Below are 245,076 nucleotides of genomic sequence, written 5' to 3'. Positions count from 1 at the left end.
CTGCATTTGACCAATCAGAAACAAGTATTCTAACAAGAATTGTTGGAAAATTCATAATTTTAAAATGAAATTCTTTTGTCATATGGCAGGGCCATGAGTCCATTGTACAATAGTGTAGTGATGTATGAAGCACAAAGGTCACAAATGTCAAACTAAGCAGCTTCCCAGTGTCCAATGAGGCAAATGTGTGCCAAAAATTAATCGATGCATGTTAAAGATCAGCAGACTTGAAGCCTGACGTGAAATCTGCTAGGGTAAATTCTTCGCCACCTAATATCCACCAGATGACAACATGTCGCCAGCGGAATTTCATCATTGGAAGGTAAATGTGACCAGGCCAACAAAACCCAACAACACAAGAAAATGTAACTATTTTATAAGTTATGATTTGATTTGTTTGACTGTACAAAAATGTTTGGTGATCGTACGAAAACGCACTAGTTTTAAGGGGGGAAAAAACACCCATATCCCCACCACTAGTTTTTACATCTTAATCGATTTTGAAATCGGATAACATGGGTGTTTTTGAAACAAAAAAGCTTGTTAAAATGGACTACTTGAAAAAATATAATGCATTGTATTTTTAGGACTTGCATTTTTATGGGCAAAAAATGCAACATGGTTGTATATTTAAGCTGTTAATATTTCAATTCAAAAATATCTGAAACGCTCCCAATACTAATTTTCCGCAGTATTCACGTAAAACAGTCATTTGTGTTTTAAGTGAACGTAAACAGTTGAAAAAAAAACGGATGTGTAAAGCCGGGTGGACACTGTGATTTATAATAGTCCTTTGTTGCTTGTCAGACTGTACAAACATGATCATCGCTGTAAGCCATGTCACACTGTAAGATCTCAGCTGTCATTAATGTCAGACTGTACGACAGTCAAGACGTGTTAAAAACGGACGCCAGAAAACTTGTCCGGAGTTTTACATCAATCAATAACACGTTCGGTGACAGTGAGCTGCATTACATGCGGGATTGAAATGGTGGCTACAAAGAAATGTCTAACGTTCATTTTGGTCATGGCTTGTCTTGAAAAACGAAGACAATTTAACGGTCGTCGTAGAAGTCACACTGAAGGACTGTGAGTCAAATCTTCTGACAATGCCAGAATTTCATCTGAGGTCAAATTTAATCGCAGCGGTCATTAATCGGCTGTCGGTGAACGTCAAACTAACGATCAAAGACTTCAGATTTTAGCCTATCAGAGGAGTCTTTTAGGATTTGCAAAATTTGTCTCAGACGTACAAATCGTGGCCAAAATCGCACACATTTTGGACACAGTGTGTACCCGGCTTAACAATATAATGGATCCGTGCGTCAGGTCTTAAAGTGACAGCAGCCTAATAAACCTGCTGCCAAATTATGAGATAATATTAAAAATATCTATATGGCAGTATTTCTCCATGGTATTGATGTAAATATTGTGGCCAGTTAAAATGCTGAATGGCTATCTTTGGAAAACCACTAGCCAAAGTGGCTGGTGAGCAAAAAAGTTAATGTCAAGCCCTGGTTGTATCATACCGATTTAAAATCCTAAATATCAAACACCGCAATCAATAGAAACAATACCCAATCAGAAAGCGAGGTGACGGAAGACAGAAGCATTACACGACTTCATTAAAAGAGTTTTAAGAGAAGTAGCAGTGCTTTGCCTTCTGAGAATATAGTTCCCAGTATGTATACGGTATGGCTGTGTCTCATGTGACCTTGTTATTTGTACACGCCGTGACTATACAAATCACACCATGTAAATAGGAAAATGTTGGCGTTATTTTTTCACTTATTGGGGAGCAGTATGCTAGCTGGAGCCATTTACCTCCAGTCTTTGTGCTAAGCTAGGCTAGCAGTGGGTGCGTCAGACAGTTACGACACATACGGAGATAAAAAGGTATGGACTTATCTAACTCTGGGGGATACGCTGAATAAGCTAAAGTCCCAAAAAGTTGGCGTGTTTAAGCAGATTGTAAAAATTCGGCACAGATGCCACTAATTTACCAAATGGTAAAATAGTAATGAACTACCATGAGAATGTGTAGCGTGCCTTTACGTTTGCAACACAATGTAGTTTTGGTCAAAAAGCAATGCTTTGGTAAAGGTGAGTCATTATGATCTAAGATTCTAAATCTAATCTACACCTGGGAATAAACAGAAGGCATCTAGGATTAAACATGTTGATCATGATCATGAGGTTTGACACAAACATGTGGAGTTCATGCTACTTTAGTTCTGCCATCATTAAATCAAATAGGCACACACCAAATAAGACATTCTAGGATTCATTTTTCAATTTCACCCACTCAATTTGTTATGCTGATAACATTTTTTGTCATTTAAAAATGACATTATAAATACTAATTATTATGGTTTCAGACTTTTGAACTCCATTGTACATCTACTACACTTCCTTTCAGTGCCCAAGTCACATGAAGAAACTAGAAAACTGGCTTATTTGGCAAAATATCCCTGTAATTGGTTCAAAAATGGAGCTGATGTATTCTCTCCATGTCTTCCCACTTGACAAAGTTTTTGAAAAGCTTCTTTCTGAATGCTGAAGTCTATGGTTGCAAAAATAGCACATCTCTACACGTTCATTACAGAGCTAATGGCAAATATGATGAAATGGGACACAAAACAAAAGAATACAAAAAAAATGCATCTGCTACTATTAAAAAGAAGAGCAGGAAGGGAAGAAAGGACAGTGCAAACATCTTCAACATCAGTTCTCAGCCTAATGTTAATAATTTATGTTGTGTGTGCTTCTTTATGATTAATATTTATTTATTTACCGCTCTTCAATTTGCCAGCCAGTCAAGCTTTCAAAGACTTCATGGACAAGAGAAGCCGTCACAAACTTCAGAGTTTACTTTCAAAAGCCTTTCAGCAGAGAATGTGCTTTCTCTCTTAGAGACGGCTCATTATTGTTATCTGTTGCAGCAAAGAAATGAAATATTGATGCGAAATAACCCTGGCATGGATTCCTTTCTATTGACCCTATGGAAATCTAAATGAATTGCTGCTGACCCTGGAAGCCTGTGGGCCGTCGGTTTGCTTTTAGGTGTGAATTCAGCATTGAAAGCTTGTTCGGCTGTAAGGAGAAAAGCATTTGTGTGTGACTCTTCACTTTATATCAGCGATTACATGGAAGGACGGCGCATTACGGAGGACAGAATGAAAGACGGCTATTGTTCAGAGGAAGAGACGAATCACTGGGAAGTAAAGTGGGTTTAACATGGTTAAAATAGCAAGATAATGTGTCTTTTAAAGGATAAATGGGATTGTTTTGCAGAGTGAATGTTTGAAATTTTCACTCTTGTTAATCCAACACTCTTGTTACGTACGTTACAATGATTTCTGGGGAACCATTTGAACTATATGTGCAAGAAATTTACCATCACTACATGGCTATTATTTACCATCATCATCATCATACAGCATTTAAACGTTTGTTGTTTTATAGTTGTTATATAAAGTTTCTAACCTTCTGTTGTTTCATATGTGTTATATAAAGCTTCTAACCTTTTGTTGTTTTATAGTTGGAAGTTGAACAACCTGCTCTACGAGTTGAGAATGGGGTGAATTAAAGGAAGAATTGAAAGTACGCTTACATATTCAGTTCTCCAACTTAACACGTAGGCTAAGTAAAGTGTCCGTTGAATTTCAATAATTCAGCGGACTGAAGTCAACTATTCGTTTTATAGCGTGATTACCACACGTCAAGATGTTTTATTTCAGGACATTTGTCAGGTTTTTGTCGGTAAAACCAAATTAGCACTTAGAACTAATTTCTTACGCATCTCATTCCAAGCCTCCATTGCTAATTCCATATAATGTTTGAGGTAGTGACGTAGGCTTGAGCCAATGATATGCAGGTATGTGAGAGAGAGAGAGAGAGAGAGAGAGAGAGAGAGAATTGTTAATTTCTCTCTCTCTCTCTCTCTCTCTCTCTCTCTCTCTCTCTCTCTCTCTCTATATATATATATATATATATATATATAAACTAACAATTATTTTGGCGAAGTGATATGGAATGGTAATGTGGTCAAAAGACCTAGAACTACTTCATAGCTGCGCGTTTACTAGAAAATAATTGGACACCTTCCAATTCATCAACCAATCAGAATCAAGCATGCAACAGCCCTGTGAAATAGCTCTACGTGTTGGCCTATGGGATAATGTCAGCCGCTGAGGGATTAGGGATCTAGTGTCGTTTTTAAGGAATTTATTTTACCATAATGATAGAATAAATCTGCAATATTGATTTCAATTGAAATTATTTAATCTTACCTTCTCTTAAAGCTTCCCCTAACAAAAGTCCAATCCAATGTAAAAAAAACTAAACAAAAATTCACCAAAGCGACAAGATTATGTGCAACAAATATTATGAGACATTAAAATAGCATTGGGTTCAGTTATGAGCGGACTGGTATACAAACAGCATTGCCATGGAATAATAAAATATCAGAAAGCGGAGTATCAGAATCAAGTATTCAAGAGAGTGGTGTAATAATAAATATCATTAAGTATTCACTTACTTGGTAAAAGTGGATTTTATCCCCTCTGTATATTCTTCTTTTAATTATGGTACTAAACTTTAAAACAGGATTTTTCAGACAATGAAATGTGAATTAAGTCATCTTTGTTTCTTCTGCTGTGTAAAATATTCTTCAGTAAGAAATGCAGCCATTGCGTTTCATCTCAAACAATTGTTTATTATTAATTATTATGGTACAAATTAATGTGACAGACTTGAAGCTGTTAAGAAATACACAAAGTGCAGCTTAACTGACCGAACAGATATTGCTCTATATAATACATACAGTTTTCAGTCTATAAAATTTAAAGCATCCTTAGCAGGTTAAACAGCTTTGGTTTCGAGGTCTTGAGAGTAATAACAACGTTAACGTTTCAAACTCGACTGTGTGTGTGTGTGTGTGTGTGTGTATGTGTGTGTGTGTTCTTCAATAAATCTCAAAAGATTTTCCATCATCTTTCGAAAACAATTGAGTTGAACCACAAAGTTTTCTTTGTTCCCCATTTATACAGGGCAATTCCAGGCAATCAAACTCAAAAATGTATCTTACATAGTGAAAGGGGATAAACAAACATAAACAATGCAGAAACTAAATAATAAAAAAAAGAAGAAAGTCATGAAACTATGTCTGCTCTATACACGTGACCCCGGAAAGCACATCGTAAAGAAAAGCAGGTGCGAATCAATCTATGACGGTCATAAAAACTACTTACAAACATATACACAAGTCCATTATGGTTTGTTGTGAACCTTTGCAGAAAGGTATCATGTTATGACATTGCTCACTACTTAGCAGGACAGTGCTGAGGTAATTTATGATATACTCCATTGAATCAATTTTCTTCAATCAGTTACATATTTCAAGATTGTCAACGACATTTAGCCATTTCTCTGTACAATGTGCATATAACTATTGAGCTTTGGTCCAGCATTGAAAAGATGAGCAAAGGCAGAACGCAGATTTTTGTCTCTTGGTTTTAATTTTTGGTCACAGCTTTATTTCATAAGCGTGTATACCTTAAGACGTCCTGTCTCTGCAACCATACAAAGATGCCATGCTTCTGAATTCATGAAAATGAACGGAGCTGGGAGAATGTCATATTATACAATACGAGTTGAGTTAATGGAATAGGTTGCGAACAGCTGCCAGAAGCCGGACAATTTTTCTGTAACTATAATTATGGCAAATGTCCATTGTGATGTACTACATTTGAATAAATACCTCAAAAGATTTTCTTTGTTCTTGCCATTTTCTGTTCATTGCTGATTGACAGATACAGACAAAATTGTATAGGATGAAATATCAACAGTATCGTAAGTAGTTTTTAGCAACTTTTGACAACTGTGTTTGAGTTAAATATATAAATGTCATACAGCTAACCAATTTTAATTGTATTTTTTAATGTTGCAGAAAATATTTAAATTTGTCTGTAAACGGACACCTTTTTATTGTTTTTGTCTTAAAGTATGAAGTGATGCAATATAAGAATTATACACACACACAAAAAAATAAATCATCAAATTACTGTAAATACAACCGGTAGGCTGTTTGTATGATGGTGTATTTGGGACAATTAATTATTTGTTAAATATATTAAAGTTTATATTCAGTAAAATGTTTGGCTTACATCAAAAATGAGCATTTTTCAGTCCTTTCTTCCATCTGAGCAAGTCTTTCTGACTGACACAATGGAGTTTTTGCACAAAGCCAAAAAAAAAAAAAACCTTAAGCACAAAACCAATTTAAAAGACATGAGGACAAAAGATAACTTGCATAACCCAAGTGAAATAAAGTAATTCATCTCATATATATATATATATATATATAAATATTTTTTTAGTTAAGTGTGACAAAAAATAAAACCATCCGATCACATGAATAAAATGGTTTGAGAACGGTTCAGGCCAAGGTATGACACAATGTCCTTGTTCTTTGGCTAGGAGGCTTTGGCAACACCGTAAAATAGCTTGAATCACAGCTGCAACGAACGTGGATGTCTATGGTATGTTCACTGAGAATCTCTTTGCAAAATATTCCTCCCAAGTGCAGTCTTTTATGACGGATGCCTTAATGTTTATGAACAGAGTGAGATGACACGGTTGACAATGGCCTTATATGGACAGCAGAAACGTGACAATAAACTTCTCAAAGATATTTTTTTGGAACTTGTGATTTCAATTAGGTGACAGATTACCAGAAATATTTACATACAAACCCAAGAGATAAAATAAGACAAAGATTCAATGTCACACCCACCAACCCCATCACACAAAATCATTTTCTTTCTTTCTTTTTTTTTCTTCTTTTTTTTGCCATTTTCCCCCCGTAAAAATGTAAAAATGTAAAACACATTTACAATTATAAAACCTCAGGAATCAGATGCAACAAACTTTGGTAAGTAGTTTCTTCACCATCCTTGATTTAAATATGATCCTTGTTCTTAATTCCTCACACACTGCTAATGAATCAGTACTTTAACTCTCTTTTTTCTTGACTTTTTTGGTTTTTGCTTTTTGTGATGATAACACTGACAATATTTCTTTTTGTCTCTGTCGACAGTCCATCCAGTCGACGATGCATCGGATACTAATTGTCCAGGTTTAAGTCCACAACATCAGAAGTTTCGCCATCGGTGCGTGTTCGCCTCATCGAGCTAAGGATGTTCTTCCATATTGTCGACCAGAGGGTCCATTGGTGCGATCGGCCCGAGCTCGGGCGGTTTCAGCCTCTTAATAGTGTTTTTCAACGCTTGCCTCTTATTGCAGAACCAGACGCGCACCACCTCACGGTCATAGTTCAGTTTCTCCGCGATTTCGGTCATCTCCTGACCGGAGGGGTGAGTGTTCTTCTCGAAGTGGCTGTTGAGGATTTCCAGAGCCTGCGGCGTGAAAGAGGTCCGCCGCTTGCGCTTTTTGGAGGGCTCGCTGCCGATAAACTCGGTCAGGTTCTGCATACCGGAGCGATGGCGGGCTTCCGCCTCGGCCATCCAGCGCTCCAGCACGGGCTTAATCTTCTGGGCGCTTTTTGGGGTGATGTCCAACTTCTCGAACCTGGCAGGATATAAAAGGCCAGGGTTCAGTTTGCCTGTCAGACTGCTAGCTATAGTGTTCTCTTGGGCTTCCTGTGGTAGGAAAAAGTGGCTTCTCAGGATGGTGTGTCTGGGGGAGAATTGAGAGAGAACAAGCTTACTCAAGTGCCCAGACCGGGTGAGGGGTTTCCTGTCTGACCCAGTTGCCCAGAAGGGGTCTCTTGGTCCAAGCCGCCAATGGGACAGAGAGTTTCATGCATTGCTTCAGCTGTTGCGTGCTGGGAAACAAATGAATCTAAGCCCAACGAGCTAGTTTTTGCACTCCAGTACATCAAATGTTCCTTCATATGATGCTTTTTGTTGACTCTCTGTACCCATGATGCATTGAACCAAGAGGACTCTTCCACGGGCCGGCCCAAATACAAACAAGCACCTGACTGATATCATAAAGAATGAATTCATTTATTTGCCTTCTCTAGCTCCTCTGTACAATCAAAGCCACAGTTGGCATCACATATGATTAGGAATTCTCTTTTCTGTGAGAGATTTTAATACATATTGTCAAATGGATAACACAGGCATGCAATAAAACAGTAAAAGCATTATTAATTCACAAATGGTTTAAATTATTCACTCAAATGCACACACATTTGAATACACTTCCAAAACTTCTCCGTCTTCCTCAACAAGCCTGATGCTCATTTAATGTTTAATGCTAATACATTTTCACCTTCACTTTTGAATATGTCTGCAAGTTTAGGGTCTCCGGGGAGGCAAATCAGTCTAATATTTAGGTCTTACTTGGCAATTGAGGTAGAAACTTTGCTTTCTGAACAAAAACAATAATGAAATTTTTTTCACGGTTACTAGTTTTACACTTGTTTAAACTAAGCACTAAAAACAGCTTCATTTCACACAGCAGCCACTTGAGCTGCAAGAAAGAAAAGAAAATGCCTGGTAAAAGTTTAGTACGCTATGTAGCTCTTTATTTGGGGTTACACTGAACTATGGGAATCGTTTTGAATAGATATAGTTTAGATTGTATATATTATAATGATCATTATAAAACAAATGTGGTGCGTCTCTACAGGATGTTCAATGTAACAACCCCTTGAGAAGCACTGATACTGATCTACAGAGTATATAGTTACAGAAGAACCATAAAAGAGCTTTTGTCTCCAAAGACTCCACTGAACGTGGAGATTTCCAGGTGTGTCTTTAATGGGGAGATGTTTCAGTGAGTTCCCTGACCTGCGCTCCTATCCGACACATGGACATCTGTCAGGCAGACAGAGAAAAGCCCAGCCGAGGGAGGCGAGAGAGGTGAACTACTGCTCTCTGAAACAACACACAGTCTCTCTTGGTCCTGAACTCCTGGACAGGCTCCTGTGAGGAGGCCTTTGATGGAATCTTAACTGGCATTTGGAAAGACGCCTGAAGCGGGGGCAAAGGCCCTCGCTCTCCCAGGTCCTCAAACGAAAAGACGTATTTTTTTTTTCAGAACGGAGATGAGTGACAGCACCCTGTTAAAGCCAACTGAGCAGGAAAAAGTCCAGGCATATTGAGATGCCGACTTATTCATAGTCATGTATTATTTAATTTCTTAATTTTAGATCCTGTTCACTGCAGTAACACCAAAAATAAGTTAAATATGTCAGCTTCTGGTTGGAGAGAGACAGAGGGGATATAATAATGCTAATGCAGGATCAACAAAAATCACTACTTTATAAAGCCATATAAAACGGAGTAGGTTTTAGTAGTGACTAGATTATTTTATTTTTTAAGAAAAAAAAGAGATCTGACTTAAGCAATATATTTCGTATATCAAAATACAGTAAAAAAATTATCTTATGAAATATTATTATAATTTAAAATACTGTTTTCTATTTTAATATATTTTAAAATGTATTTATTCCTGTCATGGCAATGAATGATTAGTCTTAAGTGTCACATGATCCTTCAGAAATCATTCAAATATGTTGATTTGCTGCACAATAAACCTTTATTATTATTGTCAATGTTAAAAGCAGTTGTTCTGCTTAACATTTTTGTGGAAACTGTGCAACATTTTTTTCAGGATTCTTTGATGAATAGAAAGTTCAAAAGAACATCATTTATTTGAAAAATTTATATTTTGTAACTTTATAAATTTCTTTACTTATATATTTTCTGTATTCATTTAATGCATCCTTGCTGAATACAATTATTCATTCCTTTAAAAATGGGCATTGACACCATTATATGAGAACTGAACTGAGCTGGGGTGCGTTTCCCGTACAACTATATAGCTCACTGCTTAACTACCATAGTACGATGCATCGTTGGAGAAATCAACTAGCTAGTCACGAGTGTTTCCCGAAACCGAATGTCGTAAAGTATCGTTCAACCACGTTGGTTTATGACGTCTCGCACGTGGTGGACTAATAACTTTTTTTAATTAATCTGTTTGAGATCGAATTAACGCTAGATTTCGTCATATAAGTTACATACATGGCATCTGAAGACCATTTCAAATTTTTATCAGTTACTTTGCTTTATTACCAGACTCAATATTTGGCTCGTTCTTACATAGTTGAGCACGTTCGCACATGCGCAGTCTTCAAAAACGGTGCTTTAAATCTCTTGACAAACTAAAAGACGTAAATTACATTTGTATGTATTCTAAATAAATAACACGGGTTGTACTGAATGTCAGCTTGCTTATTTTGCTAAAGATAAGGATTTATTCAGTCTACATCTCATGTAAACTAGAAACTATGCTTCTAACCACAGCTCCAGAGCTGTCGTTGCAACCACACAAGTTTGCGATGCTGTTTGCGAACGTTCGTAGGAACGATGGTTTCGGGAAACACCAAATCGTTGAACTATGCTGATAACGGCGGAACTTGCGATCATAGTTGGCTAACGATGCTTTCGGGAAACGCACCCCTGGACGATGACATGGCTAAACTAAAATTAGTTCATTAATTTAACTAAATTAATAACTTTTTTACAACAAAAATGAACCATCACTGAACTTATTTAAGCTGGACTATGACACTATTTTCTTCTAGATCTGCTGTACAGCAGAAACACTGTAAAGCTGCTTTGAAACAATCTGTATTGTAAAAAGCGCTATATAAATAAAGGTGACTTGACTTATATTTTTGAACAGAAATATGTATATAGTTAATAAATTGAATTGACTGTAATAACAGTTACTTTTCAAGGATGTATTGGCTGAACATTTAATGAATGTATGTGTTACAATTCTCTCCACTCTCCCCATTCAAAAGATGTCCGAAAATGTTTTTTTTGAGGCGAATACAGAGGACAGCCTTGAGACAGAAATGAATCAAAAGGCAGTGGGAAAGTATGTGCGATTAAATATACATACAGTCATGTTAAGCAGCTCTTCTGCCCAATTTGTCGTGCAAATTATAGATGGCAGCTTTGCAGTCTGAGACATGAATCATTGATGTGAATCCAGTGTTTCGGTGTGGATTAATGTTGTAAATCCACACAGCTTAAAAGTGGAAAAGCGATTCCCATCTCGCAATTATGTGATGATATGACATCTTATGAACGTCTGTGTGCAACGGTGCATGCAAAAGAGAAAAGGCCGTGAACCGTGCTGTATGAAATATAATTTGTATGGTGTATTTAACTGATTTAAATAAATGAGGGAGCAAATTATTTTAATAATATGATTTCGATTTTATTGCATTCTTAATAATATGTTATTCTCAATAAACTGAGTATGTCAAACGTGTATTTTATGATTTCATTCCATTGATGTCAAAAGCTTCACATCAGTCATAAGGCATCTGGATTCTCCGGGCTTTAATAATGACCCCTGTTCTCTGATCAGTTTGACGATGCACCTTTTTGATTGTTCAGACGAACCAATAATGCTTTTATCCGCTGTGAACTATGAGATCGGACAAGATAGAGACATCTGTCAGGCCGAGTTTGACTGAGCAAAAGACTACAAGAGCCCCAAGAGCTCACACACTCGCAAGCGAAAGCACGTTCACCTCTTTCCCCTCTTGTCTCTGCTGATGTTAACTAAACTAAAGCATGTGAAGTCTGCCTTTAAAGCCAAAAACACTCTGCACACTGTCATGTCCAATGTCATGCAAACGAACAAATAATGAAAACAAAAAATCCCCCTTCCTTTCTGACAAGATGAAAGGACGCATATAGAGGAAAACATCACATCACCTGTTTATTTTGGAAACTAATGGCTTTTAATGTATGCTATAAATATCTAAATAATGCATGCGGTTAAATATTTCATGCAGGATTTTTAAGACTTTCTGCACTAGTTTGAAGCTTCATAAGGAATTCCCGCACTCTCCCCCCACCGAGCAATTTCTGATTTTATCGGTCGCTCGTTGCTGATATGATGAAATTTTAACAAGCGTGCGACAGCGGCATGTCAGATAAACACAAGTGTCTCATCAGACAAACTAGAAGCCTTTTACAATCCTATAAGCATTAAAATGCACATGGAGACATTGTGCGGTAAGATCAGAGTTCGTTCAAATCAGGAATTTTATTTCAAGTGGTAATTAATGCGTCTTTATTATTAGGATTATATCGGTTATATTGCTTATTTTGAACTTTCAATTACTTTTCTAGAGTGTTACAGGTACAATTCCCATGTTTTCCCATGTTTTTGTAGTGAGAAGTATTATAAATGTTAGATAATTGATAACAATGTATTACACAATTAAAATAATACATGGTAACACTTTATTTCGGCCATAAGTAACTTTGCAATTACATGTCAACTACCAGTAATTAGAGTATTAGTAGACCGTCTGCTTAATATCTGCTAACACTTTAATTTGATGGTAATTTGACCTTTACAACTACATGTCAAATTATTCTACTAACCCGAACCCTAAAACCTAACCCTAACCTACTATAGTCTACTAATACTCTAATGAGAGTTACTTGACATGTAGTTGCAAAGTTACTTATAGTTCGTAGAATGTCTAAAGTGGACTGTCGAAATAAAGAAACCAAATACATTGTTTTACATTATATTAAAATTCTAGTAGAAAAATAACAACTAACTATAATTACCAAAAAATGTAATATCCTCAGTCGCAAGTAATCTCCCCCTCGCATTCGCCACGGTGCCACTGAGTGTAAAAGTGCGAAAGGCGAAGCTTGAATTTCCAGGTATGTCCCTCTTTGGCTAATGTATTTTCAAGATGGAGGCGCAACATGGCTGCCGCCAATCGAGCCACTCACTCGTATGTATTATAAATGGCAGATTCTACGCTTACGAGAGTGGAAGTAATTACACACGAAAGAGCACATATAATTTTGAAAGAACAAAGTGTTTTTTGCTAAAATCAACTTTTCAACTATCAACTAAATTACACAGTGTAGCTTTAATTTATGTGAAATCAGTTTATCCGTACCTGCAACTCAACATTTGGACCCAAACAAGTTAGCTTGAGTTTGAGTCAACAGAAAAGATTTGGGTCTATCATTGATCATGCAGTAGTTGCACTATAGGTTTTGTGCTTTATCCTTTCTTTTCTTATTCTTATTTATGTCTAATAGCACAGGCCTCAATAGTTCTTTGTGATGAGATATTGTGCATCCTTTATAAATGTAATCTAACGTCACATTTGTCCGTATGTATGTATACAGTAACTACTGAACTCCTCAAAATGCACACACAGACACAAAATAGCGCTCTAATGATGATGTTAAATATTTCATTGACTCATGCTACATAATGTCCTAGTTTAGTTTGCACTGTGGAACGCCACGTTTTATTAAAAGTCCTGTCAAGTTCCTTTCAGCTAAATGTCATGTGAATACATGGCATTGGACCTTAGAAATTATTAAGTGGTTTAAGTGCTTCTTGTAATACCAAAGCTGATGTATTTTACATTAGTAACTGAATCTTTTCATATAGACCGTGCAAAGATGAGTGGAGACGGGCACAGACTGGAATAAAATGGATGTATCTGACATATATTGCTCATCAGTTATGAATGTTTAACATCTCTCTTTAACATCGCAATTATTTGTGATGAAATATAAATTGGGTACTACTTGTATATAAATGCGGGTTTATTTTTTGTATTAAAAGCTACTTTATAATAATATAATATAATACTAGTTTTTTTTAAAATGTGCAAGTACACTTTGATCTGTTTGGTGACCTCCGTACCTGCAGATGGCAGACTGGCTGTAAGCTGGTCCTTCAGTTGCACTGAGAGCCTGTCCCACCTGAGTTTGAGTCAGACCCAGAGACAGCCGGCGGATTTTAAACGCTTTGGCGAATTCTCGAATCTCCTCCAGGTTTACACCGTCCACCTCACTGGGTGCAGTCTGAGGGTCTACAAAACAGAAGAGAAAAAAAAATAAAGCTGCAACTCTCCATTCACACGGATTCATGCGCTGAATGCAGAACTTAATTAATATAAGTGTTATAATATGACTTTGACAAAAATGACTTCAAAATACCTTCCATTCCTGTGTATTTTCCAACCATTGACTGATTTTTAAGGTTTCTAATTTACAGCTTTGTGTAACAGTAAGGCTGAATGCCAGTGAGAATAAAATCAACACTACATTGAATAATGCTTGTAATTAGGCACTTCCCAAATGAACGCTTATGTGAATAGCATTCTAAAATGCGTTTCTAAGCAAATGCATATTAATTTTTATGCCAACTTCTTTCTTTGCTTGGACATTTAGCTATGAAAGACAGAGGTATGCAGAGGTTCGATTTCAATTTGATTCATTTAGCAGCTTTGCACTTCAGGGTTTATAGATTCAGGATTGTATATTTGTGCATTTTAGCTTAATAAAATGTGATCGGGCATTATACATCACTGCCAGGTGGTCTTACATCCTGCTTACATAAGAAAAATTTGGCTGACTAAATAATTCATGGACGTCATTATGAATGAATTATTAAAAGAATCCATCAGCCATATTTAAAGTCAAAATCTATTGAACCAGCACCCTGTCACACCCCATATGCAAATTAGTTGTTGAAACCTGAACTTGCTCCCATGCAATATTGAAAATTCCTGTTACATGAAGCATTTTTGTCTTTTTGACCACATAATAATGATTTATGACAAACTGTAATGGCAGTATGGCACATTACCTTTTGCCATGTTATTATTCATTGCTGATCCGTTCAAATGAATTCCTTTTTAATAATACTCAAAGACTGAAGAATTTGACCCCAAAAGGACAGCCTTGACTCAATCATGTAATGTCTAAACAAAGCCCAGCAGTGTGATTAGATATTGCTATCATAACATCCACCTCATTGAATAAAATACAAAAAAAAAAAAAGATTTGCCAAATGCAAAATGTGACCCTGGACCACAAAACCAGTCACATGGGTCAATGTTTTGAAATTGAGATTTATACATCATATGAAAGCTGAATAAACAAGCTTTACATTGACGTGACTGGCTGAGATATACAACTACGTATTTGAAAAAATCAAAACATTGAGAAAATCTCCTTTAAAGTTGTCCATTTATGTTCGCGATTGAGCTGCATTCACTCACAAAAATAAATGTTATATATTTACAGTAGAAACTGTACACAATCTTCAAGGAAAATGATCTTTACTTAATATCTTTACTTAATATTTACTTAATAATAGCAGAAAAGAAAAATCGATAATTTTGACCCTTACAATGTTTTGTTGGCTATTGCAACAAATATACCCGTGCTACTTGTGACTGGTTTTGTGATCCAGGGTCACAGATGTGTACGGTCCTTGAAAATTCGGCATGTATTCCATCTGAGCTGAATGTGGTGGCTGTGGGGTCAGTCAGACTTTTTCCCTCCTCCATTCAAAACATGTTCTGGGGAATTAACGTTACCCAAGGACATCGCGACAAACACAATCTGGCATGGAGAGCTGCACCACGGCGGTAAACTGATGAAATGAATAGAGAATGCTAAAGGTATTGTCTATGTTTTGAACGAAACAAAAAATGAAAACACAACCAAAGTCCATTGGTTATATCCACAGCAAGTTGATCAATGGAAACTTCCTGTTTATTGAATTTAAAACTCAACTGCAGATGGTTTTAGGCCAATTGGCTTTGACAAATGAGAATTTATCTAAGTAAAACAGTTTTTAAAAGGACCGCCGTGGCTCTGACAGGCTTGGAGGGAGTGATTTATATGTGGTGCTTCTGGAGGCCAAAGCCGTTCTAAACACAACCTTCCATGCATTAGGTCTACAGTTTGGTCAGCTAGATGACCGAATCAACTAAAATCTGATAAAAAAGTGAATGAAAAGGCAACAAATTTTCATTAACACTTATAAAAACATTAAAAAACTCAGTGTAGAGTGTTTATGTGTAGTAAAAGTGGATCAGCAAACATGCAGAGATACAGTGCACACTCACTGCTGACTAGCTGGCCGACGCTGAGGGCCGAGGATGAGGATGAGGATGTTGAGGAGGAGGAAGAGGCCTGGCGGAGAGGGCTCTGGCTGTGGGGCATGCGGAGCAGATTCGGCTGAGACACGGGAGGAGCCTGTGAAGTCTGGCCGGCCTGTGGCAGCTGTGGAAAAACACATGTTGAGTTGCACACACACTCGCTAGGAGAACACAATATTCACTACTGTTCAAAAGTCAGTGTGGTCAGTAAGATTAATCATTTTCTTCACCAAAGATATGTTAAATTGATAAAAAGGTATACAATGTTTTATTTCAAATAAATGCTGTTCTTTTGAACTTTATATTCATCAAAGAATAATGGTACTGAAAATGTAATTACGTCATCACAGGAGTAAATTACATTCGAAAATATTTTCAAATAGAAATTACATTTCGATAATAATTCACAATCTTACTGTTTTTACCTTATGTTTGATCACATAAATGCAGCCTTACAGAAGAGACTTCTTTCAAAAACATTTAGAAAAATCTTGGTACCATAGTACAGAAGATGTTCAAAAAACATGGCATTAAAAGGAATAGTTAATTCAAGTTAAACTCAATTGACAGCATTTGTGGCAAATTCATTTTGACATCCTTTGTTATGAAAAAAAGAAGCAAAACTGAGTGAGGCACTTATGATGAAAGTGAATGGGATATAAAAGCGATATTGATTTCACTTTATTTTGATGGTCCCTTTAACACATTCTGTTGACTATAAGTAACACTGCACCTACAGCTACTGACTCTCATTAGAGTGTTAGTAGAGTATTAGTAGACTGGTAGGGTTAGAATAAGTTGGCATGTAGTTGTAAAGTTACTTCTAGTCAGTAGAATGTCTGTTGGGGGAGATCACAATAAAGAGTTAGCAGATATTAAGCAGACAGTCTACTAATACTCTAATGAGAGTTAGTTGACATGTAGTTTCTAAGTTACTTCAAAAGTTGTTCAAAAGTTGTTCAAAAGAGACTGTCAAAACACCAAAGTTACCCATTTTTTATTAATCTGTTTAAATTCTCTGCATTTTTTAATGCCGTTACTTTCAGTGCGTCCGAAATCGCATACTGAGTAGGCACTACATAAAATTTTGAACTTACTTTGCGACAAAATGTATGTTTTATATATTATGTCTATGGGTAATATGAATGGAATTCGGACATTCTACATCCGCCATGTTGTTACTGTCACGTGACCCATCACCGTCACTTGCGCCGCTTCACTTCCATTCATAAATCATCTCCCGTGGCCTCATGGGATAGTAAAGGGCCCATCGAATGAGCTGAGAATCTTGGCGGAAGTAGTAGGTCATCCGGGTACTCCTCAACCTACTGTTTTTCTAATATGTATTATATGTTTTTTTAAATGTTTATTAAAATGATCTTGATACTGACATTTTCAAACTAAAATCACATTATTGTTTAAGTCTTGTGGCTATTCTATTGAAACAATGATTACTTTAACATTTACGGATTGGCCCCATTTAGTTTGTCTTTTGTAAATAGCTAATATAATAGTAAATGTATGTATAATTTATAAAAATAAAAATATTTTATTTGTTTTAATCAACGTTACGTCTCAAGTGCTGTTGATTGAAACCGGAATCTTTATTTTTAAGATGGTTCCCCGTCCAAAAAAAGGTAATAACATGCTTTTTTTTTTTTTTTGGTTTTTCTCAGGTTTATTCAGAACAGCATCACAATTTTTAACATAAAATCTGAACATGAAACTACAGAGAATAAAATAAAGAGGCTATTTGGGGTTTTAAGAGATTGTTGTTTACTAGGTAAAACTGTTGAGTCTGTTTATTAGAACGAGCAAATCTAGACGCGTCTGCTTGTTTATTAGAGATGAGAGATGCGGACCGGTGGAGATGCTAGAGGTTGCATTCACTCCCCATGCAATTTCTCATTCAACACGGCTGTCAGATACTTTCAAGTACACAAAGGAAACGACAGCGTCTGGCTATTCAGCACCGAAACCTTAACACGAAAAGGAAAACACACACATTTACTGAGCCCAGAAATCAAAATTATGTGGCTACAATATGAGTCATTATTATGGGCAATGTGGCATGACTGCGGCACCATACATTTTCATGTTTTATGCACCATCGAGCGCCTCTTGTAGATGGTGCATCTCCACTCTTCAAGAAACAAGCGTCTCATCTGTCTAAAAGTGGGTTGGCTTCTCTCTGCTGTTCTCTTGCACTATTAATTCTCCTCTGTGTGTTTGTGCGTGAGTGTGTTTTTCTTTGGATGCTGAAAGATGTCAGTAGTGTTGCACACACTGTCAGAACTGTTGACAGGTCTGTGAGAATTACCGAGCTTCGGTGGATCTCTCTGCCGCCACCGTGTTTGACAGCCATAAATTATCGCTGCATGAAAATGTTCGGGAGTCAATTTAAAACGCAGACAAATCCATAAACATTATTACAAATGCATTACTGCGTTTACGTCCGTGAGCAAAGTTTCCAGTAAATATGACACAGAGTTGCTCCAACAGAAATGAGGTTGACCTATAGATGCTTTTATAGCCGACCGCTGTAGATTATAGGGTGGGACCGGGGATAATATGCATGTCTCTATAGTCTCTTTTGTTCTGCACTGTTGTTAGGCTCTTTAACTGTGTATTCTTACTACCTTCTTGATTATTATTTGATATCGGAGTTTGATCATTGTTATTTGAGGATGAATTATATTAAAGTTTGATTTTTGTTATGTATTATTATAGGTGCAAGCCTTTGAAATACAGTGTTATTATGCGAGTGGAGAGCTGCATTGGGTTCTGTTGGCATACAGTATCTCTGTGTTTGTCTTACACATGTTTTTGGCTATATTATGCTGTATATTATAGGTTATTATGTACTTATTAGGAAATATCATGCATATTTCCTGGCATTTTCATATGGAATATTAAGCTTCGCATAATTTCACATCACAGTAGTTTTTGAAATCATTGTTTTAAACAGTCATTACATACCTGCTGTCCAGGTTTAATGGGTGACAGTGTGATTCCCTGGGTGTTGATCACTGGCAGGATCTGGTTGCCGATCACAGTGGCTATAATCTGACCCTGTGCATTGGTCAGCAGCTGTGGTGTGATTGGCTGGACCTGCAGGGAGGGAGTGCCGCCCCCTGATTGGCTGGAAGGTCCTACAGAGTTTGGCATCAGAGGGATTGTACCAATGATCTATAAAAATCACAAGAAAAGAGAAATAAAATCCAGGTTAAACCATTCACGCAGTAATCAACCATATATAATCTATTCTGCTATCCTTGAATAATCAAACACAGAAAATAATCAAGAATATTTTAATGTGCAGTAATAATACTTGTATACACACACACACTACCACTGAAAAGTTTAGAGTAAGATTAATGTTTTTGAAAGAGTGTATTTTGCTCAACAAGGCTGTATTTATTTAATTGTCTTTCTGTTTTAATATATTTTAAAATGTAATTGATTCCTGTGATGAGAATTTTCAGAAGTTATATAACCAAAGATTTTAGATATACAAAGACGGTCCACTCACATTACTATGAATGAGAGAAAGAGCATTGTGCAATATGGCGAACAAAACAGCCAATAGCCAATTGGTAAAGTCATTGGGCCCTATTTTAACGATCTGAAACGCAAGTGTCAAAGTGCAAAGCGCAAGTAACTTTGTGGGCGGATCCCGGCGCTGTTGCTATTTTCCCGGCGGATAAACGACTCTTGCGCCCGACGCAAATGTAAAAGGGGTTGGTCTGAAGTAGCTTCATTATTCATAGGTGTGGTTTGGGCGTAACGTGAAATAAACCAATCAGAGCGCCATCTCACATTCCCTTTAAGAGCAGGCGCGCTTGTTCCATGGCGGATCGCTATTATAACGGCGGATTTGCCGGCGCACGCCAGGAGCGGTTCACAGCCGAGGAAACCGACGTTCTCGTCAGGGCTGTAAAACACAGAGAAGTGACATTGGGGATGATGGGAGAAACCCACCCAAATTAGGTTCGGTTAAACAGGCGTATAATTTGGGTAAATGTGTAGCCTAATCTAGATTTTTTTTTTTTTTTATCTAGATAGATCTTTTTCACATCTTCACGGACACAACAATGATTTCCCTCGTGTGTTAATATTTTTCCTTGTAATAATGTATGATTTGCAAAAATGAAAACTGCTGCATCTGTTTATATTAGAGAATCAAAGTGGATGCGCGTTAACATTATGGCCAAGCACGCGCCCTTAAAATACCATATCACTAACGCGCAACGCGCCACTGTCTTTAGACTGTTTTTTTCCTGGTCAGTGGCGGAATTGCTTTCTAAAACTGGAAAATAGCACCATGGAAGTTTTGCGCCGGAACACGCCTTCTCTTTGCGCTGAACCGCCCCCGCGAGCGCAAGTTCATTCCCTAATTTACCGACGTGCGTCTGTGGAGGGAAAAGTCCGCTGTGCGCGGGTGCAAAATAGGAATGATACATGCGTCGGTGTTCAAAGTCAATTGCGCTGGGTGCAAGATAGGGCCCATTGTGTCACTACAGCTGCTGTTAGAAACTCCGGTGCACGCGTATGATAGGCTAGTCCAGCCAGAACATTTCAAGGTTTTTTTTTTGTCATGATTTGAGCGTTTAGAAACAGCATTTATGAGGCAGTTGTTGTTAGATTTTATTGGTGCTTTCAAATACTTGTAGCTTGGTGAACAGCTTTGGAGAATTTGATGTTTCCCCATTCAAAGAGATAGAAGCTGTACTTATATGACTGAAATAGCTCTGACAGGCGTTACAAAGATGGCCGCCGAGTGAAATGACTGGCCTCAAAGGGACTTTGGTCATTACTCCGGTCTTCATTGTCACATGATCCTTCAGAAATCACTCTAATTTGCTGATTTGGGGCTCAAGAAACATTTTTCTTCTTATTATGTTGAAAACATTTGTGCTGGTTACGGTCACTTTTGAACAATTTAATGCAGTCTTGCAAAAATCGGTAACACTTTACAATAAGGTCCGTTAGTTAACATTAGTTAACTACATTAGTTAACACAAACTAATAATGAACTGCACGTATAAAGCATTTATTAATCTTTGTTAATGTTGATTTCAACATTTACTAATTCTTTATTAAAACCTTGTTAACATTACTGAATACACTGTGAACTAACATGAACTAACACAACAGCTGTATTTTTATTAACTAACGTTAACAAAGATGAATAAATATGGTAAACAATGGATTGCATATGGTTCGTTCATGTTAGTTAATACATTAACTAATGTTAACTAATGAACTTATAGTAAAGTGTTACCAAAAAATCTTACTGATTGATTGATCTTACTCAAGCATATTAATTAATGTTTGCGCAAAAATAGTCATATATATATGTTACAGAGTATTAAGAAGATGGACATGACAAAAATGTGAAGTCACACTCATAATCTTTGTACCTGACAAAACAACAAAGACATAAAATTAGAGCACTTCATACACTCCGAGGACCTCATCAGTGTCAGAGTATCAAAGCCCTCAGATTCTACCGGATCGAGGGCTACTTAGTACTGGGCGGAGAAAATAGACTGTATAACCTTTTTATTTTTGAGAGAGGCTTGAAAGACATACACACACTCATACATTACCACTTGCACTGAACCACGAACAGGGCTGAACGTACATAGTCTACACACAGACACAAGTATGTGCACATGAAAGCCCCCCACACAAAATGTGCTCTCTGCTCCTCTCTAAAGGTCAGGCTCTGAGTACCTTTATGTGTGCTGGTGCACACCACTGACTGTATTATCTATCATAAGACCAGAGGAAAACTGTGTGTGTGTGTGTGTGTGTGTAAAATGCAGAGAAGGGCCGAGTTAATAACGTAGCCTCTTAACCACTCGTCCCCCAATAATAACCACACATACACACACACCCCTTTATAATTCTAGTCCTGTATAAGGGACGCCCTCCTCCCACAATCCTTTTCACTGGTCTTCTGCACCCCCTTTCTCCAGTTGTCACAGATCAAAGGCCGTAACCCTTTGTAGCTGCAGTGTTTTACCTCTCAAGGCCACGGCTTCAATGAGCCATGTAGAACAACAGCGCTGGAGAAAAGGACTCAACGCCTCCTCCCGACACACAACAAGGGTTTATGTCAGTGGAACTGCAAGACTTAAAGCCTCTTTCATCCAGAGCACGACAACTATACTCGTGCAGTGCATTAATGCAGGAGATCGAAATGCTTGAGTCAAGTAACAGTGTAATAAAAAAACATTTGCAAGTTTTTTTTTTTACTCGTAATACACTATATATTACTCACCATGAGATCAAAACACTTTATACTACCGTTCAAATGTTTTAGGGTCTGTGCGATTTTGTTTTTGAAAGAAGTTATGTTCACCAAGGCTGCATTTATTTTTTTATCAAAAATACAGTAAAAGCAGTAATATTGTAAAATAGTTTTTTTACAGTTTAAAATAACTGTTCTATCATTACTCCAGTCTCACATGAGTGATCCTTCAGAAATCATTCTAATATGCTGATTTGGTGAAGAAACGTTTCTTTTTATTTTCAATATGTTGAAAACGGTTGTGCTACTTTTTTTTGGAAACTGTGATCCACTTCTTTTTAGGATACTTTTGTTGAATATAAATTATCAAATGAAAATGGATATTCAGTCAGGAAATAAAATGTCCTGGACAACGCTGGACTTTTTTTTTAAGCCATTTTTAACGGATTTAATTAGCATAAAGTCAGTTCTATCTGCCGTTTTCCTTCCTTGGGGAAGTTCCACTTAAAAAAACAAAACATTTCAAATCAGGTTGCGCTACAAATAATCCTTATACGTCAGGGTTTTTTTTAATGTGACATGACAAAGCAAGAATATCTATGGCAAGAGCTTTTTTAGTCGCTGAATTCTTTTTCCATCTGATTATTACATTTTTTCCTTTGTATTCCGCTGTAACAGTATGAAAAAAAGACAACATATACAGCGTATTTGTGGTCTGTTCTTCTGATTTAATTTATGATATACTTTTACACTTTTAAATGTCCTTTTAATGTTTAATGGTTGAACGGTGAGCAGAATAATGCTATCTCTTTGTACACAGTTTTTGAAAATGCTTCCTATTGCATTCATAAAGAGAAGCTTTCGCTGATCGTTTACAGTTAAATGGAAGTTACTCCCATCATTTTCAAAGTGTCATGGGCATAGGAAAAAGGTGGATAGCACTTCTCTCCTCCTGAAACACAACTGGCACCCATTGGTAAAAAAAAACATTAAGCGGCCTTGGTGGTGTCACCAGGGGTCCTCCATGGAAGAATTTGCAATTATGAATTTTGCATAAGAAGATCAGTAACATTTGCACTGTCGTTCAAAAGATTGGGGATTAATTAGATTTTTTATTAAAGAAAATAATACTTTTATTCAGCAAGGATGTGACAGTAAATAGATTTAAATGTTACAAAAGGTTTTTATTTCAATTAAATGCTGTTCTTTTGAAACGTCACATTATGATAGGAAAAATGTGCTGTATATACTCTTTTACTATTTACACTTGGCATAAGAGGCAGGAGGTTATTTCTTGACTTCAAACTATTTTTTGTCACAATCTGAAACAAAAGTTTAATATTAAGTTAATTTAAAGTCAATGCAGCCACTACCACATTAAAATATAAGTAAAATTAAAATATAATGTACAAATCCTCTCTATATGACTCTGTCCACCAATGTTTGTTTGAATGGCTTTGCGATGTGAACAACACAATGTTTGTGAATAAGTTAACATGCTATATACTGGTACACACATGGGCTGCAGACACATTGAGCTGTGGTGCTCATGCGAGAGTTGCAAGTTTGAGTCTAGCACATACTGTAAAGAAATAAAAGCAAAAAACAACAACAAGAGGAACGGAATGTGTTAAAAAGTGCTTTTCTGCTAGTCTGTGTGCGCGCACATGTCTGATATACCCCCTAGACTGAAAAAGCACCATTGATCTATCGCGTATATTTTAACCTCGCCTGCTAGCGGACCCCCAGCTGCGCTAACAAGCTCTGCATCTGTATAATCTCTGACCGTTCCTCTCCTCCGCCTGTTCCCTCCTCTCTTTGACATAATGACGATGGAGCGGTGGAAAAAAGGAGGGCTGACTATGTGTAATTCACCCTCACCACGGCTCATTTGGTTGCGTTGCTTCGCATTAAGCGACAGATAATTTATCTCTCTCTCTCTCCCTCCCTCCGTCGCTCTTTATCGCTCCCTCTCAATCCTCCGAGGCCCTCTCTCCTGCCACTTAGCATATTTTATTGTGCGGTGTGGCGCTCGTGTCCCCCGACATGGCATTTGCATGCCGTCTTGTCTCAGGGCTTGTTCCGCTCAATTATTCACTCTCATTGGACTAAGTGGCTGCTCTAACACGAGCAATAATACAGCACACGAGCTGACAGCTACATACTGTCCCGGGCTGCTCTGAATAGCCACGTTCACTGCGCTCTCAGCTTGCTGTGGCATACAGGATCTTGTTTTTTACAACTGCAACTGCATTAGCTTCAAGAAGAAAAAAAAAATCTGGCATTTCTACACATTATTATGACGTTTTAGAGATTCGATTTCTTTCACTGATTCAATTATGCAATCAATTATGCTGTACTTTGGTTCCCAGCAGGCACTGTGGCAAAACTAAATTATGCAGATTACCGTTATTGTTTGCTACATGTAAGTGTGTCTAATATTTTAATTTGATGGCTTCTCAGTCTGTTCAGATCATTTTAATAGGGATATGTCAAGGCTTGTTATCTAAACGTTCTAATTAACACCGAACAATCCAAAGCCAATCGACTCTATATGGAGCCTAAGAGAGGATTCAAATTGATTTCAGATTCAGAAATTAAAATTAATGAAGTAGTTCACCCAAAAATGAAAATTCTGTCATCCGCCATGTTGTTCCCAAACCAGTATGACTTTTTTTCTTCTATGGAAGATATTTTGAGAGGAAAAAAAGAAGGAATATTGTGAAGAAAAAATGGAATCCAATGATGTTTTCGACCATATTGACTGTCATTAGATTAGACATTATTTAAAATTTCTTCTTTTATGTTCCTCAGAATAAATAAAGACATACAGGCATGAGGGTGAATAAATGATGACTAGGGGTGTAACAATATATCGTGTCACAAATTCTCACAATATATCGCAATACAAAAATGCATCAATATGTATCGTGGATAGTGACAATATGTATTGTGTATAATTCACCCAAAATGAACATTTCTGTGAGAAAAAAAATCACTTTTACAGAGTTTTAGTGTCACTAAACTACTATACTATATAATGTTGAATATAATGTATAATAATGCAAAGGGGGAATATTTGTGGGTCCTGATAATGCCAAATGTCTTATGTTACCAGTAAAAAGGGGCCTACATTATTTTAAATATATATAGTGACAGAGTGCAAGCATATTGGTCTAAAATAATTCAGTATTTTCAGCTTCAGAATCATCAATGTTTTTATTTTGGTGTCACCATTGTCCAAGCCTATTGTGACATGAGGGTATCGTTACACCCCTAATGATGACTGAATTTTCATTTTTGAGAGAACTACCCCTATACGTTTATTAGGTTGATGTGGGTTGAAATTGTTTATGTATGTACTGTGTGATGTTTGTCTTAAAACAGCTAAGCTGGACAAAATATGCTGGAGGACAAATGAAATGTAAAATTGTTTCCATCAATGTTTGACATGTTAGAGTTGACATGTGCCTCATGAATCCTTATAAGTAGCAAATAAAAATCCATCTGATTTGGTAAAACCGTGTGAAACATAAGTGGACTTTGCCGGTGACTCGATCACGTTGGGTGTTTGATGTAAACAATCTCCTGAAACATTGTCAACCAATCCGGCATGAGCCGGTGCTACACTCTTAAATCTGATCATGTATTTGTCCGCATGAGAAACACCTGCCTGAAATGGCAGGAGATAAAAGAATTACTATGAAGTAAATTCTAAAGGGTCCATAAATTGTGTCATACATCTGTTATTTTCTTGTTCTTATATACGACTTGCTTTTGTTCCTCTGCACTTTATACATGCTTTACACTGTGGTGAGCGTTCATCTCCCTTCCTACTATTTTCTCTCTCTCTGTTTCTCCTCTTTGAGCAGAACTCATTAGGATTATACTGGCAGTGATTCCCAGGGAATGTCATCTCTTCCTGCAGCCAGGCCAATCTTCAGCGTTAGCCATGGCCGCCAGGCAATATCCCTGCCCATTTTCTGCCCTACTGCCCGCTGTTTGGAGGGGAATAGGATGGGGACACATATTGAGAGAGAATTCCAAACTTCTAACACCCGTCTCTGAGCAAAAAACACAGATCAGAAACGGTCAAACACTACAGTCTTGGTCAAAGTTATCAACTGCTTAGCAATATGGTTAAATAACAAGATTTTTTTTTTCTATTAGATTAAATTATATCTAAAGATCAATGGAAAATGTAATGCTAAAACAGTAACACTATATCATATGTCCATGTTATTCATATTGCATATTAATATAATTAATCCAATTATACGACGATTATAATGTTAAAAGTAAGATATACACAACAACTATAAACTGTTCATTAGTATTTAATACATGTTAAAGTTTAAATTTATAGTACTATAATAATAAAAAACATGTATTTATTTGTTTATTTATATATTTAAGTTCATACACTACACGGTTGAATACATAGAGCATAAGTACATAGTGTATAAGTGCAAAGCGTACAAGTGCGTCATTTGGGAAGTGAAAATAGCAGCATTTTCTTAGAGATAGCGAGGGGGTAAAACGCTGCAATAAGTGTAGTGGTTAGATGCCATTTATACTTACCGGTAATATAAATATTGGCAGATACTATTTGCACCTCAGTGTTGTTGTACATTAAACCGTTTGCAATAATACCAGAGTGTAAATGATTATATTTATTAAATGGATGCTGCCTTACTGGGACAATAAAGCCCTCCCTACACCTACCCCTAAACGTTAAACACTTTATTTCCACTTTTTAATATATACATATTTTTAAATTTTTATTGAAAATAAATGCCTCTCCGATCTGATATGTGATGGGAAAGGGAATAGGTTGAATCCGCCTTTTGCGGGTTGATTTGCGTCAAAACTTTCTGCCAAGCGCCTTACCCCAACACTATCGCTACTGTTGACAATCCAGTCTTCTGTAATTTCGTCTGTCCCAACCAGACGTCAGGGGGCGGAGTTAGTGTAAATCGCCAACAAAGCTATTTGCCAAAAAGTATTAATTTACTTATTTATTTGTTTATTTTTTCACTATTTTCTAGTGGAGTCTTTACCCACAGAAAATTAGAATGATTTAAACCAAGGATGATGAAACCAAGTTGAAAATTTAAAGGAGGGAGCCAAACAGTGTTAAAAGAGCTGGGAATTTTGTCCCTGCTATCAGTCAGGCCCAGAAGAGACTGCTAAAGTCATTGTGGTGAAAAACTTTGATCTTCCTACTCATTTGATCCTAAGCAACAAAAAAAAAAATGTTTCTTTTCCTTCTAAAAGACGAATGACTAGACTTGACAGTGGATGGCAGAGGACCGTTTTAGCAAATACTGCTGTAATGTCTGCTGTGATGTCCGTCGCATATGCAGATTGATATCTAAAAGGTTTTTTTCTTCTTCTTCTTCTTCTTCTTCTTCTCACTAACATTTTGATGTTTAAAATGAACAGAACGCCAACGATAAAAAGAACTAGCTAAGTTAGCTGATTACTTTACAAGTCCATAGATAACGGCATCAGTTCGTTCTACCATACAAGTGGATGCAATTAGACCCGTTTGTTCATGTGACGTTTGGCATAAACCTATTATTTGTCAAATTATAAATAATACGGTTAAACATACCAGACTAAGTCATATTCAAGTAATAAACATGCTTATTTGAATATGTGTTAATTCTAAGATATAGTAACATTTACGATGTATTTCCCTCTTCAAATTGTTACCATTAAAGGAATAGTTCACTTCAAAATGAAAATTCTTTCATCATTTACTCACCCGAAAGTTGTTTCAAACCTGTATGAATTTCTTTCTTCTGCTGATCACAAAGGAAGATATTTTGAAGAATGTCAGTAATCAAACAGATGATGTCGCATAAGCGCATTTTTCCTACTATGGAAGTCAATGGGGTTCATCGACTGTCTGGTTACCGAAATTCTTTAAAACACCTTCCTTTGTGTTCAGCGGAAGAAAGAAATTCACAGAGGTTTGAAACAACTTGAGGGTGAGTAAATGATGACAGAATTTTCATTTTGAAGTGAACTATTCCTTTAACGCTCAATCCTCCACAAACACAATGCGCATCCTTTTCTAAGACCCAAACGAGACGATATTCAGCTGTGTGGCAGCTGGGAGAAACCTCTTCTGCTTATATGCTCAAAGCAACACGGCCAGAATTGTGTTATTTCAGTAATCTATTATCAGGCCAACATTAACGCCTAAGAGCTAAATCAACACCCTATCCGAACAAAGAGTGCTTCAGTCCTAAACAACACAGCCTCATCCCTTTACTCCAACCTTTTCCTTTTTCTTCTTCTTTTTTTTTTTGGTCTGTGGCAGCATCTGCTGCTCCCCTGGCCACGTCTGCGGCCTGTATTAGTATCATTTTAATGTTAAAAGCAAAAGAAGGGCAGGGGACGAGGCTCAGAAGGGTTGTGGGTGTTTTAGCAGGCTCAAACTGAATAATGTGCCTCAGTAATAAGGTCGAGAGCAGAGCCTGTAGCCCTGGGCTTTGACCGTCTCAGTGACCTGATTATGTCAGCCAGTGTCAGCCGCCACGACACTACAAACACAGCGCATCCCATCAACGGCATCGCCATGCCAATACGTCCAGCCAAGCCCTGCAGGCACTTTCAGTATAGACAAGGCCATACCAGTTTGTTAGGTAATATCTACCGTACACATGCACACACTTGGTGTGTTCTCACATGAGTGACAATTTATCATACACTGAAGTACACAATATCATTTTTTAAATATAAAGAACTGTGCATTAATCTTCAGAATATTTATCAAAAGTTATATCTGAACACAATAGTTCTTAACCCTTTTTTTTTTTTTTTTTTACATTAGACATCAGGTGGTGACCCAACAAAGTGCCAAAATGGAAATAAATATAATTGGTAACACTTTACAATAAGGTTTCATTAGTTAACATTGGTTAACTTGTTTCCGCCACAGAAAAAAAAAAACGTTTTAAAAGACAATTGAACTTTTATCTCACAATTGTGAATTTCCATCTCGCATTTCAGATTTTTTTCTCAGAATAGCGTAATATAAAGTCGCAATTGCGTGTTATAAAGTCAGAATTGTGAGACATAAACTCACATTTGCGTGTTATAAAGAGAAACTCGCAATTTTGAGATAAGTCGCAATTATCTTTTAAAACGTAGGCTGTTGATTTTAAAACGTTTTATTAATTCTGACTTTTTTTCTTGCAAATCCGACTTTATATAACGTAATTCTGACTTTATAACACGCAATTGCGAGTTTATATCTCGCAATTCGTACTTATTTTCTCAGAATTGTGAGATATAAAATTGCAATTTCGAGTTATAAAGTCTAATTCTAAGGGAACTATTTTTTTTTCAGTATTGCGAGTTTATATCTCACAATTCAGACTTTATAACACGCAATTGCGACTTTATATCACGCAATTCTAACTTGCTGATTTAAAGTCCGAATTTTGAGATAAAAAGTTGTATATATATATACCTTTGTATTTCTATATTAGTCATTCTGTGGCGGAAACAAGCTTCCATATTAACTACTTTAGTTAACATGAACAATACTTCTAAAGCATTTATTAATCTTAATGTTAAAATTAACATTTACTAATTAATTAAAATCAAAAGTTGTATTTTTTAACATTAGTTCATGTACTGTAATCTAACAAGAACAATCATTGAACAGATGGATTTGTATTAACTAACATAAACAAAGATTGATAAATACTGTAACAAATGTACTGCTCATTTTTAGTTCATGTTAGTAAATACAACTAATATTAACAAATGAGACCTTATTGTAAAATCTTCTCATTTATAAAAATTTTTTTTAAGAATACATACGTATATATAAATATGTAATTTTTTTAAATAATAATAATACATTAATAAATAAAAATATATAAAATAACATACATTGCATTATATGGTTGGTAAGATTTTTTTTGTTATTGAAAGAAGTCTCTAATGGTGCGTTCACACCGGACACGAATAGCGCGTCAGGCGCGAGTGATTTCAATGTTAAGTCAATGCAAAGACACGTTACGCGTGTAAAAAAATCCTGCTGCGCGAATGAGGCGTAGAGTGCGGCGCAGTAGATGCGAATATGCCTCATTAGCGCGTCAAGTTCGCGCGAATTGAGCGTCTGGCACATTACGCGCAAATGATTTTATAGTGCTTTTTGTGCATTCACGCGTTTGACGCGAATTCGCGTCTGCCGCCCGAGTTGAAAAATCTGAACTTCTGCGTCAATTCGCGCCGCGTTAACCAATCAGGAGCCTGCTTGCTTCATGTGGCATAAAGTCACATAGGATTATGTTCGCTCCGATGCTGGACAGCAGGTCATCAAACTGGGCGCGGGACAGGCAGAAGTACCGCTGAAAGCGGCCATCATCCTGGAGCAAATGGTGAAAAACTCGCCAAACTGGGTTCGCCTCCGAAGGGTCTGGTGGACCCAAATACGGCGACGATGATCCCTACGCCACCGTTCTGCTCTCCAGAGCAAATACAGAGCGGTGACTCTCTTGATAAATGATCTATCAACATCACACATCTTGTAAGCATCTCTTCTTATTTTCAATGTTGAAAACAGTTGTGCTGATTCATATTTTTGTGGAAACCGTGATATATTTAATAACAGAAATCTTTTGTAACATTATAAGTATTTTTACTTTCACCTTTGATCAATGTGATGCATCCTTGCTGAATAAAAGTAATTTCTTACTAAAAGTAAAACTCGTACTGAACGCAATCTTTTGAGTGGTAGTGTATGTATATTAAATACATTTGTGTTCCACGTGCATCTGTCTAATGTTTCTACTAGGTTATAGATGAGTTTGATTTGACAAATCGCTTTTAACGTCAACAACAAAAGATATGGAGACCATTTTCTCCTCCATGTTAAAAGTTGATAAGCCGATTTGTTGTGCTGCCGTCACTGTGCATATGGTTCCTTTTACATATAAAACGTCATTAGATTTAGTTTTATTACATTTACAGCCAAAACTGTTAAAAGCACCCATAAAGCCTTCAATAAGAGTGGGTCGGCTACATAAAGAGCCCCCCAGCATGCAATTTCTCAAACAATGCTTTCCATCGTACAGAAGAGAAAGTGTCAATGCGAGGAGGGGAATGAGACAAGGGTTAAGGTAAATAATGCTGTTTGTAGCGTGAAAGGGCACATTGGCTATACAATCTTTCCTTTAATATGGGAGCGGTGCGCACCTGCGATAAGATGATTCATTAGATAGGGCCCTGGTCTGACAAGCCTCATCGTTCAAGCCTCTGGATACTGATGGAACAATTCTGCAGCCGGCTCCGTAAATATGACAAGGTCAGCATTTTATCCCCTGCACTCCCACACTGCTGTCCAATCTAAACACACCGCCCCTCTCTGGCTCGCTCTAACACGGCTAAAGACCGGGCACGGAGGTCAGTACTGAAGAGTGGATTTAGGTATCTGAGTAATATTACACTAATAAAGAAAATCATGTCCATAGCACTTCAGAACACTTCTCCATGTCTACTTGTACTTTGTCTTGTAGTTCTATGATTAACGTGGAGAACACTTCAGCTTACATGTGCATTTCACGTGGGCATAATCTTTTAAATGTGCGGTTTGTTTATGCATGTACCTGTCCTTGTGCATTGGTGACCAGTTGTCCAGTGACCCCCTGAAGACTGGAGAGAGCATTCCCAAACACCTGTGACCCGGCAATTGAACCCATCGCTGCTGCTGCGGCAACCGCTGCCTGACTGGCCAGAGGGTTGAGCTAAGGAAGTGAACACAGAATGAAAAATGAATGATTTGACAAATTGATTACAGTAAGAATTGATTCAATTTAGAGGTCTTTTTCACAAATATTCTTAAATATGGTGACAGCTTTAAATTAGATACATTTATATCAAATAGAACCAATAATACTTGAGTCAAACAAGAACTGAAAAAGAGCACATTCATGTTTTGTGTTTACTGGATTAAAAATAAAGATGTTCCATGGATGAACGAAATGAGGGTGAGTAAATTAAAATGAATTAATTTTTGGGTGAACTATTCCTTTATATATGTATGTTAGTGTATGTATGTTTATGTTTTTTTTTTTTTTGTAAAGATTAACAAAACTGTTCAACTTTCTTCCAAAAAGCAGCATGAATAGTAAAATGCAACTTGTATTTCTCAGATTTGTCAATAAAAACGTTCAATAAAAGTGTAATTGCTAACATTTTCCACTCTTTATGGTAAATTATATTTTTCTATTCATTTGTAAGTCTCTTTGAAAAAAAAAAAAAAAAAGATTTAATGAACTTTTATTTTGCATTGGTCAACATCATTGCCAACATTTGGCAACAATACAATACTGACGCTTTGGTGCATTTCGCAGATCATAACTGAAATTCTCTAAACTACTTCCACGTCATCTAGTCACTTGTGCACACCCTACAGTAAAAGCAATTTCTCATTCTTTTGCACAAATTTCAAATGCTTTGGTACATTTATGCAACTGATTATGTACAATTGTCTGCTTTTTCCTACATTATCAATTGCTTATGTCATATTGACCTAAATATATTACACTGGTTCCCTGTTGAATAGTCTTACCCCTCAAAACATCTATAGGCATTAGTTCCTTGCTTAAGTCATTAAATGCAAAATGGTTGGGAAATGTAAAGGGCTAGATTATCTCTACACCAGTCCTCCAGTTCTCTAAGAGAGCTCAGAGGTGCATCTAGCTTCATTTGGCAAGCATATATAGACCGAGTGTTACAAATTCTGACAATGGAAGAACAACAAGGAAACAAACAAGGTCAACAGCTGGGAAGAAGAGGAGTAAGGATGTGTGATGGAAGGGTACTGAGGCAAAACAGAGGAAGAGGAAGAAGAGGACAAAATTGAAGACATGTTTCTGATTAAATAAGTGCCACTTGTGGATATAATAGCCTTATTGGCGTGGTGGGTCGAAAGATACAGCCGAATGTTGGGAGAACAACTGTGTCCTCAATCACGTTGTAGAACAGGTATGTAAGCAGAACATGTTCACTATACTGTAACACTGTATACTTACTGTAAATGCTATATTACAGTAGTCCACTTGCATTTTACATTATACAGTAAATATACTTGACATAATGAAACACACACACACCTATACATATATATACAGTTGTAATTGAAATTATTCAACCCGCCCTTGCAAATGTAGGTTTATTGGCAAAAGTACAGACTTTCAACTGTTTGCAATGAACAAATCCTTAAAAAAAAAGAAAAAAGAAAAAAAAAGTAATTGAAATAGCTCAACACAAGAAATGTTTTAAGTGGTTTCCCCAAATTCAACTGAATATGCTACTTTTAATGACTTCTGCAGTCTCAAAATTATGAAACACCTTCATGGCAAGCATGTTTAGTACTTATTAGAACACCCTTTTGCTGTTATGATCTGCTGCAAATGAGATGTACAACCAGACACCAGCTTCTGGCAGCGTTTCTGAGGAATTCCTCATGAGAAATGGCCTCCAGATCAGTAATATTCTTGGGTTTGTGTGCTGCAACCGCCTTCTTCAAATCCAGAGATGGGGTTCAAGTCAGGTGAGTGTGATGGCCACTGTAGAATCTTCCAGGACTTCCAGGACTTCAAACCACGCATATACGTCATTATCTCAAAACTACAAACTTTTACATACATGCTGCTGACATATTGTTGTAGCAGAGTTTGTTCTGAATACAGTGTAATAAGACTTTAGCCATGAAAATTTCACAAGTAACAGAAATAAGCGCAAATGTCAGAGCATGTCAAAACACCTCCAGGACCCAGAAAACCCCTCAGACCCCAGAGGGTTAACTTTGAACTTGCATTTAATATTTCATGTGTTCTAGCTCAAGCAAACCTGGTGCAACTAATGAAGCCCTTGATTAGTTATATCAGGTGTGCTTGAGACAACACCTGTTTTGCAGATGTGTGCTGTTGTGGGGGATTCTATTCAGGGGGTTGAATAATTTTGAGACTGCAGAAGTCATGTGTTAAGCTATTTCAATTACTCAGTTTGATTTGTTCATTGCAAACGGTTGAAAGTCTGCTTATTTTGCCAATATACATGATTTGCAATGGGGGTTGAATAATTTTGATTACAACTGTAGATAGATAGATAGATAGATAGATAGATAGATAGATAGATAGATAGATAGATAGATAGATAGATAGATAGATAGATAGATAGATAGATAGATAGATAGATAGATAGATAGATAGATAGATAGATAGATAGATAGATAGATAAGGTAGGCAGGCAAACTTGTACTCTTTTTTTAAACTCTCATCTCAAGTTAATAACACACGCAAACACACATACAAACACACAGCTGAATAAATCAAGCTAACCTCCTAATAAGCCGGGTGAATGCAGTGCTTATTTGGTTGCAGGGCTGCAGAATACAGGCTTATTAGGTTCTTTAAGTAGATCAAGAGCTCACGCAGGACTGCACACAGAGTCCCCAATTACTCATCACTATGAGGCAGTAATGGAAACAGCGCTCCGAGCAGACGTAGGAGAGCAGGCGCGGTGACAGCAGACAGAAAGAGTAAAAAAACAGCATAACCTAATGGCAGTCAACAGTGATATAGACAGCAGGTTATTTCTGAAATCAAATTGCTATTCTTTTTTGACAAGTTCTGAGTTTGCTTTTGCTACGAATCACAAAGCGTATAATCCCAAAAGATGCTGTCAGAACAAGAGTTCACAGGTGTGTGGTGATGATATTTTTGATGCCACTGTGCCTTAAAGGGATAGTTCACCCTGTAATTAAAATGATATCATCATTTATTCCCCTTCACGGCGATTCAAACATGTAAGACTTTCTTTCTTCCGTGGAACATCAACATAAAATTGGGAATAATACAGTGGGTGAAGCATTAAGGCTTCAAAAAGGACACACACTACCATTCAAAAGTTTCTTATGCTCACCAATGCTGCATGTAACTGATTAAAATAACTTTCTATTTTATTATATTTTACAATGTAAATTATACCTGTAATGGCCAAGCTGAATTTTCAGCATCAATACTCCAGTCTTCAGGGTCACATAATCATTCAGAAATCACTCTAATATGATGATGGTGCTCAAGAAAACATTCTTATTATTGTCAATGTTAAAAACAATTGTGCTGCCTAATATTTTTGTGGAAACCGTGATGGTTTCTTTTTTTTGCAGGATTTTTTTTGTCATTTATTTTAAATGGAAATCTTATCTATTTCATTACAATGTTTTTACTGTCACCTTTGATCAATTTAATGCATCTTACTGACCCCAAACTTTTGAATAGTACTGTAAAAGAAACATTACAAGCTCTTCTTGGCATGTTCATAAGAGTTCACGAATGAAGTAGCGTTTCACGAATGATTGGTCCCTTTTGAGTCATATCTTTTGAATGAATCAATTTGTTGATGAATGGGACTGATCAGGTTTTTTTATCCTTTTGAATCCTTGCGAATCGTCCTTTAAATCGAACATTCTATTCTATTTCCATTTTATTTCTTGGAAAAATAAAAGATTCGGAATGACACAGGGGTGAGTAAATGATGACATAATTTTGATTTTGGGGTGAACTAAAGAAGTAGCAGGAGGAACTAAAGAAGTATCCGTCTCTAACAAATTTCAGCCTATATTCGTGTTTCCTGTCTCCTCTGTCCGCACCCCCCATTTCTCAGCAGGGGCCATTCAGCTTTGTTAAAGTGAGAGCATTCAGCTGCCATTCATCTTTCATCTTATCACACCATCATATATTACCAGGCTCTCTGAAATCAAATGATGAGAAAATACCACGGAGCGATCAATACTTTTTCATTGACAGTAAAGGTTAAGCACATTAAGAATGACACCGCATTTGTCTTATGAAATCATATTTCATGTTGGTGGCCTAAAATTGGCTGAGATTGATACTATGTCCCCTGGACTGAAAGTCACCCTTTTTTATCACTAATCACAGAAATCGCCTCTTTGTGGCCGGCGTTTCTTTGTCCTTCTGCAAAAGTCAAGTGCCAGTTGATAATATCAGCGACCCAAAATGTTAAGGGCAACGATTTTAGCTCCTCAATGCCTCACCATGTGGCTATTGTGAGCGGTAAAAGCTCTCGAAGACTTCAGGACATTTCAGCCTTTCATCTTTAGCATTTGTCGAGAGATTTGCAAATGATTCCTTGTATGCAGAGGCAACGTGGAGACGTTACTTAAAAACAAATATGCTCAGCCTTTTTATCGTTGCGCATTAGTATCATTTCAAACTGCTTGTGATTTTCTTGCAGAGTAACCCAGTGACACAGTGAGTGCTTATGCTGTTAAACAGAAAACGAGAATAGCTTTGTGATTGCAGGAAAGGTGCCTGTGTAGAGAGCATCTTATCTTGGGCTAACATCTTCAGATAATAAAAACATGTATTTCTGAAAGGGGCGAGATGCAGAGAGAAAGTGCACACGTTATAGAGAGAGAGAGAGAGAGAGAGAGAGAGAGAGAGAGGGGAGAGAGAGATGGACAAGGATGGCAATATCAAGCAGGGATTGAAATCATAGATAATCCTCTCACCCTATCTGAGGGCAAACACTCTCTCTTTCTTTCCCCTTCCCTCTCACTTTGACGGAGAAGACGAAACACGTTCTCCTGGAATGATAAGAAGTCCAATGAATTACATGAGCTGATACATATAGGATCATCTTTAGTGAACCACTGACATCTGTACCTGCTTTAGTTCATTTCCTAGCTTAACTTGAAAGGAAAGTCAAACATTGTTTCAGAGGAAGTATCTTAAAGATGAAGTGTACACCCTGTCCCAAATTCGGTCTCATGCTCACAAGCACCACATTGAGGTCTATTTTTTTTATTCTTATAAATAAAAAATCGGTAGATGCTATTGGATATTTCTAATTGTGCATGTTCGTTTTTTTATTTTTACATTTTGATTACCTTTGCCATCATCTAACACTCACTTATAAACAATAATATAACAGTTAAATGCAATTTTTAGCAAATCTCAAAATGAATATGCATTTTCATACTGTACTTTATAATGCTGTGAACTTATCACTTTTAGCTCTTAAAATGCATGATTTTAGTTTTTTTTTTTTTTAAGTATATTTATTTAGACAAAATAGCATACATTTTAATGTTGATCTATCAGTTATCGGGGTTACACTTTATTTTACAGTATGTGTACTTACAGTGTACTTCATTTACCCAAGAAAGTACAGGTAATATACGGTATACATGAGTTAAGGTTAGGTTTAGGGGTTACTACCTTATAACCCAGTTATTGTAACTGCTATAACAAGTACATATTAGCTAACAAGTTACCGTTATCGGTCATAGTATATACTGGTATGAGACAGAATTTTAATACCGGAGCATCATTATAATTTTCATTTTGAGGATATGTAGACATTAAAAAAATTATGCAATCAATGATCTTAAGGTTATTTATTTAAAAAACTAAGCAGGTCAAGTAAATACAATGAACTGCATTACATACTATGTGCCAAAGAGCCTAGCTAGACTGTCATTTTTAAATATTTTGGCATACATGGAGAAGGCTTTATTGTCCAGTTATTGTTTACCGTTTCGATCAATAGTATTTAAGCCCATTCTAAAACACTCAGCAGAACAGCGGGGCAGATAAAGACTCTGTTACTGGTGGGGCAGCAGGAAGGAGACATGGAGAATGTGCGGATTGCAGGGGATTGCAGTGTTTGTCATCTAAACAGGTGATTTTCCGGCAGGCTGCCTCCACTTGGAGCCATGTGGGGGGGCAGGAAACTGCGTTACCGCTCCACTATTTGTGTTGATTGTATCTTTTGTGTGTGGGTCTAAACAGCTGGCATCCTTTTTATAGAAAAACAGCAGGTAAACCTCTGAGTAAATGTGACAAAACGCCTGCTCTTTCACACTATCACTTTTTTCTCCTCTTGGAGAGGTGCAGGTGAAAGTTGAAGGGGTGTGAGAAGACTTGATCTAATGAGCAGTGTTGAGGAAGCTAGTTTGAAACTGAAGCTTCCTAAGTTACAAAACTATCATAATTTAACTTATTCATCAATCTACCCTTTTGAAAATGTACCGTAGCTGCACTACTAAGCTACTAACATTAAGTAGCTAACTACATTAAAGCTAAAGTATTTAAGGTACAAAAAATTTATCACAGCTTCCACAAAAATATGAAACAGCACAACTGTTTATCATTGTTTTGAAGATTGATGATAATTATAACAAATGTTTACTGAGCACCAAATCAGCATATCAGAATCATAGTTGCCAAGTCCGCTTGTTATAAGCGATGGTTTGTTTTTTGAGGAAAAATTAAGAGGCTGAAAAGTTTACCTGTCTTGTGAGTTTGGAGGAGAATTAAACACAATTTTAAGTCATATTTAAATAAATATCCCAATACAAAAAAATTATAATGCTGTACAGTAATATGAAAAGCAAGCAGAAGCTTGTTACTGGAGAAGCTACAATGTATTGAAACAAGAAAGAAAGAAAGAAAGAAAGAAAGAAAGAAAGAAAGAAAGAAAGAAAGAAAGAAAGAAAGAAAGAAAGAAAGAAAGAAAGAAAGAAAGAAAGAAAGAAAGAAAGAAAGAAAGAAAGAAAGAAAGAAAGAAAGAAAGAAAGACCCCTCTCACAGGTTTTGCGCCTCATGGCAAAGTGGGTGAGTAAATTTTAAACTCTATTAAGTTCTGCGAGGCCTGCAATGGCCGTTTGACCAGCGGGGTCATATGGAGCAACAACCCATGTAATCTCCTGAACAAGGGGAAAAAACAGCTTGCTGTTACCATGGCAAGAGACTTCTGGACATCAAAGTGAAGCAAGAGTTCATTTTCCGCCCGTTCCGTTCAGACTGCAAATTTAGACTTAATCGCTTTCTCTGCTAATACAATAGGAAGAGGCAGGCCTCAAGGGACAGACTCCTGCTAACACTACAAGTACAAACAGAGCTAAAACACCATCTCTAAAGGCTTAAAAAAGCTTTAAAAAGTATGTTGGCAGGATGTTTTCACAGAATGTAACTTTAACAAATGTATTTTTCTTCACCGACTGCCAAATGTTTTTTTAAACCTCACTACATTTTATTAGATTTACTGCTTAAAAGAAGAAGAAAAAATGCTTTCAAAATTCCAAGTAAAAAAAAAAAAAAAAGAGGTTTATTCTCAATTCAAGATATATTATATAAAATTCATATTATCTTACACAATTTTGCTTTTTAAGTGTATTTTTAAAATATGTTTTTAGGGCTGGGAATCGATAAAAAAAAAAAAAAAACTAATTAATTGCACAATTTGCTGTAATTAATAGCAATTAATTGCATTTCCCCCAAGCTTGTAATCATCAATATTTAAACAAAGAATCACCTAATTAAATGAAACAACAGAAAAAAAGGAACAGAAAATAGCCCTATATTAAAATAATATTAAACATCAGTATATCAATATTATTCTTCATTCAGTTCCTTGCAACATAATCAGATTGAAGAGATTTTTTTTTTTTTTTTTTTTTACTAATTATCAAAATAAAGTAGTCCTACAAATCTATTATTACCAGAGCATGTGATCAGAGCCGGTAATTTTACCATTGTTGCTCAGCATGACTATACCAGCTCAGTGGGCTATTGCAAACAGAAGTCTACTACTGAGAAATTTCACGTTATTTGGGGACTTTGCTTTTCCAGTGCGTGATCGGTACATGATGCGTTTGGGCCGTGAACAGAACGCGCAACGCAAACACGGAGCGGAACATTGAGCAGAGAGCGCAGAAGCGCGCCGACACACACGGAGCGGAAAAGACCCGCTCGTGAAACCTGATCACCGAGCACGGAGGGGCGGGGCGGCATATATTCGGCTTATATTTTCGGCCTTTTTTCTCTTTCGGCCAAAAAAACGAAAATGTCATTTTCGGCCGATAATTTTCGGCGGCTGAAAATTTGGTGGATCCTCTATGGTATTTGAATTCAGCTTTGCTATTTGTACACAGCATCTTTGTTTTGTCAAACGCGCCATCAGGCAACTTTTTAAATGCAAACATTCCTCCTAAAACTCCATCCTTGTCCTTCTCCATCATGAAAGGGTGACTTGGTTCGGCACACTCATAATAGCAGCCGCAACAGGAAGTCATTAAAACCAGTGCAAAAAAAGGGCTGAGTCAATTGCGTTATTTTTTTTTTAAACGCGTTAAACATCTCAAATTCATCGCAAAGATCAACGCATTAATTCCCCCAGCCCTAATGTTTTTACTTGAAAACAAAAATATTGATTAAGACTTTTTTGCAATGTGCAGATTTACTTTGTCATTTAAATGGAACGAGAGACAATGGCTCCAGTGTCTGGACAGATCTGACAAGGACTGTTATTAAACATCTGAAAAGCCGAAAGAAAATTGTTTTTGCATCATAGCAATTCCTAAGACGATCACACCTCTGTTTCACCCTTTTTTTCTTCTCTCCCTGGCTCTCTCTGTTTTCCCATTATAGAGAGTGGACATAATCAGAAGTGACACATCTGAGCATGCTCACAGTCTCCCAAGCGTCACATCCAGACCTTATGCTACCTCCTTCCAAAAAAAACCCTCTCTCTTTCTCCCACGTTCCCCAGCCTGGAGCCTCCCCTCTGCCCGGGTACATCAAAACACCATTAGACTGTCCCAAACACCTCAGTTCCCCTGTTGGACCCCTGGAGCACATCACATGCCGTCTCCTCTGGACTCTCCTCACACTACCAACGCTACTTACAGAGCCCCATTTCACCTGACCATTGACAAATAAATAAATAGCTGAGAGAAAAACAGAAATATACCGACTCGAGGGAAGAATAGGTGAGAGAGTAAAAAGAAAAACAGGAATGAAGAGACATGCAATGCTGAAAAGTTGAAGAAGCTAAGCTGGCAGTCTTGGGTCAGCCCTCCCATGATGCACTGCGCTGGCGACATGCAGGTCCTCATTTTCTGTGCTGTTTAAAATGCTGCACTTCATCGGATAAAAAGCACAAATGTTGGGAAAAGAGGGGGCAAAAGGGGTCACGTTTAACGGGCCGGAATGCAAATGACAGAGGAACAAGGAAGGAAATTAATGACAAATGTACCTATAAAGGTGTGATGGACTGCCCAGTGCTGACCGTCAATCATGTGACTCATTAACTCAAGCATAATTAACTGCTTTTGGTGTCATTATATAAAATCCTGCTTCCATAACTGTGGCCCTCAAAATCCATAGAGTAATTTTAAGCCATTAGTCACTCTTGCTCTATTTTCGCTGCAAAGAGGCAGGCCTGGGTAACGTCCAGTACAGTTTAAACAAATGTACATTTTATTTATACATTTACTTAAAAATTCCATCTTTGATCATTTTTCCTATTCCATGTGATTTATTAAAGAATATGTTTGCTACAATCCTAAAGTTCCAAGCAGAACTGCTGACTGCAGTGTTACACATATAGCACTGTTATTTCCATAAAGAAGAAGAAGAAGATCCGAACAGTGCAGTAGGACCATCAGTTTTGCGAAAAGTTCATATTACATTTCCGTTGGCCACCAGAGACAAGGTCTCTATCAGATTTCCTATGATGAAAAAATGATAAAAAAAATAATAAAACCATCAAATGCAAAATGATCAATGGTTGTTTGTCTTAAAATGACTGAGAGCAAAATATTGCACGTCTTAATCTAAGTGGAAAATATGGAACAGCATGTCTTTTTCCGAGGTAACTTCAACTATTTTAATTCATCATGTCAAATTCTTCTCTCCGGCATTTGAACAGAATGCCATCTCTTTTCACTTGCTGTTGTTTGACATACAGATCCGCATTTGAATGACTTTAATATTGGCTTAATCAATGGCTGGTGATCTTTTGATGGCCTCTATTCAATAAAGGCCAGCGTCAGCTGTGTGCGAGTTTCATAACTAGAATAATGGTAAATGATTACTCCTCCACATGGCGTCTCAGAGTGAGCCGAGCTAATGAAGAGAAATGGTTGGGTTTGGAGCTGGGGCTGCCAGCTGCCATTTGAGAACTCGGAGCACCGAGATTAATGGCGACTGAGCAGGGTTCTGTGGCTATGATGTGGTCAGAGGTCCGATCGATAATACACACACACACACACACAAACCTGACCCACTCATTCATTTATACGCACACACACATGCAAATAGACTCAACCAAACCTTAACACAAACACTCATCCCTAAGTGGAATGATGAATTGACAACATTTGGACACAACATTGATCAGAAACTTCCGAGTGTTTCTCTGGGCAGTTTAAAAAGGTGAGAAGAAACTTAAGTGCTGAATGGTATTAAAAAAGTGTTTTCTGCAGCCACACCATTATCCTGTGTTAACATGCTATGATATTTGTAAATGGAGTGGATGATAAGAAGAGTTGTAGAAGAAAAAAAACATTTCAGAATGGGGCCCAGGACAGAACCTTGAGGATTGCCCCAGACATTTATTAAGAGAGAGGGAAAAAGAGGTACTGAGGCTATTTTCAGACTGCCAGCAAAAAGTTGCATATCCAGATTTTATACAGATGTGTTTTTGAAAGTCTGGACAGCAAAAAACAAAACAAAAACAAAACAATACTACATTTTTCCACCGATACTAATAGCCGATTATTCACAATAATATCTGCCAATACTAATGAAAAAATGTCACTTCACATTTAAGTAGTAATACCCTGCAAGTGACAACTCATCAAATTGTCATTGTACAAAGACTTACTTGCTCATTTTAGATCCAAATGTCTACAGGTGGAGGTCTTATAAACTGTAATTCCTTGACGCCAGTGCTGCCTTTTTTTCTGAAAATAATCCCTCATTTTGAGTAAATAAAAAGTTGCTTTGCTTTCAGCACTCAGATTTTCCTCACTGGCTGCATCACATGCTTTATAATTATTCATACCAAATGCAGTACTACTTTTGATGGGCAATAGTCTTATTTTCTGCTTCAGTCACCAGTGCACATTTGTATTTTCATATGGGAGTTTCGTTATGTAAGGCAATTTTCTGCCTTCTTAAGGAGGGCTGTCTATTGGGCTGCATTAATGAGTGAGTGACAGAGTGTGTGTGTGAGAGAGAGAGAGAGAGAGAGAGAGAGAGAGAGAGAGAGAGAGAGAGAGAGAGAGAGAGAGAGAGAGAGAGAGAGAGAGAGAGAGAGAGAGAGAGAGAGAGAGAGAGAGAGAGAGAGAGAGAGAGAGACCATAGAGGGCATGGATGAAGCAAGTGAGGAAAAGAAAAATGAGAACAATTCCTTTGCCATATAAAATGTGAACTTCCAGTTACACAGTTGAATAATTAACAAAACACTACTAGTAAATAAAATAATCATACATTAATTCTATAACCCTAATTACACACTCTAATTACAAACATGTTTTTAGTCCGTAATATGCAGAGTGAAATGGGATATAAAAAATAATAATAATAAAAAAATAGCCTAATAATAATTGAAAAGGACTCAACTTTATCCAGTCGAATTTATTGGATTTTGAAAAGTGCTGACAAGCTGTGATTTGTGGAGAGTCGCAACCAGTGTTGGGTGTTCTTACAATATTGCATTACAACCTAAAAAAAAAGTAAAATATTGTATAAAAAAGTAACTAAGGGCATTAGTTACCCTTGTATGTTTTTTTAACAAACAACCTGCGTGACATTATTAACTGACATGGTTGAATGACAAATTTGTGACAATATCGTTTCAGGAAACAGTTGTGATGAATAAATGATATATATATTTTAAATATGTTAAAAAAAGAACAGTTCTTTTAAATTGTAATAATATTACAATATTAATAATTGTATAATTGTTAATAATCAAATCATTGTAATCATTGTATTTTTGATCAAATAAATGCAGCTTTGTTCAAAAACATATAAAAAATCTTCCAACCACAAACTTTTGACCGGTAGTCTAAATTTCATCATTTTCTGAAAATTAGGCTGTTCCCTTTCAATAAAAACGAGATAATTAGTGTTTGGGGGAAAATTCAAGGGCAGGGTTCAGGATCACCGAGACGGGCATAAAACTGCATAAGGGGGCACTGCGAGAAACAAAAACAGCATGTGTGAGCGTATACGTGTCTGTCCATGATCATATGAGTGTTGGAAGGGCGCCTGACCTTGGCAGGGATGGGGTTTCAGAAGCGAGCTATAATGATGGCTGATTGCTGGGGAATGGTGGAGAATGGACAAAGATAGAGGGAGGTAGATGAGAGGAAAGGAGAAGAGAGGAGCAGAGAAATAGAAAGGATGTTGGAGAAGAGGCCGGCGTAATTGCAGCACTCGTGGGTCTGAGCCTCCAGTGGCACACATCAGTACATCAGGAGGGGTGTGTCTTACAGCGGCGGGCGAGTGGGAGAGAAAGTGGGGGTAAAGGATGGACAAGTAAGGGCGCAGTACAGGCTAGAGAGGTTGAGGGAAAGTATGAATGAGCGAGAGAGTGAGATAGAAAAGGGGATAGGTGAGAGGGAAATGGGAGAGCGATGAAAGTTAGGAACGGTAGAGCAAGACAGAAAGAGCAAGAGGAGACAAGGGGAGTCTGCCATACTCTGAGGCAATAAATTGGCGTTGGCTGAATACCGGGCAGTAGCCTGTAATTATTGCCGTAAGACTTTGGGTCGGGGGGTCCTGGCAGACCTGTAAAGCCACTCTGTCTGAGAGAAGAGAGAAAGAGAGACAGCTAAGACCAAGGTGGTCTATAATACCTGGAGAAAATAGTCCGTTAAAGCTGTCTCAGTGGCAGTTCTTTAGGTGGTGCAGAACCCCCTAGATGTACACAATCTGCATTTTGGCATCTTTGCTCATGGGCACAGGCTCAAATACATTTTTCACTTGAGCTGTAGTCTAAATGTTATTTGACTAATCACTTCTGGAGCCAAAAGAAATGACATCATTGCAAAACACACACACACACACACACACACACACACACACACACACACACACACACACACACACACACACACACACACACACACACACACACACACACACACACACACACACACACAAAGTCAATATAAAGGCATAGCTCACACCAAAAATGAAAATTCTGTCATTATTTACACACCCGCATGCCGTTTCAAACCTGTGAGACTTTCCTCTGTGGAACACAGATGAATATATTTTGAAGAATGTTGGTAAGCTACAGTAATAGTTTGGGTGACTGAATTGCATTGTACTGTATGGGGAAAATAAAAACCCTGAGGCATTTCTCAGAATACATTCTGTGATGTTCCACAGAAGAAAAAAAGTCATACCGGTTTGGAACAAGTAAATGGTGACAATTTACTTTTTTGGTTGAACTCTCCCTTTAATAGTCCTTCAAAAATTAAAAAAAAGTATTTATTTTATATATAAAAAAAATGTATTGCGTCAGAATATGGCCAGCAATGAACAAATGCTTCTGGCATCAGAGTCTTTCTGTCTCTCTGTCTGGAAGCATGGAGGCAGACACAGTGGCAAGGTCAACGACTGAACAGACAGCGCACAGTAGTGTGACATGCTGGGAGAGACGGAACAGAAGAGAGAAAGAGAGAGAGACACCAGAGAACATTCCTATTCCAAATCAATTCTGATCTTTTGAACGTTCTATTCATCAAAGAATCATAAAAACATCAAATAAAAAACAATTATCAGAGTTAACACAAAAATATTAAGCAAACAAACTGTTTTCAACGCTGATAAAAAGAAGAAATGTTTCTTGAGGATATCTGGTTTCATTTATGAAGGATCATGTGAAACTGAAGACTGGGTGGTTAATATGTGTTTAAGCCATTTGGTTTATGAGGACACAGGAAATTGCCTCGTAAACCATGTTTATGTTGTAATAGCCATGTCATTATACACATTTGTGTCTTCATAAACCATATATACAAGAGCACACACACAAATCATCACAACACGAGTGTGTCTGTATATGTGCCTACATCAGTGTGTGTGTGTGTGTGTGTGTGTGTGTGTGTGTGTGTGTGTGTGTGTGTGTGTGTGTGTGTGTGTGTGTGTGTGTGTGTGTGTGTGTGGTCTGCTCTGCTTCCCTCTCTCTCCTTCTCCCCGTGCCACAGATCAGTGTGTGCGTGTGGCTCAGGGCTGATGTAAGCCAGTGGAGTGGCAAATTACAGCAGACCTACAGCTGTAGGCTGACATTATGATTAATTTGATCAGTAATTTCTCCTGTTTTTCATTTTAATCGCTGTGACCATTCTGCTGTGGCAGGTCTCTCAGATCTAATTAAGATCAATTCCGGTGTAACCAGCTTGCCCACCGAGCCGCCCCCTCCTCCTCAAATCCCCGAGTCCCCTCAGCGTGGAGAAACCCCGTCGCTCCAATCAATCAGCACCTGCAAATCCAGCCACCCTGCTAATCAGCCAATTAACACACTTAGGCAAATTTCATAATCTCCACCGCCTGGTTGTCGTCACAAAAGCCAGTCTCTACCTCCCCAACTTTTTTTTTTCTAATGCTGGCTCTCCAAAGGAGAGTTTACTGGGAGGTAAAAGAATCCCAGGATCTTTTTTTTAGGAAAACTATCCATTTAAGCACATTTTTCAGTCTTTGAAATTGTGTAAATAGTGTACTTTCTGAAAGTGCATGACAAAACATTGCTACATTGTTGTGTTTTTATGTTATTTAATGATTTTTTTTTGTTTATGCTATAAACATTTTTTTTTTTTTTTTAAGACTTTAAATGGGCCATCATCCAATATGAAAATGCAAATTGAAAATGTAAAGGAATAGTTCACTTTAAAAATTAAAACTCTGTCATCATTTACTCACCCTCAAGTAAATGAAGACAGAATTTTTATTTTTAAGTGATCTGTTCCTTTAACTTCTGCTATTTATTTTTAATTAATAGATTTAAAAATATATATATTATTTGTATTTACAGTACATTAATAAGTTCCAAATCCAAATATTGCATCTCAATGATCTGGCTTTAATGAACTTTGCAAACTTTTTTAATGTTGGTGATTTGCAGTTTAGCTAACTCCATTTTCAAATTTAAGGTCGTCATTAATAATGCTCGTTTTGCCGTTTCTTTATTTTAGTTAAACCAAATCACATGTACAAATCTGCACTAAACGCAGTGTATAGACATCACAACCTACCGAAAAAGTATTACTGGAAAATCATACATTTGAACTGTCTAAAGGAACTCAGGGTCAGAGACTTACAAAAAAACCCTGTCTGAAATTTTGACCAAATAAAGAAAAAGACAAGACAAGAAAAATGAGAGAAAGAAAGAGGGAGAGAGAGAGAGAGTGCAGACAGTGAGCACTTATTCGTACACTGGACATACTGACTGTTGTATTATCAGAGTGGGATGCTAACACGCTGTCATGTTGTCAGTTCAGCAACAGAAGTCCTCTATCTGGGTCTTTAGGTGTCTTCAGATAATAGGAGACCTGTCTGCCCTCCCTTACCAAAATGATTACAACCAAAGAGAGGAATGGGAGGCAAGAGAAAGCAAGAGGGTGGGGTTGTACCTGTGTGACCAGAAGGGATAATTATGACAAACCCTGGAAATACACATTCCCAAAATTCTCAAGGTGTTCGCAGTGTCTAACTGTGGCTGTCCCTAAAGGCTAGTATCAGCACTCAGGTGAAGAATGCTGTAACTTTCTCAAGCAGACGCACACATAAGCCCAATTACGGACTCCAGCCCCTCAGGAGAGGCAGCCTGCAAACCCTGCCACACACACAATCACATTGGTTAAGTGGTAATGTGGACCCCCATGAAGCGGGAACTTCAAACCCCTTCTGACTCCTGACACACATGCACACTTATCGCTCTATTTTTCTCACTCTCACACAGTGGAGGGCTGGGTAATGACGCTGTCGTCTCTGCTGCCACTCTTTCTTTGGATTAACAAGAGGGTCGCACATGACTCTTAGCAGTAAAATCTAATCATGGACCCCTAGGATAAAGAAACCAGATAAAGAGTACAGATCAAAAACCTGTAGAGAAGCTTTCTTAACACACCCCAGGCGAAGGGTGTTCCTCAAGGCTTTGTTCTGGGTCCTCACGCACTTTCCTCTCAGTTAAAACCCTGGTAAGTACTGGATTAATTGGGTTGGACAATATTTTATATTTCATAAATAATACCTGACATAAAAGTGGCTACAACTATGAATCTTGTAATTTTATAAATATTTAAAAAGGGTTACTTCAGTATTATCAAGGACACTTTTTCTGACTTCGAAAATTATTGTGTAGCTGTTCATCAATATTTATTTATTTAAGAAGACGTAAAAATCAGGAGTGTTATTTTAGTATCATTGAGATACTATTAGTTTTTTTCATATTTTAAATTAGTTTTATTTTAGTTAAAGTTTTAGTAATATTGTTGTTTTTATCATTTTTATTAGTTTTAGTTTTTTTAATGTCTACATCTGTTATTTCAGTTTATATGTTTTAGTTAAAGCTACACTGTGTAATTTTTTAAGTTGATTCTTAGCAAAAAACACTTTGTTCTTTCAAAATGATATGTGCTCATTAATGTATAATTACTTCTACCAACTAATCAAGTATTCTCGTAAGCGTAGAATCTGCCATTTATAATACATACGAGTGAGTCGCTCAAATGGCGGCAGCCATGTTGCGCCTCCATCTTGAAAATATATTAGCCAAAGAGGGACATACCTGGAAATTCAAGCTTCGTCTTTCGCGTTTTTACACTCAGTGGCACCGTGGCGAATGCGAGGGGGAGATTACTCGCGACTGCGGGCAGATTTGAAATAATACGGCCACCGTAGGAGTTAAAACGCCCTTGGAATGGGAGGGGCTAGAAAGTAATATTCAGATGGTAGTCATATACAATTTCACCGCTAGATGGGAGTAATTCCTACACAGTGTAGCTTTAAGTACATTAAGTTGACTAAATTAAGTTGACTAAAAACTAAATGGAAGTAAGAAAAATAGCTGACATTTTTGATCATTTATGTTATTTCAGTTAACATTTATTGTATTTTAAGTAACGGAAAAGTTTTTTATGGTTTTAGTTTCAGTTAACTTTAGTAACCCTGAACCAGGATAATTTATAGGTAACCAGTAATTATCGCAAAATAAACCCTTTCCTGACCACCATGTCGGGGTTCATTTTTGCAATATTGACTAGCTTGTACATCATCCCTTAAAACAGATAAAATTACAACACGCCTTATACCACCACAAATATGAAGTAAAACCTGGGCACAGATGCTCAGATAAATAATTCCATTTAAGACAATTCCCAAACATCTAGACCTGAGGATGCTGATGCTGGCAACATCATTTATCCAAGCCAAGTTTTTGGAGACCCCATTGTCACTCCCCCCATTTAATCTATTCCACCTCTGAAACATCTGAATCACATATCAGAAGGGCTTGATGATAACTTGACAGATCAAATTAGGTGTGCTTCAACTATAAATGAAGAAATATATGGCTGGCCTTTCCTAAGGAATCCCTTGGAAACCACTAGTTCTGGGCTCTGGAGACCATTAAGTGTGGGGCTCCATAGGGTCCAGCTGGTGATACAAGCCGGGCAGAGGGACAGAAGGTGAAATAAATGACTAAACTGATGGCAGCCATAAAAGGGGGGAAGGGGAAGTGGGGTTGTGGTACAGCACAGAGCAATAAGGGCTGTGACGCTGATGAATGCGGGGAAGGACGGAGAGGCGACCCTGGCCTCTCTCAAACCGAAATGAAACCACTGGGACATGTAGGGAGGAGGACATGTTATTAGTGACGGACTCAGACAGCCAGATGAGAAGAGGAAGAGGAGGAACTGATGGACTGAGGGAGGAAGATATGAAAAGATCACTTTGCCATTTAAAACACAAGCTGTGTGAAAAATTAAAGGGGTCAGACCATAAATGATAATATTAGTAATATTTTTATTTAGTTGTACACAAAGTTGCAGTTGTTTATGCAGATTAGTTCCAATAAATGCTACTTTTGAGGGAGTTCTGTTAATTACGTTTTCATAGTCGAAAAAGCTTTTTTGTTATTGAAAATGTCAGATCAAGGCAAATTTGATATGACATGACCCCTTTAAAAGACATGAGCTACAGTAACTGAAGCAACAAAGATTCATGTGTGCCATCTGCGGAGTTTGTTTCAATTTTATAAGCCTGCATGACAATAACAGATAACAAAATAAAATATCAACAAACTCATCTTAGCCAGTCATCACTGACATATGGTGCTTTGGACTTCCCAATGCAAGATCTTATTTGCAAAATATAAAATATGTTGAAAACTAATCTGGTTCAGTCGGGTGCATATACTATACATTTTCACAACATGTCAATAAGTGATTATCATAAAATTGTTTCAAATCTAGTTACACCAAAAGCATCATTACTCGTAATTCAATATTCCGCAGCTCTTCATTTCCAATAATAGTCTATTGCTGTCGCTAGCAAGATGGCTGGGATAAACTCTTAACAATAAACTTTCAATTTTCATTCTTTTTCAGGGATCGGCTTGGCAAACAGGCACCTCCTCCAGAAACAATATTTGTAATATCCAAGATTTCCCCAGACAGATTCAATCATTCAATTGAATTACTGCCCCATTCTCTAACATTCATCCTAGACCTCGTCTCACTCCAAAGCTCCATTCTTCCAGACATGTTGTGAATAATGTAGAAGAATGAGTTCTTTAAGTGAGGCGACATCATATTTAGGGGTCATTACATTGAGTCGATCGGTCTCTGCTGCCCCCGTGCCATGCAGCACTCTGAAACTGCTCCCCATCTCAAGTCAACGTATATTACAGCTTTAAATAACTTCACTTTTAGTGTGTAAACAAGAGTTGAACTGGGTGAGGAGCAATACAAGGAAGGCTGCTGGCTACGGCTGTCTGGAAATGTGAGGCATTTATTTTGATATCACATTGTTTTTTTTAAATTCCGGACTGTTGTCATATGAATGCAGAAAAATGCTGTTATTATTGGAAAGTGTTAAGTGATTTTGACCCATTACTTTAATAATATATAATAACATAAAAAAATATAAAAATGCTTTTTTTATTTTAAAGTGGAAGTGTTCAGTGAATTCTACTCATTCATTTAAAGTAGTCATGAACTGAGAAATTAAAATGCCCTTAAACTATTGACATATAAGAGGTCATTGTACTATAAAACATCCTGTAAGTTTCAGAGCTCAAAACTTTCTTGCCAGAACGACAGGTTGTGGATTGTGCCACTTTATTACGTAATAGTGTGGCTAAACACAGCCTCTGCAAAAGAAAATCAACGCCTGCTTCTACATCACTGCCTGTCTATGTAATACTTTAGCTAAATAACGAGAGAGGCAAGTGCAGGTCTACGTAGAAACTAAACGATAAAGATGGCTACGAAGACACTGTACAAGTGCCAAGTTGTGGAAAAACAGTCTTTGCATTGCCTTCCTTCTGACCCCAACATTAGGAAATAGTGGATGAACTTTATTTTGAATGAAGTTCCAGACCATTTCAGTAAGAACTTGGTCCTTTGTTCACTTAATTTTACCGTGGATTCGTTTACAAACAAGGCACAATTCCACGCGGAATTGTCAGAAAGATTGAAATTAAAAGACGATGCTGTGCCGACTATAGTGGATCCGCCAGTAATGTCGCACCACACAAGTGTGAGTAACAGTTTTTATTACATTGTCACTATTGCTTTGTTATTACAGATCGTTTGGTATGCACTGAGTATTTATGCGTTTTAATTCTAATGTCTGATCTGTGACCAGTGATGTCTGGTATGTAATGATTCATGTACAGTCAGATGTTCTTTGTCTGTGTCAGTAAATCAAACCAGTGACCAAACGGTCAACTTCACTCTGTTTCTCTAAGTAGAATGAAAATAATCTGTTATTTAAACTGTGATTAAATTATATATAGAAAGCGATCAAAGAACGCTCCATTTATAAAAGCTTGTCAATAAAACAGCGCAAGTTTATCAGTGAGATCTGTTCTGGACTCTCGACAAAACTGCCCTTATAATCAACGAATCTCTTATTCATAATCTCTTATCGTGTTTGCACTATTAGTTATGATGAAAGGATTCATTAAGAGGCAGAAATCGAGTTTTAATGACGAGATCGCTGCATTCATGCACTCAACCTGTCTGTGATCGGCTACAATGCTCATCCACAGCAACTTTTCGAGCCACAATCTAAATTCTAAATTCCACAATCTATGATGCTATAGATCTAAATATAACGCAATAATCAACACTTTTCACGATTAGTCAACCTTGAGAGTGAAAAAGGGGTTAAAAGTTTTTGAGAGTTTCACATGTAATTCTAGCTATTTCATATGCAAAGATGTTAGCCAATCACAGCAGTGGGCGTTTACACTGAAGTCTCACAGCAGACACTCCCCTTAAAACAGAGCATTCAAATCAGAGGGCTAAAATCATGCAGTTCATGACCCTTTAATGGTATTAAAAAATTAAAATTAAAATAAAAAAAAATTATGAATGCAAAATACAAAATAATATGAATGGAGAACAGTGTTATTGTTTTAAATGGGAAGTGTTACGCAAATTCATCCCATTAAATGAATTGTATAAAATAACATATATTGAAAAAGAAGGAATGCAGAATGCAAAATAATATGAATGCAGAAAAATGCAGTTATTATTTTAAAGGAGAAGTGTTTAGTGAATTCGACTCATTACTTTAATGGTATAAAATAAAAGACAATGAAATAATAAAATAAATAAATAAATACATTTTCTTTTCCAATCTTACCTGTAGTGGTAGAGGAGGCGTAACAGGTGATGGCAAGCTGCGAGCTGGTGATTGGTTTTGCCTGTGAGGGGGCGGAGACTGGGGAGGCTGAGCTGAGTTATGATTAGAGGTGGCACAGGTGGAGGCGGAGCCTGGAGAAGGCCCAGACACTTGTGATTGGATCGGAGGGGTGAGCTGATGATGGCTTGGTGGCTGGAGATGCGTTGGGCCGCAGAGATGTTGGTGCTGCTCCCGTTCTCGTTGTTGTTGTTCTCTTTCACGCTGTTCTCGTTCTCGCTGTTGTTGTTGTTGTTGCTGCTGCTGTTGATGATGATGATGCTGTTGCTGGTGATGCTGTAGCTGTTGGAGCTGTTGGAGATGCTGGAGCTGAGAGTTTAGGGATGAGGTAGCTGTGTGAGAGAAAGAGGAAGAAAGATGTTGATTTTTTTCATTATCTAAATATATATTTTTTAAAGCCAATTTAAGTTGAATTTAACAACAAGGGGTTTCAGCTGTACAGCAGATCTAGAAGATCTAGAAGAATATAGTGTCATGGGCCAGTTTAAGTAAGTTCAGTGATGGTTCATTTCTGTTGTAAAAAAGTTATTCATTTAGTTCATTTATCTATACAGACGTCCGGAGAAAACAGTGATGTCATCGTCCAGCTCAGTTCAGTTCTCATATAATTGTGTCAATGCAGGCAGATCAATAATATTGTTGAATATTACGTGTCCCCAACTAAGCAAGCCAAAAGTCAAAGGCAACAGTAACAGGTTTTTTTTGTGGGTTGAATAAAATATCCTTCATATAGAGAATTAATATAGATCACCCTTCAAATGCCTTACTTTAAACTCATTGACACTTTGTTCATTGAACTTTTGCCTGTATGGTGCTTAGATTCACTGTTTTGGACTGCCGTCTTGAACTTGAGAACGTGAGGACAGAATGACGCGTCTGGTGTGTGATAAGCCTGATTGTGAGATGGAGCCCTAGGAGACAATTAAGAGGCCTTTTTTTCCAACCCGTTCTCATAAATGTTGCATGTCCAAGACATTTGGGCAAAAAAGCCCCCTAGCGTCTTTATTGCTATGCTCAACAATTGCAATAATACAATGATTCAGAAGAATTTCCAATTTTTCACTGGTGAGTGAAAAGGTTTTTATTTGTTTATTTTTTTGAAAGATAGAGAAAAATGTTGACAAGAAAATGAATCAGGTTCCACACTGCTTTATTGCATTGACACTATGGGAACTTCCATGCCAATGCCGCCACGTCCTAGGAAAGAGTCTGCCTAAAAAGCTGTGTAAGCACAAAACACTGTTGAGCCCAAATCAAACTTGGATCAACCCTGAAGTATACGAGATCCTGGGGCTGAATCCGCATCTAGACTGTAAAACCTAATGAATGTGTCCAGAGAGGACCAACCTGTCGCAGCACATACATCATGCAATGACGCACCCCTAGCAAGACTTTTGGAGGATGCCATACTCCTAGTGGAGTGAGCCCTGACCCCTACAGGCCATTCTGCACGCCTCATAGGAGAAAGCATCCGTAATCCAACACGAAATACGTCGCTTGGTGACCGCATTACCTCTATTGCGACCACCAAAGCAAAGCTGAGAGGATTTACATCACTTGCCTGAGCGTTGGACACAGATCCTCAAGGCACGGACCAGACATAACAGATGCAAACTTTCCTGCACCAGCGTCTCATGACGCAGAGGTAAGAAAGCCAGCAAAACAACTTGCTGACCAGCCGCAGAAGGAACAAAAGTTCTGCTACTCTTTTATATTCACTTCAAGGCTAGCAATAAAGCTACTTTGCAAGTAAGACTGTTCTCTGAAACCGACTCTAGGGGTTCAAATGGGGCCTCTGTCAAGGCTCCAAGGAACAATACCAGGTCCCAGGAGGGAACTCAGGAGGATGTCTTCCCACCAAAGCTTCATCAAAAGGTGAGTAGTTAGCAGAGATAGTGGCCACATACACCTTTAAAGTAGCTGGAGCCAGCCCCTTTGTGAGACGTTCTTGAAGGAACTTCTGTACTGAACCGACAGTGCTTTTAACTTGGTTCACATTATATTGCTGACACCAAGATACAAAGAATTGCCTTTTCTGGGCATACAGCTTTCCTCATAGAAGGAGCTCTAGAGTTCTGAATTGTATTAGCAGCATCAGCCGAGAGACCAGAATCTATGAGCTGGTGCCCCTCAGGGGCCAGACACAAAGTTTCCAGATCTCTGGTGAAATATCATCTACTGTGCTTAAGATCCATCTGGACTGGAATCTCCAATGGGAGACCATCCAGGAGAGATACTAAGTCCACAAACCAAGAAGAAGGTGAACTCGATTTTGGTGAACGCTTGCTGGAACTCCCAGGATCAGTGCTATAAGGGGAAAGGAGTACAGGCACAGCCTCGGCCATGCCTGCACCATAGCATCCAACCCCAGAAGAGCTGGAGGTGTGAGGGCAAACCAGAGGGGACCGTGGGGTGTCTCCTCAGAGGCAAACAGATCCACTTCCGCTCTGCCATACCTCCTTCCACATGGACTCCACTAATTGTGGATGGATTTGAGCCTGGTTAATACCTGGATGGGAGACCTCCTGGCAAAACTAGATTGCTGGTGGAAGAGGTGTTAGTGAGGCCAGCAGGGGGCGCTCAACATGTGGTCTGTGTGGGTCCTAACGTCCCAGTATAGTGAAGGGGAAACTAAACTGTAACAAGCACCGTCCTTCGGATGAGACGTTAAACCGAGGTCCTGACTCTCTGTGGTCATTAAAAATCCCATGGCACTTCTCGTAAAGAGTAGGGGTGTAACCCCGGTGTCCTGGCCAAATTTCCTCCATTGGCCCTTGCCACTCATGGCCTCCTAATAAACCTCCTAAGTTGTACTGTGGCTGCCGTCGCATTATACAAGTGGATGCTGCACATTGGTGGTGGTTGAGGAGAGATCCCCTGATATGATTGTAAAGCACTTTGGGTGTACAGAAGTACATATGAAAGCGCTATATAAATGCCTCATTCATTCATTCATTTGTATGCCCTGGAATGTAAACTGCTCCCAAAAATAGAAATTAGTTTTCTGCACAGAGCAGGGTCTGCTGCGCCTGTTTGAAAAGGGGATGCGAACGCAGTCCATCCTGAAGTAGGAGAATACCGACATGATATCCGTACTGACCAACATGTGGTAGCCCCTGAGAAGTGTTCAATATGTTTCAATGCTAGAAACACTGCCCTCAACTTACGGCTGGTATATTATCCTCTCATGTGGTTACAGATGCAGCATTTTGACTGTACCACTTCTTCTGCTGCACGAGATGAGAGCACTTTTATAATTTTTTGGGTCAAGAAAGAGTCAGTTTGCGATATACAGGTGCTGGTCATAAAATTAGAAAATCATCAAAAAGTTGATTTATTTCAAGATTTCAACTTAACAAATGAAACTAATATATTATATAGACTCATTACATGCAAAGTGCGATATTTCAAGCCTTTATTTGTTTATTTGATTATGGCTTACAGCTTATGAAACCCACAAAATCAAAATCCCAGAAAATTAGAATATTACATGAAATCACACAGTAAATACACAGTAATACCATGGTCATTGAACTAGGTTTTGGTTATTTTGGCAGTGTGGGCAGGTGCAAATCCTGCTGGAAAATGAAGGAAGCATGAAGTCCTCTGAAAATGTCCTGGTAGATGGCTGCCTTGACTCTGGTTTTAATAAAGCACAGTGGACCAAAGTCCTCTTTTCTGATGAGAGCAAATTTTGCATCTCATTTGCAACTCCAGCCGATGACATGGCTCCCCAAACCAACACAGACTGTGGAAACTTCACACTGGACTTCAAGCATCTTGGGTTGTGTGCCTCTCCATTCTTCCTCCAGACTCTGGGACCTTGGTTTCCAAATGAGATGCAAACACACATCGTATTAAACATACGACTTCTGAAGACAAAGAAGCGGATGACGTGTATTTCAGGGATATATTTTTGGACATATATTTCATGTCCATAAAGCTTGACCAAGAGAATGGCTCGTTTTGACACGTGCTTCAGTCACCGGCTCACGCGGAAGTGTTCCTATAGCGTCAATGGCATGATGCAGCATCAAAGTTCATTTAGCCAGGGAACATTTCTCTTTTTAGTGAAAAGAAAATATATTTTCAGAACTATGAAAAAAGGTGAGTACTAGAGAAGGAATGCTTCTTGGGTATATTTTTCCTCTGAATAAATGGAACAGAATTTGATGTGTACTGGAAACTCTGAATGTCAAAGCTTTTATTTTTGTGATACATGAAGAGAAGCATTTCACTTTAATTCTTATGAATTCATTAGACTTTTTCTTTGTAAGAAAGCAATAGAGCCTACTCTCAGCAGAGTGACTCACCAGACACTCTGCTGGGATCGGAGAAACAACTTTACTCCGAAAAAACCTATACACTGAACTGGACTTAATTTAGTCCATGACAGAACAATATGGCCTAGGTTAGACTCTTAAAGCCTCTTCCATTCACATGTGCATACCAAAATCAACCTTATTCCTGCACAGACTGAAGCACGACTCGCATACCAGAAAGTGTCAACTCAAATTATCCATATACCTTATGAAAGAAAACATTGAAAAACAGACTGGCAACATATCAGAATGAATAAATGACCTTCTGTCTTCTCTGCAGGAACCAGAGCAATGCTCTGCAGACGGATGCCTGCCCTCTGCTCAATGTTCTGATAATGAACTCTTCACTGCAAAGTCATCAAACAGAGATGTTTCTACTACACTGCACTTAAACCCAAGATGTCACATACATTTTATGGGCACCATATTTTGAAGTTATAACAGAAATACCCCCCACCCCCCCAGATGTCCTCCTTTGGTGGTACAGAGATGATATCGCACAGCAATATCTCAATATTTGAATCAATTTAGGTGTTGAATCCACACAGTGTTTGAGACTGACAACCATATAACTAACAGGTGTGACTCTCGAATGATTCTGTTCATGCACACTGCAAAAATCATTTCACTATTTTTGTTGTTTTACTGCAAAATTGTGTATGTCACGTTTTCTGTCCAGAGAATATATTTGAACATCTTTAAAAATAAACATATATATATATATATATATATATATATATATATATATAAGTAAATTATATTTAAAAAAAACTATATATAAGCATAAAGTCTAATTAATTTAGTTAAATTTATACCTAAAACAAGAAAAACTATTTGCCAGTGTGGTAAGGAAAATAAAAATGCATTCTCTGAAAACATCTTGAGCATTTATAGTAATATTAATTTCAACATTTACTAATACGTTATTAAAATCAAAGGTTGTATTTGTTAACATTAGTTAACGTACTGTAAACTAACATGAACAAAGAATGAACAGCTGGATGTTTAATAACTAACATTAACAAAGATTCATAAATACTGTAACAAATGTACTGCTCATTGTTAGTTCATGTTAGTTAATACATTAACTAATGAACCTTGTAAAGTGTTCCCAACATCTTTTACTGACATTAATAGCTATTTTAAGATACAATTGTTTAGAATAATTAGGACATCCATCCTTCAAACTGCTTGTCCTAATTGACAAGTTACTGTTTAATAAATGTTATATATATATATATATATATATATATATATATATAAACATACAAACAAATAAATAATCTATAGACATATAGCATCTAGCTTGCTAACACCATGAATAATTAGCATTCATTTATAAATCACAGCCCTTGTAAGCCATCCCAAAAAAATAAATCACCAAATAACTGAACAATGGATCGATGTTCAGCTACAAAGCGAGACTTGTATCGGCAAGCATATGTTTGTGCACAGCGTACTTGACAAGAAGTGTTCATAATTAATTGATGCAGATGAATAATTAAAACCAGGAGATTTTTTGCAGCAGATAAGTAAGAAAATACATTGGTGCTGACGTTTCTTTGATTAGTGTGGCTACTCGTGCATCACAACCGGACAGGCAGGCGAGGTTTCGACGCACCACAAGCTTTCTCTCCCCTACTCCGAGAAAAAAAGAAAAACAAAGAAAAGTGTCTCTCAACCAGTAAACAGCCCACTTTTACATTTCTTCAATCGCCTGACACGTTGACACCGCTCTCACACCCCAGCATGAATTATATATATCATCTGCGCCCGTGAAAATTCCAAGAGTCCAATTCGCGCATGAAATGTTGGGGCAAGTTGTCTCGCAGGCCCTGACAGAGCGTACATATGTGGCGCTCCATCGCACAACTATTGAGGAAGCCGAGCGAGCTGCTACAAGTAGAAAATAAGTGAAAAAGAATAGGAGGACAGGGGAAAAAAAAGGACAAAGAAAAGAGAAAGCCTGAATCCTGTCAAAAATATTATCGAAACCAAGGGGAAGATCAAAGGTGATGGGAGGGTCTGATCCCGCAGAAGTCGTGAGACCGGAGAAAGAGACAGAACAACAAAAGAATATAAAGAAAAGGAAAACAAATAGAGAGACTGAGAGAGAGCCACAGGATGGTAGAGAAACCCCATGTGGCCCTATTATATGGGCAGCACTGCAGGTAAAACTGTGGTTGAGAGCGAGTGCTTTATAAACTCTGTCATCTCGTTACGAAACATTGCTAACCTTCCGTTCTCCTTTAAACATGCTCGGTCTCGCTGCGTACGAAAGAGGATGCAGACTTTGAGGATTCTGTGATGCCAAAGACCTTGAGCCAAAGAGTCGGGTGCAATGACAGAGCTGCAAAGGTCTGAATGCATTGAATACACAATATCTACACAAATGCAGAAAGATTGCGTTTACTTTGCTGGAGTGTTTATATGAAAAGAAGACAGGGACATGGAGAGCAGATGATGCTTCAGCATGGTAACATGTCATCATCTATACAGTAAATACCTGAACAATAGTAACATAGCACATGATTCTGAAGTGCCGGCCTCATCAGGCCTGTGAAGGCCTCATCGACACGACAGCCATCGGCACTGAGCCTCAACAAACTCGTCTCCATACCGGCATGATGACTCCGACTCCCAACCAGATGGAACTGAATGACAGATCCAATCTGACTTCTGACCTGTAATGCTGCCCGAATCATAATCATACACTGTTTGTCCATTGGCCAGAGGAGAACTGACCCCCGACTAATGGTTTCTCCCAAAGGTTTTTTCTCCTTTCTGTCACCTGATGGAGTTTTGGTTCCTTGCCACTGTCGCCTTGGCTTTTGTCTTGCTTAGTTGGGGACATTTAATATTCAACAATATTACTGATCTGCCTTACTTAAGGTGGACGATGACGCAATTTTCTTCTAGAAACAAACTTTGGTGTATTATTTTCATGTTATCACTGTGAAGTTGCTTTGATACAATCTGTATTGTAAGCGCTATATAAATAAAGGTGACTTGACTTGACACTGAATTTGTTTTCTAGATTAGATTTCATTCACACTCCCACGGCCAGAGCACTTTAAACTTTTACCTTGACTTTATTGAAAAGAAATAATGATTTATTTCTTGGGCGATGACAAAAAAAGCATGTTATAAAAAATACACATAAACACGTTACACACATTGCTCTATTCAGTTCCACTGAAAATGAACCAGAAAATTATGTACTGTATGTCGGCATCCCATTGGAGATACAGAAAGCAGTAAATATTTACTTCACGCATCTATAGAATGACGAGAATTCAAGGCTGCAGGGCAACAATAGTAATGTATGGAATCTCATAAGAACCACAGGGCATGTTAAAGATTTTAAAACATCAAAACAGTTTGTTTAGACTTAAAATAAGGTAAAGAAAATGATTTATTTATGATTTATGACCCATTATTTATTACACAACTGAAAGTATAGAAATAGAGGATAATTGAGATATATTATTGATTTTTAGGCAACCTAAAAAGTTAATCTAAATTAACTGATAACAATAAGTCTTTCTTTAAAGATCATGTGACACTGAAGACTGCAGTAATGGCTGCTGAAAACTACACTAAAAATATATTAATAGAAAAAAAGTTACTTTAAATAATAAAAATAAAAAACTTAATTACATGTTCTTTAACTAAATAAAAATGTGTTACATACAAAATATATATTTTATATTATTATTATTATTATTATTAACTGAATTATTCATATTTACGTTGTTTTATCTTTTTTCATATGTTTACGAAACCACAGAATACCCCAGCACTGCTAAAGCTAGCATTGCTCATAAGTCAATATAATAAAACGTAAATAATAAATGCACTGCCAGTGGACAAAGCATCTAGATTTGTAGCGCACTATATGCTGTCCTTTTTCCTCTTTTAAAGGTCATAATACATTCAAATCGCATGTCATATTAAAACATGAATTGGCAGGTAGATCACCTCACTATTTCATTCATTTGTATTCCATAAGCAAAAGTAAAGAGCAGACATATAAACCTTGTCAAACCCTCAGAAGTCTATATTTATGAAATAAAACCTGACAACTTTCTCAAAGCACACACAAATGAAGCCAGGGCCCATCCTGACAGGTTCTGTGACCCGCCTGACGTATGGATGCTCTGTTTTTGCCTCCCTGCACCTGAATCCACTCCAATTTACTACCTTTTTTCTTTCTTCCCTCTTCTTGAGACCGACCTGAACTCAAACAAAGCAGCGGCCGACAGAATTCTCCAGAACAGATCACAGAGACGCCTCTGTTTAACACGAACTCATTTTCCTCACCTCAACGACCCTGTGTGTGCCAAACTCCCAGTGTAAAAATCACCTGTGGTGTGTTTGATGTGTGTGTGTGCGAAGCGCGGCGCAGCTGATTGTCAGAGGTCAGCGCGGAGGTCGTCGAGAAGCGACAGGGTGATAGCACTATTTTTGTTTCAGAGAGAGTGTACAAGGCAAAGCAGAGTATCTCATTAATACACTGTCTGTCTGTCCCATACAACACACTTTTCCTCTGGGGGCGAACACAACAACTTATGTCTGGGTCTGATCTGTGTGTAAAATCAGTTGGAGATAGAGATTAACTGACAATCAAAATGCTAAATCTATTATATGCATGCATCTTATTCTAAAATAAATATTGACTGACATTTTAATCCTGTTAAAGACCTGTCAAAGTGATTGATCGCAAAAATTGGACACTACTAAAATTCCATGATGCATCCCACTTTAGAAATAATAGTGACAGCAAAATGAAGTCGCACACTCGCGCACAGGCACGCACAGGTTGCACAGTGAATTAAAGGCCAATTGCAAAAGTAACCCTGAGTTAATTAAATCGGTGGGAAATGACTGGTGGAAGAAACTAGTAAAAGGAGCAGAACAAGAGAGGTCTGATGGTGTTCTTATGTATGCTCTTACAAGTTATTCAGTCAACAGCGTTGATTGATTTTCTCTTTTTCTTGCTATTTGACTTGTTAATAACATTCACGACACAGACTGCAGCAGGTATAACCCAACCTGCTATGTTCATTCAAGTCTTTTTAACCCATTTAAGACTGTGCTTACGAAGATACTCGCCAAATAGGCATTTTGAAAAACAAATCGGTTCACAGGGAGCGCACTAGTACCGAATTTAACTCTCTTTTTTATCTTATAGTGCTTGAATGGTTTAAAAGCACTTTTAAAGACTGAATGATAGCGTGATCAAATACTGTAACTCTAGTTAAAGGATTCCAGGGGAAAAAATGCTATGTCTGGAATGCATTTCCACTATAAAACACAAATAAAAGCTTACTTACTAGCAGAAAAAAGGTCAAAGTTGGACTAAAAGAGTAAAATTATAAAATATCAGTACCACCTTCAGCAGACGGCACCTCCATTGCTTACAGTGGGACTCAGACATTATTAAATGATTCCTTTACAGTGATTTGGATTGGGATCAGACAATGCTTAAAGGCAGAGAGGTTAGACAGCAAGTGAGAGACCTTGAGTGTTTATAGCACTGAAGTGGACAGCGTGTTAGGATCAGACCACAAAGCCCCCTCGTCTGACATGCATGTCTGATCAAAGTGTATTACTGCTATGGGCTCTGCTGGGGATTTAAAGGAATTCTGGGCTGTCTTCCAGAGAGAACAAGGTGTAAAAGTGGTTTTATGATTAAAAAACAAAACGAAAAAAAAACATTTGACTGAGCCACAGAATGTTCTTTGAATTTATTTTGGGTGGAAATATTGTAATTCAAACTTTTTGTTTTAAGAAACCTATTTGCAACCCTTTTTACTCGGAAGACATATTTCCAAATAAAACTGGGTGTTCAATGATAATATTCCTACATCACCTTGTGAAAAAGAATTGTGGTTAATTGAATTGAATATGCACTTGTAACGTAATATAAATCTTTAAAGTATATTTAAAAAACTGGTTAACACTTTATTGTACTGTCCTTGTTGCATATAATGTACTTACTGTAGTAAAAACAGTAAATTATGCATAATTACACGCAGCTAACCTTAACCCAAACCCTATTCCTAACCCTAAGTAAATGTTGTTAATTAATATTATTAATTACACTGTATCAAGTACACCTATCAAAGTAACCAAAAACTGTTTTTGCAGATAATATAATATTAATGAAATAAAAGGCCACTTAAGTGTACTTAAAAATAAACGTTCATAACTATGTTTCTTAGGTGCACTTTTAAAAAGTTGTTTAATTATACTTAAAGTACATTTTAAATCATTTTCTTTTAATCTTTTGACATGCTTTAAAGAAGTACACTTATTTGTAGACTAACATACTAAAATTCATGCTTGATTATAATTTTAACTGTAGCGTGTTATTCAATATTACACAAAGCTAATATATTTTAATAGTACATTGCAACTGAATCATTATGAATGCGTACAAACACTTTTAAATGAACATTAAAGTATATTTTAGTTTACCATAAATGCTTGTCAGAACATTCTGCAGCACACTTTAACCATATTTCAAAGACAATCGAAGTAATTATGAAATTACACTTAAGGATGTACTTAAGTCCTACTTAATTGGGTTTAAAAAGTTATTAATAAACAAATGTAAAAATTTTTTTATATAAATGACATTTATAATACATTTTCATTTAAATGCAATTAACATGCAAGTATGTGTCCAAAAACATTACATTCAGTTCACACTAAAGTATATTCTTTTAAACTATATTCGTATTTCTGCTAAAGTGCACTTCTTTTTTATAATGGCCAACTCATCACCTACTTTAACTCACTAACATTACCTGTGCTCACCATCTCTGTCTGTCTCTTTGGCCTGTCTGGCTTGGCTGTCCCATGCGCCCAGTTCCCGGGGTCCTGTCCCCCCCCCTCGCCCGCTTTCCCCTTAGTGTCTAATGCAAAATTTATGCTCACGAGGTGGTTTCAGTGGGTGGAAAAATCAATACCGCCGGGCCCTGATGCGCCAGGGAGAAAGAGTGCTCTTTGACTGACAGTAAAAGCATGAGGAGGGGGCACTTTTAAAGCGAGGATAGGTGGACGACGGCACAGAATTGGCCTATCCTCATCATATTACAGCCTCATTTAAAGTCTGATTCCGATAGCGATTCCTTCCATATTCAAAACGAAGACATGTTTTCAGAAAAGACCTATTTGAGGATTACGCTCCCGTTCTACCTGCTATTAAAAAAGCATTTTGGTATATATCATTGTTGTTCTGCCCTCAGCTGTATTCCTGATGTTGATAAGCGCGAGGCTTGCGCAGGCAGCGGTGTCGAAATAAAGTGATTTAAAGACAATGTGCGTACATCATAAGGCCTTTGTTGTTCGCTGCCTGCATTTGTGCTTTGCTTTAGCCTTTGAAAACACAAGACGGAATGTGTACGCATGTATCTGAAAAACCAATTCGGGGTGTAAACCAGGGCTCTGAGAAAGTGTGTAAAGGGAAAAGAAGTTTCAATGGAACGAAACGGCTTTAAACAATAGGATTTGCCCTAAATCCTTCTCCCACTATCATTCACCTCTTTAATTATTCCTTTTGCTCGTCTCGCGGAGCATGTAAGCGCTATTGCGTTCAACCGAACGGAGGGGAGAGGAGCGCTGTGCCCGCGGGCAGCCGGTCTGTTGAAACGTAGAGCTCTAAGTGACATGACACCGCTTGTGATTCCTAATGCACTTTAATAAATTCCAATACGGCTAGAAAAGCGCAAAGTAGAAAAGTCACCCACTGATTCGAAACGCGAATTACCCCGGAATATCAAATACGAACAAATTTGTGTGCGTTGTTCTTTTATTTTGGTTGCGACGAGCGTCCCTGACATACACTGAACCCTTTTATGAGCTCGCAAACAGTTTTGCAACAACATTTTAAACAGCAGACTTCCTTGCACGATTCTTCGGGGAGAGAAAAAACAAAACAAGCATGTGGCATTTAATACGACCTCAGCTTTTTGAGACAAGCACCGTGATCCTTTCTGCCGGTTTAGTAGTTTCTCTCCTGCATGGCCTATGAGGTATTTGAGCGGTCTGAGCGATACATGATGAATGAAGTGGCGTGCTACTTATGCGCTTATCGTGCTCAGTGACTAGCAACAGGTTCAGCAGAGGCCAGCCACAGTAAATGAAACTCCTCAGCAGGACAATACATCATCAGAGCAAATGTATGCGGCCCAGACGTACACGCGCGCATCTCCCGCTCGCGCAGGACACCGACAACAGGCGCGATGGGGAGGAGGAGGAGGAGGAGGAGGAAGAAGAGGGTGGAAAATGTAGAAGAAAAAAAAGATGGAGGGAAACGGTAACAAGGCGAGAAGGAGAAGAAAGAAATATGGTCTGGGAATGTGTGGTAGCAGAGCGAATTTCCTATTAGCTGATGGACATTGTTTCTTTATCATTTTTTTTGTTTTTAACATTAACTGCCCAGGCTTGGAAAGCAAATAGAACTTGCCATGGCTAATATCACACACAGGGTTCATATAGAGAGGAGATTTATCATGATGAAATCCTGTAATGCACAAGGGCTGTGAACACATTACGTTGATGCAGCTCTGTTGGACTTTTTGTCAGTGAAGGTCATCATTTTCTCTGAGGATATGATTTTAAAAAGGACATTATCATAACATTAAATATCTCAAATGAGAATTTTCTAAATAAAAATAAAGTTAGTCACATTTCATTAAATGAGAGATCTGATTAAAACTTTCACAAAAGTTTCATAATGAAATTAAAAATATAAAATAAAATAGTAATTATGGAATCAATGCTAAGGGACCTTTTTTTAAGACAGAAAATAAGATGATAAAGCAGATGAAGATGAAAAATATGATGGTATTCTTTGCCATTTACCTTACAGCCTTACAAATAAAGTACTATATGTGCTAATATGGTGCTGTCACGATCATGTTTAGTTTCACTGGGTCTCATTCACTAAGTGTGCGCACGCACGGAAATCTGCATACGAAGGTTTTCATGGACAAATCGTGAATCAATAAATTCAGTTCAAAATTTTACTCTACATTTATGAAAAAATAGGAACTGAAACCACACGTATCCAAAAATCAATTACTCTGGGTGGCCTTATGAAGGAGTAAAAAATACATATTTCACCTTAAATATATTTCCTCATTATACACTGCTTGGATTTAAATAGGCAAATGTTTAAGAGTCTATGACTGGATCATTATTGTTGCTGTCATTTTAAGTATTATTAAATTTCATGACATTTCCATGCATGGAAATTCTAAAACACCATATCTGTAGGACAATAAAATTAAATATAACTCTGTGATAATAAAATCAAAATAATACCAAATACACACTATTATGATTTGAACTGCTGTGGAGCATACAGTATTCAAGAGAGAATAAACAAATAAAGCAGAATTAAATGAAAAAATGACAATGAACAACAGAGAAAAAAGGACATTAGAAAGCAACGGGCATTGAGTGGATGAAAAGTTCCATATTTTAAGGGCAAAATGACACATTCAGTGTCTCCTTGCCCTCACCCCCCTCCTCTCCTCTTCCAGCGGTGTCCGACACTCAGCCCTGTTTGTGAAAGATGTACGAGTTTAATGTGACGATATCTCCTCTTCTCTCACGTCTGTGGTCTACTTACCAGCCACATGATCCAACTCTGATGCGCCTGCTGTGTTTTCAGCAAGGAGCCCTGAGGGACCATTACACTCCACCCTGCCTTCCTCTGGGGCCTTTTAGGGCCCCTTAACACTTACAGAAGACCCTTGAATCTGAAGCCCTTCCCCAGAAAGCACATCTATTAATTAAAGGTAATTAGGCCCTGAGATGGCAATTAGAAACCGCAGATAGCTTTTAGCCCGTCTGCCGCTTCCAAAAAGGCTTGGTTTCAGCACCATCTGCCGCGTCAGAAATCACCACAGCATCTTGTGTTTCCGAGAGAGAGAGTTATCTGAGATACAGACCTTCACCCGACCGAAGGGTCAAATTCTAGACCCTCTCATATTTAGGCTTTTCATCTGATATGAAATGACAAATGAAACACTTATCATGTGTCACTCACTATCGGCTTGAACGGTGATCCTTATTAAAATGCGTCCGCCTGGGTTTATATGGATTGAATTGTTAATATACCTGCAGCCGCTTAAGCGAAAGAGGAAAAGAAAGTTATAGCACTTGTATTAAAACGCTGTGTGATGCGTATTGATAGGCCGATTCTTTAGATATTGATTGGACGGCACAGGCGTAATGACGAAGCTAGATTTGTGTAGGTTTTTATTGATTCCGTTGTAAGTTGGCAATGATAAGCTGCGAGGTTGCTATTGATCGTTTTGGACATTCAATACACTTGTTTTCATTTGGAGATTTCACTGTACTTTATCGACGTAATGTTTCTTCTTTTAAGCCGTAAGTGGCCAGAGAAAAATTCATTTGAACACCTACGCATTTTTGGGCTTTCTTTAAACCTTCCCGGGGTGCGGTACCAATGCCAAACTTGACTTTTCACAGAGGGTAAATTCAGCTTTAAAGATGAAATAATAGCAATGCGTGCAGCTCATATGCCCCAAACATTCTTTGTTTTCATCCATTAAGAAGACTAATTATCATATTTTTGCATAAAATACCATTCACTCGCACGAGAAGGCGTATAGGTCGCAACAAACTCTATCTCCTCATACAAACGCATTTTTGTTCTCGCTCTAGTCTAATTGTTTCTGCCAAAAACCTCGAGTTCTTACAGTAAATTGCAGGGGAGTTTCAGCCATAAGTCATATTATACACACATGCACTTCACACACACAAACACACTCACAAAAGAATGAAATATGGTTTACGAGGTCCTGTGACAGAGCACAATCGCACATTGTCAGTGGAGTGTGATAACCCCATTTTCATTCCGTTTCACTCCCATGAAATTACCATTAGCATTACGAGTCATGCAGAACCCAGATAAATGTAAAAACGCTACCCGGTTCTCCCAGACAGGAATAACAGTCCCCACAGATTACCATCTCTCTCTTTCGCCTTCTGCTTGCTCTGACTCTAATATTTCATTTACAATGTTTCGTCAGTTCATGCTCCCCTCACTGACCATGTAAATCACTAATCAATTTCCATTTCCAGAGCTTGACAACAGAAAGCCTATGAAAGGTGTCTCAGAAGTCTATGTAAAGATTTTAATAAGATAGGGGACAAGGTACTGAAAATTACAACAGGAATATAGTACCGCTGTGCTGAATGACTACGCTTTAAGCAGTTAAACGTTGGCTTCAGAACCAGTCGTAACCGGTTTATCAAACCCTAAGTATTAGACTTCAGTGCATAAATCGTTTAAGAGAGATGTGCTATTACTTTTCTAAGCCAGCGATTCTCAACTTGTTTAACTCAAAGGTCCCTCTTGTCCAACACTAATCGATACAGGTGCACGCTAAAATATTTGTAATTATGGCAAAGCTGCCTGTCTTCAAACTTATTATTTGTATTGAAACAAACTGGGACATATATCAATAACCACAATTAATGTTGTGATTCCAGAAGTTTTAAGAACTCTACTGTGTGTCATTCAATAAAAACAATAGTTAAGGGAAAACAATGTAATGAAATATATATTTTAGTTACATATTTATATATTTATTTCATTACAAGTTTTAGCAGTTCAATTCAGGTCATTTTTTATACATACAAATTTAATTGTATAGTAAATAAAATAAAATTAATGTAATTTGTCTAACAATGTACTGTGTCCTACAGTGTATACGCATACAGTCCAGTAAAATTCTGTCAATTTTTTCTGAAAGTTATTAAAATTCCAACCAAATCTCAAATTATGTATTTTATTGCTTTTCTTTGGTGGAAATGACAGCAATGTGACAAAATTACAGCTTGATTAGAAATGACGCATAAAAAAAAATACTGTTGAATTATATACTAATTGGGGAGGGTATTTTTAAAAGTTTAGAAAAAACTTTAGTTGAAGCAAAATTGACAGTGGAAATATATATGCATGTATGTATGTATGTATGTATGTATGCATGTATGCATGTATGTATGTATGGATGTATGTATGTATGTATGGATGTATGGATGGATGGATGGATGGATGGATGGATGGATGGATGGATGGATGGATGGATGGATGGATGGATGGATGGATGGATGGATGGATGGATGGATGGATGGATGGATAGATAGAAACATAGCTATTGACGATAACAGACAAAGACCTGAGCAGGGGCTTAAAGGGATAGTTTACCCAAAAATGGATACAAAATATATTTTGAATAATGTCGGTAACCAGACAATTGATGTTTACCGATTGACAATGGCTTCCATAGTATTTTTTTTCCCATACTATACCATAGGTCAATGGGGCCCATCAATTGTTTGGTTACCAACATTCTTCAAAATATCTTCTTTTATGTTCAGCAGAAGAAAGAAAATCAAACCGGTTTGGAACAACTTGAGGGTGAGTAAATGATGACAGAAGGGTGAGGATAAAAACGGAACAGAAGTGGGAAAAACCAGAGAAACTAACAAGACAAACTAGGCAAAACAGGAACAAAACACAATGAAACAAACATACATGTTACAGGAGAACATAATCAACCATCCTGACAACCATTCACACATTAGCATCACGACAGCAACTTTTGACCAGGCAAACACATATAAAGTTTAGACTTCCTCTTTGGATAAAACACTCACAATAATCTCCCCTTCCAATATTTCCAAAACCTCTGATGTTTCTCCTTCCTCTCCATCATTACTTTAATAGCTTTTTTATCCCATGTCTAGTGTGTCCTGAGCAGTTCGTAGTATGTATGTATGTATATCCCTTCCTCCAACAACCTCCTACTCTTTCATTACATATCTGAGTGAGCATGGGCTCAGAGCTGGACTCCGCCAGCACAAACATGTGGCTTTGCTTCAGATGTTCTTCCTGCGAGGAGCTGTAGTCTCCGCGGTTTGGGAGGGGGTTAGGAGGAGGCGCGGTGAGCGCGCACTAAACGATAGGTTTAATTTAATGCCAGTTTGAGAGGCTTAAGTTATTTCAGGCCTCCCTGCACCAGTTCTTCATCGGGAGAGAAAACTGCCAGTTCACTCCTTTAAAAAACATTACTGGCACTTCCCAATTATTTGTAGACTGATGCAATTACCATAAAATATGTATCGAACATGGATGAGTGGAGGGAAGCTAAATCCCAGCAGAATCACAGAGGCATACTGTATATGTGGGTCCCGGGTCTTATACAGAGGATATGTGTGTGTCTCTTTCAGTTTTACCACAGGAGGGCCGAAGCAATGTGGCCTCCTCGATCGAAACGGACAAAGCCATATCCGATTACCATTATTATTGTCTTTTCCAATCTTCCTTCACATCCCCCCTCCATTTCTCTCGCCATTCTCTCTCTGAGGAGGGGGATTTTTTCCTCTTTTCACAGTTTAAACAGAGTGACAATGCCACCAGTCATGCAGGACAGAACAGTATGTGGCAGGACAGGCAGCTGGTGAAGCCATTTCAACATGACAAACGCCACCAATATGTCAAGCATTAACAGCTCGATTTTATATGACACCCGAAGGACACTCCGTGCCCTGAACGTTTCACACGCACAATTGATGTAGCTAGGTCTTATTTTGTTTAGACTTAAGTTAAGTATAATTAATACCAACAAGGAAATCAAAATTAAATCAACAGTTTTGACGACAAAATCTGACGTTGACGTTAATGTGCCATTTCTCAACTGAACCTAAAAGATAAAAGAACAGTTTGGAAAAATTGGTGTAATGTAAATGGATTGTGTAAATGGATCAAAATATTAAAAATATATATTTTTAGGATAACTCTCTCTAAACACTCAAATGAAAAAATATTTTCTTTCTACCCATCCATACCTTGATAAATACTTAAGGACTAAATAACGAAAAATGTGTAAAAAGTTTCAGGCTGGTACATTTTTTTTCATGTTTTTAAAAGAATACTCTTCATTAAGGCTTCATTTATTTGATCATAAACAGTAATATTGTTCGACTATAAACAGTTATATTGTGAAATATTATTACCCTTTGAAATAACTGTTTTGTTAATGCTGAAAACAGTTGTGCTGGAAACCATGACGAGTAGAAAGTTAAAATGAACAGCATTTATTTAAGATTTTGTAACATTGACAGTAGATTTGTACTGCCACTTTTGATCAATTTATTGCATCCTTGCTGAATATAATAAATGAATAAAAAAATGTTTTTTTAATACTGACCCCAAACTTTTGAACGATAACTGAACTGTATACAGATACTTTATATATAGATACAGATAAAAAATAAAATATATATTTAAATTCCAATTAAAAAAAGTAACTTTAAAAGGTCAGAACAGGAAGAAATATGAAAGAATGACGCCGTTTAATGTTAATTCATTTAGCAACTTATGTACTATATGCTGCTAATGTTTTACCCTTTGCTACCTGTCCTGCTAAATGACATGATGTCTTTAAAGCCATTCTGCCAAGAAAGCACACGCAAAAGCAAAAAAACATTTCTTGCGAGTGTGCAGATACTTCATTTGAGTGTGATGTGGTAAAATGTGTTTGTACTTGTACAATGATGTTTATTGTTTGTGACGTGAGGTGCTTTCTGTTTGAACGCCTGAATATGTGTGGGCCAACCTCACTGTGTGCGTATGTGTACAATACGATTTGTGTTATTTTTGTAGCTATGCCACTGTCATATGCAGTCACACGGCATCACACTCAGTGGGAAAGAAAAGAAAACTGAACAATACCCAAAGCGAGTGGCACATGAGAATCTTTGACTCTTCCTGGATTGTCTAGGAGAACGTGGTGTAAGCCCCCTAAAACACACACACACACACACACACGCGCGCGCACACACACACACCACCTCTCACTCTCAATTATTTGGCTGCTGTCACAACAAATCAATCAAATTACCACAGCAAGTCTGTGTGCAGGTGCTGCTAGTGCATTTCTAGTCACATTAGCTTTGAAATGTATGAGGGTGGCAGCAATTTTATCACTCTTATTTAATATGACTCTTTCCTTATAAGTTGTCTTACAACTGCCTCAAACTTAAAACATTAAAGGACAATGTGGAAGGCATGCTGGGAATACAGTACTTTAAAGTTAAACCAAGAGATGCAGGCAGAGAGTGAGAGAGAGAGAGAGAGAGAGAGATAGAGAGAGAAGGGGGGGGGGAGAAATGGTCCTGTTTTTTAAATATAAAATCCATGTTTCGGGTCCAAAATAGGTTGAACTCCATGGACCGGCTATAATTTTTTGTTTACATTTTTGTTGCATGTTACGTAATGCATTTATGACAACTTATTGCACTGGGCAAAAAGCAAAAATGTGCAGCTCATAATTTCTTCTGTAGCAAAATGTGATTTTTGAAATTGATTTAGAAGTTGTCTAAATTTTACTTTTACTGGCTGGATTACAATTCTAAATAAATTAACCTGCTATGCTTATAGATGGATTTGTCCATGTAAACAAGTTAACTCCTGTTCAAAAATGTTGGGGTCAATTGTCTTTTATTCAGTAAGGAGACATTCAATTGATCAAAAAGTGACAGTAAATGCAGTCCTAATGTTACAAAAGATTTTTATTTCAAATAAATGCTGTTCTTTGGAACTTTCTACCCTAAAAATCCTGCAAAAACTGCATAATTTTTCAAAAAAAATATTAAGCAGCATAACTGTTTTCAATATTGATATTAATAGGAAATGTTTCTATTGCACCAAATCAGCATATTAAAATGATTTCTGAAGGATCATGTGACACTGAAGAATGGAGTAATGGCTTTGCCACATCACTGGAATACATTTGTAAATATATTCAAATAGACAGCAGTTACTTTAGACTGTAATAATGTCACAATATTAAAAACATAAACAAAAATCTCACGACCCCAAACTTATGAATAGTGTTCTATCGTTCAGGTATCTTTGCAATTTGTGCCTATACTGTACATACCAGTGGATTACTAAACAATTTTTAGAGTTGATTATATTCAGTGGTAATTGACAATTCACTAAAGTTTAACTTCTATGTAACACAGAACATCCCTTTAATTAGGTTAACACACTGCTATGGCACTTTACTGGAGAAAATCAAACTTTAATGACACCTAATTAATCTTTCATATTACTTAAACACAAAAGTCAAAATGTTCTTTTTGGTGGCAGAACATTAAAACACAAATACAGGTTATATTAAACCTCTTTCGCATTGAATCATCTGTCTTTTACTCTCTACCTCTTCCTCAAAAGAAATAAAAATAAAGAAATATAGTGTTTTCATGTCTACACAGTGTTCAGTTCAGAACCACGGACAGCTCACTCACAACAAGCATTTTAAGGAGCTAGTGTCTTCAAGGGTCATAAATAGACACATTTTTTATTTGATCATCTTGTCAGAGTTGTAAACCCATGTTCTCTAGAGAGGTATACTTTGCAGTAGCAGATAACTTTCCTTTAGCAAGTATTGACTCGAACGAAAGTCTCTTAAATTAACTTTCCCTTCCAGTATTTTTTTAAAAAATACGGCAAGAGTAACAGTTCTTGTTATTTTAGTTACAAACTTGTCGCTAACAAATTATGAGCTTTCTATTGTCGTTTTTTCTGTGTTCAACTTTATCACCCTTCAGGCTTCAAGTTTCTCTTTGACATGGCTACTAATATCAGTGTTTTCATGTCTACAGAGTACCATTAAGTAAGCATGTTCAGTTCAGAACCACGGACAGCTCACTCACAGCAAGCATTTTAAGGAGCTAGTGTCTTCAAGTGTCATAAATAGACAATTTTTTTGAGATTTTATAAAAAAACAAATTGTATCATCGTGTCAGAGTTATAAACCCATGTTCTCTAGTGAGGTATCATATGCAGTAGCAGATAACTTTCCTTTAGCAAGTATTGACTCAAAACGAAAGTCTCTTAAATGAACTTTCACTTGCAGTATTTTTTTTTTAAATACGGCAAGAGTAACGGTTCTTGTTATTTTAGTTACAAGCACGCCGCTAGCAAATTATGAGCTTTCTATGGTCTTGTTCCTGTGTTCAACTTTATAACCCTTCAGGCTTCAAGTTTCTCTTTGACATGGCTACTTTTAGCTAACCTAAGTGAGTTAGCAGCTTCAAGTTCCCCATCTGTGTCAGTACTCAGTCTACAGCGATGCCCCGGTCTGACAGGCGAGCGATTCCTGTGAGACTACAACTGCTCTTTCATTGAGACAGAGGAGCAGTGTTGTGATTAGAGCCAACATGGTTCCTCATTAGCCTACGAGCGTGGAGAGACTCAGGCAATTACTCCTCATCCCTGAGTGCCGTTTTATGTTTCCTGCAAAGGGAACACGCGCACTATTCCTTCCCAGAACCCCCCCCCCCCACACTCCCCCTACACGCTACGCTGCAGGTTCTGATGTGCGCCGATCAGGCAGCTTACAATATGAATATGAAAGAGCCAGAGTATACATTTGTTCTGCATTAACTCAAAGTAGGCTGACAATGTAGCACTGATCTTTCATTTGCCTTACATCTCTTTAGGGAAAATATGCCGTATTACAAGGATGTTTCCAAAAAGCTTTTTCATAGGTCATGAAAAGACAGTTATTTCATGATCTGAGGGTTACCCTTATGTTTTTTTTTTTGCGCGAGGCCTGTTTTGAGGCTTTCTGAGCTGATGAGCAACCACGTAGATGTTATTTTCGTTCCGCAGCTTATTGAAAGACGCTTTGATGTAAGGAGAAGCACATTCTGTCATTTGGTTTGTTATGAGACAGAATATGGAAGGAACGTACAACAGAGGGATTTGTAATTTTCAAAACAGCAAAATCATATCATTAAGTCTCACATCAAGTCAAATGAAATCAAACGATGTTATTTGTGACATGAAGAAATGTCACAGTGCCAAGCAAACAGACTTTCATTTTCCCATCCTACCTCATATATATATTCACATTATCATTTCCAATCTCTTTCTTTTTAAACAATTTCTAAATATAAATTATTAACTCTATTCCTAACACCATGTTTACAGTCTGATGGACAAAAGGCTGATTCTTATTCTATTCAAGTTGCGGCTGGAATCGTACACATAGTGTTCAAGAGGGAATTCACTTTCTTTACTTGACATGTCCAGACATTAATCTTCCTGACAAAATAACAAGCTACAGCGGCGTCAGGGTTTAAAATGAGCGCGGAGTAACGCAAGTGCAGGCTTTTATTTAGACGACCGTGCCGAACTTCATGAAGCTGCCCCATCGCTGTGACGACCATTCATCAGTGGAGAGACGCAGTGTGCATACGCGCCGCTGAACCTTTTGCTCCGCACGCTCACGTGGACGGTCACAGTGAGCCGGCAATCTCCTAATTTGAAAAGGTGAGCGGTATGGTGTCATAAGTGGCTCTAGCAGCTCCCTTTCCCTTAAAAATTATGTTTTTAATGTTATATGTTAAATGGTTAGTTCACCCAAAAGTGAAAATCTTAATTTAGTCCCCCTTGTGTCCTTACAAACCCAACAAACAAAAAAATAATGACTTCCATTTCATTCATGAGTCATTTCTGAAAATATCTTCTTTTATGCTACACAGACAGTCATCGGTGGAACGACATGAGGATTTTAATTTTTGAATGAAATAACCTTTAAAATCTCTTATCCCATCGTAATATGCACAACTAGAAGTTTGACAATTTAAGTACACAATTGAATATGACAACTAGAAGTGAACTATTCATAAGTTAAAGGTAGGGTAGGAAATTTGTTTCATAAACACTTTTTGTTATACTGGTGGTAACTCTCTTTGCATCCTGATAGTAATCAATAATGGAAGTCTAAATATTAAAACATGACCATGTATCTTCTGTGGAAGTCTCAGGACCAAACAATGTTCGTCCAATCACCGAATGCAATGATATGATGTCCTCTGCCTGTCAACATATGTATTTCTAAACCTCCGCGCACCCTGCTCGCTCACACATCACACATCATCAGCGCGTTCAATGAGGCTATGTAGAGTTGAAGACGATCGCCACAAAGGAACAGCCTTTTACGGTCTTTCCTGAACCAAAACAACAAGCGTATGCTGCGTTCACGGCGCGTCGTAACCGTAATTACGAGATGGCAACCTGTGACCTTCTACCCGGAGCTGTTCACGTCCTCAGACTCTGATTTATGCATTTTTATGTCAACACTATCAATGCTGAAATTAATCTGCAGCAGTCAGGTGGTACAAGTAAGAGCTCTGATGTTTACATTCATTATTATTCTAATGTTATGTGCTTTGAAACATGAGTTTCTCGTCTTTGTAAACTCTGTTCTGCGCATTTATGTCTTCTGGAGGAGTGGCTTTGGAGAGCGCTCTGAAGGGAGGGTCAGGGTTGGATATTATGCTTTCAAAGCTAACTTGCTATTGCTAGCCTCTCTGAAATTGCCCACCTTACCTTTAACAAAAAGTGGGTGGGTCCATATGTTTGCCAGACCAATGGCAGACAAGAAGAGTGTTCAGGAAGCCAATTTTTACAATGACAATCTTATTCAGAGTTCCAGTTTTTAAAAAATAATACTCTAACGAATGCAAATAATGAGTCAGTTATTTTTAATGAATCAAAAACACTAAAAGTGATCAGTTGACTTAACTTAAAAAAATATTTGTAAACCCGTTGCCTTAAAATGATTAAGTAACTAAACGTCATGCTTAATCGAAAAAAATAAGTAATGTGGAATTGTCAGGTTCACATAACTTATTTTTTTGCAATTAAGCATTAAGCTTATTTACTTAATAATTTTAAGGCAACAGGTTTACACTTTTTTTAAGTAAGTGAACTGAATACTTTTTACAGTGATTTATAAAATGAATACAAACGTTTAGTATTGTTATTTAATATATAGATAAGGCCAATTATTACCACCTCTAAAAAGTGTGAAAAGTCTGTGTACACACCTTTTGCAGAAACAGTTTGAATATATTTTGCATTACACAATTTTAATAATTGTGTAGTTTCAATGTTATTTTCTGTTTCTAGGGTGACTCTATAACATTCTGTCCAGAAACTACAGATGAAAATGGCTAATTCTGGTGCATTTCCAAAAAATGTGCATTGACTGATAAACAGCCAAATAAGTAAACCAATAAATACATCAAACTTATTTCTGCCAAATATGTATTTCCTAATTACACAATTGTTAACAGAGGAATTAGAACTGGAATCACTGAATCCTTTATGTAACACTTTCCAATGAGGCTCAATTAGTTAACATAGTAACTAACAACTTATGGTATTTATTAACCTTTTGTTAATGTTAGCTAATAAAAAACTAAACTATTCATTGTTAGTTCACCTTAGCCCAGGTCCATTAAATAATATGAACAGAAAAACGTTTAATTTTAATAGTTCTATTTTAAAGGTTAAAATTAACAGAGATTAACAAGATTAATAAATGTTTTAGATGCATTTTTCATTATTAGTTCATGTTAAATAATGTAGTTAACTAATGTTAAAAAGGAACCTGATTGTAAAGTGTTACCATTCTTTACAACTCCCATCCCTATTTAGGAATGTGTAACTGTACCGATGGTGATGTTATCAGGACTTTATTATCTTCGTTTCATTTATGCAATAATGCAAAAATAATTGGTATATTGCTCTGATAGACTCAATGCCTCCATCATAAATTACTTTTTTTAACCTCACACATTTTAATTGAATTCTCGCCCTGACATGAGCTATGAGATCTTATTTGCTCCTCATTAGTGTGACTTATTAAAACATATGAAAGTGGCCTGTCTGCTTCATCTTCCTTTAACAGAGACGAGTGTTTGATCTAGTGTTTATAAGAACATACTACACAAGTGCACTGATCTATGTGTCTTTTTTGGTGCTTGAGGTCTAGATCTCTGCAGGTTGTGATTAATCAGGCCTGGCGGGCTGAGCTCACCGCTCAACTAAGACTGTCTGGCAGAAGCGCTGTGCCAGCAGCTCTCCATCAATGGGGGGTAGGGGGGATGATGCGATAGGATTGTGGAATTGTGGGACAGTGTGACTGGCTGTAGGGAGAGCAGACACAGTCAAATCATTTAATGTCACATGGCACCCGTGACACTACGCCCTTAGAGAATCCCCCAGGTCCTGATTCTAAAACTGAGAGGCCTAGTCAGAAGTCACACTAGTTTATCACTGGGCACTTGTTTTGTTTGCATTTGTACCCCAGATAAACACAATGCCACTGTTCACAATTTGAGTGCACGTACTTAAAGGGAAAGTTCACTCAAAAAGGAAATCACCAATCCTGTATGACTTTCTTTCTTTGGCGTAACATAAAAGAAGATAATTTGAAGAATGTAGGGACCAAAAAAATTCTGGACCCTGCTGACTTTAACTGAATGTGGGAAAACACTGAGGCGTTTTGCAAAATGTTTTACAGAAGTCATAAAAAATGTTTAATCTTTTTTCGGTATATATATTTTTTTTTATTTTTTTTTTATTTTTTTTTTATAAAATTTACTAAAATACTACAACTTTATTAACACCAAGTTTAAATTATATTTTGAAACCTAGATTTTCCATATAGTTTAAGACTCGATTTGAGATTTGAAAAAAAGAAAGAATCTCAGACGAAAACGGACTCACTCGCAACATTGTTGCCGAACAAGCATAAAAAAGTAAATGTCCAGTTAAAACAGACAATTAATGGACCATTAAAATTCACTCCAACGTAGAACCTCTTTCTAGGGTCCATTTTAGAGAGTCCTTGAAATGTGAGGCAGGCCCCACAGGCACATTATCGTGAACTGCGGGAATTCTGGGAAATTTTAGATATTTATTTAGCCCATGTGAGCGTTTATTAAAAGCCTAGACGCGCTCTGATGCGTGTTGTTATTTATGCATGTTTGTGTCCATTAGAGACTTCTTCTCCATCCCTCTATTTTAGCCATCCCGTCCATCCATCTCTTCGGGACAACCTGTTTCCTGCAGTGCATTATTTTAATCTTCGGCCTCCGCCTCCTCCGAAAAAGGAAAACGTGCTATTTTACATGCACTCAAATTTATAACCTATAATTTTTTAGTCAGGCATTAGAGAAGGCACCTCATCTAAGATTTATGACTGACGGTTTCCCCCTTCCACCCCTCAATCTAATGGTATAAAAGAGACAATGTTTTAAACATTAAAATGAAAACCATTTACAACTATGATCAAAAGAGAACATTCGTGCATTAAAGTTTAAAAGCCGAGGAGAAGTATGGACGTGCGGACGGAAGGAAAGAGGAGGGGGAGAGATAGAGGTAAAGAGGAGAAGACACAAGCATAGTGAATACTCCTACTGAAAGAAGAAAGAGCCTTAAAGTGCTTTTGCGCTTCGTTGCAAAACGCTGACCTGTAATGAATGTGAACTACTTTCCCCGCCTATATCGCTCTGATCCTCCTGTCCTCGGCCTTTCCGAGCACTTTTCCCAGGTATATCTTAAACGTGTACTGTTTGGATGGGGTGATGGTACTTTGAGATGGCACAACTTTTATGAGTCCCGAAAAAACAACAAACTGTCGAAGACCGAATGCTGTATACCACAGTACGTTTTCATGATAGACTTTCTCCATTGAATTTGACTTCACAGGTTCTGATGGTACTTTTTATCCCTTGCTTTAATATGGGTATTCATTTAAAGGGATAGTTCACCCAAAAAATAAAAATTAGCCCATGATTTACTCCCCCTCAAGTCATAGTTAATATAAAAAATGTCCTGGCTCTTTCAAGATTTATAATGGCAGTGAATGACTGTTTCTGTTTATTTAACAGGCCTTTAAGGCCTTTATTAACCCCCCAGAACCGTGCGGATTACTTTTATCATGGATGGATGCACTTTTATGGACTTCAAAACAGAAACAGCCATTCAATGCCATTATAAAGCTTGGAAGAGCGTGGACATTTTTTAATATAACTCCAATTGTATTCGTCTGAGAGAAGAATGTCATATACACGTAGGATGACTTGAGGGTGAGTAAATCATGGGCTAATTTTCATTTTTGGGTGAACTATCCCTTTAAGGGCCCTATCCTGCACCCAGCGCAATTGACTTTGTACACCAACGCATGTACCATTCCTATTTTGCACCCGACACATAGCGGACTTTTCCCTCCACAGACGCACGTCAGTAAATTAGGGAATGAACTTGCCTATATACCAGAGGCGGTTCACCGAAAAGAGGAGGCGTGTCCCGGCGCAAATTTTGCAGTTTCAGAAAACAATTCCACCACAGACCAGGAAAAACCTAGTGGCACGTTATTCAGATGCTATTTTAAGGGCGCATGCTTGGCCATAATGTAGTGTGTGCACAACGCGCATACACTTTGCTTCTCTTCTCTACACATACGCTGCAGTTCCCATTTTTGCAAACCTAACATAATTACAAGGAGAAATATTACCATACGAGGGAAATCATTGTAGTGTCCATGAATGAAAAAATAGGCATGACAAATCTAACTTACACATTTACCCAAATTATTCAGGCTAATTGTAGTAATGACGGATCAAACCTGTTTGATCAATAGTGGCAAGACACATCGGTATATAAGGACATCTGACAAAGTGGGTTGTCCGTCAAGAACCAGGAAACAAAATTCTGAAGACTGTGAAATCAGCTTTACCATTATGTAATTTGCCTGCGCTGGCAAATCCGCCGTTATAATAGCAATCCGCCATGGAACAAGCGCGCCTGCCGTTAAAGGGAATGTGAGATGGCGCTCTGATTGGTTTATTGTCCGTAACGCCCAAACCACACCCATGAGTAATGAGCTACTTCAGACCAACCCATTTTAGATTTGCGTAGGGCGCAAGAGTCATTTATCCCGCCGGTAAAATAGCAACAGCGCCCGAGATCCGCCACACAGTTACTTGCGTTTCGCATTTGACACTTGCGACTCAGATCTTTAAAATAGGGCCTTAAGTGTGTAAACTTTCGGTTTATTGATTAAACAGATAAATAAATAAACAACAAAAAGCTAAATAAATTAATAATAATAATAATAATGTGTATTTATATGCATAAAACCCGAGACTCAAACTTAATGCAGCATCTGCATTTGATGACCAGAAGTTAAATAATTAAAGTAGACTTAAATAAACAGTATTATTTATAGAATTATCAATCAATAAATAAACAAACAAACTAATTGAATCAATAAGTATTCATACCTTGCAGATTCTGTAGAGGGAGTGTCATGATGCCACCAGCAGCAGCAGCGGCCACCAGGCTCTGTATGTTGGCAGCAGTGGGCAGAGAGAGGACCAGGCCCTGCTGTCCACCCAGATGCCCACCAGCGTTAAAGGGGATCAGAATGGGCTGGTTCAGACCCGGAGCTCCACCGGACATCACTCCGCTAACTGCCGACGCCAGCTGCTGAGCAACCAGTAGAGACTGAAAAAGAAGAAGTTTGACAGGAACTTTTTCAATGTATGATGTATACATACCAAAATCAAGCTCATATGGAGATTCTGTCATTTGGCCAAAATCTCAAAATGAAGTGAAGGCAATTTAAGACAGTATTGGCTATGACTTGAAGACAAATGCTAGACTAAGACATACTTCTCCGCTCCTTAAATAGATAAAACATTAGCATATATATATATATATATATATATATATATATATACACACACTGTATATACATATATAGGGCCAGATTTACTGAACAGGGCAAATTAGCATGAGAGAGCAATCCCATAAAAGCGCAGATGGGAGTGGAAATTTATGCGGGTGATTTACTGACATTGAACACATTAAAGGGTACCTGTCGCCAAAATTGAACCGTAGCCGATCTCTGAATGCAACGTAATGAACTGACTCCATATGAGGAAATGTCATGAACTTGTAATTCCAATGAAAAGCATGAACACTTTAGGGGCTTTAGGGGCTTTCCATCTTTACTCTCCTCATGTTACGCTGCATTCGGAGATCGACTACTTTTGACTGACAAAATTCCAGCCACCGGAAACACTAACTGATAAAGTGAGTCGTACAAAACCTTTCTTTTTAGTAAACTTTGTGTACACACACAATGTAGTCAATGCTCGAGTTCCCCTGGTGAGCACAGTTTTATGTTGTGTCGAGCCTTGTTAGTGTCTTAAAAATAGTGATTTTGATGCTATCATAGAAGTGCCCCTAGCACTCCCATTCAAAAGGCATTTTGAGCTAAAACAAAAATATGGTCAATCTTAAAAGTGGCGTTTCCATTCTAATTATGTTTTAACACAAAAGTTTGACTCGGGTAGATAAACAAAAAGAGCCTAGGTTAAATTTTGGCGACAGTTACCCTTTAAAGAACACAGACACAGCCAGATCATTTCCATAATGACCAACTCAATCTACCAAGAGCAGTGCAAATTACCGTCTTGGTTTTTTTGGGCATTAAATAATGGCGCAATCGCTACCAGTAAATTGAATTGCGCAAACCTTAGTAAATCGCATTGCGTGATTCATTTAAATACTCTCCTCCCATAAATTTTGCGTCAGAAAGGGAAACTCCTACAAATACATATGCAATACGGTCAGCCGCAAAAAAAAGGTGTCCACATCTTTTCAGCGCTAATTATTCACTGCCTGTCTTCAGTAAATCCTGCCCGTAGTTTTTAAAAGAGGGTTTGCGCTGGTGCAAGCTGTTAGTAAATCTGGCCCATTGTGTTTCTTGAGTAAACACTATACTTATTCAAACAAACATTTTTTTTTTTTTACTTTTGCACAAAAAATTGACAAAGATGATCCAAAATGTGTGCACCACTTAATCCAAGTTTGAGGCGGGGTTAAGTTATGAGGTTTTACTGACAGTTTGAGGAACCAATGGAGTTATGAGGTTTAGTCATAAGACGTTTTTAATACTTTTCAGTGGTTAAATATTTGCAAAACCCAAAAACAGACATAAAGGGTGACCAATGGTAATGATTTATGGACAGAAAAAATAAAAATGACGAAGTATGGAGATATGAGGTGCTACTACTCCTTCCTACATGTCAGCATTCTCTCTCTCTCTCTCTCTCTCTCTCTCTCTCTCTCTCTCTCTCTCTCTCTCTCTCTCTCTCTCTCTCTCACATTGGCTACATTATCATCGCTCCCATTAGTATTCATTGCAAGGCTTGATCTTGTACAGTCAGCCTGTATTACTGAAGACTTTTCCATTTAAGTCAGATTATTCAAGCATTGTTTCCTCAGTGGTGAGTTTGTGTAATGATTAGCAGTGTAATTTCTCAAAGTCTTTAGAGCTCCACAGATGAATAAAAGCTATACAAGTTTTGGATCAACATGAATTTTAAGTTAAATAGAAGGCCAAAAACATGATGTTTGACATGATGCAGTTTTCCTAATTTTTGAACACAAAGAAAAAAGAATGGAATGACATGGAATAGAATGACTTTAAAAGATATGTGGTGGCTTTATTATTAAAACATTAAAAACTAACATTTTAGGGATGGGAGGTTCTAGAGAAACCCTTTAAACTGAAAGCGGTTCACTGATGCATTTGACTTCTGTGTGATAAGACAAGGCTTTACTCGTTGGTTTAACATTTCATTTACAACAAACATCTCATATCCGATGGTAGGCTAATCAGCATAAAACAACACTATTAAATATTCTTTCTCCATCTAAATGGGAAAAACAAACAGACAAAAAGAATTTGTTAAAAAGACAAAAAAAGTATTTCATATGGATAATACTGAGAGATGTCATTTGTCATTTCATTCACTTTAAACATTGACATAAAAAGTGCAAAAAAATCAATTAACCAGTCAGTGGATGACAACAAAGACTCTTCTGACATAGCTGTGTGACATATGCTTAATCTTGCTGTTTTAAGTGTGTGTGATGTCGGTTATTTGAGGCACAAAATCAAAGATTGTCTGCCAGCATCTCATCTCTATCTCAAAGCGAATGCCATTGCCTGGTTTGCGTCTGTGCTCATATGCTTGAAATCTTTGCTTTCTGAATAAGTCAGTTTAAAAATCCATATGTTGACACATTCTTGAGAGCTAAGAATATACACTATACAGTGCAAAAGTTTGGACTCATTTTTTTATGCTTTTGAAAGAACTCTCTTATGCTTACCATGGCTGCATTTATTTGATCATTACAATAATACAAATTATTGTTTTCTGTTTTAATATATAATGTGGTGACACTTTAGTTTAGGGTCCAATCCTCACTATTAACTATGGTAGTTGCTTAGCATGCATATAGGATATTGGCTGATTTTGATCACTTATAAAGCACATAAAATTAATCATACCCAATTCATAAACTTAACAACTATCCAACTATTAATAAGCAGTAATTAGGAGTTTATTGAGATGAAAGTCATAGTTGATAGTGAGAATTGGACCCTAAACTAAAGTGTGGTAAAGTACAAACTTTTTAACAGCAGTGTGTATACTGATATCAGGCTTTGCCATACCATTTAAACCAAGACATCATTGTTTAAGAAAAATTGACCATAAAATATTTATCACACTGGTAGATTGTTCTTCAAACTATAAATAAAGGGTTACATTAAGAACCTCCATGACCCAAATGTTCCATGTTGTTTATTCCAGGACTGTAAATATCGAAATTTGTCTACAGCACTGAGCTTGACATTTTTGTACAAATCAACTAACTCTAAATGGTTCATTCTGAACCCCGCTCATAGTACAGAGGAAATTATTAAAGGGCACTTGACCTAAACAACAGAGCTCAACAGCCTCCATCAGTCTGAAGATGACTAAACCCAGATGGATAGCTTAGAGCTTAGGACAAACTTTATAGAACACAGAGTCCTTTTGGTATAATCCTGGTTAACCAGAGTATTAAAAGTTATTTATAAGTAAAATATAAAAGATAAAATATATAAGAAAAGTATAATATAAGGATAAGTTCCTTTATAGGTTCTTTGGATGAAGGGAATTTTTTTCTGCATAATTACCACAATCTTTTGAGACTTGGAACAAAACATTTGCAATCTGAAATTAATCCGAGATGATCACTGGAATGTTCTTATGATAAATATATAATTTCATTTTATTTACTCTTTATTTAATGGAAATGAAGATACTAAAGTATCAATCACTTCACGTAAAATGATTTGTCCTCATACAGATTGTATTATTAATACTAAGAAAAATATATTTGTCTCTTTCATAAGTTTTACAGTAGTGCCGCTACTTTTGTCAACATTGTCAGTTACAGTATTTATCATATTTCACATGCTATTAGGTCACACAGTATCTGGTCATTTCCATAGTGTTTTTTATTATTTCTTTTTTTAATTACATTTTTTGGTAATCAGTAAAAGTAATTGTGTTTATATTTTGTGCCATAAAATGTAAATAAATTGTTTGGGAATTTTATATATTTTCCCTAATTTTAAGCAGGTCATGATGTGAATATAATAAAAAAACACACATTTAATGAGAAAATGGAAAATCAAGAGATTGCACCCATTGCACAAAGTACAAAAAATTGCATTCATTCATTCATTTTATTCAAGTTATATTTATCAGAATAAAATAAGGTACTTTTTTATTTTAAAAATGAGACTTTCTGGTTATCAAACATTAGTGGAACATGTTCATAGATAATTCGATAAACTACACCTGTGGTTACTTTATAGGACACCTGTGTGAACATGATGACAACATCATGCATCCACAAAAACACCTGTATACAAGGAATCTAACTGTGATAAAATACAACTTTAGTTGTTAGAATTTTCATGGGCTTTTGCCAAGGAATACAAACTATTGTGTTGTGTCCAGCAGAACGCCTGTGTCAGGATTCATGGGAAGGCCGTATACTCCTTGACTCAGCATGAAAACCAGATCTTCTCTCTTTCTTTTTTTGTGTTAGATTCACTAATGGCTCACACCGTTTTCCCATCAGCCCTCTCTCTAAGCGACAAGGCAGCTGACAAACTGATCTGAACCCCAGCGTGTCTGTGAAATGGGATCCCCCAGGATCAAAACACACTTTAAAATGGCTGAACAACTCCTCACTCAAAATACCCTTGGGATGCTTACGTCACACTACCACATCACTGCTCATAAATGTTCATTTACATATTACACTTTTCAAACATACTGTGGCATATTTGTGATAATTACACTAATATTTGTAAAGATTATTTTTGAAACTCTTGTTTTTCATTGTACATGTGCATTTTGTATTGTATAATAGCTCAGTTTTTTTGCATTGTCTTTTTTTTTTTTGCTACTGTATAATTTTGTCTAAAACATATTATTTACATAACAAATATACAGTATACAATGCCATGGTATAATATATATATATATAATGCCATGTGCCATGGTACTTTCATACATAACATGATACTGAATGATTAAAATACAATAGCATATGGTATTTCAAAGTACTGTAAACAATAGAATAGCCATGATATACTTTTGTCAGGGGTTCACACACTTTTTTTGTCAGCAAAAAACAAAGTAAAAAATATTTACTTTATGTACCCCCTGAGATTTTAAGCTCATATTTAAATTTAACATCACATTTCAATGTTTACAGTTCTCTGCTGCTGGTTGTCAAATCCTTTTTAGTAAATGTTTCGTTTTGATTGTTTTTATTTTACATTACTCATTTTAATTGGTTTAGTTTCTTTTCTTCAATTCACAAACCCCCTGCATTTCTTTCATGAACCCGTTTGGCAAACCCTGGTTTATGTCAAAACAACACGGCATTACTATGGTAAAATGTATTCATAAAAAACATGAATACCATGGTAGCTGTTTTGGGTGTTTGTTTGTTTGTTTGTTTGTTTGTTTGTTTGTTTTTTGCTATTATTCTTCAATATAGAGTTGACATAGTCTTTTTAAGTTAAACTGGATATTCATTCAGAAAATGTAGGGCAGAACATGATCTTATCCATCAGGTTTGAACCGAATCGTGAAAAGTGGGTGTTGGAGGGCTTGGTAAGAAAAGTAGTTTTAACTAGTCACTTTGAATAATTTTGAACAATACGACAAGGCACGTGAATAAATAAAAAAAGAATAGATATACAGGTGCTGGTCATAAAATTAGAATATCATGACTTATTCAACTTAACAGGTGAAACTAATATATTATATAGACTCATTACATCTCATTTGCAACTCCAGCCGATGACATGGCTCCCCAAACCAACACAGACTGTGGAAACTTCACACTGGACTTCAAGCATCTTGGATTGTGTGCCTCTCCTCTCTTCCTCCAGACTCTGGGATCTTGGTTTCCAAATGAGATGCAAAATTTGCTCTCATCAGAAAAGAGGACTTTGGTCCACTGTGCTTTATTAAATCCAGAGTCAAGGCAGCCGTCTACCAGGACATTTTCAGAGCACTTCATGCTTCCTTCATTTTCCAGCAAGATTTGCACCTGCCCACACTGCCAAAAGAACCAAAACCTGGTTTAATGACCAAGGTATTACTGTGTATTACTAATATTTTAATTTTCTGGGATTTTGATTTTGTGGGTTTCATAAACTGTAAGCCATAATCATCAAAATTATAACAAATAAAGGCTTGAAATATCTCACTTTGCATGAAATGAGTCTATAATATATTAGTTTCACGTGTTAAGTTTAATTCTTGAAATAAATCAACTTTTTTCTAATTTTATGACCAGCACCTGTATGTTAATTAACTTATGGTAATGTTAAAGTAATCATTTTATCCCTTAAAACTCACCTTTGATCACCAAAAGTGTCATGCCTTAAAAATATCTTGAAATGTAACTCTACACCCTTGCCTCATTTAGTATACGCTGTTCTATGAATATGCAAATTAGCCCCACCTCCACTCACTCGCACCAGCTCAGAGATCCACTCGTTGACGATCACATATTGACCTGATTGGTTACAAGGTAGTTTGTGATGTCAGAAACACCAGCAATTTCAAACCGCGTTTTTGAGACTGTCTTTGGTTCACTGCAGTTTTAAAGACAAAACACTCAGCAATGCTGTTGACTAGGGCTGTAACGATACACCAAACCCACGATTCGGTTCGTATCACGATTTTTGACCCACGATTCGGTTCGTATCACGATTTTTTTTTTTGGATAAAAAAAAAAAATCTCCATGTTTTCGGTGCTGATGCAGTGGTGACGCGTTTATGTTGTAAGGGTGGCACTGCCAATAAAGCACCTAAAAGCTGTCAAAGAACCAGTAAAAGTAATGATTGTGAATATGTCAAATATAGCAAGGGGACATTTTAATTGTTTATTAATAAACTAGTGTTTTCTATGTCGGCTGCAAAGATGAAGTTGACGATGCTGACTCGCGATATTCGCAGCAGTGAACGCGCCATTTGCGCCAGAGAAATGCACATTTCGGATTACATAGTTTTCTTTCGTTTTGAATTGTTCTGTTTAAAAGTATGATTTCAAGCGTTCTGTAAATAATATATTTATTTCTCAGGTCTGTGAGGCAAGTAGGCTATGCTGTTGCTGAGTTTCGGTTCATTTATGAGACGAGCTCCAGCGCCGGCGGCTCCGTGTCGTGATATCTAGTCTGCTTTACTTATTATTTATTAAATCCAGGCAATTGGTTGATGAAACATTGATTAAAATTAAGATACAATTAATACAAAACGAAATTCACTTTAAAGAAAGGCTTTGTGCTTTCTGTTTGAGGTCTCTGTGAAAGTTTTAAAGCAGTCCGAGAACTGTCACGTCCATAACATTGTTTTTTCCTCATAAATGCGAACACAAAAAATTAAATAAAATGAATATTTTATGTTCTGTGGAGAGCATAGTAGCTTGGAGAGCTACATTAGTAGCCTAAGCTACAGGGCATAGTCTTTCAAAACATGACCTGCGTGAAAGAGAGATAAAAATAATGCGTCATCGTAGGCCTACCCAGCACTTCTAAAAAAGCACTGTCCCCAGCACATTTCAAACCAAACTGACGCCCATGGTCTTGTCGACTACACGATTGCCATCCTTTATCTCCACCGGGTAGCCGAAATGTTGCCACACTGCTGACTTAAATGAGGAGGGAGGGTCCGCAATCTCTGGGTTAGTTGCCATGTTTCCTCGCGTTCTTCAACTAGCTTAACTTTTGCAGACAGGCGTCACATGATTGGAAAGGTAGTCACGGGGTGTGTCGCGATTCTCCCTTATCACACCGCGACACAGGATCGTGGATCTGAGTGTCGCGATTTCGGTTTCATATCGCGTATCGTTACAGCCCTACTGTTGACTTATGAATCTCCACATGGTTTATCTTAAAGCATATTAAAAACTCCACATAGACATATAAACAACATTAAAAGCTTGATAATCACCACAGGGGGACTTTAAGGAATGCTCATTTTGACATTAAACCATCCAAGGCATGATAAAACATGAGAAATCGTTAAAAAAGACCAATTTAATAGAATCGGTACTGAATGTATGAGGCTCCAAGAACCTCTGAACCATAAGCAACACGCCATACCTTCTTGATCTGGCTTTTGGGATTAAATTACCCTTTTCTTTTCCCAAAACCCCCCCATCCCATTCCTCTTTCTAATAAGAACTGAGGGAGCGGCTCAGCGGAGGAAACGCTGAAAGATTACTCGTAATCAGACTGATAGCAGTGTGTGCGAATGAAGCCAGAGGCACAGGAAAGAGTTGGACCCATGTAGGGCTAACTGCCCTCTTACTGATCCAGTTCCGTAATGGCAGTGCACACAATATCCGTCTCTAGAGTGAGAATCCATCAAAACATATTGATCCAGAAACAAGGGAATTGGCCATGGCGCAGAGAGAGAGCAGTGTGGCTGAAAAGTGTTTGTTTCTGTGGGACTGTCCTGACAGGGTTCATCTATTAAGGCAGAGCTCAGGGGAACGAGAAGACAAGGGCCTGGACATCGCTGTGGCGTGTTGAGCTGGATATGGCAACACAAAATGATCATTCTCCATCTTTTAAAAGAGCTTGTTTGTTCTACTCATCCTATAACACACCACAGTTGATTTTCTGTGAGTATGAGGGTGTCTATTTGTTTTAGTGGGACATTGGTTAGGTGTTGGGTTGGATGGTATGCTCCTTGTTATCATAAAGTCATCAAAATGTTTTTTTTTCCTATTATTTCCTTAAAAGGATAGGTGACTGAAAATCACCATCATGTTATTCCAAAAACTTTTTTCTGCAGAAAAAAAAGTGAAGAGTTGTCTGTGCTTCTCCAAATTTATAGTTTATATGAATGGGAATTATGTTTTTATAAAAAAGTATAAAAAAAAATTGGTCTATATGAATTGTGCACCATCTATTTCAAGTTTTCAGAAGCCATTAGAAATATATGTGAGAAACAGACTAAAAGTTATACATTGTATTGTTCATTTTTTTCTCATGAACATCTCAAAGTGTGTAGTCAATTGGTTTGATTCTGACTCATAAAACCAGTCTGAATGAGTTAAATTGAGTTCCCAAATTCAACTCACTGACTCAATAGAGAGAAAGATTATCAGTGAATAACAATGTACATTTCTATGCATCAGTCATATGGACTTAAGAAAAAAGTATAATACGTTTAGGGTGCTTTTTTTTTTTTTAAGTTGAAAACATTTATTGTGCATTTATTGTAATTGCATGAAATATAAATACACTATTTAAAATGTCTCCTTTTGTGTTCCACAGAAAGAAAGAGAAAAGGTTACAGTATACAGACTTGAAAAAACATGAGGTTGGGTAAATGATGACAGATTAAACATTTTGAGTGAATAAGGCCAAAAAAGTGAATCTAAATATTGCTGGCTACAAATGCACACTTCAGATGATCCAACAGCTGGATTCGCTAAAGTTTGTGAGATTAAGGAATTAAATCTTTTTTAGACATTCAAAGACTTGTTTAAAAGACTTATGAATGCGCATGTGCTGAATGCCGACTGTATACGAGAGCATTATAGCTACTAATAATAGAATGGCAAAAACTGTAATCCATTATACTACGCTTACTGTCTTTGCGTAACAGCTCTGTTTAATAATTCCTTAACTAATGCAGACAAAAGTATAGGAACTCCTGTGCATTCTCGGAACTGGCTGCAAGGCGTTCTCAGAACTGTCAAAATAAAAGTTACAGCACTGTCAAAATAAAGATCCCGCTTTCAACAATTATTGGCCAAATTATCGGCCAATGCCAATATCAGCCGATATTTCAGCCTATGAGATATATATTGGTCGACCACTAATGGCAGATTTTGTCACTACTTATGCCATTTCTTGTAAAAAGTAGCTTGTAACTACACTACCTACCAGTGATGCGCGGGTTGATTCAAACCTACATTAAAGGTAGGGTAGGTAGGATTTATATAAAAACTTTTTACCAAATTTGATTAAACTTTCTATATATATCAATGCATAATTAAAATGTAAGTACTCTGATAAAAAGAGTATAAAAATCGAGTGACTCTAGACCGTTTAATCTTCATTAAACACAGCTCATTATTTCCATTCGGGACGAATCACAGGATTGGCTTGCGCGACTGTCACTCTCCGTCGCCATGACTACTGCCGCTATTACTGGCTCTGCCCACGTGCGCGCAGTCGCGCACCCGTTTTTAGGTGGGAGTGAATGGAATTAATGAGCTGTGTTTATTGAAGATTAAATACACTAGAGTCACTCGGTTTTTTTACTCTCTATTTCAGAGTACTTGCATTTTAATTATGCATTGGTATATAAAGACAGTTTAAACAAATTTGAATAAAAGTTTTTTTTAGACAATTCTGACCTACCCTACCTTTAAGTTATATTAATGTTATTTTTAGTTAATCGGACAGGTCAGCATTGAAGAGTAACTTTTAAAAAATGCTAGCCAAATTTTGCAAACTCGCGTTCAGTCTGGCTCCATTCAAATATGTAACCCACTTTTCATGATCCAATCAGTTGGTGATGGATAAAATCAAACCCTGTACAAATTTTCAGATGTAAAATGGGATGTGAATGCCATTTCATGTTAATGTTAATGAAATGGTGTCAGGGGAAAAAGTGTGTGTTCTCACCTGTGGTCCTATGGGGTACGTGGGGTGAGATTGACCCATATGACCATGTTCTGTGGGACTGCTGCTGGCATCAGAATGAACTGAACCAACTCGAACACCTGAGAGAGACAGAGAGAGAGAAAAGATATATAGACTTATTTCTCCATTCTTAAATAATAAAATCCTTCTCAATAAATTCCTCCATTTTATCCGCCCATAACCACATATACAAACACTCAGAGACAGTATCATGCTGTGACGGCAGTGAGCCCTCAGTAGGGTGCTCTGTAACTGCTGCTGTAAAGCATTTTACCAATAAAAGAGCCTGCACACCATGCGTTCTCTGCTAACACATCAGCACTGTTACATACACTTCGCAGTGAATCCTTAATTCAGCGACTCAAACCACACATCAATTTACATGCTCGAGTTCTGTGCTGATCTGTCAACGCAGGACTGACATGAAATACTGCGCACTTCAACACAGATACTACACACCTGCAGTTTTATTGTAATATAATTGAGATACTATTTACTAGGTTTTATCAATATTTTGGATTAGTTTAAAAAATCGTTATAATACAATCACAATATTACAGTTTTTACTGTATTGTTGAACAAATAAATGCAGCCTTGGTCAGCATAAAGGTCCGTTCACACCAAGACCGATAACTATAAAGATAACTATAACGGCCTATATTAGCGTTCACACCAGCAGATGATATTGTTCTGATTGTTCAAAGCGCGTGCTTGTCTGTCACGTTAAATGCTCGAGCTCGTTACAGCAAGATGGATTCTGATTGTTTGTATCATTCATCGGCTGGATAAAATCATTCTGAAAGTGATATAACTTAACTTGAACCTGGAACATTGGGACTTATGTGCAATAACACTATTTATACTATTGAATGCTTGAATCTGATTGGTTGACGAACGTTATAAGGTGTGCAGTTATTTTCAGGGAAACGCACGGCTAAAGTAGTTCCAGGCAGGTCTTGATCTCATTATAGTTCCATATCACTTCGCCAATTGATTTCAGTTATTTCAAAGTCCTTAAAGCCAACAACAGCAAAACAACCAAAACCCACGACAACAAGTCAAGTCAAGTCAAGTCTCCTTTATTTATATAAATATAGTAAATAAATATAGTAAACAATAGGATAAAAAACACAAATTATTCCATGTTTAATTCCATGTTTTTTGACCTAAAATTTTGTTTTAATATGTACGGAAAGCATATACTCTCTTTCTCTCGGTCAAGCGCACACACATATACAGTACACTCACACACTCGAACAGAAGCATGTTGTCAGAGCTGCTCTGACAATTTAATCAGTAAAACAGTTTACAACTTAAACATACAGTTTCGCTATAGTTGAGAGACGCACATACTCAGGTAATTCACACACGCTATAAAAGGCTGATTTATACTTCTGCGTCGGACCGACGCCGCTGTAGGCTACGTGCCTGATCTGGAGATTCTTTACTCGTTCAGAACATCTGTCATAGCACCCCCTAGAGTTTTGCAGTGAAAACACTGAAAGCCATAACTACTCGTCAATGGCAAGGAAGCGTTTTCTCACAAATGACGAGATAACTCGTCAGTGGCGGGGAAAGAGCTAATGCGTAAGAAATAAATGCTACACACAAGAGCGTTTTAAGGGCAAAACCTGACCAATACTTCATCTGATCAATATGTTGAGGTGTGGTAACCATAGTAGAAGCGGAATAATTGACTTTTTTAAAGAAAAAGTAATTATTAGAAATAATAACGCGGCTTCGCATTGTGACCGCATTACCACCTTGGGAGTGCATTATTTTTCCAATAATTCAATGGCCTGTGGTCAATTATTCCTTACCTATATTTATTTAGCACACCATACCTCTTATTTACATTCCCGTGCATTTGTATATAAAATGATATCTGTACATACATATATGGCCTATTGTCTATTATATATATATATATATATATATATATATATATATATATATATATATATATTGTACTTTATTATTCACTTTATTCTATTGTTACAGAGAAAATGCAGTTGAACTGTTTATAGCAAACTCATCATAATACATTAAAGTAATATGAATAAAACTGGTATATACATGTAAATAGAAATAAACATAATTATGTAGATAAAAAACAAATATATGTGTGTGTGTATGTGTGTGTGTGTGTGTGTGTGTGTGTGTGTGTCCCAAACTATATGTAGGGTGGTCAAACTTTTTTATTATCTGTCTTGTCACCGTCATTCTGTCTGTCACTATCACTAATACTAATTCCTTGTGTGTGTAATCATGCTAAAAACATACATAAAGCTCTTTCTGATTCTGATTCCAACCAGTATTTAATCTTTTTTATTATTATTTTTTATCTACATCCATTTGGTAGATCCTCTTTCAGCAATGTTAAATAGTCGGCATGAGGCTAGTATCAGAGTTCATCACATTGAATGATATCATTCAAATATGTTATCATGTATAATTAATTGATAGAGCTCATGCCATGGCAAGTCTATTTAACCAGCCAGGAAAGGATCAGGCATGGTCTTGGGTGGTATAGCTGGCTAATATGGCTAAAATAGCTATATTGCTATAGCTAGTCATCTATTTTTGTGGTACACTGCCTTTGGTTCATGGTCAAAGCTGGAGTCTAGTCAAATCCAACATATTGTTTCTTCTACTTATATATATTACACTTTTTCCCCTTCTTTCAAAAGCTGTACCATGAAACACAGTAGATTAAAACTAATACTGACAAAACTAGCTTGCTGTAACTTGTGTCATTACTACATTTTTTAAAAGGTACATAGTCTGTTCCTACACTTCCACGTGGTTCTTGTACATTTAATAACTAGGAACAGGAAGGCAGTGATGGCCAAAGAAAAACAAAGCAACTGATTTTAAATGGTTCTTCACTTACAGAGGCTTTTCTGAGAATCACCATGGTAACATATCCTCATTATTCCAGAGATCACTGGAGGGTAAAGACCTGTCTCCCAGGCCCTAATCTCACACACACACACACTGGTCAAACCTAATAAAAGAGTTTGTAATCAAGCTACCCAGCACACTTATGAAGAACATCTGCTGATGACCGCTCACCTGAGGAACGCTTAACCCCACTGTTGTTTGGTTAGCGGTCAGCCGTTCTGATGTGTGCTTTTATATACACCACAAGATTATGATTAGTTAGTTCTGGTTTCCTTCGAATTCCTGCAAAAACATAAATCTTGCCTGCGAGGAAAATTAAGCCAGAGAAGTAAAGTCAATAATAAATGTGTCATAACTCAAAAATGAAATCATGTAGTTTGGACTGTTTCTGAGACAGTAACAGTGTTCTTGTGTTGAATTGTGTTTCTTGTGTTAGGCTGTATCATTGAGTACTATCATACAATTTTCAAACATCCTTCCATCCATCCATCCATCAATCAATCAAACAAGCACAACAGACTGAGAGATATGATGCCTAAATTCATTTAAAAAAATAAAATGATTATTTCAAGAAAATAATTAAAAAGTATTATTTAATTATATATAAACTAGTATTATATATAAAATTATATACTTTTTTTAACATTCAGCAAAAAAAGAGTTAATATTGTGAAATAATGTAATTTAAAATTTCAATATATTTAACATTTTAATTTATTCCTGTGATTGCAAAGCAGAATTTTCAGCATCTTTACTCACTTCAGTGTCACATAATCCTTCAGAAAAATATATGAAAAGATTAATAAAGCAAAAAGATGACACAAACAAAGTTTTGCATTATTACCATTGTTTTTGTAATTGTGGGATGATCACATATTATCACAGCGCTCTTTTGTCCCGTATTTGATGTTCCAGATGAGCGACAGAACTAATGATGCCGCGGCGACGTGTTTGTCTCAAAGTTTGGCAAATGACAAACATCAGAGGAAAATCTCCGGTGTCAGACTCCATTATCATATGTTCACGAGCTCAATATCAAAAATGAAAAACAAAGCAGATTCCGCTTCTAATCAAAGGAGTCGCTCTGCTGCATAATTGATGAGGAGCATCGCATTGACAGAGCACATGACAATATCATATATAAATAATGCTTCCGTTACGCATTGATGCTTTTGGTGTAACTTGGCGAGTTGTGAATAATATATTGCGTCTATAAGTAAAGCAGCAAAGCGTAGCCTATTGAACCGGTGTCTTTGATTGGTTGAGTGGGGAACGCTTGATCCCTTTGCAAATAATAGTAAAGTTAACACATTTTAGTTGAACGGGCTGCGAAAGAGGGGGGGATCAATAATGAATAAATGTACAGGCCCTTCATCTCAGGGGGGTTTCGGTGTGTGTTTTTTCTCCTCCTCCATGCAACAAAATTAAAAAGCCGAAGGAGGAGTGATGGGGTGTCTGGGGATTATCAACAGCGATTCACTCCCATTACCCAATCCCATTGTTCTTATGACCTGTTTATTAAAACAGCCTGCGCCTTAAGTGGATTACTCTTTGAGCGCTGAGGATATCTTTTGTCTAAAGAATTGATACACACTCTAGCTGAGGAGAATTTTTCCTGGGAAGTATCATTTCCCTCAACCAAACTAAATGCCATGTACTAGCAGCCAAACTGCTAGTACTAGTTATTGTTTGAGTTTAAAAGCCTGAGGGTGTTTCGATAAACTCGCAGACAACGAGTCCTAAAGAATACGCATGCATGCTTCTCAAGGTTGACAGACTTACTGCACTCGGCATCCCAAAGAAACCACTTATCAAACCGCCGAGGACCATTATGGATACTCAGGCTCGCTCACTAATTTATAAAGGTATTGATAATTGAGCGTATTTTGAAACATTCCCCCGTCCTCCCACACAGCGGGCGATGGGCACCAAGTGTTTCTGAACTGGTCAGACAGTGTCTGATTTGTAATCTCCTCTGTGTAGCCGTATCTATAGGTTAAACACAATAGAGACCCAGACCGACAGCAAGAGGGAGAAAACCTCACCTAGTGAGTCTAGATGTGCCAGTTCTGATAAAGTGGCTAAGACGCCAAGAGGTCAGAGTTCAACTGGGGTTTTTTTTCTTTATGAAAACTTCCTCAACACAGGGGTGAGACAATGACCTCTGAATAGTTTTATAACGTTATGTAGACTGCATATATATATATATATTGTTTCAATAGCTGCCATATTTTATAAGCAGGGTGAATAGGAGTGCCTTAACACTTAATTATTTAACTCAAAAAATTTAACCACCTTGTGTTTATGCTTTACAAGCTCTGATAATGGCAACACCATAAAGTATTTATGCAGATGTAATGGATATAATTTAATATAACATCGCAATTATGTGAAAAATAGGCACAAATTGGCAATCTGGGGTGAGTTTCCCATACAACGATGTAACTCCTACCAGTCAAGTCAAGTCAAGTCACCTGCTCTTTATACAATACAGATTGTTTCAAAGCAGCTGATAACAGAAAAATAATGCAACAAAGTTTGTTTCTGCTGTACAACAGATATAGAGAAACTAACCAACTAGTCACGACTGTTTCACAAACAATAGTAGGGACATGGTTGCACCTCTATCGAACCACATTGGTTCAACAATATAGGACTGTTGTTAAAGGGATAGTTCACTTTAAAATTAAAATTCTGTCATCATTTACTCACCCTCAAGTTGTTTCAAACCTGTATTAAATTATTTATTCTGCTGAACACAAAGAAAGATATTTTGAAGAATGTCAGTAACCAAACAGTAGTCTGTACCCATTGACTTCCATAGTATTTTTTTTTCCTACTATGGAAGTCAATGGGTACAGTCTACTGTTTGGTTACTGACATTCTTCAAAATATCTTTCTTTGTGTTCAGCAGAATAAATAATTTAATACAGGTTTGAAACAACTTGAGGGTGAGTAAATGATGACAGAATTTTAATTTTAAAGTGAACTATCCCTTTAATGACGTCACGCGCAGGCGGAGGAGATGCTAATGCATCTTTTCGAGATCTCGGAGATGCTGATGTAACGAACATGGGGCACCTAATGACTGCTTCACTCTTTTTGTTCCATGTCATTTCGCTTTATTTGATGTTTGATTTATTCCCTCATACTTCATACTTCAGCGTTCCCTTGTGCATTTTTCACATACAAATTTAAATATAGAATGTACTGAATGTTAGGTCGCTTATTGTTGCCAAGAGCATTATCTATTAAAATCTCCATCATTTAACTGTTTCTCACCACAGCTCAAGATCTGAAGTTCCAACCATGCAAGTTTGCGATGCTGTTTGCAAACTTTCATTAGAATTATGGTTTTTGGAAACACCAAATCGTTGAATTATGTTGGTAACGACAGAACTTGCGACCATATAGTTGGATAACAATGGTTTCTGGAAAGGCGCCCCTGGTTGTTAAAGCTGGCATCACACATCAGCGTTTACGGGTCCAAACTCTCAAAAGCAAAAACCAACAGTGCTAATATACTTGTGGTATGCTGTACTACTGAAATCTATTTTTCTCAATATTGAAATCTCAGGTGGCCAGTGATTGTACTTTTATGAATCATTCAAATACTTGTGTCCAGGACACAGAGAGACCTGAAACTATAGTGTACACCATGCATTTAAAAAAACGTAGCTTAAGATGTGCTGTTAATGAAAAGTGCTCATAAACGGCTGTTGAGATTGAATGGAGTAGAAACTTGGACCCAGAAACAGTATTCGATACGTCACGACTTGACCTAAGATTGTTTCAAAAGTTCAAAAGAACAGCATTTATTTGAAAAGGACTTTGTTTGTAACATTATAAATGTCTTTACTGTCAATTTAATGCATCATTGCTGAATAAAAGCATATTAATTCATTTAATAATGAATCAAATAAATCAAACGCCTTCAGTTCCACTAATCTTTTCGGTGGTAAATATCCAGTGAGGGGCACAGTGCAATGGGTCTGCCAGGAACCAAAATGGCATTAATTGATCTCATTTATGTTACATTTCAATCCCGAGTGAACACCCCCCCGCCCCGCCAAGGACAGCGCATGCAAAAATTACAAAAGCCAATGTGTTTGTTGTCATCTCGTTTAGTGCCAAATAGCTTGCAGATAGCAACACTAAATCGACACGGCTGAATTAAACAGTCATTGTCGAGGGCTCGGTAAGGGGTTGGCATTCACCCCTGCGGACATTTATGAATCAATTTTTCCTTCCATAAAAGAGGGGCTTTAACACTTTCAAAGGAAATACATTATGTCATAACTTCAGTGATGGTGAGAGATGCTCTTTCAGGCTATTCAGAATCGACAGCCCCCCAAACCTGATCTTAAACAACCCACGCGTGTGTGTCCGCTTTGTGATCTTTCGTCTATTTATCATCTCATTCACTATCACGCGGTTAAACCAATTTGAATTACAAAGCGCACTGTAAGTGGCCCACTTGCTTTTGTGCCATCTAAAAGGCATGATGAACTGAAACAGGCCGTAAATGTGTTGCGTTATCACAAAATAGAGTGCATGATATTATCTGAATTATCTATTGATCCAGCCAATCCGACTGAAAGATGTTTAGTGATGTATCGATCTTCCCCATTGGGATCTAAAGTATGACTGAGATTGAAGCCACTGTAAATACAAATCATTAAGTCTGATGCAGTGACCTCTTTGAAACACATTAAACTGTATTGGCACAAAGCTTATGATTTGATTCATAATTTTGCTTAGGGCACATAACACACTTAAATTTTTAAGCACCGCTGATGTATTGTTGACCACAGGATCAATCAAAGTTAAAACCCATGGAAGACAATAGATTGCATTGGTGCTACAGAGTTTAAAGTTTAAAGCCCTGGCCACATGACTGACAGGTCACATTTAACACAATTGTAAATCCTGTCAATAATCAACCAATTGTGTTCAAATTGTTGGGTTATTGATTTTGTTAATGTGGCAGTTGAAACCAGGGAAATAGACACAGGCGATGTTTGGAATAGAGTACTTGCCTGCTGCATATGGCACTGAACACAGAATGGAATACTGCACATCATTTTTTTTTTTTAGTATTATGTAATGATCAAAATGTCAAACAGTAGTGATAAACTGTAGTGGCTTACTTGAGGGTAATCCATGTATAATATTTATAAATTTAGAATTTTGAATATAGTTGTATCAGCCGAAACTGGAAATATTAAATTGTGCATGCTTATATCTGCTATTTTTACATTGAAATTACTTTTACAGTAATCTTCACTTACAATAAAATTGTATAAACAACATATTTTTTTTTAATTTGATAATTAAATGTAACATTGATGAATGTAATCTTTAGCAAAAAATAAAAAATGTTTTAATTTTTCATTTTATAGTATTTATTATTTCATACTATACATTATGATATTGTGATGCCTACATTCACTTGTAGAATTTTTGTGTTTTATTTTTAATTTATTTCGATTTATTATTTATTTATTAAAATTATATAGAATTTCAATATAAGCCATATCAGCCACACTGATATAGAGAAGTCAGGGATGAATAAATCACAGAAAATGAAAAATTCAAAGCAGACATTGACAGATATAATGAGATAAATATCCTGTATAAGTCTTTTTCTTATCCTCCTAATGGTCAAGCTAGGGAATTCCTAACCTACTTCTACAAGATATAAATGTATCTGGTGTCAATAAATAGCACTAATTTGGTTCATCTAAAGCCCCATAAATCTGTATGACACAGCTTCACAGCTTCTTAATATAAATCTCCTTGTGGACAGAAGTACTTTTTTTTAAAAACGCACTAAACTCTCAATGAAACAGGAAGGTGCTCTTTCAACAAAAGCTCAATAAGAGGAAGCTTTCAATGTCCAACACAAGAAAATCAGTTCAGACCTGCATTAGTTATATAAAATATAACATAAAATAGAAAATATACAAACACGGGGATGAATCAATGTATCCGAGAACCATAGAGGGGGGAGACACCGAGGTGAAGACAAAAATAGAGAAAAGGGAGAAAAGAAGAAAACAGAATTAAAGCAAGGGGCAGAAGAAAGGGCATTTATTTTATTAAAAGAGTGATAGAAACTCAAAGAACTCATCTGTGAGAAAGGACGGACAAAAAAGGCAAAGGAAAGGCCTGAAAAAAAAAAAGGACAGGGTGTTGATTTTGCGTGATCTGAAGATTAACACACAAACGGCCACATCTGTTGAAGAAGCCTTTCCTCTCTCTCATCCTCAGGCAATGTCAACTCGATTACCGCAGGGTTGAAAGAGACAAAGATCCATCCACATGACTCCTCATCCTTTTAGGCCCATCTGCAAAGCCAGGATGTGAGGCCAACCCTGCCTGAAGAAAATCAAACCCTTTTAGAGCGAAGACAGAAAAATGCCAGGGTCGCCATGCTTTTCACTGACGCCGAGCTCTTCCTAAATTACCTTAAGCATATTTGTGGCAAATAGGATTCCGCCTTCTGACCTCCAACATTGTCCGTCTTCGGCGTAGGGTCTCTCCTTATTTCGCCGTTTTTGTGAGGCATCTCTCTGAGTGCATCCTGTTCTCTTTTTCTATACGTGTTCTGTTCGGCTCTCATGTGGCGATTTAACACGCGCTCTCTGACTTTCTGTGAATAAGAATATTAATAGCTATTTGCTCACAATAGGGGCAAGAAAATGAGGGACATATTTTTCATTATTTTTAACTCGTCAGAGTGGAATCCAGTAAAAGTCTTTGTACTTGGAAGTAAAAGCTCATTCATCTTGTATTCTCGGGTGTAGTCTGTATTCTTGCAGCATGTTTGCTTGTCTTTGTTTTGTAAAAGTCACAGCTTGCAGACTCGCAAAGCAGGAGAAACAAAACCTAAAATAACAGTAATAATAAAAATGACATTTCGTTTCTTATTCTCCTTCTAATTACAGTCCAATTCTATGTTTCCACGATGTTCCTTTTAAAAATGGGCAATTTTGCTTGCAACCTCAAAATGTCTGTTTCCCCATACTACTTATTTCAGTAAAAATATTAGTTTCAACATTTGTCGTTTCTTGCAAGCGTGTCATTACTGTCATTGTTTATAGCGTTTACATAGAAATGCAAGTGGGGGTTTATAGGAGCCTTTGGGGGTGACAACAAGAACTCTGTGGATGGTGTTAGCAAGACGCCAGATGCCCACATGTCAAGGCCAGCACATCGCCTACTGACCCTAAGGCTGTGTAGCCACACTAGTGTCCATTCCTCCCCCTAACCCAGACATCTTTCACAGGCGTCTACATATAAATACGAGTCAAATAAAATCTACCTTTTAGTACAGTATGTACACTACCATTCAAAAGCTTGGGCTCAATAAGATTTTTTTTCTTTTATTCTTTTATTTTCTTTTTTTATTCAGCAAGGATGCATTAAATTGATCAAAAGTGAAAGTAAAGACACATAATTATATATTATATACATATATTATATATACTGTGTATATATATATATATATATATATATATATATATATACTGTTCTTTTGAACTTTATGTTCATCAAAGAATCCTGAAAAAAACTTATGGTTTCCACAAAAAAAAATCAGCAGCACAACTGTTTTCAACATTGATCAAAATTTTCTTGAGCACCAAATTAGCATATTTAAATGATTTTTAAAGGATCATGTGACACAGTAATGATGCTAAAAAATTCAGCTTTGCCATCACGGAAATAAAATATATATATTTAAAAAATATTCAAATAGAAAACTTTAATTTGAAATCTAATAATGTTTCACAACATAACTGTTTTTACTGTATGTACTCACACTTTTTTTGCTCAGGAGCCATTGTGGCAAATGGTTTTTCAAAGTTACTGGCTACAATTTTGACAGATACCATGGGGAAAAACTGCCATATAGAATATGTTTTAATCATCTCATAATTTGGCAGCAGGTATGTTGGGCTGCTGTCACTTTAAGACCTGACGCACGGATCCATTATACTGTTACACGTGTTTTCTTTCTCAACTGTTTACATTTACTTAAAACAAACGTGAAAACTCGCCAAGGCCGACATTTTGGCATTATTTTGTGTGTATTTGACTGTTTAAGTGCAATAAGCAGCGAAAAATAACTCAGTTTAATACTGAGAGGCAGCTTTATGTGCGCGCACTTCGGGTGCAAGCACAAAATCTGCAGGAACGAGTAAAATTATGCGCAAAATATGTGCAATCCCACACCAAAATTCAAGCCCTGTAACACCAACAATATTCATCCGGAGCGAATTAAACGATTGAGTGAGGCGAGTTTGTGTGTCAACTCGCTGTCGGAGAGATGAGAGAGTGAGAAAGCACAGCTGGTATCGTGTATCTATTCTGCGGAAAATTAGTATTGGAAGCGTTTCAGATATTTAAGTATCGATATGTATCAAAAAATATATCTTTTTGACATTGCACGTATTTAATTATTACATGCTAAGCTGCATATATGGGTGGGAGTTCTTGTCCAGACCAGAACTATTCTGCCAATCCAAACTGTGTGCTAATTGTCAATCATCTTTGACAATAGAGGTCCTGACAGAAATATCTTAATTTGTGTTCAGTGGAAGAAAGAAAGTCGTACAGGTTTGGAACAACATGAGGGTGATGACCGAATTTGAATTTTTGGGAGAACTAAGTCACTATACTAAATCTTGCTCACCATTTACTTTCATTGTATGGAAAAGAGCAGCTTACCATCCTGCTAAACATCACATTTTGCGGTCTACAGAAAGTAAGTCATAGAGGTTTTGAAAGACATTAGGGTTAATAATTTTCATTTCTGGGTGAACTACTCCTTCCACTAAAATACACAAGAAGGAAAGGCAGTGCGGGGTTTTGAATGGAACATCTAAATAAATGTATTGATGTTCAGTAAGATCCTGAAAAAACAATATTGTAAACCTCAATAGCCTGTTAGTCTCACACTTCCTCCTCTCGAGTTCATTTCCGTATCTACCCATGAGTCTCTCATCTCATTCCTCATCTCATCCTAAGCAGTCATCTCGTTCTCTCCCAGGTCACTCGGCAGCATCAATAGACATCATCATAAACACAAGCAATCGGAGCGCGAGCGTGGCGGATCTCTCTGACTCCCCCTATGCAAGGTCATCCTCCAACCTGTCTTAGCACAAAATGAAGGTTGCAGGGAAAGTCTGGAGCTTTGAAGCTCTAGAACTCCATCATGTTAGAAGAGTGGCACCCTCAGTTTCTGTTCCACATATTTAAATATGACAGGAAGGATGCCTTGGAAAAAAAAATCACATTATAACTTCAGTGGATTGCCGGACGCAAACACTAGCATTCCTCTACCCCCTCATATATACGCAGTCACTCCTGGCTCTCATCTCCTCAATCTTTGGTTTCAAAGGGATGGTATAAGGCAGAAGGACAGGGGGTTATGCATTAGTACTGGTCAGTGCTCAAAGAGACTCTATCATAAATAATAAAGGGTTTGTGAAGGACATCCAGACTCTAGTTACCGGCTACGCACTGCGCTTCGCATTGTACCAGACAAACACAAGATTGTCATTTTTCATCCAACAATGACCACCCTCTCTACTCGTATGATTAGCTGACGGCTTCAATTATCCCACGCGATGGAAGCAACATACATTTCGGGAATGTTTGTGAGGGAACATTCGTCCATATCTCAATGGAGAAGAGGACTTGCTGTACTGTTTGTGTCATTCTTTTTACATTCAGAATAATAAAGCATAGCATATCATTCTTTTCTTTTAATCATTTCTAGACTGATAGTTTTTTTTAGTCAGAAGGGGAAAACTGTACATTACTCTGATGAAAGATGAATTAGGACTATTTCACAGTCTGAGGTTAGTAATATAAAAAAAAAATACTTTAATTCAGCAATGATGCATTCAATTAATCCAAAAGTGACAGTAATGTTACAAAAGATTTCTATTTTAAAGAATACATTAAATAATCTGGTTTCCACTATTTAGCAGCACAACTGTTTTCAAGATTGATAATAATAGGAAATGTTTCTTGAGCATTCTTCAGTATAATGATTTCTGAAGGATCATGTGACACTGAAGACTGGAGTAATAATTGTTGCCATCACAAGAATAAATTACATTAAAAATATTGTAATAGAAAAAACTTCTTTAAATAGTTTTTACTGTATTTTTATCAAATAAATGTGAGCATACTTTCTTGAAAAAAAATATATATTTTATTTATAATAAAATATATTATAAATAAATATTGTATATAATATATATATATATATATATATAATATATATTTATTACTCCATACTTTTGAACAGTAGGTTGGTTTGAAATGCTGGTTTGAGCTTGGTTCAGTACTGGTTTTAATGCCACTGAACCAGCATATCCAATATCAACCTTGTCAACTAACATGGTCTTTCATGGTCTCTCTGATCAAGGATCAATAACAAGAATAGCCCACTGGCCCAGAGCAAGAGTTTTAAGGTAAGCTGACATTGAAAGTTCATGAATTTATAAAATCACAGCCGTGTAATGTTTAGCTTGTTGCAAATGTTATTTTTGTAAAGAAAAACACTTTTTTTTTGTAATTTTGTGAAGAGGAAAAAAATGTGAAGGAAGATATTGCATTGAAAATGTACTTTTAAAAAATGCATAATTCGTAGCTGGGGTAACAAAAAAAAAGTGAGAAAAAAAATCTTAAAAAGTTAAGAAGCCTAGTACTGACACCAGATCTCACACTGGGAGCCAGCATCCAGAACACATCTCTGATGTGAAAGAGAATAAGAGAAAGGGAATAATTCCAGCTCATAATCCTTTATGTGACCATGTTTTGCGTTATAGATTGTGAAATATAAACAACACCCAAAAATTTAATTTAACTAGACAGAAACTCCACAAGATGCTGAGAGGCAGTTTGGTGATTAACTTTGAGCACGACACAAGAAACATTCACTTCAATCAGCAAATACTTGTGGAACAACCCAAAATATCTTCAATAACAGCCCTCTGTCCAATTGAGCAGAAAATCCCTTCCTCCGTCCATTACAAACTTTAGATGGAAGTGCCAATTAATCTCTCCTGTCCTCGCTGACCCTACCAGCAATGTTTCTAAAACAAAAGTGGACCCAGGACCGCTCCTGCCCAACCCCTGCACCCCCCCTCCCTTTCCTGCTTGAATAGCATCTTATCTGTAGCCGCTGGCGGTACAGACGCATTAGCGAGTGGATTACACATGCTTGGTAGGCATGCATTAGGGAGATGGGGGCAGATCCCAGCTCAAAGCAGCCAACTAAAGGCCCAAGCCTGCCCTATAATGAGATCTAACTCCTGAGGAGAGGCACTCGGGGCTAGTGCGCTCTATTTAAAGAGGGCCAGTCTCATTTAAAAGACTGTGTCTGTGTCACTTTATTACTTAACCTGAGCGAGGCACATCAAGGCCCTTTTGCATTAGCACCGAACCCCCTCCTCACTATTTTAAGCTAAGCTGATTACACAAACATAATGTGAGTGGGGTTTTTTTTGGGCTCTACTTGGCCTTAGAGGGAAGTATAAGAGGCTAATGTCTATGTGCATGCACATATATGTGTACAAACGAGGCCGAAAAAAGGACTAGGACAAGCTACTAATGTGTTTTGCTTGTGGCTATCAATTAAAAAATACACAAATTTATGGCTCCAGGTTGACTTTTGGACACTCAGCGTTACTTTTAAATGACGATTGGTTGTCAAAAAACATCACCTCAGCTTAAAGTACAATTACCCGACTCAAAATGTTGCGCGTTCCAGTTGAACGGTACGTTCTTCTCTTAAAGAACACTGCATTGAGTCATAAACCTTCTCCCCCTTCTCTTGTCTACAACAGATACATTTTCCTCTCAAACTCCCCCTCAATTACACAAATCAATACACATTTCTTTTATCTTTTCGTGCCTTTTTTCCCCTCCCATTCTCCCCGCTGAAGGTGACCCCTGGGCTGGAACGTGTCCTCCATTTCGGCGGAATCGGTATAAGTGCTGGCCATTTGGCGTGGACGTTAAGTGTATGAAATGAGTGGCCCTGTCTCTCTCTGGTCCTCTCCTCATGACAGGCTGATGATAGAAGCGTCACATCCTGGGCCCGAATAAAATGCAAACTGACAAGAGACGAGGCTTTGGTGGCTGAATATAATGCCGGATTGTGCCTCCGAGTGCCTTATTATCTTGTCTTGGGATGCTGGAGAGGAGGCGGGTCTCTTAGAAAAGAGTAGACAGCCACTGTACACACACACACACAACCCATCTCACAAGTAAGAGCGAAAAAACTGGAGTTTGGCCTCCTAACCACTGCTTTTGCAGCTAATGTACCTTACAATAAATAGGGACGGGGTTGTTGGGGATGTTTGCGTGTGATAGCTGGAGTGAAACCTGGAGAAATTTGCTTTTTAAAAAGTGGGGGAGGTCAAAAAACATTGGGAGTTGAAAGTGAGAGGGAGATGAAGGAGGAAGATGTTATTCTGGAGTCGACGGCCTAAAATTTAGTCATAATCCCATTCCGAACGACACAAAAGGGGTTTAAAGCAGACAAACACACAGTTGAGAATGAATCTGCTTCTTTTATCATAAAAAACCACCTGAGCAGGCCAGATGAATCGGTCAACGATTTTCAAACGCAAAAAGAGCTGGATCATAAAACATTTTAGAACTATATTTCACTTTTTTGTAATTGTTTTTGAGTGGACAATGTTTCAACAAAAAAGGCCGTCATTTAAAAGTACCTGTTTTATATATACAGTCAAACCTAAAATTATTCAGACACCAGATATCAGTTTTTATATATATTTTTTTACTAGTGGGTGCAGGACACCATAGTTCATTTATGTAAGTGAGGATAGCAAAATAAAGTAAACTGTGGCATATTATACCCAAAAAGTCTTCATACAGTGGACTACCAGTAAAATGTATAAAAATTTGTGACCAAAAATGATTCAGATACTTCGACCTGACCATGTTTTGCTTAAGTGTTTTTCTTTTCTTTCTAATGCAACCTTTTTACACCACAGACTGAACAAAATTAAGCATTGCAGTTCAGTTTAAATCTACATCACGGCAAAAAAAAGTCACAGCATTTGTTCAGTCATCTATTTCACTATTGTCCTCAATACAAACTCCCATCATGCTTGCTTTGAGAGCTTCGGTGAAGTTAACATCTTGATAAAACCCACAGAATGTTCCCATCATATTCTCCATCTTTTCTCTCTGCGGCCCTTTATACTCCTGAAGAATCCCCCCCCCTCCCCAACATTTTAAAGCAAATGTCAAGGCCAGTCTTTTGTCGGCCGTCACACGTATGTGTTTGTGTGGAAATTAGACTGCACATTTGTCCATACATGCACAAATGATTATTTGATGTGGCCTTTTATGCTGAATTTTTCATTGAAAAACATCTAGGCGGCATTCTTGTTATCATCACCTACTATACACTCAATCGGTGTTGAAAATCAGCCATGGAAAGGTATGAAAAGAAGCTTTTTAATTTCCTCATCCTCTTGGTCTGATCTTTTTAAACAGGTGATGCAAAAGCTCACTCAATGCCGCTGTGCTCGGGCGTATCAATTGAGTTGTTAGACGTATGTATTTCACTTCCATGACCTTTAAACATACAGAACCTCCTCAGAGGGCAGCAGTAGATGATTTAATCTAACAATGTCTAGCAAAAGGAAATAAATCACTTCAGCATAAATTGGCATATGGAGAAAAATTCAGCCTCTTGAATGTTCAATTTGAAGCTTTAAAAATTGAGATCCAACCAGCATGTAGATACAGATCATGTAGATCCACCAGCAGGTGACTTTAAATAAAGCTTAGTGTATTTTTAATTTATTTAAACCACACAACATGGTTAAATTATTATAATTAATTATTTTATGTATTTTTTGTGATATATACATTTATCTATATATATAAATCATGAAAAATACATTAAATGAATTATAATAATTTAACCATGTTGTGTGGTTTAAATAAAAAAAATACATGAAAAAAAACGTAAATTGCACATAAGGCAGGTGTTGCATTAACTTCTAAATCTAATTATAAAGTTAATTTTCAACTCTAATTAATTTTTGAAATATAATCATTTACACAGTGGCTGTCATAAGTTGTTTTCATGACAAATGTACTTAAACATACATTACATAATCAAGACATTACCAACAGGTGAAGTAAATATAATGAATAGGCTAATATAGTGCATATACAAAATGCTTCTCTCTAGAGTTCATTTCTCAAGCGAACTAACATGCCGTCAACACTAAATGCCTGAGGTAAATGTAATGCTACATGAGATATTATTCTCAAGCTGTTTTATTGATATCTTTCCTCATTTGAAACACTGGTTGAGAGAATTTTAGGGCTGGGCAACGATTATTCGCATCCAAAATAAAAGTTTGTGTTTTCATAATATATGTGTCTGTTTATAATTATTTATTATATATAAATACACACACATGCATTTATATATTTAAGAAAAATGTGTTATTTATATATCAAATATTTATATATAATATAAATTATATATATAAATGTATATACATACAAATATTTCTCAAATATATACATGCATATGTGTGTGTGTATGTATATACTAAATAATTATTCACAGTACACACACATATATTATCTAAACACAAACTTTTATTTTGGATGCGATTAATCGTTGCCCAGCCCTAAAATATATTGTTCGATCTTCTTCTGCGCTTTTTACTGGTAGCAAACAGCGTTGGATTACTGTGAGCGCCCCCTTCTGGATTGGAGTGTGGATCGCCTGTGATGCGACTGCATGCACTGAGCCCTATTTTTTTACAGTCTATGACTGAGCCGTGACATCTGTACCGTACAGTTCGGGAGAAATACATGTACCGTTTCACCCCTAATATATATATATATATATATATATATATATATATATATATATATATATATATACTGTATATATATACTTTTTATTTTATTATTTTAATAATTAAATTTGTTGGCAAAAAGTAATTTTACATATTTAATAACAAATACAAAAAAAGACAATTTATTAAGCAAATTAAACAAAAAAGTACCAAAGAATCAAAGGTCAAATAAAAATAAAAACTATATCAACAGCACTTCTTTTTCCTGTTATTTCCCATCTTTCCTTCTCAATTCTTTCTGTAACCAAACTACAATGACCTTTCAGACATTTCACTGATGGACAACTGTGCCGAAGGACAGATTCAGCCGTGCCCGTTTGCCCCGAGCAACCCCCTGGCACTGCCCACGGCCCCTGCCTGGTGTACCTCTCACGGGGAAAGAAAAGAGCAAGGGATGCTCCATTTGGTGGCCTTAAAAAGAAAGGGTCATATATTTTAAATAATGTTAAACCTAGGCTGACCACATGCTAAAAAAAAAAAAATTATTAATTCAGTAAAAAAGGTCTGAAAAAGAATGCGCCTACATCACATTTTTGTGCGTGCGTGCGTATGTTTGTGTAAGTGTGCAAAAAAAAGTGAGATTTTTACAAAAAGGAATAGATTGACAGATAGACAATGAGCTGTAAAGCTGGGCGTAAAGAGAAAAAGCAACAAGCAAACAAAAGCAGGTTTGATGCTTATTAAAGAAAATTGTAACACTGGCATTATGAAACAGTAACTGGGCTTTTCTTGCCTTGGGATATTCTAAAAAATTCATCAGACTGACAGCGGGAACCACAAGACTGATCAGGGCCTGACAGAGAGGTTCGGACGGGGATCAGACACAAATGCCCCCCCCCCCTCCCCCCTCCTGCCAACACCCCCCACCCCAACTCCCCAAATCAAATCAGCAAAAAGACCCGCCGTGGTGACACACCATCACCGTGGTGACAGCCTACACTTCGCCCGCCCGCAGTCCCGCTCTCAAATCCATTCTCTCCAAAAAATTCTGTCTACCGCGTTCTAAACTATGCGCCCCACGCAAACACACACATACACTCTTGTTATGTGCGTTTGGTGCACATAAGGGGGTAGCCGATGTTTGATGTATAATTCATCTCAAAACACCAAGCAATACTCTTTATTCTGTTCTTTTAATGTCTAATGTAACACAGCTTCAGTGATAGCTCAAACCGGACTGTAATGAGGACCGAGTACCTGAGCCAGTTCATCAAAAGCAAGGTTATTATAAAATAAAATAAACAATGTGAATTCAACTTCATAATTCATCATTACGACCTCAGAAGAAGAAAAAAATACTAATTTAAACCTGACATAATTGTTCTGCATTAAATATATTGATTGCAATAATCAACAAATGCAACATTCGATTAAAACGTTAATTATTTTTTAAACAAATAACTTATCAAAATGGAAAATTATATATTTCTGTAACAACCTACAAAGGATATGGCGAAAAATTTATAATTTGGATTTTAATGTAGATATAAAAAGTCCTCAGATTGCATTACAAGTTGTTTCTAATCAGGTAAGTGGCAGGGGGTCCAAATCTATTGTCATTAATGTAATACTGTTAGTTCTAACATAGAGAGCAATAGAAAAGCTCCCTACGGGCATCAGTCAGTCTAACTGTGAACACAGACAAGAGGGAGATGCAGTCACAGCTACTGAATATCAAACCTAAAGCACAGAATACACCCTGTCTGACTTTACATTGTATCAATTCAAATAAAATAAAAAGCTTTAGAAATATTAATGTGATAAATTAGCCAGGAATTACAGAGATGAATGCAAGTAACAGCAGAACACGTTCAAGGCTGAGGGCAAAAGTGTTCTGAGGAGGTCACTTTACTGGCTGGATGTTCAATAAAGAAGTGCTTTTTTTGCTCGTTTTTATGCATGTGCTCTTTTACATTTATTTGAAATATTTTAATGCATCTTTGAGAACATGTTGACTCACTTTCATTAATGTAATTTTACTAATAAAATGCATATTGCAAACGTTCTAGTGGAGGAGTGCATGTCCGCACTTGTGCTTCTCTGTTTTGTCATTAAAAGTGCATTAAGAATAAAATGTTTGTAATGAATTCGGAATTATGCACACAAATTAAATGTATAAGCAAAACAGAAAATGTCTTGATTTCTTTAAGGTAGAAGATTATAGAGCAGAAAAGGACAGACACACGCAAGAAAAAACAAAAAGTTATGAAATTCCTGCGTGGTGTCACTTTAGGAAATGAAATATAAAGGTGGATGTCTTAAAAGAAAAAAATGTAAAGGTGATGTTTGGAGTCTATAAGCTTAATAGCAGGAATTTGACTTGAGAAAATTGTAGGTTGATTCTGAATGGTTTAAGTGTTTCTGACTTCTATTCAAATTGAAAAATTAAAATGTGTCTGAAAGAAGCCAGCAGCAAGGTTACACGAGTCTTAAAAAGTATCATTAATGTTGCAAAATTGACAATCACAGCAAACAGTCCATCAATACACGCTCAATCCAAAGTCTTTTCACACACTATATCACTCCTGAGCAGTGGAAGGATTCTAAAGGCTTTTTTTTCTGTAGAACAAGGTCTGAGCAAATATCCTGACTGCAAGGTACATCAAATTTTAACATAATACAGAAGAGCACACTATTTTAGGATGTTAATTACATCCATGCTAAGATTTTTTTAATATATTTTGTCAGCGCTCATCAAATATGCCAAAATTCAATAAAGTATGCTCAGTACTCAGAAAAGATGAAGCATAATTAAAAAGCCTGTTTAATGTTTAAAATTATGTTTTAATGTTTTTAAATTAAACTTCATCTAGAATATTAACTATTTTAAACTTCTGAAATAGCATTGCACTGGAACAGACCGTTTAATATAAGTATAATTAATAAATGATTAGTAATAATTATATAGTAATACAATATTAGTAATAAAATAATAATATTCACGGTATCAATTTATTATTATTATTATTATTATCGTTATTATTATAACGACAACGTCACTCTTGAATGTATGCAGCGTCTTTTAAAGAGATTCAGGGTTTAAGTTGCTCCTCATCGTCATCAAGAATCCACAATTCAGTCTGCTTAGATCTGAACTCCTCATGAGGCCGTGGAGCCACAACAATCACATTTCTCTCCCTCAGGCCTCTTCACTTTCTCTCATTTTATCTTCAGCCTAAGCCGAGGAGATCTCAAATGTGAAGAAATGTCACCCTGTGTGACAGATGAGTGTGTGCGCGAGGGTGTGTGTGCGTGTACATTATACGTCTCCTGTTGCCTATTTGCCCCAGATTCTGTCACATTTTTCTGCTTTATGAACACCAACAAAAAAACTGGTCCCCACATACCGCATGGCTGCACCCCACCAGCGTCACAGGAAAAGGACACTTCCTCCACAAGCTTTCCACAGTGGAAATTTGACAGATCGGCCGGTAAAACGCATTATGAAATATCAACTACTCAAATACACAGAGAAAACTTGAAGAACAACTTCATTTGGACTTTCTAAGCATTTACACTCAACCGCAACAATAAGTTACAAATAAACTTAAATCTAAGGAATTATGAGACATAATTCGAGGTCATTTCAAAACGAATAAGAGACAATACACTTGAACCACAACTTTCACCTGCTCTGTTCCAGCACTTTCTACCACAACATCTCGCAGACACAAACAAACAAACACTCTCGTCGGTGTTAAGTTCCCCCGCACGTGACCCCGGGGTGTCAGTCACAATAACAAGGACGATGAAGGCTGGGACTCACCATACATCTTCTCTTCCGAGTCTGTGTCAGCTGACAGGAGCAAGGGCTCATCGTTGAGCTCGCTGTCCGGGCTGGCCGCTTTGTCGTCATCCCGCAGCTCGCAGACGTCCATATCGGCACGCAGGGGGAGCAGCGGTTTGCTCAGCTGCCCTGTGATCATCGGATCCTGGAGGAACGATCAGGTCGGGAGGACAATGAGGGGGGAAAAAAGGCAAAAGAAGTGATGTTAGCTTTGGTACGCACTGGTTCACTCTCACTGGGTCTCACGCACACACATGTCCGTTCATTTCCTCGCTTTCTGTCTCTCTCTCTTTGCTTTCTGAAACTCGCCACCTCTTCTAACACTCTCAATGGTAGCGCGCTTGCTCTCTCTCTTTCTTTTTTTTCTTTTTTTTTTTTGACGGTACTCTGGCTGTTGCTACTGGTTGTAGCGCTGAAGAGCTCTTGTGGATGGCAGAAATTTGAAAAGATTTTGGTTAAAAATGCTCCACTTGTCAAATGACTCATTTTCACGAGTATCAGCCAAGAGCCATCAGCATTAAAATAGAGCACTTAAGTTACATATAAATGCGGCACATTTGTTAAGCAAAAAAGTGTTATGTTTTAATTAACAAAACTTTTTGCACTTAACAGTAATAATGCAAATAAGAGTTAAAATGTTGATTTTATTAACCTATTTGTTGTATATATACATATATTTTAGAAAGAATCAGAAACACTTAATTGAGAATGTAATGGCCCACTTGAGTCAACTTTGATTTACATATTCTCTTAATATTCACACATTGCACTCGCCCAAACGGTTTGTTGATTGGAAGAGCAATTTTGTGATGTCTTATTTTAAGTATTAAAGAGTTCTTTTGAAGAACTTTTCATAAAAATACACACAATAAATACAATAAATATATCTAAATAAAAATGAAGGTCACACTTAAGTTTAGGGTCCAATTCTCACAGTTAACTAACTATTAACAGTTACAATAAACTCCTAACTGATGCTTATTAATAGTTAGTAAGGTAGTTGTTAAGTTTAGATATGGGTAAGATTAAGGGATGTGGAATATGGTCATGCAGAATAAGGCATTCATATGTGCTTTATAAGAACTAATAAACAGCCAATATGCTAGTAATATTAATGCTAATAAGAAACTAGTTAATAGTGAGAATTGGACCCTAAACTAAAGCGTTACCAAAATAAAAGACAATTTAAGTAAAGTAAAGTTTAAATCAATAGACAGAAGCGAGAAAAAGTTATATGACAACATGAAACTTACCAGAAAGGTGCTTCCAGTTGAAAGAGAAAAATATTCTAATTTTTTACGCTCCAATAATCTTACTTTGCTAAAATCCAAGAGCAGTTAGAGCATGCCAGAGTGTGATGCGAGATCAGTCAGTGCATGCTTGTCACAAAGCCCAAAAACCAGTGTGGATAACGCAAATACATCAAGTGAGCACTGCTGGTGCAAGCCTGGGATTGCCTCTGGAGACTTGCTCGAGATGTCACCTCCACTCTCTCTCTCTCTCTCTCTCTCCCTCTCTCTCTCTCTCTCTCTCTCTCTCTCTCTCTCTCTCTCTCTCTCTCTCTCTCTCTCTCTCTCTCTCTCTCTCTCTCTCTCTCTCTCTCTCTCTCTCTCTCTCTCTCTCTCTCGTGCGCTTCAGAAGTACCTCCCCCCACACCTTCTGATGGTGAGACACACAAACAAATGTGTAGATATGGGGAGGGCAAAAAAAGCTGCTTTTCTCTATTCACGCTCCCTTATTTATAGAGTCGTTTCTGCCCAAATGAGTCCGAGATGGGGGCCAGATGACCAGTTTGGATCGAGGCTTGCGGGGAACGGAGGGAATGAAGCGCCATCGCGGGACTTCTGCCCCCCTTAATTCTGCCCCACCTCAGGAGGGTCGATGAATGGCAGCCCGTGGGGCTTCTGTTAATGTGCTTATCAGATGGAGTGCATGAGAGTTTGATATGACACATGATAATCTATGAAAATGTTAATCAATAGGAATAGTTTAAGCTGTCATTCGCGGTGCGGCCCGCTTGGTCAATACTCATATGCTTGGCAACAATGTCTCTTGTCATCGCTTCACTGGAGTTTTTTTTCTCAGTGCACTTATGCACAAGCGACTCACAAACGCATCAATGTGCCCCTCTATCTCAGAACGCTGCTGAACGAGGGAGCCTCTAATGCTGCATTCATTTAAGTCACAACATCCATCCATCCCTCCCTCCTCCCATCCCGTCTTTCCCCTTTGAGCTGCCTGATAGGTCCAGTGGAGGGCAAAATTAATACCTAATTGAATTGTGAAGTCATCAAAATAATCAATACTTTTTTATTATTTATTCTTTACAGTCTGTTGACTGAACGAGAGCTGTGAGAGGCCGAGAGAGAGGGAGGGGGGGGGGGGCAGGCCTGAGAGGATGCAATACAATGTAATTTTCACCACGGGCTGCTGAAGAAGAGAGGGCACAATAAAACAGAAGGAAAATTACAAGAAAAAAAAAATAGGAATTTTTCCACAAGTTATAACCAGATTTTGCCATTTTTTTGAAGAAAGTGCTTGTTTTCACCACGATTGGTTGCCAGGGTGCTTATGCAGTTGCTAAGGTGTGTAAGATCTAGATGCTTGGTAAGGTTCTTGGTCATTGCTAGTTGCTAATTTTATCATTTTGTAGTAATTCAATATACATAACCATTCAAAAGTTAGTTTTTTAAAAGATTTTTGTATTTTTTTGTGCTTGGCAACAATTAATCATGATTAATCCAAAATAAAAGTTTGTGTTTATGCATGTATGTATATTTAAGAAATATGTTTAAATTTGATATATCAAATATTTATATGTATATATAATATAAATTACATATACATATATATATATACAGTTTATATATGCAAATATTTCTTAAATATTTAGAAAGGACACAAAACTTGTTTCTATTCATCAAAGAATACTGAAAAAAATGTATCACTGTTTTCACAAAAATATGAAGCAGCACAGCTGTTTTTAACATTGATAATAATAAAACTTTCCCTGAGCACCAAATCAACATAACAGAATAATTTCTAAAGGATCATGTGACACTGAAGACTGGAGAAACGGCTGCTCAAAATTCACATTTTTAAATATTTTTACAGCTATTTTTAAATTGTAATAGTATTTCACAATACTTCTGTTTTACTGTATTTTTTTATCAAAAGCCTTGGTGAGGATAAAAGATTTATTTTGAAAACATTGAAAAATTCTTACCAAACTTTTGAACCGTAGTGTAATTTTACATTTAGTCTTTTAAACGTTTATTTTAAATATGTATTACGGTTTTTGTCCATTATTTGCTGGTGCCAGAACGCTTCTTTGTTAGATTTTTTTAATAATAAAATAATCCATGTAAAGTCATAGCATCTACCTCAAAGTCTCGCCTTCTCTTGCTCTCTCCTTTTTTCTCGCTCTCTCTCTCTCTCTCTCTCTCTCTCTCCCTCTCTCACAGTTAATTACACTAATGAAACAGGGGCTCCCATGGCAGTTCTTCATGCCAAAGAGCATATGTGAAGGGACCTGGGGAGTGTGTGCGCGTGTCAGTGTGTGTGTACTGTATGCGTGTGTGTTTGGGATCGCCTTACTCCCTCTCGGCCACACAGGAGGAGAAACAAGGAAAAGCACTCGAGCCTCTCTCCCTCTCTTTCTCCTTTGCCTACTCTGAGGGTCATTTCTGACCCTTTTCCTCATAAGATATCCATGCTAATTGCTAATGGCCTTAGCTGCCAGGGCCTCTGCCGTCCCCCGGGGCCACAAAAAGGGTCTTAGAATGGTCCAAGACCCCTGAATAGTCTTCTGATCACGCATGCCATTTGCTTAGCAATGTTTCGACTATATCTTCCTTCACTGTTCCCTCATTCACATAATTATCAATAACCAAAAGATATAAAAATGTGCATTTCGTTACATAAAATACAATATATAATATTAAAATAAATAAATGAAATCAGAACGATTGTCTGGTAACAATCCACGTAAAGCCTTTATATAATGCATTACAAAAAGTACATTAATTATGCCTTGTAATGCCCCTTATGCATTGTATGGTATCATGAATAATTGTAACCACAGTTATAATACAATATAATAGTTATGACAAACGCATGACAAACAACAAGTTTCACATGTAACAAGGAATCAGCAAATATTATAATGAATTTTAACTTTGGTTACAATTATTTATGAAAAGATATAATACATTACAACGTGCTTTATGAAAAAACTTGATAAGTAAAGGCTTTAAAGGTGAACTATGCAGGTGTTTTACCTTAACTGAACAGCTTCGGAGTCATTGGAATGGTTATATTACTTTTTTTGGGTTGAATGGTGGTCGCCTTCGCACCCCCCTATCGCCTGTGAGCGGAAAAACCACCCTTGCAACTTTGGGCCGGCGGGCGGGCCTCAGCGACAACAAGTTTTTCGACAGTTTTGTCAAATATCTATTCCAAAGCTGTAGGGGGAGCTCTATAGAGAAACCTGCGAGCAAAAAGCGAGAATACAGCGAAGAAATTCCCAAAAATGCATAGCTCTGCTTTAAGTTAAGTGTTACCGATTGTCTCATCTGTTTTAAACAATCAATATAAAGTATACATTAAGGCCTGATTTCACAGACAGGGCTAAGATTAAGCCATGAGTAGACTTAGTTAAATTAGGACTTTTAAGTAGATTTTCTAAACGTGCCTTGGAAAAAAACATTACTTGTCTTTTACTAATACATCTTGAGACAAAACGATGGCACTGACATATCTTAAGATATGTCTTCAAGATGCTTTCAGTTAATACAGCTTAAACATATATTTTACTCTTGGACTAGACTTAAAGGACAAGTTCGGTATTTTACACTTAAAGCCCTGTTTACAGATCGTATCTGATGAAATAGAACGGTTAAGATTAAAATTTGGACACATGCTCCTGTCCCGAGAATTTTAGTTTTATTTAGCGTTTGTGGACCTATTTTGCCAAACGCGTCACACCCAGATTCTTCCGTTGAGAGCTTGAATAATAGACACCAGTTGGTGGCGATAATGCACCTTTGCCGATTGCAAGCAAACCGCTGGCATTTCATTTAATACACAGAAGAAGCAGAAGAAGAAGCGGCGGAGGAATATCGTACCTCACACAGCACATTCAATACAAGTCAATGGAGGTGGACAAAAACTACGATAAAACCTGTTGGAATGCATCTTTTTCAGCGATTTTTTTTGGGCCCGTATCAGTGAACACCCCTGACCACTCGGTGAGTTTCACGTCTTTGTAAACGAAAGTTGAATGTGTTTTAGGAAGGAATCTTCCAGTGGCCATAGACAACCATTGTGGGGGTGTGGGGGGGAAGCGAAATAAACCCAAAATTCACGGGACTGGAACATGTGTCCAAATTTTAAACTTAACCGTTCTATTTCATCAGATACGATCTGTAAATAGGGCTTTAAGTGTAAAATACCGAACTTGTCCTTTAAGCCTTGTCTATGAAACCAGGCAAAAGTATATTATATTCCTTTCATGCTGTAATATTAAGCACTAAGGCCCAATGGGATACTCAAAGGGCAATTGTGCAGATTATTAAACATACCATTAGGTATAAGTGAGCAATAATCACAATAAATATAATGATGCCCAACTAATACAATGAAATTGTTACATGAATCTTGTACAACTTGAGTTTTGTTTAGGAGGATTTTAAGTGGAATCTGTGTAAGCAGCCACAAATCCTTTGAGCTCTGTTTAAACTCAGTTTCCTTCAGAACCGGCTTTTGCTTTTGTGTTAAAGGTCTGTCTCCCCCATAGGGCTGGAAACATATCACCTCTTTCTGTAAGCTAAAGGAATCCTTCAGAGACAGTATCAGGGACCTTGAAAGACACATTTTCTCAAATATAGCCTACATTATACATACAGTACACATTTCAGCCTGGTTTTACAATCAGGGCTTAGATTAAGCCGGGATTGGGCCTTAGTTAAATTAGGACATCTAAGAAGCTTTTATAAACGTGCCTTAGAAAAACATTACTGGTGTTCATCTTGAGACAAAACAATGGCGCTGACATATTTTAAGATATGCCAGTGCAAGTTGCTTTCAGTTAGAACAACTCAAACATGCATTTTGGTCTGGGAATAGGCTTAAGCCTTGTCTGTGAAACCAGGGGTTCATTGCTTTACATTAAGAAATCGGTATTTAAAAGAACATTTAGTCTGTGCTTTTGTTTTTGCTTATTATAATTTTTAATTTAGTTTTTTTTGCGCACTGTATAGCATAGCCTATTATGTACATAGATTAATTTACATTGCACATTGTTTGGAGGAATAAAACATTTTAAATAGTCAATTCAAATAAAAAAATGCATTAAAATGGTTCATTTGTATTAATGTCTTACATGGTTTTCAAAATAATCATTAGTTGCAGCCATTACCGGTAATTAATATTAAAGTGTGTATGTCAGGTTAAATTTGTAATTATGATTAACACAAAATAGGGGAAATACACATTTGACAAATTGATGTATTGTTTTGTATTGTTTTGTATGTTTTTCGATACCTAAAGGCAGAATATAAGATGAAAAAGTTTGTTATTTTCACTGCTCACTTAAAACTGCTCCTCCCCCCAAACGAATCGCTTGACGTCATACGAGTTAGTTATTTAAGTTAGGTAGTTGGTATACGCAGGCGTATTGTCACGATGGTGAATTACTGCGTTTGTGCTGGGTGCAGAAACACCGTTAAAACCGCTCACAGAGTCCACTTTTTCCCAAAAAGCAGGTCTGTGTTTCCGTGCCTGGGTCAACTATGTTCGGACCAAATGCGCTGACTTCAGTGCTGCTTCGGTATCCAAGACTTCGGTCATTTGCAGCACCCATTTCACTGAGAAGGACTACGCGGTTGGAGAGCTCATGAGTTATAAAATGGGATTTAAAACCCAAGTGAGACTGGTAGCTGATGCGGTGCCTACGGTGTATGCTACTGTAGTAGAAGCAGTCGTTCGCGCCCGCGTCTCTCTCTCTCTCTCACACACACACACCAACCAACATATTCCAGCATTGCAATCTTGACATCGCAGCCTGTTCATTATAGCCACGGAGCTTCAGAGCTGAGGCGGAGCTACAGATTAGGTGTCCCTAAATAACCCGCGTATAACAGTACAGTAGTTCTCTTCACACCAGATATTTATGTTTCTTCCATAGGAATTATTTACATTTATGTTTGGCTCTTCATCTGTCTTCATAGGTTTGAGGGGGATTTTGGATCTTCTCAGACTCAAAACTCTCCATAGGCTACTTGAATAGAACTTTTTTGGCACGTCTCCCTCTTCTGACGTCACAGCTCAGCTGTGTTTTAAAAATATGATCTTGACAGAAATGGCTATAAAGCTTATTGTAGGGTTACAGTAATAATTTTAATGATAATTACAATTTCACTCAGACATCTAAACCTTATTTAATATATCTAAAAAAAAAAATTAACCTGACATACACACACTTTAAATTATTAATTTATAATAAGCTACTTTTCTGACGTTCATAATAAAAAACTGGGACTCTTAAGATTAATAATCTTTATCATTAGTACATTATTCCATTGCTTTCATACTAGTTAAAGAATGAACTTTTTATTGATTTTTTCATTCAGGGACAATACAGATGATAATAATAATACATGCATTTTTTTTTTTTACCGATTGATTAAAACATTTTTTTAAACTGCTCATTTTTTTCCATAGTAGGAAGGTTGATGTTGAAAAAGAAAAGAAAAACAAAACAAAAATATCATCAAACAAATACAAAACTACCAAACTAGAATCTCTGCAAATCCTCACAATCTTTTTTTCGACAGCAACCACATTTTCAACTTAATGCTGTTTTTCTAGTAATGCAGATATGCCTGTAATGACAAAGTCCTTGTATTCCTCCATCTATATCTTACATAATATTTAAAATCAATTAATTTACATAAGTGCACTCAATCTTGTTACATTCATACAATTGTAATATTTATGTAGAATGACCCCTAATTGATTTTTACTTCCAGGAAAATTGATGCATGGCTGAATTTATGGTGCGTTAGTCAAAGCAACAGCCGGTGTCTTTGTGATGCTGCTCAGATGAATCTACTTAATTGACTAGGATCAGAGAACAGTGAGAAAATGTGTCACAGCCTATCAAAGATGAGTGCTGGAGAAAGCTCTGATGCTTCAGACACTATCAGGCCCCCCTCAGATATATATAAAGAGTCATTGATTGTTCAGAAGGGTGAGTTTGTGTGCATGTGGGTTTTTTTCACTTGTTTTTTTTTTTTTCTTTTGCTACATCGATCTCAGAGCTGACCTTATGGTGCATCAAAGCCTACAGGAGCTAATCTGCCCTCTGTATTATGACCTGAGCACAGAAATATAGCGTTCAAGGGGGTGAAAGAGACAGAGAATACAAAGAAGCTAGCGGGAGGAAGTGGAATTCACACGTGTTAGTGAGAGAGATTAAAAAGAGAAAGTCCAAATACTCACATAAGAAGCATCTACTCAAAGGTCTTCATCAGCATGCTTCCTTGGTCGGTCACTGATGGTAACATTGTCTGGATTCTCATTGGCTGACGGGCAGTGCAGGTCTCAGGGCCTGTCTGTTGTCTGACACTGACAAATAGTTTTTAATACCTTGAATTTCCAGCATCTTCTGCCCAGCATGTATAGTGGACAACAGATATCAGAGTGTATGAATACTCACAGTTGCATGGACATTATCACTTAGTGGTAAGGTTTGCTGTCTTGAGAACTATACATGACTGCAAGACACTATTCGGGCTGGGCATTAACAGATTTCATGTATCGATTCGATATCTATTTGTTTTGAATATACAGTATATCCTTTAAATATGAACCCTGTTAGGTAGCCTACTGCATTACTGCAATATTAAAGGTGAACAAAATGAATAAGTCCAAATTCAATTTCTAATACTATTTGTTTTGCGAAATAATCAACACTTAAAGTGAAGTATGATTTCACTTTTCTAACTTTAGTTAGTGTGAAATGTTACTGTTTGAGCATTAACAACATCTGCAAAGTTACAACGCTCAAAGTTCAAAGCAAAGGAAGATATTTGCTTTTAAAGAAAAGGACTACCGTATTTTCCGGACTATAAGTCGCTCCGTTGTACAAGTCGCATCAGTCAAAAAATGCGCCATGAAGAGGAAAAAACATATATAAGTCGCACTGGACTATAAGTCGCATTTATTTAGAAATGTATTTCACAAAATCCAAGACCAAGAGCAGGCATTTAATCTGGAAAGGCAAGTTATTCAGCTACACAATAGCACACAGAACAACAGGATGAATAGGTGTCCGGCATGTTAACGTAACACATTAACAGTTATTCAGCTACACAATAGCATAAAGAACATAAACCTGGGAGGCTGAATAGGCTAAATTAACATTAGCCAGCGAGTCCAACAAGTTACCGGTAAACAAGTTCACCAAGAATGGATCTCATTCCACAACACTGAATCCATTGAATTCTTCCTCGGTGTCTCTTCTGAACAACTCCGCAAACTAGAGCGCCCTCTTGCGGCTGTAGACGGTAATGTTTTCTCTTGGTTCATCTCAGTCAGTATGAATAAATTATGATATATTAGTTGCCCCAGACTATAAGTCGCAGGACCAGCCAAACTCTGAAAAAAAATGGAAAATACGGTACAACAAACGCCTGGTAGGGACAACGCGACATTCCTCTGGGGTTAGTGACATCAGCAACCATAAAATGTACATAAACCCCGCCCCCGGGAACACACAGTCCATGTTGAGAAGAGGGCAAGTTGTTGTATAATAGTAGATTTGTGAGTCAGGTCAAACTTTAGCATCCATCTTTTCACATGCAATAGAAAGTCACTCTGTGTGCATCTCACAACATTCCTATATGAGTGATTTATAGATTACCATGACAGAATATCCTAATTGAAGATAGTTAACTCAACATAAATTCATCAACTAACCATTCAGAGACATCCTGTTGCATTCTACATGTTGCCACTTCTTCTTGAGTCTCTCCATCTTTGCCTGACTCCGTTTTAACATTAAAGACAGAATAGTTTCTGTAATTTTAGTGTGTCTGCGTGAGGTAATCGCAGCTGCTAAAACAAATAAGCTCTTGAAACCCCCCCCCTCTACAGCAGCTCATTTCCATTTAAAGGGCCAGGCACAAAACGGTGCGTTCTTGCAAACCCTCAAAAATTTACAACTTTAACAAGCTATATAAAAATATCTGTGGGGTATTTTGTGCTAAAACTTCACACACACACACTCTGGGGACACCAGAGATGTATTTTACATCTTGTGAAAATGGCATTTTACCACTTGTATAAAAACTGGAGACCAGGCTGATGCCCGCCACAAACTCTTTGACAACGCACATGCCCACAACGGAGCCCGAGCGTAAGGCCACATCTGTCCTGGAGCCGAAAGCAGCCGCCCAGTCTGACCAGTTATGTCTGCCGACTTCTACATACGAGCCGGTGGGAGATAGAGAAGAGCTGGAAGAGGAAGACAGCCTCCCTCCGTTGATTCCACCCAGTCCTGAGCCTTCATCACCGCTAGTCCTACCCACCTCAGAGACTTTTCCACAGCTGATCTTGCACAGCTTAAACACTTCAGTACTATGGATAATACAGCCACCCTACCTCCCTCTCCACTTCCTCTGCCTAGGCTACTTGGTCACTCTGCCCCACTTTTGCTGGCGCCCTTCAGTTCCTCGGATCCTTTACTGGCTCTTACCTGCTCTGATCCACCATGGACTTCTAGTTCGCCAGCTCAGCCTAGGTGTGTCACTGTCGACTCCTGTGTTCCACCTCAGACCTCCAGGCCCGTAGCCCCAACTCGGTTCGTTAAGCAGTCGACTCCACCTTGGCTCCTACCTCCCTCTGCGTCACCCTGGAACGTCGTCCCCTCTGCTTCGCCATGCTTCCTCGTCCCGCCATCTCCACCTTAGTTTGACTCACCCCGCCTGCGCCGTGGACTTTCGAGCCTTCCGCTGCACTTCGGCTTTTCACCCATTCAGCTTCGTCTGGCTCTGACTTCCCTGTGGCTTCACCAGGGTCCTCGGTCGCACCGCCTCCGCCTCGATCCTCTGGCGCCCAGGTTACGCCTCAGCAGTTCATCGCTGCGGCTCCGCACTTCCCTCAAGGACCTCCGTTGTCAACCGGTCCCTTCAGTCTCTCAGTTCCACCAGCATCTCCAGACCTTTTAGCTACATCGTTAGTTGTCGGCCCGCTTACTCTGCCTTGGCTCCTCCCACCATCGATTCCGCCGTGGGCCTTCGTATCACCTGTGCTCTGGACATCCACTTTTACCATCCTGCCATCGTCTCCCTAGTTCCTTCCACCTTCAGATCCTCCATGGCTGTGTCAAGTATCAGCTCCTCCAGGAGTCTTTCTGCCGTCTGCTCCGCCCTATTTCCTCCTGCCTAGTTCTGTTTTTTCACCAGCCCCTCGTCCGCCTCCAGAGCCCCCACCCTCCCTATCCCCCTGTCGATGTGTTACGGCGCAAGGCCATGCCTCTCCGAAGGGGGGCATTATGTCACCATTATGTTAATTTTAACTTTAGTTTCTCATAAAGTGACTTCTATGATTGTGTCGGTGCTTTCTTCAGAGATGGCAGAGCTGAAACGCCTGCTTCACTTGCTTCAACCTGTTACATCTGCTACACCTGTCAAGATGACACAAGAGGATGAGAATATTTAGATTCAGGGAGCTGGGGAAGAGTCTCTTGATTCCCGTTGTTTTTCACATCATTCTTAGTTGGATGTACTTTCTACAAGTGCTTCAGATTTCTTTTTTTAACGATCGTGGGGATACTTGTCACGGTTCATGAATCGGCTGTCTCATGCTGATGTGTCTGCATGAGTGTAATTGTGTGGGGGTGGTTACTCGTTGTTTTGGTTAGTGTCACCAGCTGTCATTAATTCCAGTTCCCTTTATATGCCCAGTAATTTCCCTCTCATGTTGTCAGATCGTTGTGGTTGTTCCTCGGTGTGTGTCCTGTTCTAAAAGGTGTGCCTTTTAAAGCTGTGCTTCGTCTGGATCAGTTCTTTGTGTCGTCTGGATGTTCCACGGTTTCTGGGTTTCACTCGAGCACGCTGACCACCGCACCACCACCGAATCGCCATCTCGTCCCTGCTTCGGTTACCACCTGAGTGTTTGTCCCCGACCGGTGTCTTACATCTGACCATATAGAAATAAACTGAGTTTTACTTGCATCCTCCTGTTATTTCCTCACAGAACGATCTGACCAGACCATGGATGCAGCAAGCACGTCCCAGCTCAACGACTTATGGACAAGAGGAGAGCATCTTGGGCACAGGTCGTGCGGTGCAAGCACTCGTGAAGCAGGTGTCCGAGCTCACCCAACAGGTACAACTTCTACAGACTCCCACTGCGCCCCCCACGCCGCCCGTTCTCCCACCACCAGCGTCTGCAGCTGCAGAGAGACCGGAGCCACGCCTACCCACACCAGAGGGATATTCCGGTGAGCCTGAATTTTGCAGAGCGTTCCTCACGAGATGTTCCATGCATTTCGACTTACAGCCACGCACTTTCCAGAGCAAACAGGCTAAGGTGGCATTTGTATTAACCCTGCTGTCAGAGAGAGCAGCGCTTTGGGGAACGGCGGTGTGGGAGAACGGAGATGACTGCTGCACCTCGTTCCAGGCACTCTCCGAAGAAATGAAAAGAGTTTTCGATCGTGCAGTGGCGGGTAAGGAGGCGGCCAGATTACTCGCCGAACTGCGACAGGGAGAAGGCTCGGTGGCGGACTTTTCCATCCTGGCCGCAGAGTGCCGTTGGAACGAGGAGGCGCAGTGGGATATGTTCCTGCATGGGCTGGCTGACCGCGTTCAAAAAGAGATTTACTCGATAGGCTTACCGGAGACGCTGAACGGACTGGTGTAACTTGCTCTGAGAGTAGACGCTCGACTGAATCGTGTGATCAGATTGACGCGCCCCAGCCGTCCACAGTCCAGCACGGAGGACCACCAGCCCGGTGGTGCGAGCGCGGTCAGCCCCGCATTCGACCACGAGCACATGCAGGTGGGGAGAGCTCGGCTTTCCCGGGACGAGAGAGAAAGGCGGAGATCCCAAGGACTCTGTCTATACTGTGGCCGGGCGGGCCACTTCATCCACTCCTGCCCGGTAAAAGAGCAAGCCCGGTAGTAAGTATGAGGCTACTATCGGGTGGGATCTCCGTCGAGAAGACCTCATCACCATCATCGACCTTCCTCCCGGTAAGACTGAGATGGCGAACGTCGATGCACTGCACCAACGCACTACTGGATTCGGGAGCAAAGGGTAATTTCATGGACTTCAAACTTGCACTTAAGCTTCAGATCCCCGTAACTCCTCTCTCGCACCAGATTACCATCAATGCACTCAATGGTCAAGAACTTCCCCGGATTACACATTCTACTGAAAACATCACCCTCATCACTTCTGGCAATCACACAGAACTCATCTCATTCTTACTTATGGACTCACCACTTGCACCAGTGGTTTTGGGACACCCGTGGCTTTCCAGACACAACCCCCGTGTCGACTGGTGCACTAACCCTGTTTCCACATGGAGTAACCACTGTCATGAGTCCTGTTTAGTGTCTGCCTGTCCCTCTGTGTCTGGTTCTGTGTTTCAGATGAGGCAGCGGATTTGTCTAACATGCCCGCGGAGTCCCCCGACCTGAAGGAGGTGTTCAGTCTCGTGCTGCTTCTCTCCCTCCGCATCGTTCCTATGATTGTGCGATAGATCTACTGCCAGGTAAATCTCCGCCTAAGGGCAAACTTTACTCTCTTTCTGTTCCCGAGAGGGAGGTCATGGAGAAATATATTTCTGATTTTCTGGCCTCTGGGTTCATCCAGCCTTCCTCTTCTCCTGCGGGGGTGGGGTTCTTTTTCGTTGGGAAGAAGGATGGTTCTCTGCGACCTTGCATTGATTACCGAGAGCTGAACAAAATCACAGTAAAGAATTCTTATCCTTTGCCGTTGATGTCTTCAGCTTTCGAGAGGTTGCAGGGAGCAATGGGCTTTTTATCAAGGCGGAGAAATGCACGTTTCATGCACATTCTGTTCCCTTCCTAGGGTACATCATCTCCTCTGAGGGAGTGTGCATGGATCCTGACAAGGTTAAGGCTGTGGTAGATTGGCCAAGTCCAGATTCCCGTAAGGCCCTACAGCGGTTTCTGGGGTTCGCCAATTTTTACCGGCGTTTCATTCGCAATTTCAGCCAACTAGTCGCACCTCTGACTGCCTTGACCTCCCCCCGAACGACGTTCAGGTGGTCGAACACTACCGAGGCAGTGTTCACCAACCTCAAAAGTTCTTTGTGTCGTCTGGATGTTCCACGGTTCCTGGGTTTCACTCGAGCACGCTAACCACCGCACCACCACCGAATCGCCATCTCGTCCCTGCTTCGGTTACCACCTGAGTGTTTGTCCCCGACCTGTGTCTTACATCTGACCATATAGAAATAAACCGAGTTTTACTTGCATCTTGCATCCTCCTGTTATTTCCTCACAATACTATGGATGTTGCTGCACAACCATCACCTCAGGCTGTTTTCACTGATTACCCAGCAGCGGAGGGGTCTAGTGGGGGGTCAGTTCAGTCGTCTGGACAAGCCTAGTCCTCCTCCGATGATACTTTGGCTGTGCTTCGAATGGCAGTTGCTCATCTAGGACTTGATGAGTCACCTGTCCAATCTGCCCAAACGAATGTGTTTTCAGACAGACCACAGCTGCAACTTCTTTTGCCATGCCACCATGTAAGGATTTTGTGGCTGAATTCTCAAATGCTCTCACTGGTTCTGGTCCGCCTAAGCGGCGCTCAAAGACTGCTCCAACGCTAGCATCTATGGCTGAAGCAGATTCTATTGGGGTGGGTCATGCTCTGGAAATAGAGCAGCCTGTGGCAGCTTTGGTGGTTTGGAGGCTCTACGAGGGACTGTACGATGTCCCAGTGCGCAATAAGGTCGTACGTATTCTTTGCTAAAAAGGCATATGAGTCTGTTGCCTACATTACTCATGCAGAAAACACAATCTGCCAGTTACTTCTTGCTACCACCAGTACGCTAGAACCTGCAAATGCTGATCGATCTATTTCACAATTTCTGCAAACTGCTCTGTTGGCAACAGGCCAGCTGGGTAGTCTTACAGCCACGCTTCTGGCAGCACACCGTCAAGTGTGGCTTGCCCAAGCACGGCTGCCGAAGGGCTGTAAGAAAACCTTGAGAGATCTTCCATTTGTTCCCGGGCATCTTTTTGGTCCAAATATTCTGGAACTGTTGGAAAAGAGGGTAAAGCTGTCTGAAGCCACTCATCAACTGACACAGGTGTAGCGCATCCCTACCTTTAGGATGCCAGCAGTTCAGACCCAACATCACTATGCCACATCGGAGCAACTTTTCCATCAGCACGCTACACCTCAGGCACAGCCCCCTCAAAGACCTTGTGTTCCTGTAGATGCAAGAGTTTTTCGCCCACCTCATCGACTGAACCCCGTCAGCGTCCCCACGCGACCACTAAAAATCACACATAAAGCCTGAAACAGTCAGGCTGGCAGTCGATCATTTTTCTATAGAACAGCTGGAGTACTGGAGGTGCAACACAGCAGACCCATGGGTGTTGACGACTCTGAGCAGGGGATATACCGATGCCGGCCTCCCAGATTTTCAAGAATTGTTCCTACGATTGTCAGAGACGCGGTTCGCGCAATGGCTCTCTCTGGAAATGTGTTCACTGTTAGAGAAGGGAGCCATAGAAAAAGTTAATCCCCTCGTTCAGGGAGACTATTCAACGTATTTTCTTGTTCCGAAGAAGGACGGTGGTTTCCACCCCAATTCTCGATTTGAGGCTTCTGCATTTGTTTCTGAAGGTCATTCCTTTTCGAATGCAGCGCACAGCCGATGTTCTTCAGTCTGTGACAGCAGACGATTGGTCACAAGGTGTGTGAGTGCAGCTCTGTCTCCTCTTTGGATAAGAGGTATGCGTATTCTTCCTTATTTGGATGACTGGCTTCTCTGTGCCCCCACAGAGCGGCAGTCTGTGCAAGACTTCAGACTGCTTTTGAGACGTGCAGAAGCTGGGGTTTCTGTGAACATATAGAACATATTTAAAACTTTATAAATGTAATTAACTGGCTTCAGGCAACTTTCAACGCGCGTTCACGGGAGATGGTTGCCGGCGTAGGACGTAGCGTAGGAAGTAGGGATGCTCATTTCGGTTAATTTTCCCGCCGCTCGTTATCCGATTATTAACCGTTAACTGATAAGATTATAATATTGAATTGGCATTAAATAAAAATAAAATTAACGAGTGTCTATGACCCGTTTAAAATACAAAAAAAAAAAGATCACGGGTTTATTTTAACGGTCAAACCTGGATCCACATCAAATGATCACGCACCTGCAGCATTTCTGACAGTGACAGCAGAGAAAAACAGAATGAAATAATATATATAAAAAAACTAAAATAGGCCTACACTAAATATATTTTTTAAACTTAAATAGTTAACAAATTAAGATGACAAGACGAAAACACTGAATCAGGTTGAAGCTTTGAAAAAAAACAGGGTTATTTTCAAGCTAGTTATTTTCATTTATAAAATTTTAAATATGTATATTTTTACGACATTATAACCACTGAAAGACAATTTCTAAAATAACTGAAAATGTGTTCGTCTAAAAAATCTCGAACGGCTTGAGGGTGAGTAAATCATGGGTGTAATATCATTTTTGGCCAAACTATCCCTTTAATGAACTATCTACGATTTTAAAAATCATTCAATATTAGATAAAATTAGTATCTTAAAATTAGATCAACTTTTTGTTGCGGTCCGTGATATTGTCAAGGATCAGCCAAATTACCTCCTCTTGCATCATCAAAAGCGGTTGTTGAGAAAAGTGCTGAGCTGAATTTGTGTGCCATCTAGTGGATTAAAAGATAATAAAGTCAATGCGCCTTTTACCCCGGTGCGCCTTTACCCAATGCTTAATCTCCGAAAACATTATTTTCGTCTTACATTTCATAATAAAGTCAGACAAGCTCAGTGCTGACTCGTTTTCTGTCAGTTATTTTTCGTGAAATGGAATGCAAAGGATTGTGGGTGACTGTATGGCATGAAGGATACACTTGATGCATCCTTCAAATAAGCTGAATGAAGGTCGCGAAACGCTGTTGTGAATAAGGTCTATTGCTCATACATAAACGTATTATTATTATTATTGCATTTTGGCACGTAAAAAAAGCCATATCTAGGAACCTAAATATCTTTATTTAGTGAGAGTGGGCCCTTTGATTTGGGTTAGTAGCAACAACTTTAGCAACCACCCGAAAAATTCTAACAAGAGCATAGCAAGACACTAAAAACACCGTATAGCAACCATAGCCGCCTAAGGCATCATCTCTTAGGGGGCCGTCAATTTACCAAGCCAATTTCAGTATGGATCTACAAACTCACGTTGTGCGATCCTGCCACGATGCAAACTTCACAGATGAAACCTTTTCTGGTGAGGGAGATATCAACTTGAGAAACATTTTTCTCTCATAATATTCCAGCAATCGTGTTTCGTCTTTTGTTTTGAATCAGAGCTAGCGATGACTGATTCGTGAATAATTGACTCTGTGGTTTTTTTCAATTTGTCTGAATCATTCAGGCAGCTCACTTGAAACAGTAACACGATACTATGGAACAAAAGGCGCTATATTATGTGAATATTTTCCTACAAACAATTGAAACAACGTTCAAAAGCATCCTATTATTTGCCAGCGATGAAAAATGTCTTTATAAACAAAGACCTTCATGTGCAGCGTGTGAACGACTCTACTGCAGTTAAAGACATTTTCCAACGAAAAGAGTATAAAAACACTTGCAAAACACTAAACGTGACATATGTTACACTGTATTTTATGTTATCACTGTACAGTGTTGGTCAACTTATTTTGTTAAAAAAGTTAATATTGTATTATTTGAAGGGCTGTTGCTTGTGCTGTTTATATATTATTGTACCATGTTGGCCAATTTGTGAATGTGAATTAAAAAAAAGTGTACAAAAATTAACTTTTGCATTGTTTTGGGAACATGTTCTCACATAGACTATTATCTGTATGTGAATGTGAAAAAAATATACTGTATATTTAATGTGTTAATGTGAAAAACTAATTATTGTTCAAATAGGCTATGATTTGTGAAATAATAGCTTAATTTATTTATTTGCCACTAAAAAGTTGCTGGCAACCCTTCTGCCCGTATTTTACTGTAAATTTCACAGTTTTTTCTTGCAGTGTACTAAACTTGTGTTCTTGAGAAACTTCTACTGTCAACAAGTCTTTGGTTGTAGCCTATTGCATGTAACAAGTAACTTTATATTAAATGCTGCTCAACAGTACTGATTAACGGTACAATTTGACTAGCTCTCAAACAAAGGCACCCAGTGAATTTCTATTCACAAAGTCAACCCCCATCCAGGTTCACACACACAAGAGGTGAGAAAATGTGATTTTCCAAAAGGCCTGCTAATTCAGTATGAAGGAAGAGGCCACGATCAATAAATCATTGCTAAGGAGATTGTAAAGAGAAAAAAAATATCCTAAGCTTGGTGACAGTGCATTAGTGAATCATAGAAAAAGAAGACAGAAAAAGGTTCAATTTCAATAAATAAAAACCCCTTTAACACCTATAAGCATCTCATTTGTACCATTTTAAGTTTATGTGTCTGCCTAAACATAGTGCCATCAGTTTATATTTAAAATGCAAGAAAAATGAATAAGAAAATGTATTTGCTAGTAAAATAGACAATGAGAACAAAACAAAGTGAGATTGTTCAAATTAGCCCATTTGATTTGATGTTTTTTGCTTTGTGCATTCATGAGATGCTTGGACATTAATTCAGTCGCGACACAGGTGGACACTTTGGCAAATAGCTACTCCCCGACATCTAGCAGCAAGCCACTGAGTACCGCTGACTGCTCTAAATTTACCACTTCACTGGGTTTTACATGTCATGGTCATTAACTGTGTAATAAATACTAATTGCCACTGAGGGCATCGGGCCAGCTCTGATGCAGGGGTGCATCCTAATTATAGGGAATAGCTCGGTAAGTGAAATAAGACATTGTCTTTCTCCGGTGGGAGATAATTGTGTGGTTCAGGCCCAATTCCCACATTAAATAAGAATTATGTACCATATTAGTCCTCTTTTCGGAGAAAATTAGTAGCTATCCCTTCGGTGCCATGGATGTAACGAAGAGGCTTGTTTGTGATTTATGCTTTGGTCATGAATATAAAATAGCTCACTTAATCAAGTAAGAATGCAGCTTAATGTGAGGCATAAGATAAAGGGTATTTATTACTTAGAGGCAAGCACTTTGTGAACTTGATTAAGAAATATAGTATGTCCAATTAATAGGAAAATATGAGTTTGAACTAAATAGGCCTAATTATTTTAACTATCAAAATGAAATGGACTAATGGCAATTTGTTTACTCTTGATGTCCTATTCATCGATGGGTACAGAATACTAAATAATGAGTTGTTTTTTTTTATTTTTAGGAAAACTCTCTTCCACAAAAGTATACTCAAATCTTATAAATGGGTCCACAATAAGGGGGGTGGGGGGTTCTAAGAACTTGGATTTACCAAGTTCTTAGAAATGTACTCTTTGTAATAAATGAATGTTGCTTTGAATGCCTTAAGTATTTAATGTACAGTAAATGCCATTATCACTTCCTTACAACTTAAATATATATGAGAGAAGAGTTAAATTTAAGTTTAGATTAAAACGTTTCTTTTTTTGTAAATTCAAAATTTGTAATTCATTAATAAATAGCCTATACATTTTTTTCATGACAACTAATTTTGTCTTTTCATAAAAAGGTCAGATTATCTGATGTTTTAGGTAACTCATTGAGATATTGCTCATTTCATTTCCCGGTTTATGTTTGTCTGAACATTTCTGCTGTTGCAGACAAAAGTTTTTCAAATATTTAAGGTGCTATAAGAGTTTTCATGCACTGTATTAATCGTTTTTATTATTATTATTGCCAATGTGTGAACAGCTTGTAACAAAACTTAAAAAACGAGACCTTCTCCGATTTAGATTGTCAATGAAAGGCTGTAGACTGATTTTTAAATGAAGGACTCGGTACGTTTTTGCCGGGAAAATCAAAAGTGACGTTTTATGTGCACTCCAGAGAACCTCTTCTCTTCCGTTCTATGACACATGAAACGAATACTTACTTTCTCCATATTTGGGATAATGCCGAAAGAGCTAGCCTATTCTCTAGGCTCCTACAATAATGTCAATGTTTCATGCAAAGAAAAGGGCTTAATTCAAACTAGTCTCACATAGTCAGATCTAGCCTCTGTTATCTCAAATTTGCCTACACTTCAAACTATCATAATGTTTTTGAATTAACGTTACCTGATCAGATCTGTCGATAATGATGCCGTTGGATTGCAGAGCTTGTGCAAACATATCCACATCACTATGATCAGATGCTTCTTAACGGCTGTTTTCTCACTGCTGTCATTTTGATGTGTTTATTTTGTAATTATATCCAGAGGAAACCGCCAGCACATATTTACATATTCATCTAAACGTCGCGGTCTGCAGCGTGGACGAGATGTTCGCCAGCAGTATGGCTATATTTCCAACTTCTTTTCTAAGCAAAAATACGGGAAAGAATCACGTTCAGTCTCTTGTATGTTGCGTGCTAGTACACGTGTGTGACCACGAGCAAAGTTGCTGGCTGCAGTTCACTTAACGGCCACCGGTGTCACTAATAACAAGAGTTTCTGAATTCTGCAACCCTTTAACCTGTTACAGTAAACAGTGAAGCAGTTTTGTTGAAATATTCTAATTTCTAAGAAAAAATAATATGATCACGCCAAACTACTTTAAAAGTTTTCTTTTCAAACAAACCATTGTTTAATTCAATTAGTTTTCTTTATTATATTACCTAACATCTTTGAATTTATGTCGCCCAAAAAACATAAAAATTAATTAGACTTCAGAAATTACAACATGCTTATTGAAAGTGCCTATTTATTTCACTGACCCAAATTCTGGGGTTGTGTAGTGAGAACTGCATAGTATCTTGATTCTCAAACAACAACAAATTATGGACTGGTCAGTTGCATTGGCTAAGATCTAAGGTAGAATTTGTTGTTTGTATCCCCAGCAGGGCTTTCTTCTCTGGCCTCGGTGGGGGAGAGCGAGGGTGATGAGGGTGAGAAGAAGGGCCAGCGCTCCCCACTCGCCCCCCTGCCCACGTCAGGCTGCACCAGCATGCCAAGATCGATCTGGGGGGAGAGGAGAGGAGATGGGGAACAGGTTTAGAAATTGTGTAGAAAGAGAGAGATATTAAGAGAGAGAATTAAGGGAAGTGGTTTACAGAGGGCAAGACAAGACAGAGTGAGAAAGACAGGCCTACACTTGTCCAGTTGTGATCTCTTTCTCACCTCATGTCCCCTCGCTGACCGTGGCAAAGGTCTGGAGAAAGTGAATCTCACAGTCCGTGGAAGACGTGGCAGAATCAAAGCCGGAAGAAGACCTATAGTCTTTTTTCTTCAAGATAAAACCATATAATGACTTACCCCTCATTGCCTTTAGTGCAGGTCTTGTAATCAAATTCAAGATGTCAATACTTTTAGTAAAAAGACAATAGCAACATATGACTTTTATTTGTCTTCTTTAAAAAAAAAAAAAAAGTAACAATGTTTGTGGCGTAAAACATTAGAAGAAAACAAAGCCACTCAAAACAAAAGACAGGTCAAAATCAGACATAAAACAACAGAGATATTAATAAATAATCCGCTGTGATGGCAATGTGTCAAAAGCAGCTTCAGGAGGCTGAAACACTCAAGCCGGGGGTGAAGGCTGAGATAGGTGTGTGTGGATGTGAGTGTGTCGAGACGCCACAATGACCTCCGCACCAAATGGAACTTAAAGGTCATTTCCTAAGAGAACGGCTCTCGGTCTCAACTTGAGGACGAGACTTTTTCCCTCAGGAGAAATGAGTGCAGTAATATAGGTGGAGATTGGCCACACATCATTTTAGACACATACAGAAGATGTGTGATGTACAGCATAGCCTGGTTGACTCCTAATCATAATTTCTTCAAATTTCTGTTTATTTTGTGACTTCTGTTCACCCAAAATAATTATTTAAGGGCTTATTTATTTTATTTCATTTTGTTGTTTTACTTTATTTATGTCTTCAAATTTGTATTGTGTTATACAATTTCTGTTCCCCAAAAATAATTATTTAAGATGTCAGTTTTTTCCCAAAACTTCTGTTTATTTTGTACAGTTTCGGTATCCAAAATGAATCATTAAAGATGTACTCATTTATTTTATTATTTGATTGCAGGTATGGATATCAGAAATATATATTTTTAAAACAATTAAGAATAACAATATAAGAGTTTTGTTAAAAATCTCTTAAACATAACCTGTTCATAGAATGAACAAACATCAGCCATACTCTAAGATGTGTAAAAACCATGTAGTAAAAAATAAATAAAAATAGATAGGACATTATCAGTGAATAATTTAAAAACCGCCTGAAGCATTATAAGGCTTGAGCCAATAAAGCAATAAGTAGAGGCGCAGTGGGTCATTTCTCATAAATTATTAGACAGTGAGCCTACACATGTGGCAGAGATGCAATGACCCCAGCTGTTCAACTATTTAAAGAGCTTTTACTCACTGCAGAAGGCATTAAAGATAAATTGCACAATGAAATTAGATCATATTTAACTTATGCATTTACAATATAGGTCACAAAAATACATTGAAAGATTATGTTAAATATCTGTTCCATGTTTTCATTTGAGCTGATTTTAGAATGTATTATTAATGCAGTATGGGTTTTGGTCTAATTTTATGATCAACATTTATTATGCAAACATTAAATATGGGTATTTGATGCGTAGGCTATACGCTAATTTGCATAATATTTTCCCAATGAATTATAATAATTGCTGAGTAAGCTCCAAATTTAAGTCAATGGAGCTGATATTCCAACTCATTACCTGTATAATGGTAAGAGCAAAGCTCGCCCTGCCAGACACTATCAGCATAAACATATGAGACACATTGACAGCCTGTCTCAAATGATCCTGCTCATGGCGGTCTATCTGTTACAAACGTAACAATGTCAAATTACATCACATCACACTTCCTCCTAGCTGATTTATTAGAATAAGCAAAAGGAAGGTAGACGACAGTGATTCTTTAGGGTCAGCTGATTTAGACAAGACGTTTGGACGTGACATTCAAATATTGCTCACATGGAGATGTTGGTGAAGTACCCTACAATTTGATTTAATAAAATGTGAAGGTCGGCTAAAATGAGTTTCCTACTATAAAAAAACAACAACTATTAAATCGCATCTATCGAAGGAAAAAAGATCCATTGCAAGCCAGTTCATTCCCTTGCCCTTAAACTACAAATCCCATGATGCACTAGCGACGCTTCCTGTTTTTATCATGTGACCCAGTGTACATAATAATGAACATCGCATGACTAGCTACGCTGGTTTATTTTGTGCCAAATAACTGATTTGAGTGTAAATACAAATTATTTACGTTGTCGACAGACCATATATTGATAGAGGAAGACTAAATCTGCCTTAGTATAGCACATCTGGAGGCTGTATCATGGCGGAAGTGGAAGAAGAGCAGGTAACGTTAGGTTTCTCTAGGAAGAATCTGTTGTCAAATCACATGAGCCTGTGAATATTAGTATATTGTTTCTGTATGTTTCATTTTTAATGCATGTGGGCTATTCGAGCTACTTTGTGCTGTGTACAGGATATTTTAATGGAAGTATTTTTAAGACGTGTTATTGAAGCTGTCAGGCTAACACGATAGTTTGACACTTGACTTGCCAATATCTGCTTAATACTACTACTGCTAATGTTAATATCCCTGTTGTAAAATAACATTTAAAACTGTCCTGGTTTTAGTTGCTCTCCTAGACTGGACGCTTTTGGACGCTTGTGCACTGGTCTTAAATCAGCTGAGGCTTTTTCAGCAGGGATTTCAGCAAGTTTACTGACAAAATGAAGAATACTTTAAATATAGGACTTTAAGATAATTACTGTTTTGAATGTTTTGGTGCAGCATTTCCCTTTAATACTAAATATTTTAACAGGAGTTTATTAAATAAGGTGCCTTTATAACAATATTTTCAGCAGCAATGCATTACTTTTTCTCTATTAACACATCTTTCTGAAATATCTTTTTTTTTTCAGGGAAGGAAACTAAGTCAAGAATCAACCGATGAATCAGAGGTAAAATCATGGACTTTACAATTTATCTGAATAATCGATCTAGTTTGTGAAATGGATTCGATAACAACATATGAAACCAAATGGTAAAAAATATTTTTAGGATTTGAATAAAACTATAGATATTATGATTTAAACTACTGTACATCTGTGGTTACTCTCATTTGGTTAAAATGAAAAAGTAGAAAAAAAAGTTAAATTAGTTTGTGAAAACCTTGCACATGGCACTCATGTGAGTGACAGGTTGACCCGCCCTCAGGCCAGTAAATATGTCATCAGAGAAGAGATGTCATTGCAAGAGGAAGGGGAAGTTATTTTGATTAAAGATGTCAAAGGTGCATGTAAAAAAAATTATAACGGTGTGCATGGATAAATCATTTATAAATATAGTAAATACTGCAATATTCCATAGAAAATAAGAATAGCCAACTTAGCCTTTAAGTGTGTCTCAACTCAAATGCTTTTTTTGGGAGTGTGCAGTCCTGTGATTGTTATTTAACATGCTTAAAGATTAATCCTATATCCTATATATAAAATAACATCTCGTAGCCTGTAACGTATATTCCATGTACAATGAGAGCTACAGTAAAAGGTCATATTACATTGTGCCCATTTTCTTGAGTGCAGCTTTAAGAAAAGACTTTTGAAAAAGGATAGAGTTTGCCTTTAAGTGAGACAGTCAATGAAATGTCAAGTAGACATTCTAGTCCTCAATTCGAAATGAAAACAGGAAGAAAGAAACAACAGTCTTGCCCTCTTCGTAAATGAAATCTCAGTCCGTGGAGCAATCTGTCCTATCTCCTGTCCACAAACTGTCTTCTGCATGCGCCTCGGAGAGCGTGATTGTATTTTCCTTTGGAATAACTGTAAAGCACAGTTTGTTTTGTTTATAATTGTAGCGCTCGGTCTCTATCTCCTGATCTATCTCTCCTCAACACTTCCTGATGTGACCATGGACGTCTTGAAGGCTTTGTGTAAATGCGATATCAGACGGACCACGGCTTCCGAGTCTTCCAAAGTCATACTGTATGACATTTCCGGAGCTTGACAGTATTCCCGACACCCCACGCAAAGCCCGTCCAGCCTCATGAAAGAAGAACGCACCTCTCATGCCTTAAAGAAAACATACCACCGCTTCCAAATGTGATGCCATGCAGCAAAATGAGGAAAGATGCTTGTGGGGTTTGACATTAATCTGTGGTTTTGAGGCCCGATTCTTCAGTATAGCGTTCCAACAAAGTTTGTAACTAAAGACAGAGACAGAATGAGGGATGAGCAAAAGAGGAGAGTGTGGATGGTCACACCACTCCAGAAAAGGGGCAATTAAAGACAGACTTCCCTTCATCCCCTGCTCCCAAGGGCACCAATTAGGAGCGGCAGGGAATGAGGCACAACACTCATCCTCCACATCGGCGTGGCGATGGCAAACACTAACAAGAGGAAGAAATTATGGGATACGAAACAGGAGAGATATTATCCACCCCTCCCCGCCGTAGAAAGTTTGTCAGGATTTTCCCTTCCTCTCTCTCCGTCTCTCCGTCCCTGTCTGTAATGGCTTTGTGGACCATGACAAATGCTCAGGCATTAGAAATTTCACATCTGGACACAACAGGAAATGGACAATGGAGGTGTTTGTGATGAGGTGAAAAAAAATGTTTGATAAAATGAAACTACCCAATCTGTCAATCTGCCTGTGATCGAATTCATAGTTGTCCAAAAATAAAAAGAATACATATATAAATATGTATTCTGTATGTGTATATATGCGTGTATATTTTGACCGTTCAAAAGTTTGGTGTCAGTAAGATTAATAATTATAATGTAATGCATATTATAACAAATAACTATTTCTATTTGACAATCATTTCAAACAATTAAGTAATTTGAAGTAAATTCAATTAAATTATTCCTCACATGATCCTTCAGAAATCATTCTAATATACTGATTTGGCACTGACTGAAACATTTCTTATTATTTTTAATGTTGAAAACAGCTGTGCTGCTAATATTTTTTTGTGGAAACCATGATACATTTTTTCCTTGATGAATTGAAAGTTCAAAAATACAGCACTTTTTTTTTAAATATATATATGTTTTTTAAAATACCTTGCTGAATAAAACTATTATTTTAATTAATAATTCATCAAACAAAAATAAGATAACTAACTAAAGCCAAAGAAGCTAAAGTTCAGCATTAAAAAGTGTTTGCAATGTAATCACCATAAATGAATAAATACATTAATACACATGTTATTGGCCAGGCTTGAAATGTAGCACATTTCATTTTAAATAGTTGGTGGGAAGCTAATAATTAATTAAATCATCAAAATGCACAAGTAAAATAACTAAACAGTTTCAAAATAATAATAATCAAAAAAAAAAAAATGTTCTAAAAACATATTTTACCTCTTGTCATGTTATTACAGTTTTGTACAATCGTTAATATTACGATTTTTTATTGAAATATTTAGTTTGAATATTCCTTTTTTAAAAACTTAACACAATACAACAAATTAATAAGACAGCAATTTGCTACTACAGTAATACAACTGAAATATATTCCGAATCTAAAAACTGAAACACTATAAAACAATGAGATTTCTTTCAATTTCATTACTATATACAAAAGAGGACAACCTGGGAATCATTTTCTACTGTAATGTAAACATGGACACTGTATACTGCAGTGAATTATAAACAATATAGAACTGTCATTCTTGTTTTGTAAAGAAACATTACAAAAGAAAACATTGTATGACGCTACCTTTTAGTGTTTTTTAGGTTGTTGTTTTATGAGTGTCAAAGTGTGTTTGATGAGTGACGACCTTTGCTATTTTTATGAAGGAATTAGTTGATTTGAGACATATGAAGTTTTGGTAGTTTTAATGCAATTTGAATGTGAAATGGACTGCCGTGCCAAGATGAAATTTGGTTTGGAGAACTGTGAAGAGTTTTGAATAAGTGACCTAAGAAATGTGTCCCTATATATTGTATAAACTATAAAGCATACAAAAAGGTGACTTGACGTGACTTATGTCTCAAGCGGTCCTTTAAGGAAATATTTTCGGTCAAAAGGGTTCGGTTGACAAAAAAAGTTTAGACATCCTTGTACTATTAATCAGGGTCCCATTAACATTCATGCTTAATTATTACTGGACATCTGGTAAGACTAATGAATTGCACCATAATAAATATAAGAGATTAAATGCTAAATGGATAATATTTTTGACCATGTGAATGTGTGAATCAATTGTATATTCTGTGGAAGATTCCAAACTAATGAAGGATGGGTGTGTTTGTGTTTGTTCAGGAGGAGGACACTGAGGAGGAGCCTAAACTGAAGTACGAGAGGCTGACCAATGGCGTGACAGAGATCTTGCAGAAGGACGCGGCCAGCTGCATGACGGTGCATGACAAGGTCCTCAGAACTCTGCTTAAAAGCTTTTTAGCAAGACATGATGTGCATATACAGTTTGTTTTCATGTATTTGAGATAGCACAGATAAAGAATCTGAAATAAATTGAACTGATTTAAATTATAAACTTATTTGCAACTTGAATTCAGTGTTTAAAATCTAATTGTTTTTTTTATTATACAATTCAAAAATCATATCCTTTTTTAAATTCTTAAATGCAGAGAAATCTGGGAGCTTTTAATTATTATTAATCGCTGTAAAAAAAAAGTGCTGCCTTAAATTTCTAAGGACAATCAAATTGAATGTTGAAGTCATTTCAACTTAAAGGGCACCTATTATGGAATTTTTTAATTTACCTTTCATGTAGTGTGTAACATAGATCTAAGTGAACAAAAACATCCTGCAAAGTTTGAAATATGAAAGTGCACCGTATATAAAGTTATTGTCTTTCAAAAGTAAGAGTCGACTCGGAGTCATTTTTATGAATCGTTAGAAGACCGAAGCTTTTTCTCTGACTAGATGACGTCAACTTGTCAAGTTATTTGAATACGATACGCCCACTTATTGCGCTCCAAGGCCAGGGAAAACATCAGGGCGACGAGACTGTGTTCTGAAGTGCGACTCAAAAGCAATCTTTTTTAATCTGCCCAAGGAGGAGCATTTGAAGACTAAGTGGCTACAATTCATATATACAACTATACCACAGAAGTATAGTCCGAGCCTTGTGCTTTGCTCGCGCCATTTTCAAGACGATTGCTTTACCAACTTAAATGCACTCAAACTGGGATTCGCGAGCCGGCTGATATTGAAGGAAGGTTCAGTTCCAAGTGTATTTGCATCAGCTTCCTCCTCCGTATCACAACCTGTAAGTGTTATTAATAATTGTTGCTTTTATGTTTTATGTAGCATGCTTAATAATTATTTTGTTTGTTGTGTAAGCACCGTTTAGCTTCTAGGTCTTCAATGACAATTGTATTAGAGTAATACCTCGTAGTAACGTAACTACATTTTATTTTTTTTATTTTTGTAAAAACGTTATGTTTATGTCTCGGGCTAACGCAAACAAAGACTGGTTGTGCTTTTACAATATGAACTCTGGGCTATGCTCGCTAACGTAACATTAAATTCTTTATCTTATTTTTAGTTTTTTACTACAAACTACAAAGCAGTGGACTATAATCATTATTATAACACAATTTAATTGATAAAAGCATCATTGTACTCCGTGTTAAACAATAAGTATTATCTATGTAAACACTGCTGGGTCATCTGACCAATCACCGCAGATTAGCGTCGCGCAAAGGAGGGGTTGGAAAAATGAGTCGTTGAACGATTCATTTGGGAGTCGGTGAGCAAATCAGGTAAAAATAAATGCATATTATACGACAACAAAAGTGTTTTTTGTCATTGCATGCATGTAAAACTGTTGTTGGGGACTCCCAAAACAACATTAGGAACATTTTAAATGTCATAATAGGTGCCCTTTAAATTAAACTGACTTAACAAAATAGTTGAATCTTGTACAGCTTATTAAAAAAAAGTAGAGAATTAAAGCAATTTAATTAAGAAATTGTATTGTCATAACTTATTGGTCATCTAATTTTTACAGCGTGTTATTATTATTAATTTATTTTTATTTTTATTTTTTTATTACACTCTTGTATAATACTGAATATAGCATTTTTGACTCCACACCATAATTCTCTCAGAGAAGATCTTGGGCACAAACGCTCACAGGTCACCACCCTTTCGCTAATTTCCCTGTTTATTTCCTCTGCTTTTAGATTTCTCTTTCTTTTTTTGTTTGCCTGTCTTCTTTCAGTTTTTTTCCTGGGTTTGATATTTTTGTTGGTGGAGCATTCTGCGTGGGCTGGTTAATCGTCATGGCAGCCGGTTCACTCATGCACGGACGCTGTGGAGGAATAGTCATACCTAGTTATGTCTCCTCACCTGATGTTTTATTAACCGCTATTGATTTTAAATCCCCCCCTCCCCTCTTTTCCTGCTTTTCCCTGGGGACTTCCTCCTCCTCTTCCATCTCTCCAAAAAAAAAAGGCAAGCTTGCAAGAAGAGGAGACGTTGAAAAGCTGAATTTCAAATGAGAGTCCCCCCTTTTTTCTCTTTCACCTTCTTTCACGTCTCTATCGTTCTCTCCTTCCGTCTCTTCCCTTGTAGTCTTTTATGCATGCGCTCCAATGTGCATTCCGGCACCTAGACACACAAGAGCACCACCTGCCTAATGTTGCCTCATATTTTAAGTGCCGGGATTCCGAATTTCATTTCAGCAATTCCATTTTGATAAATCCCTTTAAGAGCTACTGAGGCTGGTGAGGCCACCCCTTTTATTTATTTATTTTTGTCTGATTTTATTTGGGGAGATTGCGGGGGGTTTTGTTGGACATGCTCGGCTGTGCCTGTAAATATAAGCATTTCATTATAGACTGCAGTGAAGCATGGGGCGGCTCGGTGTGCTGCGACAGGGAAAGGTCTGTGCATGTGTAAGCAGGTGTGTGTGTGTGTGTATATGTGTTTGGACACAGGGTAACCTCAGTTTCAGAGATGGACTCATTCTGTGTGTGTTTTATAGTGTGGCTGGATGCTTTTTGTAAATCTAGGTCCGCTTTTCAGCTGGCAGAGCAATAGACCCAAATCTGCATGGATGTCAAAGCAATTTTAGATTGCTGGTCGGACTGGACTGAACATCACCTTATGTGGCCTGATTTCATTTTATTCGTTTTAACCTTAGTGACACTATGCAGAGCGCATGCACAATACATTCTCTTCTGGAGCTAGTAAAATCCTAAATCAAATGTATGCTGCTTTATTAACCAGTATTTCCGTAACAAAAGTGGGAACATTGAGTTGAACAATTTCAGTCACAAGGGGGATTTAGATTTAGATTGGTAATTAGGAAATATAACACAATCACATAATCAAACAATAACAAGAAAACAAGAACTCACTGCTCTTGGTTTGGAAAAATGTAGCTGTAATAAGGTAAATGAAAGGGAACATTAGCAAAAAGTCATTTTAATTACATCCCCAGGCCTGATTTTTAGTCAAACTTAGAGGAATCAATATTAACGTGTGACATCTAATAATCAGTGAAGAGTTTGAAGCATATACATTTAAATATTTAATATTAATATTGATTTTTACTTGTACTTGTCCTAGTGAATTTTTGCTGTCGGACAGTTGTTTCATCCACTAATCCATATTCAGCTGAAAAAGTATTAAAGTCAGCGTGAAGTAAAAATTGACCCTATTTAATTTGTTACCACACAATAATCAATTTCATCCATTTGTCTTTGTAGGCTAATCTTTAATCAAAATCTGAAAATGTACTTCCGTCTCTGATGATGTCAGTTTGACGGCTTGGGTAGAACATCTCCTCCAACAAAAATGTGTCTTATTTCTTAATACACGTCCTGGTCTCATTTCAAATGATTCATTAATGTGTTATTCACCAAATAATTTACTGTTTGTTTGTAATCTTTAATGAAGGCATAATACTCTAACTTGATCTGACTCTTAAAATGACTTTCCTTTTCTGCTGACATCACCTAGCGCTCTTTATAAGCCCCGCCCCTCAAACCACCTGTCACTCTACACTAATAGATTAATTGCTGATTGATAAAATTAGTTTTTTTTAATTGTTTGTATATCTAGTTTCAGTTAAAAATTTTTTTATCAGATTGCAGATTTTCATCTTCAGTGAATAAATGGAAATGCATGCAATATTTAGGATTTGGAGTAAGTAGCTTTCGACAAACTTTGGTGTGTGAGATTTATAATTATAACATAATTTGCTCCTAGACTGTCCAAACTGAAAATGCTGAATTGGCTTGTGGTGATACTGGCAATTCACAAGAGAAAATAGGAAAAGTTTTCATATGTTAAACTCTGAAATGTAATTGCATTAGTCTGACAGGCGGAGTGTTGGTGTAGAGGGCAGAGATGTGTGACCTGTGGTGCATATATTATGTTGAAGCGTTTTGATATGTCGAGGGAAAAAAAACGCTATTTCACACTGGGCCGCTCTGATAAATAGGCTTTCCTGTCCTCCAGCAATTTCACACTTTTTGCCCCCGAAGGGTCCAGCTGAAACCACACACACAAACACACACTCTCACATGCACGCACAAACACTGAGGCCTCGCAGCCATGCCTGGTAAAGCTCATTTTTAATACCTCCTCCACAGCTTTTAACTCTGTTTAAGTGCAGGATGTCCCGTGGTTTTCACCGTGTTTGTGTCCTCTGTTGCTTTCAGTTCCTGGCTCTTGGGACACACTTTGGGAAGGTTTACCTTCTGGATATCCAAGGAAATGTTACACAGAAGTTTGAAATTGTAAGTCTGAAATTATCTCGTGTGATTGATTGTTATAGATCTTATATGCCATGTTATGTCTGATTACTTGATGTGACTGTTTCTCCCTTCTCTGTTCTCTTTTATCCTTATAGAGTCCAGTGAAAATAAACCAGATTAGTTTGGATGAGAGCGGTGATCATGTTGGCGTCTGCTCTGAGGATGGAAAGGTGAGATTTTTTTTTTTGCGCCCATTGCTCTTTAACTTCCTTTATTAGTCCTTTACGACCAATCAATCATAGCCCAATCTAATCCAAACCCTAACTCTTAGTCTATTCATAAAAAAATGAGAGGGCAGTGACTTATCAATCAGTACTTCCAGGCTTAATTCCTGAACCCTTCTCCTAAAATCAAAGGGCAATGATTGGTTGATGAGAATGTTGCTCCAGGACAAACAATTTAGATCCAGAAACAAGTTCTGCTTCTGTAAATCATATTACGCATTTCTTGTCAGAACTAAGCTACCTAGTTAGGTTTTGTGAGGTTGCTTGTCAAAATAGGAAGCTAGGTCAGATTGGTCTGAAATCATAATCATGTAAATTAGGCAATGAATTGATTGAAATATTTTTGTATATGTTATACAGGTAAAACTTGAAAAATTTTAATATGGTGCAAAAGTTAATTTATTTAAGTAATTCAACTTAAAAGGTGAAACTGATATATTATATAGACTCATTACATGCAAAGTGAGCCTTTATTTGTTATAATTTTAATGATTATGGCTTACAGCTTATGAAAACCCCAAATTCAAAATTAGAATATTGTGAAAAGGTTTTCATAGCTGTAAGCCATAATCATCAAAATTATAACAAATAAAGGCTTGAAATATCTCACTTTGCATGTAATGAGTCTATACCGTATAAAATATTAGTTTCACCTTTTAAGTTGAATTACTGAAATAAATCAACTTTTACACGATATTCTTATTTTTTGAGTTTCACCTTTATGGCAGCAGAAAGTTATTGATGATGGATAAGTTTAAGAATAATAATGAACACATATATCCAGACAGACCGTCACCATACCATAAACTAGGCAAGGCAAGGTTTATTTATTCATATTTTTAATTTAGGTATTTCTTTTTCATGCACAATGGTAATTCAAAGTGCTTTACACAAAGATGATTAGTCTTAAAAATAAGTAAAAATAAAATAATTATAAAACAAGTAAGAAATAAAAATGGAAGAATTAATTAAAATTAAATAAAGTTATAAATTAAAAGGAATATATATAAGAGACATGCAGTACATAAAAAGACTACTGAACTATTGGCATTTCAAACAGAATGTTCAGAAGTCTGTAAAAGTGATCAGTTGACTTAACTTAAAATTATTAAGTAAAAAAATGTAATGCTTAATCGGAAAAAAATAAGCAATGTGGAATTGTCAAGTTTACATAAACTTAACTTTTTCAATTAAGCATTACATTTTTTTACTTAAAGGATAATTCCGGTATTTAACACCTTGAGTCTATATTGTAGTTTGTTTTGGATGAACAAGAGTGGTGGACAACATTTTTTTGACAATGGTTCCTCTCTCGAGTTTTTGACTATATAAGAATTGGCCATGGACCCATTTAACATTGGAGTCAATGGTCATGTCCGAAAATGTCATTAAAAACAACCTTTAACATTAGTTTTCAAAACTGTGCAACTCACTGAATGATTAGTGATGTTAGTTGATGTTCCAGAAACAAAAAGTGTTGCGAAATACAGTTTCTGTCGTGTTTTATTCGTCATTTTGTAAAATCCCATTGAATTCTGTTGAAGGACTGAGTACTCGTTAATATAAATGCGCTAACGGAAGTGGTCGGGAGTGTGCTAACGCTTCAGATTCAAATATTGAGCGGAAGTTACACGGTTGTGAAGTGTCTGAAAAAATAGTTCCACTATAGCAAAATAAACGGATTGGAATCATATATTGCGACGATATATTGTTTATAATCATCAACGAACACCACTAACCACTCGGTGAGTTTAACAGTTTTGTAAACGAACATTATTGGCTGTTTTAATGACATTTTCGGACATGACCAGCATCGACTCCAATGTTAAATGGGTCCATGGCCAATTCTATTATAGTCAAAAACTCGAGAGAGGAACCATTGTCAAAAAAATGGTGTCCACCACTCTTGTTCATCCAAAACAAACTACAATATAGACTCAAGGTGTTAAATACCGGAATTATCCTTTAATAATTTTAAGGCAATGGGTTTACAAAAATTTTTTTTAAGTGAACTGAACACTTTTTACAGTGTGGAATGAGTTTGTACACTTTCAGCAAAGTATGCAAGATTGCAGTTGAATCATGCAAATCACATTCAGCACTAACTCTTGTGTGTTTATGCCATTACACAATTTGCAGGTTTATTTAGTGAATTGGGTGCTAAATGGATCAGCATTGCACGATTCATTCTCAGTGAATTTCCCCTTGAGAATCTAGGAACTTGTTTACTTGAGTTTTCATATCTTTCTCTGTTTGCAAGAGATGATGCAGTGCCTGTCTTCCTACTCAATACCAGCTCCGTCAACTCTGACACCTGCAGAAACAGCGTGTGCGCATTTGGTCCATCTTAAAATGTGCGGTTAAAAAAAGAACACCTTTCCTCCACGATCCTTCTGTGATTTCTATTGCTCCTCTCCATCTATCTGCTCATTGATCATGAGCTGGCTGTTATCAGTCCAAGGAGGCTAATCATCAGCACCTTGTGTGGCTTTCTCAGGCTGATCTGTGGTGTGATAGACCACGTCTATCCCTGTTCCTATGGCAAAGTGAGATCTTGTCGCACATACACCAATTAAAATCGATATGGAGGCCATTGTTCGCTCCTCTGCACTGTTGAGCCCAGCTTACCGACTGCTTTGCTACCATTGGTACACAAAATATGATACATTTTTTAAGAGGATGAGTGTTTGAAGCATCTTTTTTCTCATTATTCGTTTTTTTCTCTCAAAAAATAGAAACTGCGCTTTGAAAATTATGATTTTCAGACTAACTTAGTCTTATTATGTTGTCTGACCTGAAAGGGAAACATATGAACAATTCAAATTCAGTAGTTTCCGAAGTAAAATAGGTTGCAAACGACGTTTCATGAACAGACTTGTGATAAAGATGGTGTGTTAGCTTTAAAATATAGTTTATAATTTGCTCCGAGACTGTCCAAACTGTAAAACTAGAACTTAAATTGAATTTATCTAATTCATTTTGTTTTCTTAATGACATAAATGTTGAAGTGGTTGGTGGTGATATTGGCAGTTCACAAGATACAATGGTGAATGTTTTTGTACATTCAACTTTATTGATTAAAATCGAATTCTCTTCTCGGCACTGTTAATCCAAACCGCACTTACCGACTGCTTTGCTACCATTGCTATGCAAAATATGACGCAGTTCTTAAGAGAAAGAGTCTTTGAATCGGGTTTTTCCAAAACGTAGAAACTCCACCTTGAAAATTATGATTTTAAGATTAACTAAGTATGTTGCCTGACCAGAAAAGGAAACGTATGAACAGTTCAAAGTCAGTAGTTTCGTTTCCAAAACATCATCTTAAATGTGAGAGGATACTTTACTTTTCGATCGTTTTTTTTTTTTTTTGAGAGAGAGAAAGAGCTCACAATAATTTTTTCCCCCTCTTGTTTCATACAGACAGGTGTAGGTGAAATGTTGTGTCAAGGCTTGTTTGTAGCCGTCGGGGACTGCTGCACAGCTAGCGATTAAGTCGGTAGCATAAAAGCGTGCGAGGGCAGAAAGCGTTGACCTTTCCACTAATTGGGAGTCTGGCAGATGGTTAACTGGCCCGCTGGATGGTTTGATGCTTTGCCCAAGTCAACTGTTAGCTCAGAACGCGTCTCCGGACCACAGCGGTTTTACTTTAAAAAGACATCTCTGTTTCTCAATTTCTCTCTCGTCTTTTTCAGGTGCAAGTGTTCGGCCTGTACACCAGGGAGGGCTTCCACGAAAACTTTGACTGTCCGATCAAGGTAACTTATTGCTGTTAATGTGAGTCGTCGGTCCCCCGGCAATGTTTTTGCTGCCTGATGGGAAATAGCCCTTTGATTTCGATTTCCTGTCACAGCAAGCATTGATAATTCTCGAAAACAATGTAATTTCAGCCTGCTACCTGTCTTAATTGATTTCTCCAGGGAATTTCATATCATGCATGAGCCGCCCGTTTGTTGAGCATGAGTGATGTCACCTATGGCACACATAAAGAGAGCCGTCGCTGTCATGTTCTCATATCGATACTTTTGTGTATTGGACTGTGAGGATCAATCCTTTAACTTTTCCTGGGCTAAAAAGGACTTTATTGAGCATGTTTTCTGACTGGATGCAGTCTAACCCCCTCTGAGGCACTATAAGGCTTTAGAAATACTGGAGTGGACATTGATATTAACTCGGGTATTGCTGTAAACTAAACTGAAATGCCTTGTTCAATTCTAGGTTATGGCGCTACACCCTCAGTTCATCAAGTCCAACAATAAACAGTTTGTGACTGGAGGAAATAAGGTGAGTCCAGTTTCAGAATCACCTGTGTTGAATCTAGTCTATGCTATGCCTGGACTCTATTCCCCTCACTGTACACAACTAGTTCCTCCCTCAATTACAAAAAAAACACATTTATTTTACAAATATAGGAGTCCAATCACTCAGAAATGCACATGCTCCAGAATCTTGAGCCCTGGTGCTTGTGGGAAATTTTTGGTTGGTATCTGGTCTGCGTCAGGTCCCAGTAACACATGTTTAGTGGTTAGTGCAGATGCTCTAGAAATTTTTATCCTTGCTGCTCAAATGGGAGATGCAGGTTCGAATCCAGTCAAAGTCATTTTCCCGTCTCCACCAAACTTTCTGACTCGCGCACGTCATTGAGGGTTTGAACCAGGATCACTATCTTTTAAAAGTTTGGGATCAATACTATTAGTACTTTTATTCAGAAAGGGCACATTAAATTGTTTAAAAGTGAAAGTAAACTCTTTAAAATCATACCAAAATGTTCTATTTCAAATAAATGCTGTTATTTAGAATTTTGAAATAGCTATATATATATATATATATATATATATATATATATATATATATATATATATATATATATATTCAAACAGTTATTGTAAATTGTAATAATATTTTACAATATTACTGTTTTTACTGTATTATTGATCAAATAAACCAGCCTTGGTGAGCATTAGAGACTTCTTTCAAAAACCAAAACCAACCCCAAACTTTTGAAAAGTAGTGTAAATATTTAAGATTGGGTGCAGGGTTATTGCAAAAATATGAAAATAATTTATTGAACACAACACATTATTTAACCACTGTTCTGAATTTTGAAAGTTTGAATGCCTTAATAAAACAAAAAATAAAGACAAAAGCCACATTCATGCCATCAACACATTTTGTGGTCTCCATCATTTGATGCTCTTGAGGTTTCAACACGAGGGTTAAGCTAAATTATTAGAATGAAATCATTTTTTGTCACGTTGAGTGCCGTGTATAGTGGTTACTCAAACTGAAACTGTTCGGCATGAAACGCTCTTACCATCTTGGCCTTACATCGAGGTCAACATCAGGGAGAGAGAGAGAGAAAGAGAGAGTGGTCCATTTTCTCCAAAGTGTTGTTCACTAGAGAGATGTTGTCTCTTCTTGCGCAATAAATAACTGTCATTACATAGAGTGCCATAGTGTTCGCAACATGTAGAACACTCTTTGGCTTATGGACTAAACAAATACGCTCATTTTTCAAAGGACACAATGCTACCAACCCAAGATGCCATAGTCTGATACATTCCAGACGCCCATACATCTACAGAAATGAAAACAGGGGTTGGGTCTGTCGTAAAAGCTCTTAGAAGAACTTGATCTGTTTGCATGCAGTGATCAGACGTCTTGTGGCTGGGAAAAAAACCTCCAATTGTTGAAAAAGTGAATTTGAATAAATTCCACTGGTTCTTTGTAAAGTGGACTGTTAGAGATTTTGTTGAGACGTACAAATCTTGGACCACTCAAATAGAGTCTTCTCAATTTCTGTAAATCATAGATTTGTATCCATCGTGCCACGATTGATTCGCATAAAATGGCTCCACACCGTCACTGCATTGTGCTTATCAGAAGCAATTAACGGCGTCCATTGTGCGCCGCGGTGGCCAAGTCCTCTGCATTTTCCTCCCACTTCTGCTTGTTTCCTTCTCTCTCCCTGGCTTAAGGTCTCCATAATGCAGCCCTGCCATGAAAATCAATACGGCTTCCACTGAAGACGCATCTTGTCAAAGGCAATTCAATTCCGTCTGCTCGGCTCTTGGAGTGTCATCTCCTATTGCTGCGCTGTGATCTGTTAACATGGCCAAAAGTGTAGAACTGAAGCGACATTGAACCGTCTTTCCTTTTCAGTCACTTTCTCCGCAGTCAGGTCAGGTTGGCTGCGTGTGATTGTGCGTGGCGTTTCTGACACTTTTCGATTCAAGGTTATCCACCAAGTGCATTGTCGCTCTCAGCATGTGATTATTATCACGCAATCCTATCGCACAATCGCGGACTCATCAAAGTAAAGCAAAACGTTAAACACCTTTTAATCGAAATTCAATTGTTTGAGTCTCTTCTTTAGTCAGTTCATGAGATGTCAATACACAGTATCTTTTTTTTTTTTGCTTTTATTGTTTCTGAGATTTGATTGTGTCATACTGCTTACTTAAGTGACTTTATGAATATCCTATTATCTAAAGGTTGAACCGAATGGTGCCTTTTCGTAAAATTCGATTTTGATTTTGAAATGGATGTTGGATTATGATTTTTATTGAATCTACTGCCTGATATGACCTAAACAGCATGATAAGGCCAATGAATCTGCCTAATACACTGATCCAATTCAATATTTTTGAGAAAAATATAATAATAATATATAATAAAGCAAAGAAATTGTACTACACTGGGAAAAATATTGTACCACAACTGCCACTGAGGCGGTATTCTTTAACAAAAAATGTTTTACCCTATTTACACTAAAAGGATGGTGCATATTAGTACCTTAAATGTACACTACCGTTCAAAGGTGTTTTTTGTTTGTTTTTTCTCTTTTTTTTAAAGAAATTACTACTTTTATTCACTAAGGATGGATTAAATTAATCAAAAGTAACATTAAAGCCAATTTTTCAAATAAATGCTGTTCTTTTGAATTTTCTATTCAAGAAGTAAAAAATATTACAATGACAATTTTTACAAAAATATTATGCTGCCCAATGTTTTTGAATGTATTAAATTAAATTGAATATACCGGTAATAAGAAATGTTTCCTCAAATCAGCATGATTTATGAATGATCATGTGACACCGAAGTAATGGCTTCTGAAAATTCAGCTTTGCATTACAGGAATAAATGACAATTAACATATATTAAAATAGAAAAGGGTTCTGTAATAATATTTTACTGTTTTACAGCTGTACTTATTTGCTCAAATACGGTACCTTTGGAGACTTGGTGAGCATAAGAGACTTCTTTCAAAAACATTAAAAAAATCTTACTGACCCCAAAGTTTGAACGGTAGTGTAAATATTTCTGCCCCAGTGACAGCTAATCTGCATTTATTTCCCTGAGAGTGTAGGATAAACAATAAAAATGGTTTCTGATCAGAACTAACTGCGCTTGCAGTCGCATTGACTTTGACTCTGTTTGGTACATATTTGTGCTCTATGTTCTATTGCCCTCTGGTGTTTAGCGCAAGCAATACAGACAAATTTTGTTTATTGTTGGTGAATCTCTGTGAGCAAATGCTCACTGACGTTAATAAAATATGTCCCACAGCTTTTGCTTTATGAGAGGAACTGGTTGAACCGTTGGAAGACCTCTGTTCTGCATGAAGGAGAGGGAAACATAACCAATGTGAAATGGAGAGGAAACCTCATTGCCTGGGCAAACAATGTGGTACGATCAGATTTAGACACATTATAGATGCCTTACTAGTCGTGATTTTATCTAAAATGTACTTGATGTGTGTCAGGGTGTGAAAATCTATGACATCGGCAGTAAACAGCGCATCACTAATGTGTTGCGGGACAACACCAGTCTAAGACCGGATATGTATCTCTGCAGTCTTTGCTGGAAAGACAACACCACGCTGATCATCGGCTGGGGCTCTTCTGTTAAGGTGTGTGTTCCGAGCAACTGAAGAGCAAGTATTTTAATAATAGTACATTTGATCATGTTGTTTGGTTCTTTTTTTTCTCTCAGATATGTGCTGTTAAAGAGCGTGACCCAACAGAGATGAGAGATCTACCCTGTCGCTACGTTGAGATCGGTACTGAGGCAACAGGCATACACATAATGAGAAATCATCATTGAGTTTAAAGGGGTCATATGATGCTTTTTAATGTTTTCCTTTTCCTTTAGTGTGTATTGTATCTGTTTGTGCGTCTATACGGTCTGCAAAGGTGCAAAACTCATAGTCTCCCTCAAAGAAAAACAGATGAAATTAGGAATTAGAGGTTAAGATTTATTTATAAAGCTGTTCCGGTGCATTACAACCCAAAAGTTGGTGCGTTTTACTGATTATCTGTGTGTTTACAGTTGCTTAAAGGAATAGTTCACTTAAAAATTTAAATTCTGTCATCATTTACTCACCCTCAAGTTGTTTCAAACCTGTATGGATTTCTTTCTTCTGCTGAACACAAAATAAGATATTTTGAAGAATGTCGGTAAGCAAACTGTTGATGGACCCCATTGACTTCCATGATATTTTTTTTGCCCTACTATGGAAGTCAATGGGGTTCATCAACTGTCCGGTTAAATGATGACAGAATTTAAATTTTTAAAGTGAACTATTGAAGCCTATTGAACTCGTGATTATGGTATAAGACGTTACGTTTCTGACACGCTTGAAGTTTTTGACCAATCAGAACACTGAGCTTTTTGGAAGGAGGGGCTTTGTAGAAATCAGTGTGTTTCAGAGAGACTGGGAATAGAGGAGCTGCACTAATGTACAGTATGTGAATTTTTTTTTTTTTTTTTTTTTTTTTTACATTAAATCATGTTAACCTATTTCACCCAATAAACAAAATAGTGAACTTTTAAAATGGCATCATATGATCCCTTTAAAGGGACAGTTTATCCAAAACTTACAATTCTGTCATCAATTAACTCACTCTCAAGTTGTACAGTAGCATAACTTAATGATTTTTTTTGTTTTGTTTCTCTGATTTCTTTCAGTGTCAGCATTTGAGACTGAGTTCTTCATTAGTGGACTGGCGCCTTTAGCAGATCAGCTGGTCACTCTGTACTATGTCAAAGAAAGCTCTGAGGACATGGTAATTTTACCCACTCTCACCAGTGCAATCTGAAAAAGTCTGCTTTTTAGATGTAGTATCCAAACTGTTCCAGAATATCCTTTAGATCAGTGGTTGTCAACTTTGGGGCTGGGTCCCATTAGGGCTCTTCATCAAATGTCCAAGGGGGCCAGAAGAGGGAGAGGCTGACTGCAGAACCAATCGGTGGACCTGATGGGTGGAGCTTGAAAGTCAAGCCACGTCCTAACCCTAACCATAACATTATGCCCCTAAACATAATTAAGTGGTGCGCACTGCAGAGCCAAATGACGTCCAGCTCCTCCTCTGTGGACTAAATGGGTGGAGTTATGTTTAGCGATAGGGTTATGGGTGTGGTTGGGCGTCCAGCAAGGGGAGCTTGATGTCATGCTCTGCCTACAGTATAGAGTGGTATGACTTCACTTTGTAGGCCAACTGTCAGTTAGTATCACACTGGTTCCCTCGAGAAAACCCAATAGAATATTCCCATAGGCTCGCAAAAAAACAAGCTGTGTTTAACAAAAGTGTATGATACTTGCACGTTTTGCCCATCAAGATAATTATCACAGATGAACACAACTTTTATGAATTTTGAAGCCTAAAGATGTCACCAGAAGTAAAAAGCTAAAGGTAGGCTATAAACGAACTACACCACAGTCCCACGACTTCAACCTCACCATCACTAAGCTTCTGACAACTCTTTCAGTTTTTTTTATCTAAACTTTTTCCCAGAAATTTTGAGTTAGAATAGTTTATAAGAGCACAACTATAAGTTTACCTTTTTAGCGTGATGACGTTTAATCTCGATAGTCTCTGACATTTAGGGACTTGTTTTAGTAACCGCCTTTTTCAAGACACGTCACAGCTTAAAACAAATCACGAGTGGGGTAATACTGATGTATTTTATGTCACAGAATAAAACGTGAAAGTGTCTTGAGCTTGTGTTCACCACTGACCTTATTTCAGCCATTTAACCCAATGGGACGATGGAACCGGAATGCTAACTCGCTTCCGCGTCTTGGCCTACAAAGTGATGTCATAGCGGCACGTCTCTATTGGCTCCTCAGAGAGTAGCATCTCAATATAACTACGTCAAGCTCCACCTACTAGGTACACAGAGTAATTTGGCTCTGCATTGAGCAAATAAGACAAAACAAGTTTTAATTCAAGATGTAGGCTTACAACTTTTTTATTTTTATTCGTTCCCTCAACACTTTCTCACGGTCTTGGAAAACCTGTATATATGAAAATATATGAACAAGTATTGAAGTTATAAAAAGTCATGATATGTTTTATTATAAATATGAATTGAAATAAAAATATGTATTAATAACAAACAAATAAATAAATATACAACTATATTAGGTTATGTTAAGCTTGAAATCATTGGGTAGAAATTGCTATTTGTGACATTTTATTTTTAAAAATCCCAGTTATCACGAATTAATAAATGTAATTGTGTTTGTGTCAGGAGGGAGAGTTCAGAACACGGCCTCGTTTAGACATCATCCAGCCGTTACCCGAGGGCTGTGAGGAGATCTCATCTGATGCTCTCACTGTACGCAACTTCCAGGAGAACCAGTGCAGGGACTACAGGCTCGGTACGAATACACAACTGGAGTACCATAATGATGCAGAGGCATACAAATCGCATTCAATCCACAGTTTAATCGATTCAATTCCCATTTTCATATAATCCTTTCCAGAACACTCAGAGGGAGAGTCTCTATTCTATATCATCAGTCCTAAAGACATTGTAGTGGCTAAAGAAAGAGACCAGGATGACCACATCGACTGGCTTCTGGAGAAGAAGAAATATGAGGTACGAGCTCAGGAGTCTAAGGAAGCATTCATATCATAACATTTAAAAATTGAGAGTTGTACTTTAATGATTTCTATTTGATTTGGATCTTTGTGACAGGAAGCACTGATGGCTGCAGAGATCAGCTTCAAAAACATTAAACGTCATGACGTACAGGTGAAAACGAATAAACCTTAAAATGTGGATTTGATGCCGTGTCTTTTAGTATAACACTATCAGATGATAACCTGAAATCACAATATGTGTGCTTCCTGTCTGTGCTTTGAGAATAGAAAATTGGAATGGCGTACATCAATCATCTGGTGGAGAGAGGAGATTATGACACGGCTGCCAGGTACAGGACATCACGACTCTGATTTAATAACCTGTTACCCATTTAAAATGAGAAGAAGCTTTGATGTATGCCCCCTTCTCTCTCTATGTTCCTCATTGACAGAAAGTGTCAAAAAGTGCTAGGAAAGAACATGGATCTCTGGGAGAATGAAGTGTACAGATTCAAAACCATTGGACAGCTGAAAGTGAGTTACAATGATGTGCCACCCTGCTGACCTTGTATAGTAAATAGTAATATAATATCAGTCAGGATAATAATTCATATAATAAAAACAGTAATAATAATAATAATTGTGATTATTAGTTATGTACCACAATGGCTTTAACAAAGTTAATGCCAAGAGAAATTAACTATTTATATGAATAATATATTAAAACAGAACTTAATTTTGAAGCAATAACATATGCCTTTTTTTTCAAGACTTTTAGTGTGCTCTTTATTATGATTATGTTGTAATAATAATACGTGTGGTATTATAATAATTATTATTATTAATTACCAGTTAACAGTTACATACTATACTGATTTTGACAAATGTCTGAGAAATTAATAACATTTTATGATATACAAATATTAAAATAATAATAATAATCTTAACCTAAAATGCTTCTTTTCAGCATTTACACATCAACTACCTACTTACTCCATTCTTCTTTCTCTCAGGCCATCAGTCAGTACTTACCAAGAGGAGACCTGCGTCTTCGACCAGCGATTTATGAGATGATCCTTCATGAGTTCCTCAAGACTGATTATGAGGTATATGTTTTACATTTCTTTCAGTTGCATAAACATGACATTGTAACCGGTTAGATGGACCATAAGATTAAGGCTTCAAGATGTGAATGCAATCACAGCAACATCCTTTCCGGAAGCAAGGAAATTCCTTTCCTTTTGTTGTTTCTCACACAGGGTTTTGCCACACTGATTCGTGAGTGGCCAGGAGAGCTGTATAACAACATGGCTATAGTTCAGGCGGTGAATGAACACCTGAAGAAGGACCAAACCAACAGCATTCTCCTCACCACACTGGCTGAGCTGTGAGTGAATGCTGACCATTTATCATCGTAATAAAAGCTTGTAACAATTTTGAAAGTCTGACGGGTCTTGTTTGTGTGCAGGTACACGTATGATCAGCGTTACGATCGTGCTCTGGAGATCTACCTGAAACTGAGACATAAAGATGTTTACCAGCTCATTCACAAACACAACCTCTTCTCCTCCATCAAGGACAAGATTGTCCTGCTCATGGATTTTGACAAAGAGGCAAAACATCCTCTCTTTTTTTTTGCTTTTGACATTATTGAGGACCTTTTGTTTTAGAATTTAATACAAGAAACTTGAAATGAAATGTCAAGTGCATAAGTTCAGGAAGTTATGGATTGTTTTGCTGATATATATATTATAGATGACTTTGGAAGAATGTGATTTATAGTCACAGTGATGTGTCTGAAGGATACATCCGCCTCTTTGTTCTCTTTTTTTTTTTTTTCTCTCCAGAAAGCTGTTGACATGCTGCTGGATAATGAAGATAAAATATCGGTGAGTTCAGTGCAGTGGCTTCTCTCTTCTGATTAAACCCTCTGTACAGACAAACACCTGTGTGTTTCTCTCCCTCAGATCGACAAAGTGGTGGAGGAATTAAAAGACAGGCCTGAGCTGTTACATGTGGTACGCTGAATATAAGCTGTTTTATTCATGGAGTTGTGTATGAAGAATACTTTGTCAACTTTGGATGCTTAACTTCCTTTACGTCTGGTTCTCTTCCAGTATTTGCACAAGCTGTTTAAGCGAGACCACCATAAGGGGCAGAAGTACCATGAGAGGCAGATCAGTTTGTATGCTGAGTTTGACCGACCCAACCTACTGCCCTTCCTCAGAGAAAGCATGCACTGCCCGCTGGAAAAGGTCATTATATACGAAAAATATTATATAAAGTGGCTTCTCCTACTTTTCTAAGTGATATTTAGTGCCAGTTTATCAGGAAGTGACAATTTGGTTCTCTTCGACTCACTGGATGGAAATGGTGTTTTATTCGCAAATGTTTTATGCAATAATCCCAAGTTAGATTCGCAGATTTGGAAGGAAACATGTGGACTGACGACTGGAGTAATGATGCTGTAAATTCAGCTTTATTGTTTTTACTGTATTTTTAACATTAACAATACAAATCATACCACCCCCTACTGTAGTTACTGTAGTGTATGTTTTTGAAAAACATATATACAACATTCATAAAAAAATTTATTTATTTAATGTGGAAATAAATTGTTCAACCATCAAATAAAAGGTTAAAATAACATATTTTAGGTTCAATTAACATATCATGTTTTAGTTATAAGACATTGACTTTAACAAAGTTTTGAGAAATGAATAACATTTTATTAAAAATACATAGTATGTATGTAAGTCTACCGGTCAAAAGTTTGGAAACATTAAGGTTTTTTAATGCTTTTAAAAGTAGTCTCTTAATCTAACCAAGGGTATATTTATTTTAAAAAATGAATAAATAAGAAAATACAGTAACAAAAACTGATTTCTGTTGTAATATATTTTAAAAGGTAATTTATTCCTGTGATACAACACTGAATTTCAGCAGCCATTACTCCAGTCTTCAATGTCACATGACATGATCATTCAGAAATCATTCTAAGATAATTTCTTATTATCAATGTTGAAATAGTTTTTTTTTTTTGGGGGGGGGGGGGGGGATCATTATACAATATTTAGCAAAAGCATACTAAATTGATTAAATAAGACATTTATGAAATTAATAAATATCACAAAAAAGTTATATTTATAATAAATGCTGTTCTTTTGAAAGCAACACTGCCATTGTCCCAATGCATTTGTTCAGGTGAAGTCCAACAATATCCTTCCACGTTCTTTAAACAGTTGTCGTCTGTTTCAGGCTTTGGAAATCTGTCAGCAGAGGCACTTTGTAGAAGAGACGGTCTTCCTGCTCAGTGAGTTCTGAATCACTGACCTGTGCATTTCTCTGAGAAATTGAACGCATGTTATAGTTTTTTTTACACTGCAAGTGTGATCCAGTGCAACAGAGAAGTCACTAAGTGTAAAATTGCATTAAATTTGAATAAAACATTTTCAACTGCCTTGTAGTGCTTCTGACATTTGATGGTTTCTCCTCTCAGGTCGGATGGGAAACTGCAGACGTGCCCTACAGATGATCATGGAGGAGCTGGCGGATGTGGACAAGGCCATCGAGTTTGCCAAAGAGCAGGATGACCGAGAACTCTGGGAGGATCTCATCTCTTACTCTATAGACAAACCACGTACGAGAACCCAATCTACACTAGCTCTCTCTGCTCTCTGCATGTTTGAGACTACAGTAATAATTTTTCTCTTACACGTTCTTCCCTCTAGCGTTTATCACAGGCCTCTTGAATAACATCGGAACCCACGTGGACCCCATCCTGCTCATTCACCGCATTAAAGAAGGGATGGAGATTCCTAACCTCAGAGACTCTCTGGTCAAAATCCTACAGGACTACAATCTACAGGTGTGGTGCAACCAACAGAGTGCAAATATAACTACCGGTAGATACATTTGCTTAATCGTTTTGTGTTCATGGGATTTGTCCTGTAGATCTTACTGAGAGAGGGCTGTAAGAAGATCCTGGTGGCCGATTCGCTGTCTCTTCTACAGAGGATGCACAGGACACAGAAGAGAGGAGTGCGGGTGGATGGTAATCAAACGCTCTGTCTTCCAGTAAACTAGGACAAAATCACTAGGACATTTCACAAGAAATGCTACACAAAAATCTTTCTTTCATTTGTCATAGAGGAAAATATCTGTGAATCCTGCCACACTCCTATTCTACCACCAGGTACGCCTTGATTACTCTTTATGTGTCCGTTTGTATACATAAACACATTTAAAAATACATGTATAAGACTATTATATTTCTTAATTTTTATTTTATTTTATTTACTCACATATACTCATAAACAGGGCTTGACATTAACATTTTTGCTCACCTGCCACTGTGGCTAGTTGTTTTCCAAAGTTACCAGCCACTCAGAATTTTCACTGGCCGCAATTTTGACATTGATACAATGGGGGAAAACTGTCATATAGGTATTTTAATAGTACCTCATTTAGCAGCAATAACTGTATATTAGGCTGCTGTCACTTTAAGACCTGCCGCACAGATCCATTATACTGTTACATGTGTTTTATTTCTCAACTGTACACTTAAAACATAACTGACTGAGTTAACGTGAATTCTCGCCAAGACAAGACCGACATTTTGACATTATTTTGTGTGTATTTGACCGTTTAAGTGCAATAAGCAGCGAAAAAGAACTCCGTTTAATACTGAGGCAGCTTTATGTGTGCGCACTTCGGGTGTGAGCACAAAATCTGCAGGAATGAGTAAAATTATGCGCAATATGTACAATCCCACGCCAAAATTCAAGCCCTGTAACACCAACAATACGAGTGAGTGAGGGGAGGCGGGTTTGTGTGTTAACTCGCTGTCGGAGAGATGAGAGAGCGAGAAAGCAAAGCTGGTACCGTGTATCTATTCTGCAGAAAAGAAGTGATTGGAAGCATTTCAGATATTTCAGTACCGATATGTATCGAAAAATTGACACTACATTGCACTTAATTTATTATTTTAAATGCATTTTTAAAAGACTACAATTCAAAAATGTATATCAACCCACCAAAGTGGCTAGTAGGAGTGACTGCGTTACACACCACTGCTGAAATCAACCCGCATTTGGTGGTTGTTAATGTCAAGCCCTGTATATATATATACACACACACACACACACACACACACACACACACTACTGGTCCACAGCCAAAATTCTGGGTCACTGAGAACGAAAATGATGCTTAAAATTGTTGATTTGCTCTAGTTTGCAAGATAAGCTATTGGTCAGTATATACGACCCTTGACTTGGGAATGGCGGAGGATAAGTGGACAAGACAAGGGATCTCAATTTAAACCAGAAATGACTAAAATACATCTTTGAATAAATGTAAATCTATAACTGGGTTTGGACAGTACTTGCAGTAGCTTGAATGATGCAATCTGAAGCAGGTATTGCGTCATGTTATTCCTAGAAGTCATGGATGATGCAGTCTTAACAAAGCTTACATAACTATACATATAGCCCTATATCAGCTCTAGAACTCAAAAGTCAGTTCCTGGAAGGCCACAGCCCTGCAAAGTTCAGTTCCAACACATGCCTGTAGTTTTCAGATAAGCCTGAAGGACTGATGAGCTGGATCAAGTGTGTTTAATTACAGTTGAAGCTAAACCAGAGATGGTCTTGTTATTGGGAGATACGAGGGTCCGTGGCTCTTCCATTGGAATAAGCCTAACATCTAACTTGGATCATGTGTTCCTTGATAACCAATCACATTAGAGCCTTGCGGCAGTCAATCACTTTTTGCGGATACCATAGATATGAATGAGAAGAGCCGTAAACTGAATCATATGTCGCGCAACTGTTTGTGACTTCTCTTATAAAACAGCTTTTAAACTCTAAATAGATCAATCCAAAACTAATGTTTTAAGAATAAACATGTTATTCTTGCCATTCATGCCAAGAAGTGGACTAAACTATGTACATAGTGTTTTGCCTTTTGTTTCATAATAAATTTGATGTATATAACCCATTTGCTGATTTTTAAAGTGTTACATAAATAGGACACACAAACCATGTGATAATGATGCTGATAATGTAGTCATGTTACACTGCATAGGGAAAAAAATGTCTCTCTCTCTCATTGCTTGACTGACACACTGTTTGTTTCAGACACGGCTCAAGCATTTGGTGTGGTGGTGTTTCACTGCAGACACATGTTCCACAAGGAGTGTCTGCCGTCCCCGGGAACTGTAAGTCTTCAATCATTTTCATTGTTAGCATTTTTATAATCCACCTTAAAGGGATAGTTCACCCAAAAGTGAAAATTTTGTTATCTACTCAACCCCATGTTGTTCCAAACCTGTATGAGTTTTTCTTCTGTTGAACACAGAAAATATTTTGAAGAATGTAACTAGACAGTTGATGGTAGCCATTGATTTCATAGGTAGGAAAAAAGAAGTCAATGGCTACAGTCAACTGTCTGGTTACCAATTCTTCAAAATATCTTTTGTGTTCAACAGAAGAAACAAACTCATCCAGGTTTGGAATTACATATTTTGGGTGAACTACTCCTTTAATATGTGGCATGATCACAACATTACTCTGTATGTTTGAGCATTTAATGATGCTACAAATGCAGGAATGACACACTTCACCTTTAAAGCCTTAAAAGTTGATTAATCTTTACTTTTGCACCATAAAAGTCCGTTTTGTGTCCTCTCCGACAGGTTCTAGGAACACAGTATTGTAACATCTGCAGTGCAAAGCGGAGAGGCCCGGGCAGTGGCATACTGGAGATGAAGAAATGATCATTCCTACTTGAATTACAGTTAAACGTTTACCACACACTCATCAGAAACTGTTACAGATGCAATCAGTAAATGAGCTTCCCTTCAGTAACAGTATTTATTAATCCAAGCTTGTGATCTTCATGTTAGATTGTTTGACAAAAACAGCGCCAATAAAGCACTCCCATAATTCACCTCAGAAGTCTGTTGCAACAATTTTCCAATGACAAGATATGGTGCATATAATTTCTCATCAAATCTCAATGGTCTACTAAGAAAACTGATTACTAATTGTTATTCAAAATGTTTATTAGCTCTAGTCATTTTTACTGAAGTTATATACTTTAAATTCAGAGACAAATTTTACACTAGTTGTTAAAATAACGAAAGAGCCCAGCAGTTTTTGTCCAGTCAGAAGAACAACATGGTGAGTCTGAGGGGTTTTAATGCATATACAGAATGCACGGGATTCTGATACTCACTATACGCGTACATTTACAGTCTAACATGGCAAAACAGCTCCACACATAAACAGGAACGCATTTGACACTGCAGAGTATTTCATAGCAATGACTGCAGCGCCCTCTACAGGCCACAGCAAGAAAAGTCACAAAAATACACATCAAACCAGAAACATGATGTGAGATTAGAAAGGTTAAACTTTAATAATGTTTTGTCAATCATCATGGAATCAAATAAAATGAGGAGAGGAACATGGATGAAAAGGTTAAAGGGACATTGTTAGAGAACATCCATTATTCGCAATATGTCGACAAACTAGCGCAGAACTACATTCTCAGAGGGTTACGGTGGATTTTTTTTTTTCTCCTCAGAGTGGTAAGATTCAAATCAAACAGGCTTTACCTGCAACACGACAAGGAAGTGCCTTCCAGAACGCATTCTCTAAATAGATTTATATGTATATATCTCCCCCAACACTTTTGTATTTTAATTTTTTTCAACATTAAGGCCACTTTAAAAAATTAATTTGAAGACCTGACAAGGGGAGGGGAAAATATCATTTTCAAGTTTAAGGTTGAAACGTTGCTCCTCTTTGGCTGGACTGCTGTTAATTCCTGCAGCCAATCAGAGCCCAGGACCTGGTCGACATGGTAACCACAGATATGCAACTGAGGTAGTCTCCCCTCTCTAGTGCCCAAACCGAAAACTCCCAGCTTTGTCATCACAATGCAAGAAAAAAAAAATTCAAATGGTTCAGGAGCTATACTGATGTAGCAAAGACGACGAAAAAAAAAAAACCCTCAGCATTTTTTTTGTGTTTTTTTTGTTTGTTAAATTCTCACACAATGTCTTGAACTCCATCCTCAAAGTGGCTTTTCTCAGGGTTGGCCGATGTCCAGTGGCTCTGCCGGCCAACCAACCCCATGAAGAAATCCACCGAAATAAACATTTGGTGCCTTGTTCGTTTGATGCAGTATCATACGTCTTGGTGAACTTGGTGTCATATAAAGCAGAATTTGAAATTTCAGTCAGTTCCTGTAGCTGCAGCCCGTCTGAATACAGTTGATAAGGGAGGGCCTTTATCAGCCCTGTGTGTGTTTGAGAGGATTTCAATGGCTAAATGTGTCAATGCGTTCATTTGTGGATGTTGCTTGCGTGTGTGTGCGTGTGTGTGTGTGCGCGTGTGTGTGTGTAAGGGCACAGGCGTCTCCAGCTCAGTCAGGACTGCATCAGACAGCTGCAGGTCATGTTCCCCCTGCGAGTCTTACTGTACCACTGGCGGTAGGCTTGGGGGGGAGGGGGAGATGGCTTTTATTTGTCCCCCAGGATGGCGTACTGATTATCTAACTGTAACTGCTGCATGGACCCCTGGCCTTCCCCTTCTCTGACCCGGCTCTTGTGCTTGACCACCTCAAAAGTCTTCTCCATCTCTCTGTCCCTACAACAAGAAAACAGTTTCTCTCAGCATCATTATGCATTATCAGTTAGGTTCAGTTTTTTAATTTACCATGAATCAACTGTCCAACACAATCCAATATTTATGCCGCAATTATAAAAAAGCAAAGCTGCTTTCAAACGTTTATGATCAAAGACTGCATTTAATAACCAAAATTATTTTTGAGATTTTCAAGATCCATGTTCTTCAATAAAAACAGTAATAGTCGAGGGGAGGGGGAGGTGAAAATCAGCCTATCAGAGTGCAAGTAGAATCTTAGTAGACTGGTAGGGTTAGAGTAAGTTGGCATGTAGTTGCAATTATAGTATGCAAGTTACTTAGTGAACAGAATGTGACTAATGGTGAAGCACAGGTAAGCACTGCTACTTGGGCGCAGAAATATCACGCAACACCTGAACCAATCACCACGTGTGATATCTCTGCGCCCAAGTAGCAGTGCTTACTTGTGCTTCACCCCAATTCAATATCTGCCTAGGAAATCACCATTGCTATTTGTACTCGTTGTGAATACGCAGGCCACAAATAGTAAAATAGTAAATCACTTTTACTCACGACATGCCATCTGGCAACAAAGGATTCCATTCATTATGCTAAGCTAGCGGCGGTGCTGCCAGACTAAGACAAAAATGCGTTGCCCACCTATCTAAATGTAGGGGACGGTGGCTTGTTCCTTTAAGCATATAAAATTATTAAAATGTTGCCTATAAGGTAAACACATTTTAGGATGTTTATATATGTTTAATGGATACAGATAGGCCTAGATAGGATTCAGCACGTTACTGACAAAACATTTTTTTAAAATAAAACGTGCATATCTAACAGTTTTCTTCAAATACAATGGTATTTTCCATAGTATTGGGAAGACCAAAAAAATAGTTATTAAGTTTCTGTTTGTCTGTGCAGGACACCAACAGCACATCCGAGTGCAGCACAGGACGTACAGTATTGTGTCATCGGACTTATTTAAACCGGCCAAACCATTCTTGTTTTGTAAGTGTACATTGATGGCCTAAGACACGAAACAAGCGGTTTGTGTGATAAAACGAACAGTATTTATATCGTTTTTATCTCTTTTACACAACCACGTCCATCTGATCTGTTTACTTAGTCTGCGCAAGCGCCGTAATGCTCCGGATTTGGTCTCCTCGCGCGTATACGTCACTCATTGTTTACACCAGAACCTATGCACAGAACAGAGATTGTAGGTAGGACGGCTAATATAAATGGTACAAGTTTGCGCTTATCCGGGATGTTTAAACCGATGTAAAAAAATACATTTACGTAAGCTTGCGCGAACTCATCCGGGAGACCACTTCCGGAGCATTCCGCCGCTTGCGCAGACTAAGTAAACAGATCACTTAGACGTGGTTGTGTAAAAGAGATAAACGATATAAATACTGTTCGTTTTATCACACAAACCGCTTGTTTCGTGTCTTAGGCCATCAATGTGCACTTACGATGGGGAATTTTTTAATTTGGACTTTACTCTGCATGCTTTTGGAGACTGTACCTATATACCTGCATTAAATGACTGACAGACAAGAACGGTTTGACCTTAAAATATCAAAATTGAAACTACTGCGGAGACAAAGACACCTACATCTTGGATGCACTTCAGGTAAGCTAAAACATACCAAAATGTAATTTCAAAGTGAACTATCCCTTTAACTCCATTAATGAGAGTGGCATATTTAAGGCGTACACCACGTTTATACATCAGGCCTCAGGTCTTTAAAACCAGAGGGAAAAAAACGAGGAAGGAAGTCAAAGATACTGATTAAGCAACAATCAGAACACAGGCTTTCTAGAGGAGCTCGGTGACTGCTTACTTGCGAGTCTCCACGTGTCTGGCGGTGGAGAGGAGAGAGGGGAACTGGGCGTCGTTGAAGATCTCTGGAGGCCCTTGAGTTGGGCCTCTTTTAGTAGAGGTTAACCGGGCCCCTGGGGGACGATACACGCCAGGTGCCTTGGGCTCAGGAACCTCAACTTCCTCGACTAACAGAAAAAGACAGATTATTAAGAACTGATCTCATCTAATACTTCTATTAGTTAGCTATTTATACTAGTTAGCTATTTATACTAATGCTGCCGACTCACCCGGAGCAGCTGAAGGGGGGGCGCCGGATTTATTCCAGGGTCCAGAGATTTTATCACCACTGACCAGGATGATCTCACCATCCTCGCCCACTTCCTCCTTCTCATACTCTTCCTCCTCCTTCTCATCACTGTCAGACAGACAAACATAAAAATGTGTAATACAACAACCTCAACTCCAATAATAAAACCATTGACACAACCATTCAATAAGAACAGCATAATAATTATGATCAGGACAGGAGCATGTCAACAGTTTTCTCTTCACACCTCATCTGCAGGGCCTGGAGTCTGAGTCCAGTGTAGTCCACCTCCTTCTGCTCGAATTCCTTCCATTCCTCGTCCTCCTGGGGAGATAGAGAAAGAGCGGTGACTCTTAAGTTGTAAAACTACTTTATTGAAGTCTATGTAACTACGTTTGTGGTTACCAGCACAATAATACATTTTTGGGAGACAGGAGGGAAGCTGAGAGCATCTCACTTTCGACTTGGGGCCGTTTACACAACACCGTTTTCAACAAAAAAACGTATGCATTTTGCCCGTTTATTTACACAACAATGGCATTTGGTGGGCCAGAAACAAGTTTCAAAGTGCAGGTTTATGAAAACAATATCGCTATCATCATGAATTTGTAAAAACTGTAACTTCATGCACAAGTGTATTACGTGTTCAGTCTATATGCGCATAGTGTTTCTTTACAAAGCAACATCGCCAGCTACTGGGCTGGCAGCAGAATACAGTGTTTTTAGTAGTTTTTTGGGGATCCGTGTGAAAGGAGATAGTTTTGACAATGTTGTCGTCTGAACGTGAAAAATGCAAAGTACATCATTGTTGTGTAAAAGTCCCCTTTAATTGTAAATCAAATATATTCTCAACATACACACTGGAAGATCTGTAGCACTGTAGCCCCTTACTGAAAATTTAGGAGCACAAGCTGAACATTTAGGGACACCTTAAAGGGTCATGAAACCCCAAAACAGAAGTCGCCATGGACTTTTTTATTTTTTAGATGTGAACAGATATCTACAGGTTGCACATCATTGAAAACACTAAAAGCACTCATAAAAGTTAATAAGTGGAAATGGTTTATTTTTGCGTTTTCCCGATCAATTTCGTTCTTCCGGGTTGACAAAGCAAAGTCGAGGCAACGTCAGGGAAAATGAGGTATAAGCGCCCCTTCGGAGTGTGTGACTGGCCTGCAGGCCTTGAGCTAAACTGCATTTATTCATGAGAAAGAGCTTGTCCAATCCAATCACTGGGCTGGATTACGCATGAAATCGCATTATAGCGGAGAATAAAAAACAAAAAACATTGGCGCGCGCATGAGAGAGGTTTCTGTCTCGCAATGCGGATCATTCTGTTCATTTACGGACCAAGTTATGGACATATTTCATATACTCTACTGCTCCATCTTCTGCGTTTCTCCCTGGTTTTTGGCAGCTTGTTATATATTAGGGTTAGATTTTTTTCTCTCTCTCTGAGGTCATATTTAAATATTCATGTGTCTGTATAATGAGTGTGTTGCAGGTCTGTGTTTTATTGGTTGTTTTCTCCCCTCTTTCCACCCTCTACTACACTCCCACTTTGAGACTTTTTCCAACTCTGAGGTGAACAAGGCTTAAAACAGGGGGACTAAAACAGTTTGAAATGCTGGATAAAGTTGTGAGAAGCAATTATGTCTGATATCAGCAACAACATTGTGAACTTTCAAAAAGACACGTAAACTTGGCCATTAACAAAAAAAAAGACCCAGATTAACATTAATTTTTGAGTAGCATCAATTAAACAAACTAAAATGTGTATATGTTATGTATATGAAGACGTTATCAGTGACAAGATGATTGTCCAGCCAGTTTACAGTGACAGGATGCTGGGTGTCTATGTGGGAACATGGTCTTAACGTCACAATGAAAAAGGGCGTGGTCTTGGTTTCTCTCTATCTGTTGTCAAGTGGATTTTGAGAAGTGGGAAACCTTGCAGGGATGGGTTTAAAGTTGACGGTAGTTGCTATAGTGCTTTCTTCTCTGATGTTTATCTAAGTGAAATGGCATTAACAATAAAACAAAAGAAGGGTGGGGCTTTGTCCATCAGGAAAGGAATTGATGGAAAGTTGGATCATTTGCAATTGCTGCGATTATCCGGGAGAAATGTGTTAACCGGTAGAGATTTTGGACTTTCGTCTCTCGTGGTTAAGCTCACGTAACGTTTTACGGTGTCACAAAAGCTTATCGTTTGCCTGCGTTTTGAATTGCTGTGTTTAAAAAAAAGTGATTTTTAACAGTTGAAGCGCAGTAAGCAGCGAAGTACAACTCATTTCGGTATGTGCGTGTGCTGTCAAAGATTTTCTCAGCGCTGTCTGAAAGATGCCGGCACATGAAAGCTCATAAAGCGCATGAGAAGAACTGAACAGAGGGCTTTTTGCGGACTAATTGGGCTCGAACTGTTAAATACACATACTTGTGTCAAAGTGACCATCTCTTCACAAGAACACAGTCATTTAACCTTTTTCCTAATGAACAAACAGTTGAGAAAGAAAGCGCTCTAGAATATTGGATGCATGCAGTCGGTCTTAAAGTGACAGCATCCAAATTTACCTGCTGTCGTTATTAATGTTAATCCAACAACAACAAAAAAAGAACTCTTCACTGAATCACTTTTGTAACTTAAAAATAAGTGTATATTTATTTTACACAGTGAAGACTACGCAGTGTTTTTTTATACATTTGATTACTTTAACCCCTTATCAAGCGCCCCTATTTTTGAGAATTTTCTGAAAACGGCATACCCAAATACAAATGTCTGTAGCTCTTAAACCCTATGGTCCACATTCATAATTCTTGTCTTTTTTTAAACTAGACAATTGAAACTTTGTTACCCAAGAGTCAATTTTAACTCAAAGTTGAATAGGAAAAGAGTAAAACAAGGTAAATTGACATGAAAGTGACTTACGATTTCTTTGAATGAACTTAACTTAGGGAAAAATTGATCAGACTTTTATGTCAAAGGCCTGAAAACACCATAAAGATAAAATTGAATGTCTGGACATGTTTTGAGTCAAATTTGAGATTGATACTCCCAAAAATGTAGTTTCTGTAAGCTTTTATTGATGAAAAGTATAGGCGTCCTTTCCAAAAACCTATTTGGAGACTCCAATAGACACCTGATAACCAAATGACATAAGAGTAAACAGTACATACTACATGCATGTATATCAATTCAAGACTGTTTTGCCCATCAAACCACACAATAAAAAACTATTTCAGCAAAACATTTTAACATTTTAACAAAATACCCTTTATTTTGATCAATTCTAATAGCAAAAACAGTGAAATAAAACGTCTATCATTAAATGTATAGCCTAGACATTCCAGAAGTGACCGTTTTCCAACTAATGTATAATATATATATATATAAAAAATAGTTTTAGAACATTTGTAATTAGAACAGTGTTTTTTACTCAAATAAATTACAGTAAACGGATTATTATAATGGATATCCTATTACTTTCTGCTGCTCTTCGTCGCTTCTCCTCTCCACCTTCTTCAAAACACCACCAAAGTATTCTGTAGTCGACGATCAATGGTAGAGATGTTCAGATATAAGCTTTGGATTAAATCCGTGTGTTTATATACTGTCTATGGTTTATTCGAACTCCGTGGGCAAAACATTGTAAAACAACGCTATGTGTGTGTATGTGTCGGCGCACTATGTGTGTGCGCTCTTGCGTGTGGAATGGCGAAAGCGCACGTGTGAATGAAAAGTTTGCGCTTTGTTCTTGTATTACACGTTTCATGCAAGCAGATTCGTCAATCACTGCATCGATGTTGGTTGGTCAATACTCCCATCAATCAAAACTTTGCTGACTAGACATTGGCTGGCTTTATCCAGGCTTTTATCCAGTTGAAAACCGAGGAGCGCGATTGACAGTTCGCGCATCCGGTAAAATGCTCCCTTTTTGTTTTAGTCAATAACAAAGCCTGTGATTGAAGGATAGACACGAGGGAGGGCTCAATTTACCCGGAAGATTCCAAACTACGGGGGAGATATGGCTTTTGAACGTTGGAATCGATATTTCATTGAAAATGAACATGATGGATTACTCTAACTCAAAACGCTCATGTAAACAAAGGAGGATATTTAGTTTTTTTCCCTATTTTGTTGTTGTTTTGGATTAAACAGTGGGATGCATTTTGAAGAGTAGACCCTTACATTGAAATGTATGCTGGTGTTTCTTGGATTCGTCCGAACTGATCTGAACCATACGCGATCAAAGATAAGTATTGCCGTTCATTGTGTTCATGTTTACAAGGTCAGTCAGTCAGCATTTAATTTAACCCTTTCCTCTCTGGTGTATTGATTGCAAAAGCAAGCTCAGAACATGATTCTTGAGTGTTTTAGCTTTCAAATGATGCATAGTTTATGATAGTTGATTGAATATTTGTTATAAAACAAAGCCGATAAAAAGTAATAAAAGTTTAGCCACGCCCCTTCGGCCCGCCCGCGGGCCGGTGCTTGATAAGGAGTTAAACAAATCATGTATTTTTTATTTTGAGGTAGGTCAATTGTATTTGTCTTTGATTGTAGTTTGTTTTCCTATTTGCTTGTAATTAGTTTCTGTTCTTTATCACGGTTTGTCTTCAGTAATTTTTTTCTTAGCTAGTATTAGTTTTTTGCAATATTGAAAATGGTAACAATTATTATGAAATTTCAACGGTTTCAAATTTTATTATCATAAAACCCTTATTTAAAGCAAAAATAACAATATCGGGATATACCGTATATCTCTACCGCGAAATAAAATTACTATCGTGATATAAGATTTCAGTCATATCTCCCACTATGTGTAATGTATTATTACACATAATCTATGTGCACGGATAAATCACTAATAATAAATACAGCAATAAAAAAAAAAAATCTATTTTTATTTTCATGGTGACTTCAAACAGACGAAACAATTGGTTAAGATCTGCATATGAGACCAGTCTTGACATTTTCAAAGAAAGGTCCAGCTTTGATTATCTAAAAAATTAACCATGCATACACTGATTGATCACATAAGATATATAACATGCATTTAGAAAATAGATAGAGTGAATTTCCATTTCACTACGACTTCATAGACACAATTATGACGTGCATTATGGCAGATATTATCTCGATATCTGTTACACATTCAAAACTAGGCTATATACGTTTTCTTCCTAAAAGAGAATGTATTTTTCGGGCACAGAGGGCAAATTGGAAAGCAACACAACTGACTTACAATATTTCTCGATGTGCATCACAATATGAAAAGTGCAGGATTTAATTAATGCGATGTGATGTCATTGCATACTCATTAGCATACCGTTAGCTATTCTGTAACGACATGAGCAACGAGCATATGGTGGCGTTGGAGGACAGTTACAGGATCAGTTATAAGACCCCTGCAAGACTTACAGGATTGATTCCCCAAGGAACAGTATGATGTCACATCACCCAACATACGTCACTTCAGACACGACTTCTACTTAAGGGAGAAATTAAAGGCATGGTTCGCCCAAAAATGACAATTCTGTCGCCATTCACACACCCTCGTGTTGCTCCATTCCCATTTGAAATGTTAGTGACTAGTTAGTACTGTTCTATTGCCTTTAATTGTAAGAACATTTTTTGAAACTGAAGTAAATGACTGATACTGTCACTATTTTACTGTTCTGTTAAAAACCTAATTTTGTTATTTTATTTTTTAAGAGGAAAAGTCGAGCAGGGTAAGTAAATCATGCCCGAAATTGATTTTAAAGTTCATTGTAGATGTAAAAAGCCTAATAGCTTTCAGAATCACAAACACATGATGGCTAGAACACAACATCACATTAACTTTCCCTTATAGACAAATTAAACATAATAGCCCTTTGTTAGTGTGATTCAGCTGTCACAAAGCCGAGTGAACTGCGTGCTCAGCCCACATTGCTCAACGTTTCAAGCGCGTTTTGGATGTTCGCTAGCCTAGGCAAGGCGGCTCGCGGGTTTGTGACGCAGCCGGTGTGTTTTTTGACTCTGCATTACCTTCTCCATCTGCGCGTCCTGGTTCTCACTCTTCGTCGACTTCTCCTTCTCCCTTTTCGTCTTTTTCAACACCATTACGGTTCCTCCGGTCGCCTGCTCCTTTCCCTTGACCTTCTCCTTCTTTTTCTTCTTGTCGCGCTTGGCGAAGAAGTCGTCCAGACTCTTCTCCACGCCGGCCGGAGCCACATCCGCCATCTTATCCCCAAATTTCCTTCACTTGACACTAAAAAAGCTTAGAAATAATCAGATCAGCGTCTGAAACGACAGCAAACGAGCCTTTGCGTGTGTGTCTGCCCGATAATCCGTGTTTCAGGTGAATCCGCAGGTTAACGGTGTGCTGAGAGCAACCTAGCACTCACCAGCTGAAAGTGTGACACACACTCGCCCAATGCACCGGATAGGGTTGCTTCCGATCTGACCCGGATGGGAAAGCAGATTTGTGTTTGACAGTTCTGCTATCCAATCGCTGAGCACTATGTTAGTTTTTAGACCAATCATATCGCAGGGTGAAGTGATTTTGCGAGATTGTGCAACTATTTTGTTTTAGTAGTTATACAAGACTTGTTGAGTAATTTAGTTAACAAATTAAAGAAAACATTTCTACTGATACATGTACATGTAGTGCCGTTTTATACTGAATAAAAAACAAAACACGATTGCATAAAAGAGGCACACAAGCAGAAATTACTCAACTTTTCTCAATATTACTCAACCTTTATTTATAGAGCACGTTTAAAAACAACAGGAGTTGAACCAATGTGTTTTACAATACACATAATATACTCTTTATAATAGCTACCAAAACCTGCCTATTTATATTTAAAATGTAGTCAAAAGATAAAGGATACAAATGTTTTTTAAAAACAGATTTTAAAACGTTGAGCGACAAGGCTGCTCTGACATGAAGTGGAAGCTTGTTCCAGAGTGGTTCCCAAACATTTTTTTTAATTGGGGGCATTAAACACAGTCACACCTTTTCCATTAACGATTTCCCCCCCATACATTTTTCATGTTTTATGTCAAATTCTTAAAATTCCATTAATTGCATTATTCATATTATAAATAAAGCAATACATTTAACTAAATCAACAAGTAGAACCAAATTAAACAAAAGCCATCTTTGCACTGCAGTGGCACAAGCTGCATTTACTGTATTTACACACTGTTTAATGCTGCTCAGAGGTGGCAAGAATGCAATTAAAATGGCATAAACAATGTCATGAGATAATGTTTTAAACAAAAAAATGTTCAATAAAAAAAAATAGTAAATTATGGTAAATATATTTTTAAATATTAAACTAAAATCGTCAGTAGGTGGCGACAAGTCACTGTCTTAATGAGTGAGTCATTCATTCATTCATTCAAAAACAAATCAAGTGAAGTGTATTTATGAATGGATAATTTAATCATTGACTCTCCTGATTAATTCAAAGCCATAGAATCGTTCAATAACTTCACAGTGATAACAGGAAAATTATGCATATCAGCTGTTTTTCAGGTCAGTTCAGATTCAGTTCCATTGTAAATAAAAAGCATCAATTATTAAATCTTAACATCTATAAATAGTTCTGCAAAAAAAAAAATGTCATCATCCAGCTCAGTTCAGTTCTCATACCACAGCATCAGTCAGATCAATAATATTGTTGAATATTAGAGTGGATGATTATGATTTTACTTTTCTAACTTTAGTTAATGTTGCTGTTTGAGCATAAACAACATGCTGAAATCGATCTCTTTGGAGGTCTGTGTCTACATTTGTTCTTCATGCTAGTAAGTACTAAAACTCAACTTTTACAAAGGCAGTCATACCCCAGTTTGGGAACCACTGGTTTGGGGCCTACAATAGTGGTCTGAGCTGTCGACACGACAGATCTCGTCACAGTTGATGTTGTTGGTGCGTCCTACGATGTGAATAGAGGCTGATCCTTGACGCACATGGCCGGCCACAGGCGTCGCACACAAACTGGCTAGATGTTGTTACAGATGTTAAGGCATTGTGCTTTCTGCGTCTTCGTTTGTCTACTGCAGTAGTGATTGGGAGTGTATGGCAGTATGGCACTGTGCTCGCCATGATGTCCTGTCTGCAGCCATCTCTTCAAGGTCATTTGGGTCCATGTTGCATAGTTTCAAATTGGCTTTGAGGCCGTCCTTGTAGCGTTTTAGTTGCCCTCCTTGAGAGCGCATGCTGCTCTGGAGCTGGCCATAAAAAACCTGCTTCGGTAGGCGTGAATCTGCCATGCGTACAACATGTCCAGACCAGCGAAACTGCGCAGCAAGCAGGAAGGCCTCAATACCAGTGATGCCACAGGTCTGAAGTACCTCAGTATTTGGAGCTTTATCCTGCCATTTGACATGTGCAATACAACGGAGACAGCGCATATGGAACTGATCAAGTTTGGTAATCTGCCAGCGATAAATGGTCCAGGACTCAGATCCATACAACAGCACTGTGAGGATGACTGCCTTATATACTGCCACATTTGTGTCCAGCCGAATGCCGTGCTCATCCCATACTCTCTTGGACAGTCGACCGAAGGCAAAACTAGCTTTTGCGATGCGGGCACTGATGTCGGAGTCCGCTGTCGTATCAGCTGCGAGAATGCTACCGAGGTAGCAGAATTTGTCAACGGCCGCCAGCACTGTCTCACCTGCAGTAATTGCTGGTGGATTGGAGTTTGACTTGTTCACCGCTTGAAGCATGACTTCTGTCTTCTTTAGACTGACAGTAAGCCCAAATCTAGAAGCTGCAGTTCCAAAACAATCGAATAGTGACAGCTTCGGTAAGGGTGTGCGCCATCAGTGCACAATCATCTGCATATAGGAGGTCACGCAGAATTGCTGAATGTGTCTTTGTACGAGCCTGAAGCCTGCGTAGATTGAAGACGCAGCCTTCTGTACGGAACTGGATTGGATTGCCCATGTCGCAGTCCTTAAAATCCACGGACAATAGAACATTGCAGAACATTACAATAGAAAATACACAATGACCCTTCAATTTATAGCGACAATGGTGGATTTCCACAGAACTTGGTCAGATGTCCAATGCTCTCGTAGGAGAGTAAAGGACAAGAGGGTCAAGAAGATATTGAGGCGCAAGGCCTGATAAAGCTTTATAAATATAAAGCAACATTTTAAAATCTATCCTCCATTTTATGGGAAGCCAGTGTAGGGATGTTAATACTGATTAAATGTGATCACTCCTTTTCTAAACCCTGTAAGGAGCAGGGCGGCTGAATTTTGGACCATCTTGTCCCTTCCAGAATCTCGTCCAGTCCCGTCATGTCCGCCCTTCCAGAGTCTCATCCGGTCATGGCCGCCCATCCTCTTCCTTCCTTTACCTCCACTGACAATGGAAATCAATCCGACGGGATTGGATCTACACTACGTTTGATCCTGACTTTTTATTCTAATACATTTTCCGACAGTAACATAATGTTTAATGCTAAATTACTACTCGTACATGACACTTTTACAATTAAAATTACAATTACATGACACCCACAATTAAATGGCGGGATAAGGCAGCTCAATTCTACGTGTTCAAAACAATCATTCTAAAAAGTACATTTTGCACAGCATTTGCAAAAAGGCTGACTTACTATTTATATATAATACATAGACCTACTCTATTTAATTACACTGCCATAGACTTTTGTTAAACAGGGTTAGGAAATGCCACAACGATATTGATTCTCGTTTTATTTCTCGTCTTATCCAAAACTCTTCTTGGGTCATTTGATTCACTGATTGCCATGGGCTGCGTCCAAAATCACATACTTAGGTACTAATTTTGAATAAGTAATTACTTTACACCACTAAAAAAGTGCATTATGAGTGTGTGTTGTATAAATGTAATCTGGACGTATTACATTCGTCATGTTGTCATTATCATGTGACCTACTGGCGTCAGTTATGTCTCTTCACTGCATTCATAAATCCTCTCCCATGGCCTCATGGGATTGTAAAGTGTCCATCGAATGCTCACTTCAGAATCTATTATGTCATCCGGGTACTTTTTGCCTACTGTTTTATGAGAACAGCGTTTGCGCATAATAGTAGGCTACCTCATGATTTTGGACAGACTTCTGAGTCAGCGTAACAGTTTAATGTCTACAGCAAAATAGAGTGGATGTTGGTGGAAACTAAACAAATAAACAAACAAATGTAACACTTTACAATAAGGTTCATTAGTTAACATTAGTTAAGTTAACATGAAGAACAATAATTCTACAGCATTTATTAATCTTAGTTAATGTTAATTTCAACATTTACTAATGTACATTATTAAAATCAAAGGTTATTTGTTAACATAGTTAATGCACTGTGAACTAACATGAACAAAAATGAACCGCTGTATTTTTATTAACTAAAATGAACAAAGATGAACTAATACAGTAATAAATGTGTTGCTCATTGTTTGTTCATGTTAGTTAATACACTAACTAATTTTAACTAACCCAAATATTTAATAACTAGTAATTTCTCAGGACATCAGAAGTCACAAACTGACCAGCAACCGCAACTTTCAGACGCCATCTTTCTTTTTCTAGCTCAACTGTCACCAAATGGAACGCATAGGATTGTGGGATATCAAAGGCAGCTTTTCTGATGCAGCCTCGGTTTCTACGGCAGTAAAAGAAACTTTAAAGGATTAGTTCACTTTTAAAGTGAAAATTCTGTCATCATATCACCCTTAAGTTGTTTCAAACCTGTATGAATTTCTTTCCTCTGCTGAACACAAAGGAAGATATTTAGAAGAATGTCAGTAACCAAACAGTTTTTGGTTCCCATTGACTACCATAGTAGGAAAAAAATATACTATTGAAGTCAATGGGAACCAAAAACTGTCTGGTTATGTCTTCCATATTGTGCTTTAAGCATCCCTCTTGAACTGGATTTTTTTTTCTTCAGATGGAACACAGACAGCATAAAGCTGCATATAGGCCTAATATATTTGTATTGTTTTTATATTAGATAAATTTCTCAAAAACCTCAATCCAGAATTTGCAAAACAAAGACTTTAACACCTGCATTCTAGCATGTGATCGAGAGGGTTTATAAAAGGGCTACAAACATCTGTCGCCTTTTGAGAGACCATGAATGAATGGGTGATCGAGTGAACGTCCCAGTTGTGACACACTGAACAGCTCGTGAATAGAAAAGCTTCATTCAGCATATAGTATGAACGGGGAAAATTCCAGAAACCTTGTAACCCATTTAAATCAGGGGGAAAACATTGGCATCTGTGCTCCACTTTGCTTTTTTAACAGATTTTGCTTTAAATATTGACACTTTTAACAGATACAAAACCTCAAGATAGATACAAATCAGCTACAGACTGAAGAAGCTGTAAAAGCCTTTTTATTTGTATCGCTCAGCAGTAAAAAGTACAGTTTATGTGCTACAAAAGATTAGACATGATTCATAATATGTGAGAGCAGTTTTTTCTTGTCAGCTGAGCAATTATCGCTCCCTCTGCTTACATATTTAAAACTCATGCCAGCACACAAAAAGGACGGAAACAACGAAAAAACAAATACATTTAAACAATATATATATTTATATATAAAAATCTGCTAAGCACACAGCAAAGAAATTAGATATGTATTGAGAAAAGATGATGATATGGTCTTTAAACATGTTACCAACCTTAGTGGCACATGTTCAAAGAAAGTACAAAATAAAATAGTTTCTCTGTATGTCTTTATATCTAACAATTACACTCTATTACATCCAGTGACATCATTGACATTCATCTAAAAAAAAAAAACTTACAAAAAAAACCCCTGTACAATAGAGCAGTAAGCACTGAGAATCGAAGAGAAAATATAAGGAATTAATTTTGGTCTCATTTATTCTCGTCAATGTTCACACAAGGGACAGAGATAGACAGACAGAACAAACACAGTCATTCACCCTTCACTAAGAAAAACATGTCTTCTAACAATATATATATGTTTATATATATATAGAGAGAGGGCCAACCTGTGAAGCAATAGTAGTGCCATTTTCATCAGAGCATGACAGCAAATAAACAAATGGGTTTATTAAAAAAATGCATTTCCACTACAGTTATACAGTATAATGCTTAGCCCTGCTAAGTTGAACACAAACACATACAGTATGAACAGATATGATGTGAAATGTGGAGCACAGTAATATTACCATACAAAGGCCTTTGTATGAGACATTTCATTGGCATTGAATATTTTTTTCTACTTGCTTGTGCAACTGTCGACGTGAATTTTAGGGTGTAACGAAATCTTGATAGAAAGAAAATCCTGTTTCATATAGTCTAAAGACACACATACACCTCAGATGCATGCAACAAGACACGTACACTCATGAAAACATCTCGGACATCTAAGGAATGGGACAATTCTCGTTTTGTCTTTTGGCTGGTGACTCAACTGGGGACAAACATCTCAGAAAGTCATGATTCGTCGTCCATCAAATGCAAACAAGCAGTCAACTCAAGTTCCTCCACGAGGGAAGCGAGGGTTGCTGCAGTACCCACTGGACCCATCCCCGAATCAATGCCCTTTACCCCTGCATCCCCTTACATACGGAATTCAAGTGCGGCAGGCTTTTTTTAAGTAATCATGTTAAGTATTTTGGGTAACGTCACACAAGCATCCTTACACCACGCGCCATGTTTCTCAGCACTCTGCACAACCAAAGCCACTGGAACATATGAGCAACAACACTTACTGTTTTTATTCAAAAAAGACATAAAAACCCTTATCACAATGAAGCATTGGTAGAAAATCCACATCAGAAAAATATGCAAGGGCTCCCCCTCATAGTAAATAACATTTGTTCTTTTTTTTGTAATATTCTTTCAGCTCCTTGAAACCAAGTTCATATATAAACAGCAGTCTTTGAAGGTTCACCACATATATGTGTATATATATATATTTATTTATTTATATATATTCTTAAAAAATGCAAGCAAAGAAAAGAGACTGGAAAATCCTCAGGGATTTTGTCTCCTTTTAATATAGTGTGTTTAGATATCAGAGGCCTTGTCTCTGTTGATAAAGAGAGTCTCTTGGCAAAAGGGGTTAACCAGAACCACGCCGCTGTCGCTGTAGTCACCGTTAGGGGGCAGACACGTCTCCTGATCCTGAAACACAAAGAACAACATTAGCACTTGCTTTCAGGCTAACTACAAAGCTAATCACTAAAGAGCAGCTGCTACGAAGCTAAATGCAGTTAAGGTGAAAGGAACAGGTATTCTTCTTAGGATCTATGTTCTTAACTTCTTATAGACACAAATGTGCATTTCTATGGTGTAGTGATTGAGCTCTATTGCCATGGAGACGGTGTGTGTGAAATAAATGGGAGGAAATGAAGGAAGAAGCAGGTTAAATTGCACCTGTGGGGAAAGACAACTTATTATGAGGCTCTAGATTCTAAGACGATGTATTTCGTCATTCGTATTTGGTCACATATATTGGGAATTCTAATTTAGACATCAAAATGAATACATCCATCCAACTATTCTCAAATCTATCTATCTATCTAAACTGAATGAATACGGAAAATTGTGAATAGCATAAGATACAATAGTCAACTAAAAAACACTGATATAGTGGAATACTGAGGACAAAGGAATAAAGGAAGGGAGTGGATGTATCTGTTGGTTCTCTAAGAGAGGTAAAGGAAGATATGAACACCTGGGTCACCGGCATCCAAAACATGATTCATCACCACCATCATCATCATCATCATCATCACACTCCTGTCAGAAAATGCCAGCAAGCAGAAATGAAAAGGTGGAAAACAAGAAGCATGGAGAGGTTGAAATGGAAAATGTCAATGAAGGGATTATGGTAACAATCTGACAAAAGGTTCAGGGGAAAAAAAACCCTATAAACTAGTGAGTTTTTTTAATTAGATATCTGCTGGACACCGGGTGGCGATATGTAACGTGAATGGGAAATCATGTTAAAACACTCTCAGTTACCATTAAGTGAGTTTTTCAAGCACACATTGCAATGATTACCGTTCATTTCATAATAATACGCCACCAGAAAATGACCCCCAAAAAGATCATTAAAGTATGTATTGTGTGCTAAATGACTGAGAAAAGCATCAAATAGACATCACAAAAAGTAGCTTTAGAAAATTAAATATTTTATTCTATTCAAAACAAAATGTATCATATATACACATTTACAGACCAAAGCAGTTTGGTTAACAACCAACCTACCAGTAGGTGGCGTTAACTGTCTTAAGTAATTGAGTCATTCATTAATTTGATTCGTTCAAACGGCTGATTCATTCAGGAACTAAGTAAATGGTTCTCTTCGCTCAAAACGCAGAATCATTGAAAAACGAAACACCGCTGTGTGATGTTGGGAGACACACAACAGTTCTTCTCTAGCTTTACAGGTAGTATTTTCATTAGCAAAATTAAAAACTGTTGTATAAAATCTAAATAATGTGCACTCATGCTATTGGGAACAAAAACAGCACGTGTGTGATATTGTTTAACTATATAATATCATATGATATAAATATGAGACAAAAACTCATACAGGGGCATTTTGCCCAGATATCTTGAATATAAGAGGTATTATAACCACATTCTATAGGCTACATCATGCAGTAAGTTGTTGAACAGCTTCATGTTCATCACAATCAACTCTATGAAATGTAAGATGGCCTACATGGGTCTGGGTTCCATAACTAATTAGTTAAATGAACGCGTTAAATCGACAGCCATAAGTCATCTGTGCCAATCAGCCAGATATATTATTCATAGAGTAAATGATATTAACAGCAAAACATTTTCTGCATAAAGTTAAATGAAAGGTTAATTGCTGTAAATGGCAAAGACCATATGCTAAAAACATTCTTCAACAATTTTGTTTGCCTTCTCTGCAGTTTTAAAGGGATAGTATAGTGAAATAAAGGGTAGTGAAGTAGTGTAGTGAAGCCAAATGATGGAGAAAAAAGGGGGGAACAGGATCATGAAATGTTGCGAGCTGGAATTGAACCCAAATCAACCACACGAGCACCACAGCTCAGTATTTTAGAGCACATGTATTAACCGCTAGACATGTAAGAAACATTCTGGGGCTTACTTAGAGCCCTAGGAACCCACCCAATTAGCTGTGCTGTGTTCCAATTCACCTGCGTATATACTATGCACTAAAGTATGTACTCTGTGAAAAAAATTACATACTTTTGAGCGTGTAGCAGAAGAGCAGTTAAGATTTGGTAAATGCTTCCACCACGTCATAATTGCATCTTTGAAGTCAGCACGAAATGGAAATTTACTTCTATATTCCAATTGCATATTATTGGTTTTATTGTGAACGATTCACAATGAAAACGGAAAAAATGTACCCATGTAATTTTTACTTAAAATATCATAACGTGATCTTCCAGTGAAACAACGACTTCTCTACGGTTGCTTGTGCCAGTTAAAGGATAATTCCGGTATTTAACACCTTGAGTCTATATTGTAGTTTGTTTTGGATGAACAAGAGTGGTGGACAACATTTTTTTGACAATGGTTCCTCTCTCGAGTTTTTGACTATAATAGAATTGGCCTTGGACCCATTTAACATTGGAGTCAATGGTCATGTCCGAAAATGTCATTAAAACAGCCAATAATGTTCGTTTACAAAACTGTGCAACTCACCGAGTGGTTAGTGGTGTTCGTTGATGATTATAAACAATATATCGTCGCAATATATGATTCCAATCCGTTTATTTTGCTATAGTGGAACTATTTTTTCAGACACTTCACAACCGTGTAACTTCCGCTCAATATTTGAATCTGAAGCGTTAGCACACTCCCGACCACTTGATGGCGATAACCGATGTTTATGTCTCGCGGGACACTCACGGTCACAGTCGAGTTCAACTTCATATTACAAGTAACAATTAATGAAGGTTTTGTTTGTTTATTTCGCTTACTCTCCCGGAGCACAGTTGCTCTGCTCGCTAGCCTTATGAGAAACGTAAGCGAGCAAAAAGACTACATCGACCAAATGTAAACAGCCCCCTTTCCGTTTCCGTTAGCGCATTTATATTAACGAGCACTCAGTCCTTCAACAGAATTCAATGGGATTTTACAAAATGACGAATAAAACACGACAGAAACTGTATTTCGCAACACTTTTTGTTTCTGGAACATCAACTAACATCACTAATCACTCTGTGAGTTGCACAGTTTTGAAAACTAATGTTAAAGGTAGTTTTAATTACATTTTCGGACATGCCCATTGACTCCAATGTTAAATGGGTCCATGGCCAATTCTATTATAGTCAAAAACTCGAGAGGGGAACCATTGTCAAAAAAATGTTGTCCACCACTCTTGTTCATCCAAAACAAACTACAATATAGACTCAAGGTGTTAAATACCGGAATTATCCTTTAAGTTCTTTCTTTTTCACTTGTACACCACAATACGGAAGAAAATATCTGTTGCTACTTCCGTAACATCACAGCTTTACACACAAAAAACAGGGGCAGTCAGTACCTCAGTCTCTAGTGATTGTATCTCGCGTGGGAGCTCCACAGCATGGCGGGTGAAGTAATCCATGGTGATGGCGTCATTCCAGTAGCTCAAGTTGTTCTCCTGAGTAGACGACTTCTTCTTTTTCCTCATACAGCATACGGTAAGTAGCACGGCTGAAGAGAGGAAGACATGAATTAAAAGATTAAAATTCAATATCTAACTCTTTTTTAGCTTTAAGACCACTTCTGAATTTTGTACGATGTGTTTCAGAAAAGTTCCACAAAGGGAATATTATGTTATCCTGCTTCTTTGGAAAAGTTCCTGTCAAAAATGATGACAGAAAGCACAAGTGTGAAATTGGTTACTCACAGCATGAGGAGACAGGCACGCTAATGGCAAGAACCAACCACACAATGTCCATTTTGTCCAGGCAGATGGTGTACTTTTTATGAGGAGGCCCCAACGCAGGGCCCGACTGGTTTCCAGACTCCCAAGGGCCTTGTGTGGTGGCTGGGACCTGCCTGTTCATGAAGCTCCCGCTAGCTGTGGAGGGTGCCTCTGATGTGTCCGTATCATTCTCTGCCGTCCATGAGGCTCCAGTGCTGTTGATAACGTCTGTGATATTAGTCAGGGAGACAAGAGAATCAATGGTCATGCTGGTGGTTCCATCCCTACCACCTTGGACTTCCACAGAGCTTCCACTCTCTAAAGTGGGATTGGATGTGGTAATGTGTTTGGAAAGTGGGGCTAGAGCTGGAGAACGAGACTGGACGTCAATTTGTGCTAAAGCCTCTTTCATCGTTTCCAAAGTGGGATTCTCTGGTGAAGACACGTCGCGGAATGTAATGGTGTGATGTGGAGCCGACTTGTCCGCATTCTGCCCTTTGTTTTTAAAGGGTTGTATAGGATCAATGGGGTCCTCTCCTCCCATCTCTCCAGTGTCTGAGGTCTCCAAAAGGCCCTTGGCACTAGGGGTCACATCATTTTTAGTCCCTGAGAAAAAAGAATGACCCGAGCCAGAATTTGTGGTTTGGTTTCCACTGTCCGATGCAGTAGCACTGCTCTGATTCCTATGGACCAAACCTGAGGGCTCAAACTGGTTCAATGGCTTTCTACTGATTGTACTCGGCTTATCGGTATTAGTGCTTAAGATCTGCTCTTGGGTTCTGGGGGTAAAAAACCCAGAGGCTGTTCTATTGAACATACTTCCAGAGGTCATTTGGGGCACTTCTGCTTTTGAAAGATCCCCGGGATCAACTGGATGGACCCCTACTATTGATGTCTGAACTATGGCAGAAGGTACAGTGGTCTTCGGTATCTGGTGTCCGGTGTCTGGTGTCATGGAGACAAGGTCCCGAAGGGTTTTGCTGGGGTGAAGCTCTTCTGCAGAGAACACCAGCCCAACTGGCACAAACAGAATCAGTAGAACACCTGAGAAAGGAAAACAGACAGTGAGAGGAATTTAGACAAAAATATTTTCTGCAAATACCAAATCTCACTGCAAGGAAACATTTAGTTCAAGCTTTATTAGTCCACACCACAATGAGGTTCTTACAGGGCCATTCAGAGATGAGTCAAGGAACAGTTTTGAACAGTCTGAATGCTGGTATGGTTACTAAGTGTCTCGATGACATCACCACAAATGGGCGTGACCCTGCTTTATGGTTCAAAATGGTGTTTTATGTCACCACTCCATACTTAAAAACATATAGATGACACCTGATGATCAGAGTAAGGACATTGTTTCATCTGCATGCATTTTTAGTTGCTATAGAAACCAAGATTCGGCTCTTAGAAGATGGAAGGCAGTGAGAGATGAGAGATCAACATCACAAACAATATCAAGAAGACATCTGAGTCTGAGTCAGTTCAACACCAGCTACTGAGCAGTCGTCATTGTTGACTTCGTTGTTGACCAGTAGGTGTTCGTGTTCAAAATGTGACATTCTTTATAAGATATGCGTTTCATGCTATACACAACGAACCCTTCTAAGACTCTGTTTTTATTAAAGGGCACCTATTATGCCCCTTTTCACAAGATGTAAAATAAGTCTCTGATGTCCCCAGAGTGTGTATGTCAAGTTTTAGCTCAAAATACCCCACAGATTTTTTTTTACAGCATGTTTAAATTGTCATTTTTGGGGGGCTGAGAAAAACGCTCCGTTAGTGTGTCTCTTTTAAAAGTGAATGAGATGCGGTTCCATGCACAGGGGGCGGAGCCTAACCAGCTCGCCTCAGAGCCAGGACAATCTCATCTCACAGAAAGATGATAATATCAAAACAGAAACTCACAGTAACGGTGTTCGAGTCGGACAATAATACCCACAGAGCTAGAGAATGCTGAATAGAGATAGAACAGGTATGTTTATTTTAAGTACGTTTATAACTTATATATATAACTATAAATACAAGCCTGCTGTAGTTAACCCCGTCTGAATGATGACCAAAATATACTGATGAGTTCAATTAAGTTTATTGTACATCACACAAAAAATGAAGCGTTAGTTTTACTGCAGAAAATCACTGTAAGAATAAACACAGTATAAGAAGAGCGCATTAAGTCTTATCCATAAACTCTCTCTCTCTCTCTCTCTCTCATTATCATGGAACATAACGTTACACAGCGAAGTACACAAAACACTCGTTACAACTAACAGTAAACAAATATATACACACCTTTTCAGTGGGTGCTTTATAAACTGGTAAACTGTATATCAGTAAAACGACTCGATGAGCTCGAGCTGTCATAAAGTGCTCGCTCTCACTTTAATTTCTGCGTGATCAGTAACGTTAGTCCGGTCGCTCCGGAGACTGTAAGCTGGATCACGAGAGCAGTTGTACTGATCAATCCTCGAGTAACAACGAGAGTAAATGAAGACTGCTATGTTTATTCTAACATCCAAAAAACAAAACACCTCAATCGCTCTCGGAGACATTCTACAGCTTCTCCAGCGTCAAAACAATGGCGGACTGTGTCCAGCTGACTCAGGGCGGGTCTATGCTCAAACTGCAGTGTCAATCAACAGTCGTGGGCGGGGCTTATGCAATTCTACGTCACATTGCATTGATTCTGAGAGCAGCTAGTTCTGAGACAATGCTTATGATTTATGGGGATTTAAAAAGAAAACACTGGTTGGATTTTTATCATTATAGGGTTGTTGTGTACACACACTGCCAACACACATTTATGTTCAAACACCATGTAAAAGTGAATTTTGCATAATAGGTGCCCTTTAAATAATCAGAACAAAGCTTAATGACCCGACCAAAGCATGATGTAAAGTAAAATTACATCATGACACCACTGATTGACTGATTGCAACACAAAAACAAACACATTCCAAAACCCTTCACTACTGACTATCATGAATAACAAACTTCATTGGAACAAACTTATTTTCTACAATTACCCTGTTGCATTGATCAACAACAAGACAGCAAGTTGATTGTGTAAATGTTTAGTGAACCAAGAGTTTCCAACCAATCACAAGCTGCCCTTGCTGAACAAGCTGTAAAGAGGAGAGATAAACAGACAGTTTTTCTTTCAAGTGCTTATGCTAATTCATAATTTCCATATCAAACACGAGCATGCCCATGCTAGAAACCGACATGGCTATGATGACAACATGACCATGCTGATTTCAAAGTTCACTACCACAGTACATTAGAATTGAAGGTATTTGCCATTGCCATGTCCTTTTTTTTTTTGGAATCAAAAGGTATTACATCTCCCATTCAGCCATTCCAATCCAACGCAGCATTAATACAACATCACCCTGTAAATAAAACATGAATCACTGCTTATTTCACAACAAAGTGGCGCGTTTAGATCAGGCACAAGCTCTCAAGCTCGCTCCCGTCTGCACACATCCCAGAGCGTTTAACAAGCCGTGGATCTGAAGGTTCACACAGCCACTGAAATCATCTGATCATGAGCTCCCTGGTTCCATGTAAACACTCCGCTGTCCTATTAACCAAGTCATGTTTTATAATTTATCATTAAAAAATATTAAAAGTTTGGAAATGGCTTTCAAGTCTGTTAGCATAAAAAACCCCAATGATTACTCAGTTTGGACTGAGTTTTTATCTTGGTATTTTGATGGCTTGTCTGTTCCCTCTGGATTGTGTTCTGTTGATATAATGATGTGTTATATCAAAGATTAGCAAATGAGAAAATCAGAAGCCAACAAACTCCGAGATCACATCATTAAAGACAAAATACAAGCATACTAGCATGCTAATATAGTCTGTACTAGCATGCTAATCTGCTGTACAGCCAAAACAATCTTTGTTGCATTCATTTCCTGTAATCGCCGTAACACTGCTTTGAAACAATCTGTATTGTAAAAAGCGCTATTCAAATGAAGGTGACTTGACTTGTCTTGATTTAAATTTTAATATTACAACCGGTATTTCTGCCATATAGAATAGCATATACAGTACAGGATAATATATAATAGCATACTAGCATACTATGCATGAAGTGTCCAACATTCCACACCAGATTTTTTGGTTAATTAAGTACAGCACATCATCCAGGTATTTGAAGTATTTTTCTTTTTGGAACTTTTAGTGTGAACACTTTATACTAAATGGCATTTAATAGTGTATATGTACGGTACCTATAACTGTACTAACTGCCACATGGAAAATACATGCTAGCATATATACTAGGATGTACAAAAAATTATGGAATTGATTATAATTTTTGTCCATTCAAAAGTAATGAGTATTTTTTAAAGATTTGGTACTACTAAGGTTATCTTTGAAAAATCCAAAGCTTGAGCAGAATCCCAGAAGTAGCGTAACAGATTGTGAGATTGTCACTTTATCAATAATCCGATTATGAATCGTCAGTTTGATTCTGTCAGGCTGTTTTTTGCGATTTTTTCGTGTAGGACCATCAGTAGCAGACTGTGGGTGGTCTGTCTGAGTCTCAGATTAGGAGTATGATTGTTTATTAGAGATGTCGTTCCTGAAACAACAAAGGATGATCCAGGAACATGTCCAATTTAACAAATCACGTTAATCCACGAGTGACATACTGTATGTGTGTGGTTGTACTGTACGTGTGAATGAATGGAAACTATAAAGAAGCCAAGATAAATATTACTATTTTTTGCTTTTAAAAACAGTGGCATTACCAAGGTTATCTCCCATCCATCAATGAATGACTCACTCTCTAGTGACATTTATGCTCACACACACTCTTACACTTCTCTGACTCACAGTGTAATAGTGAGGGGGAGGCAGAGGAGGACAGAACATAATACAATCACAGCACTGGGTGAAAACACACTGGATACTTTGCAAGATGAGCACTGGACCATAAGAGGCATGTGGGTGTTAAATCAACTACAGGCACTTCTAATGCCCCGGTGCGTGATAAAAAAAACTTAAAAAAAACTATACCAGATCTTGGGATGGTAATGTTTAAAATGTAAACCTGTTTTTGAAAGAAGTCTCTTATGCTCACCACGGTTGCCTTTATTTGTTAAAAAATGCAGTAAAAACAGTAATATTGTGTTATATTATTACAATTTAAAAGAACTGGTTTCTATTTGAGTATATTTTAAATTAGATTTATATCTCTGTGATGGCAAAGTTTAATTTTAAGCATCATTACTCCCGTCTTCAGTGTCACATGACATGATCCTTCAGAAATCATTCTAATTACGATCGCAGTAAACAAGGTCCACAGAAGAAGATCAGATGAATTCAAAAACAAAAGTATTTAATCAAACATTCTCAGATAATCCACAGGTAACATGTGATACACAAACACTAACCAACAATCAAGGCAGAGAAACGAGGAACTTAATAACACACAGAGAACCAACTAAAAGACTAACAGGTGTGATGATCAGATGAATTGCTATAGTAACTAATGATGGCGGGAAACATGAACAAAGACAACAGGAAATGAAAAGCAAACTAAAAGTCCATGATAATGAGACTAAACGAGAAAACGACTGAATATCGCTGACACTTATATTCTGATTTGGTTCTCAAAAAACAATTCTTATTATTACCAATGATAAAAACAGTTGAGTTGCTAAATATTTTTGTAAAATCATTTATAGGAAATGTGATGCATTTCCCCCCCAGGATTAGTAATAGAAAGTTCAAAACAACAGTATTTATTTCTTTAAAAAAATGTATAGCTTAGCATAAATCATTGAATCTGATTAGACCGCTAGCATCTCTCTCAAAAAAATGACCAAAGAGTTTCAATATTTTTCCTATTTAAAACTTGACTCTTCTGTAGTTACATCATGTACTAAGACCAACAGAAAATTTAAAGTTGTGATTTTCTAGGCTGATATGGCTACGAACTATACGCTCATTCCTGCGTAATAATCAAGGAACTGTGCTGCCATACCATGGGTGTAGCAGGCGCAATGATATTACGCAGCGCCTGAAAATAGTCCCCAGCTGGGTAACTTCCAACGTGACCGGCACTAAGTTTGTAATAACATTGTGCCTGCTGGTACGGCAGCACAGTTCCTTGATGTTCCTTTAAAAGATAAAAATCGATCATAAAAAAATTATAATAATTAAATATAATAATCTAAACAAAGACTCAAGTAATCATAAACTATTTAATTTTTGTATTAATATTTGTACAAATATTTAATATTATCAATTTTTACCAAAAAAATACAATTGTCCTTTTGGTGCCACTTCCATCACAACCAACAATTTGACATAATTTTTTATTATTTTATGATCTAAAATCACATTGTGTCAAATCATGTAAAACATTTTTAACACATGTGCACAGGATGCATAAAATGAAATTAGCCATATTAAGTCAAATGAGCCTAGCCTAGAAAGAAGTACCCATTCACAGAATGAAGGGGTTTGTGTGTGTGTGTGTGTGTGTGTGTGTGTGTGTGTGTGTGTGTGTGTGTGTTTTTTTTTTTTTTGTGTGTGTGTGTGTGTGTGTGTGTGTGTGTTTTTGTGTGTGTGTGTGCAATGTCATGTTCAGAGAGGTGTAATTAGCCAGGGCAGCAGCACTATGCGCAAATGTCTAACTAGGTCTAGTGCAGACAAAAAGGTATGACCTCCTCTTTCACACAGAAACAGGAGAGGTGTTTGCAATAAAAGCAAATTGAAAAACCAAAATGATGGAAAGTCCAGCAAAAACATTCATTATGTAACGGAGTGAATGGTGCTGTAAAGAGAGGAGAGGTGTGAATCTGAAGAGAGTGACGACAAGACACTAGAACTGGACAAAACAGCTGAGAACCCGAATAAAACGTAGGATATAATGGGAAAGGCATATGCAAAAGTTCTTTGTTATTGTTCAGTAGATAAATTAGTTTGACAAGCTAGAGCTTGCACATGGAATGATTAACCTTGCAATAATTGCTTCCTCTGTTTCTGTGCTAAAAAATGACTTTCATTACAAAATTACATGCGCTGCCATCTGCTGATTTAAAATATAACGTTCACAGATGGATGGGTGCTGGAGACTTTCTCTGACATAGAAGCATATCACAGTTTTTGTTTCAGTTCTTTTATATTTTGGAACTTTCTTAAAAAATAATAAAGAAGATTGATGAAAATGTAGAAATTTTGAAAAAAGTTCACGCTGCTTTTTCCTCATACAACGAAAGAGTGCTATAATAGTACCATAAAAGTTCACATGATTATAATTTGTAAGAACTTGTAAATTGTAAGCACTTTAGCAGAGCATACATTTTTTTTTAGCAGATAACATCTTAAATCTCATATGGACTTATTTTATGGTACTTTATGGCAATTTCTTGTCATTTCAACAGCTTGACAGCCCATGGAATATTTGTGAACAATCTTCAAAATTTGTTTTGTATGAAAAAATTATAAAAAAAAAACCTTGGTGATATTGATACTAATATTAAGCGGCAGTGAGCGGAGGTTTAACCCTAAGTGCCGGGTCAAAAGCCAGGTATTTGGATGCATTGCTCCAGTGGCCCTGAACCACAATCTTGAAGATCATTTCCATCTGACATGCTCATGTGTATGTGAGCAAGGTCACGGAAAGGGGGAAATTAACGGAAATTAAAAGTCTTCGAATGTTTATGTAGCCTGTGACATTCCTAAAGTCATACACATAGCTATGACATTAATAAATCACATGAAAGAACCATCCTGCACACTGTGATCCTTGAACTGTCTGCAAGTCTCTCACATTAGAGCTGCAGATACTGAGATCTCAAATGGCCTCGACAGATTGTATGGGTTTACAGCTTATCTTCCCATCCATCATTCAATATTACACCTCACCTCCGGAGAGAACGAGCCAAGATGGCATCTGCTGTATGAGGCTGAACAGTGTTGACCGACACAACGGTCCACTTGGATCCGAAAGACACGGGGTCGGGTTCGATTATTAGTGGCCTTGGGTCTCAGGTCATTTAAAATAAATGAGCTTTTTCCGAATGGACCCGAGACGACCCGAATTCTTTTAAACTATGTCGGCCATTTAATATAATGAAATAATATTTAATTATTTAGATAATTACTGTGATTTAAAAAATAATAATTATGTCATCTCTAATCATCAGGTAAATAACATTAAGCCAAAAGTTATAGGACGTATGAGGTTAGTGATGACGAGTGCAGGGGTGTAACGATACCCTCATGTCACGATTCGATACATATCACGATACTGATCCGGGGGGTTTCCTGACTGACTGCGGGGCTAGGCTGTGCGCACACATCAGCATCAGTGCTGTTTACGTTCGGGTCCAGTCAGGTGAGAAAATAAATGGGTCAGATTCGGGTCGAGTTTTTCTTAAAAAAAAGAAATCGGGTCGATACATGTCAACTTATTCTACTAACACCTAACCCTAACCGAACAGTCTACTAAAACTCTAATGAGAGGTAGTTGACATGTAGTTGCATGCAAAATTACTTTAACTTTAGTAGAGTGTCTAAAGTAGACCATCGAAATAAAGTATAACCAAAATACATGATTAAAGGTGCAGTCTGTAAGAAATGCAGCTAGTGGTTGAAATAGGTACTGCACTCCAAATATGTTTTTTTTTCCGCCCCCTCCTCCTCAGACTCGACGCTAAATTTTTGAGGACATGCAACAAGAACGAGCGAATTGACAATGAAAGCCGAGCAGACTTAAGTAAGTTGATGAGTTAATTTATCCGCGTTTTTATTATGCTCTCTTAGAGTATTTAGATGGATACCAAGGCTTTTTAGGTTGAGTAGAATCTGCAATCTCTTTGTTTGCCGGCTGCAATGCGCTGTGTTTCCTGCCAACTGGCATCCCGGGGTGTCGAAATACTATTGGGTAAATTTGCAGTGGGCAGGATCACACAGACCAAAACAAAAACAGACATTCCAACACGGAACGCACATTTCAAAGTAAAATAACTGGCTCTAGCCTTGGTCTTGGAAACGAACATGTCCTCAGCATGTGTCCTCAATTACTGCGAACATATTATGGTATTTGTATGCTTTAGTAGAGTGAGTTAAAAAGTTACATACTGCACCTTTAAATATTATATTTGTGTATAAAATTGTTCTCAACTGAGCTTCCAAAAGTCAGTCAAACCAGGATATACACCAATCTCTTGGTCGAGTGCAGATTTGTGGATGTCCGTCAGGATGGCACATAATCAATCCCACTGAAACACTCTTTACATGCTGGCTTTGCTCATCTCATCTTTTGCAGTGCCTTACACAGTCTTGTTGTGACACTCTACAGTTTACAGAGCATAAGGGAAATCTGCATGTGTGGCAGAAGCGTTAAATGATTTCTAGTTCACGATTGCACACAAGAACCATTCCAATCTAAGGAACATCTGAAAATAGGACACAATCAGCATTAATGCTTTGCTAGGTGCACACATGCAGCGGACGGCGACATGTCCACTCTACATGATGAGCACCCAGTGGAAAATTGAACAAGCTTCCCTGTAGCGAGAACCACACTGGATCACAGTGATAAACCAGGCACTGAGTCAAGCAGAAAATGCAAAATGAAGGTGCAGGGAAAAGGCATAGGTGTTTAGCCAAAGCATTGATTAGCACAGTGCTTTTTTCAGAGACACTCAATAACTAGCAAGTCTGGCGGTTTCCCAAAAGAACAGATGTAAACACTGTTCTTTTGGTAATGAACCTTTATATCCTCCCATGACCCCCTCGCTCTTTTATAAATGGTGTTTAATCTCTGTCACATTAATTGGTCTGGGAAACCATCTGAAATTAGTATTCAGAAGCAGCTTATGCCTTTAACCTTGAGATAAAAGTCTAACAAGTTACAGAATAAGATGCAGAAACCTTCTGAGACACGTTTACACCTGGTGTCAACATCTGTATCTGGGAAGAGTAATAACTTTTTTTTCTCTGCACCTTAAATATATAGTGTACAACAATAAGACTTTTAAGACTTTTTTTTATTTGATTAAAAGTAACAGTAAAAAACATTTTTTTACAAAGGATATCTATTTAAAATAAATGTTCTTTTGAATTTTGTAATCAAAGAACATTTTTTATCACGGTTTCCACAAAAATGTATGTAAAAATGTTTTTGAGAAAACAAATGCACCCTTAATGAACAAAATAAGAGAACATAATAAGAGACTTGATAAAATCAATCAATCTAACCAACAATCTTTGCCAGTTTTTGTTTCAAAAAATATTATGCATTCGGAAATCGACAACGGATTGAAATTTGACAGACAAATTGCCTCTGTAGTGGGCTCTAGTTTTTTTTATCTTCGTTCTCTCTCTAAAATTAAAATCTTTCTTTCTAACGCCTCTCTAGAGGTTGCTATCCACGCCTTTATTACATCTTGGCTGGATTACTGCAACTCTCTGTGTTATGGTGTTTCAAAGACTCAGATCTCCCGTCTACAAGTTGTTCAAAATGCAGCAGCTAGATTCTTGAAGGGATGTAAAAAATGTGATCATGTTACACCCCTTCTGAGATCTCTACATTGGTTACCTGTTCAGTATAGAATTGAATATAAAATTCTATTACTTGTCTACAAATCCTTCAATAATCTTGCACCATCTTATTTAACGGACTTACTTCACCTGTACACTCCTAAGAGAGGACTTAGATCGGGAAACACATTTCTCCTTCAGATTCCCAGAACCCGCTTGAAATAAAGGGGAAATAGAGCCTTTGAAGTGGCTGGCCCCACTCTCTAATCCCACTCAATAATCTCCCGACCCAAATTAAAATGGCTTCCACTTTGTCTGAGTTTAAAGTTGCACTTAAAACTCACCTGTTTGTCTCGGCTTTTAACATGTAATTTATCCTGTTTTTATTAAGTGATAAACGGAACTTGAACTTGAACTTGATGAATTCATAAATACCACTATGTATATCAATATCAATAAAATTTGTTTTTGAGAGGTTGCTATCACAAAATTGTACATCCTGAACGAACCGTGTCTTGCCAAATGAACTGATATTTTAAGATATTTACTGATCTTTTACAATATTAGACAGAAGACACATTTGAGATGCAAGTCAATATCAGATGTACAGTAAATGGCAATATGTCTCATTTGAACACTTGTGATCAAGTCAAGTCATCTTCATTTATATAGCGCTTTTAACAATGTAGACTGTTTCAAAGCAGCTTTACAGTGATAAACTGATACTTTAAGGCAACAGAGATTGTTTTGGCTTCATAGCGGTTCTTGAATAAAGATATTTTCCAGCTAAAGTTAGTTTTGATTGATTCACTTCCGTCGCAACGATCATTAGTTATCAAATTAGGGGCCGCTAAGACGACACCGTTCTCTCTACACAGACTTTAAACGCGAACCTGTGAGAAACGCTGATGGCGCTCACGTGCGCATCAAGAATTAATTATATAGTTATGCGCATTTGAATATATGTGCGCAGGTTTGTAATTCCCTACAAACCAAGCCTTAAACTACTTGTCTGGCCTTAACATTTTTATACAGAATTGTATGACTTCGGGGTAGATACGCGAAACCGAAATTATCCCAACAACGCTTTATCTGTAGAGTGGTAAAGTGATCCTTCACAGGGGAGAGACCACACAACGTTTTTACTGGAATACCATTAAACAGAGAGACAATGAATTATCTAAAATATAGTCTCCTTTGTCTTCCATAATTTTAGCTGTTGACATGCTAACAGACTGATGCTAAATAAAATCTCTCTTTGACAGTCGCACAAAGGATTATTTTAAAGCTAAAATGTGAACAAAACCAAAACAATGAATCCAACCAACAAATAAAATTCCATTGGTGTCTCTTTGGGAGTTGGCAGTCTTTTAAAGTTAGGGGTAGTTACCCCAGAGGATTGTGGGTCGCTCTGGGCACTTCCTGTGTTGAGGGAGGGGCAGGGTGGAGCAGATGTGAGCTCATAGATAAGGAGGGAACCATAACACCCTCTGATAATGGCTTCCTGTTTTGTGATTTAAGTTGCGTTGGTCCTCTGCAATGCCTCTGAACTTTCGGATGTTTATCCAATCAGGAGGGCGGACGAACGAGGTGCTTCGGGCAACGGAATAATCAATTTGTTTTCCGAATACATCAAATCTGTCATTTAAAGGGGGCACCAACAGTTTACTTTGGCTGCACAGGAAGTAAACATTTTAAACAGGAAATTCCTAACACGTAAGTAATGTCACTGGGCTATTCCTGCTCAAAATAGCTGTGACAATGAAATAATGGCCAGGCAGTGAAACAGTGCTTTGGGACTTTTGAAGGAGCATTCCTTTTGTATTCCAATTTAGGATGTTATTTGGCAAAAGCCATTTTATTCAAATAGCCCCACGATACCATCTGCACTTCAGGGAGAACAGCAATCACGCCATAACCGCATGAGAAAGCCATCCGCTAAATTTAGTTTACTTTAAAAAAATGGTGCCATCTCTACAGATGAGCGTGTAGATGAACAGATAGACATGGAAGACACAAACAAACTGACAGTGAGACAAAGAAGGCACACCTTAAGAAAAAAAATTGCTTTTCACTATTCCCATAGTGTTATTGCAGAAAAAAAAAATCTTTGTATTGAACATTTATGGAACAACAGATTTTGTGTGAAAATAAATCACAAAAGGGGTTTATTTTTATTTAAAAAGTTGGTGAAGCCGGCTTTTTAACCCACACACGGGGGGTTTAATAATGTCACGGGACATTTAATAATGTCTAGGAGGTAATGCTCCTAGAACTGTACTCGCAAATGCTGACCAAGTATTTGAAGGTTGAGCAGTGAGCTCATTGGCTACTGATACGGCAGGAACCAATCAGCTGTGCCCTATAGAGAATGATGTGATTGGACCTCAGCCTGTGCAATCTAGAGTTTCATGACAGAATTTTTTTGCTTGTAAGTGTATAATATATATCTAAAGTGGATGTTGAATACTGATCAAGCATGTCAAATTAGGTAAATGCTTTAAATGTTATAGTTTTGACAATATTTAATCTATTGAATAATTTATTCAATACTATTATTATGTTAATCTAAAATTATTCTAAACATTTGTATGCTTCTAAAGTTCTTCATATTCAAGATTCTCATGTTTTAGATGCTGCCGATACATTACCTGTATAATGTACATTTTGGTGTATGTGTGCAGATGTACGAACAGTTCACATATATGGAGATTTCAAAGCCTGCAGAGCACCAGAACCACCATCAGTGTCCCTACAGTCTCAGATCCGACAGCGCTCAGAAACACTCTGAATTCAAACATAAAAATGAGCTGAATCTCTCCAAGCACTGAAAACACTTTTTCCCTATAGACAAACTCTATTGAGATCACTTTGAACGAATGGCTAAAACACACCTGAGCCTGAAAAGTATGTTTCATTGAAACTTTTCGAATGATATCAGACCTTTTGTTAACACTCATGTTGGATCTCTGTGAGCATGGAGTCTAACAGAATTCTCTGTGATGAAATCTCTTTTTAAAGTTGTTTTACAGAGAGAAAGTCTTCTCTGTCCGACCTCGTGTTCCCGATACATTTCACACTTTCGTGTTGGATCTCAGCCAGACTGATATCAAGCGCGTGTCACCAATACTAATATTCTGCAAGTGTTCTGAGTCAAGAGCCAAAATAACAGACTAAGATAACATAGATGGGATGTGCTGATGGGATTTTAAAATGGTTTAATGAGCAAGATTGTTTTCTGCTGACCGATCTACGGAATTGATAAAGACCACTCATGTATAAATACTGTGTTAAAAAAAAAGTAATGTTAGAAGTATATATAAGTATATACAATTATACACCAATGCCAGACTAGCCAAAATACACCCAGACAGAAGCAACACTTGCAACACTTATTTTTGGTTTAAAATATTTGACACTTTTGAAAAAAACTTGAATATATTAGTCACTCCAAACCCTTCTAGAGCTCGGTTTGAAATTCATTTAAAGCCTAATTTGTCCTCATACATCCAAGAGGTTGTTGCTTTCACCACACCATTGGCCAGGAGGCTTATTCTCTTTAAGTGGAAACATGCATCCCCTGGATAAAAGAAATTCTCGTGTGTTTAAAGCTGGAACAAATCAGTTTCTCTTTAAAAGGAACTCTAAAAACCTTGCATAAAACATGTTAGCCTAGGGGTGATGAACTGAGAAATCAAATTTTCCTGGAGCTTTTGACATATAAGAGGTCATCGTACTATAAGAATATCCTGTAAGGTGCTGAACTGAAAACTTCATTGTTAGTCCAATAAAAGCTTTTATTGACACCAGGCACAGCGAACGACAGGTTTTTCAAAGTGGGGATCTATGACGTCAAAGGGTATCAAACACCGCCTCCACAGAAGAAGATCAACGCCTACTTCAACACTGCCTGTTTAGCCCTGCCCACCGATTCATGCATTACATGAAACTCATTATAATATGCAAAACTGTTATCCAATCATAGCAGTGGGCGTTTACATACAAGTCTTCAATGCGACACGCCCATAAAAACCGAGCGTTTCAGGAGCTAGGCTCAAAACCAGGGTAGAAAATAGCCTATTACTTATTCATTTTGATATTTTTGAATGTAAAAACCAAGCGAACGTCATAAGTTGACCTCAGACATCAATATATATATATATATTTTAAAGCCAGTTCATGACCCCTTTAAATTATATTAATACCATTAATCTGTCACTTGAAACTGCAGAAGAGGATTAACTTTTTTTCCCTCTCAGACATTTATTGTATTATTTAACTATTACTGGGTGGTTGTCCTTGGGATGCTATGGGTGGATGAAATGTGGGGGGTGGGGGGGATGCTGAACTGTGGTTTACCACATTTTTATATACAAGTTGTTGTATCTGCACAAAATGTCAATAAATATATTTTGAAATTAATCCTATATATGTGTATCATATGAGGATTCCACATACAGTAGTTGCTGGGACATTAGGATCCTTTATCAACCACCATGAAGGAACAGAGTTTTTAAAAACACTATAAATGGCTTATCAGTATTAAAAGGCTTTATTAACGCGAGACTTACTCAGCAGCTGGTGGGGCAGGACCTGCAGGCTTCTCTTCATGGTATCATGTGGTCCGGCTCCTCCTCCACAGTGCTCATGGTTCTCTGCAGGACAAAGGATAGACGGGAATTAATCATAATCTGATTATCATGCCAGTGCATTCCTGAACTTTTAATGAACTTCAAGAACATAATGAACTTTGCTATCATTAAAAAGGGTTGTGAGGCGACCAGCCCAAAAGAGCAACATTAGATCAACCAAATATGTGATGAGCATCTTTTTTATCAACCAATGAATGACAAAAGAGCGTCTGAAAAATAATAACTTGCACAAGCTGAAATTTATTTGACCTGTCATTAAAATTCCAGAGTTATTCCCCAGTGTTCAGGCATTTGACATGAGCCGACACTTTCGGTCTCAGGAAACTGTCACAGTGCTAAATGCAAATGGACACGGACACATTTTCTCTCAAGAGATAAGCGTCTATGAATGTGTGTGTGTGCCTTTGTGTGTGTGATTGTCAAGGTGTCAAAATTGTCTCATCTTGTCCTTGGGGTGCTGCGACTGAACCTCATCCCACCGCACAAGACATTGAGTCGATAAAGTATCTGAAATGAGATTTGAGCCCCCTTGGGTGAGAGGAAGTCTGAATCACATGCTAATCTAAACGTCTCGCCAACACAACCACATTGACCATGATACAGCGCATCATTGATCCCTTTTCATAATCTTTTCATTAAGAGCTGTCTGTCTTTCATAAGCATTGGATCAAATCGAGCCTTTTCTCAAGTAGAAACCAAACCACATCTAAATAGCTTTTGATCAATGCTATTTAACCAGACAGCACTGATTTTGAAGCTATAAGTAAATCTAAATGTATACACAAAGTAAGGAAAACAGCGCTCATACAACACATCTGCCTAATACAAGGCTCAAATAGATTCACAGGATTTTGAAAGATGGCTAATATGTTTTCCAAAAAAAAAAAAAAAATGGTTGAATTCTTTAAACAGTTGACACCTTTCTGTGTGGTAAAATAACAATGTGCTTTAGCATACTTGGACTGTCCTGTGAGTAGCCTACTTATTATGGAAAAATATAAGCTAAAAGAATATACTTAAAGGGACAGTTCAACAAAAGAATGTGGGTGACCAATCAGTTTATGGGCACCATTGACTTCCATAGGATTTTTTTTTCATACTATGGAAGTCAATAGGGCTCGTCAACTGTTTCTCTTCCGACATTGTTCAAAATCTCTTTTGTGTTCAGCAGAAGAAAAAAATTCAGGTGCACTTTATTTGACAGTATGTGCACTTACATGTACTTACAGTTTTCGAAAGTGCTGAATAATATAATGTAAAAACATGGGTAACGGTTAAGTTTAGGTGTAGATTCAGGGTTACAACCTAGTTATTATTACCCAGTTATTGTAATAACTATAATAAGTACATATTATGTACATGAGGAACAGGACTGCAAAATAAAGTGCTAACAAAAATTCATACAGGGTGAGAAAATTATGATATTATATTATTTTTATTATTATTATATTTATTATTATTATATTATTATTATTATTATAGTTAAACATTTTGGGTGAATTATCCCTTTAAATATGCTCTTTAAAGAATATGCCTTATTCACACACACACAAAAAACTGCTATTGCTGGAATCTTATTTATGAGATATTTGTGTACATTTTCTACAGATCATGGCAGCAGTTATTCATTAAATTATGATCAAATGATGGAAAAGAGTGTTACAATCTCTCTCTCTCTCTCTCTCTCTCTCTCTCTCTCTCTCTCTCTCTCACTCTCACTCTCACACACACACACACACACACGCACCTTATTATTTCTCATATCCAACTGCCTCACTTCTCAATGTAATTCAATTATTATCTATTATAAGACTTGATTTCAACAATCGGTTAATGAATATTTTTTGCAAATAATTTCCATTTGGTTCATTATATGTGCAGCCTGTTCAACAGGCGAGAGGTTATAAACCTGTTCCCGTAATCTTCATCTCATTATTGTTCAACACAGCCAGTCGAGAAAATTCAACCGCTGAGCTTTCTGACTTCTCAATCAATACAGATCATGATGTCTCAATCAATGAACACAACGCTTTTATGTGTGTGTGCAGTAGTCACTGCAGCGTCATCACGGCACCTGTGAGAACGTCTGTGATTCACAACACATTTTCAGTCAAATCAAACGTGTGTGTGAGTTTGTGTAGGAAGAAAGTCCATTTGTGAGTCATGCCCACCTGCGCCATGCAGGAGGTCAATAGACGCAAGCACATTTTCTCAGACAACAGAGGCGAGGTCAGTAGAGTAAAAACTACAAATACACAACAAATTGAGAGGCCACAAAACGAGGTACAACTCGCTGTCATTTTTTAGAGAGCGTGGCATTTGTACTTCTTTTCTAACAAACCACTGCATGGCAACTGGCACATACAGAGACCCTGCTTCAGTCACCATGGCAACCTGAACTGAAAATGATATTCAAATCTCGTCACAACTGTGAGAACAATACAGAGAAAATCAAACTTGACATGGAGATATTAGCCACGTGTGTTTTGAGCCCTTGAGCCAACAGACTGAAAAAACAGCCCTTTCCCAAGGTGATGTTTGGTTTACGTTAATGATGACGGTTTGCAGACGTCCCGGGTCAGTTTTGAGACAGCACCTCTAAATTGTCTGTCTGGAAGGACGAGGGCTTTAGAGATGAGCCAAGGTCAGCTGCGATGGTGTCATGAAATAAAAGCTGTCAATGGATCCCCTCAGATCGCTGGCGACAGGAATAAGAAAGCTTCGGCCTTTATGTTTGTCTGTATTTCACAGTTAGACTCCCAAAGGCGGAGAAATTGGCACGTCTGCTTCAGGGTTACTCATCAGGTTTGAAGCTTAAATAGAGGTTTGTGAAACCGCATTTGTTGCAAAAATAATGGTGAGCGGGGATAACGGGGCACAAACTAACGCTGGGCTAGTTGTAACACACATGGTTTAAAACTAAAACATACCAGTATGACGAAACTTAGTGTATTTAGTAGTTGCCATATCAACACTATAGCCTATAGAGAAATAATTGCGCCAAAATTTTTAAAATATTTGGAAGATATCATTGAACGTTTATTTAACTATAGCAAAATTTAATTTCTTAAGTTGATTTTTCATCTGTTTTTTGTGTTTATTTAAAACGAGACAAATCTGATATTATTTTAATCTTATATCTGGTATTTAACAGTTTAGATAGTTATTTAATGCTTTGCTAAGTAGCAGAAGACACTAGCCAGGTTTAAATCTGCAGTTGTGCAGTTGGGGAATGTTGTAACAATGTGCCCCTAATAGAACTATGCTATTCTATACTTTTATTAATTATATTGAGAAACCATGAGAAAAAATTAATTCACTGATCCCAAAGTCAATTGGGAAAAACTAAAACCCAAACTTATTGGAAACACGAACACTTGAACATACGTAAACTTTTTTTCATAACTCAACGTGGCGAGGTGAAACATACTATAAGTGGAATATTCCATGCATTGATTAATCGAAACAAAAATATGAGTAACAAAAATGCATCGCTTCATGCCAACTTATGGCATCAATGTAACCGACACCAGTAGAACAGTGGAGCATGGCACGAGTAAAACCAACGTCCCATGTTCAATTACCAGGACTGATGAAACTTGCATTACATTGCATTTGATGAAACAAATGCAACGTAAGTCACTTTGGATACAAGTATCTGCCAAATGCATAAATGTAAATTTTCCAGGTATAAATAAACATAATTTGCTACAAATGACATGATCCAGCATTTACACAAAATTAATTCTTATCGATGTTGATTTAATTGAATCTGGAAAATTAGATATTGAAAGAAGTTAATATTATATTTCCTTGCCTTTGCAACAGTAAAAAAAAAGTTGTTTTAGGGACAAAAAAGTTATTACATGTCCAATAAATAATTTTCTTTATAATAACATGCACCAGTGAATTGCGTGTATGACATAATTGAGAAAATAAAGAGGGCTGAGTTTGATTTCATGTTGACTAATTTACACAACACAGTACATGAAGTCATGAGAGCATTTGCAAACTCAATTATGTGCTTATTGTCTGTGAGGTCAGAGTGAGTCTCTCATGGTATCTTGTTCACTATAGTCAAGGTGATTGACTTGGAATATTGACTGCACTCACTCACTAATTCGTTTACAAGGACTCATTAATCCAATTAAACCTGGACCACTCTCACATTCACTATGTATTACATGACATCATTTCCTCTGGGCTTCTGCAGAAGCTAACAAGGTCTTGTAAGTCTAAGATAAGATTGTTTGACATGTGTTGCTGCTTTAAGAGAAGAAAGAGGAGCAATCCAGTTTTATCTGAGCTCCTGAAAATGCTATTTGCATATTATGTGCACTACACTGTAAAAAGTTATTGTTGGTTTAACGTAAAAAATAAGTTACCTGGGTTGCCTTAAAATTTTGAGTTTGTTGAAATTTAAAATTTGAGTTAATACAATGACGGAGATTGGTTTAATTAACATACACTCAAAATATTATGTTATCTGAACCACATTATCTAAGTTGATTTGACAAAAGATAAAAAGTTGTGATGACAAATCATGAAAATATTTTTCTGCAGTGCAATACCACATATTGTTTTTTTTCTGTTAAAGAAAAGATTTATATTAGAACCTGCTTGAAACTTAATTTGAAATAGTGAATAAAGGCTAAATATACCAGTTTAGCCCAAAACATAGCCTACTTTACCCACGTATGGGAATGCTAATGCGTCTAGCTAATCGAACTGAGCAAAATCTGCTTCAAAATATTCTGTTAAATCTGACACTTTTAAAAGGAAAAAGTTAACATTTTGGGAATGGGGTTTAACGTATCCCAAGAGGGTTAGAAGCAGGTCTGACGAGGGAGAATTACGGTAGTCCTTTGGTGTGTTAGTTTTGATGTTTCTCTGATGGTGATTAGCATGTGTGTTTGAGACAATTTTGAAAAATGACGCAATTTTCTTCTAAAAACAAACTTTGTTGTATTATTTTCATGTTATCACTGTGAAGCTGCTTTGATACAATCTGTATTGTAAAAAGCGCTATATAAATAAAGGGGACTTGACTTGAGGGTACGTTTACATAAGAACGATGTACTAAAAACGGAAAAGTTTTTCCTTTGCGTTATTCAGGTAAAGACGACAACATTGTCAAATCCCCGCCCTGATAGCACACGTACATCTCAGAGACGTCTATTTGATGAGCGTGTTTACATCTGGAAGACGTATTTTAGAGTGTTTGCTCCTCTGCAATACATCTATAGGACGTTTCCTGATGTCAAATAGACGTTTAGAAAATGTCTTTAAGATGTTTATGATTTAGGATGTATGTAAAACTGACATCTTAAAGACGTCTATAAGATGTTAGTAAACAGCAGAGGCTTTCCAGATGAAGTGATCTTTAACAGACATCTTGTAGACGTGTGTGGTCACACGGATCAGCAAAAACGATTAAAAACGCTGTATTATGCTGCCAGGCCAGTGGTTGGCGATGTCACTTTGTAAAGAAACACTATGTGCCAATAGACTGAACACGTAATACGCATGAGGTTTTCACAAATTCGGGTTTTTAGTTTACTCAGAAATAATAACGGTATAGTTTTCAAAAACTTGCATCTTGAATCCAGTTTTCAAAAGTTTGCGTTTTCAGGGCCTCAAAATTTTAGCCTTAAGAACACAATGTGAAGTATGAAAAATGGACATTTAAAAAAATTTTTTTGCACAATGTTACATTTAGCAGTTTTATTAAATTATTAGCAGAGTAGCATTAAATGAGTGTTAGATGCCGGCAAAGATCATTTAAATGTAAAAATAGTGAAAATGAGCATTTTAATTTTCAAACAATTAAATATACAACAGCAGCTAACAAGTAGTAAATGGTAATTAAATAGAATAATGGCTGTTTTAGTGCAAAAACACTGACTAATATATACATACTATTAAAAAAATTGAGGTCAATAAGGTTTTTTAAATAAGGCTCACCAAGGCTGCATTCATAAATACAGTAAAACCAGTAATATTGTAAAATATTAAGGGGGTAACGATAAAAATAACAGAATAAAAATCTGAAAATACTGAATTATTTTAGATGAATATGCTTACACTCTGTCACCGACTAGATATTTAAAATAATGTAGAGCACTTTTTACTGGTAACATAAGACATTTGGGATTATCAGGACCCTCAAATAACCCCCCATTGCATTATTATATATTATATTGTAGTTTAATGTAGTACTGACACTAAAACTCTGAAAACTTGAACTTTTTCTTTAATTTTGGGTGAACTATACACAATACATAGTCACTATCCATGATACTTGCATTTTTGTATTGCGATATATTGTGACACAATATTGCTACACCCCTATAAAATATTATAACAAATTAAATAAACAGTTTTATATGTTCATATATTTTAAAATCCAATTTATTCCTGTGATGCAAAACTGAATTTCCAGTCTTCAGTGTCACATGATCATTCTAATATGCTGATTTGGTACATTTCTTATTATAATCAATTATGAAAACAGTTTTTGTAACATTATACATGTCTTTACTGTCACTTTTTATATAACTTAATGAATCTTACTTGCCCCAAACCTATGTGTATACACATATATAATCTTATAATATTGTCATATTAACCCTATAATAATTAAATCCACATCTGATTGTCTCCACAGGATTTGATGTTTCATGAGCATATATGAAACCACAAATGATCAGAAAATCATCTTCTGCATCATCAGTATTCAGTATTCAATAAAAGCGCCATGTTCCATGTCCCGAGATTAAAAATTAATCTATGTAAAAATGAATCACAAGGCTACGAGCAGCACTGCGTGGATACCAGTGCGGGGTTCTGCTGAATCACGACTGGTTCTTCAGCGATGAATTGCAGCTGCTGCGTCACTCGGCCGGCCCCCGGGAGACGTGTAATCAATCAGACACGGGCCGTCACAGCTGCAGGGCTCTGCACCAGCCCATTAAAAGTGCATTACCTTCCCAGCATGCCTTTCACGTCTCCCACGAGGAAGGCGACGAAACCCGTCAGAGTCTCTAACACCAAAAAAAAGCCAAAGGGCCTCTTAAAATGATGTCCCTTCATAAGACACACAGCACAACAGCGCATTTAGCTCAGTGATTAAGCGCTAAATGAATCGTAAAAGATGTTGTCTTAACAATGTCGGTTCACTTTTGAAAAACTTTCAATCAAGCTGGATGGGGGCGGTATTACAAAATGTATTATTTTATATCACAATATATTGCAATAGTTATTTTTGCCAGAGATTTAACTGAAAAAAAAAAGTATTTATCGTAGCTTGCAAAACTTTTTTTTTTTTTTATGCACATGAAGGTCTTTGATCATTGTGAGGTTTTTTTTATTAAATGAAAATGTATTTAAAAATGTTTTATTAAACAAGTTTGATATATTATTTAAATAATGCTTTTTATCTTTTGAATAATTTAGTGAAGTAAATATTTTACAAATGAAAATTTTTTTTTTGTAATGATACTTTCTCTACTGGCATAAGTGCACAAACATACTGTTGCTTTTATTGTGGTATATAAATAAAAGTTGATTTGATTTACCTCACGCCTGCTAACGTCATTCTGTCATGCTTTAAGTTATGATACTTTTAACAGTTCAAAACAGACTTAAAGGGTTAGTTCACCCAAAAATTGTGTGAGTGAACTCGCCCCCCGAGTGAGTTCACGTCGTGTAACAGCGCAGCGCTTCTGGGTTGAAAGTCAGAACGTAGGCTCACTATTGGCCGACTCTGGTCATTTGTGTGATGCTGGTGATTATTTTATATCACAATGTCACACATGTGTGTGATAATGATGATTATTTTATATCACAATATATTGCAATAGTTATTTTTTGCCAGAGATTTAACTGAAAAAAAAAAAAGTATTTATCGTAGCTTGCAAAACTTTTTTTTTTTTTAATGCACATGAAGGTCTTTGATCATTGTGAGGTTTTTTTTTATTAAATGAAAATGTATTTAAAAATGTTTTATTAAACAAGTTTGATATATTATTTAAATAATGCTTTTTATCTTTTGAATAATTTAGTGAAGTAAATATTTTACAAATGAAAAAAAAAAAATCTCTACTGGCATAAGTGCACAAACAGCTTTAAGTTATGATACTTTTAACAGTTCAAAACAGACTTAAAGGGTTAGTTCACCCAAAAATTGTGTGAGTGAACTCGCCCTCTGAGTGAGTTCACGTCGTGTAACAGCGCAGCGCTTCTGGGTTGAACGTCAGAACGTAGGCTCACTATTGGCCGACTCTGGTCATGTGTGTGATGCTGGCCAATAGTGAGCCTACGTTCTGACGTACAACCCAGAAGTGCTGCGCTGTTGCACGTGAACTCACTCAGAGGCCAAGACAGAAGAAAATGAGTAGTTGAATAAAGTTTTTGTGCTTGAATAAAGCACAAAAAGTTTTCCTGTCGCTTGATAAACTTAAGGTTGAGCCACTGTAGTCACTTGGACTATTTTAACGATGTCTTTACTAACTTTCTGGGCCGACAAGTTTAAATTACAATAAAAGCCAATGGAGGAGTGAGACAGCTCTCAGATTTAATCAAATGTATCTTTGTGTTCCGAAGATGTACGAAAGTCTTACGGGGTTGGAACAACATGAAGGTGAGTAATTACTGACAGAAGTTTAATTTTTGGGTGAACTAACCCGTTAAAACAGTAAAATTAGAGATGCACAAATTACCTTATCAATTATCTGTCAATATTTTTTGTATTTTTAATTATCAGCCCAGTATTGGATATTTAATTGTATGCTCAAGGTTAATCTTTTAGAACAAAATAACAAAAATGAAATTAATTTAAATAATAATAAAAAATGTTTACGGTACATGTTGTGATGCCTAAATTCATTAACATTTGAATTATTCATTTTAGTCTTTAGTGTGCAATTATTCTTTCATTTAGACAAATGTATAAAGGATAATAGAATAATTGTCGTCCATAACATGCATCAGTATCACCCAAAAAATGTATATTGGTGCGTCCCTAAAACTAAAACGGACAGCTAAGCAATACACATAGCTGTGTTCAGACATCAACACAACAAATGTAAACAACTAACCATCTAGCCTAGGTCACTGGAATATTAAATCTGCTATTATTAGCAAGTTGAGAGCTCTTGGGTAAATAATTAGCATCTAAAATTCAAGGCATTAGAATGGAGGCATTAGAAACTGCTCAGAAATGGAGGGTTTGAGCTGTGTGTCACGAAGCATGGCACATAAAAAGGTACATGTGTAGGTGTATGAATGAGTGTGTGTGTAGATGATGGATGTGCCATCAAAGATTAACACAAAAGTCATTCTCAGAGAACTCGTGGGTTTGATACTGTGTGGGTGAATCAGCTCAGACGCTTCACTAAGAGGGAAATGGGTCGAATGAGTCTACAATAGCGAACCATTCACTTACAATATACTACACTTATATAAAGAATAGCCAATAAAAAAATGTTTAAAATTCGGTAACACTTTGTTATACGTGTCCTTGTTACACGTGTTACATGTAAATACTGTAGTAGTAACTGTAAATTATGCATAATTACATGAAAATAACCCTAAACCAAAACCTAACCCAGTAAGTAGGCTACATGTAGTTAATTGTTATTTCACACTGTAACATAGACACCTTAACATAAAGTGTAACAGAAAATTCCTTATTTTTTGCTTTATAGAGCTCATATTATTGAAAATATGCAGAGGTTAGCCAATCATAACAACAGTTATTTAAAAAAAAAAATTTGACTAGAGGTCCACCGATATATCACCAAGGCCAATCAATATTTGGGATTTTTAATTATCGCTATTGGCTAACAAGTTTTTCTTGTGTTGTTGGTGGGACCTTTATTTTGACAATGCTGAGAACCCAGCGCAGACACACTTGAGCTCCCATTTTCCGTCATTAATTATTTGTTTAAAAGTTTTGACTAGTCATTGAAAGGCAAATGCTATACTTCATTCATTGTCTGCATTCAGCAAGTCTTTGAATATCTAAAGGCCAATTCACACTGCACAGACAGATGCCAACAAACACATTTTTGGGGTTTTGTCAGATCAGTGTGTTACCCCTTTCGGCGTCTGTTGGCGTTGGTTGGTGTTTGTTTTCACCCGACTGAACATGTTCAATCAGCGTTAGTCAGTGTCTGTTGGGGCAGTGTGAACATGACAGTTATTTTTCATAAAATTCTAAATCAAACTGCCAACTTGTTTGTTTGTTTGTCTGTGGTGTGAATTGGCCTTAAGAAACATTCAATGCCTAAAATCTTGCAAACTTCTGGAAATCCAGCTGTTAGTTCTTGTTGTGTGCGTAACGTTATTCTTTATAAAATGTGTGTTCTGTGTGTGACGGTTCACCCATGCGAAGGATCCGAGCCGTGTGAATTGGATACGAATATCTGGACACGCACAAGAAAGCAACTTTGAATCCTTGTTTATGTTATATTTATGTCATATTTACTGTGGACTGTATTCAAAATTAGCATGGCCTGGTCTTTGAAAAAATTATTCCCAATCCATACAGATTTACCAGATTACTGAGTGTACTGTTGCGTATTTAATTGTTGTTTACTTCTTTTTATTCATGTTTTTTAACAGCATCTTTATTTGTAAAAAAAAAAGAAAAAAAAAAAGGATTGAATCAAGAAGTTGCTATTTGAAGTATAGATCTGTTTATTTTACTCATTTATTTTATATCAAGTTCAAATAATTATTTAAAATAGTTTATTTTAATAGAATTTAATTTCAAAATAATTTATTCATAAGTATTTTAGCAAATGTTATGTAACATATTTATTTTACATAACATTTGATTGCAGAATGGCAGAACCCATTCATTTAATTGCAGAAACTGTTATGCTTGTGTTAATTAAATTAATTAATCTTTAAATTATTATTTTTTATTAAAATGTCAACTCAATCTTCCAGTGAATCTCTCTCTGATAACTCTGCGAGCTTGTATTCAACCGTCTTTCTATATATATATAGTCTTTGAACAAACTTATTTCAGCATTTGTTGGGATTTTTTTTCGCTGTAGAGAGACTTGGTGGATGTAGCCATAAACATATTCAGTGAGAGGCTGACAGTGTGAGAGGATACACACTGACAGACTGTCACCTACTCTGTGCTGCCTTTTACAAGATGAGCTGGTGCGTGGCTATAACTGACAGGGCAACTGTGAAACAGAGTCTGGATATTAACACGGCTATTTGGTGAATTCTCATACGTGCCACCTATCATATCCAACATCTAAACCTATTCGAGTTAGCATATGTTAACTTTGGACTGACATTTCGCATTGTCTTGCTGCACAAGTTGCTGTAACTGTAGGAAAGATTAAAAAAAAAAAAAAAAAAGTGCATAATTTTCTATCATTAAATCTTATCATATAAATTTCTATATTACATCAGCCACCCTGCTCTTTAGGTACGAGCCATTGACAAACCTATTATTGGTTGATGATACAATTTTACTTTTTTTTATGTTGAGTGCCAAGTTGATTTTTTAAATGAATTATCTTGGAGCAATTCATGTACAGTCAAACCTTTAAGAACAAGTACCAAATATTATTATATTTGTTTTATATATTTATTCATGTACTATTATAAATAATTTTATTTCATTTTTAATTTAACATGAATACATCTAGTTTAAATATATTTATATCAATTGTCAATATCAATTATTTTAATATCTGATTAAAAGGAAACAGTCACAAAAGTGCCACCAAGTGACCATCAAATTAATTTCAGAGACCGTAGTTGCTTTTGGCTCAGTACTGGGAAAAAACTATAAAGCAGAACCGATGGGAAACCACCAAGATTAAAATATAAACACAATGAACATACTAACACATTCTGCACATTCCTCAACTGAGATCATAGGTAAAGGGTTTAGTAGTCTGGAGTAATGTAGGAGTAAAGGTACAAGAAATGAGGGGAAATGACATACTTCCTCCCTCTTTCGCCATGAGCGGCCATGCATATAGGACTATAATTGTGTGTAATGCGTGTACAGAGGGTGCACAGATTATCAACATAACTGGGCACATACATGCTTTTCAGGCTCATTATTCATGGCTAAAAGTGCAGTCAAATGCAAAATATACAGTAAATGTACTGTTATTCAAATTTTCACAGCTAAAATCCAGTCATTTCAATAGGAATCCACATGATCAGGAATGTCATGTGAGGGCGAAGGATCTCCTCAATGCAAATTTAAACAGGTTAAAGTTGGTCATGGAAATTCACTGTTGACCAACAGAAAGCTGCATGGTTTGAAAGTGACTTATGCGTGAGCTGTGCTTCATACATCTCTATACAAAAGACAACAGACAAAGGATCTTTTGCCCACAAAATTGAAATTTTGCTAATGTGACTGCACCTTAAGGGGATAGTTCATCCATGTTCACCCTCATAGTTCCAAACCCAAGAATTTTATCCATCTTCGAAACACAAATTAAGATATTTTTAATGAAATCTGAAAAGATTTCTGACTAAACCAATTTTTGGACAAAATCGCTCTATTCATATGGATTCGGTTTATCTCTTCATGAGCTTTTTGAAATGGTAAAAAATTGGTAGTTGTGTGGACTGTCAATGGAGGGACAGAAATTTTTCAGATTTCAGTCAAATATCTTGATTTGCTTTTTCGAAGGTGAACGAAAGCCTTATGGGTTTGGTGCAACATTAGGGTGAGTAAATTATGACAGAATATTTCATTTTTTAGTGAACCATCCCTTTAAAGTCCGCGTGAACCGGAAGTTGCAAACGACTTTTCTCAAGTGTTGTGACGCATTTCCGAGTGAAACGGAATATTGAACAGAGGGCAGGGTTTTACTTTAGCGCTCCTCCTCTCCATCTCTCGCCCATAGCAGAGTAACGGTTTGAGGGGAGTGGTTTAGCGATTAACCAACCCAAGTCGTCAAGCCTACGTCATCAGAAAAATAACCATTCCAGACCTGGAAGTAACTTTTCAGACTTTGATTAAAGATAACTTCGGCAAACAATTTTTTCCCGTGTATTAATTTGCACGGATTAATTGTTCACCACAAGACTAGTAATATCCGCTAACAAAGTAAATAGGGTCAATTTTGATTTCATGCCGACTTTAAGAAAGAAAAAGGCTAAATGTAGTAGTCATCTGAATGTGTTACAGTGCCAAAAGATTTTGCACCATCCATTTATCCTTTTCATCCTTCTAGGCATAATACTTAAATTATTATATAAAAATACCACCAATAAATACAGACTGTATGGAAAGTCCCTTTGGATCATATGAGAGACTTCTTGTCAAATCTACAGTGTGGCTAACAGTGGTGTTATTCATTATCTACTTTAATCGCTAAAGGGGTTTCTTATAGAAGCCTCTAAAGAGCCCATGGGCACATTAAAAATAAACAAGTATAATAAAGGAAGATAAGATAAAGGGATGGTTTGGAAAGATGAACCAACCACCCCAAGTGGGACAGAGGAAGATTGTTTACAATGCAGAGCGGTTTTCCAGTCCTCTGTGTCAAAACTTGCAGAATCTCATTTAAATACCCAAGATGCAACTATTCAAATACTAATTAGTATGCTGAAAAGAGAAAGAACTCAAAGGAAAGAAACATCACAAATGAGAGCACTTTAATATTTCAGTTTCTCCTAAACAATAACATGGAGAGCAACAATTTAGTCATCAGCTTGTGTTTCTCAAACACTGTTTGAGATTATTGCTGTACAATAATTGTTTAGCTCTAAATAGTCTTTTTTTGCTTCTATAACTTATCTGAGAACTTCATGAGCAACCTCTGAGAAATCACATCTTCTTCTGGGTAAAAGAATATAGTTAAGACCAGAACGTGTAAAAGATCAAGATATATAAACTAAGAAATCCATAAGGCTGTGTAGATTCTGTCTTGTTTAGCTCTACTGAGATTGATCTGTGGTCAGTGTTTTGGGCGCAGAGAACTCAATAGATCAATTCCAATTTGTAGTATGTTTATGACCACATTTAAACAGAACAAATGCATCCCAAGCCCAGAAGCTGCAATCCAAGACAAGGAAATTAGCCAGTGTTCTATCAAAAAAGGTTCAACATGTAATGTATTCTACTATTATTATACACTGAATTATGAATATATAATCTACAACCCATTATACCACTGATATTTGTTCTTACACATGTAAGGGTGGTTTCCCTACAGTGGTTCAGGCTGCAGGACTGCAGAATGCCTAAAGAAACATTGTCAGCATGATGGCGTAAAACCGTATATTTCTTGTCTATTATTACCACCCACTGCTACTTACCAACGACGGAAATAAGCGGAGTTAGAATTAGCAAAATATGTGGGAGAGCATTGCTATGGTCTGACTATATTGTATTGTAATAGATAGCACTTTAATGCTGAATCAAAACTACTTAGCACATAATTGATAATTGAAAGGGTTTAATGACAATATTTGGGTATGGTTATACTTGAATTGGTTACAAATTAGACTTATAAGTTGTTAAAACATAAATGTGCAGCATGAGAGAGAGAGAGAGAGAGAGAGAGAGAGAGAGAGAGAGAGAGAGAGAGAGAGAGAGAGAGAGAGAGAGAGAGAGAGAGAGAGAGCACCAGGGCTAGCAACGTGCCGGGTGGGGCCAATAGCCTCGTACCTCGAGCCGCAAGGCCAAGATCAAGCTCCGTTTCCACTGTCGAGCCAGTACTCCCCCGTGGCGCTACCCTTACAACTCGCCCTTAAAACGCCTACATAGAACATAGATTTCACAAAGTACAACATGTTCCTGGATACACATCGTTGTTGATCCTGGAACAACATTCCAATCAATCAATCAATCAATCAATCAATCAATCAATCAATCAATCAATCAATCAATCAATCAATCAATCAATCAATCAATCAATCAATCAATCAATCAATCAACCAATCAATCAACCAATCAACCAATCAATCAACCAATCAATCAATCAATCAACCAACCAATCAATCAATCACTCAATCAGATTTGAGGGACAAGTTTACAGTTTCTGTCAAGTTTAGGCTTACAACCAGGGTTAAGTGCTTCAACATCAGTGTTATTCACCTATCATTTCCATCTGATTAGGGAAATATATGGGTAGGATTAGGTTTAGGGGTAGGAATGGGGTTAGGACTAAATTCTATTCAAAATATGTTTATCCAAGAACATGTCTACAGGCCTTCATCACTATAAGCACATCTTGTGCTTTTAGGATTTTTTGGGTAAGAAAGAAGGGGTTGGAACAGAAAAGCAAATGTCTTTGTTCTTTCTTAACGCTACACACATTTATCTGCTAGTTGTGGCCCTGAATGGCATGCTTAACCAATGCGTCACATTGATTATTGAGTACTGTAACTAAAGCTCACTAACACTAATGAAGGCCTTTGACCTGTTTGTGGTGTTTGTTAAATCAGCACATGTTCTGTGTCTTGTTTGCATTTGACATTGGTGGCTGGATATATAAATATATACAGTGCTAAGCGTAAGCATAAGTGAATACACCCATAGTAAGTTGACTAAAAAGAGGAATAAAAAAAAATCATCTTTTGGAAATAGATCTTAATGCCTTAATTAACAAAATGAGGAAAAAGCCAACCTTTAAGGACACCAATTTTCTTTGTGAATGAATAATGTATCGTAAATAAATACATGTTCTTCCTTAAAATACAGGGTGCAAAAGTCAGTACACCCCTATGTTAAATTCCCATAAAGGCAGGCAGATTTTTATTTTTAAATGCCAGTTATTTCATGGATCCTGGATACTATGCATCCTGATAAAGTTGCCTTGGCCTTTGAAATTAAAATAGCCCCACATCATCACATACACTTCACCATACCCTAGAGATTGGCATGGTTTTATTTCAGTTAGCCTAATAGCTGGTTTGATTTGCATTGAGAGATGATTTTATGGAAAGTACATCATGCCAATCTCTAGGTATGGTGAAGCGTGTGTGATGATGTGGGTCTCTTTTTTTTTTTTTAATTAAGGCATTAAGATAAATTTCCAAAAGATACTTTTTATTTTGTATTCCTCTTTTTAGTCAACTTTAGCATGGGTGTATTCACTTATGCTTAGCACTGTATATCCATTTTGGGCTTTATAAGAATTTTAAGGAATTTTTATTTTTATTTTTTGGCCCATGGTAGAGCCACAAATATTGCTCACTGGCCTGATGCCTGAGGCATTTTTTGTTGATATCTGCTGAATTAAGTATCCATAAATCGCCTCTTGGGACTTTATGTGCGCTCTCAAAGCTTCTCAGAACAGTTTTTTAAAAACTTTCTCACTTCCAACATGATGTTTTTGTAGTGCTTATTTAGCACACCCTCTTGAATTGCTGTTGCCCTTATATTTTGAAAATACTCAAAATCCTTTATCAAAATCCTCAGCTTTATACCTTATCTGAAGAATGAAGAGTAATAAATGACACACAACCTACACTATGATGATGATACTGGAATAAAACATAACATAAGATATTCCCTCTGAGACCATCGTGAAAGTTGTGATCTCAAAAGATTCTAACGTTAGATTTTAAACGATTTGTGCAAAACAATATATAAGTATTAATCATGAGTCAATATGAACAACACGGTCAAAACTATAGGCACAAATTACATACATAATAGATACAGATAAAATTGATGGTCTACTGAGGTGGTACAGTAGATTAGATTAAATAAGACTTCCTTGCAGACTGAAATTCAGTGCAGTGCAGACAGCCTTTCACAACAAAGACGGCTGTCACACTTTGCCCACTTTTTCCTCTGTCTAGCAGGATCCCTATGGGAATTGGCACTGTCTGCTAGACAGCATTTACTGTTTATGTCAGTCCGACTGATTGACTGTCTAACATCTTTCATAGCTCTTTGGTTTCAATTCAAGGACAATTTAATTGTTAACATTTGGCTGAACATAAAAGTTAATTGCATATATTAATGTTTGGAAAACACTTTACAATAAGGTCATATTACAATATGGTAACGAATGAATGAGTGAGTGAGTGAGAGAGTTGAGTGAGTGAGTGAGTGAGTGAATGAATGAATGTAAACATGACACAATCGCAATCAACACTCAAAAACAAACAAATAAATAAGTTGTAGTGAAAATGTAATGTCTAACTAAATTAAATTATTATTCAACAATTGGAGATGCTTCCTGTGCATCAAATATACATCCGTGCAACGAGATTTCATAAAGTGGTAACTTGGGATAAAATCAGCTATGGCATAAAGTGTAAAGTGTTTTCAACATCATCAATGACACCTACGTAACAGTGTGAATGGCTCCTTACTCATTTTATGCTCTTGTTTTTGGTTAAGTTGCCTGAGTAGGAGGTGGGTGTTCAATTTGAACTCTCAAAAATGTAATTTCACTTATTGCATAATTTACACCAAATGGGGCATGATTATTTGCATTAATTATGAATTACACTAAATGCATGTGTTAAATTGACAGCCTCAGTTGTAATTGTGATTCACACCAAAGGTCAGAGACAACATTAAAGAACTGGAGGTCTTTCTATCACAAACTTAAACACATACTCTGCTGCCTATGCCATTCCTTGTGTTGTACCGTACGGATATATTTTACAATTACACCGTCTAATTGAGCTGAGCAAACACAGAACTAAATCCAAATTGAAAATCAGCACCAGCGTCCCTAGAAGTGTGAGGCACAATTCAGCGAGGAGGTTCATCCAATAATAGTTCAGCATCTGGCCTTAGCTCAGTCGCAATTGGCTGTTAGACCAAAGCAGATGTACTTGCAGCCCCAGATACACACAGAAGCTAGGTTCCATGGCATTCTGGGTAAATGGAGATAAACAGCGTGGTGATGTCTGGTGTGGTGGCCTGACACAGCACTCTGAAGCTAACAGCAGGGGAGCTGTCAACATATTAGTCCTCCCACGTCGCAGCAAGCAACACAGCAACACAGAGAAACATCCCTCTGAGCGTACTTCTACCTGCCAGATAGTCAAATATATACAAACACAATGCCAGGGATGTTTAGTTAGCATTTTTTGGTTTATTATTATGATTTACCACGGTAAGCCACCCTCTTTCTACTGCAATTACCTTGACAAACTATACATCATTAAAAATATATAATATTCAAGCTTCAAATACGTGAAAAGACCCTGTAGATCCAAGCCATGTCTAAGAACAGAATAGGAAATATTAGATTGACTTGGGCCAGTTAACACCCGAGCAACCACCTAGAAACCACCCAAAACACCCTAGCAACAACCGAGAATACCCTATAACAACCACCTAGAAACCACCCAGAACATCACATAACCACCTAGTAACCAACCAGAACACGCAAACAACCCATTCTGGGTACCTACCCACCCTGTAACTACTACCTAGAAAACACAGGAAACACCCTCGCAACTACCTAGAAACCAATAACACCAAGCAACCACCTGGAACACCCTAGCAACGAGGGGTTTCACAGACTAGTCGACTTAAAGGCCCGACATATTAAAAATAGTCGACATGACGCTTTAACCCCGACATTGACTAGTCGCTGATCATGGCCTATAGATGGCGCAAGCCGCGCAACAGGATAATAAATCTGTGAAGTACACTTTTACACTCAGTTTTCAACAGTTAAAATTACAAATAAATGCATACTTCGAGAGCTCTCCACAAGATATGTTTGATTATACCATTTGGATGCTCATCGGGTAAATGCACTTTTTCAACAGCTTATTGTACACAAGTTAATCGCCGTTCTAAACTAATGCACTGCTGCATTGTAACAAACACATACAGACAGCTCGCATATCACGTGCAGATCGCGCGTACTTAGAAACATTTAGTAGCGAAATATATGAAAAGTTTAACAACCAAAAGACAAAAGAACTGATAAAAATAAGCTGTCATGCAGGAGAAATATGTGGGCAGCACTGTGTCATATGCCATAGCTGTGCACAAGGCAACCCGCGTTCGAGTCTCAGCTCGAGGTTCAGGCTTATTTGTTCATTGAGGACATCATCAGAGACTAGTCTAAGTTGACTCGACTTTAATCACATAAATGTCGACTTAAAATCTGAAGTCGTTCAACCCCTACTAGCAACCACCTTCAAACCTATAACACCATAGAAACCACCCAGAACACACTAGCAACAACTTATTGTGTTAAGACCCACTCAGAAAACCTTATCAACCACATAGCAATAACCTGGCAACCATCCCCTGTTGTGGTGAGATTTACATGAACTAGACCACTCAAAAATGTACTTAAAATTGCAATTAGCACCCTTTAATTAAATCCACTTATTTTACCTGATTATGTATAAAATGAAATACATAGATTTTTAGTCTTGTGGAAAAGCTGAAGTAAGCATTTGGCTGAACATTACTGTTTACTAGACAAATGTCTGATCATAAATGTCTCCAGGGAAAGCATGTGTCTGGTATTGCTGTCCTCTGTCAAAAGGTTAATTGGTCCTGAAGATTGCAATAAACCCTTGATGACCTGTTGTCGTTTACAAGCCCAACCCAATAACGGACATTTAAAGGGTTAAAATCCCAAGGGTGAATCTGATTATGCGAGTTTACCCCCTCTTATGAATGATTCACATTTTATGATAATGAGCCATAAATAGAAAAACTGAAAGCATTTGGTGTTGCTCTTAGGGCATATAAATATATGCAGCAGATTATCAATGATATCTTGTCCCCTGCGGGCTGAAATATGTTAGTCCAGGAGCCGATTTCGGACTATTAAAGAAACTGAAGAGAAGAAAAAATTTGTCCGTTTCTGGATGAGAACAATTAAGAAGGAATCATTTGAACACTGGCAACTACATTTCTATGGCTTTAAGAAATAGTGTCCACCATTGGTTTCCAACCCAGTGAGAGATATTTCCTTTCCTGAACTTAGCTGTGTTTTATAATTTGGCTTCTTTTACTAATGACTTAATATAATCTTTATCCAATATTTACTTACATAATCTCTTTAGCCATGGAACAAAAACAGAATATCAGCTGAAACATAATTGTATGTTGGATTAAATAAAATTGGCCCACTTTATACCGTAAAAAAAAAAGAAAAAAGAATGAATTAATAAATACAATCAGCTAATAAGAGACACCAAATAATGTGTCTCAACTTGTTTGAATTATAATTAAGGGAAGAACTATTCACATTTTTATCATTGGTTTTTATGGTAACGTTCAGAATGACAAAATGGATCCATTGCGGTGTCCGAAATCGAATACTTACTTAATAGTCTGTGAAAAACAGTCACAGAGTGTACAAGTGTACGGAATTCATAGTATTCGAAAAACAGTAGGGGAAAAGTACCCGGATAACCTACTACTTACGGCAAGATTCTGAAGTGTGCATTCGATGGACACTTTACAATCCCATGAGGCCAAGGGAGAGGATTTATGAATGAAAGTCACGCGACGCAACTGATGCTGAGGTCATGTGACAGTAAAAACATGGCGGATGTACTATGTCCAAATTTTATTCATACTACTCATATACATACTATAAAGAACATGCATTTTTAACGGTCACGATTCACGAAGTTAGTTCAAATTCGAATGTACATGTTTTTTGTTGTTGTTTCGATAACAGGAAAATGTGTCATTTCTACATTATTTCACATTCTCAAACTATTTAAGAACTAGAAATACAGTAATATCAGCTTTGATACAATTACATTAAAATAAATGTTCAAATATGTGTGTATTTAATACGTTGTTGGGGCTTGACAGCTTATAATAGTTTACTGTACCCATGCCAGGTGTTTAGTGGATGTAGTGGAGAAAAATAATTCACCCGAGCTGTGAAGAGGCCACCAATCGTGAGGTAACATGACTAGAAAGAATGTGTAAAGAAAACCTCTACTGATCCAAGTAAGTTGCTGACTGGTTTTTAATCTGTTATGAATACAAAACGCAAAAGATCTGAAAGAAATAGTCCACACAAAAATACAAATTTGTCATCATTTACTCACTCTCAAATATCAAACCTAAACAATGTTCTTTCTATAAAAGAAGACATTTTGAATATTGAACAGGTTGCTCTAGTCCACAAAATTTCAACGAATGGGGACGGAAGATGACCAGCCTCATAAAGGGCACAAAAGCACCATAAAACTAGTTTTATAGACTTTTAATTCCCAGTTGTGAAAAAAATCTAACTCGGGGGGCATTTACACGACACAATTTTCAACTGAAAACGGAAAAATTCTATGCGTTTTGGCCATTTATTTACAAGACAACAACGTTTTGGGGGCCTGAACATGCAAACTGAAAATGGGATTCAAAGTCCAAGTTTTTGAAAACGATACTGTTATCGTCTTATAAACTACAAAAATGCGAACTTGCGAAAACTGTGACGTTATGCGTATTACGTGTTCAGTCTATAGGCGTGTAGTGTTTCTTTACAAAGTGACATCGCCAACTACTGGCCTGGCAGCATAATACAGCATTTTTAATAATTTTCACGGATCTGTGTGAACGGGGATCATTTTTGACTCTTGTGTCGTCTATATGCAAGTTCACGCGAAATAATTTTTTGAAATTGTAAACGTACCCTCAAAAGAGCAATCCACAAATCCGTCATTGCTACTAATCTCATGAAGAGAAAAGTTATAAAGAGTTTTAAAGTATTATTGATTTTACAAAAAATTACACAAATAAGTATGTAATACTAATTCACAACATGCACTTACTAAAGGGGCAGGGCTTCCAATGCATCATTTACTGTTATTACTAGTAAATGTAAAACAATGACACTGTAAGATAAAGTGTTACCCAATTTGCCAACAAATACTTCTCCTGAATCTTCAGAGCAATATCACTCAAGAACAGACGGAGAAGGTCCAAGCAAGTGTATTGCAGGAAAGGCTGCCATCATTACAGCTTGCTAATTTTACCTTTTGACGCACACTCTTGACACGCTGACAATGGCAGGAACGGAGGCTGCAGAAGGAAGGATGTATTGTAGTGTATTTCGTGCATTGTGAGGGGCTTCCTAACACTCTACGCTAAGGAGACGAAGGACGCAGCTGCAGAAGAATGTGCTGAAAAAGAGGGGGGGGGGGGGGGGGGGGGGGGACTGAGGAATAACCACTGAGGATCGATAAAACAAACAGGACAGAGAAATGTAAAAGAGTAACGTAGAGGAGAAAACTGTCGAAAGTTTAGAAAGCCAAATGCATTTTGCTCTAATCATCTATAATTCTATCTTCATGTAACCCAAAGCAAATTCAATACTGTAAAACATCGCAATATATGAGTGCGTGTCACTGTCCTTGACGCCAGTCATGACCTTTCCCTGTACAAACAGTTGTAGATACATTATGGCCATGACATTTCAATGTAGAGCTGGCTGGGCAACTTTATTAGATAACAGCACTGGACACTACAGCCACAGCAGCTGCTGAATCAGGTCCTCTGGGGTTGGGGTGAAATTTACTCCCACATGACGTAATAAAAGGGCACATGTGATTCATATCAGTGCTTATTACTGAGTGTATGTCTATAGAGAGAGACTGATAACTCTGCTTCTGTCACTGAGAAGTTTATGAATAGTTGTTGTTAGAGGGATGATTAAAGCTAGGGTCGGATCCGTGTGGAGTTTCAGCTTTGCAACTGTTCTTAGTGTTATTTAGTCGGCTATAACAGAGTATTTAGAAAGGGGTTTAAATTGTTTTTGAGGGTCAGACATAAATGAGCAAAGCTGGTTATTCTAAAGGATCATTTGTACAAAATATTTTTGGAGGTTTTGATCAAAAATACATTAAAACATAAATATTGTGAAATATTATTACAATTTAAAATAGCATTTAATAACATTTAATATTTTACAATTTATTTATTCCTGTGATGGCGAAGCTGAATTTTCAGCATCATTACTCCAGCCTTCATTCATTGTCACATGATCCTTTAGAAATCATTATAATGTGCTAATTTGGTGCTCAAGAAACATTTCTTATTATTATCACTGTTGAAAACAGTTGTGCTGCTTAATATTTCTGTGGAAAGTGTAATAGGCCTACTTTTTTCAGGATTATTTGATGAATAGAAAAACTATATATATATAAAAATATATAAATATTTTGTAACACTGTTACATACTGTCACTCTTTACACATTTAATGAATCTTTATGAATAATAAAATATCAATTTAAAATTTGAATTAATCCTACTGCCCCCAAACGTTTGAATGTTATATTATTAAATTGTGATGTCTAAAGACCAAACCCAACACATGTATCAGGCAGTCCACGTGTTCCCCCCACAAATATTATATTCTGCAATGATTAACATGAATGAGAATATTTGAACAATAGCCAGAAGGAATAGGTTTGTGAGTGGCTGCAAAGAAGTAGTGAGACATTTCTTGACTAAATTAAATTGAGGTTCCAGCAGCAGAAGACATTGTTGAATGCAAAGCAAATTAGTTAATTTCAAAATTGAAGTCAAATGAAGTTAAATTAAAAAACAGATTCAGTAATTAACTGAAACTTCCTCAAAGCTGCAGCTCAGGGATTCTAATTAACAGATAAAGGTTCAGTCAGTGCACTCTTTTCGAAAGAATAACTTTCAGTTTTGTTTGTAGCAATCCTTGCTGGTTAACACACATTGACCCCAACATAACACAAATCGCCACCCTCAACAAACGTAAATCATGAGCATAGTGTCTGTCATCCCTTAAAACTTCAAAGTGAACCCTTAATGATCCTATAATCCTTTGTAATTTGGCTAAATAATGCAAATACACCCAACAACAATTAAAACCCAGGGCCCGCACCCTCATTATGACATCACATCTGGGTCCTAAAACAAAGCAACACTTTAAAGACTGTGTGGGCTCTGATTTGTGTCTTCAGTCCCGACTGCTGTTATTAAACAGCTTTAGCGTAGATTAATGTCAAATCCACCACATCAATCTGGCACCTCCACCAGATGCTTATCGCACGAATAATGAAGCAATCAACACGACCGCTCAGGCCGTTAATTATCCGATGCTAGCCGGTCACTGGGGATGCTCTATAGCCAAAATGTATGGTGGGGGAGGGGCTATGTTTATGTATTTTCATGTGTATTCATACATGCTTCAACGAAGACAGACGTTTAATTACACAAAAGATGGAGGGCTCTGGCAGTCCCTCATCAGTCACAGCTGAATTAATGAATAGGTAAACAGTGACAGAGCTAATGCTAACGTAGCTTTAGCTCATGTGTGATCACACCATATATTCACTGTTTATAAATGCGAACCAAAGAGATACTAACAGTGCTGAAGCCACAGGGATTAGAACATCAACAATGCAGCATCAGGCTAAACACACTTAATAGCCTCATGAGATAGTTGGCTATTATAGTTGCCTGAATTATTTGTGTACATTACATATACACACGTTTCTGTGTGAGTGTGTGTCTGTATTGTATGTGTGTGCGTTTGAGTGGGAGAGAGAGCGGGAGAAAGAGAGTATGTGCTTTCCATACACAACAACGTAATTTTGTCACAAAAAACATGGAAATAATTTGTTGTTTTTATACTATTGTTTACTATATTTATTTGCATGGTCATTGTTGATGTGGGTTTTGGTTATTTTGCTGTTCTAGACTGTGAGGACCTTTGAAATAACAGAAATCATTTTTGGCGAAGTGATATGGAGATGCTATGCGGCCTACAGTTGGCTGGAACCAATCAACCAATCAGATTCAAGCATTCAACAGCCCCGTAATGTAATAAGAAAGGCCGCAAAGAGAAATTAAAGTCATGAAAAATCTGGTGTGACAATGGTTTAATTGGTTTAATGGTTTAATTGGCCATTATACAAAATACTTAATTTCAAAATACCTTCACTATAAGGTTAAGAGAATCATCATTTAAGGAAAAATTGAGAAAATGGACCCATTTTCTGACCCTGGAAACTGCATAACTTTTCTTCCCAATACAACTGTATACTGTGTGTTAACTTTGTGAGATTCTACTGATTGGGCTTCTGGTAAACTTGTGCAAAAGATGGAAGTATTGTAAATATAAGGTTTATTGATCAGTGATTCCGATGTTTACAACTAGACTTATTTTTGTTTCAATTGTATTAGGTAACTCCTCCTTGGCCTCCTTTGATTTTGTTTAATGTATGTTTTTCTTTTTTCTTTTCCTTTTTTGTTGTTGGTGTTGTCAGAAAACTTCAATAAAAAGGAAAGATATATAAAATAAAAATAAAAAAAAAGCTTTAAGTTTTATTTAGTTGTTATACATATCAAGGCAGTTTGGAAATTAAGGCTGCATCTGAAATTGCATACTACTTCCCAACAATATAATAGGTGAAAAAAAAACATTATGTGACAAAAGATGTAGGTGCTCATAAAAGAGTAGGCAAAAAGTACAAGCAGAAAGAAATCAGCCAGAGAAAAACTCCAGCCAGACAGAATGAATGTCAATGGCTTTGCTCTGCTCTGTTTATGGCTGGTCTAGTTAAATGTCAAAAGATTTACCCAAGAGAGCCTGTCCTCACTCCAGACTGGTACTGAATTTGTAGGCACCTCACTTCTCCTCTCTCTGTCTGTCTTTTATAACCGATGTATCACATCCCATCCAATTTCTCAGTATATCTACCCCGTAGTCTCATGTGCTTCATTTTCAAGTAAGTTCCAAACAGTCATGGCCAGTCATATTCACTTTTTGTCATTATTTTCTCAAGTCTCATATATATTTTCCTTCTTTTTCAGTTACTTGTGCGGCTACAGGAATTAAATGTAAGACATTTTAGACTTTTAAAGTTGATTAAAAATGCCAGCCTTAAATTAACATTTATTTGACTAGCTAAAGTTCTTGAGAGCTTTGCACGGACAAATACAGAAATGACTTTTAGAGATTTTTACAGACAGAGAGCTCAATAACCAAATGCAAACTTGAATCGAAAAGGTCTTTGCAATCAAATTCAGCACATTTAGCAACAAATATCTTTATTCCACCTAAAATAAACATCGATTCAGCAGTTTGTGGCTCTTATTGATAGTCCCTTATCTGCAGTGGGTTGGCACTGACAAGGCAAATTCTGCAAATGTTTTAAGCTGTTTTATGACTCTTCCCAAACCAAAAGGAAATGCTAAGTCATCTCTTTTCTTTCGGGTACTCACCGTTCAGAAGAGCTGAGGCATTAGCACAGGCTGAGCTCCAAAACGCCTGACATCTTGAAATGTATGAACTGATGGGAACGTAACAAGGGAAATGTAGCCCAAACTCATTTTTATAATTCATACAGCAGAGATAATTTCAAAGGCATTTCAAACAGGATCTTTGAACATGGAGCCCAAGGCTCAGAAATCATTAGTTGCATACTTGTTTGAGGTCGTGAAACGGTGAAAAAAACACGTGAGATTTGTGTGCCGGTCATGAATCAGTGTGAATCGATGTGTCCTCCCAACCAAAGCTTTACAATGAGACATCACTGTAGGTGACAAATAGTTTAACACATATGAATGCAGTCATCTATGTCACTGTATGTCATACCTCCCGATTTTGATGTATCACTCTGTGACAAAATACATGTGTGTACTGAATCGAAACAGCTGTAATTCAAGCCAATGGAAATCCAGCACTGTTTAAAGCACATCATAACTGTTTCACTGTAACCATGGTGATGCAGTTAGTACAGACAGATCTGCTCACACATGAATGTACACAGTTTCTCAATTCCGGTGTGGAAGTGTTATTTATTATAGCCCTGGATATGGAAATTCATTTTCTCACCTGACGTTCCTCTATCTATCTTATTCAATATTAATGTCATCTCACATTAGCAGCCAGATTTACCGCATCCGATAAATAGAAGGCTTTCTTAGATGCATACACCCATAATCGTGCACCTGCATATTCACAAAGGGAATAAAAAACTGTGAGAAGAAAGGAAAAGAGAACAAGCTAAGGAAAAAAGTTATGGAGTAAAAGTTGACTGTGTACTGAATTACTGAACTATCACCATGGAGCCATTGCGCAAGACACTCTCTGACAGTGAGTGACAAACCCGCCTCTCCTCACTCACTCATTTAATTTGCTCCGGATTAATATTGTTGGCGTTAAAGCAACACCAAGGAACTTTTCCTCTGCGGTCGCCCTACAGGTTGGAAGCGGAATTGTCCATTACTGCTGTCGTAAATAATTTAGCCTTATGAAAGTATGATGTATAGGGACATCAGAAACAAGAAAAACAAAATAATGACTATTGTAATGCTTGACGTAAAGCAAGTCAAATTTGTAGTTTTCTTATGTCTCATTAGAACTACAGAAACGCGACCCGATTTGGCAATCTTACATAGTGTGATTATAGCAGATAAAGGAGCGCAAAGTGAAGGCATAAGTGTCTTTCACCCTGTTACGACTTGATGAACCACTGAAACGATTTTGGAAACATTATTTTAAGGTAAAAAAATCTTCCTTAGTGTTGCTTTAAATGGCTTGAATTTCGGCATTGCGCGTATTGTCCGTTATTTTACTCATTCTCGCAGATTTCGTGCTCACACCCAAAGTGTGCGCACATAAAGCTGCCTCTCAGTACTAAATAAAATATTTTTTAACTGCTTATTACTCTTAAACAGTAAAATATACACAAAAACAATGCCAAAATGCTAGTCTTGGTGAGTATTTAAGTAAACAGTCGGTTCTGTTTCGAGTGAACGTAAACAGTTGAGAAAGAAAACGCATGTGTAACACTATAATGGATCCGTGCGTCGGGTCTTAAAGTGACATCAGCCTAATATACCTGCTGCCAAATATATAGCGTCTAGTAACTTTGAAAACCACTAGCCACAGTGGCTGGTGAGCAAAAAAAGGATGCTGTCAAGCCCTGCACCCCTCCTAAATAAAATACAAAATAAAACAAAGCTGCACAATGTGAAGTATTATTCATGTCAGATGCTCAAACGGAGCAGAATGAGTAACACATCAAAATTGAATATTGAGGAGTTAACCCATAGTACTAGGAGCAAAAGTAATAGTGATGTCTTGGCAAGCACCACTTATGACAAGAGTAGAATAATAGTGGATGAGCACACAAAACAGAACCTTCACTTTTTAGATATCAGACATAAACAACAACGACATATGCTTTTGACATGACTCAAAAATAAGCCACAAGTCAGAGAGGTTGTATGAATTGATTAGATCTTCTCTTTGCACAAACTAAAAAAATAAATAAAAAAAACATACAAAGCACACCGGCATAAAACAAAAAGCTTTTATCTCCAGCAAGCTCTCATTTACTGCAGGAGTCAAATCCGGAATAAATCACAGTCTGCGGTGTTATTGCACTATACGAGATTTTGAGACGCAAACCTAAAGGTGTCAAAACTAAATCTCAAGACAAAAATACCTGCACTGAGACAAAACCACAGATTTATTGTAGACTGTTCGAATAAAAACAATGCTTTTACTAAAATGAGTGTGTCTGGATATGAGTTTTATAGATCATGTACTAAACAAAAATTGCATGTGATTTATTATATAAGGGAAACATTAATTGAGGTCACCATACCTGATGTTACATTCTGAAAGGCTTAAACGTAATTAAGATGCACCAGGCAGCACAAAAACAAATTTAGACTTCGTTATGGTATTTGGCAAATGTCAGATAGATTTGACCCTTCACCCTTAATATGAGGGCTTATTGATTACTCTATAAGACCATTTAAAACGACAAAGCCTTTGTGATTAAAAAAACACAAAGGCAGGAAGACAGATTGAAAGGAGACCTGAGATGACCTGTAATTTGAACCTTGTCCAGACTATTTACCTGACACCATAGCAGGATTCATTCTCTTTGCTTGTCTTTTCCTTCCTGTCTGCTAGATAAAACAAACATTCACAAGATCAAGATGTTCATGCCCATGTCCGACATAAATTAATTTCACGACAGCTTATGTTAAACAGCTATCTCAGACGGGTTTACTAACTGTCAGATGCATAATGCACACAAAAAGGGCTGAAATCACTACCTCCAATCTGATTTCTAATTTAATCAATTGAATTTAAATATCACGTAAAAAGAAAACAAACTGCGCTTAATCACTTGACATATTTACATTTGATGCTGATAGTTAAATATATATCTCACTCTACAAGACTAATTAAACGGGTTGTGGTATAATCCCCTTTTCACAAGATGTAAAATAAATCTCTGATGTCCCCAGAGTGTGTATGTGAAGTTTTAGCTTAATATATAGCATGTAAAAATTGTCACTTTTTGAGGGTGAGCGAAAACGCTCCATTTTTGTGTCTGTCCCTTTAAATGCAAATGAGCTGCTGCTCCAGGCACAGGGGGCGGAGCTACAACAGCGTGTGTCCTTTTACCTCACACAGACATGCACTGAAAATTTCAAAACCTTTAATGTTCAAATTGGAGTCAGACAATGATGGAGAGACTCAAAAAGAAGTGACAACATGTAGACAACATTTCTGAATGGTTAGTTGATGAATTTAGGTAGCTTATGTGTACTTATCTTCTAGTCATTGATTAGCATATTCTGTCATGATAATCTATAAATCGTGTTCCGGGGGCGGGGTTTATGTAAATTTTAGGGTTGGTGACTTCACTAACCCGGGAGGAATGTCGCGTAGTCCCGACCAGCCGTTTGTTGTAGTCCTTAAAAAGCAATTTCTTTAAAAGCAAATATATTCCTTTGCTTTGAACTTTGAGCGTCGTAACTTTGCAGATGTAGTTTATGCTCAAACAGCAACATTACACACTAACTTCAGTTAAAAAAGTGAAATCATAATTAACCACCCCTTTAAACATTGACATTATAACATAAGATCCCATCAAGCCAGCTTCGTGAAAACAGTAGCAGAGCATTTCTGTATAAGCAAACCCCCCACTGCTCGACAGATGAGATTCATTTAATCAGAGGTACATCACGACTATTAGCTTTTCCATCTTTGACATTAAACTCTGGGTTTAACAAGACAAAATTATCAAAAAGTCTAATATGATCTATGAAGCTTGTTATTTGGAGGAAGCATAATTCGCAGAGATGGAGTTTGTCATTTTCTTAAAGTACTTAATGTGCGCGTCCAATTTAATGGCGTCTTGTCTTAATAGGCTTAAGTTAGTGATCAAGTTAGTGTTGATAAAGCCTTAATACAAAGCTCTTAAGAGCATATGAGGATCTGTTTGAAGAATCTAAAGAGACTGTTTGTTTTTTACTCCATTTTAGTCATTTATAATGACTGAACTGTACTACTGTATTGAAAGGAATGATTCTTTGCTAAAACCTCAGCAGGGAATATGATTAAAATATAATTTGTGAAGTGTAGGTGTCCTAACAGTAAGAACAAATCCAAGGCACTCTGTATCACAAAAGGAGCTCACAGCTGAAAATTACATAATCAACTCAAAATGAAAAAGGTTCTATTATACTCCACAGGGAAGGGGCCCACGTATCATTTTTGGTTTTAAGGATTTAAAAAAAAAAAAAAACTGTTTTTATGCAATCGCATTTCATGGAACTTTTTAACGTGAATGAAAGCGAGGCTGTGAGGGATAGACATGTCTTCAGTGGGTTGTACTGTTATTTAATGTTTTTTTTGGATCGTTCAGCAGATGAAACGCTGCAAAGATATCTTTACGAGAAATTTCAGTAGACGAAATCCCCAGACAATATGAGCTCTGGAAACTTTAAAAGTGATAGGAGCTTTTTACAGCGGATGCCACTGAAAACACAGCAAGTCTATCCCTCACAGCCTCGCTTTCATACATGTCATGGCGCTGCTCTGAATAAGGTCTAGGCCTATTTCTTGCTGTTATTGCCATGCTGACTATGACAACATTGAGGTTTCGTCAAGCTCAGTAGCAACAAGACAATTTCTAAGCAAGGCGATTGGAATTTCAAAGGTTGCTTGTTAGCAAGGGGGCTGACCTGTTTATCATTAAGTCCATATATAATCCTGCAGCTTGGGTGGAAGTTGCTGGGTTTGGTCACTAAAGGTCTAGTCAGGGCCAGACACCTGCCAGCATCACATGACTGCTCTGGGTGGGCTAGTACGCAACAGGGGGTAAAGGCGGGATGCCTTCCCCCCTTCCCAATCTCTCTCGCCCCTCCATCCAGTCAAACAAAATCCTATTAGCATTGTTCATCTGGCCCACATAGCTAAAACGCTAAAGGATTCTGGGTAAAGAGTTGTGCGTTTCTCTCTGACCGTCTACTCTATATCTTTTGATTATTCTCTTTAAGATTTAAAAATCAATCAATTTGTCTGGTTGCAAATGTGCCTGGTTTTTAATAAAGTTTAATGTTTAATTCAAGTCTGAATATTTCAGCACTTTGAAGGAGATGCTTAAGGAGCATTTGTTGTATGATATATTACGGGAGAATCTAAAGGTTTCATAAGTGAACTGAACTCTCCTTCAGAGCATTACATCTCCTTAAGAGGGATTTTATCATCTTCAATTAGGTAAGGGAGCTAGAAAATTAAACAGAGCCAATCCTGGGGATCAAGACTTAAGAAACCCTTCAGGGTGGATTTTGTCAAGTAGTCTACGCCGAACAAACCTCAAGACTGGGATATCATAGCCAGGTCATTAAAAATGCATTCACTTTAATGCCAAAAAGCATGCTGAAAATGTTCCAGACACTGTTCCATATGACTATATTTATTAATGCATTTGAATTAGACATTGGAAATGATCTTGCAGCTCTCTTTATTTGGTGGCTCTAAAAAAGGTATTTAGACATGTTGGGCAGCCAAGTCACTATTAAAAATGTATGAATGTTGTTGCATTAGATACAAAATAGCAAAAATGCCAAATAGCAAATAGCATTAGAGTTTTTTTCTCTCGCAATAACCAATTGTTGACATGGAATTTTAGTGGATTTCTAAAATGAGATGCCCTCAACTTCACATTGTGAACATGTTCTACTAACAACTGACAACCAGATCCATTTAATCTCCATTTAAAAAAAAAAAAACGTCTTTTGTAAAATGTTGGGTTACACTTTTTTTTACGGTGATGTTGTTACGGTGTAATTACACAATTACGAAGTGAGTAATATTAACTATGTACTTACTATAGGGTTAGGGTTATTTGCTTGCAAATTTGCCTAACTTACTATTATTTCTATAGCAACTACATGTGACGTAACTCTGTCATCTAAAAATAAAGTGTAGCTAAATGTTTTGCTTGAAAAGTGTGTCTGTGCTATATTTCTTTCAAATAAAACCCACTTGGTTTGATATTTTGTTGATATTCGTACATTTTATTTGCCCAAATACTTTTTGGAACCACTACAAACATCATTGCACTGAGTACATTTCATACTGATGAATAGAACCACCATCCATGCTCATTATTATATTATTAAATCCTTGTTTGAAGTGACTGTTCGGGTCTGGAATAAGCAGCAGTGCCAAATAAAGCTGAAGACCTTTGATCAGAGGCAAGCCAAGAAACTCACTCTGACAGCCCGAAGCCATCAACTGATAAAACCCTTGCTATGAAGCCACACAGAAGCTACAAGACTGAATAAAAGAGCCAATCCGGTACATTCTATAGGGTCGGCTTCTTCGGCATCTTAGTAGAATTACAAACATGAAAATGTCTGAGTGTGCGCGCGGATGTGTGTCCTATCAGGATCAGGAAGAGTGGCGGCGGTCATGGAATTCCAGGAATTCCCCCTACACACACTTCACGCTCCATCAGTCCTCCCCTCATCTCTCTCCCTCTTATCTTCCTCATCCATCCCTAGCGCACTCTCTAATCGCCGTAATGGCTGTACCCACGGCTGTCCCGTCGCACGCTGCCCTTCCTTGCAACAGGGACATGGGAAGACCTGTTGTCGCTATCAGCATTGCTCTTTGGGTAATTTAAGACACCTGCTACGTCGGTGCATCAAGAAATCCAAGTAGACGGGCGCTACTTTGTGCATGCTAAACAGTGTGTTCAATATTTCAGTGTATCAAACTCAACCGAGTACTAAAGGTGCAAAGCAGTTCAAGATGATTTGAAATTAGGTTAAAGGAATAGTTTACACAGGAATATAAGTTCTGACATCCTTTACTCACCCTCATGTTGTTCCAAATCTTTATGATTGTCTTTCTTCCGTGGAACACAAAGTAATACGTTTAGCAGAATGTCCAAGCTGCTCTTCTTTATGATGAAAGTAGATGTGGCTTCCAAGCTCCAAAAAAGGACCAAAAGCTGATAAAAGTTGCCCATTTTACTTGTGTGCTGTATTTAAAGTCTTGTGAATGTCTGAGAAACAGACATTTGTTATTCACTAAAAATATTGCTTGTTAACATTTACTGGCATTATAAGGAAAGAGCTGCTTGGACATTCTAACATTTTCCTTTCTGTTCCACAAAAAATAAAAGTTGTAGGTTACAACTCGGAAGACATGAGGGAGAGTAAACACTTGTGAAAAAATAAGGTGAATGTGCACTTGTAGTGTAAGATTTGTTTTTTAACTCTTGCATATAATATATAATACAATATATAATATTAATGAAATAAAATGCCACTTAAGTGTACTTTGTTATGTAAGTTTTACTTTAAAGTACATTTTAAATGAATATGTTTTAATAATTTTTTGACATACTTTAAGAAACAAACTTATTTTGATTTGTTGTTAACATACTAAAGAACATATAAAGTACTTTATTATAATTTTAACTGTAGTCTGTTATTCAATATCATATTTAAAGTTAATATTTAAAATGTATTAAAGTGCAACATAATCATTACAAATGTGTTCAAATATATCATTCAAGTATATTTTAGTTTACCATAAATGCTTGTCAGTACATTTGGCAGTACAGAAGAAATAATGAAAGTACAAATAAGACCTACAGTAAGTGGGTCAAAAACACCATAAAGATCAGCTAATTATATTTAATTTAAATCATAATACATTCTCATTTAATCTCACTTAACATGCAATGATGAAGTGTCGAAAACAATATATTCAGTTAAGCTCTTAAGTATATTCTTTGAAAGTATATTATTTACATAATCTTTTTTAAACTGACGTGTGTTATTTTGCACAAGGAAATGATAACAGTGTTTTACATTTTGGGTGAACTTAAAAAAAAAAAAAAAAACTGCACTTTTCTGTCTCCTGCTTGTTATTCCTGACAATGTTCAGCTAGACTGACCGAAACTGAATTTCTAAGGAACTCTGATAGAATCATCAGCGTCTTACAGGAAATGGGAGGAAATGTCCTATCAGACAGTGAGGGACATCTCAACTGCCCCTTTATAACCTAACTTACTGAAGCTCAGGAATATCCTTAGAAGAACCTCATTTCTAAAACTGCGAATGTAGGGTGGCATTCATAGGAGTGCATGTCACTCTTCAGGAAAAGAACGCGTTGTTTTTCTTCCGTTGCGCCCGTGTGTCGGGTTTTCCTGTCTACTGTGTTCTGAGCGTGGAAGTGCTGAGTTCATTCACTGTCCTCAAGATCTAGAGTATTTAGGCATGAGACACATTCCACACCAGGCTGTACCATTGGGATTGTAATTGAGACTGGAAATTGTTGAGAGAGGAAGAGAGAAAAGAGAATGGAAACATTGGCCTTTCTTTCTGTATAGTCTCTGATAAGATTTAAAGGCTTCCTGCTTGACCCTAAATTTTTTAGATTGTTTTTAATTGGTATGGCATGTTTTCCTATTCCGTAACTCTATAAGATTGCAGGAAGCCTGGTTGCTATGATGATATGCGTCCCATTGACACATGAGTGATGTTTGGTGTGGACAGAGGTGACACCACAGGACAGTTGATACGTTGTTGTCCTGGTCTGGTTACTGTCACTCTGAAATGACCTCGATTCACGAGGATAATGAAGGATCACCCATAACCACACCCAAAAACAAGAGATTAAAATGGCTACTTTGAAAAATATACAAATATATAATATTTACATCTGTTTAAACATATATTATAATCTAAGTTTGGAGTATTTTTGAAAAAGAATTTTTGAAAAAAGAAATATAATATTGTGAAATATAATGATTTTTTTTTTTTTTTTTTTACATTTGACTAAATTTTTTAATCTAATTTATACTCCCGCCATTACTTCAGTCTCCAGCGGCACATGATCCTTCAGAAATCATTCTAATGAAACATTTATTATGATCAATGTTGAAAAAAGTATTTTGCGGAACCTATGATTCTTTGATGAATAGAAACTTCAAAAGAACAGCATTTATTTGAGACCGAAATCTTTTGTAATATTACAAATGTCTTTAATGTCATGTTTTGTTTTAATGTTTTGACCAATTTCATGCATTATTGCTGAATAAAAGTAATTTCTTAAAAAAAAAAACTAAATCTTACTGACCCCAAAGCCCAAACTTTTGAACTGTAATGTAATAAAAATAATATATTATGTAATGCAATATAATATATTAGAGATATTCAATCTATAAAATAAATGAAATAAATATATTTAATTTAATAAAAATCATTCATTTTAAGTAATATAATATTATTACATGTATAAATTTCAAAAATCAAGAAAGTTATAGATTTCATCAGACAAAAAGGGGGTCTAGAACAGACGAGACCCCATTGCAAACTAAATAAAATAGTCTTTTTTACAGACACTTAGGTCATTTTTAAAGAATGCCATGTTTAGAGAAAAACGAACACAGATAATGACGCTGCCCTGAAGCAAGTTAACCAGCGGAGGGTAAAAGGTGATGCCCTTTGCCCCCAATGAATCAAAGTTCCTTCTCCACTTTTCACGAAACACTCACTGCTGTGCAGCCTCGTCTCAGGTGACCCTTCCTGAACAAGTTGTCAGCTACATATGTCAGTGTCTTGCCACTTGACCCAAGACCCGGCTCCCTCCCTCTACCTCCCTATTGGACAAACCAAGCGAGGCATTGTCCCGGAGAACAAAGCATATAGTTGGGGGTGTTCTGTTAAGGACTTTGACTAAACATTCCTTTCACAATGCTCTCTGGCGACCAACTTTTAATGACCCTGCACTTCTAAACATTTACTGTTCTTGTGGGACCGGCAACACACACACATACACAAAGAAGAACGTTCACAAATGGAGCATCTTTATGGAGAGGACCCCTTCTAACGGCCTCAAGCTTTAAGAGAGTTGCCTCATTATTTAGAACTGAATATTAATGAATGAGCCCCAGGGTAAAGGAAACATTCACTCTGTTCTTTAGCCTTTCTACAGACGTTCCTGTAATACATAGTCAATGCCGAGGTCATAGGTTGAATTCCCAGGGAAAACATATAGTAAGCCTTACCCATAAGATTTATAGCCTACTCTATCTTGAATCTAATACACTTAATACAAGTTATGTTCCTAAACCATTTGAGATTCCAAAATAGACTTTTGCATGCCAACAAAATGAAACAAAGAAAGAAGAGGATGCTGAAATGAAGATGTTTGACTCTCTGATAGCAAAATGGCTGAAGTGATAAGCATTTCCGATATGTTGATTTAATGAATGGTGGAGAATGAATGCTTGCTTGCTTTAGTAATTTATGCAAACAATACATAAGTAAGTTTGTCATTAAGGGACCATTTATCTCTAGATTTATCACAATATATGAGCAGGTGCAGCCATGTGAGTTAGGCTACTGGCAAATGTTCCAGAGGAAGGGTGAGAAAAGCTGTGATGTCTCTTACCTTATAAGAATATGATGGAAACCGATCAAAGACGCCTGCAGCATAACATGATGTTTATCTGCGTTATATCCTCAGAATCCTCCTGACTATGAAACACACAATGATCTTTCACGGGTGGTGATACCGTAAAGCTTCCCTAACTCTCCTTCAGCGGCAGCTCACAATAAATAAAGGCTGATACCCCCAGTGTGTGTGTGTGTGTGACGAGAGAGAGAGAGAGAGAGAGAGAGAGAGAGAGAGAGAGAGAGAGAGAGAGAGAGAGAGACTAGCAAGCCTCTATGACTATGGTTTGGGATCGATTGTTGCTCAGTTCTATTAAAAAATTAACGGAACAAATTGATTCTCGTAACGTTCGGATCCATTTTTTCCTCGGACGCGGACAGAAAACCGAACTAAAATAGTCTAGCTGACAGTGTTTCCTACACTTCTGTTCAGCACATCACCGCTACTGAACAGCACAGCGCCACCAGTGTAACGTTAACGTTAGTCAGAATTTCAAATGAATTAATCTCTTTAGTCGGAACTTTTTAGTGTGTTGAAAAAAGTATCATTGTCATCATTTACTCACCCTCACACCCTCATGCTGTTCCAAACCTGTATGAGTCTTCTGTTGAAATAGAAGATAGGCTATTTTAAAGAATGTAAGTAGCCGAACAGTTGACGTAACTTACAGTCAACTAAGCCTACCAACATTCTTGAAAATAGCCTTCTTAAAATATCTTATTTTGTGTTCAACAGAAGAAAGACAGCTTGAGGACAACATTTTTGGGTGAATGATCCATTTAAGGCTTGTGAAATTTGTGAGAAGAAACTATTGGTCAACGTAGGCTAGTTGTAGGCGACACATTAATTGTTTTTATACAATGAAATTTGTTTAGTATTTTAATTAAATAATCGTTAGGGCCTATTTTAAAGAATTGCAGTAGAAGAAAAATAAAAAAAGTCTGATATGCTATAAAAAGTTAAAGTTTTTTTTTTTTTTGTAAACGCACCAAAATAACTAAATAATACCGATCGTTTTATGTTGAAATTATTCCATTATTAGGGACTGTTGAGGTCAGTATGCCATAAAATTTCCATGATCCTTCCCCCCACATATTTTTACCTCCAAAATACGAAAGAATCGTTCATGGAACTGTTAGGGAACCAGAATCGATTCCGTAGCCTGATTCTCATCCCTATGACTCTAGAAATCACATCAGTTGACCAACCAAGAACACTAACAGTATCTCTCATGGGAGTGTAGCCTAATGCCAAATGAGGACAACCCAGAAATCATCATCATCAAAAAAATAATAAAGAAATGCAATATTCACAATTGATTTTAAGAGCTTTCATTCATCTTAGAAGCTTCAAAATCGAGATACCAATGCGTAACGTTGTCATAATGTAGCCTACGCAAAGAAAATACATGCAATGACAGCAGTAAATAACGATTAAGGAGTTTATGTTTACCTATATGGAGACTAGTCCGAAACCTCTTCCTTGCAGCCGAACCGGCTCATCAAAGCCTCCGCGTCACCGGTCCAAGTGAAACGCGCAACGCGCACATGCTTCCCGCACGGTATCAGACTGTCACATGAGCGGAGCGGTCAGTCCCTCCTGCCTCCATCCAGCAGATATCTGAATCCAGTCCAACACCACACACCTCCCCAAAAACATAGGGTAGCTTGCTTAGATCATAGACTGGTCATCGGAAACCAGCAGGTGGAGGTTGAGTGATATCAGACTAATGATGGTGCGTGTCGGTCACCCGGCTCTAAAACTGTTCCGTATAGTGTATACGGCCACAGAATAACAATGAGCACATATTGCTGCACCAGCAAGGGGGCATTTGGGAAACTAGGCTGAGAGGGTTCTGTCTCCAGTGGTTTAACTTGAATTAGGCTAACCTGCTAGCTATATGATGACAGGTCCGCCTCAGGACCACACCAACTTAAGTACAAATCGGGGAATAGAAATAGGAACGCAATAGCTGTAGCCTATTAGAAATTAGTAGCAAAGAAAAACGTATACATAGGCAAAAAATAAATAAATAAATAATAATCTAGACTGCAACAGTATTGGGCCAGATCTGGTACACGTGGATTCCACGCATAGCCAAGCAGATGTGGCCCGGATCTGGGCCGACATATGTTGCTGTCTGGGCAGGCTGCCCTGTGCGATATTTATTGAAATACAACGCATAAAATGTCCTTAGGCCTACTACCCGACAGATGTCAGTGAAATAGTAAAATTGACAACCATCTCCTTGACAGCTTTGGGCTCTATAATATAGACATATTAATAACGTGTTCGATATAGGTTCATAAATCGGAGTGAATCGTCCGAGCGGTTTCTCGAGTAAGACTCGTCGAACCAAGAATCAAAACACACTCCCTATTCGATGAATATCAGCTTTATCATTAAATATTATTAAAACATGCTAAAGTTAACAAATGTAAAAGATGTAAAAGTAAATGTAGGCTAAATGCCAATTAGGCCAGGCTACATTAAATGACTTGATATTTTATGAGCTCATTCATGGCTGCATAAAACTGAATTGGTACACATGGAATTACAATACACAACCTTATTAATAAAAACTAATATAAATATATATATATATATAAATATAGCTGCAAGCAGTATTTATATATATATATATATATATATATATATATATATATATATATATATATATATATATATATATATATATATATAAATCCGCCACCCTGCCTTTAGGGTTCCTGTGCACGACGGGCAATAACGTAACTCCGCTTTGACTGTCGAGAAGAAGTCTGCTTTAGAGCTTGCATCAGTGTGGGTTCTGCAAAAGTGCGCATCGAGGGCACATATCAACCACAAAGTATGCGTGAGCACCCTTCTGAAACCTAAAATGAAAAATTAGACACCCTACAGTCTCATGGACTTAACGGACACATGAAATCAGCAGCCATTGTAAGTACACAACACCGAAAATTCCTATGAAGTGTGGTATATATATTCATTGAAATTACTGTACTTTAAAACACTTGTTTAAAAGAAAAAACACATGTATACATAGTATAAAACACTAGATGGCACAATATACCTATTTTTAATAGAGTCTTTATGCCCCCCTTCCCACACACACAGACAGGGGGGGCTGTCTGTGTGTGTGCCCTGCCTCCCCTCCCCACACACACACACACACACACACACACACACACACACACACACACACACACACACACACACACACACACACACACACACACACACACACACACACACACACACACACACACACACACACACACACACACACACACACACACAGAGAATGGCAGGAGGAACTCTGTCAGAGAGAGGCAGAGAGAGACAAAACCCCATTCAAACCAAAATATCTGACTTCCTGTTGGTCGGAGCTAATGACTGTAAATTAGAAAGTTGTCCGGCTCGATGTGCACAATATACATACCAAGTTTTGTGACTGTAGGTAAAACTAACCCGCCCACTTTTGTCAAAAGTAACACACTTCCTGCTGCCAGTTGGTGGCACTATAACTTTGACTCACATTAGTTACATCCATGTGATCGCCCTCTTACAACAAACACGCTACTGAAGTTTCATCAATATCAATTAATGTATGAAGATGTTATAACACATCGGGTTTCTCTTTTCTCGCCATAATTTAGTTTCCTCGCCACGGCCAAACCGTTCGAGATATCAAAAATCCGTCCGCAATTTAGTATCCTCAATGTCTTGACTTCATGTTGACCGAGTTTGGTGGCGATAGGATAATTTTTCTAGGAGGAGTATATAAAATTCCAGGGACATGCGTTTTCATACAACCCATAATAGCCGACTTCCTGTTGGACTGGCGTAAAACTTAGAGCACGAAAGTTGTTCGGCCCGATGATATCTAAATGTGTACCGAGTTTCATACTAATTCATGCAAGCGTGTTTGATATATGGACCAAGTTTTCGGACTCCGTTAAAGGGGGCGCTGTTGAGCCCCCCTGCTACGCCCGGGTACCAGCTTCAGGCCGGCCCTGATGGCCGCGGGTTCTGACCTGTGTGCAAAGTTTCAAGAGTTTTCGAGCACGTTAAGGGCCCCAAAAGTGCCCGAGAAGTCGCACACAGCAGAGAAAGGGTTAAAATAAAGCCCCCCTCCTCTCACACACACACACACAGACACTGAGAGAGACTGGCAAAATTCTGAGATTTTCTCCCATTCAAACAAAAATATCTGACTTCCTGTTGGTCGGGGCTAATGAGTGTAAATTAGAAAGTTGTCCGGCTCGAGGAGATCAATATCCATACTGATTTTTGTTACTGTAGGTAAAACTAATACCCCATTTTTGACTAAAGGCGGCGCTACTGAGCCCCTCACCACGCCCGTTTCTGAAACGTTGCACGTATCTACTACCTTATAAATGTAATGTGTCTGTTGAGTTTCATGCAATTTGAAGCATGTTAAGAGTCTCAAAAACATCAGAAAAAAATATCAAAGTTTGATGCGTTGCCATGGCAACAGTATTTAAGATATCAATAATCCTTTCACAGGTCCACATCTGCCGTGTGTTTACATTATACAGATGAAGTTTGAAGCAAATCGGGTAAAAATAAGAGGGTGATTTTAAAGCATTTTGAAAGTGACACACTTCCTGCTGCCAGTTGGTGGCGCTATAACGTTGACTCACAATAGTCACATCCATGTGATGGGCCTCTTACAATGAACACAATGCTGAAGTTTCATCAAGATCAGTTAATGTATGCAGAAGTTATAACACACTTCCTGTTTCCAATATTCCAAAGTTTTTGAGCACGTTAAGAGACCCAAAAGTGCCCGAATAGTCGTAAGAAAAATAATAATAATAATAATAATAATCCTAAGAAAAACAATAGGGCCTTCGCCCTTGCTTGGGCCCTAATAAGTAAATAATAGTGTCACTGGTTCCAAACTGTTCAAATGAACCGATTGACCAAAATAAATCGACCTTTTCAACTCTGTAAACAGCAAAAAATATGCTTCCATTTTCTTTTCTTTTTAAAACTAAATTCTGTAAACTCCCTTTCCTATTTGGCCTTGTATTGCAAAAGTAAAGTCGTTTTTTTATTTTTAAAACATTGTCTTGATCAACAATAGACAACTGTGTCCTGATTTTAGACAGGAACAAAGGGACATTCTGTTCCACTTCAATGGCATAATCCCCATTTATATCTTACGGAAATATGGACATTTTCCATGGCCTGCGTTAGTCATAGGCCTCACGACATGCTACCTTTCCTCTTATTACCACAGCAAAATGGCATTGCTATCAGATAGAGGTACTGGTCCCAATATCAGTCATGTAGACAGGTATGGAGCAAAGAGGTCTTATCTGCACCAGCAGTTACAGAGCTTGGTCGGGGGGAAAAAAGAAAGAAAGAAGTCATTTACGGCACATTTAATTACTCATTCAGGACTGAAGCAAGAAACACAAAGGTAGAAACATGTGCAGTGCAGTGACATAAAAGGTGATAACAGATATGTGTTCAGAAGACTAACAGGCATTGAGAACAGCCCTTTCCCCTTCCCCCCTACCCTATCACCACCCTCTGTGACAAATGGGGGATCCAACTTCGTAATCCGATGGCTTTAACCCCCCGGTCTCAGTAATCGGCTGGTGGCGGGCTTAGCCATGACCAGGGTAAATCATTTACATGCCCATATAGGCCACCAGACTTCTCAAGCAAATCCAGTTATGGCATTAAGTGAATGTGTTTTTTGACAGACATCATGGGATTCCACACAAACTCCAATGTAAAAAATAATGAGTAATCTGTTACTTACAGGGTAAAAAGACTAGTGGGTTTAAATACATTAAAATGAGCTTAATGTAGGAAGAAGTGGCACTAAAAATGGTTGGTTAAAAAATGATAATTATTAAACAAAAATATACATATATTATTAACACTATTGTTACTATAGGAAGAGAACTGAAAGATCCATACAGTAAAAAGTATCAGAACCAATTCATATTGTTATTTCTTGTTCAATGACAGCAGCATTAAAAAAAACAAAAACCGATCCACTTGTTGCCATTAGTAACAGAACGGTTGCTGTGGACACGGAAGATTCCCGAAGTCTTTCGTAAGAAAGCGTTACACCAGGTGTCAAACACGAACTGTAAGCAACATCTTGAGTAAATGTAATTAGGGCCCAAGCCTTGAAAAGGCGAAGGCCCTATTGTTTTCCATGGGATTATTATTTATTCTTCTTCTTTATTATTATTATATTACTACCTTTTGGGCACTTTTGGGGGCCTTAACGTGCTCAAAAACTCTTGAAACTTTGCACAAATGTCAGAACCCGCGGCCATTAGGGCCCGACTGAAGCTGGGACCCGGGCGTGGCAGGGGGGCTCGCCAGCGCCCCCTGGAATGGGATTCAAAAACATGTCCATATCTCAAACACGCTTGCATGTAATAATATGAAACTCGGTACACGTATAGATCTCATCGGGCCGAACAACTTTCGTGCTCTAAGTTTTACGCCAGTCCAACAGGAAGTCGGTTATTATGGGCTGTATGGAAACGCATGTTCTGGCATTTGAAACACTTGTCCTAGAGAATTCATCGGATGACCACGAAACTCGGTGTGCATGAAGTCAAGACATGGAGGATGATAAATTGCGAGGGGATTTTTGATATCTCGAACGGTTTGGCCGTGGCGAGGAAACGAATTTATGGCGAATATTGGAAACAGGAAGTGTGTTATAACATCCTCATACATTAATTGATCTTGATGAAACTTCAGCAGTGTGTTTGCTGTAAGAGGCCGATCACATGGATGTGACTATTGTGAGTCAAAGTTATAGCGCCACCAACTGGCAGCAGGAAGTGTGTCACTTTCAAAATGCTTTGAATTCACCCTCTTATTTTTACCCGATTTGCTTCAAACTTTATGTGTATAATGTAAACACACGGCAGATGTAGACCTGTGAAAGAATTATTGATATCTTAAATACTGTTGCCATGGCAACGCTTTAAACTTTTATATTCTTTTTGGGTGCATTTGAGGCTCTTAACATGCTTCAAATTGCATGAAACTCAACATGCATATCAGATTTATTAGGTACTAGGCATGTGTGAAGTTTCAGAAATGGGCGCGGTGGAGGGGCTCAGTAGCGCCACCTTTAGTCAAAAATGGGGTATTAGTTTTACCTACAGTAACCAAACTCGGTACGTATATTCTTCTCTTCGATCCGGACAACTTTCTAATTTACAGTCATTAGCTCCGACCAACAGGAAGTCAGATATTTTGGTTTGAATGTGTACTGTTTGGAGCATTTTCCCTCTGCCCCTCTGTGTGTGTGAGTGTGTGTGAGGAGGGGGGCTTTATTTTAACCCTTTCTCTGCTGTGTGGGACTTCTCGGGCACTTTTGGGGCCCTTAACGTGCTCGAAAACTCTTGAAACTTTGCACACAGGTCAGAACCTGCGGCCATCAGGGCTGGGCTGAAGCTGGTACCCGGGCGTGGCAGGGGAGCTCAACAGCGCCCCCTTGAACGTGGTCCGAAAAACTTGGTCCATATATCAAACACGTTTGCATGTAATAATATGAAACTCGGTACACATATAGATTTAATCGGGCCGAACAACTTTCGTGCTCTAAGTTTTACGCCAGTCCAACAGGAAGTCGGCTATTATGGGCTGTATGAAAATGCATGCCCCTGGAATTTGATATACTCCTCCAAGAAAAATTATCCTATCGCCACCAAACTCGGTCAGCATGAAGTCAAGACATTGAGGACGCTAAATTGCGGACGGATTTTTGATATCTCGAACGGTTTGGCCGTGGCGAGGAAACGAAGTTATGGCGAGAAAAGAAAAACACAATGTGTTATAACGTCTTCATACATTAATTGATCTGGATGAAACTTCAGCAGTGTGTTTGTTGTAAGAGGGCGATCACATGGATGTGACTATTGTGAGTCAAAGTTATAGCGCCACCAGCTGGCAGCAGGAAGTGTGTTACTTTCAAGATACTTTTGACTAAAGTGGGTGGGTTATTTTTACCTACAGTCACAAAACTCGGTCTGTATATTGTGCTTATCGATCCGGACAACTTTCTCATTTACAGTCATTAGCTTCGACCAACAGGAAGTCAGATATTTTGGTTTGAATGTGGTCTTGTCTCTCTCTGACAGAGTTCCCCCTGCCATTCTCTCTGTGTGTGTGTGTGTGTGTGTGTGTGTGTGTGTGTGTGGAGTGGGCGGGAGGGGAGGGAGAGAGGGCACACACACAGACAGCCCCCCCCCTTTCTGTGTGTGTTTGGAGGGGAGCAGAAAGACTCACACTGATACAAGCTCTAAAGCAGACTTCTT

General features: G+C 37.5%; 4 protein-coding genes across 10 annotated transcripts; 1 reads left to right on the top strand and 3 right to left on the bottom strand.

Annotated features, from left to right (window-relative positions):
- Positions 1-6,851: 6,851 nt before the first annotated feature.
- Positions 6,852-134,807, bottom strand: pou6f2 (POU class 6 homeobox 2). 6 transcript variants are annotated; one of them, XM_079602118.1, is made up of 11 exons: positions 134,476-134,662; positions 114,012-114,177; positions 92,382-92,479; positions 81,580-81,802; positions 52,994-53,382; positions 36,829-36,903; positions 31,892-32,029; positions 18,980-19,189; positions 15,968-16,124; positions 13,750-13,918; positions 7,048-7,698 (listed from the first exon to the last, which is right to left on the bottom strand). In XM_079602118.1, the coding sequence occupies exons 1-11, from the start codon at positions 134,527-134,529 to the stop codon at positions 7,194-7,196; spliced, it is 2,184 nt and encodes a 727-aa protein (XP_079458244.1). In that variant the 5' UTR covers positions 134,530-134,662; the 3' UTR covers positions 7,048-7,193. The 6 variants fall into 6 exon arrangements, with proteins under 6 accessions (XP_079458246.1, XP_079458249.1, XP_079458244.1 ...); XM_079602121.1 differs by having other exon boundaries at positions 7,048-7,590; XM_079602119.1 differs by lacking the exon at positions 134,476-134,662 and adding an exon at positions 122,535-122,664.
- Positions 134,808-137,528: 2,721 nt separating this feature from the next.
- vps41 (VPS41 subunit of HOPS complex) lies at positions 137,529-164,355 on the top strand. Its single transcript, XM_079602117.1, has 29 exons — positions 137,529-137,742; positions 138,315-138,353; positions 141,661-141,768; positions 146,037-146,114; positions 146,228-146,302; positions 150,049-150,111; positions 150,572-150,637; positions 153,923-154,042; positions 154,119-154,265; positions 154,349-154,415; positions 155,324-155,421; positions 156,890-157,019; positions 157,125-157,240; positions 157,340-157,396; positions 157,513-157,574; positions 157,677-157,758; positions 158,238-158,330; positions 158,484-158,611; positions 158,693-158,837; positions 159,072-159,113; positions 159,192-159,242; positions 159,342-159,479; positions 160,483-160,537; positions 160,724-160,864; positions 160,956-161,092; positions 161,179-161,278; positions 161,375-161,419; positions 163,365-163,444; positions 163,922-164,355. Exons 1-29 carry the CDS (start codon positions 137,719-137,721, stop codon positions 164,000-164,002), a joined length of 2,568 nt encoding a protein of 855 aa, XP_079458243.1. The 5' UTR covers positions 137,529-137,718; the 3' UTR covers positions 164,003-164,355.
- A 276-nt stretch (positions 164,356-164,631) lies between these two features.
- cdv3 (carnitine deficiency-associated gene expressed in ventricle 3) lies at positions 164,632-174,495 on the bottom strand. Its single transcript, XM_079602127.1, has 5 exons — positions 174,045-174,495; positions 168,264-168,340; positions 167,997-168,124; positions 167,729-167,894; positions 164,632-165,881 (listed from the first exon to the last, which is right to left on the bottom strand). The coding sequence occupies exons 1-5, from the start codon at positions 174,237-174,239 to the stop codon at positions 165,755-165,757; spliced, it is 693 nt and encodes a 230-aa protein (XP_079458253.1). The 5' UTR covers positions 174,240-174,495; the 3' UTR covers positions 164,632-165,754.
- A 6,251-nt stretch (positions 174,496-180,746) lies between these two features.
- tmem108 (transmembrane protein 108) lies at positions 180,747-238,494 on the bottom strand. 2 transcript variants are annotated; one of them, XM_079602587.1, is made up of 5 exons: positions 238,196-238,494; positions 199,987-200,070; positions 184,892-185,953; positions 184,544-184,695; positions 180,747-181,170 (listed from the first exon to the last, which is right to left on the bottom strand). In XM_079602587.1, the coding sequence occupies exons 2-5, from the start codon at positions 200,024-200,026 to the stop codon at positions 181,054-181,056; spliced, it is 1,371 nt and encodes a 456-aa protein (XP_079458713.1). In that variant the 5' UTR covers positions 200,027-200,070; positions 238,196-238,494; the 3' UTR covers positions 180,747-181,053. The 2 variants fall into 2 exon arrangements, with proteins under 2 accessions (XP_079458713.1, XP_079458712.1); XM_079602586.1 differs by lacking the exon at positions 238,196-238,494 and adding an exon at positions 236,741-236,921.
- Between the last annotated feature and the right edge of the window lie 6,582 nt (positions 238,495-245,076).

This window comes from Phoxinus phoxinus, assembly GCF_949152265.1.
Source record: "Phoxinus phoxinus genome assembly, chromosome: 24".
Lineage (NCBI taxonomy): Eukaryota > Metazoa > Chordata > Actinopteri > Cypriniformes > Leuciscidae > Phoxinus > Phoxinus phoxinus.
The sequence above is the reverse complement of the archived record's forward strand: the minus strand, read 5'-3'. Positions and strand labels throughout refer to the sequence as shown.

Excerpts from the sequence above, each read along its gene's own strand:
- pou6f2 (XM_079602118.1), bottom strand. The coding sequence starts at position 134,529 with ATGTTTGCACAAGCTCTGCAATCCAACGGCATCATTATCGACAGATCT. Across the intron at positions 53,383-81,579 it reads CCCTCTACAGAATCTGCAAG|CTACCTCATCCCTAAACTCT; the intron begins GTATGAATACTT and ends TCTCTCACACAG. Across the intron at positions 36,904-52,993 it reads CGCCTCCTCTACCACTACAG|GAGAACGTGTTTCGTCTTCT; the intron begins GTAAGATTGGAA and ends TTATCATTCCAG.
- vps41 (XM_079602117.1), top strand. The coding sequence starts at position 137,719 with ATGGCGGAAGTGGAAGAAGAGCAG. Across the intron at positions 159,243-159,341 it reads GGCCTGAGCTGTTACATGTG|TATTTGCACAAGCTGTTTAA; the intron begins GTACGCTGAATA and ends GTTCTCTTCCAG. Across the intron at positions 160,538-160,723 it reads AGAGACGGTCTTCCTGCTCA|GTCGGATGGGAAACTGCAGA; the intron begins GTGAGTTCTGAA and ends TTCTCCTCTCAG.
- cdv3 (XM_079602127.1), bottom strand. The coding sequence starts at position 174,239 with ATGGCGGATGTGGCTCCGGCCGGCGTGGAGAAGAGTCTGGACGACTTC. Across the intron at positions 168,341-174,044 it reads AGGACGCGCAGATGGAGAAG|GAGGACGAGGAATGGAAGGA; the intron begins GTAATGCAGAGT and ends CTATCTCCCCAG. Across the intron at positions 167,895-167,996 it reads CCCCCCTTCAGCTGCTCCGG|TCGAGGAAGTTGAGGTTCCT; the intron begins GTGAGTCGGCAG and ends TTTTTCTGTTAG.
- tmem108 (XM_079602587.1), bottom strand. The coding sequence starts at position 200,026 with ATGAAGAGAAGCCTGCAGGTCCTGCCCCACCAGCTGCTGA. Across the intron at positions 185,954-199,986 it reads CCTGCCCCACCAGCTGCTGA|GTGTTCTACTGATTCTGTTT; the intron begins GTAAGTCTCGCG and ends TTCCTTTCTCAG. Across the intron at positions 184,696-184,891 it reads CGTGCCTGTCTCCTCATGCT|CCGTGCTACTTACCGTATGC; the intron begins GTGAGTAACCAA and ends TCCTCTCTTCAG.